General features: G+C 49.7%; 1 protein-coding gene across 1 annotated transcript; it reads right to left on the bottom strand.

Annotated features, from left to right (window-relative positions):
* Positions 1-65621: 65621 nt before the first annotated feature.
* LOC147700476 (NXPE family member 1-like) lies at positions 65622-225966 on the bottom strand. The gene is made up of 5 exons (XM_086929644.1): positions 225865-225966; positions 211968-212761; positions 157047-157108; positions 121115-121333; positions 65622-67054 (listed from the first exon to the last, which is right to left on the bottom strand). Exons 1-5 carry the CDS (start codon positions 225961-225963, stop codon positions 66519-66521), a joined length of 1710 nt encoding a protein of 569 aa, XP_086785770.1. The 5' UTR covers positions 225964-225966; the 3' UTR covers positions 65622-66518.
* Between the last annotated feature and the right edge of the window lie 62392 nt (positions 225967-288358).

The following is a 288358-nucleotide window of genomic DNA, read 5'->3' as shown; positions in this document are numbered from 1 at the left end:
TGCCGAGGCCCTAGTATCCCCAATAATGGATGTTGAGGCCCTAGTATCCCCAGTGAAGGATGCTGAGGCTCTAGTATCCCCAGTGAAAGATGCTGAGGTCCTAGTATCCCCAGTGAAAGATGCCGAGGCCCTAGTATCCCCAATAATGGATGCCGAGGCCCTAGTATCCCCAATGATGGATGCTGGGGCCCGGGTATCCCCAGTGAAGGATGATGCGGCCCCAGTATGCCAAGTGAAGGATGCTTAGGCCCTAGTATCCCCAGTGACAAATCCTTAGGCCCTCGTATCCCCAGTGATGGATGCTGTGGCCCTAGTATCCCCAGTGATGGATACTGAGGCCCATGTATCCCCAGTAAAGGATGCTGGGGCCCATGTTTCCCCAGTAAAGGATGCTGGGGCACCAGTATCCCCAGTGATGGATGCTGCAGCCCTAGTATCTCAAATGAAGTATGCTGGGACCCCAGGATCCAAGTTAGGGATGCTGAGGCCCTTGTGTCCTCCAGTGATGGATGCTGTGGCCCTCGTATCCCCAGTGAAGGATGCTGTGGCCCCAGTATCCCCAGTGAAGGATGCTGTGGCCCCAGTATCCCCAGTGATGGATACTGAGGCCCTAGTATCTCAAATGAAGTATGCTGGGACCCCAGTATCCAAATTAGGGATGCTGAGGCCCTTGTGTCCTCCAGTGATGGATGCTGAGGCTCTAGTATCTCCTGTTAAAAAGATGCAGAGGCCCTAGTATCCCCAGTGATGGATGCTGAGGCCCTAGTCTTCCCAGTGATGGATGCTGAGGCCCTAGTCTCCCCAGTGAAGGATGCTGAGGCCCTAGTCTCCCCAGTGAAGGATGCTGGGGCCCTAGTATCCCCAGTGATGGATGCTGAGGCCCTAGTGTCCTCCAGTGATGGATGCTGAGGCCCTAGTATCACCAGTGATGGATGCTGAGGGCCATGTATCCCCAGTGAAGGATGCTGGGGCCCTAGTATCCCCAGTGATGGATGCTGAGGCCCTAGTCTCCCCAGTGATGGATGCTGGGGCCCTAGTATCCCCAGTGATGGATGCTGAGGCCCTAGTCTCCCCAGTGAAGGATGCTGAGGCCCTAGTCTCCCCAGTGAAGGATGCTGGGGCCCTAGTATCCCCAGTGATGGATGCTGAGGCCCTAGTGTCCTCCAGTGATGGATGCTGAGGCCCTAGTCTCCCCAGTGATGGATGCTGGGGCCCTAGTATCCCCAGTGATGGATGCTGAGGCCCTAGTCTCCCCAGTGAAGGATGCTGAGGCCCTAGTCTCCCCAGTGAAGGATGCTGGGGCCCTAGTATCCCCAGTGATGGATGCTGAGGCCCTAGTCTCCCCAGTGAAGGATGCTGAGGCCCTAGTCTCCCCAGTGATGGATGCTGGGGCCCTAGTATCCCCAGTGATGGATGCTGAGGCTGTAGTTTCCCCAGTGAAGGATGCTGAGGCCCTAGTCTCCCCAGTGAAGGATGCTGGGGCCCTAGTATCCCCAGTGATGGATGCTGAGGCCCTAGTGTCCTCCAGTGATGGATGCTGAGGCCCTAGTATCACCAGTGATGGATGCTGAGGGCCATGTATCCCCAGTGAAGGATGCTGGGGCCCTAGTATCCCCAGTGATGGATGCTGAGGCCCTAGTCTCCCCAGTGATGGATGCTGGGGCCCTAGTATCCCCAGTGATGGATGCTGAGGCCCTAGTCTCCCCAGTGAAGGATGCTGAGGCCCTAGTCTCCCCAGTGAAGGATGCTGGGGCCCTAGTATCCCCAGTGATGGATGCTGAGGCCCTAGTGTCCTCCAGTGAAGGATGCTGAGGCCCTAGTCTCCCCAGTGAAGGATGCTGAGGCCCTAGTATCCCCAGTGATGGATGCTGAGGCCCTAGTGTCCTCCAGTGATGGATGCTGAGGCCCTAGTCTCCCCAGTGATGGATGCTGAGGCCCTAGTATCCCCAGTGATGGATGTTGGGGCCCTAGTATCCCCAGTGATGGATGCTGAGGCCCTAGTGTCCTCCAGTGATGGATGCTGAGGCCCTAGTCTCCCCAGTGATGGATGCTGGGGCCCTAGTATCCCCAGTGATGGATGCTGGGGCCCTAGTATCCCCAGTGATGGATGCTGAGGCCCTAGTCTCCCCAGTGAAGGATGCTGAGGCCCTAGTCTCCCCAGTGATGGATGCTGGGGCCCTAGTATCCCCAGTGATGGATGCTGAGGCCCTAGTCTCCCCAGTAAAGGATGCTGGGGCCCTAGTATCCCCAGTGATGGATGCTGGGGCCCTTGTGTCCTCCAGTGATGGATGCTGAGGCTCTAGTATCTCCTGTGAAGGATGCTGAGGCCCTAGTGTCCTCCAGTGATGTATGCTGAGGCTCTAGTATCTCCTGTGAAGGATGCTGAGGCCCTAGTATCTCAAATGAAGTATGGTGGGACCCCAGTATCCCCAGTGATGGATGCTGAGGCCCTAGTCTCCCCAGTGAAGGATGCTGGGGCCCTAGTATCCCCAGTGATGGATGCTGGGGCCCTAGTATCCCCAGTGATGGATGCTGAGGCCCTTGTGTCCTCCAGTGATGGATGCTGAGGCTCTAGTATCTCCTGTGAAGGATGCTGAGGCCCTAGTGTCCTCCAGTGATGTATGCTGAGGCTCTAGTATCTCCTGTGAAGGATGCTGAGGCCCTAGTATCCCCAACGAAGGATGCTGCAGCCCTAGTATCTCAAATGAAGTATGGTGGGACCCCAGTATCCCCAGTGATGGATACTGAGGCCCTAGTGTCCTCCAGTGATGGATGCTGGGGCCCCAGTATCCCCAGTGAAGGATGCTGAGACTCTAGTATCTCCTCTGAAGGATGTTGAGGCCCTAGTGTCCTCCAGTGATGGATGCTGAGGCCTATTCATGATTTCCCCTATTGCGTTCAGGGCAGGCCTCAGTGTATCTGGCTCTCATTGCTGTAGTTTGGTGGTCTGTGACTTGGGCCCAGAAGGATGATGGCCTGAGCAGAAAACACTCCATAGTTTATGTCCTTTCACTTCGAAGACTGTACTTCATGCAGCATTCCTTGCTCCGGGTCTTTAACACCATCACGCCTCACAACACGTATCTGATGACATCACTCCAAACTCTTGGTCTCTTCTGCCATCATGCCTCAAGCCTCAAGCCAAGTTTCTGACACTTTTAGACCTGTTAACTATGAGGTGGTCTCCTCCCCAAACATTTTGCCTACTTGGCTCCATTTTGGTGCGGAAGTTAGTTTTTGTTCGTCTTAGTACTGTATGTACTTGAACCCGCTAACCAGTACTAAAGGGCTTGTCCCAACTCACCTAGACATGGTTGATTGGCTCACACCTGATTGCCATATTTAATTAACTTGTACGTCCCTTGTAAAGTGGTCGACCACATACCCAAGGCCTCTAAATTATATGTTACTAGTGGGCCTGAAGCATTTATTGTTCTACCCACTTACACGGACGTGGAGAGATTACTTGGGTGGCAGGAAAATGAAAGACAGGTTCAAAATAGGATGACACCGTTGGTAGATGAGGCCTCTACAGGACAGATAACTAGTCCTTTGGAGATTGGAGATGCCTTTTTAAAACACTATGAGAGAATATATTGGATGGATCAACCAATTATGTCTGCATTATAAGTTTTTTGGATAAACTACTGATTCTGTGCATAACTAAAGAGCAAAGAGATATGGTAACGGCTGAGTTTTCTCTTGAAGAAATAGGTTCAGTTGTGAGCTCAATAGCTGATAGTAAGTGGCGGGTGGATGGATACCAGTAGAAAGTATAAGAGGTTCTGCAGAAAAAGATTACTGTAAGGTGCTTTTTTGGAATGTGGCTGGGTTAAAACAAAAGATTACCAATCCAACCTGGGATGAGGCCATTACCGACATGGGAATAGTAGCCCTCCAAGAAACTTGGGCCACTACTCCGATACATCTTAATGGCTATAAAACATACTTTACCCCGGCGGTGGGTGGAATACATGGGAGACCGAAGGGGGGGTTGATTGTATACATATCTAATCTCCTAGTATACGATAAAATTTCTTTCTCCCCTGGATCCAGCTATTATCAAAAAATAGTAATTTACACAAGGAAGGGTCCAAAGATGGTTCTTTTTAATTTTTACAATAATTGTCCAGATAGCATGATTAAGGATGTACTTGACACATTAACTATAGAAATGCAAAACGAACTTGATAAGAGCAAGAGGGCTGAAGTTATGTTATTATGGGGGGGTGATTTTAATTGTACTCTCTGCAAAAAGGGACAAAAGGGTATTTGCGGTTTAATGCTGGAACAAGATGTCAACTTGACGCATTTTGAACATACCCTACTAGGCGACTCACTAAATGAGATGATTTTTAACTTCAATTTTGGGTTTTCAAATGAGTTAGCACACTATACAACGCCATTTGCCCAAACATTTATTGGGCGGGGTGCCTCATCTACCATTGATTTTAATTTATGTACCCTCAGCTCTGCGAGCAGGTTGATCAGAGCAAATATCATGGACTTACCATTGAGTGATCATCTGCCACAGGTATTAATAATGGAGAACCTATTTGCTGTAGCTGATACTAGAGAAGGTCCGGACCAAATGGTCCAGGATGTGAGGTTGGGTGCTCAAAATGGTTACAACCTTAAATGGAGCAGATTGGTCCCGGATGATTTTCTGTATAAAATATTGAGCAAATGCATGAGTAGTTTCTCGATCTGTTTAGATGAATACGCAGAGCATTGTGAAATAATAACCCATTTTAATATCATCTCTAGTACAATTAAGGAAGCTTTGTGGGTTGAAAGGAAAAACTCTTTAAAGTCCAATGGGAAATGGTTCGATAGGAACTGCACTAGAGCCTTAACAAAGCTTAGACATGCAATTCATAAAAGACCACGGGATGTAATCCTAATTAGAATTGCCAGGAAGGACTACAATTTAGCACTGAAGGACAGGAAGGCCTCGATAAAAAGGGAGGCTTGGGACAATCTATGCGCTGCCTCAAAATCAAAGGATCCGGCTGCTTTTTGGAGGGTTATTAATACCCCCCTTTTACATGAACAAAAAGCACGCTTGGAAATTGCTATCTCAGAAGATGAGTGGGTGGCTCATTTTTCCTCCCTTTATAAGGCTGTGGAACTAACCCCTGACACAGGCCAGGATGTGGGGTTGCTAAATTTAGACACTTCCAGAACTTTGATTGTAACCCTTCCGGAAGTTATAGCAAGTTTGAAGGCGACTAAGGGGGGCAAGGCAGCAGGACCAGACGGCATACCAGCTGACCTCTATAAAGCTAATATCGAATTATGGGGGCCACTGTTAGTTCAGCTTTTTAATGCCGCCCTGGTAAATAGCCCAATTCCTACCTGGTTTACATCGGTAATAGTCCCAATCTTCAAGAAAGGGGACAGGCTAAGCTGTACTTGCTATAGGCCAATTTCATTATTGGACTCTTCTATAAAAATTTTGGGGAGAGTGATTTTAGTAAAACTGCAGAGCTGGGCTGAGGATAATGGGGTGTTAAGTGATTTCCAATATGGGTTTCAAAAGGGTTTGGGGACCATAGAGCAAGGTTTGAATCTTTTCACCTTGCAACAGAAATACATAAAGGTTAAAAAACAACGTCTATACCTCACTTTTGTTGATTTAACATCAGCTTTTGACTGTGTGTCACACACTAAATTATGGTCAATTATGGTCGAATTGGGGGTAGACAATGCCATTATATGTTTTCTGAGAGAGCTTTATTCTGGGGCCACTGCTAGTGTCAGATACGGGAATAATGGTGAATGCAGTAGACAATTTGGGATTGGTCGGGGTGTGCGCCAAGGGTGCGTTTTAGCCCCCTTTTTATTTTTGTTATATATAAACGGAATGGAGAAGCACCTCGTGCAGGAGGGCAGAGACATGCCTATGGTGAGAGGTAGGCCTGTCCCTGCACTGATGTACGCTGATGATGCTGTTCTGATGGCACGCACACCAATGGCCTTACAAACTTTGGTTACAGCCTTTAACACTTTTATGCTTGGTTTAGATTTGAAAATCAATTGTTCTAAAACTTTATCTATGTTCTGTGGGCCCAGAACAAGCAAGCATTTGAAACCAATTTTTATAAATACCAATCCCTTAGAAAGGACCCCTACCTTCCCTTACCTGGGGATATTGTTCCATGAAAGTGGCTCATGGACTACAGCAATTCATGCAAGATTTCTGTTATTTTCTAAGACCATTATGGCCCTAAAATGCTTTATGAAAAAATTAGGTAAAAAACCCATAAAGGAGATTTTAACTGTTTATAATGCGACTTGTATATCTGTAGCCACCTATGGTGCTGGTTTATGGGGGTATTCAAATGTTAGTGCGATTCAAATCATGGAAAACAAGTTTTTATGTCACATTCTGTCCGTACCCCAAAGTACTGCAACGATGATATGCCATGCTGAATTGGGAACACCCTATATTACTGATACTATTAAAATTCAGCCAGTCCTTCTTTGGCATAGGGTTTGGACAAATGATGAATGTACTGTCAATCTGGTTATTTTAAAGGACATCATGGCATTGGACAATATCAGTGACTTTAAATGGATAGGCTACGTTAAAAACTTTCTTGGAAAAATAAATTGCCCCCAATACTTTGAGGACCCACAATCCATGGAATATATATCTAGAAGGGATTTGAAAAATCTATGTATGGTGTACCTCAAGGAAAAGAGACATATAGAAGAGGCGAGAAAAAAGACTGTTTCTGCCCACCAGGACATACTATGTGGAGAGAAATTGCAGCCATATCTTTCATTGTATACGTCCAACCATGAACGTTACCTCCTGACCCGTTTTAGACTGAATATTGTTTTTAGGACATTATCGTTCCCCTTGATGAATTGTTGGTCGAAGGATCTATGTCTCTGTCCATGTGATGAAGTATCCCATCAATCTGATATACACATATTATTCTTTTGTAAATTTTATACTCTTCCTCGAAAGAATCTTATCATCCCTATCCTCAAGGATCTAAATGTATATAGATGCCGCCTAGCGTTTATAGAGTGCCAGAAAATGGAAACTGTTTTTATGGTTGCCTCAATTGCAGAATTTTTAAAATTAGTTTTTAAGTGCCGTAAATCAATTCAAACGGACTGATCGCTTTTATTGTATATATGAATTCAATTCTGATGCTTTCTTTTTCTTTCGTGTTTTTAAAATATGCTTACTGTACCTCTTGTAAATTGTATTTGTCATGTTACTTTCATGGTTATCTTGCTTTTTAACCGAATAAAGTATTTTTGAATCTTGAATCTTGAAGAGGTTCTCCCCAATTTTAAATACACAATCGGTAAATCTTGCTAACCACATACTAATGGTGGAGAACCCCCGGCCTCTTGTCACACGGCTGTGGTTGTGGTAGTTAGTATTTGAAAGAAGGATAAACATAGGGAAAGCATCAATTTCCATAGGCCGCGAGGCCTTCTTAATGCTGATTATAACATTTTTACAAAGCTTCTCGCCAATAGGCTCCTTAAGATCGTGGGATCAATAATACACCGGGATCAATGCGGTTTTGTAGCAGGTAGACAGCCCTTCTCGAATATAAAGTGTTTGACAGAAGCTTTGGACTATTTTACCCAGAACAAAATAGAGGTACAGGGGCGGGTTTTAGACACTGAGAAAGCTCTGGATTTGGTGTCTTGGAAGCGCCTTTTTTAATTCGGCTAGATTTGTTTTTTCTGAATAATTTATACGTATAGTGAAATATTTGAACAAGGACTGTACAGCGCAAATAACAATTCATTCTAGAAATGTAGGAAGTTGTAGTATAAGTCGGGCCACACAGCAGGGGTGTCCCGTATCTCCAATTCTCTTCGCCTTATTTATAGAACCCCTGGTAGTAGCCATTAGAGAACAAGCGCTGCAAACCGCACCTTTGCAAGGCGTGTCCAATATACAGCTCCATGCTGATGATATTGTCCTATTTCTTAAACCTGGAGAGAGCATACAAGAGGAAATGTAAATTATTTTTTCAGAATTTAAAGTACTTGTTGGGTATAAAATAATAAAGCTAAGATTAAGAAGTAATTTTACTCTGCAATTGTTTAGGTCACAAACTCTTAGCTATTCTTCAGTTACTATCTAACCAGACGCCCAAGAGGTATATAGGTATATAAGTGACGGAAAATGTGGATGAACTATATGCATTAATTATGTCCCCTAGTGCAAAAAGGGAAGCATTTATTTGCTAAATAGAATCAACTTCAATCTCAATAATAGGACAGGTGGGACTTATACGAAATTGAGAAATACTGCCGAAAGAAGAGTGGACACTCATTGATTATCGATAGATGTATTGCAAGCCTAGGACATTCCCCAAACATAACGGTGAACGAGTCACAAGAGGAAGGTCTATATCTGCTGGCCCTAGTGGCAAGATCACTGATTATCCAGAATTGGGGAAGTGAAAGTATATCCCTACTTTCCATGGCTGGCAGGCGATACTGCATAGAGTTAGGGAGCTGGAGAGACGCTCACGCCAAGGTCGGCGCGTACACAAGGAAAGAGAAACACTGGAAGTCCATGGGAAGCTAGACCGCGATTTAGATCCATTGGGATATTAAAGGGAAAGCGCGTAATATGTGTTTTATGTGCTTCTCTCTTAGTATTAGCTACAATGATATGGGTTATACAATATCTTTGACTGATTGATTACGCAATATGTGGTTTGTCCATGTGCGTCTTTTCGGAATTACCCACAGAGGTATGTTTTTTATGACATGTTTTACTGATTGATAAGGTCTGGATGAAATGTGTCAACCACAACTGAACACTGGATGTACTTTATTTTTGTCTCATGAGCAATAGAGTATTAACTCTCAAGAATAATAATAATAATAATAATAAAAAATAAAAATGAAGAGTCATGAAGGGGGTACATCGCGAGTCAGACAGGGGGCACATCAAGAGCCAGGCAGGGGGTACATCAAGAGTCAGGCAGGGGGTACATCAAGAGTCAGAAAGGGGGTACATCAAGAGTAAGACAGGGGGTACATCAAGAGTCAGACAGGGGGTACATCAAGAGCCAGGCAGGGGGTACATCTAGAGTCAGGCAGGGGGGTACATCGCGAGTCAGGCAGGGGGTACATCAAGAGTCAGGCAGGGGGTACATCAAGAGTCAGGCAGGGGGTACATCAAGAGTCAGACAGGGGATACATCAAGAGTCAGGCAGGGGGTGCATCGCGAGTCAGGCATGGGGTACATCCAGAGCCAAGCAGGGGGTACATCAAGAACCAGGCAGGGGGTACATCAAGAGCCAGGCAGGGGGTACATCAAGAGCCAAGCAGGGGGTACATCGCGAGTCAGACTAGGGGTACATCAAGAGCCAGGCAGGGGGTACATCAAGAGTCAGGCAGGGGGTACATCAAGAGTCAGACTGGGGATACATCAAGAGTCAGACAGGGGGTACATCAAGAGCCAGGCAGGGGGTACATCAAGAGCCAGGCAGGGGGTACATCAAGAGTCAGGCAGGGGGTACAACAAGAGCAAGGAAGGGGGTACATCAAGAGCCAGGCAGGAGGTACATCAAGAGCCAGGCAGGGGGTACATCAAGAGCCAGGCAGGGGGTACATCAAGAGTCAGGCAGGGGGTACAACAAGAGCCAGGAAGGGGGTACATCAAGAGCCAGACAGGGGGTACATCAAGAGTCAGACAGGGGGTACATCAAGAGTCAGACAGGGGGTACATCAAGAGCCAAGCAGGGGGTACATCGCGAATCAGACTAGGGGTACATCAAGAGCCAGGCAGGGGGTACATCAAGAGTCAGGCAGGGGGTACAACAAGAGCCAGGCAGGGGGTACATCCAGAGCCAGGCAGGGGGTACATCCAGAGCCAGGCAGGGGGTACATCAAGAGCCAGGCAGGGGGTACATCAAGAGCCAGGCATGGGGTACATCAAGAGTCAGGCAGGGGGTACAACAAGAGCAAGGAAGGGGGTACAACAAGAGCCAGGAAGGGGGTACATCAAGAGTCAGACAGGGGGTACATCGCGAGTCAGGCAGGGGGGACATCGCGAGTCAGACTAGGGGTACATCAAGAGCCAGGCAGGGGGTACATCAAGAGTCAGGCAGAGGGTACATCAAGAGTCAGACAGGGGATACATCAAGAGTCAGACAGGGGGTACATCAAGAGCCAGGCAGGGGGTACATCAAGAGCCAGGCAGGGGGTACATCAAGAGCCAGGCAGGGGGTACATCAAGAGTCAGGCAGGGGGTACAACAAGAGCCAGGAAGGGGGTACATCAAGAGTCAGGCAGGGGGTACATCGCGAGTCAGGCAGGGGGTACATCGCGAGTCAGGCAAGGGGTACATCCAGAGCCAAGCAGGGGGTACATCAAGAGCCAGGCAGGGGGTACATCAAGAGCCAGGCAGGGGGTACATCAAGAGCCAAGCAGGGGGTACATCGCGAGTCAGACTAGGGGTACATCAAGAGCCAGGCAGGGGGTACATCAAGAGTCAGGCAGGGGGTACAACAAGAGCCAGGCAGGGGGTACATCCAGAGCCAGGCAGGGGGTACATCAGGAGCCAGGCAGGGGGTACATCAAGAGCCAGGCAGGGGGTACATCAAGAGCCAAGCAGGGGGTACATCGCGAGTCAGACTAGGGGTACATCAAGAGCCAGGCAGGGGGTACATCAAGAGTCAGGCAGGGGGTACATCAAGAGTCAGACAGGGGATACATCAAGAGTCAGACAGGGGGTACACCAAGAGCCAGGCAGGGGGTACATCAAGAGCCAGGCAGGGGGTACATCAAGAGTCAGGCAGGGGGTACAACAAGAGCCAGGAAAGGGGTACATCAAGAGCCAGACAGGGGGTACATCAAGAGTCAGGCAGGGGGTACATCAAGAGCCAGGCAGGGGGTACATCAAGAGTCAGGCAGGGGGTACATCAAGAGCCAGGCAGGGGGTACATCAAGAGTCAGGCAGGGGGTACATCAAGAGCCAGGCAGGGGGTACATCAAGAGTCAGGCAGGGGGTACATCAAGAGTCAGACAGGGGGTACATCAAGAGCCAGGCAGGGGGTACATCAAGAGCCAGGCAGGGGGTACATCAAGAGTCAGGCAGGGGGTACAACAAGAGCCAGGAAGGGGGTACATCAAGGGCCAGACAGGGGGTACATCAAGAGTCAGACAGGGGGTACATCAAGAGTCAGACAGGGGGTACATCAAGAGCCAGACAGGGGGTACATCAAGAGCCAGGCAGGGGGTACATCAAGAGCCAGGCAGGGGGTACATCAAGAGTCAGGCAGGGGGTACAACAAGAGCCAGGAAGGGGTTACATCAAGAGCCAGGCAGGGGGTACAACAAGAGCCAGGAAGGGGGCACATCAAGAGCCAGACAGGGGGTACACCAAGAGTCAGACAGGGGGTACATCAAGAGTCAGACAGGGGGTACATCAAGAGCCAGGCAGGGGGTACATCAAGAGCCAGGCAGGGGGTACATCAAGAGTCAGGCAGGGGGTACATCAAGAGCCAGGCAGGGGGTACATCAAGAGCCAGGCAGGGGGTACATCAAGAGCCAGGCAGGGGGTACATCAAGAGCCAGGCAGGGGGTACATCAAGAGTCAGGCAGGGGGTACATCAAGAGTCAGGCAGGAGGTACATCAAGAGTCAGGCAGGTGGTACATCACGAGTCAGGCAGGGGGTACATCACGAGTCAGGCAGGGGGTACATCGCGAGTCAGGCAGGGGGTACATCGCGAGTCAGGCAAGGGGTACATCCAGAGCCAAGCAGGGGGTACATCAAGAGTCAGGCAGGGGGTACATCAAGAGTCAGGCAGGGGGTACATCAAGAGCCAGGCAGGGGGTACATCACGATTTAGACTAGGGGTACATCAAGAGCCAGGCAGGGGGTACATCAAGAGCCAGGCAGGGGGTACATCAAGAGTCAGGCAGGGGGTACATCAAGAGACAGGCAGGGGGTACATCAAGAGCCAGGCAGGGGGTACATCAAGAGCCAGGCAGGGGGTACATCAAGAGCAAGGCAGGGGGTACATCAAGAGTCAGGCAGGGGGTACATCGCGAGTCAGGCAGGGGGTACATCGCGAGTCAGGCAGGGGGTACATCCAGAGCCAAGCAGGGGGTACATCAAGAGCCAGGCAGGGGGTACATCAAGAGCCAGGCAGGGGGTACATCAAGAGTCAGACAGGGGGTACATCAAGAGTCAGACAGGGGGTACATCAAGAGCCAGGCAGGGGGTACATCAAGAGTCAGGCAGGGGGTACATCAAGAGTAAGACAGGGGGTACATCAAGAGTCAGGCAGGGGGTACATCAAGAGTCAGAAAGGGGGTACATCAAGAGCCAGGCAGGGGGTACATCAAGAGTCAGGCAGGGGGTACATCAAGAGCCAGGCAGGGGGTACATCAAGAGTCAGGCAGGGGGTACATCAAGAGCCAGGCAGGGGGTACATCAAGAGCCAGGCAGGGGGTACATCAAGAGTCAGGCAGGGGGTACATCAAGACTCAGGCAGGGGGTACATCGCGAGTCAGGCAGGGGGTACATCAAGAGTCAGACAGGGGGTACATCAAGAGCCAGGCAGGGGGTACATCAAGAGCCAGGCAGGGGGTACATCAAGAGCCAGGAAGGGGGTACATCAAGAGCCAGACAGGGGGTACATCAAGAGTCAGACTAGGGGTACATCAAGAGCCAGGCAGGGGGTACATCAAGAGTCAGGCAGGGGGTACATCAAGAGTCAGACAGGGGGTACATCAAGAGCCAGGCAGGGGGTACATCAAGAGCCAGGCAGGGGGTACATCAAGAGCCAGGCAGGGGGTACATCAAGAGTAAGACAGGGGGTACATCAAGAGCCAGGCAGGGGGTACATCAAGAGCCAGGCAGGGGGTACATCAAGAGCAAGGCAGGGGGTACATCAAGAGTCAGGCAGGGGGTACATCGCGAGTCAGGCAGGGGGTACATCGCGAGTCAGGCAGGGGGTACATCCAGAGCCAAGCAGGGGGTACATCAAGAGCCAGGCAGGGGGTACATCAAGAGCCAGGCAGGGGGTACATCAAGAGTCAGACAGGGGGTACATCAAGAGTCAGACAGGGGGTACATCAAGAGCCAGGCAGGGGGTACATCAAGAGTCAGGCAGGGGGTACATCAAGAGTAAGACAGGGGGTACATCAAGAGTCAGGCAGGGGGTACATCAAGAGTCAGACAGGGGGTACACCAAGAGTAAGGCAGGGGGTACATCAAGAGTCAGGCAGGGGGTACATCAAGAGTCAGGCAGGGGGTACATCAAGAGTCAGAAAGGGGGTACATCAAGAGCCAGGCAGGGGGTACATCAAGAGTCAGGCAGGGGGTACATCAAGAGCCAGGCAGGGGGTACATCAAGAGTCAGGCAGGGGGTACATCAAGAGCCAGGAAGGGGGTACATCAAGAGCCAGACAGGGGGTACATCAAGAGTCAGACTAGGGGTACATCAAGAGCCAGGCAGGGGGTACATCAAGAGTCAGGCAGGGGGTACATCAAGAGTCAGGCAGGGGGTACATCAAGAGTCAGAAAGGGGGTACATCAAGAGCCAGGCAGGGGGTACATCAAGAGTCAGGCAGGGGGTACATCAAGAGCCAGGCAGGGGGTACATCAAGAGTCAGGCAGGGGGTACATCAAGAGCCAGGCAGGGGGTACATCAGGAGCCAGGCAGGGGGTACATCAAGAGTCAGGCAGGGGGTACATCAAGACTCAGGCAGGGGGTACATCGCGAGTCAGGCAGGGGGTACATCAAGAGTCAGACAGGGGGTACATCAAGAGCCAGGCAGGGGGTACATCAAGAGCCAGGCAGGGGGTACATCAAGAGCCAGGAAGGGGGTACATCAAGAGCCAGACAGGGGGTACATCAAGAGTCAGACTAGGGGTACATCAAGAGCCAGGCAGGGGGTACATCAAGAGTCAGGCAGGGGGTACATCAAGAGTCAGACAGGGGGTACATCAAGAGCCAGGCAGGGGGTACATCAAGAGCCAGGCAGGGGGTACATCAAGAGCCAGGCAGGGGGTACATCAAGAGTAAGACAGGGGGTACATCAAGAGTCAGGCAGGGGGTACATCAAGAGTCAGACAGGGGGTACATCAAGAGTCAGACAGGGGGTACATCAAGAGCCAGGCAGGGGGTACATCACGAGTCAGGCAGGGGGTACATCAAGAGTCAGGCAGGGGGTACATCAAGAGCCAGACGGGGGGTACATCAAGATTCAGACAGGGGGTAAATCAGAGTCAGGAAAGGGGCACACCAAGAGCCAGCAGGGGGTGCGTCAAGAGTCAGGCAGGGGGTACATCAAGAGTCAGGCGGGGTACATCAAGAGTCAGGCAGGGGGTACATCAAGAGCCAGGCAGGGGGTACATCAAGAGCCAGGCAGGGGGTACATCAAGAGCCAGGCAGGGGGTACATCAAGAGCCAGGCAAGGGGTACATCAAGAGTCAGGCAGGGGGTACATCAAGAGCCAGGCAGGGGGTACATCAAGAGCCAGGCAGGGGGTACATCAAGAGTAAGACAGGGGGTACATCAAGAGTCAGGCAGGGGGTACATCAAGAGTCAGACAGGGGGTACATCAAGAGTCAGACAGGGGGTACATCAAGAGCCAGGCAGGGGGTACATCAAGAGTCAGGCAGGGGGTACATCAAGAGTCAGGCAGGGGGTACATCAAGAGTCAGGCAGGGGGTACATCAAGAGTCAGACAGGGGGTACATCAAGAGCCAGGCAGGGGGTACATCGCGAGTCAGGCAGGGGGTACATCGCGAGTCAGGCAGGGGGTACATCAAGAGCCAGGCAGGGGGTACATCAAGAGCCAGGCAGGGGGTACATCAAGAGCCAGGCAGGGGGTACATCAAGAGCCAGGCAGGGGGTACATCAAGAGCAAGGCAGGGGGTACATCAAGAGTCAGGCAGGGGGTACATCGAGAGTCAGGCAGGGGGTTCATCAAGAGTCAGGCAGGGGGTACATCGCGAGTCAGGCAGGGGGTACATCCAGAGCCAAGCAGGGGGTACATCAAGAGCCAGGCAGGGGGTACATCAAGAGCCAGGCAGGGGGTACATCAAGAGCCAGGCAGGGGGTACATCAAGAGCCAAGCAGGGGGTACATCGCGAGTCAGACTAGGGGTACATCAAGAGCCAGGCAGGGGGTACATCAAGAGTCAGGCAGGGGGTACATCAAGAGTCAGACAGGGGGTACATCAAGAGCCAGGCAGGGGGTACATCAAGAGCCAGGCAGGGGGTACATCAAGAGTCAGGCAGGGGGTACAACAAGAGCCAGGAAGGGGGTACATCAAGGGCCAGACAGGGGGTACATCAAGAGTCAGACAGGGGGTACATCAAGAGTCAGACAGGGGGTACATCAAGAGCCAGGCAGGGGGTACATCAAGAGCCAGGCAGGGGGTACATCAAGAGTCAGGCAGGGGGTACAACAAGAGCCAGGAAGGGGTTACATCAAGAGCCAGGCAGGGGGTACAACAAGAGCCAGGAAGGGGGTACATCAAGAGCCAGACAGGGGGTACACCAAGAGTCAGACAGGGGGTACATCAAGAGTCAGACAGGGGGTACATCAAGAGCCAGGCAGGGGGTACATCAAGAGCCAGGCAGGGGGTACATCAAGAGTCAGGCAGGGGGTACATCAAGAGCCAGGCAGGGGGTACATCAAGAGCCAGGCAGGGGGTACATCAAGAGCCAGGCAGGGGGTACATCAAGAGCCAGGCAGGGGGTACATCAAGAGCAAGGCAGGGGGTACATCAAGAGTCAGGCAGGGGGTACATCAAGAGTCAGGCAGGAGGTACATCAAGAGTCAGGCAGGTGGTACATCAAGAGTCAGGCAGGGGGTACATCGCGAGTCAGGCAGGGGGTACATCGCGAGTCAGGCAAGGGGTACATCCAGAGCCAAGCAGGGGGTACATCAAGAGTCAGGCAGGGGGTACATCAAGAGTCAGGCAGGGGGTACATCAAGAGCCAGGCAGGGGGTACATCACGATTTAGACTAGGGGTACATCAAGAGCCAGGCAGGGGGTACATCAAGAGCCAGGCAGGGGGTACATCAAGAGTCAGGCAGGGGGTACATCAAGAGACAGGCAGGGGGTACATCAAGAGCCAGGCAGGGGGTACATCAAGAGCCAGGCAGGGGGTACATCAAGAGTCAGGCAGGGGGTATATCGAGAGTCAGGCAGGGGGTTCATCAAGAGTCAGGCAGGGGGTACATCGCGAGTCAGGCAGGGGGTACATCGCGAGTCAGGCAGGGGGTACATCCAGAGCCAAGCAGGGGGTACATCAAGAGCCAGGCAGGGGGTACATCAAGAGCCAGGCAGGGGGTACATCAAGAGCCAAGCAGGGGGTACATCGCGAGTCAGACTAGGGGTACATCAAGAGCCAGGCAGGGGGTACATCAAGAGTCAGGCAGGGGGTACATCAAGAGTCAGACAGGGGATACATCAAGAGTCAGACAGGGGGTACATCAAGAGCCAGGCAGGGGGTACATCAAGAGCCAGGCAGGGGGTACATCAAGAGCCAGGCAGGGGGTACATCAAGAGCCAGGCAGGGGGTACATCAAGAGTCAGGCAGGGGGTACAACAAGAGCCAGGAAGGGGGTACATCAAGAGCCAGGCAGGGGGTACACCAAGAGTCAGGCAGGGGGTAAATCAGAGTCAGGAAAGGGGTACACCAAGAGCCAAGCAGGGGGTACATCAAGAGTCAGACAGGGGGTACATCAAGAGTTAGACAGGGGGTACATCAAGAGTAAGACAGGGGGTACATCAAGAGTCAGGCAGGGGGTACATCAAGAGTCAGACAGGGGATACATCAAGAGTCAGACAGGGGGTACATCAAGAGTAAGACAGGGGGTACATCAAGAGTCAGGCAGGGGGTACATCAAGAGTCAGAAAGGGGGTACATCAAGAGCCAGGCAGGGGGTACATCAAGAGTCAGGCAGGGGGTACATCAAGAGTCAGGCAGGGGGTACATCAAGAGTCAGGCAGGGGGTACATCAAGAGTCAGAAAGGGGGTACATCAAGAGCCAGGCAGGGGGTACATCAAGAGTCAGGCAGGGGGTACATCAAGAGCCAGGCAGGGGGTACATCAAGAGTCAGGCAGGGGGTACATCAAGAGCCAGGAAGGGGGTACATCAAGAGCCAGACAGGGGGTACATCAAGAGTCAGACTAGGGGTACATCAAGAGCCAGGCAGGGGGTACATCAAGAGTCAGGCAGGGGGTACATCAAGAGTCAGGCAGGGGGTACATCAAGAGTCAGAAAGGGGGTACATCAAGAGCCAGGCAGGGGGTACATCAAGAGTCAGGCAGGGGGTACATCAAGAGCCAGGCAGGGGGTACATCAAGAGTCAGGCAGGGGGTACATCAAGAGCCAGGCAGGGGGTACATCAAGAGCCAGGCAGGGGGTACATCAAGAGTCAGGCAGGGGGTACATCAAGACTCAGGCAGGGGGTACATCGCGAGTCAGGCAGGGGGTACATCAAGAGTCAGACAGGGGGTACATCAAGAGCCAGGCAGGGGGTACATCAAGAGCCAGGCAGGGGGTACATCAAGAGCCAGGAAGGGGGTACATCAAGAGCCAGACAGGGGGTACATCAAGAGTCAGACTAGGGGTACATCAAGAGCCAGGCAGGGGGTACATCAAGAGTCAGGCAGGGGGTACATCAAGAGTCAGACAGGGGGTACATCAAGAGCCAGGCAGGGGGTACATCAAGAGCCAGGCAGGGGGTACATCAAGAGCCAGGCAGGGGGTACATCAAGAGTAAGACAGGGGGTACATCAAGAGTCAGGCAGGGGGTACATCAAGAGTCAGACAGGGGGTACATCAAGAGTCAGACAGGGGGTACATCAAGAGCCAGGCAGGGGGTACATCACGAGTCAGGCAGGGGGTACATCAAGAGTCAGGCAGGGGGTACATCAAGAGCCAGACGGGGGGTACATCAAGATTCAGACAGGGGGTAAATCAGAGTCAGGAAAGGGGCACACCAAGAGCCAGCAGGGGGTGCGTCAAGAGTCAGGCAGGGGGTACATCAAGAGTCAGGCGGGGTACATCAAGAGTCAGGCAGGGGGTACATCAAGAGCCAGGCAGGGGGTACATCAAGAGCCAGGCAGGGGGTACATCAAGAGCCAGGCAGGGGGTACATCAAGAGCCAGGCAAGGGGTACATCAAGAGTCAGGCAGGGGGTACATCAAGAGCCAGGCAGGGGGTACATCAAGAGCCAGGCAGGGGGTACATCAAGAGTAAGACAGGGGGTACATCAAGAGTCAGGCAGGGGGTACATCAAGAGTCAGACAGGGGGTACATCAAGAGTCAGACAGGGGGTACATCAAGAGCCAGGCAGGGGGTACATCAAGAGTCAGGCAGGGGGTACATCAAGAGTCAGGCAGGGGGTACAACAAGAGCCAGGAAGGGGGTACATCAAGAGCCAGGCAAGGGGTACATCAAGAGCCAGTCAGGGGGTACATCAAGAGCCAGGCAGTGGGCACATCGCGAGCCAGGCAGGGGGTACATCAAGAGCCAGGCAGGGGGTACATCAAGAGCCAGGCAGGGGGTACATCAAGAGCCAGGCAGGGGGTACATCTCGAGTCAGACTAGGGGTACATCAAGAGCCAGGCAGGGGGTACATCAAGAGTCAGACACGGGGTACATCAAGAGTCAGACAGGGGGTACATCAAAAGCCAGGCAGGGGGTACATCAAGAGTCAGACAGGGGTTATATCAAGAGCCAGCAAGGGGTACATCAAGAACCAGGCAGGGGGTACATCAAAAGCCAGGCAGGGGGTACATCTAGAGTCATACAGGGGGTATATCAAGAGCCAGCAGGGGGTACATCAAGAGTCAGACAGGGGGTTTATCAAGAGCCAGCAGGGGGTACATCAAGAGCCAGGCAGGGGGTACATCGCGAGTCAGACAGGGGGTACATCAAGAGTCAGGCAGGGGGTTCAACAAGAGCCAGGCAGGGGGTACAACAAGAGCCAGGCAGGGGGTACATCAAGAGCCAGGCAGGGGGTACATCGCGAGTCAGACAGGGGATACATCAAGAGTCAGGCAGGGGGTACATCAAGAGTCAGGCAGGGGGTACATCAAGAGTCAGGCAGGGGGTACATCAAGAGTCAGGCAGGGGGTACATCAAGAGCCAGGCAGGGGGTACATCGCGAGTCAGACAGGGGGTACATCAAGAGCCAGGCAGGGGGGCCATCAAGAGCCAGACAGGGGGTACATCAAGAGCCAGACAGGGGGTACATCAAGAGCCAGACAGGGGGTACATCAAGTGTCAGAAAGGGGGTACATAAAGAGCCAGGCAGGGGGTACATCAAGAGTCAGGCAGGGGGTACATCAAGAGGCAGGCAGGGGGTACATCAAGAGCCAGGCAGGGGGTTCATCAAGAGCCAGGCAGGGGGTACATCAAGAGTCAGGCAGGGGGTACATCAAGAGTAAGACAGGGGGTACATCAAGAGCCAGGCAGGGGGTACATCAAGAGTCAGGCAGGGGGTACATCAAGAGCCAGGCAGGGGGTACATCAAGAGCCAGGCAGGGGGTACATCACGAGTCAGACAGGGGGTACATCAAGAGCCAGGAAGGGGGTACATCAAGAGCCAAGCAGGGGGTACATCAAGAGTCAGGCAGGGGGTACATCGCGAGTCAGACAGGGGGTACATCAAGAGTCAGGCAGGGGGTACATCAAGAGTCAGGCAGGGGGTACATAAAGAGCCAGGCAGGGGGTTCATCAAGAGCCAGGCAGGGGGTACATCAAGAGTCAGGCAGGGGGTACATCAAGAGCCAGGCAGGGGGTACATCAAGAGCCAGGCAGGGGGTACATCAAGAGTCAGGCAGGGTGTTCATCAAGAGCCAGGCAGGGGGTACATCAAGAGCCAGGCAGGGGGTACATCAAGAGCCAGGCAGGGGGTACACACGAGTCAGACAGGGGGTACATCAAGAGCCAGGCAGGGGGTACATCAAGAGTCAGGCAGGGGGTAAATCAGAGTCAGGAAAGGGGCACACCAAGAGCCAGCAGGGGGTACATCAAGAGTCAGGCAGGGGTACATCGCGAGTCAGACAGGGGGTACATTAAGAGTCAGGCAGGGGGTACATCAAGAACCAGGCAGGGGGTACATCAAGAGCCAGGCAGGGGGTACATCAAGAGCCAGGCAGGGGGTACATCGCGAGTCAGACAGGGGGTACATCAAGAGTCAGACAGGGGGTACATCAAGAGTCAGGCAGGGGGTACATCAAGAGCCAGGCAGGGGGTACATCAAGAGTCAGACAGGGGGTACATCAAGAGTCAGACAGGCTGTACATCAAGAGCCAGGCAGGGGGTACATCAAGAGTCAGGCAGGGGGTACATCAAGAGCCAGGCAGGGGGTACATCGCGAGTCAGACAGGGGGTACATTAAGAGTCAGGCAGGGGGTACATCAAGAACCAGGCAGGGGGTACATCAAGAGCCAGGCAGGGGGTACATCAAGAGCCAGGCAGGGGGTACATCGTGAGTCAGACAGGGGGTACATCAAGAGTCAGACAGGGGGTACATCAAGAGTCAGGCAGGGGGTATATCAAGAGCCAGGCAGGGGGTACATCAAGAGTCAGACAGGGGGTACATCAAGAGTCAGACAGGCTGTACATCAAGAGCCAGGCAGGGGGTACATCAAGAGTCAGGCAGGGGGTACATCAAGAGCCAGGCAGGGGGTACATCGCGAGTCAGACAGGGGGTACATCAAGAGTCAGACAGGGGGTACATCAAGAGTCAGACAGGGGGTACATCAAGAGCCAGGCAGGGGGTACATCAAGAGCCAGGCAGGGGGTACATCAAGAGCCAGGCAGGGGTCAAGAGCCAGGCAGGGGGTACATCAAGAGCCAGGCAGGGGGTACATCAAGAGCCAGGCAGGGGGTACATCGCGAGTCAGACAGGGGGTACATCAAAAGCCAGGCAGGGGTACATCAAGAGTCAGACAGGGGGTAAATCAGAGTCAGGAAAGGGGCACACCAAGAGCCAGCAGGGGGTACATCAAGAGTCCGGCAGGGGTACATCGCGAGTCAGACAGGGGGTACATCGCGAGTCAGGCAGGGGTACATCAAGAGCCAGGCAAGGGGTACATCAAGAGACAGGTAGGGGGTACATCAAAAGCCATGCAGGGGGTACATCGCGAGTCAGACAGGGGGTCATCAAGAGTCAGGCAGGGGGTACATCAAGAGCCAGGCAGGGGGTACATCAAGAGCCAGGCAGGGGGTACATCGCGAGTCAGACAGGGGGTACATCAAGAGTCAGGCGGGGGTACATCAAGAGCCAGGCAGGGGGTACATCAAGAGCCAGGCAGGGGGTACATCAAGAGCCAGGCAGGGGGTACATCGCGAGTCAGACAGGGGGTACATCAAGAGCCAGGCAGGGGGTACATCAAGAACCAGGCACGGGGTACATCAAGAGCCAGGCAGGGGGTACATCGCGAGTCAGACAGGGGGTACATCAAGAGTCAGGCAGGGGGTACATCAAGAGCCAGGCAGGGTGTACATCAAGAGCCAGGCAGGGGGTACATCAAGAGTCAGGCAGGGGGTACATCAAGAGTCAGGCAGGGGGTACATCAAGAGTCAGGCAGGTGGTACATCAAGAGTAAGACAGGGGGTACATCAAGAGCCAGGCAGGGGGTATATCAAGAGCCAGGCAGGGGGTACATCAAGAGCCAGGCAGGGGGTACATCAAGAGCCAGGCAGGGGGTACATCGCGAGTCAGACTAGGGGTACATCAAGAGCCAGGCAGGGGGTACATCAAGAGTCAGGCAGGGGGTACATCAAGAGTAAGACAGGGGGTACATCAAGAGTCAGGCGGGGGGTACATCAAGAGCCAGGCGGGGGGTACATCAAGAGTCAGAAAGGGGGTACATCAAAAGTCAGGCAGGGGGTACATCAAGAGCCAGGCAGGGGGTACATCAAGAGCCAGGCAGGGGGTACATCAAGAGCCAGGCAGTGGGTACATCAAGAGTCAGGCAGGGGGTACATCAAGAGTCAGGCAGGGGGTACATCAAGAGTCAGACAAGGGGTACATCAAGAGCCAGGCAGGGGGTACATCAAGAGTCAGGCAGGGGGTACATCGCGAGTCAGGCAGGGGGTACATCCAGAGCCAAGCAGGGGGTACATCAAGAGCCAGGCAGGGGGTACATCAAGAGTCAGGCAGGGGGTACATCGCGAGTCAGATTAGGGGTACATCAAGAGCCAGGCAGGGGGTACATCAAGAGTCAGGCAGGGGGTACATCAAGAGTCAGGCAGGGGGTACATCAAGAGTCAGACAGGGGGTACATCAAGAGCCAGGCAGGGGGTACATCAAGAGCCAGGCAGGGAGTACATCAAGAGTCAGGCAGGGAGTACAACAAGAGCCAGTAAGGGGGTACATCAAGAGCCAGGCAGGGGGTACATCAAGAGTCAGGCAGGGGGTAAATCAGAGTCAGGAAAGGGGTACACCAAGAGCCAAGCAGGGGGTACATCAAGAGTCAGACAGGGGGTACATCAAGAGTCAGACAGGGGGTACATCAAGAGTAAGACAGGGGGTACATCAAGAGTCAGGCAGGGGGTACATCAAGAGTCAGACAGGGGGTACATCAAGAGTCAGACAGGGGGTACATCAAGAGTCAGACAGGGGGTACATCAAGAGTAAGACAGGGGGTACATCAAGAGTCAGGCAGGGGGTACATCAAGAGTCAGGCAGGGGGTACATCAAGAGTCAGACAGGGGGTACACCAAGAGTAAGGCAGGGGGTACATCAAGAGTAAGGCAGGGGGTACATCAAGAGTCAGGCAGGGGGTACATCAAGAGTCAGGCAGGGGGTACATCAAGAGTCAGACAGGGGGTACATCAAGAGCCAGGCAGGGGGTACATCAAGAGTCAGGCAGGGGGTACATCAAGAGCCAGGCAGGGGGTACATCAAGAGTCAGGCAGGGGGTACATCAAGAGCCAGGCAGGGGGTACATCAAGAGCCAGGCAGGGGGTACATCAAGAGTCAGGCAGGGGGTACATCAAGAGCCAGGCAGGGGGTACATCAAGAGCCAGGCAGGGGGTACATCAAGATCCAGGCAGGGGGTACATCAAGAGCCAGGCAGGGGGTTCATCAAGAGTCAGGCAGGGGGTACATCAAGAGCCAGGCAGGGGGTACATCAAGAGTCAGGCAGGGGGTACATCAAGAGTCAGACAGGGGGTACATCAAGAGCCAGGCAGGGGGTACATCAAGAGCCAGGCAGGGGGTACATCAAGAGTCAGGCAGGGGGTACATCAAGAGCCAGGCAGGGGGTACATCAAGAGCCAGGCAGGGGGTACATCAAGAGTCAGGCAGGGGGTACATCAAGAGTCAGGCAGGGGGTACATCAAGAGTCAGACAGGGGGTACATCAAGAGTCAGACAGGGGGTACATCAAGAACCAGGCAGGGGGTTCATCAAGAGCCAGGCAGGGGGTACATCAAGAGTCAGGCAGGGTGTACAACAAGAGCCAGGAAGGGGGTACATCAAGAGCCAGGCAGGGGGTACATCAAGAGTCAGGCAGGGGGTAAATCAGAGTCAGGAAAGGGGTACACCGAGAGCCAAGCAGAGGGTACATCAAGAGTCAGACAGGGGGTACATCAAGAGTAAGACAGGGGGTACATCAAGAGTAAGACAGGGGGTACATCAAGAGTCAGGCAGGGGGTACATCAAGAGTCAGACAAGGGGTACATCAAGAGCCAGGCAGGGGGTACATCAAGAGTCAGGCAGGGGGTACATCAAGAGCCAGGCAGGGGGTACATCAAGAGTCAGACAGGGGGTACATCAAGAGTCAGACAGGGGGTACATCAAGAGCCAGGCAGGGGGTACATCAAGAGTCAGGCAGGGGGTACATCAAGAGTCAGACAGGGGGTATATCAAGAGCCAGCAGGGGGTACATGAAGAGTCAGACAGGGGGTACATGAAGAGTCAGAAAGGGGGTACATCAAGAGCCAGGCAGGGGGTACATCAAGAGCCAGCAGGGGGTACATGAAGAGTCAGACAGGGGGTACATGAAGAGTCAGAAAGGGGGTACATCAAGAGCCAGGCAGGGGGTACATCGCGAGTCAGACAGGGGGTATATCAAGAGCCAGCAGGGGGTACATGAAGAGTCCGACAGGGGGTACATGAAGAGTCAGAAAGGGGGTACATCAAGAGCCAGGCAGGGGGTACATCGCGAGTCAGACAGGGGGTATATCAAGAGCCAGCAGGGGGTACATGAAGAGTCAGACAGGGGGTACATAAAGAGTCAGAAAGGGGGTACATCGCGAGTCAGGCAGGGGGTACATCGCAAGTCAGGCAGGGGGTACATCAAGAGCCAGGCAGGGGGTACATCAAGAGTCAGGCAGGGGGTACATCGCGAGTCAGGCAGGGGGTACATCAAGAGTCAGGCAGGGGGTACATCAAGAGTCAGGCAGGGGGTACATCAAGAGTCAGGCAGGGGGCACATCAAGAGCCAGGCAGGGGGTACATCAAGAGCCAGGCAGGGGGTACATCAAGAGCCAGGCAGGGGGTACATCAAGAGCCAGGCAGGGGGTACATCGCGAGTCAGACAGGGGGTACATCAAGAGCCAGGCAGGGGGTACATCAAGAGCCAGGCAGGGGGTACATCAAGAGCAAGGCAGGGGGTACATCAAGAGCCAGGCAGGGGGTACATCAAGAGTCAGGCAGGGGGTACAACAAGAGCCAGGAAGGGGGTACATCAAGAGCCAGGCAGGGGGTACATCAAGAGTCAGGCAGGGGGTACATCAAGAGTCAGGCAGGGGGTACATCAAGAGTCAGGCAGGGGGTACATCAAGAGTCAGACAGGGGGTACATCAAGAGTCAGACAGGGGGTACATCAAGAACCAGGCAGTGGGTACATCAAGAGCTAGGCAGGGGGTACATCAAGAGTCAGGCAGGGTGTACAACAAGAGCCAGGAAGGGGGTACATCAAGAGCCAGGCAGGGGGTACATCAAGAGTCAGGCAGGGGGTAAATCAAGAGTAAGACAGGGGGTACATCAAGAGTAAGACAGGGGGTACATCAAGAGTCAGGCAGGGGGTACATCAAGAGTCAGACAAGGGGTACATCAGGAGCCAGGCAGGGGATACATCAAGAGTCAGGCAGGGGGTACATCAAGAGTCAGGCAGGGGGTACATCAAGAGCCAGGCAGGGGGTACATCAAGAGTCAGACAGGGGGTACATCAAGAGTCAGGCAGGGGGTACATCAAGAGTCAGACAGGGGGTAAATCAAGAGTAAGACAGGGGGTACATCAAGAGTCAGGCAGGGGGTACATCAAGAGTAAGACAGGGGGTACATCAAGAGTAAGACAGGGGGTACATCAAGAGTCAGGCAGGGGGTACATCAAGAGTCAGACAAGGGGTACATCAAGAGCCAGGCAGGGGGTACATCAAGAGTCAGACAGGGGGTACATCAAGAGTAAGACAGGGGGTACATCAAGAGTAAGACAGGGGGTACATCAAGAGTCAGGCAGGGGGTACATCAAGAGTCAGACAAGGGGTACATCAAGAGCCAGGCAGGGGGTACATCAAGAGTCAGGCAGGGGGTACATCAAGAGTCAGACAGGGGGTACATCAAGAGTCAGGCAGGGGGTACATCAAGAGTCAGACAGGGGGTATATCAAGAGCCAGCATGGGGTACATGAAGAGTCAGACAGGGGGTACATGAAGAGTCAGAAAGGGGGTACATCAAGAGCCAGGCAGGGGGTACATCGCGAGTCAGACAGGGGGTACATCAAGAGTCAGGCAGGGGGTACATCAAGAGCCAGCAGGGGGTACATGAAGAGTCAGACAGGGGGTACATGAAGAGTCAGAAAGGGGGAACATCAAGAGCCAGGCAGGGGGTACATCGCGAGTCAGACAGGGGGTATATCAAGAGCCAGCAGGGGGTACATGAAGAGTCAGACAGGGGGTACATGAAGAGTCAGAAAGGGGGTACATCAAGAGCCAGGCAGGGGGTAAATCGTGAGTCAGACAGGGGGTATATCAAGAGCCAGCAGGGGGTACATGAAGAGTCAGACAGGGGGTACATGAAGAGTCAGAAAGGGGGAACATCGCGAGTCAGGCAGGGGGTACATCGCGAGTCAGGCAGGGGGTACATCAAGAGCCAGGCAGGGGGTACATCAAGAGTCAGGCAGGGGGTACATCAAGAGTAAGACAGGGGGTACATCAAGAGTCAGGCGGGGGGTACATCTAGAGCCAGGCGGGGGGTACATCAAGAGTCAGAAAGGGGGTACATCAAAAGTCAGGCAGGGGGTACATCAAGAGCCAGGCAGGGGGTACATCAAGAGCCAGGCAGGGGGTACATCAAGAGCCAGGCAGTGGGTACATCAAGAGTCAGGCAGGGGGTACATCAAGAGTCAGGCAGGGGGTACATCAAGAGTCAGACAAGGGGTACATCAAGAGCCAGGCAGGGGGTACATCAAGAGTCAGGCAGGGGGTACATCGCGAGTCAGGCAGGGGGTACATCCAGAGCCAAGCAGGGGGTACATCAAGAGCCAGGCAGGGGGTACATCAAGAGTCAGGCAGGGGGTACATCGCGAGTCAGATTAGGGGTACATCAAGAGCCAGGCAGGGGGTACATCAAGAGTCAGGCAGGGGGTACATCAAGAGTCAGACAGGGGATACATCAAGAGTCAGACAGGGGGTACATCAAGAGCCAGGCAGGGGGTACATCAAGAGCCAGGCAGGGGGTACATCAAGAGCCAGGCAGGGGGTACATCAAGAGCAAGGCAGGGGGTACATCAAGAGCCAGGCAGGGGGTACATCAAGAGTCAGGCAGGGGGTACAACAAGAGCCAGGAAGGGGGTACATCAAGAGCCAGGCAGGGGGTACATCAAGAGTCAGGCAGGGGGTACATCAAGAGTCAGGCAGGGGGTACATCAAGAGTCAGGCAGGGGGTACATCAAGAGTCAGACAGGGGGTACATCAAGAGTCAGACAGGGGGTACATCAAGAACCAGGCAGTGGGTACATCAAGAGCTAGGCAGGGGGTACATCAAGAGTCAGGCAGGGTGTACAACAAGAGCCAGGAAGGGGGTACATCAAGAGCCAGGCAGGGGGTACATCAAGAGTCAGGCAGGGGGTAAATCAAGAGTAAGACAGGGGGTACATCAAGAGTAAGACAGGGGGTACATCAAGAGTCAGGCAGGGGGTACATCAAGAGTCAGACAAGGGGTACATCAGGAGCCAGGCAGGGGATACATCAAGAGTCAGGCAGGGGGTACATCAAGAGTCAGGCAGGGGGTACATCAAGAGCCAGGCAGGGGGTACATCAAGAGTCAGACAGGGGGTACATCAAGAGTCAGGCAGGGGGTACATCAAGAGTCAGACAGGGGGTAAATCAAGAGTAAGACAGGGGGTACATCAAGAGTCAGGCAGGGGGTACATCAAGAGTAAGACAGGGGGTACATCAAGAGTAAGACAGGGGGTACATCAAGAGTCAGGCAGGGGGTACATCAAGAGTCAGACAAGGGGTACATCAAGAGCCAGGCAGGGGGTACATCAAGAGTCAGACAGGGGGTACATCAAGAGTAAGACAGGGGGTACATCAAGAGTAAGACAGGGGGTACATCAAGAGTCAGGCAGGGGGTACATCAAGAGTCAGACAAGGGGTACATCAAGAGCCAGGCAGGGGGTACATCAAGAGTCAGGCAGGGGGTACATCAAGAGTCAGACAGGGGGTACATCAAGAGTCAGGCAGGGGGTACATCAAGAGTCAGACAGGGGGTATATCAAGAGCCAGCATGGGGTACATGAAGAGTCAGACAGGGGGTACATGAAGAGTCAGAAAGGGGGTACATCAAGAGCCAGGCAGGGGGTACATCGCGAGTCAGACAGGGGGTACATCAAGAGTCAGGCAGGGGGTACATCAAGAGCCAGCAGGGGGTACATGAAGAGTCAGACAGGGGGTACATGAAGAGTCAGAAAGGGGGAACATCAAGAGCCAGGCAGGGGGTACATCGCGAGTCAGACAGGGGGTATATCAAGAGCCAGCAGGGGGTACATGAAGAGTCAGACAGGGGGTACATGAAGAGTCAGAAAGGGGGTACATCAAGAGCCAGGCAGGGGGTACATCGTGAGTCAGACAGGGGGTATATCAAGAGCCAGCAGGGGGTACATGAAGAGTCAGACAGGGGGTACATGAAGAGTCAGAAAGGGGGAACATCGCGAGTCAGGCAGGGGGTACATCGCGAGTCAGGCAGGGGGTACATCAAGAGCCAGGCAGGGGGTACATCAAGAGTCAGGCAGGGGGTACATCAAGAGTAAGACAGGGGGTACATCAAGAGTCAGGCGGGGGGTACATCTAGAGCCAGGCGGGGGGTACATCAAGAGTCAGAAAGGGGGTACATCAAAAGTCAGGCAGGGGGTACATCAAGAGCCAGGCAGGGGGTACATCAAGAGCCAGGCAGGGGGTACATCAAGAGCCAGGCAGTGGGTACATCAAGAGTCAGGCAGGGGGTACATCAAGAGTCAGGCAGGGGGTACATCAAGAGTCAGACAAGGGGTACATCAAGAGCCAGGCAGGGGGTACATCAAGAGTCAGGCAGGGGGTACATCGCGAGTCAGGCAGGGGGTACATCCAGAGCCAAGCAGGGGGTACATCAAGAGCCAGGCAGGGGGTACATCAAGAGTCAGGCAGGGGGTACATCGCGAGTCAGATTAGGGGTACATCAAGAGCCAGGCAGGGGGTACATCAAGAGTCAGGCAGGGGGTACATCAAGAGTCAGACAGGGGATACATCAAGAGTCAGACAGGGGGTACATCAAGAGCCAGGCAGGGGGTACATCAAGAGCCAGGCAGGGGGTACATCAAGAGCCAGGCAGGGGGTACATCAAGAGCCAGGCAGGGGGTACATCAAGAGTCAGGCAGGGAGTACAACAAGAGCCAGTAAGGGGGTACATCAAGAGCCAGGCAGGGGGTACATCAAGAGTCAGGCAGGGGGTAAATCAGAGTCAGGAAAGGGGTACACCAAGAGCCAAGCAGGGGGTACATCAAGAGTCAGACAGGGGGTACATCAAGAGTCAGACAGGGGGTACATCAAGAGTAAGACAGGAGGTACATCAAGAGTAAGACAGGGGGTACATCAAGAGTCAGGCAGGGGGTACATCAAGAGTCAGACAGGGGGTACATCAAGAGTCAGACAGGGGGTACATCAAGAGTAAGACAGGGGGTACATCAAGAGTCAGGCAGGGGGTACATCAAGAGTCAGGCAGGGGGTACATCAAGAGTCAGACAGGGGGTACACCAAGAGTAAGGCAGGGGGTACATCAAGAGTAAGGCAGGGGGTACATCAAGAGTCAGGCAGGGGGTACATCAAGAGTCAGGCAGGGGGTACATCAAGAGTCAGACAGGGGGTACATCAAGAGTCAGACAGGGGGAACATCAAGAGCCAGGCAGGGGGTACATCAAGAGTCAGGCAGGGGGTACATCAAGAGCCAGGCAGGGGGTACATCAAGAGCCAGGCAGGGGGTACATCAAGAGCCAGGCAGGGGGTACATCAAGAGCCAGGCAGGGGGTACATCAAGAGTCAGGCAGGGGGTACATCAAGAGCCAGGCAGGGGGTACATCAAGAGCCAGGCAGGGGGTACATCAAGAGCCAGGCAGGGGGTACATCAAGAGCCAGGCAGGGGGTACATCAAGAGCCAGGCAGGGGGTACATCAAGATCCAGGCAGGGGGTACATCAAGAGCCAGGCAGGGGGTTCATCAAGAGTCAGGCAGGGGGTACATCAAGAGCCAGGCAGGGGGTACATCAAGAGTCAGGCAGGGGGTACATCAAGAGTCAGACAGGGGGTACATCAAGAGCCAGGCAGGGGGTACATCAAGAGCCAGGCAGGGGGTACATCAAGAGCCAGGCAGGGGGTACATCAAGAGTCAGGCAGGGGGTACATCAAGAGCCAGGCAGGGGGTACATCAAGAGCCAGGCAGGGGGTACATCAAGAGTCAGGCAGGGGGTACATCAAGAGTCAGGCAGGGGGTACATCAAGAGTCAGACAGAGGGTACATCAAGAGTCAGACAGGGGGTACATCAAGAACCAGGCAGGGGGTTCATCAAGAGCCAGGCAGGGGGTACATCAAGAGTCAGGCAGGGTGTACAACAAGAGCCAGTAAGGGGGTACATCAAGAGCCAGGCAGGGGGTACATCAAGAGTCAGGCAGGGGGTAAATCAGAGTCAGGAAAGGGGTACACCGAGAGCCAAGCAGAGGGTACATCAAGAGTCAGACAGGGGGTACATCAAGAGTAAGACAGGGGGTACATCAAGAGTAAGACAGGGGGTACATCAAGAGTCAGGCAGGGGGTACATCAAGAGTCAGACAAGGGGTACATCAAGAGCCAGGCAGGGGGTACATCAAGAGTCAGGCAGGGGGTACATCAAGAGCCAGGCAGGGGGTACATCAAGAGTCAGACAGGGGGTACATCAAGAGTCAGACAGGGGGTACATCAAGAGCCAGGCAGGGGGTACATCAAGAGTCAGGCAGGGGGTACATCAAGAGTCAGACAGGGGGTATATCAAGAGCCAGCAGGGGGTACATGAAGAGTCAGACAGGGGGTACATGAAGAGTCAGAAAGGGGGTACATCAAGAGCCAGGCAGGGGGTACATCAAGAGCCAGCAGGGGGTACATGAAGAGTCAGACAGGGGGTACATGAAGAGTCAGAAAGGGGGTACATCAAGAGCCAGGCAGGGGGTACATCGCGAGTCAGACAGGGGGTATATCAAGAGCCAGCAGGGGGTACATGAAGAGTCCGACAGGGGGTACATGAAGAGTCAGAAAGGGGGTACATCAAGAGCCAGGCAGGGGGTACATCGCGAGTCAGACAGGGGGTATATCAAGAGCCAGCAGGGGGTACATGAAGAGTCAGACAGGGGGTACATAAAGAGTCAGAAAGGGGGTACATCGCGAGTCAGGCAGGGGGTACATCGCGAGTCAGGCAGGGGGTACATCAAGAGCCAGGCAGGGGGTACATCAAGAGTCAGGCAGGGGGTACATCGCGAGTCAGGCAGGGGGTACATCAAGAGTCAGGCAGGGGGTACATCAAGAGTCAGGCAGGGGGTACATCAAGAGTCAGGCAGGGGGCACATCAAGAGCCAGGCAGGGGGTACATCAAGAGCCAGGCAGGGGGTACATCAAGAGCCAGGCAGGGGGTACATCAAGAGCCAGGCAGGGGGTACATCGCGAGTCAGACAGGGGGTACATCAAGAGCCAGGCAGGGGGTACATCAAGAGCAAGGCAGGGGGTACATCAAGAGCCAGGCAGGGGGTACATCAAGAGTCAGGCAGGGGGTACAACAAGAGCCAGGAAGGGGGTACATCAAGAGCCAGGCAGGGGGTACATCAAGAGTCAGGCAGGGGGTACATCAAGAGTCAGGCAGGGGGTACATCAAGAGTCAGGCAGGGGGTACATCAAGAGTCAGACAGGGGGTACATCAAGAGTCAGACAGGGGGTACATCAAGAACCAGGCAGTGGGTACATCAAGAGCTAGGCAGGGGGTACATCAAGAGTCAGGCAGGGTGTACAACAAGAGCCAGGAAGGGGGTACATCAAGAGCCAGGCAGGGGGTACATCAAGAGTCAGGCAGGGGGTAAATCAAGAGTAAGACAGGGGGTACATCAAGAGTAAGACAGGGGGTACATCAAGAGTCAGGCAGGGGGTACATCAAGAGTCAGACAAGGGGTACATCAGGAGCCAGGCAGGGGATACATCAAGAGTCAGGCAGGGGGTACATCAAGAGTCAGGCAGGGGGTACATCAAGAGCCAGGCAGGGGGTACATCAAGAGTCAGACAGGGGGTACATCAAGAGTCAGGCAGGGGGTACATCAAGAGTCAGACAGGGGGTAAATCAAGAGTAAGACAGGGGGTACATCAAGAGTCAGGCAGGGGGTACATCAAGAGTAAGACAGGGGGTACATCAAGAGTAAGACAGGGGGTACATCAAGAGTCAGGCAGGGGGTACATCAAGAGTCAGACAAGGGGTACATCAAGAGCCAGGCAGGGGGTACATCAAGAGTCAGACAGGGGGTACATCAAGAGTAAGACAGGGGGTACATCAAGAGTAAGACAGGGGGTACATCAAGAGTCAGGCAGGGGGTACATCAAGAGTCAGACAAGGGGTACATCAAGAGCCAGGCAGGGGGTACATCAAGAGTCAGGCAGGGGGTACATAAAGAGTCAGGCAGGGGGTACATCAAGAGCCAGGCAGGGGGTACATCAAGAGTCAGACAGGGGGTACATCAAGAGTCAGGCAGGGGGTACATCAAGAGTCAGACAGGGGGTATATCAAGAGCCAGCATGGGGTACATGAAGAGTCAGACAGGGGGTACATGAAGAGTCAGAAAGGGGGTACATCAAGAGCCAGGCAGGGGGTACATCGCGAGTCAGACAGGGGGTACATCAAGAGTCAGGCAGGGGGTACATCAAGAGCCAGCAGGGGGTACATGAAGAGTCAGACAGGGGGTACATGAAGAGTCAGAAAGGGGGTACATCAAGAGCCAGGCAGGGGGTACATCGCGAGTCAGACAGGGGGTATATCAAGAGCCAGCAGGGGGTACATGAAGAGTCAGACAGGGGGTACATGAAGAGTCAGAAAGGGGGTACATCAAGAGCCAGGCAGGGGGTACATCGTGAGTCAGACAGGGGGTATATCAAGAGCCAGCAGGGGGTACATGAAGAGTCAGACAGGGGGTACATGAAGAGTCAGAAAGGGGGAACATCGCGAGTCAGGCAGGGGGTACATCGCGAGTCAGGCAGGGGGTACATCAAGAGCCAGGCAGGGGGTACATCAAGAGTCAGGCAGGGGGTACATCAAGAGTCAGGCAGGGGGTACATCAAGAGTCAGGCAGGGGGTACATCAAGAGTCAGGCAGGGGGTACATCAAGAGTCAGGCAGGGGGTACATCAAGAGTCAGGCAGGGGGCACATCAAGAGCCAGGCAGGGGGTACATCAAGAGCCAGGCAGGGGGTACATCAAGAGCCAGGCAGGGGGTACATCAAGAGCCAGGCAGGGGGTACATCGCGAGTCAGACAGGGGGTACATCAAGAGTCAGACAGGGGGTACATCAAGAGCCAGGCAGGGGGTACATCAAGAGCAAGGCAGGGGGTACATCAAGAGCCAGGAAGGGGGTACATCAAGAGCCAGACAGGGGGTATATCAAGAGTCAAGCAGGGGGTACATCAAGAGTCAGGCAGGGGGTACATCAAGAGCCAGGCAGGGGGTACATCAAGAGTCAGGCAGGGGGTACATCAAGAGCCATGCAGGAGGTACATCAAGAGCCAGGCAGGGGGTACATCGCGAGTCAGACAGGGGGTACATCAAGAGTCAGGCAGGGGTACATCGCGAGTCAGACAGGGGGTACATCAAGAGTCAGGCTGGGGGTACATCAAGAGCCAGGCAGGGGGTACATCAAGAGCCAGGCAGGGGGTACATCAAGAGCCAGGCAGGGGGTACATCGCGAGTCAGACAGGGGGTACATCGCGAGTCAGGCAGGGGGTACATCAAGAGCCAGGCAGGGGGTACATCAAGAGTCAGACAGGGGGTACATCAAGAGTCAGACAGGGGGTACATCAAGAGCCAGGCAGGGGGTACATCAAGAGTCAGGCAGGGGGTACATCAAGAGCCAGGCAGGGGGTACATCACGAGTCAGACAGGGGGTACACCAAGAGCCAAGCAGGGGGTACATCAAGAGTCAGGCAGGGTCTTTCCCTGTCTGTATAAACTCATATATTCTGTCGAGACGCTCCTTCATTCCTACATAGCATAGCAAGCTATCAGTGGCAGATCTTAACCGTAGGGATGCCAATATCATTAGATCGTTTCTTCCAGGTACTGGATCATATCTGCAAACTGACATGTTTTCTTTTAATGTGTCAAGACGCGTTAAGTGGGGAGACTGGAAAGGATTCTGCGTGTCCCTTAGATTGAGTCTGTGTGTTAATGGCGGGGTCTGAGGACCCGCAGTCGCACCTCCTGAGGCGGATGCTTGGGCATTATCTCTCCGCGGAGTCTGGATCTGAACTGGAATTTGTCGTTTAGTAGGATCAGGTAGGACTGGTTTCGGTCGGTCAATCTTGAGTGCGGGAAGTGGCGGAGCTGGCGGAACAGGGGAGGTCTGTCGCGGTACCGGCGGAACATGATCTGGGGGCGTAATGCCACCCCCATCCCTGTCAGTAGGCGGGGCACGAACAGGCAGATTGGTGTAAGCTGGTGCTACATCCTCTAAATATGAATTTAGGAATATGTCTTTAGTAGTTTTATGCATTACTTTAGTTGGAACTAATGGTGTCGGTAAGTTTTTCGGTATTTCTGATAGGGCTTCAGATGTGCCATCTGCTGCAAGATACATACCGTTTACAAGGTTGTTTCGGGCACGGTCTATCTGTTCTGTTTTTACTCGGATTCCTTCGATAACTAATTCGTTTTCTTGGGCCTTTTCTGATTCTTTAAGTCTGTCCTCTCTACGGAGTGCTTTCTCAGCACGCTTATGTGATTCCTTACGCCAAAATTCTATGGCGTCTTTCTGAGATTGTCTAGCTTTCTTTTTCCACAATGCTTCTTCTACCTTCATGATGCACTCGGCATCCCATGTTCCGGTAACAGGCCATCTGTGTCTTTCGTCTAGGTGCTTGGTGTAATCGGCCCATAAATCTAGATATAATATGGCATCTATGCCATGCTTGTGGTACATAAAATTACCGGGAGTGTCCCTAGGGGGAATAGGAATTTCTTCCTCTAGTATCCCTTTCCTAGTTCCTATCTGCTTTAACTTGTTGAAAAACGGCATTTTTGCTTACTTATTACTGAATGCTCAATCCTTATTCCTTAATACTCTTGACAGCTAGGTTATACGAGAAACACAATAATACACATTTAAACAGTCACATTCATCCCACAACATTAATCACATAAAAACATTAAAGACATAGATGACTACCCCCCTATACTGGATGTACTGCTCAACAGTACAGATACACTGGTGTAACAGTGCAGAAATTCGGAATACTAGATATACTGCTAAACAGTACAGATACACTGCCTAAAAACAATGCAGACCGGACTTGCGTACCCAAACCCGTCTAGATACGACCCAGCAATGGTACTCACCGGGAAGCACGGAAACAGAAGGCCTCGGAAAACTCGACTGGACTCGACTCGGTACTTCGGAAAACTTCGGAAAACTTCGGAAAACTTCGGAAACCTGGTGGGCCTCTTGACACCTCGGACCTTGCTTCTTTCGGCTAGGCTCTGGTCGGGATCCTCCGCGCTCCTCACCGCCTCGTCTGGGCACTGATCGCAGTCTTCGTCACCTCCTTGAGTCAGAGGGAGATGCAGGAAATCCTGCCAGTACGCGTATGTTCCATCTAACTGATGGCAGGGGACATAGCTTGCAACGCACCAACCGGCGCGTGAGGTGGGGGAGGGGTCCCTATTCGGGCGCCAAAATGACGTAAATAATTAATTTACTCTCTTAATTTCTATGCAGGTAAGTACTTAATCAATAATAACTCAATCGGAATGAAAGAAGACAGAGTCCGTGGTGTTAGAGTTTCTAAGGGTTTTATTCCTCATAAAGGAATGGTCTCGACCAGGATATCATGTTCTGACCACCACAGGGGTGTCAGAAGGGATAGAGCGCTATATTTTATTGACAGTACATAGCTTATATACTTAATTCACATCATAAGGAATAATGCAAGAGGCGTAACAGCTGAGAGAAGACAAGATAACAGTATACACGTGGTACTAATACGTAATCAAGAGGCGTGAACTAGGCGTGAACCAGAGGTGTGTGCTAGAAACGTCACTGATAGGTGACGCAAGTGGGTGGCACCAAGGGGTGGTGCTATCAGAATTGTTGCAATGTCAGCAGAAATCGGAAGCTTGGATGCGCGCGCAGCTGCATGACGTGTGATGAAAGGGGTGCAGGGGACTTGACATTTACACTGACGGAAAGAGACAGAAGTCTGGCATGTCAGATCAACTTGTACTACTATCATATCTGATATCTGGTGTTTAGGAACCATACTATCTGGGCGGAAAGGTCTCTAGGGCAGAAGCTATTCTATGCTAACTGTGGATGCGTGTATAAGCGCAGGGGGTACATCAAGAGCCAGGCAGGGGGTACATCAAGAGCCAGGCAGGGGGTACATCGCGAGTCAGACAGGGAGTACATCAAGAGCCAGGCAGGGGGTACATCAATAGTCAGGCTGGGGTACATCAAGAGTCAGGCAGGAGGTTAATTTTTGAGAGAAACCTAATACTCGTTCAACAGGTATGGTACTATAATAAAACAGAATATTGTCTGATGTAAATATTGTTTCATAAAGACCATTACCCCAAAATATCACTCCATTGGAGGCACTATTGGAAAACCTACATCCAATCGTATAGAAATTATTTAAACTCTATTGGGGGTACATGAAAAGTCAGGCAGGGGTACATCAAGAATTAGGCAGGGGTACATCAATAGTCAGGCAGAGGTTCATCAAGAGTCAGGCAGGGGGTACATCAAGTGCCAGGCAGGGGGTACATCAAGAGCCAGGCAGGGGGTACATCGCGAGTCAGACAGGGGGTACACCAAGAGCCAAGCAGGGGGTACATCAAGAGTCAGGCAGGGGTACATCAAGAGTCAGACAGGGGGTAAATCAGAGTCAGGCAGGGGGTACACCAAGAGCCAGCAGGGGGTACATCAAGAGTCAGGCAGGGGTACATCGTGAGTCAGACAAGGGGTACATCAAGAGTCAGGCAGGGAGTACATCAAGAGCCAGGCAGGGGGTACATCAAGAGCCAGGCAGGGGGTACATCAAGAGCCAGGCAGAGGGTACATCGTGAGTCAGACAGGGGGTACATCAAGAGTCAGGCAGGGGGTACATCAAGAGCCAGGCAGGGGGTACATCAAGAGCCAGGCAGGGGGTACATCGCGAGTCAGACAGGGGGTACATCAAGAGTAAGGCGGGGGTACATCAAGAGCCAGGCAGGGGGTACATCAAGAGCCAGGCAGGGGGTACATCAAGAGCCAGGCAGGGGGTACATCGCGAGTCAGACAGGGGGTACATCAAGAGCCAGGCAGGGGGTACATCAAGAGCCAGGCACAGGGTACATCAAGAGCCAGGCAGGGGGTACATCGCGAGTCAGACAGGGGGTACATCAAGAGTCAGGCAGGGGGTACATCAAGAGCCAGGCAGGGGGTACATAAAGAGCCAGGCGGGGGGTACATCAAGAGCCAGGCAGGGGGTACATCAAGAGCCAGGCAGGGGGTACATCAAGAGCCAGGCAGGGGGTACATCAAGAGCCAGGCAGGGGGTACATCGCGAGTCAGGCTAGGGGTACATCAAGAGCAAGGCAGGGGGTACATCAAGAGTCAGGCAGGGGGTACATCAAGAGTAAGACAGGGGGTACATCAAGAGTCAGGCGGGGGGTACATCAAGAGCCAGGCGAGGGGTACATCAAGAGTCAGACAGGGGGTACATCAAGAGTCAGGCAGGGGGTACATCAAGATCCAGGCAGGGGGTACATCAAGATCCAGGCAGGGGGTACATCAAGAGCCAGGCAGGGGGTACATCAAGAGCAAGGCAGGGGGTACATCAAGAGTCAGGCAGGGGGTACATCAAGAGTCAGGCAGGGGGTACATAAAGAGTCAGGCAGGGGGTACATCAAGAGTCAGGCAGGGGGCACATCAAGAGTCAGGCAGGGGGTACATCGCGAGTCAGGCAGGGGGTACATCAAGAGCCAGGCAGGAGGTACATCAAGAGTCAGGCAGGGGGTACATCAAGAGCCAGGCAGGGGGTACATCAAGAGCCAGGCAGGGGGTACATCGCGAGTCAGACTAGGGGTACATCAAGAGCCAGGCAGGGGGTACATCAAGAGTCAGGCAGGGGGTACATCAAGAGTAAGACAGGGGGTACATCAAGAGTCAGGCGGGGGGTACATCAAGAGCCAGGCGGAGGGTACATCAAGAGTCAGACAGGGGGTACATCAAGAGTCAGGCAGGGGGTACATCAAGAGCCAGGCAGGGGGTACATCAAGAGCCAGGCAGGGGGTACATCAAGAGCCAGGCAGGGGGTACATCAAGAGTCAGGCAGGGGGTACATCAAGAGTCAGGCAGGGGGTACATCAAGAGTCAGACAGGGGGTACATCAAGAGTCAGGCAGGGGGTACATCAAGAGCCAGGCAGGGGGTACATCAAGAGCCAAGCAGGGGGTACATCAAGAGCCAGGCAGGGGGTACATTTCGAGTCAGACTAGGGGTACATCAAGAGCCAGGCAGGGGGTACATCAAGAGTCAGGCAGGGGGTATATCAAGAGTAAGACAGGGGGTACATCAAGAGTCAGGCAGGGGGTGCATCAAGAGCCAGGCGGGGGGTACATCAAGAGTCAGGCAGGGGGTAAATCAGAATCAGGAAAGGGGTACACCAAGAGCCAAGCAGGGGGTACATCAAGAGCCAAGCAGGGGGTACATCAAGAGCCAAGCAGGGGGTACATCAAGAGTCAGGCAGGGGGTACATCGCGAGTCAGACAGGGGATACATCAAGAGTCAGGCAGGGGGTACATCAAGAGCAAGGCAGGGGGTACATCAAGAGCCAGGCAGGGGGTACATCAAGAGCCAGGCAGGGGGTACATCGCGAGTCAGACAGGGGGTACATCGCGAGTCAGACAGGGGGTACATCAAGAGTCAGGCAGGGGGTACATCAAGAGCCAGGAAGGGGGTACATCAAGAGCCAGGCAGGGGGTACATCGCGAGTCAGACAGGGGGTACATCAAGAGTCAGGCAGGGGGTACATCAAGAGCCAGGCAGGGGGTACATCAAGAGCCAGGCAGGGGGTAAATCAAGAGCCAGGCAGGGGGTACATCCCGAGTCAGACAGCGGGTACATCAAGAGCCAGGCAGGGGGTATATCAAGAGCCAGGCAGGGGGTACATCAAGAGCCAGGCAGGGGGTACATCGCGAGTCAGACAGGGGGTACATCGCGAGTCAGACAGGGGGTATATCAAGAGTCAGGTAGGGGGTACATCAAGAGCCAGGAAGGGGGTACATCAAGAGACAGGCAGGGGGTACATCGCGAGTCAGACAGGAGGTACATCAAGAGTCAGGCAGGGGGTACATCAAGAGCCAGGCAGGGGGTACATCAAGAGCCAGGCAGGGGGTACATCGCGAGTCAGACAGAGGGTACATCAAGAGCCAGGCAGAGGGTACATCAAGAGCCAGGCAGGGGGTACATCGCGAGTCAGACAGGGGGTACATCAAGAGCCAGGCAGGGGGTACATCAATAGTCAGGCAGGGGGTACATCAAGAGTCAGGCAGGAGGTTAATTTTTGAGAGAAACCTAATACTCGTTCAACAGGTATGGTACTATAATAAAACAGAATATTGTCTGATGTAAATATTGTTTCATAAAGACCATTACCCCAAAATATCACTCCATTGGAGGCACTATTGGAAAACCTACATCCAATCGTATAGAAATGTTTTAAACTCTATTGGGGGTACATGAAAAGTCAGGCAGGGGTACATCAAGAATTAGGCAGGGGTACATCAATAGTCAGGCAGAGGTTCATCAAGCGTCAGGCAGGGGGTACATCAAGAGCCAGGCAGGGGGTACATCAAGAGCCAGGCAGGGGGTACATCGCGAGTCAGACAGGGGGTACATCAAGAGCCAGGCAGGGGGTACATCAAGAGCCAGGCAGGGGGTACATCGCGAGTCAGACAGGGGGTACATTAAGAGCCAGGCAGGGGGTACATCAAGAGCCAGGCAGGGGGTACATCAAGAGTCAGGCAGGGGGTACATCAAGAGGCAGGCAGGGGGTACATCAAGAGTAAGACAGGGGGTACATCAAGAGCCAGGCAGGGGGTACATCAAGAGCCAGGCAGGGTGTACATCAAGAGCCAGGCAGGGGGTACATCAAGAGCCAGGCAGGGGTCAAGAGCCAGGCAGGGGGTACATCAAGAGCCAGGCAGGGGGTACATCAAAAGCCAGGCAGGGGGTACATCGCGAGTCAGACAGGGGGTACATCAAGAGCCAGGCAGGGGGTACATCAAGAGCCAGGCAGGGGGTACATCAAGAGCCAGGGAGGGGGTACATCAAGAGCCAGGCAGGGGGTACATCAAGAGTCAGGTAGGGGGTAAATCAGAGTCAGGAAAGGGGTACACCAAGAGCCAAGCAGGGGGTACATCAAGAGTCAGGCAGGGGTACATCAAGAGTCAGACAGGGGGTAAATCAGAGTCAGGAAAGGGGCACACCAAGAGCCAGCAGGGTGTACATCAAGAGTCAGGCAGGGGGTACAGCAATAGTCAGGCAGGGGGTTCATCAATAGTCAGGCAGGGGTACATCAAGAGTCAGGCAGGAGGTTAATTTTTTAATTTTTGAGAGAAACCTAATACTCGTTCAACAGGTGTGGTACTATAATAAAACAGAATATTGTCTGATGTAAATATTGTTTCATAAAGACCATTACCCCAAAATATCACTCCATTGGAGGCACTATTGGAAAATCAACATCCAATCGTATAGAAATGTTTTAAACTCTAATGGGGGTACATGAAAAGTCAGGCAGGGGTACATCAAGAATTAGGCAGGGGTACATCAAGAGTCAGGCAGAGGTTCATCAAGAGTCAGGCAGGGGGTACATCAAGAGTCAGGCAGGGATACATCAAGAGTCAGGCGGCGGTACATCAATAGTCAGGCAGAGGTACACGAAGAGTCAGGCAGGGGGTACATCAAGGGTCAGGCAGGGGTACATCAATGGTCAGGCGGGGGTACATCAATAGTCAGACGGGGTACATGAAGAGTCAGGCAGGGGTACATCAAGGGTCAGGCAGGGGTGTATCAAGGGTTAGGCGGGGTACATCAGTAGTCACACCGGGTATATCAAGAGTCAGGCAGGGGGTACATCAGGAGTCACGCAGGGGATACGTCAAGAGTCAGGCAGGGGGTACATCAAGAGTCAGGCAGGGGGTACGTCAAGAGTCAGACAGGGGGTGAATACAAAGTCAGGCAGAGGTTCATCAAGAGTCAGGCAGGAGGTACATGAAGAATAAGGCGGGGATATCTGTAGAGAGAAAATTAGTAAACACCCCTCGATTATGGTACAACAATACCATAGTCAGAATATTGTCTGATGTATATTTTATTTTGTTAATTAATCTGCTAAAAATATCACCACATTGGGGTTAATGTTGGACAATCTGCATTCAATGGCGTAGTTTTTTTGTAAATTATATTCAGGCACCAGGGATCAGACTTACAAGGGGCTTGCATTACCCTTGCATCCAATATAGATCTTTGGCACATTCCGAGGTTTACAAGCTTTATTTAACATGGTTGGCTGTATGGGAACACCCACGCTCCACCCATGGAACACCCATGGAACACCCACGCTCCACCCATGGAACACCCACGGAACACCCATGGAACACCCATAGAATTCCCACGCTCCACCCATGGAACACCCATGCTCCACCCATGGAACACCCATGGAACGCCCATGCTCCACCCATGGAACACCCGTGGAATACACATGGAACACCCATGGAACACCCATGCTGCACCCAAGCTCCACCCATGGAACACCCATGCTCCACCCATGGAACACCCATGGAACGCCCATGCTGCACCCATGGAACACCCATGCTCCACCCATGGAACACCCGTGGAATACACATGGAACACCCATGGAACACCCACAGAATGCCCACACTCCACGCATGGAACACCCGCGCTCCACCAATGGAACACCCATGCTCCACCCATGGAACACCCACGCTCCACCCATGGAACACCCATGCTCCACCCATGGAACACCCACGCTCCACCCATGGAACACCCACGCTCCACCCATGGAACACCCATGGAACACACATGGAGTACACATGGAACACCCATGTAACACCCATAAAATTCCCACGCTCCACCCATGGAACACCCATGTTTCCCCTCATGGAACACCCATTCTCCACCCATGGAACACCCATGCTCCACCCATGGAACACCCATGGAACGCCCATGCTCCACCCACGGAACACCCACGCTCCACCCATGGAACACCCATTCAACACACATGGAACACCCATGGAACATCGATAGAATTCCCACGCTCCTCCCAGGGAACGCCCATGGAACACCCATGCTCCAGCCATGGAACACCCATGGAACACCCATGGAATACAAATAGAATACCCACAGAATGCCCACGCTCCACCCATGGAACACCCACGCTCCACCCAAGGAACACCCACGGAACACCCATGGAATACAAATAGAATACCCACAGAATGCCCACGCTCCACCCATGGAACACTCACGCTCCACCCATGGAACACCCATGCTTCACCCATGGAACTCCCATGCTCTACCCATGGAACACCCACGCTCCACCCATGGAACGCCCGTGCTCCACCCATGGAACACCCATGCTCCACCCATGGAACACCCATGGAACACCCATGGAAAACACATGGAACTCCCATGGAACACCCACAGAATGCCCACGCTCCACCCACGGAACACCCATGCTCCACCCATGGAACACCCACCCTCCACCCATGGAACACCCATGGAACGCCCATGGAACACCCATTCAACACACATGGAACACCCATTCAACACCGATAGATTTCCCACGCTCCACCCAGGGAATGCCCATGGCACACCCATGCTCCAGCCATGGAACACCCGCACTCCACCCATGGAACACCCATGGAACACACATGGAATACACATGGAATACACATGGAACACACATGTAACACCCATAGAATTCCCACGCTCCACCCATGGAACACCCATGCTCCACCCATGGAACACCCACGCTCCACCCATGGAACACCCATGGAACACACATGGAATACACATGGAACACACATGTAACACCCATAGTATTCCCACGCTCCACCCATGGAACACCCATGCTCCACCCATGGAACGCCCATGCTCCACCCATGGAACACTCACGCTCCACCCATGGGACACCCATGGAACACTCACGCTCCACCCATGGGACACCCATGGAACACCCACGCTCCACCCATGGAACATCCATGCTCCACCAATGGAACACCCATGGAACACACATGGAATACATATGGAACACCCATGGAACACCCACAGAATGCCCACGCTCCTCCCATGGAACACCTACCCTCCATCCATGGAACGCCTATGGAAACCCCACGCTCCTCCCTTGGAACAGCCATGATCCTCCCATGGAACACCCATGGAACGCCCATGGAACGCCCATGGAACGCCCATGGAACACCCATGCTCCACCCATGGAACACCCAAGCTCCACCCATGGAACACCCATGGAACGCCCATGGAACGCCCATGCTCCACCCATGGAACGCCCACGCTCCACCCATGGAACGCCCATGAAACGCCCACGCTCCACCCATGGAACACCCATGGAACACACATGGAATACACATGGAACACCCATGCAATGCCCATGCTCCACCCATGGAACACCCACCCTCCACCCATTGAACGCCCACGGAACGCCCATGGAACATCCATTCTCCACCCATGAAATGCCCATGGAACGCCCATGGAACACCCATGCTCCACCCATGGAACGCCCATGGAACGCCCATGCTCCACCCATGAAACACCCATGGAACGCCCATGGAACGCCCATGCTCCACCCATGGAACGCCCATGCTCCACCCATGGAACACCAAGGCTCCACCCATGGAACACCAATAGAACGCCCATGAAACGCCCATGGAACGCCCATGCTCCACCCATGGAACACCCACGCTCCACCCATGGAACGCCCATGGAACGCCCATGCTCCATCCATGGAACACCCAGGCTCCACCCATGGAACACCCATGGAACGCCCATGGAACGCCCACGCTCCACCCATGGAACGCCCATGGAACGCCCATGCTCCACCTATGGAACACCCAGGCTCCACCCATGGAACACCTATGGAACGCCCATGGAACGCCCATGCTCCACCCATGGAACGCCCATGAAACGCCCACACTCCACTCATGGAACACCCATGGAACACACATGGAATACACATGGAACACCCACGCTCCACCCATGCAATGCCCATGCTCCACCCATGGAACTCCCACCCTCCACCCATTGAACGCCCATGGAACGCCCATGGAACATCCATTCTCCACCCATGAAACGCCCATGGAACACCCACGCTCCACCCATGGAACGCCCATGGAACGCCCATGGAACGCCCATGCTCCACCCATGGAACACCCAGGCTCCACTCATGGAACACCCATGGAACGCCCATGAAACGCCCATGGAACGCCCATGCTCCACCCATGGAACACCCACACTCCACTCATGGAACGCCCATGGAACGCCCATGGAACTCCCATGGAACGCCCATGCTCCATCCATGGAACACCCAGGCTCCACCCATGGAACACCCATGGAACGCCCATGGAACACCCACGCTCAACCCATGGAACGCCCATGGAACGCCCATGCTCCACCCATGGAACACCCAGGCTCCACTCATGGAACACCCATGGAACACCCATGGAACGCCCATGCTCCACCCATGGAACGCCCACGCTCCACCCATGGAACGCCCATGAAACGCCCACGCTCCACCCATGGAACACCCATGGAACACACATGGAATACACATGGAACACCCACGCTCCACCCATGCAATGCCCATGCTCCACCCATGGAACACCCACCCTCCACCCATGGAACGCCCATGAAACGCCCATGGAACGCACATGCTCCACCCATGGAACACCCATGCAACACCCATTGAACACCCATGGAACGCCCATGGAACATCTATTCTCCACCCATGAAACGCTCATGGAACGCCTATGCTCCACCCATGGAACGCCCATGGAACGCCCATGGAACGCCCATGGAACGCCCATGCTCCATCCATGGAACACCCATGGAACGCCCATGGAACGCCCACGCTCCACCCATGGAACGCCCATGGAACGCCCATGGAACGCCCATGCTCCACCCATGGAACACCCAGGCTCCACCCATGGAACACCCATGGAACGCCCATGGAACGCCCATGCTCCACCCATGGAACGCCCAAGCACCACCCATGGAACGCCAATGAAACGCCCACGCTCCACCCATGGAACACCCATGGAACACACATGGAATACACATGGAACACCCACGCTCCACCCATGCAATGCCCATGCTCCACCCATGGAACACCCACCCTCCACCCATTGAACGCCCATGGAACGCCCATGGAACATCCATTCTCCACCCATGAAACGCCCATGGAACGCCCATGGAACACCCACGCTCCACCCATGGAACGCCCATGGAACGCCCATGCTCCACCCATGGAACACCCATGGAACGCCCATGGAACGCCCATGGAACGCCCATGCTCCACCCATGGAACGCCCAAGCTCCACCCATGGAACGCCCATGAAACGCCCACGCTCCACCCATGGAACACCCATGGAACACACATGGAATACACATGGAACACCCACGCTCCACCCATGGAACGCCCATGGAACGCCCATGGAACGCCCATGCTCCACCCATGGAACACCCATGGAACGCCCATGGAACGCCCATGCTCCACCCATGGAACACCCAGGCTCCACCCATGGAACACCCATGGAACGCCCATGAAACGCCCATGGAACGCCCATGCTCCACCCATGGAATGCCCATGCTCCACCCATGGAACGCCCATGGAACGCCCATGCTCCACCCATGGAACACCCAGGCTCCACCCATGGAACACCCATGGAACGCCCATGGAACGCCCACGCTCCACCCATGGAACGCCCATGGAACGCCCATGCTCCACCCATGGAACACCCAGGCTCCACCCATGGAACACCCATGGAACGCCCATGGAACGCCCATGCTCCACCCATGGAACACCCATGGAACGCCCATGGAACGCCCATGCTCCACCCATGGAACGCCCACGCTCCACCCATGGAACGCCCATGAAACGCCCACGCTCCACCCATGGAACACCCATGGAACGCCCATGGACTACACATGGAACACCCACGCTCCACCCATGCAATGCCCATGCTCCACCCATGGAACACCCACCCTCCACCCATTGAACGCCCATGGAACGCCCATGGAACATCCATTCTCAACCCATGAAACGCCCATGGAACGCCCATGGAACACCCACGCTCCACCCATGGAACGCCCATGGAACGCCCATGGAACGCCCATGCTCCACCCATGGAACACCCATGGAACGCCCATGGAACGCCCATGCTCCACCCATGGAACACCCAGGCTCCACCCATGGAACACCCATGGAACGCCCATGGAACGCCCATGCTCCACCCATGGAACGCCCATGCTCCACCCATGCTCCACCCACCCTCCACCCATGGAACACCCATGGAACGCCCATGGAACGCCCATGCTCCACCCATGGAACGCCCACGCTCCACCCATGGAACGCCCATGAAACGCCCACGCTCCACCCATGGAACACCCATGGAACGCCCATGGAACATCCATTCTCCACCCATGAAACGCCCATGGAACGCCCATGGAACACCCACGCTCCACCCATGGAACGCCCATGAAACGCTCATGGAACGCCCATGCTCCACCCATGGAACGCCCATGGAACGCCCATGAAACGCCCATGGAACACCTAGGCTCCACCCATGGAACGCCCATGAAACGCCCATGGAACGCCCATGAAACGCCCATGGAACACCAATGTAACACCCATGGAACGCCCATGGAACACCCAGGCTCCACCCATGGAACACCCATGAAACGCCCACGCTCCACCCATGGAACACCCATGCTCCACCCATGGAACTCCCACGCTCCACCCATGGAACACCCATGCTCCACCCATGGAACTCCCATGCTCCACCCATGGAACGCCCATGCTCCACCCACGCTCCACCCATGGAACACCCATGCTCCACCCATGTAACGCCCATGAAATGCCTCTCTAACCTGAATTAAATCACAGTAGCTCCCTGCGCAGCCTTGCTTTACTGTGGGCCTAATTTATGAACAGTAATGCATCGCTGCGTGAAAACAGTGATGCAACACTTTTCACGGCACCCTCCTTGCGACAGCATGGTTGTGCCATATTTACTGTACAGTTCTCCATGTTGCAAAGATTTACAGATACGTCAGTATTTCTGACATATCTGTAGGCGCAGTAATGACGCAATGCTGGAGTGTGTCACAAAAGTGACGCTACTCCCGCAATGGGTCATTACACATGGGCGGATCCCATGTTAAAGATGTCTGTGTCAGTCTTACGCCTGCTGTGAGGCAGGCGTAAGATTTTGATGTAGTGGCCTCCTTGAAGTGGCGCAGTGAAATCTCATAGATTTCACTGTGCAACTTCAACAACCCCTTTATGCAGGGGAACGCGCACCCTTCATACATTATACCTGACGCAGGTATAATGATGTGCAGGGCTTTACAAAGTGACGCATCTGCTTAGATTTATCACTTTGTAAATATGCTGCAACGTAGCACATTTTTTATGCCACCGCAGAGTCACAAAAAGTGGCGTAAAGGGCTCATAGAAAAGCCCATGGGTGTTCACTCAGCCATGCGCAGCCACGCTTGGCTTTATGTGACTTAGTAAATGCCAAAAACTATTTTGCGTTAGGGCGGCGCCATAAAAGTGATTTAACCATGACAAAAAACCTTAGTGAGTGCACCCCTCAATCTTTTGCTACTTGGCAGCAGAGCTTTGATTTTTGGAACAAAGATTGTTATGCACAGAATAATTAATTGCTTCAAGTTTCTAAACCAATGTGGTGAAAGGCGGAGCCCGCACCTGTCTAGAGCTCGCTTGCAGCACCTCACCTCCTGAAGCAGATCACACGGTATTTATTCATGTTACTTGTGTGTGACGTATGAGAGGATGTGCGCCCACAAACCCACACAGCCTCCGAGGGGAGCTTCAAAGCGCTGAGACAGCGCTTCAAAGCTTGATCGAGTCACGAGCCCGAGTGTCACGACAGCCTCTTCCTGCCTGATGGCAGGATTCCCCCTGTCCTGCTCTTGTCTGAGGGTGCAATGCAAGTCTCACCTCCTCCCGGGTGCCCGCGCAGATTCAAGCACAGGCGGGGCGATGACCTGGCATGTGGCGGAGAGTACAGAAGTCTGTCCTCTGCCAAGCATTGTGTTTCTGTAATTGACTTTTTATTTTTTATTCAAAAATGTTTCAGCACAAATATGGGCAACATGCATTGCAGCTATTTTAAACATTGCCTTTTAGCACATAAAGTATATTAGAACATTGGAATGTTGGGAGCTCCATTGAAGACAGTAGGTGCTCCATTATTATTATATTATTATATTTAAGTTTATAGAGCGCACAGCTACCCAGAGGTTTCCCGGCACTAAGGACAGGTTGAGGGCAGAGCACCAGCAAGATTAGACTAGAAAAAGGGAGATCTATTGGTTAAATAACCACGTTTTTGCATCCCTGCGGAACTTGAGGTAGCTAGGTTCAGTACGCAGGGGGAGAGGAAGAGAGTTCCACAGCGATGGAGCTAGATAAGCAGATCTGGCTTTTTTGATCCTGGGGACCTGAAACTTGTGCTGGGTGGATGAGCGGAGGGTGCGGGAAGGGCAATATTGGTGGACTAAAGTTCTGAGATAAGGGGGGGCTCTGCCTGTGTTGATTTTGTGCATAAAGCAGAGGGCCTTGAACTTTTTGCGATTTCAATACGGAGCCAATGAAGGCTTCGTAGAGAGGTGGATGTCGAGGACTTGTTGGGAAGTTTGCAAAGGAGCTGGACAGCCATGTTCTGTACCGTTTGCAGTCTACGAGTCACTTCCTTGCAGGCCCCCAGAAAGAGAACGTTACCGTGGTCCAGTCTGGATGTAATTAAAGCCTGGACTACTGTTTGTTTTGTGTCCTGAGGAAGCATCCAGAAGATCTTTCTGCGCCACTTGAGACTACTGGAAGAGACTCTGACCGCATGTTGCCTCATAGACAACTGGTCATCAAAACTGATGCCAAGGTTGTGAGCAGTTTTGGAGGGGACAGGGGGAGTGCCCATTTGTGGTGTCCAGTGGTGCGAGCCCCATGCTTCTACGGCCAGTACAGGCCCGCAGAGCAACATTCCAATGCCTTACAAAGGCCTCTCGGAGCTCGAGGAGCTTTAAATCCCCTCGAGCTTCAAGATGCCTTTGTTTTATTTGTTAGAACAATCTGCCCTCTAGTGGCAGAATGTTCTAATAGTCTTATAGCCCTTCGTAGCTGGGCTATACTAGTCTTGTTCCCTTGTTAAAGTCCCTCGCCTTCGGCTCGGGTCTTTAATGCAGGAGCGGGCCTTTAATAGCGGGTATAGCCCTCTACGGCGGGCTATAAGGCAATATGGGTTTAGGAATTATTTGTGAACATCTGTAAAGATCTAAATAAAAAAAACTGCAGCACAAAATTAACAAGGCAAGGAAGAGTGTGGCTGTTACTGTTAAAGGCTCAGACCTACATCCACACTATCTGCCCATGTGCTTCGGCTTCTGACTGGCAGCTGTCACTTTGATGACAGAGGTTCAGTTGCTCAGATCTTTAATGGAGATCGCCATTCCTATGGACTGTGCAATGCCTGGCCTCCCACAGAGCGTGCAGCTGATATCCGCCATTACATCTCATTTGGTCAACCTGTGTTTTTCTGATGGTTGTGTCCTCTCTGTGCCCTTCTCTCCGCCCCTCTGTGTTCCTCTCTTTCTACCCCCCTCTCTTCCCCTCTCTCTGCCCCTCTCTGTGTCCCTCTCTTCGCCCCTCTCTCTGCCCCTCTCTGTGCTCTTCTTCGTGCCGCTCTCTTTGTCCCTCTCTCTGTCCCCCTCTCTGATCCTTTCAATGCCCCTCTCTGTGTTCTTCTGTGTCCTCTTTGTCCCTCTCTCTGTCCCTCTCTCTGCCCCGTCTCTTTGCCCCTTTCCGAGCGCCTCTCTGTGCCCTTCTGTGTGTCCCTCTGGGTGCCCTTCTCTCTTTGCCCCTCTCTCTGCCCCTCTCTCTGCCCCTCTCTGTGCCCGTCTGTGTGTCCCTCTGGGTGCCCCTCTCTCTGTCCTCTCTGTGCTCTCCCTCTGACCCTCTCTCTGCTTCTCTTTGTGCCCCTCTCTCTATGCCCCACTCTGAACCCCTCCCTGTGCCCCTCTCTTTGTCCCTCTCTATTCCCCTCTCTCTGTCCCTCTCGTCATCTCGCTTTGTCACTATGTGCCCCTCTCTCTACCTCTCCCTCTATGTTCCCCTCTCAGTGCCCCTCTCTCTACCTCTCCCTCTCTCTTCCCCTCTCTCTGCCCCTCTCTCTGCCCCTCTCTCCGCCCCTCTCTCTCCCCCTCTCTCTTCCCCTCTCTCTGCCCCTCTCTGTGTCCCTCTCTCTTCCCCTCTCTCTGCCCCTCTTGTCATCTCTCTTTGTCCCTCTCTATTCCCCTCTCTCGGTCCCTCTTGTCATCTCTCTATGCCACTATGTGCCCCTCTCTCTACCTCTAGTCTCCCTCTATGTTCCCCTCTCAGTGCCCCTCTCTCTACCTCTCCCTCTAAGTTCCCCTCTCTGTGCCCGTCTGTGTGTCCCTCTGGGTGCCCCTCTCTCTGTCCTCTCTGTGCTCTCCCTCTGACCCTCTCTCTGCTTCTCTTTGTGCCCCTCTCACTCCACCTCTCTCTCCCTCTCTCTTCCCCTCTCTCTGCCCCTCTCTCTGTGCCCCTCTCTCTGTGCCCCTCTCTCTCTGCCCCTCTCTCCGCCCCTCTCTCCCCCCCTCTCTCTTCCCCTTTCTCTGCCCCTCTCTGTGTCCCTCTCTCTTCCCCTCTCTCTGCCCCTCTCTGTGTCCCTCTCTCTGCCCCTCTCTTTGTCCCTCTCTCTGTCCCCCTCTCTCTGCCCCTCTCTGTGCTCTTCTCTGTGCTCTCCCTCTGACCCTCTCTCTGCTTCTCTTTGTGCCCCTCTCTCTATGCCCCACTCTGAACCCTCTCTTTGCCCCTCTCTTTGTCCCTCTCTATTCCCCTCTCTCTGTCCCTCTCGTCATCTCTCTTTGCCACTCTCCTTGCCCCTCTCTCTACCTCTCCCTCTATGTTCCGCTCTCAGTGCCCCTCTCTGCTCCTCTCTCTATGCCCCTCTCTGTCCGCCGGTCGGTGTCCCTCTCTCTGTGTCCCTCTCTCTCTGTGCCCCTCTCTGTGCCCCGCTCAATGCTCCTGTCAGAATTCTCAATAATATTTGCGCAGGAACGCCCTGGACATGAAGAAGGGTCGGCGACCCCCTAAACCACCTATTGCACCCAATAAGGAGTCAAAGTAACATTGGTAACCTGGGGAAGAAGGGAAACAAGAGAGACAGGGGTCCTCGTCAGCCTCAGGCGGCAACAAAACCAGGAGAGACAGGGGTCCTCGTCAGCCTCAGGCTGCAACAAAACCAGGAGAGACAGGGGTCCTCGTCAACCTTAGGCTGCAACAAAACAAGGAGAGACAGGGGTCCTCGTCAGCCTCAGGCTGCAACAAAACAAGGAGAGGCAGGGGTCCTCGTCAGCCTCAGGCGGCAACAAATCCAGGAGAGACAGGGGTCCTCGTCAGCCTCAGGCTGCAACAAAACCAGGAGAGACAGGGGTCCTCGTCAACCTCAGGCTGCAACAAAACAAGGAGAGACAGGGGTCCTCGTCAGCCTCAGGCTGCAACAAAACCAGGAGAGACAGGGGTCCTCGTCAGCCTCAGGCTGCAACAAAACCAGGAGAGACAGGGGTCCTCGTCAACCTTAGGCTGCAACAAAACAAGGAGAGACAGGGGTCCTCGTCAGCCTCAGGCTGCAACAAAACAAGGAGAGGCAGGGGTCCTCGTCAGCCTCAGGCGGCAACAAATCCAGGAGAGACAGGGGTCCTCGTCAGCCTCAGGCTGCAACAAAACCAGGAGAGACAGGGGTCCTCGTCAACCTCAGGCTGCAACAAAACCAGGAGAGACCGGGGTCCTCGTCAGCCTCAGGCTGCAACTAAACAAGGAGAGACAGGGGTCCTCGTCAGCCTCAGGCGGCAACAAAACCAGGAGAGACAGGGGTCCTCGCCAACCTCAGGCTGCAACAAAACCAGGAGAGACAGGGGTCCTCGTCAGCCTCAGGCGGTAACAAAACAAGGAGAGACAGGGGTCCTCGTCAGCCTCAGGCTGCAACAAAACAAGGAGAGACAGGGGTCCTCGTCAACCTCAGGCAACAGCAACAAAACAAGGAGAGACAGGGGTCCTCGTCAGCCTCAGGCGGCAACAAAACAAGGAGAGACAGGGGTCCTCGTCAGCCTCAGGCTGCAACAAAACCAGGAGAGACAGGGGTCCTCGTCAGCCTTAGGCTACAACAAAACCAGGAGAGACAGGGGTCCTCGTCAACCTAAGGCAACAGCAACAAAACAAGGAGAGACAGGGGTCCTCGTCAACCTCAGGCTGCAACAAAACCAGGGGAGACAGGGGTCCTCGTCAGCCTCAGGCTGCAACAAAACCAGGAGAGACAGGGGTCCTCGTCAACCTCAGGCTGCAACAAAACCAGGAGAGACCGGGGTCCTCGTCAGCCTCAGGCTGCAACTAAACAAGGAGAGACAGGGGTCCTCGTCAGCCTCAGGCGGCAACAAAACCAGGAGAGACAGGGGTCCTCGCCAACCTCAGGCTGCAACAAAACCAGGAGAGACAGGGGTCCTCGTCAGCCTCAGGCGGCAACAAAACAAGGAGAGACAGGGGTCCTTGTCAGCCTCAGGCTGCAACAAAACAAGGAGAGACAGGGGTACTCGTCAGCCTTAGGCTGCAACAAAACCAGGAGAGACAGGGGTCCTCGTCAACCTCAGGCAACAGCAACAAAACAAGGAGAGACAGGGGTCCTCGTCAGCCTCAGGCGGCAACAAAACAAGGAGAGACAGGGGTCCTCGTCAGCCTCAGGCTGCAACAAAGCAAGGAGAGACAGGGGTCCTCGTCAGCCTTAGGCTGCAACAAAACCAGGAGAGACAGAGGTCCTCGTCAACCTCAGGCAACAGCAACAAAACAAGGAGAGACAGGGGTCCTCGTCAACCTCAGGCTGCAACAAAACCAGGAGAGACAGGGGTCCTCGTCAGCCTCAGGCGGCAACAAAACCAGGAGAGACAGGGGTCCTCGTCAGCCTCAGGCGGCAACAAAACCAGGAGAGACAGGGGTCCTCGTCAACCCCAGGCTGCAACAAAACCAGGAGAGACAGGGGTCCTCGTCAGCCTCAGGCGGCAACAAAACCAGGAGAGACAGGGGTCCTTGTCAGCCTCAGGCTGCAACAAAACCAGGAGAGACAGGGGTCCTCGTCAACCTCAGGCTGCAACAAAACCAGGAGAGACCGGGGTCCTCGTCAGCCTCAGGCTGCAACTAACCAAGGAGAGACAGGGGTCCTCGTCAGCCTCAGGCGGCAACAAAACCAGGAGAGACAGGGGTCCTCGCCAACCTCAGGCTGCAACAAAACCAGGAGAGACCGGGGTCCTCGTCAGCCTCAGGCTGCAACTAAACAAGGAGAGACAGGGGTCCTCGTCAGCCTTAGGCTGCAACAAAACAAGGAGAGACAGGGGTCCTCGTCAGCCTCAGGCGGCAACAAAACCAGGAGAGACAGGGGTCCTCATCAACCTCAGGCTGCAACAAAACCAGGAGAGACAGGGGTCCTCGTCAGCCTCAGGCAACAGCAACAAAACCAGGAGAGACAGGGGTCCTCGTCAGCCTCAGGCTGCAACAAAACCAAGAGAGACAGGGGTCCTCGTCAACCTCAGGCTGCAACGAAACCAGGAGAGACAGGGGTCCTCGTCAGCCTCAGGCGGCAACAAAACCAGGAGAGACAGGGGTCCTCGTCAGCCTCAGGCTGCAACAAAACCAGGAGAGACAGGGGTCCTCGTCAACCTCAGGCTGCAACAAAACCAGGAGAGACCGGGGTCCTCGTCAGCCTCAGGCTGCAACTAAACAAGGAGAGACAGGGGTCCTCGTCAGCCTCAGGCGGCAACAAAACCAGGAGAGACAGGGGTCCTCGCCAACCTCAGGCTGCAACAAAACCAGGAGAGACCGGGGTCCTCGTCAGCCTCAGGCTGCAACTAAACAAGGAGAGACAGGGGTCCTCGTCAGCCTTAGGCGGCAACAAAACAAGGAGAGACAGGGGTCCTCGTCAGCCTCAGGCGGCAACAAAACCAGGAGAGACAGGGGTCCTCGTCAACCTTAGGCTGCAACAAAACCAGGAGAGACAGGGGTCCTCGTCAGCCTCAGGCAACAGCAACAAAACCAGGAGAGACAGGGGTCCTCGTCAGCCTCAGGCTGCAACAAAACCAGGAGAGACAGGGGTCCTCGTCAACCTCAGGCGGCAACAAAACTAGGAGAGACAGGGGTCCTCGTCAGCCTCAGGCGGCAACAAAACCAGGAGAGACAGGGGTCCTCGTCAACCTCAGGCGGCAACACAACCAGGAGAGACAGGGGTCCTCGTCAGCCTCAGGCGGCAACAAAACCAGGAGAGACAGAGGTCCTCGTCAGCCTCAGGCGGTAACAAAACAAGGAGAGACAGGGGTCCTCGTCAGCCTCAGGCTGCAACAAAACCAGGAGAGACAGGGGTCCTCGTCAGCCTCAGGCTGCAACAAAACCAGGAGAGACAGGGGTCCTCGTCAGCCTCAGGCGGCAACAAAACAAGGAGAGACAGGGGTCCTCGTCAGCCTCAGGTGGCAACAAAACAAGGAGAGACAGGGGTCCTCGTCAGCCTCAGGCTTCAACAAAACAAGGAGAGACAGGGGTCCTCGTCAGCCTCAGGCTGCAACAAAACCAGGAGAGACAGGGGTCCTCGTCAACCTCAGGCTGCAACAAAACAAGGAGAGGCAGGGGTCCTCGTCAACCTCAGGCTGCAACAAAACCAGGAGAGACAGGGGTCCTCGTCAACCTCAGGCTGCAACAAAACCAGGAGAGAAGGGGGTCCTCGTCAGCCTCAGGCGGCAACAAAACAAGGAGAGACAGGGGTCCTCGTCAGCCTCAGGCTGCAACAAAACAAGGAGAGACAAGGGTCCTCGTCAGCCTCAGGCTGCAACAAAACCAGGAGAGACAGGGGTCCTCGTCAGCCTCAGGCTGCAACAAAACAAGGAGAGACAGGGGTCCTCGTCAGCCTTAGGCGGCAACAAAACAAGGAGAGACCGGAGTCCTCGTCAGCCTCAGGCTGCAACAAAACAAGGAGAGACAGGGGTCCTCGTCAGCCTCAGGCTGCAACAAAACCAGGAGAGACAGGGGTCCTCGTCAGCCTCAGGCTTCAACAAAACCAGGAGAGACAGGGGTCCTCGTCAACCTCAGGCTGCAACAAAACAAGGAGAGACAGGGGTCCTCGTCAACCTCAGGCTGCAACAAAACCAGGAGAGACAGGGGTCCTCGTCAGCCTCAGGCTGCAACAAAACCAGGAGAGACAGGGGTCCTCGTCAGCCTCAGGCTGCAACAAAACCAGGAGAGACAGGGGTCCTCGTCAACCTCAGGCTGCAACAAAACCAGGAGAGACACTGGTCCTCGTCAGCCTCAGGCGGCAACAAAACAAGGAGAGACAGGGGTCCTCGTCAGCCTCAGGCTGCAACAAAACAAGGAGAGACAGGGGTCCTCGTCAGCCTCAGGCTGCAACAAAACCAGGAGAGACAGGGGTCTTCGTCAGCCTCAGGCGGCAACAAAACAAGGAGAGACAGGGGTCCTCGTCAGCCTCAGGCGGCTGCAACAAAACAAGGAGAGACAGGGGTCCTCGTCAGTCTCAGGCGGCTGCAACAAAACAAGGAGAGACAGGGGTCCTCGTCAGCCTCAGGATCCAACAAAACCAGGAGAGACAGGGGTCCTCGTCAGCCTCAGGCGGCTGCAACAAAACCAGGAGAGACAGGGGTCCTCGTCAGCCTCAGGCTGCAACAAAACCAGGAGAGACAGGGGTCCTCGTCAGCCTCAGGCTGCAACAAAACAAGGAGAGACAGGGGTCCTCGTCAGCCTCAGGCTGCAACAAAACCAGGAGAGACAGGGGTCGTCGTCAAACTCAGGCTGCAACAAAACCAGGAGAGACAGGGGTCCTCGTCAGCCTCAGGCTGCAACAAAACAAGTAGAGACAGGGGTCCTCGTCAGCCTCAGGCTGCAACAAAACCAGGAGAGACAGGGGTCCTCGTCAAACTCAAGCTGCAACAAAACCAGGAGAGACAGGGGTCCTCGTCAGCCTCAGGCTGCAACAAAACCAGGAGAGACAGGGGTCCTCGTCAGCCTCAGGCTGCAACAAAACAAGGAGAGACAGGGGTCCTCGTCAGCCTCAGGCTGCAACAAAACAAGGAGAGACAGGGGTCCTCGTCAGCCTCAGGCTGCAACAAAACCAGGAGAGACAGGGGTCCTCGTCAGCCTCAGGCTGCAACAAAACAAGGAGAGACAGGGGTCCTCGTCAACCTAAGGCAACAGCAACAAAACCAGGAGAGACAGGGGTCCTCGTCAGCCTCAGGCGGCAACAAAACAAGGAGAGACAGGGGTCCTCGTCAGCCTCAGGCTGCAACAAAACCAGGAGAGACAGGGGTCCTCGTCAGCCTCAGGCAACAGCAACAAAACAAGGAGAGACAGGGGTCCTCGTCAGCCTCAGGCTGCAACAAAACCAGGAGAGACAGGGGTCCTCGTCAAACTCAGGCTGCAACAAAACCAGGAGAGACAGGGGTCCTCGTCAGCCTCAGGCTACAACAAAACAAGGAGAGACAGGGGTCCTCGTCAGCCTCAGGCTGCAACAAAACCAGGAGAGACAGGGGTCCTCGTCAGCCTCAGGCTGCAACAAAACAAGGAGAGACAGGGGTCCTCGTCAGCCTCAGGTTGCAACAAAACCAGGAGAGACAGGGGTCCTCGTCAAACTCAGGCTGCAACAAAACCAGGAGAGACAGGGGTCCTCGTCAACCTCAGGCTACAACAAAACCAGGAGAGACAGGGGTCCTCGTCAACCTCAGGCTGCAACGAAACAAGGAGAGACAGGGGTCCTTGTCAACCTCAGGCTGCAACAAAACCAGGAGAGACAGGGGTCCTCGTCAACCTCAGGCTGCAACGAAACAAGGAGAGACAGTGCGGGGCTGTTTCTGCTGTAGACAGAGAGTTGGTTAGTATGTAGAAATGTGTACTGTAATCCCTAATACTCTAAAAGTGTTATCTCACACCTTAGGCTTCCCTTCTTCTAATTATACAAAAACTGCAATTGACGGGCGTGTGTCTGAGTCTGGAGAAGGAAACAAAGGCTACTCGGTAAAGGGATGGTCAATAAGGCATGAAAAGAAACAGTAAAAAACACTTAAATTAACAAGCCCACCTTGTTACATTATCAGCGTAGTTCATGTGAATCCAAATGAAAGTGTCACTAATAATAGCAAAAAAATAGGTGTGAATAACTATCTTTAGGTGTGAATAACTAATCTTCTCTGTATTTACCTTAATAACAGGCAGCCAGCCTAACAGGAAGAGCGAGAACCGCAGCGCCAGAATCGCTGAGTCAGATAAGTATACTTGGGGTAGTAAGAATGATAAATGTCCTCCGCGCAGGGCACTGCTACCGTCTATGCAGTCATGCAGCTTTCTTGTTTTCTTCCTTTTAAGGTCTCGCCTGCGTGGCGGCTTTTTTTCCTTTACTTTTGTTAAATGTAAAGTGCGGGTGCCGAGATTATATCAAAGGTAAAGAAATAGAAAAAAACATCAATTTCTTTACTTTTGCTATAATCGTGGCACCCTAACTATAACTGCCTACTGGCGACCGCCAGCAGGTAATATATATATATATACATACAATTTATATGCAATTTCAACTGATTCACCCTCCTTAATGGTAACATATGTAAAGCCAATAGCACAATATTGGGTGTATTGACACGTTTATGCTAGTGATGTGCAGCCAGAATATCAGTCTGTAATGATCTGAGTATATCAGTATGTTCCGTAGTTCAATGTGTCTTAGTGTGTTGTGCATAATCAGGAATGTATTTTCTTCCCAAGTTAAAAACACAGACTGTAATGTTTGTTGTGTATTTGGTGGTTGTAGCAGAGCGCACTTCTCAATGAAATGTGGTGCAAGACTTCTTCCTTCATGTGTAAGTTTCTATCCCAAAAATAGGACACTAAGAAAGGCAATATGTCACTTCTCATAATTAAATGTATAGGCATAAGCAGCAAATCCTAGAATAATGAGATCTAGCCTGGCCAAATGTATGTTTAATATAAGTAAAGGGAATGAGGCGCATGTCGCTTCATCCAAACGCACTGCCAAATCTGCCGCGTTGGCAAATTTTGTCGTATAATTAATCCAATTTTAGATGTTTTCATTTTCATGCAGTATCCATAATTTAATCATTTTCTTTCAAGTGTAAGTCCCCATCAGGGAGTGAACGCCAATTTTCAAAATCTTCTATTGTTCAAACTGTGCCGCAATGGCCTCTTGTAGGAACAGGACAAAAACGCAGTTCATCAAAGGCAGTGTTTATTCCAATAAAACCCAATGCATTTCAGGCATCACAGTGCCCTTCGTCAGGGGTAACTCCAAATAATCAAACAAGAGTAGTTTTAAAATTCATACATTGTATATAACCCTTGTTCATAATAATCCAATAATCGATAGTATGCTGACGTACCCTTCATTTACTAACCCTCCGTATTACTATTCTAAGCATTGCCCAGTTAACCAAACAGTTAAAACCCTTATGTTGTCTTAATATAACCCGCTGTGTAATCACTCGTATTTAGGTAGTATTCCGTTCTTCACTTTCATCAAATTCCTCAAATTAAGCTTTATCTGAAGCATTCTAAACTATTCAATCTTTCATTCCGATGCTCCTACCTGCCACAAGTCTTTAGCAACCTCTCCTTCGTCTCAACGTTACAGGAAATCAAAGTACGTTGCACTCTTGTTCGAGCTCTTAAATCTTTCACAGCTGGTTCAATAATTAACCTCGCCCACCCTTACGCGAACTTTCAAATGCTTTACGACAGTGTCAGCGCACTACAATTCACATAATGCTCAGTCTCGGCGGTCAGCGGAAGTGGTATTATTACAAACCCTTAAACGTATAAAAAACATATACAGCAGTATTTCTCAAATGTTGTCTCCTAAAACAAATAAAATAAACACAGACTTTTCAAATGAACATGGATGTTTGTTACAACCTGGTGGGAAAATCGTTATGATCTTCAACAGAGTAAATGCGTGTTTTAAGTGGCTGCTATCCCATGGGCTGGGCAACAGTGAAGTATACGATTTGAAATCGTATGGGATGCACTCGTGAGTGCATCCCATACGATTTCAAATGTATGTTTAAGTCATTATCCGTCAGATAAATATCATCCACAAAGGACAACGCTTCAGGGGCAGGTTTGTGTCGAAGAGGCATAATCCGAGCAGCAAACAGTCCTGAGCTGTTCCGATACCACGTTGGGAGTCAAACAAAACAGCTTTTAAGAACTTGGCGGGGATAATAAGGCCGGACACCTGCTTTCAGGCTCGATATTCTGAGTCCTGAAACTATCCAGTGTCAATTTGTATTTTTTATGGATTATATTACAATTAGTCTCGTGCTATTTGAATTTTATATCATAAAAGTGTGTGCATGACTGTTGACATTTCTATAATATATGACAATATGGTATGCATGATCTGATTTGGATACCAGAAACAATTGGTTATTTATGGGAGAGGCGCAGGGTTGAATTACTCCCCTCTACTTGAGTTGAAAGAGAATTTCCCTCACTGATGTTTTCGCCGCATGCTTGATTGCATATTGAGATTGAGCCTGCGGGGTGGACAGGATGGGTATCACATGAAAAGGAGATCCCGCCTACATGGGGCTGGAGCGAGAGCCCATTCTGTTGCATATGCTTGTTGAACCTCTTAAGGCTCAAGCATATAAAAGATGGCAAAGCTAAGCTCTCCTCCGTGGGCATTTCTATCCAAGCTTGTGGGGCCAATCGATCTCTGCTAGGAGAATGTTATATGATAAAGTTAATTTTCCCCTGCATATCACTCTAATAGTGCACTGTATGTCACCCTCAATTTGCATATTCAAATTATATATAGTCTATCAGGAGGGTTTACGCACTCATCTGGGGTTTCAGCTTTGATTTAGTCCCCAGTTGCTCTCACCTCCAGAAACCTTTGCACATTATTGCAAACTCTGGGGACCTCTGCTGTGCTGCTGAGCAGGGCCTCTGCCCGCTTTTTGTTCAGGAGGACAATTCTCAATCTAAGTGCCAAATTTAGCTTTAATGACCACAATTTGTACGTAATTGGAGACCCCACCACTTTCTCAACTACTCAGCACAGGGGCCTCCTGGCACACTACTGGTTGGGGGATGAAGTCCTCTTTGCTGCTGAGTGTCATTGGGGGCCAAGAACAAGGCCTGGGCGGTAAAGTCCGTTCCGTTTGTGGAATTTGCAGAATGTTGGTAATTTCGCGTTCCACTGAGTATGCTTAATTGCCAAAAATTCTGCGATCTGCGGCTACGCTGACTTTTTTTCTTGTTTGCGCTTTCAAGATGCGTGTTCACGAGATATTTCCCCCCGAGCACGCAAACAGCGTTCGCGAACAGGAAAAAAACAATGCGAACGGGCAGAACAAGCAATTTTGCGTGTTTGCGGAACTCTGTTCACTCGTGTAGATTTTTTACTGTTTTGCAGAGCTTTGAGTAGCTCGACTACGCAAATTCTGCCCCCCCTACCAAGTACCCCCTATTGTTGCTACAAGTAAGTCCCCCCACTGTTGGATTGCTGATACATTGTTGAAGGCCCCGCCCCTGGTTGGGGGATGAAGTCCCCTTTGTTGCTGAGGGTCGTTGGGGTCCAAATTCCCCTATTGTTGCAAAAAGTAAGTCCCTTGCTGAGACGTCGTGGAAGTGTCTGTCGCATTTCTCAATCACTCTGTACAGGGGCCAGCTGGAGCACCTCTGGGTGGGGAATAAAGACCCCTTGGCTGCCGAGGGTAGTTGGGGACCATGAACCCTCTATTGTTGCAACAAGTAAGTCCCCCACAGGCAGATTGCTCAACCACTGCCTCGTCATGCTCTCAGCTCGCTCGAAATGACGAGCTTGCAAAATATTCCACTCTATTGTGGAGTGCAGAGTTTATCGGTAACTTCATGGTCTCTGTAGAGCGCTGAGTTGTCAAATTTGGCAAACTCGGTCATCCGAGCGCAATTTTATTCCCAGACCTAATGAGTACAGGAATGGACTGTATATTGTAAATGTGGCGCATTCTTAATAAATTGCTTGTTGCATCACTCTGCGCCATTTTCTTATATATATGCCCCACAGTGTGTAAAAACTTCTACATAAGGTGAGAATTACATTGTACAACGTTTGCATATCATTTAAATTAACTATAGGTTAAAAGGTGTATAGCCAGCCAACGCCAGCCATGTGGGTTTTTCATTACTGAGCGGCCCCTAGCTTACATTAGCAAAAACGTGTGAAGGGCATCTCAGAACCAATTTTGATGTTCCTTAAATATAGTGGTTGATCTCACTGATGATATGGTCAGTGCGCAGCTAACCTGTCAGCATTAGTGTATGTATGAAAGTCCTGTTTGTTAGCATCAACAGCCTGAAAGTTGACCCATGAATAATAAACTTCAGAGGTATATTCATTGTGTGCGTTAACCACAAAGGTTACATCTCCACACGCCACGCCAAGTCCAGGTACTACTAAAAGTACGTCTGCAACCATCAGGAATATTTACTGAGGTCACAGTGGTAAAATACTAAAATGGGGGATCCTTTTAAAGGTTCAAGCTTGAACAACCATCAGACAACATTAGAAGCGTCCTAAAATGTTGTGGTGTTGCAGAGGATTAATCCCTAACACCATGGACGTCTCTGTTAGAAGTGAATAGCGTACCGAGACCACGCACAAGTACTACTCATGAGACCCGTAACGAAGTACTTGACCTATATAGGTTGAGGGCCCATGTTATATGGATCCTAGTATGAAAAGTGGGACTGTGTATTCAGAAGACAGGATATCTGAATTTAGGGACTGAGCCCATCTACAAAATAAGATCCTGTCTTCCTTTTCATGACTAGCTCTTCAGGAACCTTGTAAATTGGCACTCAGAGTCCCCGGGGAATCATGCAATCAGGTCTAACCCCTTTCGCTGTTTATTTATGAGCCCGGCCAATGACATCTCAAGCGGGGGGAGCATTCCGGACTCCTGGAAGGGGGAAGAGGTAGTACCCATTTACAAGAAAGGGGACAGGTCGAAACCCGCCAACTACCATCCTATTAGCCTGATAGATTGTGCCAATCCCTCACAGAATTCCTGGAAGCAAATAAATTACTGGACTCATCTCAAACTGGGTTCCGCCCCATGCATGGAACAGAAACCGCTTTACTAGCTGTAACAGAAGGAGCAAGAATGATCGTGGATCAGGGCAGCACTGCGGCCATTATCTTTTTGGACCTCAGTGCCGCCTTCGACACTGTGAATCATGACATCTTGCTACACAGAATCGCAGAACTAGGGATAAAATCTACAGTGGCGGCCTGGCTACGATCATTTCTTTCAGAGCTCTCATTCCGAGTCTGCGAAGGCGGTACCACCTCGCCCAGTAAACCACTCAGTTGTGGGGTTCCCCAGGGTTCGTCCCTGAGCCCCACACTGTTTAACATATACATGCACCCCCTCGCAGAAATAATTCGCCCTTTCGGCGTCCAAGTCGTGTCCTACGCGGATGACACGCAACTGGTGGTTACCCTAAATCATCCCTCTTCATGTCCTAATGATCTCAGAGGTTGCATGGAAGCAGTAAGTACCCGGATGAGCCAGTCTTACCTGAAACTAAACGGCGACAAAACAGAGCTAATGGTACTGGGTAACTCCCCTCAAAAATCCATTGAGTCTCTGTGGCCACCAGATCTAGGCCCAGCACCCCCAGCCAGGAACACCATCAAGGGCTTAGAAATATGGCTAGGCAGCACATTATCCTTCGGACACCAGGCAACCAAATTATCTGCCACCTGCATCGGCATTATAAGACTCATCTGAAAAATCCTACCGCTTCTCCCCTACAAGGCCAGACAGATCATGGTCCAGGGCCTAATCCTCTCCCGGCTGGATTTCGGAAACGCCCTTTATCTAGGCGCCCCTAAATTAACCTTGAAAAAACTCCAGATGATTCAAAACTGCGCTGCCCGCACACTTCTGCGCATTCCCCGCCGCCTATCAGTGAAATCTGAACTAAAAGCCCGCCACTAGCTGCTAGTAAAAGACAGGATCAATTTTAAAAGCATGTGAATTGCCCACCGTGCCTACTGGAGGAAAGGCGCAATCCTGAACCACACCTTGATTACCCCCTACCACCCCAACAGACAGCTTAGGTCGACTCATACCTTTCAAGTCTTCAGACCCAGGTTCAAAAGAGAAAGGAGTGGAGGAAGAATGTTCTCAACAAACGCGGCAAGGCTCTGGAACTCCCTCCCAATCTCTATTCGTTCAGAACCCAACCTTCTGCACTTTCAGAAAAAAACTAAAAACCTTTCTCTTCAGCAGACATAATTAACCCTCCCCACACACCTGTATTTGGCTAAGTGCTAGGATGCCTGCGGGTAGCTATCGCGCTATACAAAAACAATATCCAATCCAATCCAATCCAGAAGGTATTCTGCCGCTCACTCCTTGTTAAAATCCAGACCTGGATGGAGGAGAACAACATCCTTTCTTTCCAGGCGGGTTTTCGGCGGAAGACCGGCACGATCGACCAGGCGTTTTCTATAGTCTGGCTGCATTGGAAGGTAGTTGTGTTGGGTAAGGCAGTTTATATCTTGCCTTTATTGACTTGAAAACAGCTTTCGACCTGGTTCCCAGGGACCTGCTTTGGCAGGTCCTTCGGGACATGGGTATCATGCCTCTGGAACCTTTAGAGCCACTCATTAGGTTACACGAGGATAACTTTGCCTGTGTACGTTGGGGAAACCAGGGCCAAAACACTGAGCGATTCTAAATCAGGAGGGGGTGCGCCGAGGGTGCGTCCTGGCCCCCACCCTCTTCTCCCTATATGTAAATCAGGTGGCTGACCTCTTGTGATCTACCTCGACCGATGCCCCATTGCTGGCTAATCATAAAATATCTACTTTGTATTGTTTGCAGACGACACTCTTTTAGTGTCCAAAACCCCCATGGGCTTACAGAAACTTTTAAATTGCTTTAAGAACTTTTGTGACAAGAGGGGTTTGGTCATCAACACAACTTAAACTAAGTTGATGATGCTCAATCCTCACAAATCCTTTAAGGGTAACCTGGTTCTTCAGAATGTTCCGCTCGAACGAGTGAGCTCCTTCGATTATCTGGGAATCAAGTTATCTGAGGGTATGGTATGGAAGAAACATCTAGAGAGGGCATCCCTGAAATTTTCCCAGTTAACTGGGGCCCTGCGATGGGACCATTGTCTCTCGTACACTAGGCCTGTAGCCCCGGCACTGAAGCTGTGTAGCTGTAAGGTAGTAAGCAGTGCACTCTATGGAGCCGAACTGAGGGGCTCTATAAACGTTAAAATCCTCTTCATAATAGAAAATACGTTTCTTAGAAGCCTGTTATCACTCCCACGGAGCACCCCCTCCTCCCCTTGAAGCTCGATATGGGTGAACTGGTGAGCCTACGCCCCTTGCTTTATTGGCACAGATTAGTTACAACTCCAGAACTGATCTCCTAGGCGGCTGCTTTTAATGAAGTATCTGCCCTGGACACAAACATAAAGTTAGGTGGATTAACTACATAAATACCATCCAGGCGGACATAGGTGTGCCCAAGGAGCTAGAAGGTTGCCCTCCCACATACTCTAGGGACACACTAAAACTACAGTTTTGGGCTTGGGTAGAACAGAAGAATTCTATGACTACGCGACATGGCTGTTTAACTGACCTGTTCTTTGATATTAAATCTAGCAGTCAGCTGGAAAGCTTCCTTGACTTAATAAAAGTGCCAGAAAATAGGAAATGATACACTCAATTTAGACTTGGTTGCCTTCCTATCAATGCCTTCACTAATGCCTGGAGGACAAATCCACCCAGTCCAAGGGGTGTCCTTCTTGCCCTTGCCCTAAAGAAACAATAGGCCATGTGTTTTTTGCTTGCCGGGCTTACGCCAGACCCAGAAGGAACTGGCTTATCCCACTATGTAGGCACTTAGGGTCACATAGTCATAAAGAAGCCCTACGTATTCTGAAGTCAGATGCGAGGCCATTTTTTGCTTGCGCAACAGCAAAATTTTGGGGTAAATTTCGGCAATTAGAAGGAGGGCCCTATCGACTTTATCGACTTGAAGGAAGTAAAGGAATTGAAACCCAAATGATCTGAACAGATGGGCGTGTATTTCGCACTCGCACTTTGGATTGTAAATGTCTGGATTGCTTGCTGTTTTAACTTCGATGTCAGGACACATCTTTTAAATATTGTAATATGCTTATATTTGCACTATCTACTAATTGTATCTTTGTGATAAGCGTTTTACCCTAATTCTTATCTTTTTTTAAACTATCAAGAGCCTGTATAGGAAGTATTTTTAATCTATAGTACCTTTTATTCTGATTATTGCCGTGCAAGATCTATGTGCTTGTTTCTTTTATGGGACTGTAAAACGGAAATAAAGACTTTTAATGATGATGATGGTTTACTCATGCATGCCCGTGGAAGCCACAAGAAAGACACAAAGAGAGTTTACAGAACACTTATTGAAAACTATCATCATCTTGCATGAAACATATGTGGTCTGATAATTAGGCAAATGATACAGAATAATATAACCAGCATTGTGAACATAGCAAAAAGAATATATATTTCAAGCATTGTGGAACTATTCCTTTATGTATATCTAACCCTTCTCTGCAAGCATGGTGTCAGTGAGGATGTAATCTCCATGATCCCTGAGAGCATGGCACCTATAGCTCTGTGCTAGAGTCAGTCCATCAGCCTGCTGTAGGTTGGCAATCCCTCTTGGCAAGATGGAGGTCAGCTCGCACAGAGCTGCATGTTTGATTCCATGATTGACCCAGGCTAGTCTCCACCGCCTGAAGGCCCCTCTCTGCCCATCAAGGGCACTGTGCTTGTTTTCTATGGTAAAAACAACAATTTGATAAAATGCAGCCCTGAGATGTTGATGTGTCTGATGTTAGGAGCTTGATGCTGGATGAAGAATGAAAACAGTGCATTCTCATATCGTGTATTCCGTCTAAACGTGTACCAAATGCCCAGACTAAATCCCAAGAAGAGCTACTGAACAAAAAGTAACATGTACCGCATATTCCTAGAATATGGTTGTAAATGCATAATATATAACCTTACGAATCAGAGACAGTCTAATAACGTCTAAAACATGAAACCAAGGGAGAACCAAACTAGGTCCAAAAGGGAAATGGCGATAGAGCTCTGCGGCGGAGTGCTTCGCCGTAGAACAGTGATGTGTTGATACTCGAATGGATCAAAAGTCTTTGCCCAAAAATGTATAATAAATACAAATAATTTTTCCAATGCACCAATGTTTTTGATCTTGTGGTTTCCCTGGTGTGTTGGTCCTTCACCCTTGTGTTCATGTAATTTACAAAGTCGTCTAAGCAGACTGTAAACGTGTAGCTCCCGCTCTCCTGTCTGTGTTTCAGCAGAGGTATGTCAGGAAGAAGTTGATTTCATTCTGGATGACCATTGGTGGCGGATGCATATCATTTATTGCAGCGGCCACGGTCATGTCCCACGCGTCCACGATGCCAATGTCCAGGTCCTGCAGCAGGAGGTTCAAGATCTGGTGCTGGATGTAGCCATTGAAGTCATTCATGGGTTCAAAATATTCTGGTTCATTAGAAGTATTCTCAGTTTTGAGGACAATTTTTGTCTCTGGGCTTCTTCGAAGTAGTCGCTGGATGGTTTTACGGATGCTGATCGCTCGGGCGATGAAGATGTGCAGAGGGAAGGATCTGAAATGTGCACCAAGTGTGAGAGCGAGGACTGTCATTTTATTCCCTCCAATATGATCAACCTGCTCAGGGAGAGTCTTGTCACCCACACATCTATAGAGACTTAGAAATAGGAATGGAAGCCCATGGACTTGGAACTTGATCTGTATGTTTCTGGACGTGTCCACCTTTAGACGTGTCTTATGCCATCCGTCGCCGTAGAGCTCAAGTTCCTTTAGATCTGAAATGTGAAAACAAGGCATAAGTTCAAGTGAAAGCCCAAGGACAGAAACTCCTCATGCATTGAGGACACAAGGTCTTAGACATTTAGAAAGAAAGGTGCCTAAACGAGCAAAGCAAGTTGTAAACAATGAACTATGTGGAACCGAAGGGCCCCTGAAACTAGGAATTCAAGGCCTAATAAATAATAAGTATTAATGGGAATTTTTTGTAGTGATACCTACCATACGTCTGCCTTTTCTAAGCAGTGTCAATAATAGGTGTTTTTTTTTACTTGAAATATGTTTTTTTATTTATTTACCTGCAGAAGGAAGGAATTCAGAGACTGCTTTCCTAGGCTTCTAATTCATGGCATGCTGCATTTTGTCAGCAGCAATTGTTCAGTTTACTAAGCTATACTGTCAGATTGTGACATCATTATTATCTATATTTTGAATTATTATTGGCTTGAAATTAACATCTGTGTGTGATACACAGAGGTTAATGAGCACAATACAGGTCAGAGATTGGGAAGCACAGCCCCCACAGTCCCCTCATAGGTTTCTAAGGATGTGTCTATCTCTAGTCCCCTCATAGACCTGAAGGATGTGTCTATTTCTAGTCCCCCATAGGATTCTAAGGATGTGTCTATCTCTAGTCCCCTCATAGCTCTGAAGGATGTGTCCGTCTCTAGTCCCCTAATAGCCCTGAAGGATGTGTCTATCTCTAGTCCCCTCTTAGGTTTCTAAGGATGTGTCTATCTCCAGTCCCCTCATAGCCCTGAAGGATGTGTCTATCTCTAGTCCCCTCATAGCCCTGAAGGATGTGTCCGTCTCTAGTCCCCTAATAGCCCTGAAGGATGTGTCTATCTCTAGTCCCCTCTTAGGTTTCTAAGGATGTGTCTATCTCCAGTCCCCTCATAGCCCTGAAGGATGTGTCTATCTCTAGTCCCCTCATAGGTTTCTAAGGATGTGTCTATCTCTAGTCCCCTCATAGCCCTGAAGGATGTGTCTGTCTCTAGTCTCCTCATAGCCCTGAAGGATGTGTCTATCTCTAGTCCCCTCATAGCCCCGAAGGATGTGTCTGTCTCTAGTCCCCTCATAGCCCGGAAGGATGTGTCTTTCTCTAATTCCCTCATAGCCCTGAAGGATGTGTCTATCTCTAGTCCCCCCATAGGTTTCTAAGGATGTGTCTATCTCTAGTACCCTCATAGCCCTGAAGGATGTGTCTGTCTCTAGTCTCCTCATAGCCCTGAAGGATGTGTCTATCTCTAGTCCCCTCATAGCCCTGAAGGATGTGTCTATCTCTAGTCCCCTCATAGCCCTGAAGAATGTGTCTATCTCTAGTTCCCTCATAGCCCTGAAGGATGTGTCTATCTCTAGTCGCCCCATAGGTTTCAAAGGATGTGTCTATCTCTAGTTCCCCCATAGGTTTCTAAGGATGTGTCTATCTCTAGTCCTCTCATAGCCCTGAAGGATGTGTCTATCTCTAGTCCCCTCATACCCTGAAGGATGTGTCTATCTCTAGCTCCCTCATAGCCCTGAAGGATGTGTCTATCTCTAGTCCCCTCATAGCCCCGAAGGATGTGTCTATCTCTAGTCCCCCCCATAGGTTTCTAAGGATGTGTCTATCTCTAGTCCCCTCATAGCCCTGAAGGATGTGTCTATCACTAGTCCCCCCATAGCTTTCTAAGGATGTGTCTATCTCTGGTCCCCTCATAGCCCTGAAGGATGTGCCTATCTCTAGTCCCCTCATAGGCCTGAAGGATGTGTCTATCTCTAGTCCCCTGATAGCCCCGACGGATGTGTCTATCTCCAGTTCCCTCATAGCCCTGAAGGATGTGTCTATCTCTAGTCCCCTCATATCCCTGAAGGATGTGTCTATCTCTAGTCCCCCCATAGGTTTCTAAGGATGTGTCTATCTCTAGTCCCCTCATAGCCCTGAAGGATGTGTCTATGACTAGTCCCCCCATAAGTTTCTAAGGATGTGTCTATCTCTGGTCCCCTCATAGCCCTGAAGGATGTGTCTATCTCTAGGCCCCTCATAGCCCTGAAGGATGTGTCTATCTCTAGTCCCCCCATAGGTTTCTAAGGATGTGTCTATCTCTAGTCCCCTCATAGCCCTGAAGGATGTGTCTATCTCTAGTCCCCTCATAGGTTTCTAAGGATGTGTCTATCTCTAGTCCCCTCATAGCCCTGAAGGATGTGTCTATCTCTAGTCACCTCATAGGTTTCTAAGGATGTATCTATCTCTAGTCCCCTCATAGCCCTGAAGGATGTGTCTATCTCTAGTCCCCTCATAGCCCTGAAGGATGTGTCTATCTCTAGTCCCCTCATAGGTTTCTAAGGATGTGTCTGTCTCTAGTCCCCTCATAGCCCTGAAGGATGTGTCTGTCTCTAGTCCCCTCATAGCCCGGAAGGATGTGTCTATCTCTAGTCCCCTCATAGCCCTGAAGGATGTGTCTATCTCTAGTCCCCTCATAGGTTTCTAAGGATGTGTCTATCTCTAGTCCCCTCATAGCCCTGAAGGATTTGTCTGTCTCTAGTCCCCTCATAGCCCTGAAGGATGTGTCTGTCTCTAGTCCCCTAATAGCCCTGAAGGATGTGTCTATCTCTAGTTCCCCCATAGGTTTCTTAGGATGTGTCTATGTCTAGTCCCCTCATAGGTTTCTAAGGATGTGTCTATCTCTAGTCTCCTCATAGCCCTGAAGGATGTGTCTGTCTCTAGTCCCCTCATAGCCCTGAAGGATGTGTCTATCTCTAGTCCCCTCATAGCCCTGAAGGATGTGTCTATCTCTAGTCCCCTCATAGGTTTCTAAGGATGTGTCTATCTCTAGTCCCCTCATAGCCCTGAAGGATTTGTCTGTCTCTAGTCCCCTCATAGCCCTGAAGGATGTGTCTGTCTCTAGTCCCCTAATAGCCCTGAAGGATGTGTCTATCTCTAGTTCCCCCATAGGTTTCTTAGGATGTGTCTATCTCTAGTCCCCTCATAGGTTTCTAAGGATGTGTCTATCTCTAGTCCCCTCATAGCCCTGAAGGATGTGTCTATCTCTAGTCCCCCCATACGTTCCTAAGGATGTGTCTATCTCTAGTCCCCTCATAGGATTCTAAGGATGTGTCTATCTCTAGTCCCCTCATAGGTTTCTAAGAATGTGTCTATCTCTAGTCCCCTCATAGCCCTGAAGGAAGTGTCTACCTCTAGTCCCCTCATAGGTTTCTAAGGATGAGTATATCTCTAGTCCCCTCATAGCCCTGAAGGATGTGTCTATCTCTAGTCCCCTCTTAGCCCTGAAGGAAGTGTCTATCTCTTGTCCCCTCATAGGCTTCTAAGGATGAGTATATCTCTAGTCCCCTCATAGCCCTGAAGGATGTCTCTATCTCTAGTCCCCTCATAGCCCTGCAGGATGTGTCTATCTCTAGTCCCCTCATAGCCCTGAAGGATGTGTCTATTTCTAGTCCCCTCATAGCCATGAAGGATGTGTCTATCTCTAGTCCCCTCATAGCCCTGAGGTATGTGTCTGTCTCTAGTCCCCCCATAGGTTTCTAAGGATGTGTCTATCTCTAGTCCCCTCATAGGTTTCTAAGGATGTGTCTATCTCTAGTCCCCTCATAGCCCTGAAGGATGTGTGTATCTCTAGTCCCCCCCATAGGTCTCTAAGGATGTGTCTATCTCTAGTCCCCTCATAGCCCTGAAGGATGTGTCTATCTCTAGTCCCCTCACAGCCCTGAAGGATGTGTCTATCTCTAGTTCCCTCATTGCCCTGAAGGATCTGTCTATCTCTAGTCCCCCCATAGGTTTCAAAGGATGTGTCTATCTCTAGTTCCCCCATAGGTTTCTAAGGATGTGTCTATCTCTAGTCCCATCATAGCCCTGAAGGATGTGTCTATCTCTAGTCCCCCCATAGGTTTCTATGGATGTGTCTATCTCTAGTCCCCTCATAGCCCCGAAGGATGTGTCTATCTCTAGTTCCCTCATAGCCCTGAAGGATGTGTCTATCTCTAGTCCTCCCATAGGTTTTAAAGGATGTATCTATCTCTAGTCCCCCCATAGGTTTCTAAGGATGTGTCTATCTCTAGTCCCCTCATAGCCCTGAAGGATGTGTCTATCTCTAGTTCCCCCATAGGTTTCTAAGGATGTGTCTATCTCTAGTCCCCTCATAGCTCTGAAGGATTTGTCTGTCTCTAGTCCCCTCATAGCCCCGAAGGATGTGTCTATCTCTAGTCCCCTCATAGGTTTCTAAGGATTTGTCTATCTCTAGTCCCCTCATAGCCCTTAAGGATGTGTCTATCTCTAGTTCCCCCATAGGTTTCTTAGGATGTGTCTATCTCTAGTCCCCTCATAGGTTTCTAAGGATGTGTCTATCTCTAGTCCCCTCATAGCCCTGAAGGATGTGTCTGTCTCTAGTCCCCCCATAACCCTGAAGGATGTGTCTATCTCTAGTTCCCTCATAGCCCAGAAGGATGTGTCTATCTCTAGTCCCCCCATAGGTTTCAAAGGATGTGTCTATCTCTAGTTCCCCCATAGGTTTCTAAGGATGTGTCTATCTCTAGTCCCCTCATAGCCTGAAGGATGTGTGTGTCTCTAGTTCCCCCATAGGTTTCTAAGGATGTGTCTATCTCTAGTCCCCTCATAGCCCTGAAGGATGTGTCTATCTCTAGTCCCCTCATAGCCGTGAAGGATTTGTCTATCTTTAGTCCCCCCATAGGTTTCTAAGGATGTGTCTATCTCTAGTCCCCCCATAGGTTTCTCAGGATGTGTCTATCTCTAGTCCCCCCATAGGTTTCTAAGGATGTGTCTATCTCTAGTCCCCTCATAGCCCTGAAGGATGTGTCTATCTCTAGTCCCCCGATAGGTTTCTAAGGATGTGTCTATCTTTAGTCCCCTCATAGCCCTGAAGAATGTGTCTATCTCTAGTTCGCTCATAGCCCTGAAGGATGTGTCTATCTCTAGTCCCCCCATAGGTTTCAAAGGATGTGTCTATCTCTAGTTCCCCCATAGGTTTCTAAGGATGTGTCTATCTCTAGTCCCCTCATAGCCCTGAAGGATGTGTCTATCTCTAGTCCCCCCATAGGTTTCAAAGGATGTGTCTATCTCTAGTTCCCCCATAGGTTTCTAAGGATGTGTCTATCTCTAGTCCTCTCATAGCCTTGAAGGATGTGTCTATCTCTAGTCCCCCCATAGCCCTGAAGGATGTGTCTATCTCTAGCTCCCTCATAGCCCTGAAGGATGTGTCTATCTCTAGTCCCCTCATAGCCCTGAAGGATGTTGTTGCGTGTTTATCTAGGTTCCTGATCGATACTGTGACCTTATGCCCCTATTCAGCTATAAATCCATTTATTCCCTATATTGGCATAACCGTTCAAGTGCGATATTCAAAAAGTCATCTCTGGCCTCACACGAACAGAGCCACATTCCAGAATAGTTCTCTGCCACTTCCTTTGCAACCAATTAGTGCAATGACAGAGCAGAAGTCACTATCTGATATTCCTAGATTAAAACTCCGAGTTCTTCAACAGGATAAAAACTCAGCAAACTGGGAAATCCCCCTTGCTTTGTTTTGATTAGTAATAGAACTCTAATGAGCAACTGATAGCTATCACTTCCTAGTGACATCTTTAATTGACGTCTTATGTCCAGCAAACTTGCGTCAAACCCGGCACCTGTCAGGTATAAATACTACCAACGTTGCCTTAAGCAATGAGCTGTTGTGCACCCTGTTGTGCATCCCATTGCTGTTGCTGAGCACTGTAGCACTCTGTCGCTGCAGCCTGCTGTCCCTGTGGTGGTGAAGCTACTGATACCATTATCGCCGCTAAAGCGCGAACGATGGTGTGGTATGCTTAGGAGCTGAAACAGCCTTCCCTCTCCGAAGAGCCCAGCAGATTCCAGCTGCCCACGGACGCTGTTGTGAAAGTTGAAGAAATTGATGTACATAGACAGCATTCATTCCCCTTCTTCTCCCACTCCTCTCCCTGTGAGCACCATGAATACCGTAAACTATTGACCGTATCACTCTGCCGGTAAGAGCCCCTACCCCTATGCATATGTACAGCCAGTTTAGGCACCATGGCCTTTTTTCCATTGGAATCCCCGGCTTCCCTCCTGCGCTATCCTAAACCCCCTCTCTTATGCGTAGGCCATGAAACCCTCTCCCCCTGTGCGACCCCGCTGCGAGAGGCGACTCTCCTGCTTGACCCGCACAAAACCCCCCCCCCCCATTCTCTCTTGAAGAAGCATCCTTCGCCTTGGCTGACGTAGCCCTCCCCAGCTGCACCTGACTGCCCCCGCTCTCTCGTGTACTGGTCATCAGATCTCTCTCTCTCTCTCTCTCTGCGTGACTCTGTCCCTGTGTCCACCCTGTCTACCCCTCCCTTCTCCTCACATGGGCAAGTCATAAACCTTCTTCTTCTGCAAGGCCCTGTCCTTGAGAGTCACGGGCGCGCCTGACCAACACCTCCTCCCCTTCCATGAATGCCCCTCTGTTGACAAGCCTTCCCTCCGCGCTCGATTGTCCACGCGGCATGAATACCACTCCTTTGATGACCCCTTCCCCCGAGTCCGGCTGACCACACATGTCCGAGGCCATCGCCTAAGCCAGGAGATACCATTTACTGCCCTTATTGTATGAAGTCACTCCTCCTCAAGAGACCCACTATTGATCCACCCCACCCCCTGGGCTATGATCAGGCGTACACATCCTACGAAACACTCAGCTGCGTGATTGCCCTCCCCTCTTATCAGCAGGTCAAGGGTCCCCATTGTGAACGTATGTGGAGTAGGATCACCACGAGGATTATAGGGATGTCTTTCTTTTGCGTCATACTGTCCTGATTGTGTTATCAAGTGTTCTGTAAGGTATAAAAGCAAGAGTCTCAGCTCACTTGTTAGAGCACCTCCCGAAAGACACTGTGTTTCGTGTCCGAAATGACTGGCTCTCCTCATGAGAATTAAACTCTGTTCTTGATTTCTGCTTCCAGCGCCCGTCTCTTTATTTGGTAATTATTCAACATGGGAACTAAGAGGCGGTTTGTGCCAGCGGCCTGGGCATCGATAGGATTACGGGCTCGTTTTCCACAATTGGCGCCCAACGCGGGGCCCATCAGTGACATAGGGTCCGATAAGAGAGATCCAGACGAATAAGTGAACATCTAAATGATCGGAGTATACCTGCCTTGAGAGGGCCCTCGCCCGGCTGCCGATCGACAGAACTTCACCAATTCTGAACTGACCTCTCTTGAGTGACCTATTGTCCTGACTGGAATCCCACAGGAATGCTACATGGAGTAAGAGAACGATCGGGCGCTGGAGGAGGAAGTCAAAGAACTGTCCGTATGGTCCGGTCCGGGTAAGATTAAGTAGGGCGTTCTTACGCCTGATTGGTAGGGTGGTTCTATCCACCTGATTGATTGATTGATTGTATTGAAAATCGGTATTTGTATACCGAAATTGTTGGTATTGGTTCATTTAGCTTTGAAGGCTACTTGACATATTGGTTCTCTTCTGAGAACGAGACATTCTCTGTTTGCAAACAGCGGCGAATAGGAACGTCGTCCCTCTTTGCAGATAGAGAAGGGTAGGTAATGCAGACTTTTGTCCCCGGTATTAATCCGTCATGCCTACTTTTCTCCCCACTGGATTGTTTGAAGTCGATTAATAATCGATTGTTGTTCTTTGAGATCTTCCCTGTCTACAAACTGAGACGAGTAGAAATATTCTGTCTTCCTTTTTGGATAGCGAAGGGCAGGTAATGCAGACATTTGTCCCCGTTGTAATCCGTCATGCCTGTTTTTCTCCCCACTGATTGGTTGGTTGCCTGGACATTGTTGTTCCAGGAATTGTTTCGTTTGAGGTATTTTCTACTTGCAAACAACGTGGAATAGAAATATTCTATTTAGTCTTTGCAAGTAGTAAAGGGTAGGTTATGCCCCTTTGTGAATTCATCAGTCCTACCCACTCCCCACTGTTTGGGGGGTAGCTCGCATGGTCTGCCCAGGAGACTACCCTTATGGAGGACATATGCTCCCCGCTCATGGGCCATTTAGTGGAAGTAGACCATCTGGTCCGTCCAGGAGGCTACCCTAGTAAATGGAAGTACATCGCTCGGTCTGTCCAGGATGATACCCTAATGAAGGAATATATGTTCCCCTTTTGATCGATAATCTCGTTCCACCCCGGACCATTTATTGGAGGGAACTCGTCTGGTCCGTCCAGAAGTACCCTCTAGTGAAAAGGACACATAAAAATATGAAGTGATCACCGTTCCCTACTAACAGAAAACTTTAGCTCGAAACACGCTAAGGAAGAGAAAGAAAAATAAATAGAAATCAGGCTAAGTCAGTAACCCCCTGATGAGCTTTTGACTTCACTAAAAATACGAAACATTAGAAATAGTTCATAATAAGAAATATAAAATGGCGAAAAGTTTGGCAGCACAAATAGCCACGAGGTAGCTAGGCTTCACTGCCTGTTCCTGCTCCCGACATGCCTGCCTCATTGCCCGCCACGCCTAAATAACGGTCACATGAAATAGAAACAATTCAATAGGTACCTACCCCCATTCCGGAAGCTCCCGAAGTGCAACAGGTCCGCGGTTACGCCCATCCGGAAGGCGAGGCCTCGAGGCACGAGGGGCTCGCCTGACCACGGTCGGGAGGAGATGATGTTGGGCAGGCGGTCCAAAGAATGGCAGAGACCTCTCCTTCTCTCCTCTTCTGCTGCCCTGCAGGCCACGGGGGGGGGGGCTGTCTTGCCTCAGCCACCGACCCCCCCCCCCCCCCCTTCTGTCTCTCGCCTGGTCCGACCCACGAAGAAGGCCGAAGCCAGGGGCGAGAATGGCGGCAAGTCAAGTAGTCCCGCCACATGTCAAATTCCTGGATAGTTACAGGTAGTGCCGCCACATGTCGACGCCTGGACAGTTCCAGGTAGTCCCGCCACATGTCAAGAGAAAAGGGGGGGCTGTCTTGCCTCAGCCGCCGACCACCCCCCCCCATCTTCAATAGCCAGCACGGCCAATATCGAAGCGACGGAGCCGAGGAACGGCGCGGGGTCGCTGGAAGGGGGAGGTGACGCGAACGAGCCTCCCCCACCTCCCTCCAGGTGGAGGCTTCCAGCGACAACCCAATGCTCTTACTTAAAGAGGGTCAACATCATAAAGCGGTCTTCTGCCCAGGACGGGCACACGCTCCATGCCTTCTCCCCTCAACCTTGAAGATTCTATAAGAGCCGGGGGGCACCCCGATCCCTCCGCATGGGTGCCCCTGCCCCCTTCACTGGGAACCACGACACCGGTGCAACTCCTGCCGGCACCAGCCTCGGATGGGAAATGACTAAAATGCAGCCGCGGCACAGACTTGTTCAGTTCCGGAGGAACACCAGGATGACCCGGTAGGAAAATTGTTGCCGCCCTCCCCACTCTTTGACTCATGGTCCATATTTGTTAGACTGTTAACCACATAGCACAAAACTTTTTGAACTGCCAACGGAAAGTTCTGGGCCAACCATGCGAGACTAGAGACACTCTGGAACTTGCCTGACCCCACCCAAAATGGCGCCGCCACAAAATGAAACGTATCTGATTGCGCAGCTTGTTGTCTCGAGATCTATATGCAGTTTTTGGATAATGAAAGGAGATATGAAGGATGTTGAGTATGTGTTTGGATAATGAACTGACTAAGGGTGGGTACTGATTATGATTTGGAAAATGAATTGGTGTAATTTAGATAAAGAATGAGTATCGGATAATGAATTTATGAATTAATTAAAACTGAATTCTTGACATGCATCATACTTGCTCTGTAAGAAAATTTTAATACGATTTTATTGCACTGCTGCACTTTATGCAATGAACTGCCACCAATTTCGTTTATTAAAAGTATTTTGAAGAAGAAAGCATGGTTGTAGCAGTTGCATTAATGAGTTTTGGATGCCTTACTACTGTGAGCAAAGAATAAGTATGATGAAGGATGTAGATCAGAAGGGATCAGATATTTAGCAGCTGCATTATGTGTCACAAGCAGCCGGAAAAGTGTTTCAGACACCCTTAAAATGACACCACAGAAATGCCACCTGACCGTCACCCTTGCACCCGATAAAGAGGGTTACGACCAAGTAGCTCATGTAGATACGCAGATCGACAATGATTATCTATCTGACACCACTGGTCCCTCTGGGCTTAAACGCCGAGATGAAAAGGGAATGCAGTACGAGGAGATAGGGCGAGTATGTGGTAGGTAAAAAACATTTTCGATTACCGCATGACGATGTGCTTTGAATACTGCCCCCCCCCCCACCCCTTCTTTTCCTCCCTTCTGCAGGTCACGTCAGAACGTCGGCTGAAGTATGGAGGAGCGACGGTCGGACCACCGACGAAAAAGGGAAAGAGGGAATATATGTGTAGTCGTTGTAACGATAAGCTTTTAAAAAATAAAAAAAAAAAAAGGACGTAGGCTTAACATGACTGTTCCTCCTTAGGACATAGCGACTGAGAGGATGGACCGACATAGAAACTGGACAGGTACTGAATGTCGATAAATTGACTACAAATGACGTGTTAAATAATGTAACTGGACGTTTTACTAGGTAGGGAAGGGACAAAGAAAATTGTACGGGTAAGGGTTGCCACGGCACCACCCGCCTAGGAAGTTAGAAATGTTGCTGATGTTCAAAATGCACTACCCCCTTTCTCACACCCTTATAGATATAGCCAAGCTGTCCGACTGTTCTCCCGATCAATACTTGCCGTTGTCTCAGCCTGGAGAACTTCCCACCAAAGGAGGGAACAGAAAAAATGGTTTAAGATCCAACCATGGGTAACTAGCGCGACCAGGTTAATTACTGATCGACCAACCGAGGTGTGAGTATTGGTAATTGGGAACGCTCGCAGGCGTGACAAGCGAGGAGGAAAAGGGGGGAAGGGTAGAAAGAGCTAAGCACGTAGATAAATAGGATAGTAAAGATGCGTAGGATATATATATAAAAACAGATCTTGTAGGCTAACAATTGTTTCCTGTCTTGCCGTGAATGTCTTGTATATGTGTCATACATGTGCCGTCTTCCCTGTCTGACTTTGTGTGTGTGTAATGTACGAATTTGTGTCTTCCCTCTGTCTGTATCTGTGTGTTACCTGACCTTTGCTGTTCCGTGTTGTGAGCGCACTAAATGACCTATTTTTGTACGCGTCTCTCTCTCTCTCTCTCTCTCTCTCTCTCTCTCTCTCTCTCTCTCTCTCTCTCTCTCTCTCTCTCTCTCTCTCTCTCTCTCTCTCTCTCTCCCTACATGTCATACGTGTACCGAATGGCTCGTTTAGATTGCGGACGACTCTCACTCTCTATGAGAGTCTCCCTATTTTCTCTCCCTCTTTTTGGTAAAACTGTGCCCCACCGGCACCAGTCTGATTTGATACATATTGAACGCGAAGGTGTTCAGCGAAAATTGACCGAAACTAAAATGATTGTATCTCGCCATATTACTGCCTCTCCTTTCTGCAAAATGAATGAACTTGAATTGGCTGAGAAGGAAAGGACAGGTAAGACGACTAAAGTCCCCCAAATCTGGCCATTTATATGGGAACTGTATATCAATGGCACCTTATGTCTGTTCTTCAGAGACGAACGCCAACGTCTAGATTGAACCCCCAATGCCCAGATTGCCCCACCCCCTTTTGCACCCAAGCGCAAGCGCCCGAAGCATCCCCGCCCCATTTTGATAGAACCCAGTTGCTGTCCCGGATATAAACATGATGACCATGAGTAGCTGTTGACCCTCGAGAAAATCTTGTTTTGCCTGACTGTCGATGATGGCACCCCCGCCCTGCCTGAAAATGTTAGCCGGTCCTGAAGGGAAATGATCCGTAATGTTGAATATGATGTAACGCACAGTTGATGGGAATCTCATTTATCCTCGCTTGAGTTATAAACAGGACAATGAATAAACCTGCCATAAACTCAGTAGGAATGATGACACATGCACTGCTTGGTAATAGGACCTCTGAATGTGACCAATGAGCGTATCTCCCAAATGCGTAGAATTGAGGGAGGAATTCACATGCGTAGATATCTTCTTCTGCCATTTCTCTAAAACCTTGTCTTGTACCTATTCAAAGATTCACGATCACCGAAGGAGATGGGTCAGATGTGACGTACAGCCTGACTGCGGATCTTGGGACTCGTGTGACCTCGACCAAAGGTGGAGCCGCAGAGCAACAGGATACGGGACGAGACCGCAATTTCAACGTGGACAAAGAAAAATGACGGGCCGCCTTGAAGCCCTCCGTCTGCTAACCCACGTGTGCCTGGAGTCTCCGCCCCCCCCCCCTTTTCCTTTGGGCTCGATTGATGGGCCTGCCTGCTTGTTATCGTTTGCTCCCTTGGTCCCTTTTGTGTGTCCCAGGAACTCTGACCCAACTCCCCCCCCTCTCTCCCCTATCGACTATTTGAACCACACTCACCCTCATTCCCACGTGACTTTTTGCCAAAGGAAAGAACCGCATTCCACTGGGAATAGGGTGCTGCCATAGAACTATGGGTGCCGAGCATAAGGCGCCACCAACCGGATTGTTTAGGGAACAGGACTGTGGTCTAACAGCAGAGGACTGACCGCACCCTGCAACGCGTAAGGATAGAACCGAGCTGGACCTATAGCTCCACCGCCGGTGCTCAACAGCGCCAACGAAAGTACTCGGACTAGAGCCTACCAGTGATGGCTCACTGACAAAAAGACACTGTGACGAAGAAATATTGTGTATTGAACTGAATTCCGCTCTCAACTACCTGGTCAAAACTGTTCATTGGTCACATTTTTTAAGTCAGAAAGATTTTTGCTATGTAGTGCGTTTAAATGGTTAGGAACTCAATGAAAAGCAATTTTCTATGTACTGCATTCTGCCCATCACCTTAACTGTCTATGATTGTACGCCAAATGTTAGTATCGACAAAATGCTAATTCATCAATGATGCCTGTCTACCTGTAAACTCGTCAATTGCAAAAATGACTGCTGTCATGTAAAAAGGGGCGACTGTGAAAGTTGAAGAAATTGATGTACATAGACAGCATTCATTCCCCTTCTTCTCCCACTCCTCTCCCTGTGAGCACCATGAATACCGTAAACTATTGACCGTATCACTCTGCCGGTAAGAGCCCCTACCCCTATGCATATGTACAGCCAGTTTAGGCACCATGGCCTTTTTTCCATTGGAATCCCCGGCTTCCCTCCTGCGCTATCCTAAACCCCCTCTCTTATGCGTAGGCCATGAAACCCTCTCCCCCTGTGCGACCCCGCTGCGAGAGGCGACTCTCCTGCTTGACCCGCACAAACCCCCCCCCCCCATTCTCTCTTGAAGAAGCATCCTTCGCCTTGGCTGACGTAGCCCTCCCCAGCTGCACCTGACTGCCCCCGCTCTCTCGTGTACTGGTCATCAGATCTCTCTCTCTCTCTCTCTCTCTGCGTGACTCTGTCCCTGTGTCCACCCTGTCTACCCCTCCCTTCTCCTCACATGGGCAAGTCATAAACCTTCTTCTTCTGCAAGGCCCTGTCCTTGAGAGTCACGGGCGCGCCTGACCAACACCTCCTCCCCTTCCATGAATGCCCCTCTGTTGACAAGCCTTCCCTCCGCGCTCGATTGTCCACGCGGCATGAATACCACTCCTTTGATGACCCCTTCCCCCGAGTCCGGCTGACCACACATGTCCGAGGCCATCGCCTAAGCCAGGAGATACCATTTACTGCCCTTATTGTATGAAGTCACTCCTCCTCAAGAGACCCACTATTGATCCACCCCACCCCCTGGGCTATGATCAGGCGTACACATCCTACGAAACACTCAGCTGCGTGATTGCCCTCCCCTCTTATCAGCAGGTCAAGGGTCCCCATTGTGAACGTATGTGGAGTAGGATCACCACGAGGATTATAGGGATGTCTTTCTTTTGCGTCATACTGTCCTGATTGTGTTATCAAGTGTTCTGTAAGGTATAAAAGCAAGAGTCTCAGCTCACTTGTTAGAGCACCTCCCGAAAGACACTGTGTTTCGTGTCCGAAATGACTGGCTCTCCTCATGAGAATTAAACTCTGTTCTTGATTCCTGCTTCCAGCGCCCGTCTCTTTATTTGGTAATTATTCAACATGGGAACTAAGAGGCGGTTTGTGCCAGCGGCCTGGGCATCGATAGGATTACGGGCTCGTTTTCCACACTGTCCCCCGCCTCCTCCTCTCGACGCGCTGAAGAAGACCCGCTGCCTTTCTCGTGCAGAGAAATCCAGCTCCGGCGTTTCCGGTCTACCCTTGCGGGTGACAGGGATATCGAGCTTCCCCTGAAGGAGATACCAAACCTCCATCATTCTATTCATAGGTATGGTGTTGACTAAACCCTTAATTGAGAATTCTTGAAACAATTCTTGGCAAAACCAACTTAACTTAAAGCTACTTACTCACTCCCCTTCCACGTGTTAGGCTTAGGTCAGGCACACTGGGGTAGACTTAGTTAGAAGCACCAGTTGAGTATGTTAGCCTAATGTATATATGACTGTATATATGTTTTATTACTTTTAAACCATTGTATGGCTAAGAAACCATATCAATGCTTTTACAGTTCTATTTCGCAATACTTATCTTACTGTACGTACTTTTTATCATAACAAGTCTTGCAATTGTGGCAATACATTTCTCTTGTACGAGAAGAAAGACTGTTCAATAAATGTTAACCCTTTATTGACAAACGCCCGTCTCTCTATTCTCTACATATCGTGAAAGTAAACTGCACTAAACTGACTGAGTGAAATACCTGTCTATTGTTTCACACGACCTTAGAGATTGACTCTTGATCTGAGGAGCAAAGTTGTCATGTTGCACGGTTGTTGGAAAACTGAATCCCTTCTTGTCTGTGCCAGGGAAGCTGATCACTTCCCATGCAGAGAAGAAAGTTTCCAGTGACCTCAGAGCTAGTTGGTAACACACCCAATTAAGTTTAGCATAGTCAGTGGAGGCCTGGAATATCCGCAGTTCCACGTCGATACTACTGTTTATGTTATTCCAATGTGCAGGGCCTAGTGGGAAACTAGGAACTACACTACATGGCGCCCAATGTTTGGTAAGGCGATAAACTAACGCAAGACGTTAGAGTAACTCAGTCGTGCATATTTCACACAGACCCCTTTCTCCCGTAAATACTCCAATAGACGTCTGGAGTGGGTGAAAGGTTAAAATCCACCCGACCTTAGTAGGAAGAGATTCCTATGTAAAGCTCTGGTTCATTCAACGTTGAAGGATACAGTGTTCCAAAATATTGTGCACCTAATCTTTGTCTCCTTGGAGACCTACTCTGCAAAGCCTGCATTTTTAAAATGTCAGACAGTGAAGAAGAAAGGGAAGCAGCTAGGCTGGCATCCCTACTAATTGAGGAGGACTCGAGTCTCCTACAGACAGACCCGGATGCAGTAATCATCCCGGTCCACTTAAGAAGATCTATAACTTTAAAACTTATAGAAAACGGACTGACACCTCAAGGTGGTACAGTAATTTTCGTGATAGAAGCTCACGAGTATCGGCAGACAGAGGTATTCTATTCATGGATAAACTTTCCAGCGGTAAACGCTAGAACAAAAGAGTTTCACTATTACAAAATAGAGAAACCTCCGGAAGAGTACGCTCCTTTCGAGGAGATTGAAATTCCACTTAAATTTCAAGAGCACCTGCTCTGGTTTAATGGCGCCCTAAAACACAATGATCACATAACTAGGCTCGGTCCACTAGGTAGACCAGGAGCCACGTGGCCGGTTCTAGCCAGCTAAACACCACATCCTGACATTGTAAAAATGTCTAAGGAAGAGCTGTTAGTACAGCTAAACACATTAATAAAAATACATAGGCAATTAGTCCAATATGTAATGCGGACTGCAACAGTCCAACCAGCTGTTAATGTACCACAGCTGACCCCTCATCAGGGGAACACTAATAAAATTACACCACAGAACATACAGTCATGTCTTGGTAAAACGCCCGTAAAACGGGAACAAATTCCTTTCTGGTTAGCACAGAAAATCACTCAAATAGAGGCAGTATTTCCTGATACTACCCCTATTGAGAAACACAGAATCTTGACCATCTGCCTTCCTATGGGAATCGCACCACACGTGGAGGACTGTGACACTTGGGGTACAGTCTTTGCTTCCATTTACACAAAAAAACACTGTGTTCCGTCTATGGCGGTAATACCAGAAGTGCTAAAACAGATTCAAAATGAATTCGGTCCAGAGCCCGCTTTAAATCTAGGTATGAAATTACTGAAAGATTTCAAGCAGGTCTCGGCTATATTATTAGCCAACATTAAAGGAGAAGCAGCATCTGTGGCGATTCGCCAGAAGTTGAAGGAAACAGATATAAAAGATCCTGTTGAGCTTGCAAAAATCATAGAAAAATGCTATGAAGAATTAGGTAGAGACAGCTTGGGTGGAAAACCAGTTAAGCCCCAACTGCTCGAAAATCCTGAAAAATTATTTATTAAAAAGAATTTTTTTAACACTCCTAAAAAGAGCTGGGATGGAAATAAACAATCCACTCCCAAGGAAAAAGTTTTCCAGTCCAGAGGAAGGTCTCCTCGACGGAGGGAAAGAACTCCGACTCGAGAACGCCAGTCTCCCCAGCGGGAGCCCTCTGAGAAAAGATATAACCTTAGAAATAGGGATAATCTAAAAAAACCTGATAGATATCAAAGTATTGATACACGTCCCTCTCGATCTTTTCCACAGAATTCAGAAAGAAGAGGACGGTCAGACCCAGGAAAGCACACCAAGTCCAAAGACAAGGAACCTGCTCAAAATAAGAAATCTCAATTTCAGAAAAAGAAGGTAGCCAGTATTAGAGTAATCAACCATGCCGAGAATACTGAGGACACAGTTGAAAAACGGGGAGTGGGCATTGACAATGTTGGACAGTGCAGTAGAAATCAGTATAGCGCGCAAGATCTTGATGAGTCATCTGGAGACAGTGGACACGAATGAGTACATTCAGGTCGAAACTGCCGACACCAGACTTAGCGAGCCCCATAAAATATACGAAATTACATTGCGTATAGAGGGTGATAAGACTAGGAAAATTAAGGGTCTATTTTGGGATAAGCTCTCAAAAGGCTATGATATTTTGTTAGCTGAAAAAGATTGGCCCCCAGAGTTTGTCAGGGAGTGCCCTCGTGGCGAAGAAGTGATTATGCCTGCCTTCTCGAATCACATTCCGATTCACAAAAAATATACATATGCAAGGAAATGGGCAGTGGCCCAGGCACCTGCATTATATAAAAATCATGTAGGATGGGATGAGGACTCACCTCCTCACAAAATCCAATTAAAAAGTGAACCAACTGCCCAACGGCAGTATCCCATAAAGCAAGAAGCTAAAAAACAAGTCAGGGAGATTTTAGATCAACTTGAATACCAGGGGGTGATTGAAACATGCACCTCTCAAATGAACAATCCTTTGTTTCCTGTCTCCAAGCCAGACAATTCATATCGTCTAGTTTTGGACTACAGACACCTTAATACATGTTGCAAAACTTTTGCAGTACAAAACTCGCATGGTGCAGCCCTAATGAATAACATAGTTAGGAAAAAATACAAAACGACATTAGACATATCTTTATGGCTTCTTTTGTCAAAACATTGCACCGGAAAGCAGATATTTGACCGCTTTCTCTGCATTTGGGTCGCAGAAAAAATTCTGTTGACTCCCACAGGAGTTCAAGAACAGCCCAGGACTATTCTCAGCTAGGATAACAGAGTTACTACAAATATATGATGATGAGGCATTATCTTACGTAGATGATATCTATCTCACAGACGACGACTTGGATACTCACTTGAAAAGAGTGAACACCATTATACTTGGGTTCGCAGCAGAGGGTTACAAATTCAACTTTAAAAAGTCCCGAATTGCCCATCTGACAGTACTATTTTTAGGGTACAAATTATCAAGTGAAGGGAAAAGCCTAGCGGACAACTTCTTAGAGAAGTGCGCTGCACTCCGAGCTCCAAAAACGCTGAAGAATTTACAATCCATACTAGGTTTTCTGAATTTCGGAAGAACTTACATTCTAAATTACGCAGAGAGAGTTAAACCTCTCTACAAACTAATTAAACCTGATTTCAAACAAATCAATTGGACTCAAAAACACACAGAAATTTTGAGATCACTGCAAACAGACATGTTAGCAAAAACAAAATTAGATACACGTGACAACACGATCGATCTTGTAATCCGAGTCATCCCAGGAAGATGCGGATTCACGTACCTAACCTCTAATGAGGGAGAAAAGGTACCAATTTCAATTAAATCTCACTTGTACACACAAGCAGAAAAAGCATTCAGTCACACAGAAAGAACTGTGAACGCAGTGCAAATCGCATTAGCAAATGAAAGAGAACTAGCACACGGCAAACGGATTAATATCCTTACAGCGGAATCCGCCTTCGAATCGCTATTCAGCCCAGTAAACCTGCCTACAATGTGTCACTGGATCCGAAATGGATACAGTGCATAGATTCTCTAGGAGCGGAAGATGTGAAATACTATTTTGCCCCGCAATTTGAAGAACTGAATGATTTAGAATATGAAGAAGAATATCCTCTGCCAATCGAAATTCTGCCTCTCCCACAATACGCCTGTATAATCTATACAGATAGCTCTGTACAGCATTTCAACGTAGAGAGAAAATCCTACGATGCAGCATGTGCGATTATTAAATGTCGTTGGCTGTGCGGTAAAATTAGACCGAAAGTAACAAAAACTGAATCTGTAAGAAACTGTTCGGTTCAGAGAACTGAAATCAGATGTTTAAAGATGGCGCTCGAAAATGCAGAACGTGAATTCCCGACACTTATAGTGTGCGATTCTCATTTTTGCGTCAACTCTTACAACAATAAACTGCAGAGTTGGATTGAAAACGACTGCAAAGATGACACAGGTGCCACAATAAAGCATAAATTGCTCTGGAACGAGGTAGCTCTTTTAAGTAAAGAACTACAAAAGACTCACGTGATTCACGCACAGAGTCTTCAACGTGATGGCGTTCACGTTGCAGGGAATTCATTGGCTAATAGAGCCACAGCGGAAGCAACTAAACCGGCTTCCGTAGCCACAAAAAAGCGTACAGATAAATACATAGACGGGGAAACCATGCTGGCAGTAAAAACGACCGTAAAAGGCGACTGTGCAGCACTACCCGTAAACTATCCCCTCAATTATGCATACATAATAGATGCAAACTCCGTTCCTTTTGCTCGAATCCCTGGAGTGGGGGACAGAGTAATTCCAAACAGGAGCAGGAGGGGCTTCCTCTTACTGGAAGCACACATGGGGTTGGGTCTGAGACACCAAACAATTAAGGTTTCTCTGAAAGAATTACAATCAGAGTACTGGTGGCCAGGAATGAGCATAGATATTCAATGTTTTGCTCAAAGTTGTGAAAACTGCAACAGAGATCGCAGTAATGAACAGGCCAGTGTAGTTTCAGGATCCCTGCTAGACAGCATAAGGCGGTCTATCTGCGCAATCAAAGAAGAGAAGCGCGTCCCAGTGTACACCATTAAGACGAAAAGCACTTAAATAATGAGGCCTCCAGCGCTCGGCTGACGCTAGAACGGTTATAAAAGATTTGCGAGTCTTTATCGGCACATACGCAATTACCACGTTCCATTCTGACCAGGGTCCTGCTTTTAGCTCTCGAGCTTATAGGGAGGCCATGGCCAGCATGGGAATTGGGTTGCGGTATTCTTGTCCGTCATACCCCGGAAGGGAATAGTGTGGTTGAAAGAAAAAACCGGGACATAAAGCAATCTATAACAGCGAAGGTATTAGGTTCAGGCGCTGGGTGGGTCAAACATTTAATAAGTGTCCAAACTAGTGTTAACAACATGCCAAGAAATTCTCTAAAAGGTTTCAGCCCATACGAACTATTGTTCGGAATTAGAATGCGTATTCAGGACCTCGATAGTCAGATGTCAGTGGTACAAGAAGAAACAACGCACTTTGATGTAAAGGATCGTTTGGCTGTTTTACAGGAACTGAATGAAACAAGAAAATCCTTAAGCAACATAAAGTTAAAGCAACAGCCATCTACCACTGACGAGGCACCACCAGCAACAGCCCCAGCAAGGCCTGTCTGGATTCCAAAGATTGGGGATCTAGTCAGAGAAAAGATCGCGGTTAAGAAGGAATTTGGGCCTTCTTACAGAAAAGCAGTACCTGTCTTAGCAGTCACCGGAACAAGATCAGTTGTACTACCGCCCCTTGCTGGTAAAAAGGAGAACAGAGTCGTGTCTATCGATCTGGTAAAACCACAAGCATGTGGCCTATAATCAACAGTAGGCCCAGTGGACTCCCAAGAAACAACAGAATACCCAAACTTGCAACAATCCAAGAGGTTCAAACTGAAAGACTCATCACATTCGATCAGCCTGCAGTGCACAATGAAGGACTATGCAATAATGCCATGGAACTCGTGCCTCTTGAGACACAGATTGAAACAGTTCGTCAAGAAACAACACCAGTCTACACTAATGTGGCATCAGAAAGTGCTACCGAGAGACAGATTGAAAGAACAATCCCATCAATTGACAGAACTGCCTCTGGTTATTTCATCAACTTCGACAACTTCTCTGAAGATCAAAACGACCCCGAAGTGATGCCAGAAACAAAAAAGACTTTTAAAGAAAAAGCAACAGAGCTCTTTCATCAGCTGAAGGAAATCTACCTTCTTTCCCCTTGGCTAGAGTTCTGGTTCGGTCTAGGTGTATTTTTCCTCCTGCTTTGGCTCATCATGGTACTGTGTTTGGGAAAATTCATTGAAGGAAAATATATTACAATGGACACAGCAAGTCAGAACATCAACCTAGTCCTGAAACCACACAGATCATCCCACGTGAAGAAAAGAGAACTGTCAACAGTAAACGTCACAGCAATTCCAATACCTGGTGGGGTAGTATGGGAGAAACCAGACTATGAGATCTATGGTCCGGTCGAAATCCTGAAGTATCCTCATCAACTAAAGGTTTCCTTAAGTGACTTTGTGACACCAAGTACATTCTCTGATGATTGGGACTTTAACAGTATTAATGACATGATGTCTGATTTAGTAATGTCAGCTAGATTCACAGATCATGATTATTTACAAGGTTCATCTAGTTATGAGCAGTTATTCTGTTACACCCACTATGGGGATCATTACTTGCATAAATCTGCACAGCCTAGAAATGTTTTTATGTATAATCAATGGGAACATTGTGCTACACCACCGAAAAAGCAGTTCTAAAGCATTTTTTGAGAAATTCAAATACTTCTCAGGGTTTAACAACAGTGATGCAGAAACGTTTTATTACAAACTGTTAGATAAAACAGGAATGAAAACAATGCTGACAAATTCTAAATTGATATATTCAGAAGTATTTTATGACAAAATGATGACATTTGGTTTTGATTATTGGAAAAATAATATTGAAACGAAAACGATTTGGGGTACAAAAGATTGGCAGGTACAAGGCATTGAAGCACTATTTAGAACCTGCATGATACCAGAACAAATGTTATTTTTAAATGACACAATACACCAAACATCTTGTCTTGGCCTAGCTAAGATCAAAGATCTTAAAACACCGTCTATACCAAAGCCAATACCTGAAAATACAAAAACAGATATTGAGTTAGGCGTGTCACACATTTTACATTTTAACAGAACACATCCTGATTGGAAAAAGTGGTTAATCTGGCCTACTGACACAAACAGCTGTCAAGATAGATTCCTGAATAAAACACAGGGGTTAAAAATGACCAGATTAGACTCAAGATATTCCCAGAGACAACATCCAGGGATAATAACAACATACAGTGTAGGGAAACTCTGCCTTGAATGGCTAACAACATCCACACTGGCTGAAATTAAGCAACACTTGTCTTTACTAAAAGATGGTGCTGATTTGCGCGATTTCATTCTTGGACCACGCAAACAGCGTCAAAAGCGTTTCATAGCGACCAGTATCTATGCTGCTTACAACGAGGCTTGGAAAGTCAAACAAATTGAAACTTCTGAAAAAATACGAGAAATTGATCGTATTAATTTGGAAAAATCACTTTCTGTAGTAGACAATGGGTTAATGACTCTGTCTTCCAGAATATATTTGTTGGACAATATTGTATCCTCTGCCTTTGATGTGATAGATAGAGACTTGCTAATGTTACAACATGGCCAATCTCAATTACGTTCTATTATAGAATTAGGCTGGACGCTGCAAAATCTTCGTTCAGGCTATGTGCCTTGGCGTTCAATCAACACAACGTCATTATTTTCCAGTTTTAACCTTACTGATAAACAGATCAGTTTGGCACAGAAAGGAGCAGACTATACAATCCTGAGCATCGAAAAACTCGAGAGATTACCATTGACAATGTCAGAGAGTCCTGTCATTAAATGGATAATACACGGAATTATCACAATTCCGATAACAACTTTCCGATTTAAAAAGTGCCTTGAGTACATACCTGCTGGCCAGTATGAACAATTGGGTAAAGGATATGTAAAATCAGAATGGAAATTACCATACACTCATTCTTGCTATAGTGACAGCGACAAAAATGTATTTCTTAGTGGTAACAACTGTAAACATTCACTAAGCGGTATACTTTTGTGTCAGGGTATTAATTTACACGGAGCATGTGATGGAAATTCAAGCAACCTTTCATGCCACCAGCTAGTCACACCTGCAACTCAGATAGAGCCCTTCTTTATGCAACTTTCAAACGGGAGTTACATTCTTAGAACGGATCACAGATGTTGTGGCCTTGTGCCAGGGAAAAGTTATCTAGTGAAAGTAACGTCCATGGTCAAATGCTGTATGCCAGCATTGTTCCCGAGTGGGCCTGCAGACACAGTGACTCCCATCTGGCCTCGTCTGAATCTCTATTCTATATGAATTGATACCTTAAGCAAAATGAAATCTGTACTTTTACAGACAACAGTGCCTATAACGTCATCAAAAGAGACGTATGATCTTCTAGTTGCAAGGACAGCTACTGAAGTTCATGACCTTTTATCAACAAATTGCCCCGTGCATTTCGTACAAATGCTAAGCCAACTCCTTAACATGTCTAGTGCCACAAGCATCCCAGGCATATTCAAGACAGTCTTTACGGGACTGCTAACACCTTTTCAAGCAATTCTGGGAATCGTTCCTAATTTTGTGCACTCTGTTTTTGGCGGCATACCATTATTTTTGGGACTTGTAGCAGGGATTTTATTTTTGACCCTCCTACTTCGTTATGGCAAGCCTCAGCTCAGACATACTCCCATGGGAATGGAAGAGACAATCCTAGCAATGCGCTACCGGGACAGGATAACTAACGTCCTCGGATTGGCCAGGCTGAGAGATCTAAACATGATCTGGTTCCTTTCATTCAGACCTGTATGGCAAAATTGCATTTTACCTGTGCTACGATGTATGCTTTGCGGCGATGAATGCGTGTTGGACATCTGTCTTTCACTTCCATCAGCAGTACCAATGGATGTCGATACTTTGCTCAGTCCAATAACGGCTCACGCATTGTGTTGTCCCCAGCGGCTACCAATCTTGATGACGGCATTCGTGGAGACTCCTGTACTACAGCCAAGTGGTAACAGTGGAGCGAGTGACAAAAGCAACATCATCCAGGTACAACGTTCAGTGAGCATTGCTGATCCTGCCTTCGATGACAGCAATCATTCTCACACCTGCCAAGTTACAGCGCTATCTAATTTGGTTGAACTGTCACCTGAATTTGTAGACCAATTCTTTGAGAGCCTGTCTGATATGATGTTCCCACCCATACAGAAACAATAACTTTGAGAAGCTTTCCGACACACAGCGTTCCCATGAACTCTGAATTTGGCCTTAAGTTTTAATCAACAAAAACTGCTAACAGCGTTGGAACTCTATTTCCCCGTTCAAGCATTAATTCCTTTTAAATTGGATATTTTTCAAAATATTGACCCTTTTTGGCACAAACAATTCTTTGCTTGAGGTAAAATCTATTCTTGAAGAACAGAAGTTCATACTTCTATTTTTTACACACACCTAGAGACATAACAACTTACATTAGCCTCTAGCACACATTTTTGCAATGCATTTATATGTGATGATTTATCTCGCCCTTCTTCTGTCAGAGATACTTCATGTGTAATTCTTATGCATAATCGTTCATTGATTTCATATGCAATAGTTTTTGAATGATTCTATGCTTTAAAAAAAACGTACAGTACCTAAATTTCATGTATTACAAATACGCCTATTTCGAATGCGTTTATGTATTTTGGGGTGGGCAATGTTACACATGCATCTAATTGCTCTAGTTTTAGTAATTTGATGGACATGAATACGTGGAGTGGGTGTTGCGTGTTTATCTAGGTTCCTGATCGATACTGTGACCTTATGCCCCTATTCGGCTATAAATCCATTTATTCCCTATATTGGCATAACCGTTCAAGTGCGATATTCAGAAAGTCATCTCTGACCTCACACGAACAGAGCCACGTTCAAGGATATCTCTCTCTGTCACTTCCTTTGCAACCAATTAGTGCAATGACAGAGCAGAAGTCACTATCTGATATTCCTAGATTAACACTCCGAGATCTTCAACAAGATAAAAACTCAGCAAACTGGGAATTCCCCCTTGCTTTGTTTTGATTAGTAATAGAACTCTAATGAGCAACTGATAGCTATCACTTCCTAGTGACATCTTTAATTGACGTCTTATGTCCAGCAAACTTGCGTCAAACCCAGCACCTGTCAGGTATAAAAACTACCAACGTTGCCTTAAGCAATGAGCTGTCGTGCACCCTGTTGTGCATCCCATTGCTGTTGCTGAGCACTGTAGCACTCTGTCGCTGCAGCCTGCTGTCCCTGTGGTGGTGATGCTACTGATACCATTATCGCCGCTAAAGCGCGAACGATGGTGTGGTATGCTTAGGAGCTGAAACAGCCGTCCCTCTCCGAAGAGCCCAGCAGATTCCAGCTGCCCGCGGACGCTGTCCCCCGCCTCCTCCTCTCGACGCGCTGAAGAAGACCCGCTGCCTTACTCGTGCAGAGAAATCCAGCTCTGGCGTTTCCGGTCTACCCTTGCGGGTGACAGGGATATCGAGCTTCCCCTGAAGGAGATACCAAACCTCCATCATTCTATTCAGAGGTATGGTGTTGACTAAACCCTTAAATGAGAATTCTTGAAACAAACCTTGGCAAAACCAACTTAACTTAAAGCTACTTACTTACTCCCCTTCCACGTGTTAGGCTTAGGTCAGGCACACTGGGGTAGGCTTAGTTAGAAGCACCAGCTGAGTATGTTAGCCTAATGTATATATGACTGTATATATGTTTTATTACTTTTAAACCATTGTATGGCTAAGAAACCATATCAATGCTTTTACAGTTCTATTTCGCAATACTTATCTTACTGTACGTACTTTTTATCATAACAAGTCTTGCAATTGTGGCAATACATTTCTCTTGTACGAGAAGAAAGACTGTTCAATAAATGTTAACCCTTTATTGACAAACGCCCGTCTCTCTATTCTCTACATATCGTGAAAGTAAACTGCACTAATCTGACTGAGTGAAATACCTGTCTATTGTTTCACACGACCCTAGAGATTGACTCTTGATCTGAGGAGCAAAGTTGTCATGTTGCACGGTTGTTGGAAAACTGAATCCCTTCTTGTCTGTGCCAGGGAAGCTGATCACTTCCCATGCAGAGAAGAAAGTTTCCAGTGACCTCTGAGCTAGTTGGTAACACACCCAATTAAGTTTAGCATAGTCAGTGGAGGCCTGGAATATCCGCAGTTCCACGTCGATACTACTGTTTATGTTATTCCAATGCGCAGGGCCTAGTGGGAAACTAGGAACTACACTACAATGTGTCTATCTCTAGTCCCCCCATAGGTTTCTAAGGATGTGTCTATCTCTAGTCCCCTCATAGCCCTGAAGGATGTGTCTATCACTAGTCCCCCCATAGCTTTCTAAGGATGTGTCTATCTCTGGTCCCCTCATAGCCCTGAAGGATGTGTCTATCTCTAGTCCCCTCATAGCCCTGAAGGATGTGTCTATCTCTAGTCCCCTGATAGCCCTGAAGGATGTGTCTATCTCTAGTTCCCTCATAGCCCTGAAGGATGTGTCTATCTCTAGTCCCCTCATAGCCCTGAAGGATGTGTCTATCTCTAGTCCCCCCATAGGTTTCTAAGGATGTGTCTATCTCTAGTCCCCTCATAGCCCTGAAGGATGTGTCTATGACTAGTCCCCCCATAGGTTTCTAAGGATGTGTCTATCTCTGGTCCCCTCATAGCCCTGAAGGACGTGTCTATCTCTAGTCCCCCCATAGGTTTCTAAGGATGTGTCTATCTCTAGTCCCCTCATAGCCCTGAAGGATGTGTCTATCTCTAGTCCCCTCATAGGTTTCTAAGGATGTGTCTATCTCTAGTCCCCTCATAGCCCTGAAGGATGTGTCTATCTCTAGTCCCCTCATAGCCCTGAAGGATGTGTCTATCTCTAGTCCCCCCATAGGTTTCTAAGGATGTGTCTATCTCTAGTCCCCTCATAGGTTTCTAAGGATGTGTCTGTCTCTAGTCCTCTCATAGCCCTGAAGGATGTGTCTATCTCTAGTCCCCTCATAGCCATGAAGGATGTGTCTATCTCTAGTCCCCTCATAGCCCTGAAGGATGTGTCTATCTCTAGTCCTCTCATAGCCCTGAAGGATGTGTCTATCTCTAGTCCCCTCATAGCCATGAAGGATGTGTCTATCTCTAGTCCCCTCATAGCCCTGAAGGATGTGTCTGTCTCTAGTCCTCTCATAGCCCTGAAGGATGTGTCTATCTCTAGTCCCCTCATAGCCCTGAAGGATGTGTCTATCTCTAGTCCCCTCATAGCCCTGAAGGATGTGTCTATCTCTAGTCCTCTCATAGCCCTGAAGGATGTGTCTATCTCTAGTCCCCTCATAGCCCTGAAGGATGTGTCTATCTCTAGTCCCCTCATAGCCCTGAAGGATGTGTCTATCTCTTGTCCCTCATAGGTTTCTTAGGATGTGTCTATCTCTGGTCCTCTCATAGCCCTGAAGGATGTGTCTATCTCTAGTCCCCTCATAGGTTTCTTAGGATGTGTCTATCTCTAGTCCCCTCATAGGTTTCTTAGGATGTGTCTATCTCTAGTCCCCTCATAGGTTTCTTAGGATGTGTCTATCTCTAGTCCCCTCATAGCCCTGAAGGATGTGTCTATCTCTAGTCCCCTCATAGGTTTCTTAGGATGTGTCTATCTCTAGTCCCCTCATAGGTTTCTAAGGATGTGTCTGTCTCTAGTCCCCTCATAGGTTTCTAAGGATGTGTCTATCTCTAGTCCCCTCATAGCCCTGAAGGATGTGTCTATCTCTAGTCCCCTCATAGCCCTGAAGGATGTGTCTATCTCTAGTCCCCTCATAGGTTTCTAAGGATGTGTCTATCTCTAGTTCCCTCATAGCCCTGAAGGATGTGTCTATCTCTAGTCCCCTCATAGCCCTGAAGGATGTGTCTATCTCTAGTCCTCTCATAGCCCTAAAGGATGTGTCTATCTCTAGTCCCCTCATAGCCCTGAAGGATGTGTCTATCTCTAGTCCCCTTATGTCAATGTTAATGTTAGTGAAACTTATAGAGCGTGCGAATAACCTGTGGTGACTTGGCGCTGGACCAGAGTAGTACCTGAAGACAACCGAGACACCTTGCGATTAGTTTGAAAATAGCCAGGTTTTTCATTGTTTTCCAAAGGAGGAGATGGAGTTCAACCCTCTCAGAGATGCAGGGAGAGCATTCCAGAGTTTTGCTATACAATAGGACATGCTCAGGCCTCCCCAGCTAGCAGTACGGATCTTAGGTACCAGCATTAATCTGGCATTTGTTGATCTTAACTGCCTGCCTGGGTGGTACCATTAGAATAGATGTTTCAAAGGTACCGGTCCTGTCCCATTCAATGATTTATGGGCAAGGCAGAATGCCTTAAATTTGGAACGTTGCACCACAGGCAGCCAGTGGAGATTCTGTATCTCTTCTTTAATCGATTGATACTTAGGGATTTTCAGTAGTAGCCTGGCTGCAGCATTCTGTACCATCTGGAGCTTCTTTAGATGTTGTTTCTGTAACCCAAGATATAAACCGTTATAGTAGTCCAGCTTGGGCAACACCAAGGTTGTCACCACTGTTTTCCTAAGATCCTGAGGAATAAATGGTAGGACCTTTTTAAGTTTCTTCAGCAGGTAGAAAGAAGCTGAAACTATGGCATTAATGTGCATATGTGATACCTTTATCTATCAGAACTCCAAGATTTTTAGCCTTCACCACTGGTTCAGGACTGAAACTGTACTGCCGGGGATAAAGTGTTTTTATAAACTGCAACAACGATCTGAGTATCGTCGGCATAAGATGTCAGTTTGAAGCCAAACTGCTGTATTAAAGGTGCAAGTTCAGAGACATAGACGTTGATCAACGTGGGGCTCAACGACGAGCCCTGGGGGACCCCGCAAGAAAGTACATAGGGGGTTGCTTGATAGTGGTCAAGGGAGACTCTCTGCCTTCTATTCTTCAAAAAGGATGATAGTAGTGAGAGGGCAAGGTCCCTGATCCCCAGATGCTCAATGCGTGCAAGTAAGATGGCATGATGCACGGTATCAAAGGCTGCTGATAAATCGAGGAGAATCAGAACAGCGGCACCACCCTTATCCATCACTGCCCTGATCTCCTCAGTGGCCTTGATGAGAGCTGTCGCCGTACTATATCCCGAACAGAAACCGAACTGGGAAGGGTCGAGTAATTCATTCTCCTGGATGAATTGTGTGAGTTGGCTATTTATAATTTTTTCAACCATCTTGGCGGGAAAAGGAAGCCTTGCAATCGGTTGATAATTGCTAGTTGTGGACGGGTCTAAATTAGCTTTTTTTAGAAGAGGAAGAATGATTGCATCCTTCCAGACGGTGGGGAAAATTCCCGATAAAACATATTGTTGAAAATGTTAGTTAAAGTCGGGCTTACCTCCCCTGCAATGCTTTTCAGAGCTGCCGGGGGACATGGATCCAGTGGTGATCCCGAATTGGTATCCTGAATGAGTTTTTCCACTAGCTCATTGGAAACCTGTGTAAAAGTGCTGTGGGACCGTACAGAGGGATGCAGCTCAACTGCCTTATTGGAGATATTAGTGGTTTCTATAACTCACATTGGGATACTTTGTGCAAACAGCAAAAATCGATCCGGAAATCATGAACAACTCGTTAAGTCCCACTCAAATAAGTGGGAGTTCAAAGAGTCTGATCATGCAGCCAACACAGAGTCCTCTCCCACCAATCACACCTTTTTGCCCTCACAGAGCAATGACTTCTCTTCACCATGTGAGAGAAAAGCAGTAACTACTTCAACCCCTTTTCTAAACCATGTGCCTTCACCTGGCCATGCTCATTCATGAGCAGAGGTATGACTAGCTCAGGTCCATTATCCCACAGCACTGTGCACTCATTCACCCACCAAACTGTGATATCTCAGGAACATAAGAGATAAAGCACGTACCCTTTTCATACCCTCCTTTACATCAAGGAACACTGACTGAACTATGTCTTCTCATTACGATGCCACGCAAACCACAATGTGTGGCTTTGAGCGTCCTCGTAAATCATGAGCAGGGCGATGCAGCGCAGATCGCTGGATCGTCTTACTCTGTTGCTAGGAAACATTCCATGTGCATTGCGGTTGGTTTTTCCATGCATCACCCATGGAATTTGACGATGCCGCAGATTTACGAAATCATGTAAACCTGCACACATGCAAAGAGGAAAGCGCCTCTTGGGATTGTTTTTGAGAAGGAAGATGCCCCTTCCTGCACACAAACAATCGTCCCAGCGCAGGGAAAAAGGAGAGGAATGCCCCTTATTGGTTACATTTGGTGCATACCTGCTCTTTCACTTTGGCGTAGCGCAGGGCAGCAAGGTGCCGGGCTGCACTGCCCTTCGCCATAATCCCATGAATACGGATCTCTGGTTGGCAGATGAATGCTGCACCCTGTCCAGGCAGGAACCACAATCTCAGTCAGGGTAAGCCAGGTACACTCTAAATAGGAACCTGTGCCCACCCTCTGGTAACTTGGTGCAGAGCAGTCAGGCTACTGTAAAGAGGCAAGGTGTAAAGTATCAGTGCAAAAAAAATACACAGTAACAATGAAAATGCCACAAAAAAGAATCCACATTAGTTTAGTAAAATAGACTATTTTTTTAAGTAATCAAGAACAGAGCAACTAAAATCCAATAAGTACAAGTCAGGTTATACATTTTTAACGATTAAAAGTTTGGTAGCGCTTAGAAGCAATAAATGCCATTGGGGGTTATCTGATCACTTGAGCCAGGTCAAAGTCAACAGTTCAGGCCAACCACGATGGAGTGCAGGCCGGATACAGGAGCCACACATGCGTGGGAAACAGAGACGTTGATCCTGGACACAACCGCAAGATGCATGGCACAGTCGAACAGCGCCTTGATGTCAATCCCGCAGTGGTGGTGATGTACAAGTTCTGATGATGAAGAACCAAAGTTGAGAGGTGTGATTCTGATGCATTGTGTCGGGTTTTCTCCATGCATTCAAAGGGATGTGTCGATCTCTCCACACTGCAGCGGTGGCGAAACGTGGTTCTGATGCGTTGGGTTGTGGATGCGATGCACTCGTGCCAAGTGTGGTGCGCGGATCCTATTCCCACCACAGGGGAGATGCGCCACTTCTGCTCCAAGAAGACTGGAGATGCGTTCATTTCTCAGGTGCAAGTGTCTGTGTCCACTTCCAGTGAACCAGGCAGAGTCCAAAGAAGCAGGAGGCGAGCCAACAAGCACTTGGAGATCACTTTGGTTGCGAGGAACAGTCCAACTCTCCTTCAGCAGGGTCAGGGAGTAGCAGGCTGCAGGAAAGCAGATATTCCGGAACAGCAGTCCAGCAGGGTGTCAGTCCTTGTAGCAGCACAGTACTCCTTCTGACAAAGGTTCTTTACAGGTCTAGACGTGTCTGATTTGGTGGGGGAGAGACCCAACACATTCCTATTTGTGCCTCGGAAGTGGGGGTATAACTTCAAAGAAAGGTATTTTGAAGTGCACTGTGTAGGAAAGTGCCACTTTTTGACATTTCTTTGATTGCTGGTGCTGATGTTGTGGACTGGAGGTTCACTAGGTCCCTGCTAACCAGGCCCCCTGCCAGTAGTCATTCCCTAAAAATGCACAAATACGTAATTGTAATATGATTTGCAAGGTCTTTAGCACCCTTGTAAGTCTCTTGTAAAAGGTAACCCAGTCCCCAGGGCATGGGTACTAAAGAGGGTCCTCAAGGGCTGCAGCACGTATTAACCCATCTAAATTGACCCACACTTAAATTGCATGCAGGCTGCCAGTGCAGGCTGCGTGAATTGCCTGCACTGGCTGCGTGAATTGGTGTAACTGTGTGCAATGCCCATGTACACTGCATGTACTATATGTAAGTCATCCCTACAGCAAGCCTAAGAGCCCTAAGGCAGGGTATATTATTTGATCGGAAATCCAGCTTAAAGACGTGTACCTAGCACTGGCCATGACGACGAGTTACCCAGCGCCATGATGGCTTCAATGAAACTAATCGTGTTTGGTATAAAACACCTTCTCTAAATAAACCTGTACTGATTCCATTGTTAGATGTATTATGACATGCACCCAGAGGGCACCTTAGATATGCCCCCTGTGGTGTGTTTGCTGACTGGCATCTTCCAGCCTGCCTTCACAGATGAGTCTCTGATCCTCTGCATGCGAGAGCCCAGGCTCTCACAGGGTGGAAACAACGCCTACTCTGGCAAAAGGTGTTCACACCTCCTCCAGGAGGATGAGTAGCACTCTAGCACATCAACACCAGCAGCTTCAAGACCTCTGCCACCTTTGATATACGACTCTGGCTTCCCCCAAACCTGGGGAATGCCACCCCTGCCTTGGTGTCCGTTTAGCACCAGAGCAGGAGGTCAGGAAGTGTCTTCCACTTACAGGCTTGTCATATCTCTAAGGAGGAGTACCCGATTGATAGCCAGAGAAGGATTTCACCAACTTGCTTTTGGTGAAAATAGAGAATTCGGAGTCAAGTTCATGCCTACTCCTCTTTAGAAGTGGTCAATTAGGGATGATACTCACCCCAGGGGTAGATTGCCAATTGGCTACTACCTTGTCCCTGAAATGCCCCTAAATTGAGTATTCAGGGTACCTGCAGACAACAGACCAACAGATTCAACTACCTGGGAACAGAGAAGGACAAAGAAGAGAAGACACCTTGAGAACTATGGAACTGCACCAAACTTGCGCCAAACTCTGCCTTGCTGCTTCTACCTTGACAATCGAAATGGCCTGACTCGTCTTTAAGCTGTGCATCCTCCATTTAGCATCTCCCGTGGGCAGAAGGAGTCATACCCCTGCCTCCGCCAGAACCGACCGCATCTGGTTGGTCCACTGTGTTACTGGCAATCGGACCCACTGTGGGAGCAGCACATCAGGAGGAAGTCTTCCTGGCTCTCAGAGATCATCCCCGTCTCATCCAAGTTTCGAGAAGCTAAACCACCCAGGAGCTCCCCTGCATCAATACCCTGGTTACTTAAGCATTTACACCACCCAAGGCTTGTTTAGTGTCTAGCCCGGACATCACCACCTTGGAAGCCTATCTGCACAACAAGGGACTTCAGGACAGATGAGACCCGCGATGAGAGTGGCCCTGCTGTGTTCAATCAATCAATCAGGAGTTTGTTAAAGCGCGACTACTCACCCGTGAGGGTCTCAAGGCGCTAGGGGTGGGGGGGAGGGGGGGTTCAGGTTCCATTCCATCAAGGAGGGGGTCTGTAGAAGAGCCAGGTTTTGAGGTTTCTTGCAAAGATGGGGAGCGATGTTGTCTGTCTGAGGTGGAGCGGAATGGCGTTCCATGCTTTGGCCGCGAGGAAGGAGAAGGAGCGGCCTCCCGACCTGGTCTTTCTGGTGCAAGGGACCGCGGCATAGGAAAGCTGGGCTGATCGTAGGGTCCTTTGGGGTGCGTGGAATTTGAGTCGGCTGTTCAGGTATGCTGGTCCGGTGCCGTGGAGGGCCTTGTATGCGTGGGTGAGCATCTTAAAGGTGATTCTCGCCTCAACGGGGAGCCAGTGGAGTTTGCGCAGGTGCTGGGAGATGTGGCAGTGTTTTGGCAGGTTGAGGACCAGTCTTGCGGCGGCGTTCTGGATGTTCTGTACCTTGCGGATGAGGTTTTTGTTTATTCCGGCGTAGAGTGCGTTGCCGTAGTCGAGTCTGCAGGTGACCAGGGCGTCAGTGACTGTCTTTCCGTGTTCGAGGAGGATCCATTTGAAGGTCTTACAAAGGAGGCGGAGGGTGTGGAAGCAGGAAGATGAGACAGAGTTGATCTGGCGGTCCATTTTGAGCTCGGAGTCCAGGATGATTCCCAGGTTGCGTGCGTGGTCTGTGGGGGTTGGCGGGTTTCCGAGGGCGGTGGGCCACCAGGTGTCGCTCCAGGCGTCGGGGTTTGGGCCCATGATGAGTACTTCTGTTTTATTGGTGTTTAGTTGTAGGCAGCTGTATTTCATCCATTTGGCGACGGCTTCCATGCCTTTTCAAAAGTTGCTTCTGGCGGTGTTGGGCTCGTTGGATAGGGGGAGGATGAGCTGGGTGTCGTCTGCGTATGACACGATTTTGAGTCCGTAGGTTCTGACGATGGGGGCAAGTGGAGCCATGTAGACGTTGAAGAGCGTCGGGCTGAGGGAGGAGCCCTGGGGGACTCCGCAGGTGGTAGGTGTGGGGTCCGAGAGGAAAGGGGGGAGTCTAACCCGCTGCGTCCTGCCGGAGAGGAAGGAGCAGATCCAGTCGAGGGCCTTGTCCTGGATTCCTGCATCGTAGAGTCTGCGTATTAGGGTGCGGTGTGAGACTGTGTCGAACGCCGCTGATAGGTCGAGGAGGATGAGGGCTACTGTTTCTTCTTTGTCCAGTAAGGTGCGGATGTCGTCTGTTGCGGCAAGGAGGGCAGTTTCTGTACTGTGGTTTTTTTCTGAAGCCGGATTGGGAGGAGTCGAGTATGTTGTGTTCTTCAATGAATGTGGCGAGTTGGCTTTTGATGGCTTTATCGATGACTTTCGCTGGGAACGGGAGCAGGGAGATGGGTCTGTAGTTTTTTGAGGTCGGTGGGGTCCGCTGAGGGTTTCTTCAGGAGGGGCTTGACCTCGGCGTGTTTCCAGTCGTCGGGGAACGAGGCGGTCGCCAGGGAGCGGTTGATGGTGTGGCAGAGCATGGGTGCGATGGTGTTGGCGGCTCTGTTGAAGATGTGGTGGGGGCAGGGGTCCGTGGGGGCCCCTGAGTGGATTGACTTCTTTTTCTTCAGTGTGTCTTCAGTGGTGAGGGCTGTCCAGTCATCAATCGCTGGTTTCCGGGTGTCGGGGGTGGTTGGTGAGGGTTCAGTGTGTTGGTTGTCTTCGTCGAAGTTGTCGTAGATGCTCTTGATTTTGTGGTGGAAAAAGATGCTGAGTTTGTCACAGAGGTCTTGTGAGGGAGGGATGTCGATAGACTCGCTGGTGGGTTGGGCGAACTCCTTGATGATGCTGAAGAGTTCCTTGCTGTTGTGTGCGTGGGTGGAGATTCTGTATTCAATCGCTTTTTTCCTCGTTTCTCTGATGAGTTGATGGTGGGCGTTGGTGGCGGCTCTGAAGTTGTTGTGGGCTTCTGTGGATTTGGTCTTTCTGCAGGTCTTTTCGAGGCGGCGGCATGTGCGCCTGGACTTTCGAAGTTCGGTGGTAAACCATCTGGCTTTCTTGGCACGGGTATTGTTGTTTTTCTTGAGGGGGGCTATGGTGTTGGTGCTGTCCGAGATCCATCTATGCAGGGTTCGGGCTGCGGTGTTGGGGTCGTCGTTTTCCTCGATGGTTGGGGTGGAGTTGTTGAGTGAGGAGGTGAGCTGGTCATCGGTGATTTTGGTCCAGTTTCTTTGTGGAAGCAGGTGCTGGTGTCTGTGGATGGTGGGTGTTCTGAAGGTGAAATGGACGCAACGATGGTCGGTCCATGGGAGTTCGGTGGTGTGGCTGAAGGTGATGAAGTTTCCTGTAGTGAAGAGGGGGTCGAGGGTGTGTCCTGCTGAGTGCGTGGGATCGGTCACGATCTGGCAGAGTCCAATGTTGTGGACGTTGTCCAGGAGGCATGGGGTGTTGGGGTCCAGTTGTTTGTCGAGGTGGAAGTTGAGGTCTCCCAGCAGGGTGTAGTTGGTGGATGCGATGGCCTGCGGGGAGATAATGTCCATGATGGAGTTGGCAAAGGGTCCGCGGGGTCCAGGGGTCGGTAGATGAGGGTTCCTCGGAGGGCGGTGGTGGGGCTGGCCAGTATCTTGAAGTGAAGGTGTTCCATCAGTTTTGTGGACTCGTCACGGAGTGTGCTCAGGCGGAGGCTGGATTTGTGGACGATGGCAATTCCTCCTCCTGGGTGGGTGTGGCGGTCCTTCCTGGAGATCTTGTATCCTTGGAGGATGGCGATGGCGATGTCCGGTCCCGAGGTGGTGTTGGTCCAGGTTTCGGTGAAGAATGCTACATCTGGTGTGGTGCAGTCGAGGAGGTACCAGATTTCGGTGGCGTGTTTGTGGAGGGATCGGACGTTGAGGAGGATGCATTGCAGGGTCTTTGGGTCGGTTGTGTTCTTGTGGACGGGTTGTGCTGGATCCGTGTTCTTGGTGGTGCTGCAGGTGTGCCGGCAGGGGTGACAGCTGAAGGGTCCATGGGTGTCGGCTGGTGATGCTAGCTTGCAGTTGTTGTTGCAGCCTGGGTTGAGTGCGTGGAGTGCTGCTGGGTCGTAGCATTGGCGGGGCGGAGGTCCAGGGTTCCTGGTGCTGTTTGCGGACGGGTCACAGGCGGGCGCAGACGTGCTTGCCTTTGACGCGCCTTCGGTGCACCAACGGCGCGCCCGCAGCCCGCGGCCGCGCAGTGTCCGCGCAGTGGCCGCCATCAAGTAGGGGTCGGGGAGGGCTGGACAGCTGGGAGGTGGGAGCGGGGAAGGGAGCTGGATTGGGCCGGTCGCGCTGGGGGGGTAGGGGCTGCAGCGGCGGGGAAAGGTAAAGGGAGGAAAGAAGGGATAAAGAATAAAGGGAAAATAAGCAGAAATAAGGCACGAAAGAGCAGCGATGCAAAAAAGAGCAGAAAGGTGAAAGATACTTTGCATCTGTGCTCCACAGCCCGGATTCACGACTGCCGGCTGAGTCCCCTCGCTCCAGAGGTCCCCACAACCTGAGACCACCCTCTGGGTTCAGCCAAATTTATCCCCATCCAGGTTGAGAAAGCTGCAATTCGGGTAGAAAATCTCCTCGAGTGGCAACAAAAGAAGCAGCGCCCTTGTGCACTTTGCATGATGCAGTTTGCGTTCATTTTTCAGTGCAGGACAAACACCCGTCACTGAAAATCAACACGAAGGGCATGACCAACCGCACTCTGCCGCTTGTGGAACTCCCCGTAGTGCAGAGGATTTTTTTGGTCCCATTGCAGAGTTCCTCTAACCGGAACTCCATGAACTCGGTGAGAAAGGAGTCATGACATCTCTATACCCCCTCGTGCCTCTGGGAGAAAGTTTGTGACACCTATTTACTCCCTTGGGCTCCTTTTTTTTTGGAGCGAAGTCTTTAAAACTGCAGGGTTTAATCAGTGTTATGCAAAAGCTGTGTGCAGCAGTGGAGGCTTTATGATCTATTCATTTTCAAACTAAGCAGAGCACAGCAGGTTGAACATGTAAGTTTGATTGTCAGCATTCCAACTCAGTCTCTTCGCAAGAAGGTCAGGCACACTATTCTAGGTTGTACCCTTTGCAGTTAGCAGATGCCGGTGATGTAAGCAGGCCCTAGGAGAGATGAAGATGAAGTCCACATATAGCTTCTCTCCCACCACAGTACACTAACAGGGCTCTTAGGAGAGTTGAAGGCGACCTCTTTATATCGCTTGTCGCCCATCATTGTACACTAACCAGGCCTGTGAGAGATGATGGTTGCCTCTTCAGGCCCGATTCACAAAGGTACTCTGAGACAAAATATGAACTTTACGACTTTCGGTATTCACAAAAGGCATTTAGTAGAAGTGAAGTTAGGAATCCTAACTTTAATACTACTAAATGTCTTTTGTGAATACCGAAAGTCGTAAAGTTAGGATTTTGTCTCAGCTTACTTTTGGGAATCGGGCCCTTCCTATCTCTTGGCTCCAGCCACCATACACTAACCAGGCCCTGGCAGAGAGGAAGGTAACCTTGTCAAATCTCTTGGCTCCAGACTATGAGAGATGATGATGATGATGATGACCTGAAGTAAAGTAGTGTGGCTCACTGGTTAGAGGCGGCAGACCCGAGAGCAGAGGACGGCCCGGGACCAGGGTTCGATTCCCGGCGCGGCAGGTTTCTGGACCAGGGTCAGCGGACTCGATAATTCTCACCTCGGTGCCCACTCTGATCAGCGATCACACTCGGCAACTCTGGGCATTAGCTTGCCTCATCTTCACTAACGGCCCCACCAGACCGCCGGGGATGCCTGGTCTCACCCTGGAGATACCCATTAAGGAACCATCTCTCAGGGAAGCCAGGAAGGGTTTCGCAGCGGTCGAAGCGCCTTGGGACCCTCCGGGTAAGTAGTGCGCTATATAAATGCCTATACATTTACATTTACATGACCTCTTCATATCTCTTATCTCCCATCACTCTACACTATCCATGCCCCAGGAGATATGGAATTGGCCTCTTCATATCTTGCCTTCCACCACTGCACATTAGGAGAGAGGAAGGTGACAACTTCATGTCTCTTGTCTTCCTAACCGAACCCTCGGAGAGTTGAAGGTGATCTCTTCAGATTCCTGTCTCCCAGGTGCTAGGTATTTCCATTCCAAATCCTCCCAAGACCGAAGGGTTCATGATTGCCAAAGAAGCCTTTCCCAAGTCACTGTGAACACATCAGGCCAACATCTCAGTATGACCCTGGAAAAAAAAAAGATCGGAAATGAAGACTCAGTTTTCTGAGACTCACAACGGTGAGAAGTTGGCCTGGTATTTGATGTCCACTATTCTAGTGAGCACCTTGCACCAGTCCAAACGACCCCTATGGTGATGGTTGTAAAGTCAACCTTACAGACCAGCTATCCTAGTGGTAGCATGGACCAGCAGTCATAGGCTAAGACTTCAGAGAGCATGTGAAGCCAGCTGTTTTACCAATTATAATCCCTTGAATACCAAATGAAAGGTCACCAGACAAGGAATATACAAAATATATATGTATTTATTACTAACACAACCCCTCTGCACTCTTTATGAGGTCAGAGATCGAGATACAGTACAAGTTACTCAATCAGCATACTTTAAGTTTCACAAATACAATTCTGCCCTAGGGGCCTCACAAACCATATACTAATAAAGTGGTATAAGAACCACTTCAGGAATAGTGAATAGGCCTAGAGCCTTGGGAATCGCTGGGGCTACACCGGACAACCAAGGGATTGGAAGTAGGAGGCCCACGGGAGACGTGTGCAGTGTCTAAACACAGTCGCGAGTTACCATAGTGTTATAATGGGAACGTAAAAGTTACAAAGTGGTTGATTAACGACACTTCCGCATGGACTACGGTAAAACCCTGTTAAACTAGGACACTTCTTGAGTCAACACCACGGGAACACCGGAGTACTCGAGTTACCTCACCAAGGGAAGCCGGGTGCATAGGTGTCTTTTCGTGTCGTCGCTGTTTCCTATGGAGAGCTGCAAAGAAGTGCTACAGGCGACCAGGAGAAAAGTGTCCGGGTGGATCCAAAGGTGGATCGAAGATGTGAAGAACCTGAAAGGAGAGGGGACAGAGTCTGGGTCACTAGCCAGTGATCAGCAAGGAACCAGGAAGGAACCAGGTGATGTCGAGTGTTTCAGGTGAAGAAGGTGAAGCTTGTCTCTGCAGCCTCGAGGATCAGGAGGCGTTGATGACAACCAGGAGCTGGATTGAAGGTGTCCCACAAAGTATCTAGTGGACTGCGGTGTCGGTATCCGGATTGGACCCAACAAGCCTTGGCAAACGCAATCCACTCAGGAAAGGAATATTGGCTTCAGTTCAGACCAGCAAGGTCTGGGGAGCTTCTCCTTCACAGGGATGCTGGAGCAAGCCTGGAGCAACCAGGCAAGCAGTGTAGTTTCAAAACGCAGTCTCCGGAGGGCTAACTAGCCAATGGGCTAGCAACCGGGAAGACATGTCGAGCTGAAATGCAGGTGCAGGCTCTACGCTGCACTCGTGGAGTGTGGAGGGCTGAGCTTCAGTGCAAATGGCACTCGGGTCTGGGGCTTCTCAAACCCTAATGCACAACTTCGAGGATACCTCAGAACCTGCACAGTTTAGCAAAGAGCAGGTAGTCCAGGGTGTCCAGTCCCACGTCTCTCGTGTCCGCCCCGGGTCTCAGCTTTGCTGTGGAGGTGGATCGGAGTCTGAGAAGTCTGGAAGTCCAGTTCCTGAGTCGCTGAGTCTTCGGGTTCCGGCGGGAGTGTCGACAAAGCAAACTGGCAAGTCACTGGTGGTGCCTGTTTGCACAGGGTGGTCACTCCTTGACCACAAGGGAGATGTCTTCAGTCGTCTAGTCAGTATAGAACATCAAAGGTCCAAGAGTTTCGTTTCAGAGTTTCAGTCCAGGATAATCTAAAGTCTCTAGACTCAGCTCCTATCTTTATACTGATTTAAGGGACTGGATTACCTGCTAGGTCCCTCCTATGGGTGGACCTTGAGAAGGGGGTGGTTACACCCCTTACCCTTTGTCCAGTTTCGTGCCAGAGCGGGGCTGGAGTGCCCCAGCAACTGGTTTGAACCGGGCTATTCATGGAGCACCTTGTGTGCCCCAGGCAGTGTCTGGAAAAGCATCTTTCCATTGAACCCACCCTGCCCCAATACACTACAGGCTGTCTGGGGAGGTGCTGGCACCTCCCTCGACAGGAAACCTATTGTCCAGGCCTCCCTTGCTGGAGGTTCGTCCAGCTGCAGGAGGGCAGACTCGTGTCTGTGGCAGCAGCATCCATTTTGTGATGCTGAGGCTCTGTTTAACTTTACCCGGGTAAAGCAGTAACTACATGTATTCTCCCTCTGGAAGGGTGGAATGCTACCCCCGCCGCCAGTACTGGCGGGGGGGGGGAGGCGGGGGTAGCTCTTCCACCTTGCACAAAACATGTTTTGATAAAGCCAAACCAAAGTTAGAATTAACGGTTAGGATTATAATGCACTTAAGAGTATATGGTATGGGTATATCATAGAACAGCTATAAGGACATGGTTCCGAAACCTGCAGAAGGGCTCAGCTCATGCTAGAGCACCCTCTCACATGAAACCAAGCACTCTGCCTTCAGGATTTTCAAGGCCTGCCATATGAGTGACTTATAGGTATATATGTGTCTATATATAAGGGTAGATATTAAGTATGGGCACATTTTGCGGATCCGCGGTCCGCGAATTCGGGCGAAATGCCAAAAAATCTGCGAATTTGCAGATTTTCCCGCAAACTCGCAGATTTTTTTGCCATTTGCATTAATGTGATGTTGTGTACCCTAGTGTGTGTGTGGCGGGGCTAAACGGGCAGGGCTTCCATGCGAGTTCCCATGCCTCTTGTTTATAAAGGGTCAGAGACCGATCAAAGCAGCAGATGAGAAGGAAGCAGCCTCCTGGTCACAGGAAGTACATGGGGATTGCGCTCAAGAAACTCGTGGATGCAAAGACCTCCATCAAGGATTACATCTAATTGTAGGCGGCAGATATGGGGAGGAAGCACACCTGCCTAGTCTCGACCATGCTCACTCGTTGTTTGGGCTGATTATAATGCGTGACTGAATTTGAGCTTCAACTCGGGCACCTGCTTTATGTATATCTGTAAGTACTTCCTGTTGAGGTTTAATTTTTGTGACAGGAGCATCGTGCCAGAATGAGTCCTGCCTGCATATTTATTCACAAAGATGCCACCCTCAATTGGAAAAAAAAAATCTGCAAATCCGCTCGCGGGCGGATTTTTTGCCAATTTCGAGCAAATCACAAAATTGCCGAAAATCTGCAAAATCCACGAGCGGAACGGATTTTGCGCCCATAGTTAGTAGATATAGGTATACTATATCTAAGCAAGGGGTGATTACACCACCTTGCCCAAGCTAAGTGATCAGCCTGTGGTGTCAGTTTGGATGGCCAGCCAGGGGTGGCATAATACATACTGCAGCCCCAGGTAGGCCTTGGATGCACCTATGCCCTGGGTACCTATGGTAAACTATACAGGGGCTCACAAAGGTGACCCAATAAGGTATGTACCTAAAGTACATGGTATCAATTTAGAGAGAGACCAGCTGGGCTGTGGGTCTCATTAGCAGGCCCACAGCCACACTAGAGTCGAAAAACCAAAGTATCACAGCAAAAAGTGGGGGTGACCATAGGAAGCAGACCCTACTCTCCTACACACCCCCCCCAAACGCAGCGACATTAAACTAACCTTGGCCAGTTGAGTCTTCATGTTCTAAGTGGTAATATCTTGAGAGTCCATCTGCATTGCCATGGTCAGTTCCAGGTCTATATTCCACTGTAAAGTCCATCCCCTGTAGGGAAATGGACCACCTGAGCAGTTTGGGACTTTCACCCTTCATCTGATTTAGCCATAAGAGGGGCTTATGGTCTGTCTGAATCTTGAAGTGAGTACCAAACAAGTATGGCCTCATTTTCTTCATTGCCCAAATCGGAGCAAAGGCCTCCCTCTCAATAGCTGACCAACATTTCTCTCTAGGGGTCAGCCTTCTGCTAATCAAAGCTATTGGCTGGTCTTGACCATCTTTATTCAATTGTGAAAGAATAGCTCCCACACCCAACTCAGAAGCATTTGTTTGGACAATTAATTCTTTGGAGTAATTTGGACTTTTCAGAATAGGTGCAGAGCAAATGGCCTGCTTCAGGTCATCAAATGCCGTTTGACAGCTTACTGTCCATGAACTTTCTTTGGCATTTTCTTTGAGGTTAAATCATTAAGTGGTGTCACAATGGACCCATAGTTCTTAACAAACTTCCTTTAGTAACCAGACAGGCCCAAGAAAGCTCTGACCTGTGTTTGGGTGGTTGGAGGAGTCCAGTCTTTTATGGTCTGGATCTTGCTCTCCAGTGATTGAACCTGACCTCCACCTACAAGGTGGCCCAGGTACACAACCTTACTCTGCCCTATCTGCCACTTAGTAGCCTTGATAGTTAGGCCTGCCTTTTGCAGGGCCTCCAAAACATTCTGTATTTGGATCAGGTGATCTTCCCAAGTGGAGCTAAAGACAGCAATATCATCAAGATAAGCTGCACAGTAGTCATCTAGACCGAGAGGACTTGGTTCACCAACCTTTGGAATGTGGCAGGTGCATTCTTCATGCCAAAGGGTATTACCCCAAATGGATAATGTCCTCCTGGGGTTGAAAATTCAGTTTTGGCGTTTGCATCATCAGCTAGTCTGATCTGCCAGTAGCCGGCTGTCAAGTCAAATGTGCTCAGAAGCCAATCTGTCAATGAGCTCATCTGCCCTTGGTATTGGGTGGGCATCTGTCTGTCCTAGTGACAGCATTGAGACCTCTGTAGTCCACACAAAACCTCATCTCTCTCTTACCATCTTGGGTGTGAGGTTTAGGCACTAGGACTACAGGACTGGCCCAAGGGCTCTCTGAGGGCTCAATAACTCCCAACTCCAACATCTTTTGGACATCTGGCCTGATACAGTCCCTGACATGGTCAGGTTGCCTGTAGATTTTACTCTTCACAGGCAGACTGTCACCAGTGTCTACCTCATGGGTGCACCAGTTTGTCTGACTTGGAGTCAGTGAAAACATATGTCTATAGGATTGGAGAACTTGTCTGCAGTCCTGTTGCTGTTGGTCAGTGAGGCTGCCTGCCAAGGCTACACCATCAACTGAACCATCATCAGGGTTCTGAGAGAGAAGGTCGGGGAGAGGGTCACTCTCCTCCTCCTGTCCCTCATCTGTAGCCATGAGCAAGCCCATGTCTGCCCTATCAACATATGGTTTCAGCCGGGGAACATCCTTTACAACGCGGATGTTACCCCGCAGTGCAGTTACGACGCGTCTTTTACAACGCAAGTCGTAACCATGACTTGCGCGGGAGGGCGCTCTAGGCTAAGGAATAGTAGATTTACTATTCCAACACCTTCCTTACTGTACGTAGGCTGGTGTTGGAATAGTAAATTTAACTAATCCTAAGTCCAGCACCCCTACAGCGCAAGTCGTGGTAACGACTTGCGTTGTAAAAGACGCGTTGTAAAGTACCGCGATGTAATACATCGCGTGGTAACAACGTACATCCGTTTCAGCCTGTTGACATGAAGCACCGTGTGGGGGCTCCTGGGAGTTCCAAGGTCAACCAGATAGGTTACCTCTCCCTTCTGTTTAACAACAGTGTAGGGTCCAGACCATTTGTCTTGGAGTGCTGCTGGGGCCACTGTCTCCAACACCCACACTTTCTGTCCTGGCTGGTAAACAGTCAGCACAGCCTTTTGGTCATGCCAGGCTTTTTTGAGTTCCTGGCTAGCCTCAAGGTTTTTAGATGCCTTTTTCATGCACTCAGCCATCCTGGAGCGGAGACCAAGTACATAGTCCATAATGTCTTGTTTAGGCTTTTTTAGAGATAACTTCCATCCTTCCTTCACCAGACAAAGGGGTCCTCTTAAGGATGCCCAAACAGAAGTTCAAAAGGGCTGTAGCCAACCCCCTTCTGTGGTACGTCTCTGTAAGCAAACAAAAGGCAGGGCAGAAGGATGTCCCATCTTCGCCTAAGCTTTTCAGGTAAACCCTTGATCATGCCCTTTAAGGTCTTGTTAAATCTTTCAAGCAGACCATTGCACTGTGGATGGTAGGGTGTGGTGAACTTGTAGTTCCCTCCAGACTCTTTCCACATAGCAGTTAGGTACCCAGACATAAAGTTTGCACCTCTGTCTGAGACACCCTTCTTCGAAAAACCCACTCTTGAGAAAACTCCCAGGAGGGCCCTTGCCACAACAGGGGCTGTTGTGGTCCTTAGGGGAATAGCTTCTGGGTATCTGGTGGCATGATCCACTACCACCAGAATAATCCTGTGCCCAGATGCTGTTTGGGGATCCATTGGTCCAACAATTTCTATCCCAACTCTTTCAAAGGGAACCCCCACCACAGGTAGTGGTATTGGGGGGGCCTTTGTGGTGCCACCTGATTTACCACTGGCTTGACAGGTGACACAGGAGCGACAAAACTTCTTGGTATCTTCTGACATGTGGGGCCAGTGAAAGTGAGGGACAGGCCTGTCCCAAGTCTTGTTCTGGCCAAGATGTCCTGCTAAGGGAATATCAAGGGCTAAGGTAAGAAAGAAGCCTCTGAATGCCAAAAGTATGACCAACCTCCTGGAAGCAACAGGCATGGGGTCTCTAGCCTCTGAATACAGGAGCCCTTCATCCCAATTAGTTATATGGGTATGTGTAGCATTCCCAGCAGCCTCAGCAGCAGCCTGCTGTCTGAGGGGTTCAAGAGAGGGGCAGTCCAGCTGTGCCTGCCTCAGATCTGCCCTTGAAGGTCCCCCTGTCCCAAGAAACTCAACCTGATCAGGCTCAAGCTCTTCTAGGACAGTTCCTTCTTGGGTCTCACAGTCAGCTTCCTGGGAAGACTGATCCTCACCCTGAGGCAAGGGGGAAGGCACTGCCTCAACCCTACTGCTCTTTCTCTTGGTAGGCAACTGGTCCATAGTTTCAGGATCCAAGGCCTGTTCAGTTTGGCACTTTTTGGCCTGTGGCCTGGTCACAGCAAGGACATGTGCTGATATACCTAACATCTCTGCATGAATCCCATACTCCACTTCAGACCAGACTGAAGATTCCAGAACATTGCCCAACAGACATTCTACAGGGAGGTCTGAACTAACAACTCTTTTGAGGCCAGTAACCCCTCCCCAGGAGAAATTAACAATTGCCATACTATGGGTGGTAGTGACATTGCTTGCATTGGTCACAATGGTAATTCTCACCTAGTATAAACTGTCCAGGGTCCACAAAGTTAAGCTTCACCATGGTGACACTGGCACATGTGTCCCTGTAGGCCTGAGCCACTTTATTATTAATCAAAGGAGTCTGTCTGTACTTGCCCAGGTTACTGGGGCTCACAGTAAAGGACATAGACATGTCCACATCACAGACAAGAACAGCTTGAGTTGGTATTTTGCCTGGGCCAGAATCCATCTCAGTTCCCAGGGTTAACCTTACTACACCCTTCTGTTGAGAACCACCACTATTGGCTGTGCTAGGGGGAACAGTTGCCTTAGGGGCAATGGTGGCTGGAGCTACCTCATTCTTGGTGCAATCACTGGTCCAGTGAGTATTACTCTTACAAAAATTACACTAGGGTTTCTTTGGACCTTCTTTCTTTTTGGATTTCTTGGAACCCCCCTCGTTAGAAGCTTTTTGGGGACCTGGCGAAGACTTCTGGGGCCTCATTTATGAGCCCTTGCGTCACTTTTACTTGTGACGCACCAGTGACATAAAAAATGCACCTTGTTGCATCATATTTACAAAGTGACACATCTAGGTAGATTCGTCACTTTGTAAACCCCTGCGCCACATTATACCTGCGCCAGGTATAATATATGCAAGGGGGGCATATTGACGCAAGGAAGAGTCGTAGAAGTGACGCAGTGAAATCTATGAGATTTCACTGCGTCACTTTTAGGACACCGTTGCGTCAAAATTCTGTGCCTGCCTCACAGCAGGCGTAAGACTGACGCAGGCCCTTTCACATGGGGCTTGCCCCATGTGAAAGGACGCATTGCTGGAGTTGCGTCACTTTTGTGACACACTCCAGCAATGCGTCACTTTTGCGCTTACAGATACGTCAGAAATACTGACGTATCTGTAACTCCTTGCGACATGATGCGTCATACATTAAATATGACGCATCAGGAATGTCGCAAGGAGTGCGCACTGAGAAGTGACGCATCGCTGCTTTCACGCAGCAATGCGTAATTTCTCATAAATGAGGCCGCTGGTCTATTGCTTTCTCCCCACCCTTTTGTTCTTCTGATCACCACCTTGGTTCTGTACCTTCTGCTTCACCCTGGTTCTGAGCCATTTGTCTGCCTTCTTTCCCAATTCTTGGGGAGAGGTCAGATCAGAGTTAATCAGGTGTTGATGCAATAACTGGTTCTGACAGTTGTTAAGTATTTGTTCTCTCATGATCAAATTATACAATCCTGTATAGTCATTAATTTTACTGCCCAGTAACCAGCCTTCCAGAGCCTTAGTGGCACAATCAACAAAGTCAGTCCAGTCCTGAGTCTGTGTCTTCTGGGTGTCTCTGAACAGCAACCTATACTGCTCAGTGGTTAAGCCAAACCCATCTTTCAGAGCACTCTTCAGGACTTTGTAGTTATCAGCATCCTTATCAGTAACTGTGAGGAGCTTATCTCTGCCTTTATCTGCAAAGGAGAGTCATAGGATTCTGCCCACTGACTCTGGGGTACCTGCTGTACTTTGCAGTCCCTCTCCAAAGCAGTTATCCACTTGTGGATGTCATCCCCACTCTGGTAGGGAGGGACAATCTTACTTAGGTTTCTATGGTCTTTTGACCTTTCCCTATCTCTAGGGATATTGCTGCCAACAGTGGACTCTAGTCCACACAATTTTCTCTCTCTCTCAAGAGCCAGGGTCTCTTTCTCAAGGGCAATTTCTTGCCTCCTGATTCTAAGCTTGGATTCCTTCATCCTAGCCTTATGTTCCCTTCTCTCAGGGGAAGTCATTCTCCTGAGAGCTGAGGCATCTGATCCTATTGAGTCCTCAGAGTGGTTGGATTCACTGGAAAGTGATCTCCTCCTTCTGTGCTCAGTGTTAAGCCTGCTTGGGGGCCTGGAAGGGACTCTGCCCTCTCCAGCCCCATCTAGGCTTAAGTTGACCTGGTTCAGTTCTCCAACTTGGACCTGATCACCATCCTCTTCATCATCAGCACCCCCTTGATTGTCATCATGGGAATCTTCTGTTGAGGGATGCCCCCCCTTCCACTACCTGTCTGATCTGGGGTTGCTGCCTTCTCAGCATCATACTCCAGTAGAAGATCTATCAGTTGTCTCAGAGTTGGACTCTGTCCTTGTCTCAGTTTCCTGAGTGAACATAAACTTCTTAGTTCATTAAAAGTAAATGTATCATAGGGAGAAGGTGCCTTGGGAAGGTCAACTTCTGCTGGGTGAGACCCATTAGGTTCTCCTCTTAAGGACATTTTCTAGTGAGGTGTGGTGTGTGCACCTACCTACACTAAGTGTTATCTACTAGAACCTCTCTAGGGGTTGTAGTCAGGGTGTGCTAGGTCCTTTGCTCTACAACAACTAAGTTCAGTAGAACTTAAGTATTCTAAGACCTGATTTATATGTACCTCTAGGTACCTTAATGTGATCTTTCAAATGATATCTTAAGATTATATGGGAAAACAACAGCAAGCTCTTATCCCAACCGCTGCACACCAATGTGAGAAGTTAGCCTGGCATATGGTGTCCACTATTCTAGTGGGCACCTTGCACCAGTCTAAACGACCCTTATTGATGGTGGTTGTAAAGTCAGCCTTATAGATCAGCTATCCTAGTGGTAGCATGGACCAGCAGTCTTAGGCTAAAACTTCCGAGGGCATGTGAAGCCAGCTGTTTTACCAATTATAATCCCTTGAATACCAAATGAAAGGACACCACACAAGGTATATATCAAATATATATGCATTTATTACTAACACAACCCTCTGAACTCTTTATGAGGTCAGAGATCGAAATACATTACAAGTTACTCATTAAGCATACTATAAGTTGCACAAATACAGTTCTGGCCTACGGGTCTCACGAACCATTTACTAAGTAAGTGGTATAAGAACCACATCAGGAATAGTAATTAGGCCTAGAGCCTTTCAAAAACCCCCATCGGTCTACAACGCTTGATCTCCAAACTGTCGCAGTACCTCTCGAACGCACAACTGACTATAAATCTAAAAAAAAAAAACATCCTATGCTTCTGCGGCTCTCGAAAGAAAAAATAAAAATTCGTCTGGAAGATACATTCAACCTCACTAACCCAGGTAGACCAATATAAATACCTGGGAATCTTACTGGACTGAGTAGAATAAACAAGATGGAGAGCAAGGGCACTGGGGGTACTTAAGCTACTGAGAACACCCACCAGGCTCCACAGCGCCACTGTATTAGCTCACAGCACAGGCATGGTAGCACCCACAGCATACTGTGCTCTGCCTACTGTCACCTGTTTTCCTTGATAGCAGCAACCACCATGCACGCCATACAACACCTGTTGTAATATAGCGAACGCACGCTTGCAGCAATCCTCTTAACGCACTGGTGTGCATTGTCTGTTCTTCCTTCCCACAGGATTTTTTCGCTTCCCTGAAGGTGCCTGTAACCTACAGGCACGCCTTCCACCGCCTTTTTTCCACACACCTTAGCACGTGTGTTGGAGATTTAAACATGTGGCCTTCCCTTTTGCCACTCACTCACTCTGGTCCTGAAGAAAGTCCCGCCCAGACTCTACAGGGACTGAAACATGTAGACCGTTATTATGCCAATTTAGTAATCATAATTTTTTTACTATTAGTTGCAGCACATAGTTTTTAACTGACACCCTGGGCCGCCACTAATAAATTACCAGGCAAGGATTCCCAGAGGTGTATTTTAACATTCACCTTCATCCACTTCACACTATTGCACGACACCCGCTCCGCTGTAGTCAGGCGTTGAAGCACAACCAGGCGGCACTCGGCTGCCTGGTTGAACCCCGATGATGAAGCATTACACCAACCAGGTTGGTGTGTGAGGGTTTTTTAAACAAAGACTGCTTGTGCCCAGCTGACACAGCTACACTTACAGGTGACATGGAATACTAACAAGATTCCATCACTCTAACACAGTGGGCCAGTCCTCGTTGTTTACTTAATCTTACTGGACTACCAATTAAAGTTCAAACAGCACCTGGAACAGGGGAAATCCAAAGCTAAACAGCTCCAATTTGCTTTTAAAACTGTTCAAAAGCAACTAAGCGGACATTCCACCGGCCACATTCTTAAGATTGCAGCCGCTAAATTTCTGCCATCACTAACTTACGGCTCTGAGTTATTGGCATCCCGGGACTCCGCAGTGCTAAATCTCGCCCAATCCAGGCTGTTCAAAAATCTCTTCTCAATCCCGCGCCATATCTCTCAAGCTCAAATTCGTTTGGAGTTCGGTCTCACTAACCAGCTCCCGGCAAGACAAGGAGCACCCGCCAAATATTATTGGCGTAAGAGGGACGCAACTGATGAATACCTGGCCCATCTTTGATGGTTAGAAGTTGAAAAACAGGTCGGGCTACCAGACTCAACATACAAGACCTTGAGGCAAGCGTTGGAGTCATTAAAACTGGAAGAATCCTGGCTTTTGCCTATGACTTATTCCGCTTTCAAGCTGATAAGCAAGAAAGCAGTCAAACAAGCATCATTACTCATGGACAAAGCAGCAGTGGCTGGCAAAAGCCACGCCTGGATCGTTTTGCCGTCATACACCTATTTAAAACTTCAGGAATATTTGAAAGACGGCTTCAGGGATTACTACAAAAGGAAACTGAGCCTTCTAAGGCTGGGCTGCTTCTCGTCAAAAGATCTCACTCCCAAAGGGCTACGGTTGTGGGCAACTCCCGAATGTCGCCTCTGCGGCAACGGCGCAGAGTCTTTACTGCACCTTATATGCATATGCCCGGCACTTCAGAATCTTAGAAAAACGCTCCTTCTACCACTCCTAAGAGAAGCCCAGGTGAGAACTTGCAGGGCGGCGGTGATAAGATGCCTTAGTGGATCTTGGATAGAACTCTCATGTAAAACCATAACATTTTTTAATCTTGCCGCCATAGAGCTGGAAAAAAGGGCAGCAACCTAAGAGGTCTCTGGACAATAGGCCAGGCTCCGGCCGGCCACGGACTCTTCCTCTCTCCCCCCCTCCTCCCTAAACGGTTGTCTTTTTTGTATCACGAGTTAAAAACAACGTGCACCCTGTTTGAACTTCCATTATTCTCCCATACCTTTTACTTTTCTCCTTCTTATTGTGAGTCAAAAATAACGTGCACCCAGATCGAACTCACACGATTCCTTTTATTCTTTTTCCTTTTAGACCTTTCCCCGCTAATTTTGCCCATTGTACGATATCAGTTTTTAACTTGATTTAAAGTTGATTTTGCGTTGTTATTATGATGTACATGTCGCTTGCATGGTGGTAAGTCCAGCCTTTAATGATTTTTTTTTAAATCAAATAAAGTATATATTTGTTGTGGTTGCCTAGAGCCTAGGGAATCACTGGGGCTACACTGGACGTTCAAGGGATTGGAAGTAGGATGCTCACGGGAGACGCGTGCAGTGTCTAAACACACTCGCGAGTTACCATAGAGTTATAATGGGAATGTAAAAGTTACAAAGTAGTTGATTAAGGACACTTCCGGATGGACTACGGTAAAACCCTGTTAAACTAGGACACTTTGAGAGTCAACACCCATGGGAGCACCGGAGTACTCGTGTTACCTCACCCAGGGAAGCCGGGTGCATAGGTGTCTTTTCGTGTCGGGTTTCGTCGCTGTTTCCTATGGAGAGCTGCAAACAAGTGCTGCAGGCGACCAGAAGAAAAGTGTCTGGGTGGATCTAAGGGTGGATCGAAGATGTGAAAAACCTGAAAGCAGAGGGGACAGAGTCTGGGTCACTAGCCAGTGACCAGGAAGGAACCAGGAAGGAACCAGGAAGGAATCAGGAAGGAACCAGGCGATGTTGAGTGTTTCAGGTGAAGAAGGTGAAGCTTGTCTCTGCAGCCACGAGGACCAGGAGGCGTCAACGACAACCAGGAGCTGGATTTGACCTGTCCCACCAAGGATCTAGTTGACTGCAGTGTTGGTATCCAGATTGGACCCAACAAGCCTTGGCAAACACAATCCACACATGAAGGGAAGATTGGCTTCAGTTCAGACCAGCAAGGTCTAGGGAGCTTCTCCTTCACAGGGAAGCTGGAGCAAGCCTGGAACAACCAGGCAGGTGGTGTAGCTTCAAAAGGAAGTCTTGGGAGGGCTAACTAGCCAACGGGCTAGCAACCCGGAAGATGCGCTGAGCTGAAATGCAGGAGGAGGCCCCACGCGGCACTCGTGGAGTGTGGAGTAAGCATGGGCGAATTTTGCGAATCCGCGATCTGCGAATTTGCGGATTTGCGAATTCGCGATCCGCAAAATTCGCGAATGTTTTTCGCGGGGTTTTTTGCGTGTTTGCGGGTTTTTTACGTGTTCGCGGGGCTTTTTGCATCTTCGCGAGCTGCTTGCATAGCGAAGTTACCCATGCAGTCGTTTATGGGAGAGGGAGAGAGAGATATATAGATAGATAGATAGATAGATAGATAGATAGATAGATAGATAGATAGATAGATAGAGAAAGAGAGGGAAAGAGAGAGGGAGAGAGAGAACGAGAGAAAGAAAGAGAGGCCGGATCTCTGAAGGGCCAGATTCCTGAGTTGCCCCTACAGAACATACAGCTTTTTATTTTTAGCAAAATGCATATGAAAATTGTGCTGTAAAGGTCTCTTTTAGTTTAACCCCTCCTGACAACTCAAAATGGGTGTATTTGCCAGCCTCTCCATTCTTCCTGTTTTTTATATCTGTAAAAGTGCTTCCTGATGAGGTTTAATTTCTTGGACAGGTGCCTCATTGCCTACTTGTGACTATTCTCTGACCCTGCTTCAAGGGTCAGAGCAGGGTCAGAGAATAGTTGCAAGTAGGCAACGAGGCGCCAGGAAGCAATTAGCAGCAGGTGTCCAAGTTGAAGTTAATTTGTTTGTAACCCTTTTGTAAAAGGTTACAAAGAAATTAGGTTCAACTTTTGCACCTGCTGCTGAAACCCTTGCTTGGCTGAAAATTCGTCCCCGCTGATTCGCGGATTTTACCGCGATTTCGCGAGTTTCGCAGATCGCGAAATCGCAGAAAATCCGCAAATTCGCCCGCGAAACGGATTTTACGCCCACCCTTAGTGTGGAGGGCTGAGCTTCGGTGCAAATGGCGCTTAGGTGTGGGGCTTCTCAAACCAGAATGCACAACTTCGAGGATACCTCAGAAGCTGCGTGGTTTAGCAAAGAGCAGTTAGTCCAAGGTGTCCAGTCCCACGTCTCCCGTGTCCGCCATGGGTCTCAGCTTTGCTGTGGAGGTGGATCGGAGTCGGAGAAGTCTGGAAGTCTAGTTCCTGAGTCACTGAGTCTTCGAGTTCCAGCGGGAGCGTCGACAAAGCAAACCGGCGAGTTACTGGTGGTGCCTGTTTGCACAGGGTGGTCACTCCTTGACTACAAGGGAGATGTCGTCAGTCTTCTAGTCGGTATAGAACGTCGAAGGTCCAAGAGTTTTGTTTCAGAGTTTCAGTACAGGATAATCTAAAGTCTCTAGACTCAGCTCCTATCTTTATACCGATTTAAGGGGCTGGATTACCTGCTAGGTCCCTCCTATGGGTGGACCCTGAGAAGGGGGTGGTTACACCCCTTTCCTTTTGTCCAGTTTCACACCAGAGCGGGCTGGAGTGCCCCAGCAACTGGTTTGAACCGGGCTATGCATGGAGCACCTTGTGTGGAAAAGCATCTTTCCATTGAACCCACCCTTCCCCAATGCACTACGGCTGTCTGGGGAGGTGCTGGCACCTCCCTCGACAGGAAACCTATTGTCCAGGCCTCCCGTGCCAGAGTTTTGTCCAGCAGCAGGAGGTCAGACTCGTGTCTGTGGCAGCAGCATCCATTTTGTGATGCTGAGGCTCTGTTTAACTTTAACCGGGTAAAGCAGTGACCACATGTCTTCTCCCTCTAGAAGGGTGGAATGCTACCCCCGCCGCCAGTAACCCCCGCCAGTATTGGCGGGGGGGGGGGGTAGTATTCCAAAGTGTTTGACACATTACACGGCATGTTTTGATAAAGCCAACCCAAAGTTAGCATTAACTGCGAGGATTATAATGCACTTAAGAGTATATAGTATGGCTATAATATTGAACAGCTATAAGGCCATGGTTCTGAAAGCTGCAGAAGGGCTCAGCTCATGCCAGAGCACCATCTCACATAATTCCAAGCACTCTGCCTTCAGGATTGTCAAGGCCTGCCCTAGGAGTGACTTATAGGTATATATGTGTCTATATATAAGGCTAGATATAGGTATACTATATCTGAGCAAGGGTGATTACACCACCTTGCCCCAGCTGAGTGATCAGCCTGTGGTGCCAGTTTGGATGGCCAGCCAGGGGTGGCATAATACATGCTGCAGCCCCTGGAAGGCCTTGGATGCACCTATGCCCTGGATACCTAAGGTACACTATACAAGGGCTCACAAAGGTGACCCAATTCCCAATTAGGTATATACCTAAGGTGCATGGTATCAATTTAGAGAGAGAACAGCTGGGCTCTGGGTCTGATTAGCAGACCCACAGCCACAGTAAAGTCGAACAACCAGAGAATCACAGCAAAAAGTGGGGGTGACCATAGGAAGCAGACCCTACTCTCCAACAACAACTAACTCCAGCACTGCTCCATGGCCTCTGCCTCACTCCAGATTCTTTCTGCAGAAACATCTGAAACCCTCTGTTCCCACATCCTGTCATTTTGGTGTCACTTCATCTTGCATACTCTTCAACTCTTGAAGGTGAGAAATACGGCTGCTGGCAGTGGGTGCAGACTGACATCTGACATGCAGTGGCTGACAGTCCTCCGCGGGTAGACATGAGCACTACAGCTGCTAATAATCTAATACAGCCTCATGTGACACACACCTGCTGATAGTCTAATATTGCAAGATGCATGTGCATGGAGGTGTTGTAATTGGGTGCAGCCTGAGGGAGAGCTGCCGATAGTCTATTTCAGTCTGAAACATGTTGTACATATACCAGTAGCACAGTAAAGGCCAATATGGGGCGCACAGCTCCGGATATTGTGGTACAGGCTGACATAGTACATTAGCTGATGACATTATTGTACATGCTAATGTGGAACATGCTGCTGATGTTGACTTACCTTTAAGAAGGCCAGTGAGGTAAAAGTACCACTGCGCAATAGTGGAGTCTCCAATAAGGTGGAGGTATTTCCCTTTTAGACAGCTGTTGACCTCATCCTGAGTATTGAACCTGGACAGGCTGCAGGCAACAGGGTGCCAGATGTCCTGGTGGAAGTAACCACCGGGCAACTGATGCTTCATGCCTGTCTTGCACTTTGGCTTCACAGGTTCACTCTTATCTGCAAAACAAAATGTTGGGGCTGCATAAATATCGAGACGAGATGAAAAGAGGACAGAGATGGATCTTCAAACACAGAACATGGCTTCAAATTGTACACACAGCATCAGTGGCACAGGTCTGTTCAGTCTACGTATAGATGTAAAACTGTAAAACAAATTAATAATGTCAAGAAACTTTGCAGACATCATTATGATGACATGCCCTCAGTCACATAGAAATGTGAAGACCAGGACCGGGTGGAATTTTAATTCCGCAATCGTAATTCGAGCAATTTAATGACTCCAAGCTACTCTTGTAACGCGGAGTTCCCCCAAATTTCACTAAACACTGCGTAGTGGAATTTTCCATATTTGAAGAGCAAGATGACAACAGGAACAACACAAGGCTTAAGAATAAAAGCTGCAAGCACAGGGAGCGTTGGCATCCCTTATCATTGCTAGGAGGACTTTCTGAGAGATTTATGAAAGTGGGTGGTTGGAGGGCTTCATCCCAAGGGTATTTTCAACTTGAGCGGAAGTAAAGTCAACTCTTACATAACTTTTGGAGTAGGTATTCCACCTGAACAGACAGTCCAGTTTTAGCTCAGAATGCTTCAGAGACTCGAACTTCCTCTTCCTGGGCAGAAGACTCGGCCCACTGGTGGGTCCAGCTGTATTACTGTGCAAGGAGTGGTAAAAGGCTTTTTTCATTTTACAGCTCGGTATGAATAGCACTTTGCTAACCCTATGATTAAAGAGTTTTCTATATAAATGTTGAAAGACTTTGTCTCTTTCTAGCTCTACATGGATAGCACTGTGCTATTCCTATGCTTAAAACTTTGCTGGAAAAACATATATATATATATATATATATATATATATATATATATATATATATATATATATATATATATATATATATATATATATATATATATATATATGTGGTGCTTCGTTTCCCACATGAGGAGCCTGTGAACAAGGGCCAGGAGGCCCGAAATGCGTCAGGCAGAGAAAGTACTGCATGTTAATTGCCAGGTCACGCATTTGTGAATAAATGCATTGGAGGGAGCAAGCTGTCTCCTCGTTTGTTTGGACAATAATTGGGATATATATATATATATATATATATATATATATATATATATATATATCTATACTACTATTATAAAGAGAGAACTTGCACCTTTTGGCAAGGTAAACTCGGGAACCACAGCTCCAATCTGCACACCCGATACATCTATGAAAATGTCAGGGTGTGTAGATGGACATAGGCGACATTAAATTTAAAAAAAAAGTAAATTAAAAAATTAAAAAATTGTAAACAAAGTAGTCCCCTAAAACAAGCGCCGGCCGCGACGTAGCGCTGATCGCGACCTACACGTAATGTAATGACGATATGCGGGGAGGAGCGGTGACTTGCGGCGAGGAGTGGCGGCTCAGGTATGACGATATGCGGGAGGAGCGGTGACTTGCGGCAAGGAGTGGCGGCTAAGGTAAGGAAAAGGCAGGCGAGAGGCAGGAGGCGGGAGGCGAGCGGCGGGAGGCGGGCGGGAGGCGGGCGGGAGGCTCAAGGCGGTAGGCGGGAGGCGGTATGGCCGTATGGCCAATGTCGCCAATGTCGAAGCGGGAGGCGAGAGGGATGCGGTCTGGGCAATGTCGGGGGGGTGCACAGAGGCTAAAAATGCTGCCCCCAGCCCCCTTCTGGGCTGCTAGATTATATATATACATCCGAGAATGCAACAAAGAAGCTGGAAAACAGACTATCGTTTTCACCATCATACTTAAACTCAAGCAACGAGTTGTAGCATAACAATACATCTTGTTATTGCAAACAAAATCACATGAATTTGTAAATGAAAATAAACATTTTTTAAAAACAATTTACATTATGTTAGAAAAATTATAACAGTTGTTACCTAGTTTAGGAATGCAACCATCTACAAATTTGCAGTGCTACTATTTTATGTCGTAGTGCTTGAGAAAGTACAGCCCAGTGGCTTAGCGCATATTGACTCGTGGAACATTCGCCAGCAGAGGACAAACCAGGCCAAGTGGCCGAAGGCATATTTGTATACAGAGGTACAGATAGGAATATTGCAACTATAGATCATGCTATTCTATTCTGGCAGACCAGCGAGTTCATGTGGTATTATCTCGAGCAGTGCAAAATCCTATTGTGACAAATTTACATAAGCTAGTATCAGATAAAATAAATAAAACAAATAAAATAAAAAATAAAAATAGAATTCCTATATGCTTGAGGTCCTCTTGTTTTGCGATGTAGGTCCATGTCCAAATGAGTGTAAAATAGGTGTCCCTAAGGTACAAAGTGGCATTGGAACAACCCATGCTCCTAATGCAGGAATTTGTGCGAAAAGTGACCCTAATTCTAGCTATTTACAACCCTGTAAATGTAAATGTGGTGGTTTAACTAAGTGTAATACAGTGGTGAGCGGTGGTGTGATGTGCAAAAATTAAACATTTAGGTTCGCAGAAAAAAGTAACCAAGGTAAATTCAGGAAAGAGGGGGGGAGCGGGAGGGGGGGGGAAATGAGAGGCCCCTGGGCCGGATTTTGTGATGTTTGGCATGATTATTTGAGAATATGATTTCTCAGTAGAGATATATGCGGAGCTGTGTCCGTGGCCCAGGGATGAAACCATGGAAGGGTAAACTATGCTAACTTGTGAAATTTCAATGTCCTCTCTGTGACATCAGGGCAGAGAGCCCTTCTGAGAAGGTGGCCTGATATGCAGTGCTCACTATTCTAGTGAACACTATGTATCAGCCCAGCAACCCTTATTGATGATTGGTTGTAAGTCAACCTTATAGACCAGCTATCCTAGTAGCGTGGATACGAGCAGTCTAAGGCTAAAGACTCGAGAGGGCGTGTTAAGCCAGCTGTTATACCACACATATACCCCTTGAACACCAAGTGAAAGGACACCACACAAGTGTTATGAAAATAAACAGTGTATTTATTAAGATCACAACAGCCCTGTACTCTTTATGAGGACAGGGTACTAAGCACAAAACAAAACTCTTACGAAAATACTTAAGTTAGCACAGTATATACAAATGCCCGAGGGGCACGGAAAACCATATACTCTGAAAGTGGAATGCGAAATTACTAGCAGGTAAGTACAGTACTAATAGGCTTTGGAATCGCTAGGACTTGACTATAGAATCGTTAGATTACTTCTAGGAGACCCAGGGGACTCGGGTGCAGAGTGTGCACTCTCACGCGTGATGCGGGACAAAGTCTATGGTAGCTAGATTTCACAGAGTTAGTGTTCTCGGGCGAACCCGACCTGGTAGGAGGAAAACGAAAGTGGATTCTGACCCTTGGATAGTGAGGCTATGCTGGGGCACCGAAATGCCGAAGTTACCTAGCCCAGGGGCTGGAGCTGCATAGGTCTCAAAAGACGTGGGGAATCCTCGTAGACGGACCAGGAGCCTGGAAGAAAGATGCTGGCAGGCGACCAGTGAAGAGAGTTCGAAGTGATCCAAGCCTGGATCTTGAAGAGAGATGACACCTGAAAGCAGAGGGGACCAAGTTCGTGACTACTAGCCAGTAGTCAGGTGGCACCAGGAGGGCACCGGATGGTAGTCACCTCAACTAGGTGAGTGGGTGACGCTGTGCTCTGCAGATCTCACGGACCAGGAGGCGTTGTCGGCGACCAGGATGGAGGAGCGAGCTGTCCCACGATGGATGAAGCTGTCGACGTCGCTGGACCCAGGGTTGGGCAACAAAGCCTTGGCAAATTCAAGCCCACGCGGTGGACTCAAAATGGCGTCTGGAGTGGACCAGGAGGGTCCGGGGTGCTCCTCTTTTGGAAGGGAGCAAGGGCCAGTCTGGATCAACCAGACCAGCAGCAGTGATGTCGTCGGGCGTCGTGAAGAAGGCCACAAGCCAGCCGGCTAGTAGCCAAACAACGCGGTGAGCAGCAAAAAACAGAAGGGCCCCACTCAGATCGTGGAGATGCTGGAGGGCTGATCTTCGGTGCTGGAGCTGCTCAGGGTCGGGGCTTCTCAGACCCCAAAGCACTCACCAGTGGAATACTCGGTGGGCTTGTTGCAAAGAAGTCGTGCAGTCTTGGCGATCATCCGTCCCTCGAGGTCTCGCCGCACTCACGGGTCTCAGCTTGGCTGTAGAGGTGAGTAGAGGTCAGAGGTGCCAGGGAAGCCGGGTCTCATCGAGCTGTGTCGTCGGATTCCTGAGGAAGGACTTGCAGCAGACCGCAGTGTTCTTAGGATGGTGCCTGCGGATGCAGGGTGACTACTCCTTAGTCACAAGGGAGAATCTTGAAGAAGAAATCTTGATGTCCTTTCGCAGAAAGTCGTGTCTTGATTCCAAAGATGATCTAATTTGAACAGGGGGCCCGCTCCTATCTTTATACTAAGAAAAGGGGCTGACCCGGTGACTAGGTCCTGCCTATGGGTGGGACTAGGAGGGGGGTGATTACACCCCTCTCCCATGCCGGACTTTCCCCAGGCCAGGGGCTGGTGTGCCCCTGGAACTGGTTCTGACCGGCCTATGCGTAGTGAGCACCGGGGTGCCACTCAGCAGTCACCTTCCTGTAAAGCCCTGCCTACCCAGGATACACAAAACCCTGTCTGGGATGGTGCTAGCACCGCCCCTGACAGGAAACCCTTTGTCCAGGCTCCCCTCGCTGGAAGGACTCCCAGCTGCAGGGCGTCAGACTCGTGTCTGTGGTGGCAGCATCCATTTTGTGGAGCTGAGGCTTCGTTTAACTTTAACCGGGGTTCACAGTTACATACATGTCGTGTCCCTCTAGAAGGGTGGAATGCTAACCCCGTCGCCAGAATTGGTGAGGGGTTAGTTTTCCAATTCGTATGACACCTTACTCGACATGTTTTGATAAAGCAATACCAAAGATAGCATTTAACCGCAAGGATTATAATGCACTTAAGAGTATATGGTATGCGTTATCATGGAACAGCTATTAGGACTTGGTTCCGCAAGCTGCAGACAGGCTCAGCTCATGCCAGAGCACCATCTCACACGATTCCAAGCACTCTGCCTTCAGGATTGTCAAGGCCTGCCATAGGAGTGACTGATAGGAATCTGTGTGTCCATTTTTAGGGTTAGATATAGGTATACTACATCTACAGCAAAGGGTGATTACACGACTTTGCCCCAGCTGTCATGCAGCCAGTTGTGTCAAATTTAGGAGGCCAGCCAGGGGTGGCATAATACATGCTTCAGCCCCTGGCAGCCCTGGGTACACCTATGCCCTGAGTTACAGGGTCTGATAAGGTGGCCCAGTACCAATTGGAAATGTACCTAAGGTACATGGAATCCATTTTACAGAGAGAGCAGTAGGCCTGGGGTCCTGATTGGCAGGGTCCCAGGTCGACTATGTCAAAAACCAGCTAAAAGACAGGGCAAAAAGTTGGGGGCAACCATAGTCAGGAGGTACCTTCCTACAGCCCTCTCCCGTGAGACAGTATGGCCATAGAAATCAGCGATCACAACAGCCGGAAGTCCAGAAACAGAAAGGGAGCTGGAACATAAATGAAGAGGACGCCGAGTACTCATCCAATGTGGACGTATAACTCCTCATCTTCATTCAGACCAAAAGGATTCTTAGAGTCGAGGCGGATGATGTACTGTGATACCAGAATTCGTAGCTGTTTGACTCTATCACCCCCTCTGGGGCTAGCTGGTACTCTGTCAATGCCAAAAAATGAAAAACAGTTAACATCTTTGTTGTGATGACGTAGCCAATGTTGCGCTGTCGCATAGTTTACATCAACATTCTTATCTATATATATATATATATATGAAAAGATATCGCCAGACGCCAACGGCTCCACCATCTCGTTCCTGTCGGTACAAATGACGAAGAGTGGAGACCTAATTCTGGTGCCAAACAAAGGTGCTTTATTAGTGCCTTTCAATGTTCAGCATGCCCGCCATGACGTGTTTCGCCTGTATCCACAGGCTTGATCACATGATGTGTTTGTTTGAACAAGGGGAGGTACTTATAGTTGGCACAAAAGGCGGACTGTTTCTACCACTATTGTCTTTAGTGATGTTTAACATGGAAACTGTAAATAGACTATAGCTAGATGTTAATCGAATCTGCTGTAGTGCAAAATACAATAGATCACATCCAACTTATACACAATTTATATAATATTATAAATATGTGCAAAATATCCAAATGGCAATAAATACATATATACAAAACGTTAAAAAACATATTTATATATTTTTGTCCGCGTCTTTTAGTTTCCAGGTTAAAAAACATGTGCAAAATACATCCCAAGTGGGATAATATAAAGTGTCTGTGAAATGTTGTCACAACATGTAAACCACTTGTACCTCTTCCTACAGTGCAGAACAAATGTGCAAATATAGTGCAAATATAACCATAAAGTGTATAGTGCTAATAGATAAGTTAAAATTCATTGTTGGAAAGGAAGAGCCGCTATGAATGTATTTGTTCCTATTGGTTCTATTATGGGCAGGCTGTTCTATTCTTGTTGACCCCCACTCACGATGTTATTTGGTGGAGTCATCTGGGTAGTACCTTGATAAGACCTGATAGAATTAATTCCGCAAGATGAGACTCCCCGAGGATCTATAAGCATGTATAAAGATCCTCACTTGTGTTGAGGACCCCGGGGTTCTACTGTCAAGATCCAATATATATCTGGTCTCAAGGACCCGTAGTAGCGCATCTCTATTGCCACCCCGTTTCAGTGGCATCACACAATCAATGATATAGTATTGAAGATGCTTTGGGTCACTGTTGTGGGTGCTCTCAAAATGCCGGGCCACCGGATATGTCTGGTCTTTAGTAGTGATGGCCCTTATGTGTTGCAAAATCCGCTTGTAAGCCGGCAGTCGTGTACTCCCGACATACCGTAGCTCACAAGGGCATTGCAACACATATACTGCAAATTCCGTTTTGCAGGTAAGTTGTTTTGTTATCAGTACAGGAGCATCCTTAAAAGGGACCTGGTATTGAGTTTTATTGCAACCATATCTGCACGCTTTGCAGTTAGGGCACTTTTTAAATCCTTTGTTTAGTGCCATCCAAGTTGCCGGAATTGGCTGCTCCAGGTAGTTCTTAACTGATTTATCAGACATGGATGTAGATTTTCTATAGGTCAAATTGGGTTTCTTCCCCACTAATATATATATATATATTTATATTTATATACATATATATATTCACTGAAAAAAACATATTTCTCAGGCCTTATATAGTTAGGAATTAGCATTTAAAAAATCTTGCAAATTCACTGAAAAAACCATAAGTTTCAGGCCTTATATAGTTAGGAATTAGCATTTAAAAAACCTTTGAAATTCACTGAAAAAACCATAGGTTTCAGGCCTTATATAGTTAGGAATTAGCATTTAAAAAACTTTTGAAATTCACTCAAAAAACTATAAGTTTCAGGGGTGTTATAGTTAGCTGGACATTTCACTCATACAATACCATTGAAATTGCTCCTATATAGTTAGTTGTACTAACTATATTTCGACCACCCGCAATCCACTGCTGATGATGTCCCATATTACATCATTCATGTAAATGTACATGTATTTATATAGCGCAAATCACTGATTGAGGTCGGTATCTAAGCGCTTGCTTAGGGAACCCGTCCTAGTATTCCCCTGTGCTATAACCCCGGCAGGGTATCCACAAGGTGAAAGCCAGGCATCCCGCCACGAGGGTCCGTTGTGGAGATTAAGCAAGCTATTGCCCAGAGTCGCAGAGTGTGAACCCGTGAGTCGAGAAGGCACCGGAGCGAGAATTATCGAGTCCGTGGAAATTTTTAGCCCAAGACCCGCCGAGGCGGCGAATTGAACCCTGGTCCAGGGCCGATCTCAGCTTCCGGGTCTGCCGCCTCTAACCCCTGAGCCACACTTCTTCTCATGACATGGTCAGTGACATCACTGATGACATCTCAAATGACATCACTGAATTATTTCCCCAACTTACACTGTGCAAACGCGCCCTGTAGAGTGTTCAAAATTGAGGTATTAAGTTCCTTTGCATACTGGGGGTCCCACTCCCTGGGGGCCAACTAGCCCACCATGAGCCTTCATTATGCGCCAGGGGGCTGCGTTGCTTTTCCCCGGGGGTGGCGGTCCCGGGTCAGTGTAGGGGGGGGATTGGGGCCCCCCCACACTTCTTTATCACTATGCCAGCGTGATTTTGTCCCCCCGGAGGGTAATTAAAAAAAAAACTACTGGAGGGATTTACACCATTTAAGCAAAAGGGTGATCTGCGAATCAGAATCTACCATTTTGCCAAATTTGGTGTAATTCCGTTCAGCGGTTTGTGCTGTAGCCGTGTCTAAACGTCCTATGGAAATTAACATTGGGATAACACGTTTTGGGACCGCCCTTTTTTCTCGGCCCCCGCTTGACGAATCTACCCGAGACTTTCAGGGAAGAAGCGGAGCGGAACGGGCCATCTTCTTTAAGAAATTCGTGAAGATTCAACAACCGGCGCCAAAGTTATTCTCAATAGAATGTTGCGGATTTCCTATGGAAACTAGGTCCTAACTATATATACCTACTGGCGACCGCCAGTAGGTAATATATATATTTATAGTCACTAAAAAAAAAACAAAGGTTACAGGGACGTTATAGTTAGTCTGACATTTCACTCGTACATAACCAGAAAAAATCAGCTGTTGTAGTCAGCTGAGCTAAATATAACTCACGCCCCTGCAATGCACTGCAAATGACCTCATATATTATACCACTAATGACATGGTCAGTGGCATCACTGATGACATCACTGATGACATCACTGATGACCTCTTAAATGACATTTCTGATTACATCATCCACAGAAACTCTGACGCATCCACTCACACCCCATAGAACCTTTCATACACCCACTCGAACTTCCACACTATCATTCTCAAACCCATTCACACACCCATAACAGTAGTTACACAGGTTTTGTACAAGTGAAATGTTAGCCAAACTGTAACATCCCTTTAACCTTTGTTTTTTTCAGTGAATTTATACGCTTTTTTAAATTCCATTTCCTAACTATAACGTCCCTGTAACCTTTGATTCTTTCAGCACATTTCTAAAGTTTTTTTAAATTCTGTTTCATAACCAAAGTTTCTTGTATTTTTTTTCTAAAATTAGATATTGAATATTACATATGCATCACTTATTGTTTTATTTATCATCTATCTAATGCTGCAAGAAAGAGAAATATTACCAGGGGCCTGGGTTTGGCTAATGTGGACATTACTTGGAATGGGCAGAGAGGATTAAAGTTTAATAAGTTGGTCCCTTTGGTTAAAACCATTGTGGATTTACCAGCCCCTGAACTCATGATTGTGAACTGTGGTTGAAATGACCTAGGCACATTAACTGGAGTAGGACTGGAAATCCTAATGAAGGGTTACCTTAGCTGAATTGATTCTGCTTTTCCCTCATATTTTCTTGATGAACTCTAACATATGCCAAAGACAAAAAAGGAAGTGATCTAATCAACTCTGTCCATTGATTGACAAAGCCAGGAAACTTGTCAATAAAACTTGTTGTGCTTTTCTCAGAGAACATAACATGGGCTCATTCTATAACAACAATCTTTGTTTTAACATGCACGGAATTAATAGAAATGATGGAGTTCACTTTACAGATGAAGGGAACCAAGTGTTTCTAAGCAAACTGAAACTCTGCTTACAGTCTTATCTGTAGCTGTCTTATACACACTCCCAACAAAAAGGCACTTGTTAGAGCCACCCAAGAGTTAGATTTTTTTAATTTGCGACAACGTTGTGATGATCGTGATCAAATCACAAAATAAAAGCACATATTTTTAACTTAAAAAATAAATTCTAATTGTTACAATGCAAAGATTACTTACTGCATCACTGCTTAAAAAACGTGTTTGTATACAAATGTTCTTAGTATATTTCTTTTAAAACTGCATTTGAACCCAGGTTTCCTTATTTACGAGAACATTGATAGTCACGAGGACTTCGGTAACCGCAACGATTGCACCTTTTTTTAAGAGACGTAAAACACATATATGCACACATTTGACAATATTTTTGACACTAGGGGTTTATGACTGCAGTGTTTAAAGTCATATTTTTGTAGGGAGATTGTATAAAAACAATCTGATGAAGGGTGATGCCCTGAAACAGGTCCCAGGATGCTTGTTTCCGGTCCAGGGAAGGCATGGCTTGGCAGTGCGGGCTGGACTGTTCCCATGAGGCACAGGGTCAGACTGATTTGCATATGGCTGGGTCCAAACTGGGGTGGTGTGGTGAGCAAAAGAATGATGGATTAAACCCAGATCCTTGTGAAAAGTGGTGAATGTTTGCATTGTCCAGGATTCCGTCCATCAATTGTTTATTTTGCCCCTATTGCCACCACAATGTCATAAAAAGTGAAGTTGTGGTGGTGATAGGGACTGGTACATATGCTTACTGTTATATACTTGTGATTCAATTGCTGTGCACCCAAGCGGGAGAACACACACAAACACCACAACACTCATGTGCATACCTTGCACTGCTGCACAATGAGGGGCAATTATGTGACTGCAGTGCTTCTCAGGATCACATGTGCTATTGAACTGCTGGATGCCCGCTTGCATGTCTGCAATCCAATTGCTGCAGAGAGAGGCTCACAGGCATGATTTCATTGGTGCAGGCTGAAAAGTTCACCATAGAACCATGCAATAAAATTACATTACTGCACGGGGGGTCACAGATGATGCTCATTCACAAATAACCACTGCTTCACACTGAAGAGTACCATGCTATCCTGATGCTGCAAGAAGGCTACGTATGCAGATTTAGAGTGTGCATAGAGATGCTGAAATAACCAGTGCTGTATCTGAATGGTGCGTCAGGCACACGATCACAGTGCTGCAACGTGGGTGAAAAGAGTGGTCACAAGCATCTGTCCATGTAAAGGGTTGACCCTGGCGGGTGAGTTCTCTGAGGGGGTGGCTGATGGTGGCGAAATCCTGGATATACCGTGCACAATAGCTTGCCATTCCGAGAAAGGAACGGAGATCGCTGACGTCTCGTGGTGTTGGTGTGTCTTCAAGGGCAGAGACTTTGTCTGGATCCGGCTTCATGCCATCTTTGGAGAAGATGTGGCCATAGAATTTCAGAGTCGACCTGTGGAATTCACATTTTTCTGCATTCAAGGTTAGGTTCGCATTTAGTAGCGCATGGCACACTCTGTCTAAAGCCGTGTCATGTTCGGTCTGTCTTTTCCGAATACCAACATATCGTCACTGTAATTGAATGCATTGGGGATTCCTTGAATCACACATCTAATAGCCTCTTGAAAAATTTCAGCCGCGGACGAGATGCCAAAGTTTAAAAGCTTGTAACGGAAAAGTCCTTGATGCATTGTAAATGTGGTGATGTAGCGTGATTTGTCATGGAGCTCTAGCTGATGGTACCCCTTGTTGAGGTCAAGTTTCGAGAATACCATGGCTCCGTTGAGGCGAGCGATCATATCGCTAATGTGTGGTCCAGGGTGGCGTTCTCTTTCAATGGCCACGTTGGGTGCACGCATGTCCACACACAGGCGCACTTTGTTGTCCTGTCCCCTTTTCGGTACGACTACTACGGGCGACACCCATGAAGTTGGTCCTGAAGTGCGCTCAATGATGTCAGTCTTTAGCAGGTCTTGGAGTTCATCATCAACAGCCTGCTGTAAATGGAACAGTACTTTCCTATGATGCTGCGCTACTGGAGTCACGCGCTCATCAATATGCAGTTTTACCTTGAATTGGTTTAGCTTCCCTAGCCCCTTGAAAAGATTTGGAAACTTTGCAACAATGTCCGGGGCATCTTCAGTCATATAGAGGAGTTCCACGAGCTTCAATCTTTCAGCTGTCGGCAAGCTGAGCAGACAGTCAGCCACATCTGGGCCTTCGACAATGTGGATATAAACAGGAATTTGTCGGTCTTTGTATGACAAGGTCGTGCTGAAACGGCCTAGGCATGGTAATGGCTTCCTGGACATCCACGTGAATATCCTGATGGCCGCCGGTTCTAGCTTGGGTCGTGGTTTCATGCTCTGGTATTCCAGTGCGCAGATGTAATTTAGGGAGGCTCCCGAGTCTAGAACAAACTTTGCCGGGTGTTCTCCTATCCGGATGTCCAGCTTCGGATATCTTTTTAGTCGGTCCGGGTCTGATACCATACATATGTATTTGTCACTATCTTATGACACAGGCGTGCATGATGACGATTCGCTGGATGTTTACTTTCGTGATCGATATGAGCTCACAGACCGGACACTCGATCGGGAGGAACTAGAGGAGCGTTCCTCTCTTCCTTTCACTGCTCGGGTTCTGGATGATCTTCGCCCTGAGTGTTGAGTCTGACAGACAGTTTCGAAATGGTTTTCCCTGCCACAGCGGTGGCATCTCTGGCCCATAGCTGGGCATTGTCCTGAATGAGGGTAATCCTGGCCGCATCTGTAGCATGCGGGTGCAGGTTTGCTGAACTTGGTGTGTCGCGGTTCATGTCGCGACGACGGCCTCCGAGAAGACGTGAAGTGTGTTGGCTTGCTCGTTTTGTGATGGTCGATTCGGTGTTTCTTTTCCTTGTGCACTTGCATCCTGAATGCTTGCTCTTTTCTGTCAGTTTTATTAGTTTCCATCTTCTTTGCATGGTCTTCCGCCTGGTCATTGATTCGTGTCATTTCTTCAATTTCTTCGAGGTTGTAATGCTTCTTCAGCAGTCGCCGACGTAATGACTCAAAGTGGCAGCCTTCAATTATGCGGAGCCGCAGCGCATCTTCAGTGTTGAAGTTGCCGAAGTCACAATGGCGAGCTAGTCGTCAGATACGCACGATGAAGTCACACATGCGCTCTTCTTCCTCTTGAGTGGCTAAGTTAAAAGTGTAACGTTCATAGTCCAGGTTACGTTTGTGTAGGAATCTTCGGTCAAGGGCTCCTTTGACATCGTCGTATGAGGCGGTGGCCGCAGGATGACACCAGTATGATGTAGTCAATGTAGGTTTATTGTAGTAAAGATAATGCAGGTAAGTAGGTATCCATAAGCTCCATCAAGGTCTTAGATAAGTCCCATTAACAGTCCCACTAGCTGCTCAGCCCCATCCATCCAACTGTCACTCTCTCCCAGTCACTCAAACCTTCCACACATAGCTCACACACTCAACGTTCCATTTAGGACACACACACAGGCTGAGCAGCTGGGGAGAAGAATGACATGAGATATATAGTAAGAGGAGAATACTACATACCTCTTTCCTTATAAAAGAAAGACAGAGCTAAACATCATGAAACTATATGCTAAGGATATAATAGTAAAAATGTCTAAAACTACAAGCATAAGTGTACAAGCTAAATACATAAATTTAACATCTCAAAACTGTAAACAACCAGTATAAGAGAAGTTGATGAATATGTACCAAACATCCTAGAGTTGTAAACACCTCAGCAAAGGATGTTGTTTCGTCAAAAGATAGGCAACATAGTCAATAACCCAGGGATGATATACATAATAACACCACTAGAGGGATAGAAACTACGCAATAAAAAGAGAAGGGATAAAGGTAAAAATATATGAAATACAGAATACCCATCTCCCTTGTTTAATATTGGCAAATAAAATTGAAGAGAAAGTGTAGATAATCCCACGTAGGGAAACTCCTTAAAATATGTGGAAAGAAGGACAGTCTACCCAATTTCCTGCCCCCAGCCTAAACAGGGAACAACCAACATGTGCGTAAAAGTGTGGACAAAAGGGACTATTACCCAAAGTCCTGCCCCCGCCCTTAACAGGGACAACTGAATGTGGTCTCCATGTAGAGACATATGTAGCCTCGATGTAGAGACAATTCACTCAAAAAACTAAGGGACTAAAAACCCAGTGTCGTGTCCCAAACCAAGCTAAGAGACACAAAAGCTAAGTACTGTGTTTTGGACAACAAAAGTGTAAATGTGGACAAGAAGGACTTGTACCAAATGTCCTGCCCCCCGTCAACCAAAAAGGGACAACCTAAAATAAATGTAAAGAAAAATGTAATGAGAGCATAAGGACTTACACCCTATGTCTTGCCTCACCAGGAACAACTTGTGATATCACTCCAAAGCTTTCAAATCGTGCGGCGCAAGGCGTCTTAAGCACGCAGGGTCCCACCCCTGCAACAAGTCAAATAGACCACCCTCACGTAAGGGTAAAAATGTAATTAAGCGTAAAATTTTGCATAAATATCCCTAAAACTTACTCTGATGTAGAGCCAACCCTCTTGTAAGGGAACATTCACCCAGTTTAAGGGTTTACCCCTGTGAAGGGGCCATGAAAATTGCAGTTAAAACTTGTAAGGTAAACAACATATCCCTAACATAAGGAACAAGCATTTGCAATGCAATAGGTCTCGCATTAGGAAAGTTTGAGCTATTGGTGTTGTAAATGACACATTTTTAATTTATGTGTTGGTTTAGAAAATAGCGAAATTAATAGCTTTGTCATTTACAATGCCAATACTTTTAACTTGAGCAAATGTGACACCTATAGCATTTGTAATGCAATATGTGTTGTATTTACGTGACTTAGATGTATTGATATTACAAATAACAATGGTTTAAAATTTTTTAAAATAATTAATACTTAAATAAAAGTTATTGTAAGTTATAATGGCAATAGCTTAAACTTTTGTAAATAACTTTTGTGAAGATAATGTTCAGTGTATTTTATTGTGACGAAAATCCAAGAACAAAAGTGAAATATTAACATCTTTTTGTGACATTTGAGTGGCGTGTAACTATGTGGCACTGAGTGGTATTTGGAGTGTATGTTGCATTGAGTGCAGTGTAATTATGTGGTGTAATTATGTGGTGTGTAATTATGTGGCACTGAGTGGTATTTGGAGTGTATGTTGCATTGAGTGCAGTGTAATTATGTGGTGTGTAATTATGTGGCATTGCGTGATATTTGGAGTGTATGTTGCATTGGGTACAGTGTAATTATGTGGTGTGTAATTATGTGGCACTGAGTGGTCTTTGGAGTGTATGCTGCGTTGAGCGCAGTGTAATTCTGCAGCATATAATTACGTGGCACTGAGTGGTATTGTTTGGAGTGTATGTTGCATTGTAATTATGTAGCATATAAATATGTGGCACTGAGTGGTATTGTGTGGAGTGTGTGTTGCATTCAATAGATTGTAATTATGTGGCACTGAGTGGTATTTGGAGTGTATGTTGCGTTGAGCGCAGTGTAAATATGTAGCATATAATTATGTGGCACTGAGTGGTATTTGGGGTGTATGTTGCATTGAGTGCAGTGTAATTATGTGGTGTGTAATTATGTGGCATTGCGTGATATTTGGAGTGTATGTTGCATTGGGTACAGTGTAATTATGTGGTGTGTAATTATGTGGCACTGAGTGGTCTTTGGAGTGTATGCTGCGTTGAGCGCAGTGTAATTCTGTAGCATATAATTACGTGGCACTGAGTGGTATTGTTTGGAGAGTATGTTGCATTGTAATTATGTAGCATATAAATATGTGGCACAGTGGTATTGTGTAGAGTGTGTGTTGCATTCAATAGATTGTAATTATGTGGCGTGTAATTATGTGGCACTGAGTGGTATTTGGAGTGTATGTTGCGTTGAGCGCAGTGTAAATATGTAGCATATAATTATGTGGCACTGAGTGGTATTTGGGGTGTATGTTGTGTTGAGTGCAGTGTAATTTTGTAGCATATAATTGTGGCGTGGAGTGGTATTGTGTGGAGTGTGTGTTGCATTCAGTAGAGCGTAATTGTGTGGCGTGTAATTATGTGGCACTGAGTAGTATTTGGAGTGTATGTTGCGTTTTGTACAGTGTAATTTTGTAGCATATAATTATGTGGCACCGAGTGGTATTGTGTGGAGTGTGTGTTGCATTCAGTAGTGTAATTGTGTGGCGTGTAATTATGTGGCACTGAGTGGTATTTGGAGTGTATGTATGTCAACATACGGTGATTGTAGGCAAATCACTTAATCTCCCGGTGCCTACCAAACAATAAATGTATCCTTGTGTAACGTAACTAATGCTCGTGTAAAGCGCTCCCAAACTTGGGGTCGAGTTCAATATATATAAAACTGCAACAACAACAAGGACTTTACGTTCAAAGTGCGTGTTTATGCACCGATTGCAGGTTTGAAAAACAAATGAATAGAAGGCACTGTCATTTACAATGCCAATAGCTCAAACTTTAATCATGCGAGACCTATTGCATTGTGGCAATTTGTTTTAGAATTTTTGGCTCAGTGAGTATTCCTTAATGCCCAAAATGGGAAGGGGATGCCTAGACATAGGTGGTAATCTTACTGTACCTAGGAATTCAGGGACTGAGTTATATGTTGACAGAGAGGGAATTACAAACGAACAGCGATGGAGTTCACTGCCCGCCAACATAGTAGTCCGACCACCCAAATTAAATGAAGGCAGACCATAGGTTTGGCTAGGGTGGTGACTACTCCGTAACTGCTCTTGCAACCCTTCTCTAATGGCCTGATGTAGCAAGTGGTGTTGGAGAATAGGATATATGTTCGTCCACACAATTAGGATGAGCAGACATATAGCTGTTTTTTTACTGCCCAGCACCATCAGGCAAACCCTGGTGTTAATGGAAAGTAAAAACCACCAAATGGCAAGAGGAGAGGTATCTTTTTTGTTTTCGAAATGGAAACCCCACTTTGGGATTTTCTTTTTTAAAAGTTTGGGGCAGTGCTCCGTCATGCTGTCATTTCTGGATTTGGCCGGTGGAATCTCCAGCAGGGCGATGGAGTAATTTACTCTGTTGTCCTGGTTGGGAAAAACCTCATTACGCCTAAAACTGATTAGGCGTAATGATGCGGAAATGCTTCTCCGTTTGCTTGTGTTCACATGATGTGGGGAGTCATTTTAGAAATCCAGCCTGCACTCCTTTTACTGGGTGGGTCCAAGACTGATTTGCATATGTTCAGTGCCAGGTATTGATGCTGCACACGGACTCATAAATAGCGAAATCGAAAACTAACTAGAGGAAGTCTGAGTAGCTAAGACGCTTTGACTACAGGATTTCCATCCACTACTTGTTGGTTGCCTCAATATCACACCCTTCCTACTTTTGCACCACGCACACGTTTTTACTTTTGACGCAGTACCATGTACCCTATTTGTATATTAGGGTTAGTAATGTTTATTTGTGTGAAACAACAACACTCCACTTATTGCAGATATGTTATCAACTGCAATCAGCAAGATGCTGCTATAAACTCATGCACACATTGTCACAATGCACAATATCTTGTTGCACAGTTTTGGAACCATAGATAGATTAATTAAATTAATTAACAGAATGTAAAGAGAAGGCAATTGGGCCACTTGTACCTATTATTCTATAAGCTTACACCCCTACACTGTGTGAGCATATGACGAGTAGAATATTAGAACAACTATTAAAAACTGACTGTTCACATGGATCTACCTTTGTAGGATCACAATGTGTCTATATGAGGCCCACACACAGAAATGGCCCTAGTTGAATAGGAAGGTTAGATTTGAGATCACTCTTCAGTCATGTTTCACAACATCAGCTCACTAACTAGGTGACCTCTGAAAAGTGATGGAATATAGAGCAACAGGAAACAGAACAGAAATCTACATCAGCAAGTACAGGTGTGCAGAGTAGTGACTCTGGCTAGTGAGCACATTCCCTCCACGCACCATCTGTGAATGTTTTTGCTGTCCTCTGACACTGCCATTTTGTAAAGAGGATGAGCGCGAACTTAACCTCAATGCTCACAGATAAAAGGCGTCCTGATTGGTTCCACCTTTTCCTGTGTGTCCTTGAGGGCGCACCCACTGGTCATGTGGCCCAGACTGCCCTCTGCCTTTGAAGCGAGAGAGAGAATAAGAGAGAGAGTGAAGAAATGAGAGACAGAATGAGAGAGAGGGTGAAAAAGAGAGAGCGACAAAGGAAGGATATTAGGAGGAAAATGGAAGAAGAGAGCCTGAGAGAAGGGTGAAGGGTGAAAGGGTAGCGAAATCTAGAAGAAGGTGAAAAGGAGAACGAGGGAGACAGAATAGTACGTCATAAAAACTATGTCTACAGGCTAACACATTTTTTCCTCATAAGAAGATGCCACAATTTTCTCATACTAATATTAAATACCTGGAAATGTAGGCAACCATAACCTTGACATCTTTTAGATTATGAGTGCGACATGTACCCCTGCGAACACATCAGTGGTGCCCTTCATGGAATGTTCGCCCCTCCTTTATCTGCGCTGCATCTACTGGCGCGTGCACGTGGCGGCCAAGGGAGTCTCGCGTTCAGCTGCAGGCACATTAAGCACAGCTGTTTTCAGGCACGTGTCGTTCAACCACCCGTGGGGCCCTCTTTACAGTGCCTGGACCAGCGCCTGCCATCGCTGGAGTGACGGATCTCCATCTTACGAGCCCACGGCGCGCCCTGGCACTGGTGGTTATTTGTTACGGCCTATGGCTGCCTGCCACCGCGTCTTTCCGTAGACTGGCGATGCTATCTATAATTCTCTGCGAGCACAAATGGAGCAGTCAGGCTGAGCCGTGATATGCCGCCCGCGTCCTGTTCTGCGAGGTCGTAGATTATCACAACACTCCGCAGCATCTGAGAGGCGGCCCTTGTCTTTAAGATGGACATGCATCAAGGGGCTCGTTCCGGCAGGGTCCACTATTTCTTGCAAGCCTTAGCTGCTTTGGCAAATGCAGTGCTTTTAGCGTTCTTAGCGGCAAGCGTAGATGATGCGAGGCGAGCTGGAGTGAAGAAAGGGAGCGAAACCAGGAAGTCAGGCATCCTTGCCCGTGACATGGGCGGGGCCTGTGACGTGCCGGAAGAGGCTGGTGTTGCTCGTTGCGCCGGAGAAAAGGAGCTCAGCGAGGGGACGGGACAAAAGAGCACGGTGAGTGGAGGGGGGGATTTGTGCGTCTGTGCGCGTGAGCCCCGTGAGTGGTGGGGGAGGGGGGTGCGTGTGTGTGCGCGGGGGGGGCGGGGGGGGGGAGAATGTGTGTGCGCAAGCTGACTTTGCCTGTATGTGTACGCGCGCGATGGCCAGAAGCTGACTTGCGGTGAATGTTGAGAACAGGGGATGTGCACTGCGCCGGCTGGGCGTGCGCGCCCACGAGGTGAAATCGCCGATGGGAAACTCGTGCACATCCCCTGTCTCACATTCATCGGAACACGCCAGCAACAGTTGTCTTCGCAGACAAAGCAGGCTCCGCCTGCTTTTTAGGTCTGCTCGCCCTAAAAACTCAATATGTAAAACTGTAATGATATTTTGACTTAAACGTTGCATACAGATACAAAAATGTGAAAACTAGACACTAGATGACAGCAAAGTATAGCGCAGTGAATACTGAAGACATGGATGAAAACTAGATTTCAATTTAACGATGCAACATTTAACTCGAGAAGAAAAGTACTCCGATGACCTTTCCAACTATGTTTTCACCATTGTGAAGATGAAATTTCTACATGTTACAGATTCTTGAAATCCTGGAGAATAAAATCCCAAAACTGCAGAGCGTCTTAATTCAATTATATTTGTCAAAAGAACTGGCATCAAAATTAGTCTCTATCCACATTGTGAATTACATGTGGAACAATTGATACTTGTTGAAAATGCATCTCAGCCAGACTCAGTCGAGCGTTTTCAAAAATGTCTTCTCTTACCAGGAAATACCACCATTGACAGAAACATGCTGCAGACTAACCGTTAGCTTCCTTTAATGTTCCATGTTGATTGGAAGCAAACGTGGTTGGCAAAATTTGCGGGGTTGGCGAATGGCTATGTGAAGGAAGGCAAAGCTATAACAAAGTTGTCTGCAGCAAAATGGCGGCACGTATTTTTGCGCCGTACCGGATGGCTCCCTGCACGCCTGTGCAGTAACGCGTCCATCAGCAGAGTCGGGGAATAGAAGGAACAAAATAAATGAAGCCACAAAGGATCTGCGAGTCATCAAGATAAAGGTACCTCATGCACTGTAGCTGTAGCGCGAGCGATGACACATTTAAAATATGGCAGTTAAGAACCACCGCATGCCCCAAGTCTCAGCATAGACTTAGAAATAAGGTCAAATGTGTTCTTCCCAAACACCCCTCGCTGTGGCACTGAATGCGAGAGTTCACAATCTGTAGTATAAGGTTATTGTTTGAAATGACGCGCGTGAACGCACGCGCGTCATTCACAAACAATAAGTGTCTTGTAATGGTTTGAATGTGTGTATGTCGCGTGTTGTGTTCGCGTGCAGTGTGTATGTAGATTTGTGCCGCGTGTCAGTATGTTGTTCTTTGAATGTTGCGGTGTGCATGCAGGTTTGTGTCGCGTGTCCGTGTTGTTGCTTGAATGTGAATGCGTTACATAAATAGCATTGCCGTGCGGTTAAACGGCATTCAAATTGTACGCTGCTTCTCTGGCTGGACATTAAAGGATCTGCTTACCAATCTTTACCGGATTCCGTTTCATTACTATCTTGGAGGGTTTCTTTGGCGACGAGGATGGGATACGTTTCCATGCGTGCAACGAGTACATTTTCAGAAGATTTTCAACATTTTCCCATAAATCGTTTTCATTGGCTGTTTCACTCGGGAATTTTTACATTGCCATTTTCTATTGGATGTTTCATAACGTTTCTCATTGGATAATACAAAGAAGGATTTATAAGAGCTTCTTCTACTGGTTGTTATTAGGTATCATCATTTAAAAAAAAATTAAAAAAAGAGGAAACACTTTATTCCTTCATTTGACTTGAGGATTGTGAACAAGTAGAATATATCTGCCTTTGAGGAGTATTTACAAGAAGAAAATAAACAGTAAGTGACATCTGTGATTCGCACACACTGTTGTGAGTCACAAACATTTCAACTGTAAAATATTTATTGATATTTACTGTTTAAATCGCTTATTCGTTAACTATGACAGGGATTCAACCTCCTCCTTCATTTTTAGCCAGTAAGGGTGATCCTCCTATTGAATGGGACATTTGGGAACCTATGTTTTTAGCATATGTTGAAGTCTTAGAGGAAGAATATTGTGGAGCAGAAAGGAAATTAGCTCTATTAAAGCACTGCCTTGGTGGAATAGCACTTAAAGAATTTAAAAGCATACCTCCTTTAAGTGACACTTCTAATTTGGATGTATATCAGATTGCTACTAAGCAATTAGCTATTAGATATGGGAAAAAAATTAATATGGTCATGGAAAGATTTAAATTTTACTCAAGAAAACAACAAACAGATGAGTCCATTGATAACTATGTATCTACATTGAGAGCATTAGCAGTCACATGTGATTTCGAACATAATAATTATGATCAAGTTTTAAGGGATCAAATTCTTATGTGTACTAATAACAAAAAGATACAACAAAGGCTATGGACAACTTCTGATATGACCTTGAATGCTGCAATTGTAATTGCAAAGTCAATAGAACACTCTGAAAAATGTGTAGATGAAATTCGTTCACAGAGCAACAGTAAACCCGATATTCTAATTATAAATAAAGAAAATGAGAAATTTAAAGATTCAGGAAAATATGGGAAAACTGTTAATACAAGGAATGATAACCAGTATAAAAATGAAAACAGAAATAGATGGCAAAAACCTGATCAGAGAACAAATATGTGGCAAAGATCTGATCAAAGGATGAATACGTGGCAAAGAGCAGACTCAAGAACATACAATATGTACTGTTTTAGATGTGGTAGTAGTTACCATCTAGGGAATTCAAAATTATGTCCAGCACTGGACAAAGTATGTTCAAGATGTGAAAAAAACGGGTATTTTTCAAAAGTTTGCAGATCAGCACTAAGGAGAGTCAGTTTAGTTCAAGATCAAGAACATGAAGGTTCAAGTGATTGTGAATTTGATGTGAATACCATAATGTGCATAACTAAGGAACCTAAAGTAAGAAAAATTCCCTCATGTAATATCACTGTTAATGGAGTTTCTACCAAAGTATTTGTTGACTCTTGCTCATGGTACACTATCCTACCTGACACTTGATTTAAGTCTAATTGGCCTGATGTTAATTTGATACAACCAGATATCACACCAAGTGGATATACAGGCCATAGATTGCAACTTATTGGTTACTTCATTGCTGAACTCAAATTTAAAAACCACTCTACACATGGGAAGGTGTATATTACAAAATCTGGTGATTCATTATTAGGTTGGCCACATGCAGAACAATTGGGAATGAAACTTGATCCTAATGCTGATCCTCCTGTTTATTCTATTGACTCTGAACCAAGCAAATCTGTACAAAGTAAAACTGGAGAAGACTTGATTTCCGAAATTAAAGAGAAATTTCCAAAATTATTCTGTGATGTTTTAGGAAAATATAAAGGATTCGAATATCGGATAAAAGTACATGCGAATGCTTTGCCTGTCCGTCATAAAGTAAGGAATGTGCCTCTTTCTTATAGAGAAAAATTAAAAGAAATTCTTAATGACATGTGCCAAAAGAAAATAATAGAACCCATCGAATTATCTCCATGGGTTTCACCCATCGTAATTTCGATCAAATCTGGGGGAGATCTTCGCGTATGCATAGATTTACGCAGTTTGAACAATGCAATTTGTGTGGACTCACATCCTCTACCCAATCTGCATGAAATGGTTTCCACTTTAGATAATGCTAAGATATTCTCTTGTCTAGATCTAGCAAGTGCGTATCATCAAGTGGTCCTACATGAAGATTCAAAAGATTTAACTGCCTTTATTACACCTGAAGGTTTATATAGGTTTTGCAGGATGCCTTTTGGGTTAGCAAGCGCAGCTGCAGTATTTCAAAGGTTGATGAAAGAGACACTAACTGGATTAACTGGGGCAATTGCATTCCAAGATGACATTTTGGTCTTTGGGAAGGATATAATTGAACATGACAAACACTTATTTAAAGTACTGAACGCCTTATCGGAGAAAGTTTTAACTCTGCGTGCATCCAAGTGCAAATTCAGGAAAGAAGAAGTGGAATATCTTGGACATTGTATTAGTGCAAATGGCATTAGACCTAAAACTTCACATTTGGAAAACATTAGCAAAGCTCCTGTTCCTCAGAACAAAGAACAGTTAATTGCCTTTTTAGGTCTTGTGGAATTTTATGCGAAATTTATCCAGAACTATGCAAGTGTGATTGAACCTTTCAGTATGCTCCCGAAGAAGAATGCAAAATTTGAATGGACAGAAACTATGACAGCAACCTTTAACGCTGTAAAGTCAATGATTGTTAAGGCACCTTGTCTCAAACCATTTGTGATTGGGAAGAAGTGTATTGTGACGGTTGATGCAAGTAATTGTGGTTTGGGTGCCGTGCTGATCCAAGAGGAATGGGGTAAAGAATGGATCGTAGCATATGCCTCAAGAACGTTGAGAGAGTCTGAACGTCATTATTCCGTGATTGAAAGAGAACTTTTGGCATGTGTTTGGGGCGCTGAACATTTTCGACCTTTTTTGTGGGGAACGAAATTCACCATTAAAACTGATCACAAGCCTTTGGTACATATATTATCACCAGGTGGAGGACGTGCACTTTCTTCTAGGTTAGCTAGGCTTTCATCTAGGTTACAAAATTTTCAGTATTCTTTAGAATACATTCCTGGGAAATCAAATGTTCATGCTGATTGCATGTCAAGGCTCCCATTGGCATGCAGAGATTCTGATGTGGTTGACAAAGATGAATGTGAGGTGGCACATGTTTATAATGATGTTAATTTAGTGTTTGGAGAAAATTCAATAGTAGAAGAGGAGACATGGAATGAAGAAATGAACAAAGACTTAGAACTCAAAGAAGTTAAGGAATATGTGCTGAAAGGTTGGCCTGAAGGAAGGAACTTTACAGGAGGTTTAATGAGTTATCATAAAATTAAGGATGAACTAGCAATAGAAAATGGGATCCTATTAAGGAATGATACATTTATTCCACCCTTTGGTCTTAGGAAAAGATTTCTGGATTTAGCTCATGTGGGGCATTTTGGAATATCTGTCACTAGAAGACGTTTAAAGAACAATTTCTGGTGGCCGGGTATTGATTATTTTGTTGAGCAACAGGTAAAACTGTGTGAATTGTGTGCTAAAAGTGATAAAACAGCTAAAGCTTTACCCAGTGTACCACGACCTGTTGAATTACCTGCATCACCTTGGAATAAGATTGGTATTGATATTATTGGACCATTTGGTGTTTTGCCACAACAACATTCTTTTGGTATAGTACTTATAGACTATTTTTCAAAATGGCCAGAAATAAAGACGGTCAAGGAAGTTACTAGTGATGTTATCATACAGTTTATGGATGAAGTTTTCTGCAGAGAGGGTATTCCTCAAGAAGTAGTAACGGATAATGGTCCACAGTTTGTCAGTAAGCAAATGGAAAAGTACTTTAATAGATGTGGTATTTATCACAGAAGAATAGCAGTATTCCATCCTGAAGCCAATGGTCAAATAGAGAGATTCAATAGAGTGGTCAAGGAAGCTATTCAATTAGCTGTCAAAGGTAGTTTGTGCTGGAACAAAGCATTACAGTCCATGCTGTTATCATATAGGACTGCACCCAATGCAATTACTTTGTTATCCCCTTTTGAGATGTTGAGAGGGCGTAAACCCAGTACTAATTTGGTTCCTTGGTGGTTAAAGAACAAGAATAGTAGTCGTATTGATTTTGCAGAAGTTGATTTTGGAGAAATTCGCAGGAAAGTTGATGTTTATAAGGAAAAAATGAAGAAGGATCTGTCAAAAGTGGGAACAAGGAGTTGTGTGCCCGTTCGTGTGGGAGATCTTGTGAGATTAAAAAAAGGTAGTTATGTACATAAAGGACTAGCGAAGTGGTCTGATCCTGTTGAGGTTGTTGAAGTATTTAAGAACGCTGTAAGGGTATTCGATGGAAGTGTTTGGCATTTTAGCAGAGTTTCAAAATATAACATCAGCAAAGAATTTTCTGAAGATGATTCATCTAATGTAGTTTCGGATGAGGATGACTCATTTAATGTATTTTTGGATGTTGACGCAAATAATTCAAAGTCATCTGAATCACCTACTGCTTCTACCAATTGTGACTCCAACACGCAAGAGTTACTGAGAAGTTCAAGGTATCGCAGAATTCCATCAAGGTGCAATGACTTTGTCCTTTCTTAAAAAAAAAAGAGGGAGGTGTGTAGTATAAGGTTATTGTTTGAAATGACGCGTGTGAACGCACGCGCGTCATTCACAAACAATAAGTGTCTTGTAATGGTTTGAATGTGTGTATGTCGCGTGTTGTGTTTGCGTGCGGTGTGTATGTATATTTGTGCCGCGTGTCAGTATGTTGTTCTTTGAATGTTGCGGTGTGCATGCAGGTTTGTGTCGCGTGTCCGTGTTGTTGCTTGAATGTGAATGTGTTACTTAAATAGCATTGCCGTGCGGTTAAACGGCATTCAAATTGTACGCTGCTTCTCTGGCTGGACATTAAAGGATCTGCTTACCAATCTGTTAGACGGACCGGGAGGGTCGGCCGAGATTACGGGGAGAGGTCTCCGGGGAGAGCCGTCTCCAACGACTGTACAGACAAGTAACTTCCCCCCCACAGACGGACACCACACAAGATTGAAGGTTAACGAGACTTTATATGCAATTCTTAGGTTACGATGATATGATACAAGGAGGTCTGGACTCAGGGGTCCCCTCGGTTCTAGTCTCTGGCTTAGGAAAGGGGTAGCGGGACAGTCTTTGTTACCAATGAGTGGAAAATAGCTCTCAATCCTCGAGCTCGGCGTTCTAGATGATCGGGCCGCGGCGGAGCCAGGCAGGTCCCGAGATGGACGAAGGAAAGACGACGGTCCGCGGCGGAGCCTGCAGGTCCCGGTGAAGATGACGGTTACAACGGTCCGCGGCCACGCCAGCAGGTCCCGACGACGATGATGGATTTGAAGGTTGCGAAGGCTGTGGCAGCGCCAACAGGCAGGACGATGGTGCACAAGACAGAGCTACGGCAGCGCCAGTAGTCCGTCAAGGATGAGTTCCTCTTTACGTCTCTCGACTCCAAGATACAACTGCCTTCCTGCTCTGGAGCTGCCCCAGTTATAGGGCTGGCGTGCTTTGATGTCCGGACCCTCGCACTTGGAGGTCGGGAGGTCCGGGATGAGGGAGTCCAGACACCCAGCAGGGGGGTGGAGCCAGCGCCCGGGGAGGCGATGGGCGAGCGGCACTTGGCGGGGGAGAGCCATCGGCACCTCTTTCTCCCATTGACTTGCCAAGTAGCCCGCTCACCTCCTGGGTGGAGGGTGGTGCCGGAATGTCTGAGGCCGGGCCAGGCCCAGGGTTGAGGTCGATCGGGGGCCAGGCGGCCTCGTGGTGGAGTGTCCAAGATGGCGCCCCAGGCTGGGCGCGTGGGCCGGCAGTGGATCGGACCCACGAGGTCAACATGCTCGAGGGCAGGGGTCCCTGAGGGGACGGAGGACGTGCAATGGTGGTGTGTGGTACTTGCGTGACTGGACTCAGGCCTGGTTGGGCCGGGGGAGAGCGGCCCTTCATGTGGCCTGTCCAACATGCGTCCCCCCCAGCTGAAGGCGGGGAGAGTTACCCATCCTCTTGGGGACTCTCCTCGTCGAGGCGGAAAAACCGGGACAGGCCATCCGCGTTGGCGTGATCTGGCCCAGGCCGGTGTTCGACTGTGAAGTCCATACCTTGCAAGGAGATGGACCAGCGTAGCAACTTTGGGTTTTCCCCCCGCATATGCATCAGCCACTGCAGGGGTCGGTGGTCGGTCTGCACCCGAAAGTGGGTGTCAAAAAGGTAGGGCCGGAGCTTCTTGAGGGCCCATACCACAGCGAAGGCTTCCCTCTCTATGGTGCTCCAGCGTTGCTCCCGTGGTAGGAGTCTCCGGCTGATGAAGGCCACCGGTTGATCAAGGCCTTCGGTGTTCACTTGAGACAGGACTGCCCCAATGCCCTGGTCGGAGGCGTCCGTCTGGACGACGAACTCCCGGCTGTAGTCGGGGGCCTGGAGCACAGGGGCGGAACACATGGCGGCCTTCAATTGTTCAAATGCAGTTTGACACTCTGGGGTCCAGTTGACTTTCTTGGGCTGATTCTTTGACGTGAGTTCTGTGAGGGGCCCCACTATGGTACCATAGTCTTTCACGAACCTTCGGTAATAGCCCGTGAGGCCCAGGAAGGCTCGTACCTCGGTTTGGGTGATGGGTGGCTGCCAGGCCTGGATGGCGGCGATTTTCAGCTGTAGAGGGGCCACTAGGCCGCTTCCCACCTGGTGTCCGAGGTAGGTTACAGACCCTTGCCCAATTTGACACTTGCTGGCCTTGATCGTGAGGCCAGCTCGCTGAAGGGCTTGCAGCACTGCTCGGAGGTGGTGGAGGTGCTCGGTCCAATGGTGGCTGTATACAGCGATGTCGTCTAGGTAGGCGGCGCTGAATCCTTCGAGCCCCGCCAGGACCTGATTGACGAGCCGTTGGAATGTTGCTGGGGCATTCTTCATGCCGAAGGGCATGACCGTGAAATGGTAATGGCCATCGGGGGTGGAGAAGGCAGAACGTTCTTGCGCTCGGGGTGTGAGGCCGATCTGCCAATAGCCTGCTGTCAGGTCGAAGATGCTGAGGTAGCGGGCAGCTCCCATTCGGTCGACTAGTTCATCTGCCCGGGGGATGGGATGTGCGTCTGTTCTGGTGACCGCATTCAGGCCCCGGTAGTCGACGCAGAACCGGAGTTCTGGTGTGGTGCCGGGGGCAGCTGCTTTGGGGACCAGTACGACAGGGCTGGCCCAAGGACTGTCTGAGGGCTCGATGACCCCGAGCGTGAGCATTTTGGCTACTTCTTCCTGGATGCAGGCCCGTACCCGATCTGGCACGCGGTAGGCCCGGTGGCGGATAGGGGGGCTGTCCCCGGTGTCCACGTCGTGCACACACCAGGAAGTGACACCTGGGGTGAGGGAGAACAGGCTGGCGAACTGTGACAGGAGGGCTTGACACTCTTGGCGTTGTTCTCTGGTGAGGGCCTCCGAGAGCCGGACCCCATCCACGGAGCCGTCTTGCTCCTGAGTCCGTAGGAGGTCAGGGAGAGGCTCGGAGTCTTCCTCAACCCCATTGTCTGTGGCCATCAGGAGGCTGAGCTCTGTTCGTACAAAGTGGGGCTTTAGTCTGTTAGCGTGGAGGACCCGGAGAGGGTTCCGGGAGGATTCCATGTCGATGAGATAGGTGGCAGGACCCTTGCGCTCGATTACTTTGAAGGGCCCCGTCCATTTGTCTTGTAGGGCGCATGGCTCAGTGGGGGACATCACCCATACCTGTTGGCCAGGTTCGAATTCAATGGATGAGGCATTCTGGTCATACCATTTTTTCATGTCCTCTTGACTGGCCTCTAGGTTGGCTTTCGCTAGTTCTCTGAACCGCCGGGTCTGGTTGCGGAGGGTGAGGAGGTACCGGAAGACATCTGGAGGGTTCTTTAACGGAGGCATCTCCCAGCCCTCTTTGACTAGGCTGAGCGGCCCCCGCACTGGGTGTCCATATAGCAGTTCAAATGGGCTGAAGCCTAGGGATTTCTGAGGGACCTCTCGGTAGGCGAAGAGGAGGCACGGCAGCAGCACATCCCACTGGCGACGGAGGGGCTCTTCCAACCCCCCGATCATTCCCTTTAGCGTGCGGTTGAACCGCTCAACAAGTCCGTTCCCTTGGGGGTGATAGGGGGTCGTGAATCGGTAGGTGACCCCGCACTGTTGCCAGAGGGATTTCATGTATTTAGAGATAAAGTTCGTGCCTCTGTCGCTGACGACTTCTCGGGGGAAGCCCACACGGGAGAAGATCCCCATCAGAGCCCGGCCGACTACCGGGGCTGTCACAGTTCGCAAAGGAACAGCCTCAGGGTAGCGGGTGGCGTGGTCCACTAGCACCAAGATGAATCGATGGCCTTGTTTTGTGCGCGGGTCCAGGGGCCCCACAATGTCTATTCCGACCCTCTCAAATGGGGTAGTGACTACAGGGAAAGGTTGCAGGGGGGCCTTTAGTTTGCGGCCGCTCTTTCCACTGGCTTGGCACGTGGGGCAAGATCGGCAATGCTGGTGCACATCGTTCCTCATTTTGGGCCAGAAGAAGTGGGTCACTAGGCGACTGTAGGTTTTATCCTGTCCCAGGTGCCCTGCCAGGGGGACATCGTGGGCCAGGTTTAGCAGAAAGTCTCTAAAACGGAGGGGCACCACTAATACTCTGTTGGCCCCCAGCTCGGCGATTCTTTGCTCGCTGTACAGCAGATCATTGTCCCAGTAGACCCAATGAGTTCCGGAGGTATCCCCTGCGCTTTGGGCGAGCGCTTGCTGGCGGAGTCCCTCGAGGGAGGGACAGGTCTTCTGTTCTTGGCGAAATTGTTCTTGCGTGGGCCCTCCCTCTTGAGGCCACTGGTCGAGGTTAGCGAGGTCGGAGGGTTGAGCTGGTTCGGGGGGGACGTCATGGTCGGTGGTTTCGGCTGGGGCGACCGGAGGCGGTGGCGCCGGCCATTCGGGTTCTTCTGGGTGGTGGTTGGCACGGGCGGCCATGGACCGGGTGGTGACGCACGCCCAGTCTGGGACGCCTAACATCCCCAGGTGTTCTCTTCGCTCCACGGCTGCCCACGGAGAGCTTTCAAGGTCATTTCCAAGGAGGCAGTCTACGGGGGCGTCGTCTCGGACCGTTACTTTCAACATGCCGGAGACCCCTCCCCATTCGAAAGGGACGCAGGCCATCCGACACAAACTTTCCGAGTTATCGGCTGATCGTACAGGGCAGAGAATGTTCGGTAGATACTGTTCTGGGGTCACCAGGTGACAGCGGACGGCTGTTACACTGGCCCCGGTGTCACGAAGGGCTTCGGCCCGGCGTCCATTGATGCTCACCCATTGGCTGTACTTCTGGGTGTTAGCGGGTAGGGGGACCCGCGGGACCATGTCTTTTCCCCCTAAGCATGCTAGAGCCATGGCGGCTGGCTCCCACTCCTGATGCTCCTGTTCGTATTCTTCCTGCTCCTCGGAGATCTGTTCTTCTCCTAGGGCCGCGGCGGCCACTTGGCGGGGTCTTGGGCTCTGGTACTGCGGGCAGTTTGGGTCGTTTGCGTAGTGGCCGACTCGTTGGCATCGGTGACACGTGACATTGGCTCTGTACCCCGGTCGCGCCGGGGTGCTGCCCCGGTTGGCCGGGGGGGTGGTGCTGGTTGCGGGGGCGGTCGGAGCGTTGTCTTTTCCTCGTCCTTGGCTCCCTCCTCCTCCTCTGGGTCGGTGCTGACCATTGTTGTTCCGGTTCTGTTCGTAGAACCCATTCCGGCCTACTCTGGTGATCTCCCACCGGTCAGCTTCTGCTGCGAGCTGCCGGGGATCGGTTAACTTGCTGTCGAGGAGGTGCTGACGGAGTTCAATGAAGCAATTGTTCGACAGATGCTCCCATACCATCAGATTGAACAGTTGTTCGTAGGTCGTGACGTTGCTTCCTCTGATCCAGCCCTCGAAGGCTCGGCTGAAGTAGGTTACATAGTCCACCCAAGTTGTACCCGGGATGCGGGTGCAGTCTCGGAACCTCTGACGGTACATCTCGGGTGTGAGGCCATAGCGGGTGAGGAGTGCCGCTTTCATATGGTCATAGGAGGTCATCTGGTGGTCCGGGAGCTGTAGCAGGGTATCGCGGCCCTCATTGAGGAATCTCCCCCATAGACCGGCTCCCCAATCGCTTCTATCGATCCGGTGTGCAGTCATAGCGATTTCATAGGCCTTAAACCATTGCTGGATGTCGTCCTCTCGGAAATATTCTCGGACAACATCCTTGGGGATGTGTACCTTTTTCTCTGTGGCCCCTGAGGTGTGGGGTCGCTCGGGCACCCCTGCTTCTTTATTCTGCTTGCGCAGGTTGATCTCGGCTAGGTTCCGTTCGTGTTCGTACGCCAGTTTCTTTTCCTCGAGCTCCCTTTGTCTCTGTTTCTCCTCTCTTTCTTCTCGGAGACGCAGGTGCTCTAAGTTGATTTTTTGTTCGGCCAGCTTGAGTTCAATGTCCATCTTGAGTCGGGCCATTTCCAGCTCGTGTAGTCGGGTTCTTTCTCTTTCCTGGATCTCGTCTTGCGAGAGACCCGTTCTTTGCCCTTCAGGGGCCGTGGTGGTTTTTTCTGCGGTGCTTTGATCGGGGGTTCCGGCAGCCCCGGTCTCTGCCCAAGATTCTAGGGCATGCTTGAAATCGTCTTTGGTGCTTAGTCCGGTGGTAGCGATACCCAGTTCGATGCAGAATTGTTTTAGTTCACGATGGCTGTACTCCTCTAGTTTCTCCATTTGGAACTTCTCGGTTGATCCGCTTTCTTTAGTTGTCATTGTGATTTCGTCGTGGGGTGAGCTACTCTCTGTACGTTATGCGGTGATTCGAATCGCGCCGCTGGCCACCAATGTTAGACGGACCGGGAGGGTCGGCCGAGATTACGGGGAGAGGTCTCCGGGGAGAGCCGTCTCCAACGACTGTACAGACAAGTAACTTCCCCCCCACAGACGGACACCACACAAGATTGAAGGTTAACGAGACTTTATATGCAATTCTTAGGTTACGATGATATGATACAAGGAGGTCTGGACTCAGGGGTCCCCTCGGTTCTAGTCTCTGGCTTAGGAAAGGGGTAGCGGGACAGTCTTTGTTACCAATGAGTGGAAAATAGCTCTCAATCCTCGAGCTCGGCGTTCTAGATGATCGGGCCGCGGCGGAGCCAGGCAGGTCCCGAGATGGACGAAGGAAAGACGACGGTCCGCGGCGGAGCCTGCAGGTCCCGGTGAAGATGACGGTTACAACGGTCCGCGGCCACGCCAGCAGGTCCCGACGACGATGATGGATTTGAAGGTTGCGAAGGCTGTGGCAGCGCCAACAGGCAGGACGATGGTGCACAAGACAGAGCTACGGCAGCGCCAGTAGTCCGTCAAGGATGAGTTCCTCTTTACGTCTCTCGACTCCAAGATACAACTGCCTTCCTGCTCTGGAGCTGCCCCAGTTATAGGGCTGGCGTGCTTTGATGTCCGGACCCTCGCACTTGGAGGTCGGGAGGTCCGGGATGAGGGAGTCCAGACACCCAGCAGGGGGGTGGAGCCAGCGCCCGGGGAGGCGATGGGCGAGCGGCACTTGGCGGGGGAGAGCCATCGGCACCTCTTTCTCCCATTGACTTGCCAAGTAGCCCGCTCACCTCCTGGGTGGAGGGTGGTGCCGGAATGTCTGAGGCCGGGCCAGGCCCAGGGTTGAGGTCGATCGGGGGCCAGGCGGCCTCGTGGTGGAGTGTCCAAGATGGCGCCCCAGGCTGGGCGCGTGGGCCGGCAGTGGATCGGACCCACGAGGTCAACATGCTCGAGGGCAGGGGTCCCTGAGGGGACGGAGGACGTGCAATGGTGGTGTGTGGTACTTGCGTGACTGGACTCAGGCCTGGTTGGGCCGGGGGAGAGCGGCCCTTCATGTGGCCTGTCCAACACAATCTTTACCGGATTCCGTTTCATTACTATCTTGGAGGGTTTCTTTGGCTTTCATTACACAATCGTCTGTAGATTGTCAGTGAAGGCAGGCACAAAGCCCCGAGTTCCTCATGGTGTTAAATACAAATGTGGAAAACGTCCACAGCATGTTGTCAAATTCTGTGCAGGACCCATTTCGTAGTTGTGTGCTCCTGAACTAAACACATGTAACACTAGAGATCGCAATAAAGTTAGAAAGAAAAAAAAACATGTCACTCTAAAGGTGAAAGTTTCCCTCGTTGAATATGCTCTCAGGTCAAACAGTCTCAAAATGCAGTAGGCTTTTTTTTAAATATGAACGTTCAGGCTGACCATAGCTGACACCAATTGAGTGTTGAGACACTATGAATATGCCTTGTAGCCATGTAACTTTTGATATAGATTTTGTCTGATGTCCCCACGCTGGAATAATCATGTACACAATCTGCGCAAAATTAATGAAATAAAAGAAAGTCTTACTGTACTTTGAAGATCACTTTGCGCAGCATCATTCTGTGACTTGTAGTAGTAGCTTGTTTAGACGGTGAACAGCACGCTTGTCTGGGGGCTGTCCGATGTGATGGACACCGGTAGGACTGCACAGTGCTCTGTCTTTGTGCTTGTTTCTTATGTTTCATTTGTAGCTTGATGTATTTAAAGAAAGGTACCTGTGAGGCCTTGTGAATGTCTTTCTTGTTGCTTCTTCTTCTTTTTCCTTGGTTTATTCATCCATTGCTTGTAATATCTTTACACCTGCGTTTTGTAGAAGTCATGTAGAGGTTTCTTTAGCCACTTGTACCTTCATTTAAGCGTAGATTCGTCTCCTAGTCGTCGCCAAAAATAATATGTAGTAATCAGGGATGACACCAGTATGATGTAGTCAATGTAGATTTATTGTAGTAAAGATAATGCAGGTAAACAGGTATCCATAAGCTCCATCAAGGTCTTAGATAAGTCCCATTAACAGTCCCACCGGGAGCAGCCTGCTAGCTGCTCAGCCCCATCCATCCAACTGTCACTCTCTCCCAGTCACTCAAACCTTCCACACATAGCTCACACACTCAACGTTCCATTTAGAACACACGCACAGGCTGAGCAGCTAGGGAGGAGAATGACATGAGATATATAGCAAGAGAAGAATACTACAGTTAGGCAGTTCCTTAATGATCTGCGCGATGTCTTTCCCCACCAGGTTCCGCAGGGCTATTAACTTCTGCTTGGGGTCTTGTACTTCAGACCCAGTCATGTAATCTTCGAAGTCCTCTGCCCAGCTCTTCCACTTAGGTCCCATGCTGTTGCCGGACGTTAGTTCCAGAGCGTCCGGGGGTCGCAGATAAGGCACTCCCATGAGTGCTTGAGTAGGTGGTGCTAGCAATGGTGGGTTGCCTGGGGCTGCTGGTGCTCCTCCTGTGGCCCCAGTCGAGCTAGTGACTGACATCTTTACTTGTGGGTTTATTCAGCTGGCTGCTGCTATTTGAGTCAGTAATTTTGGCTTTTCCAGTGTCCACTGGGCAGTTTGTATAAAGTTCGTTTTAGTAACGTCTGACTCCAAAATGGCCGACACCAAAATTCGAATGGGAGTCAATGGGCAGCGCCTGACCTCAAGGTGGCCGCCGCTCGGGACACGTGACCTCATGTAGCTTGCACTTGCAGTCTTAGATGTCTCTCTCTGTTCTCTGTAATCGTCACGCTTGCCTGTCAGGTCCTTAAATTGAATCTGTAGGTCTTTGGGACTCACCCTTGCGCTGCCGATCGCGACAGTCTGTCCCCAGGTGCTTTCAGGCCTCTGTGCTGCTTTTTGCACTGTTTTTCACTTCCGGACGTTTCGTTTTGAGGCAGGAACGCTCCAAGTAGCCCTCCGAATAAACAGGCAGCTTCGCTTCACTCATTTGCCGTGTTGTAAGGCAGCATTCAGGCGCGACGTGTAGCGCTTTTCGTTTTCGCTCTTCCAACGCGCAGCGCCGACACAGGCTGCAGGCTCTCTGGTCTCGGGCCGTTCACAAACGGCAGGGGTTCGGGCAATGTGGGTTTCAGCACCATCCCACCCTCGTCGCCAGTGTCGCGCCCCCCCAATTTACCAGAGGAGCCTGGAGTAGTAGGTGACACGTCTTTATTCTCTCGTGTCCTACTCACAACTAACTTCGCTCTATGACCCACTTCCTCTTCCTCCCCACGCCCCTTCCTCTATTGCCTGTCCTGTCGCAGACAGGGGTCAAGCAATCACGATACTACACCCGTCAAGCAGGTGCTGTGATGATAAAAAAAATGGGACAAGCAGGAGCAATGCTGAAACATAAAGCAATGTGCCTGTATAAAAACCTGAAAGTGGGCACTGTGCTAAAACATAAAGCACAGCGCCCATTTATATAAAAAGTGATGCGCATGGCGGCCCATAAAGCAGGCGCTATAGTGATAAAAAAGAACATGAAAGTGGGTGCCATGCACTATCAGTTGCTGAGCAGATTACAGTTGGTCCAAAACACTGCGGCACGCCTCGACTCAAACGCCCCCCCCCCCCTGAACTACCTCTCTTCCTCTCCTATAACAGCTCCACTGGCTCCCGGGACGCAAACAAATCACATTTAAAATCTGTTATTTTGTGCACAAGGCCTTGAAGGGCAAAGGCCCCGCTACCTTGCAAGGAAATGTAACCACTACATTCCCACTTGGTCACTTCAATCGGGAACTAAATCTCTGCTTCTTGTACCATGGTTCAAAAATCGCGAGCGGGTGGGAAAGCTTTCTTTCATCTAGCCCCTCTCTATTGGAACCAGCTTCCTCTCCATCTGTGGCAATGCCCCGACCACCTTCAGTGCAGAAGGCTCCTCCATGGCCGACGGCAGCACCTCCTTAGCGCAGAGATACGCCTCCGGGGGTGATTCGGCCCTTTATAAATGAAATAAATAAATCGAAGAAGAATAAGTGATGTTGAAGTAATGGGGTACATCCCTGGCCCCCGTGAGCTGTGTGGGTACCGCAGTTCCTTATTAGAGCCTTTGCAGCTGCCTTCTGGTCTCCAGTGTCAGCAGCGCATATTCAGACATGCCACAAACCAGCGTAGAAAATGTAATTCAATTTAAAGCTGAATAAATAACTCATTACATTTACCCAAATGCCCCCAATACAACTACTCAGCCATTTATCTCATTCACATCAGTGCTTTCTCTTTTAGCCTCACATTGCTCCCTCACATCCCTGGTGAGATAAATGTATCAAAAATGTACAGCTACTAAACAAGTTTTTAGAAGGAAGACTCACTTGAACACTTCAGAACATTGAGGTCTTGTAAGCCATGAGGAATCACTGCTCGGATACGAGATCTGGAAAATTAGAAAAAACATTGAATTAACAGAAGCAGGAGTAACATCAAAGCATGGAAGGGATGGCTCAGCGAGCTCTGGGGGGCTCAGCGAGATCTGGGGGGCTCAACGAGGTCTTGGGGGGGCTCAGCGAGGTCTGGGGGGTCTTAGCAATGTCTGGGGGGGCTTGCATGACATCAAAGCATGGAAGGGATGGCTCGGTGAGGTCTGGGGGGGCTCAGCGAGATCTGGGGGGGCTCAGCGAGGTCTGGGGGGGGGCTCAGCGAGGTCTGGGGGGGCTTAGCGAGGTCTGGGGGGCTTGCATGACATCAAAGCATGGAAAGGATGGCTCAGCGAGGTCTGGGGGGGCTCAGAGAGGTCTGGGGGGGCTTGCGTGTCACACCCCAAAGCTAGGAAAGGATGGCTCAGCGAGCTCTGGGGGGCTTGCATGACATCAAAGCATGGAAAGGATGGCTCAGCGAGCTATGTGGGGGTTGCATGACATCAAAGCATAGAAATGATGGCTCAGTGAGGTCTGGGGGGCTTGCATGACATCAAAGCATGGAAAGGATGGCGTAGTGAGGTCGGGGGGGGCTTGCATGACATCAAAGCATGGAAAGGATGGCTCAGTGAGGTCTGGGGGGGGTTGCATGACATCAAAGCATGGAAAGGATGGCTCAGTGAGGTCTGGGGGGGCTCGCATGACATCAAAGCATCGAAAGGATGGCTCAGTGAGGTCTGGGGGGGCTTGCATGACATTAAAGCATGGCAAGGATGTCTCAGTGAGGTCTGGGGGGGCTTGCATGACATCAAAGCATGGAAAGGATGGCTCAGTGAGGTCTGGGGGGGCTTGCATGACATTAAAGCATGGCAAGGATGTCTCAGTGAGGTCTGGGGGGGCTTGCATGACATCAAAGCATGGAAAGGATGGCTCAGTGAGGTCTGGGGGGCTTGCATGACATCAAAGCATGGAAAGGATGGCGCAGTGAGGTCTGGGGGGGGCTTGCATGACATCAAAGCATGGAAAGGATGGCTCAGTGAGGTCTGGGGGGGGGGTTGCATGACATCAAAGCATGGAAAGGATGGCTCAGTGAGGTCTGGGGGGGCTCGCATGACATCAAAGCATGGAAAGGATGGCTCAGTGAGGTCTGGGGGGGCTTGCATGACATTAAAGCATGGCAAGGATGTCTCAGTGAGGTCTGGGGGGGCTTGCATGACATCAAAACATGGAAAGGATGGCTCAGCGATCTCTGGGGGGCTTGCATGACATCAAAGCATGGAAAGGATGGCTTAGTGAGGTCTGGGGGGGGGGTTGCATCACATCAAAGCATGGAAAGGATGGCTCAGTGAGGTCTGGGGGGCTTGCATGACATCAAAGCATGGAAAGGATGGCTCAGTGAGGTCTGGGGGGGCTTGCATGACATCAAAGCATCGAAAGGGTGGCTCAGTGAGGTCTGGGGGAGCTTGCATGACCTCAAAGCATGGAAAGGATGGCTCAGTCAGGTCTGGGGGGGCTTGCATGACCTCAAAGCATGGAAAGGATGGCTCAGTGAGGTCTAGGGGGGGCTTGCATGACATGAAAGCATGGAAAGGATGGCTCAGTGAGGTCTGGGGGGGCTCGCATGACATCAAAGCATGGAAAGGATGGCTCAGTGAGGTCTAGGGAGGGCTTGCATGACATGAAAGCATGGAAAGGATGGCTCAGTGAGGTCTAGGGGGCTCGCATGACATGAAAGCATAGAAAGAATGGCTCAGCGAGGTCTGGGGGGGCTTGCGTGACATCAAAGCATGGAAAGGATGGCTCAGAGAGGTCTGGGGGGCTTGCGTGACATCAAAGCATGGAAAGGATGGCTCAGAGAGGTCTGGGGGGCTCGCATGACATCAAAGCATGGAAAGGATGGCTCAGCGAGGTCTGGGGGGCTTGCATGACATCAAAGCATGAAAAGGATGGCTCAGTGAGGTCTGGGGGGGCTTGCATGACATCAAAGCATGGTAAGGATGGCTCGGTGAGGTCTGGGGGGCTCGCATGACATCAAAGCATGGAAAGGATGGCTCAGTGAGGTCTGGGGGCGGCTTGCATGACATCAAAGCATGGAAAGGATGGCTCAGTGAGGTCTGGGGGCGGTTTGCATGACATCAAAGCATGGAAATGATGGCTCAGCGAGCTCTGGGGGGGCTTGCGTGTCACACCCCAAAGCATGGAAAGGATGGCTCAGTGAGGTCTGGGGGGGGCGCTCGCATGACATCAAACCATGGAAAGGATGGCTCAGCGAGGTCTGGGGGGCTTGCATGACATCAAAGCATGAAAAGGATGGCTCAGTGAGGTCTGGGGGGGCTTGCATGACATCAAAGCATGGAAAGGATGGCTCAGTGAGGTCTGGGGGGCTCGCATGACATCAAAGCATGGAAAGGATGGCTCAGTGAGGTCCGGGGGCGGCTTGCATGACATCAAAGCATGGAAAGGATGGCTCAGCGAGCTCTGGGGGGGCTTGCGTGTCACACCCCAAAGCATGGAAAGGATGGCTAAGTGAGGTCTGGGGGGCTTGCATGACCTCAAAGCATAGAAAGGATGGCTCAGTGTGGTCTGGGGGGGGGGGCTCAGAGAGGTCTGGGGGGACTTGTGTGTCACGCCCCAAAGCTAGGAAAGGATGTCTCAGTGCGGTCTGGGGGCTTGCATGACATCAAAGCATAGAAATGATGGCTCAGTGAGGTCTGGGGGGGCTCACATGACATCAAAGCATGGAAAGGATGGCTCAGCGAACTCTGGGGGGCTTGAATGACATCAAAGCATGGAAAGGATGTCTCAGTGAGGTCTGGGGGCTTGCATGACATCAAAGCATAGAAAGGATGGCTCAGCGAGCTCTGGGGGGGCTCGCATGACATCAAACCATGGAAAGGATGGCTCAGTGAGGTCTGGGGGGCTTGTGTGTCACACCCCAAAGCATGGAAAGGATGGCTCAGCGAGGTCTGGGGGGGGCTCAAAGAGGTCTGGGGGGCTTGCGTGTCACACCCCAAAGCTAGGAAAGGATGGCTTAGCGAGGTCTGGGGGGGCTCAGCGAGGTCTGGGGGGGCTCAGCGAGGTCTGGGGGGGCGTGCGTGTCACACCTTAAAGCATGGAAAGGATGGCTCAGTGAGGTCTGGGGGGCTTGCGTGTCACAAGCTCAAACCATAATAGTAAACTCAGCCTTTAATGCTCCTGACGTCATTGCATTTGTTAACAGTAACACCTGAGGGTGCAGCCCTTAGAAACAGGTGACTCAGTGCAGAGTCATTGTACGCCAAAGGCACAAATGGCAATGGTCCAGGGTCCCACCTCCCTAGAGGCTCCTGTGAAAGTCATCTCTCTCTTTTTCTCCTCTGTGACTCTTAATTTTAGCCTTGCTCAGACTACCACTGCTCCCTATTTTGTCACTCTCTATCCAGCCTAAATCACCCCATTCCACCTTTCTGTCTCTCTTTCTCTACCGCGCCTACTTCCTGTTCTATCATTGCTCCTTTCTTATATGACACCACCCTCACCCCCCACCACCACTCACTCTCCTTCCCTATCTTTCTCTGATTTTTCTCTGTTGCAGCAAGAAGGCTTGTTGGGAGGGTGTGACATGGCTCCACCCAAAATGGCCTCCGTCTGGCAGACTCAGTCACCCTTAATCTAGGCCGGGGTGGAGTTTGCGGAGTTGAGGTATGAAGGAGTCGGTGAAGTCGCAAAAAGACTCAATGCAGAGTTTTGCTTGGGGCGGAGTTTGCCTGCTCACCCATTCGCGCTGCAATGGGAAAGCGGAGTACGTTTCCAAATCACACACGTTCTCATGTGCGTCCTTGCATTCCAAATCACACGCAAATGGCACCATGGGGTCCGCTTGGGTGTGCCCATCTTGTTTTTAAAGTCTCTGTTATGGTACTGGGCCTAAATCTTAATCCTACTGTAATCTCTTTAATCACATGTGTACCCCTCATTTTTATTTTTAATATTAGTGTGTGTCTTTTTCTGTTTGTGTATTATACGTTTATGGGACTTTCTGTATTTTATTATTTCCTCTTACATTCTTATTTGCTTTTCATTTTTTTCTTCTCACCCATCCAGCACCATGGCATAGGGAAGACAGCTACATTGCGGGCAGCGCCTCTGCCCAGGTGTGCAGCTCCAGGAGATCTTTGGTGAGAAGGAGGTGGCAGTACTAGTCTTTTCGTGCAGCGCCACCTCCCTCTTATGCTGTTATCAGGCTTCAGAGCCAACAGCGGATCCCCTCCGGGGGAGCGTTGGCTGCACTGGGGGAGGGTGCGCGGGTGCATGTGGTGCACCAGCCAGGTTTGGCGCACCGCCCAGAAGCTGACGCACCGCTGGCCGGATATCCTGGAATACAAACAGGACCTGCTCAACCTGCTAGGTGACGAGATTCTGGGGCTAGTGGGGATTAATTATTTGTTGTGTTTCTATTCTAAAATCTGTAATTTTTTTCCAAATAGCATGCTGCTCAGACTCAGAGGGAAGTTACATGTAGTTTACATTTGAATATTATTGTGTGATCCAGTGTCTAGTTTTCCTAGACAGGTGCTCAGCGCTTCCTATCCATATTCATCATTGGCGCTCGCTTTGGCTGGATAATTAAGAAGCCATTGCAGACTGTCCTCTTGTCACCATAGTGAAGCAGTGATGACAGTGAGTTAGAGCTCTCTGTGACTTTGTTAATGCGGCTCGTACAGTCCCAAGCTAGCAGTGAGGTGTAGTATGCATCAATGCATTGCAAAAAAGGGAGACTGAGCTGGTCCATCAAGGGGGTTGAACGTGTGATGGAGAAATGAGAATAGAATCAAAGATCATTCACTGGGAGGCATAACTTCCAAATGAAGTTTGGTCAAGGAAATTTAGAATAGGGATTTTAGGATTAGTATGGGCAACTCAACGATAGTCGATAGACTCAAAACTAGTTCTATAGGTGACCTGTTTTAGAAAAGCACAATTACGTGACTGCGCTTAAATGGCATAATATGTTTGTGGGGATTAACTTAATCAGTAATTAAAAAAAAAATCGTATTATTTCTTACATGAGCACCTAGGGGCAAGAAGAGCGATGCTGTTGAGGGTCTGGGAGACGCTGTTTAGGAGTCGCTGACCACCAGCGCCGCTGCTGAGGGCTCTGCTAACCCAACTAAGTCCTATTATTGATTTATTACTTTCCTAATGTTGGGGTTTGTTATGATAGTTGTGGGCTTAGGGTATATTCTTGGGGTATATTGGAATGTTGGTACTAGGTGCCAGGATGAGAGTTTCTGCATGGAGGCTGGTGTTGCTGGTGAAGAATGAAACACCATAGTTACAAGCCCCCATCCCCTCCACATTGTTACTTTGCAGGGCGTTGTGGTGGTGATACAGGCTTCACCTTATTTACAAGGCAGCGTTAGGCATCGCTTAATGCTGCTTAATGCTGCCTTGTAAATAAGGCACCCTTTCACACTATACTTAGTATGAAAGGGGATGGCACTGGCTCTGGGTGTTGCTGTGGGTGTTGCTGTGGGTGTTGCTGTGGGTGTTGCTGTGGGTGTTGCAGTGGGTGTTGCTGCGGGTGTTGCTGTGGGTGTTGCAGTGGGTGTTGCTGTGGGTGTTGCTGTGGGTGTTGCTGTGGGTGTTGCTGTGGGCGTTGCTGTGGGTGTTGCTGTGAGTGTTGCTGTGGGTGTTGCTCTGGGCGTTGCTGTGGGTGTTGCTGTGGGTGTTGCTATGGGTGTTGCTGTGGGTATTGCTGTGGGTGTTGCTATGAGTGTTGCAATGGGTGTTGCTGTGGGCGTTGCTGTGGGTGTTGCTGTGGGTGTTGCTGTGGGTGTTGCTGTGACCGTTCCACTGCAGCACCTATTGATTCTGACGCTGCCCCATATTAACAAGGGTTGCGTGAATATGGGACAGCACCAAAATTAAGACCAGGGAAAACCTGGTCTTACCCTGGTGAAAATGTTTGTTGAAAAGGCTTTCTTTTTCCTGCTCATGTGTAACAGTTGAGTTCACGAGAGAGAGGTCATGGTCTCATGGACCCACCCCCAATGTTGTGTGCTGTCCCATTCATTTTCATTCATACCGTATACCAGCAGTTTTCCATGACAGTGCAGCATGGCTGGAAAAAAGTATGAGGTTCCGCTCCCAGTGCATTTGCCAACCAACAGCACATGTCTTTCATTGAACGCTGTTCTACACATGGCTTGTCCAACATTGTGCGAACCAACCACATGCAAAGAGTAATATTTTTGTTAGAAGACACTGCAGCAGTAACTGAACTGTAGTGATGTATTGCTGTTATAATTAAAGGGTGGCATATATGGCATCTAAAATATTTTATTTTAGCCACACAGACCACCAGTGATGCCGGCTCCAGTGCAGCTGAAGGAGGCGAGTCAGTTGGAGGAGGAGAAGTGATGACAGGATGGGCAATTATACTCACGAGCTACTACCAGGGGGTCATCAACTTGTAACCGTGACTCCCCCTGACCCCCCAGCTTTACCAGCTGCAGAGGTAGTTCAGTTATTATGGCCTCTTCTGTCAGCAACTCACCAAAAGCTCGCATAATGAGCACTTCTCTGGCTCTTCGAGCAGTAGCGGCCCCTCCCCCCAGCGCCTTGAGACCCTTCCGGGTGAGTAGCGCGCTTTACAAATTACCATGATTGATTGATTGATTGATTGATTGATTTATGGCTTGAGGTAAATGTGAAATAATGTAAGGTTAAAAGAAAGGAAAATGGTATATGTGTGAAAGGGGGCAGGATACAAGGGTGTATGGGCAGGTAAAGGGATAGATGGGTGAAAGGATGGCTAGAAGAAAGGGTGGATATTGAATGGATAAAGGATTGGACATTTTGGTGAAAGACTGGATGAGATAAAGTAAAGCTTAATTGTGTTGGCTATGGGTGAATTAGAATGAAAGGATGGATGAATATTTTGATTTTTGTAATGAATAACCAAGGCAGCTCTTCTCATGGTGAGGGGTATAGTGCTCATCTACTTTACTTGTAGGGTTATGAAATGCTATGGTTCAAATTGTGGGGTATTTTTTTATTTGTGTTCTATTTCCTTGACTCACTGTATTTTTTAAGTGAGCCAGAAGTATTCCACTCATGGTGATCTTGTATCCGTCTGGGATGGCGATGGCGATGTCAGGTGCAGAGGAGGCGTTCATCCAGGTTTCAGTGAGGAAGGCGACTGAGGATGTTCCCTGTGCACCTGTTAGTAATTGCTGAAGGGAAGCATGGCATTGCTCCACACCAGAGGATGCAGGGACCTGGATTGAAGGACGGCAGCAATTGATATTGGAAAAAGGACCTACTTGACTGATGGATAACAAACTGTTAAAGTCAGATCAACAAAGGCTTGCACAACTTTGTCCATGGGAAGTGGGGTGGAAATTGGGAATAACTCCATATGAATAGTACATGAAATGAAGTATACTGACAAGATCTGGACATCTCCGTCAATGATTCTGTAGAAAATGTACAGGGTTGACTGAATATATCCAAAGACCATAAGAATAATGCAACCGCAAAGAACAACTGCTTTCCCAATTTATAACATACTAGCCTACCCGTCGCGCGTTGCTGCTCTCTTTGCTCTCCTGTTTCATTCGAGTGGGCTTGAGCAGTGCGTAATTGTTCGGTTTCCAATCTTGATTCTCGTTGCTCTCCTGTTTCATTTGAGCGGCCGTGAGCAGTGCGTAATCTATCTGTTTCCAATCTTGATTCTCGTTGCTCGTTTGTTTGTGAAGAACAGGCTTGAGCAGTGCATACTCGATCGGCTTACAATTTTGATTTTCGTTGCTTGTTCATTTGAGAAGGAGGTGCTTGACTAGTTTGTGTTCGAACAGCTTCTAATCTTGCTTCCCGTTGATCGGTTTCCAATCTTGATTCTCGTTGCTCTCCTGTTTCATTCGAGCGAGCTTGAGCAGTGCGTACTCTATCTGTTTCCAATCTTGATTCTCGTTGTTCGTTTGTTTGTGAAGAACGGGCTTGAGCAGTGCATACTCGATCGGCTTACAATCTTGATTTTCGTTGCTCGTTCCTTTGAGAAGAACGTGCTTAACCAGTTTGTGTTCGAACAGCTTCTAATCTTGCTTACCGTTTCTGAAGCTTGTAATGGCTTTTTTCTTTCGTGCTTTAGATGTAATTCGACAAATTGATTTCCGTTTGGGGGGCATACCTGTTGACGATGCTCGCAAATTCGCTGTCAATTTTAGTATTAGAAAGATTATGAGGGGCCTTCTGGGTCGATTTAAAAAAAAATTGCCAGAAACCTTTGCGGGAGTGTACTCAACAACTTCCCAAAGTTTCATGGCTATCTGATGAATGGTGTAGTAATGCATAAAGTGTTGTTTTAATTCTGCTTATTTATTCGAGTGCTTATGGATACACGGTATTTTTTGTTTTTCCATCTAGTGCGTACACAAATAAATCATAAGGGTTTCCGACGCGTGAGCTGGCCACATACAGTTGTCCATTTGAGAAGCACGATTTCTCCAAATGTAGTCCACACACTTGCAGCGATTGTCCTTGTGCTTTGTTGATGGTCATTGCAAAAGCGATTCGCACCGGAAACTGTAAACGTTCAGTATTGGAAAGATTATGAGGGCCCTGGAGAGCCGGGGGCTGATATTTAACACATTTTTATTTTGCCAGAAACCTTCGCGGGAGTGTACTCAACAACTTCACAGAGTTTCATGCTGATCGGATGAATGGTGTAGTAATGCATAAAGGACAAACGGACATACTTTCGTTTTTATATATATAGATGTTCTGAATAAGGTTGTACTCAAACAGGGGTATGTAAATGAAGGGGGTCAAAGATTGATAAAAATTGAGGGACATACATTATAAGTTGCATCAGCGCACTTCTCACAATACCCCCAAAGACAAGAGATCCATCCCCTAAGCCACACCCATTAGCTGTGTTGAGAAGCAGACCAACACAATGCAAGATCTAATTATTGCCATGATATCAAAGGAGGGGTACAGATGCACCTTGCGTTTGGGGTGCGTAGTTCAAAGTCCACTGCAGGAGAAGGTAGAGAGGCAGGCAGGTTATTAGAGTGGGAAGTTTTTCGTAACCTTTAAATCTGTGAAGCCGACTGAGGAACTGGAAGTTTCAGTAGACTTTTAGGGGCCTAGTCACAAGCTGTATTTTATAGCATGTTCAGTAGTACTTCAATAGTACTACAAAAGTACATGCAAACCTGCAGGTGTAAGTTTCCACCTTCACCTCTCTTACCTTTTCTATGGCGAGCTCCTAACACATGTACATTTACGATTTAATAGTAAATGTGGCTGGGACAAGGGACAGTGGCTGCTAAAAGGTGAATTGTTACTAATAAACTGAAAAGTATGGGGGGTTTAGGGCGGAACATTTACACAATATAGTAAGCACATTGCTATGCACAGACCGCACCTTTAAAGTTACTACTGACAAAAAGGGAGAGTAAACAGCAGCAAATTACTCCATCTCAGAGCTGAAGTGAGATCAGCACCACAATTGGCCGGCCACTGATACTGCAACACCTACAGGAAGCACACCTCATTGGAATCAATTTCTGATTACCGTCTAGAGGTAAATAGGGCCTCATTTATTAGAAATTACGCATCGCTGCGTGAAAGCAGCGATGGGTCACTTCTCAGTGCGCACTCCTTGCGTCATGATTGATGCGTCATATTTATAATATGATGCATCATGGCGCAAGGAGTTACAGATACGTCAGTATTTCTGACGTATCTATAGGCGCAAAAGTGACACATTGCTGGAGTGTGTCATAAAACGGACGCAACTCCAGCAATATGTACTTTCACATGGGCAATGAAGCAGGCGTAAGATTTTGACGCATTAGCGGCCAAGAAATGGCGCCGTGAAATCTTATAGATTTCAATGCGTCACTTCCATGACCCTTTCTTGCGTCAAAACTCCCCCTTGCATACATTATACCTGATGCAGGTACAATGTGGCGCAGGGGTTTACAAAGGGACACATCTACCTAGATCAGGGCTCCTATCCATGAATGCAGAGCCACCATGGCTCCATGAACTCGACTCAGAGCCACCAGGGCTCCATGAACTCAGAGCTACCAGGGCTCCTGTCCAGGAACACAGAGCCAGGACCATGAACACAGAGCCAAGTCCATGAACACAGAGCCAACTCCATGAACACAGAGCCAACTCCATGAACACAGAGCCAAGTCCATGAACACAAAGCCAACTCCATGAACACAGAGCCAACTCCATGAACTCAGAGCCACCAGGGCTCCTATCCATGAATGCAGAGCCACCAGGGCTCCATGAACTCGACTCAGAGCCACCAGGGCTCCATGAACTCAGAGCTACCAGGGCTCCTGTCCAGGAACACAGAGCCAGGTCCATGAACACAGAGCCAACTCCATGAACACAGAGCCACCAGGGCTCCTATCCATGAATGCAAAGCCACCAGGGCTCCTATCAATGAACACAGAGCCACCAGGGCTCCTGTCCATGAACACAGAGCCCCCAGGGCTCCATGAACTCAGAGCTACCAGGGCTCCTGTCCAGGAACACAGAGCCACCAGGGCTCCTTGAACTCTGAGCCACCAGGGATCCTGTCCATGAATGGAGAGCCACCAGGGCTCCATGAACTCAACTCAGAGCCACCAGGGCTCCATGAACTCAGAGCTACCAGGGCTCCATGAACTCAACTCAGAGCCACCAGGGATGCTGTCCAGGAACACAGAGCCAGGTCCATGAACACAGAGCCAAGTCCATGAACACAGAGCCAAGTCCATGAACACAGAGCCAACTCCATGAACACAGAGCCACCAGGGCTCCTATCCATGAACACAGAGCCACGAGGGCTCCTATCCATGAATGCAGAGCCACCAGGGCTCCATGAACTCAGAGCTACCAGGGCTCCTATCTATGAACACAGAGCCACCAGGGCTCCTATCCATGAACACAGAGCCACCAGGGCTCCTATCAATGAACACAGAGCCACCAGGGCTCCTACCCATGAATGCAGAGCCACCAGGGCTCCTATCCATGAACACAGAGCCACCAGGGCTCCTATCCATGAACACAGAGCCACCAGGGCTCCTACCCATGAACACAGAGCCACCAGGGCTCCTACCCATGAACACAGAGCCACGAGGGCTCCTATCCATGATTGCAGAGCCACCAGGGCTCCTACCCATGAACACAGAGCCACCAGGGCTCCTATCCATGAACACAGAGCCACCAGGGCTCCATGAACTCAGAGCTACCAGGGCTCCTATCTATGAACACAGAGCCACCAGGGCTCCTATCCATGAACACAGAGCCACCAGGGCTCCTATCAATGAACACAGAGCCACCAGGGCTCCTACCCATGAACACAGAGCCACCAGGGCTCCTATCTATGAACACAGAGCCACCAGGGCTCCTATCCATGAACGCAGAGCCACCAGGGCTCCTATCCATGAACACAGAGCCACCAGGGCTCCTGTCCATGAACACAGAGCCACCAGGGCTCCTATCAATGAACACAGAGCCACCAGGGCTCCATGAACACAGAGCCACCAGGGCTCCTACCCATGAACGCAGAGCCACCAGGGCTCCTACCCATGAACGCAGAGCCACCAGGGCCCCTATCTATGAACACAGAGCCACCAGGGCTCCTATCCATGAACGCAGAGCCACCAGGGCTCCTATCAATGAACACAGAGCCACCAGGGCTCCTACCCATGAACACAGAGCCACGAGGGCTCCTATCCATGAACACAGAGCCACCAGGGCTCCAACCCATGAACACAGAGCCACCAGGGCTCCTACCCATGAACACAGAGCCACGAGGGCTCCTATCTATGAACACAGAGCCACCAGGGCTCCAATCCATGAACACAGAGCCACCAGGGCTCCTATCCATGAACACAGAGCCACCAGGGCTCCTATCCATGAACACAGAGCCACCAGGGCTCCTACCCATGAACACAGAGCCACCAGGGCTCCTACCCATGAACACAGAGCCACCAGGGCTCCTATCCATGAACACAGAGCCACCAGGGCTCCATGAACACAGAGCCACCAGGGCTCCTATCAATGAACACAGAGCCACGAGGGCTCCTATCCATGAACACAGAGCCACCAGGGCTCCTATCTATGAACGCAGAGCCACCAGGGCTCCTACCCATGAACACAGAGCCACGAGGGCTCCTATCCATGAACCCAGAGCCACCAGGGCTCCTGTCCATGAACACAGAGCCACCAGGGCTCCTATCCATAAACACAGAGCCACCAGGGCTCCTATCCATGAACCCAGAGCCACCAGGGCTCCTGCCCATGAACACAGAGCCACCAGGGCTCCTGCCCATAGATGCAGAGCCACCAGGGCTCCTACCCATGAACACAGAGCCACCAGGGCTCCTGCCCATGAACACAGAGCCACCAGGGCTCCTACCCATGAACACAGAGCCACCAGGGCTCCTATCAATGAACACAGAGCCACCAGGGCTCCTATCAATGAACACAGAGCCACCAGGGCTCCTATCAATGAACACAGATCCACCAGGGCTCCTGCCCATGAACGCAGAGCCACCAGGGCTCCTGTCCATGAACACAGAGCCACCAGGGCTCCTATCCATGAACACAGAGCCACCAGGGCTCCTATCCATGAACACAGAGCCACCAGGGCTCCTGCCCATGAACACAGAGCCACCAGGGCTCCTATCCATGAACACAGAGCCACCAGGGCTCCTATCCATGAACACAGAGTCACCAGGGCTCCTGTCCATGAACACAGAGCCACCAGGGCTCCTATCCATGAACACAGAGCCACCAGGGCTCCTGTCCATGAACACAGAGCCACCAGGGCTCCATGAACACAGAGCCACCAGGGCTCCTATCCATGAACTCAGAGCCACCAGGGCTCCTACCCATGAACACAGAGCCACCAGGGCTCCTATCCATGAACACAGAGCCACGAGGGCTCCTGTCCATGCACACAGAGCCACCAGGGCTCCTATCCATGAACACAGAGCCACGAGGGCTCCTATCCATGAACCCAGAGCCACCAGGGCTCCTGTCCATGAACACAGAGCCACCAGGGCTCCTATCCATAAACACAGAGCCACCAGGGCTCCTATCCATGAACCCAGAGCCACCAGGGCTCCTGCCCAGGAACACAGAGCCACCAGGGCTCCTGCCCATAGATGCAGAGCCACCAGGGCTCCTACCCATGAACACAGAGCCACCAGGGCTCCTGCCCATGAACACAGAGCCACCAGGGCTCCTACCCATGAACACAGAGCCACCAGGGCTCCTATCAATGAACACAGAGCCACCAGGGCTCCTATCAATGAACACAGAGCCACCAGGGCTCCTATCAATGAACACAGAGCCACCAGGGCTCCTGCCCATGAACGCAGAGCCACCAGGGCTCCTGTCCATGAACAGAGAGCCACCAGGGCTCCTATCCATGAACACAGAGCCACCAGGGCTCCTATCCATGAACACAGAGCCACCAGGGCTCCTGCCCATGAACACAGAGCCACCAGGGCTCCTATCCATGAACACAGAGCCACCAGGGCTCCTATCCATGAACACAGAGTCACCAGGGCTCCTGTCCATGAACACAGAGCCACCAGGGCTCCTATCCATGAACACAGAGCCACCAGGGCTCCTGTCCATGAACACAGAGCCACCAGGGCTCCATGAACACAGAGCCACCAGGGCTCCTATCCATGAACTCAGAGCCACCAGGGCTCCTACCCATGAACACAGAGCCACCAGGGCTCCTATCCATGAACACAGAGCCACGAGGGCTCCTGTCCATGCACACAGAGCCACCAGGGCTCCTATCCATGAACACAGAGCCACCAGGGCTCCTGTCCATGAACACATAGCCACCAGGGCTCCTATCCATGAACACAGAGCCACCAGGGCTCCTATCCATGAACACAGAGCCACCAGGGCTCCTGCCCATAGATGCAGAGCCACCAGGGCTCCTATCCATGAACACAGAGCCACCAGGGCTCCTGTCCATGAACACAGAGCCACCAGGGCTCCTATCCATGAACACAGAGCCACCAGGGCTCCTATCCATGAACACAGAGCCACCAGGGCTCCTGCCCATGAACACAGAGCCACCAGGGCTCCTATCCATGAACACAGAGCCACCAGGGCTCCTATCCATGAACTCAGAGCCACCAGGGCTCCTATCCATGAACACAGAGTCACCAGGGCTCCTGTCCATGAACACAGAGCCACCAGGGCTCCTATCCATGAACACAGAGCCACCAGGGCTCCTGTCCATGAACACAGAGCCACCAGGGCTCCATGAACACAGAGCCACCAGGGCTCCTATCCATGAACTCAGAGCCACCAGGGCTCCTACCCATGAACACAGAGCCACCAGGGCTCCTATCCATGAACACAGAGCCACGAGGGCTCCTGTCCATGCACACAGAGCCACCAGGGCTCCTATCCATGAACACAGAGCCACCAGGGCTCCTGTCCATGAACACATAGCCACCAGGGCTCCTATCCATGAACACAGAGCCACCAGGGCTCCTATCCATGAACACAGAGCCACCAGGGCTCCTGCCCATAGATGCAGAGCCACCAGGGCTCCTGTCCATGAACACAGAGCCACCAGGGCTCCTGTCCATGAACACAGAGCCACCAGGGCTCTTGCCCATAGATGCAGAGCCACCAGGGCTCCTGCCCATGAACACAGAGCCACCAGGGCTCCTATCCATGAACACAGAGCCACCAGGGCTCCATGAACTCAGAGCTACCAGGGCTCCTGCCCATGAACACAGAGCCACGAGGGCTCCTACCCATGAACACAGAGCCACGAGGGCTCCTACCCATGAACACAGAGCCACCAGGGCTCCTATCCATGAACACAGAGCCACCAGGGCTCCTGCCCATGAACACAGAGCCACCAGGGCTCCTGCCCATAGATGCAGAGCCACCAGGGCTCCTATCCATGAACACAGAGCCACCAGGGCTCCTACCCATGAACACAGAGCCACCAGGGCTCCTGCCCATAGATGCAGAGCCACCAGGGCTCCTATCTATGAACACAGAGCCACCAGGGCTCCATGAACGCAGAGCCACCAGGGCTCCTATCAATGAACACAGAGCCACCAGGGCTCCATGAACTCAGAGCTACCAGGGCTCCATGAACTCAGAGCCACCAGGGCTCCTACCCATGAAGGCAGAGCCACCAGGGCTCCTACCCATGAACGCAGAGCCACCAGGGCTCCTATCTATGAACACAGAGCCACCAGGGCTCCTATCCATGAACACAGAGCCACCAGGGCTCCTGCCCATGAACACAGAGCCACCAGGGCTCCTGCCCATGAACACAGAGCCACCAGGGCTCCTGCCCATAGATGCAGAGCCACCAGGGCTCCTATCCATGAACACAGAGCCACCAGGGCTCCTGGCCATGAACACAGAGCCACCAGGGCTCCTATCCATGAACACAGAGCCACCAGGGCTCCTGTCCATGAACACAGAGCCACCAGGGCTCCTATCCATGAACACAGAGCCACCAGGGCTCCATGAACACAGAGCCACCAGGGCTCCTATCAATGAACACAGAGCCACGAGGGCTCCTATCAATGAACACAGAGCCACCAGGGCTCCATGAACACAGAGCCACCAGGGCTCCTGTCCATGAACACAGAGCCACCAGGGCTCCATGAACACAGAGCCACCAGGGCTCCTGTCCATGAACACAGAGCCACCAGGGCTCCTACCCATGAACACAGAGCCACCAGGGCTCCTGCCCATGAACACAGAGCCACAAGGGCTCCTACCCATGAACACAGAGCCACGAGGGCTCCTATCAATGAACACAGAGCCACCAGGGCTCCTATCCATGAACACAGAGCCACCAGGGCTCCTACCCATGAACACAGAGCCACCAGGGCTCCTATCCATGAACACAGAGCCACCAGGGCTCCATGAACACAGAGCCACCAGGGCTCCTATCCATGAACACAGAGCCACCAGGGCTCCTGCCCATGAACACAGAGCCACCAGGGCTCCTGCCCATGAACACAGAGCCACCAGGGCTCCTATCCATGAACACAGAGCCACCAGGGCTCCTACCCATGAACACAGAGCCACGAGGGCTCCTATCAATGAACACAGAGCCACCAGGGCTCCTATCAATGAACACAGAGCCACCAGGGCTCCTGCCCATGAACACAGAGCCACCAGGGCTCCTGCCCATGAACACAGAGCCACCAGGGCTCCTGCCCATGAACACAGAGCCACCAGGGCTCCTGCCCATAGATGCAGAGCCACCAGGGCTCCTACCCATGAACACAGAGCCACCAGGGCTCCTATCCATGAACACAGAGCCACCAGGGCTCCTGCCCATAGATGCAGAGCCACCAGGGCTCCTACCCATGAACACAGAGCCACCAGGGCTCCTATCCATGGACACAGAGCCACCAGGGCTCCTATCCATGAACCCAGAGCCACCAGGGCTCCTGTCCATGAACACAGAGCCACCAGGGCTCCTGCCCATGAACACAGAGCCACCAGGGCTCCTGCCCATGAACGCAGAGCCACCAGGGCTCCTGCCCATGAACTCAGAGCCACCAGGGCTCCTACCCATGAACACAGAGCCACCAGGGCTCCTGCCCATGAACACAGAGCCACCAGGGCTCCTACCCATGAACACAGAGCCACCAGGGCTCCTATCCATGAACACAGAGCCACCAGGGCTCCTGCCCATGAACACAGAGCCACCAGGGCTCCTATCCATGAACACAGAGCCACCAGGGCTCCTGTCCATGAACACAGAGCCACCAGGGCTCCTGCCCATAGATGCAGAGCCACCAGGGCTCCTGCCCATGAACACAGAGCCACCAGGGCTCCTATCCATGAACACAGAGCCACCAGGGCTCCTATCAATGAACACAGAGCCACCAGGGCTCCTATCAATGAACACAGAGCCACCAGGGCTCCTGCCCATGAGCACAGAGCCACCAGGGCTCCTGCCCATGAACACAGAGCCACCAGGGCTCCTATCCATGAACACAGAGCCACCAGGGCTCCTGCCCATGAACACAGAGCCACCAGGGCTCCTGCCCATAGATGCAGAGCCACCAGGGCTCCTACCCATGAACACAGAGCCACCAGGGCTCCTATCCATGAACTCAGAGCCACCAGGGCTCCTACCCATGAACACAGAGCCACCAGGGCTCCTATCCATGAACACAGAGCCACCAGGGCTCCTATCCATGAACACAGAGCCACCAGGGCTCCTGCCCATGAACACAGAGCCACCAGGGCTCCTATCCATGAACGCAGAGCCACCAGGGCTCCTATCAATGAACACAGAGCCACCAGGGCTCCATGAACACAGAGCCACCAGGGCTCCTACCCATGAACGCAGAGCCACCAGGGCTCCTACCCATGAACGCAGAGCCACCAGGGCTCCTATCTATGAACACAGAGCCACCAGGGCTCCTATCCATGAACGCAGAGCCACCAGGGCTCCTATCAATGAACACAGAGCCACCAGGGCTCCTGGCCATGAACACAGAGCCACCAGGGCTCCTATCCATGAACACAGAGCCACCAGGGCTCCTATCCATGAACACAGAGCCACCAGGGCTCCTATCCATGAACACAGAGTCACCAGGGCTCCTGTCCATGAACACAGAGCCACCAGGGCTCCTGTCCATGAACACAGAGCCACCAGGGCTCCTGCCCATGAACACAGAGCCACCAGGGCTCCTGTCCACGAACACAGAGCCACCAGGGCTCCTATCCATGAACACAGAGCCACCAGGGCTCCTATCCATGAACACAGAGCCACCAGGGCTCCTGGCCATGAACACAGAGCCACCAGGGCTCCTGTCCATGAACACAGAGCCACCAGGGCTCCTGCCCATGAATGCCGAGCCACCAGGGCTCCTGTCCATGAACACAGAGCCACCAGGGCTCCTGCCCATGAACACAGAGCCACCAGGGCTCCTGCCCATGAACACAGAGCCACCAGGGCTCCTGCCCATAGATGCAGAGCCACCAGGGCTCCTGCCCATGAACACAGAGCCACCAGGGCTCCTGCCCATGAACACAGAGCCACCAGGGCTCCTGCCCATAGATGCAGAGCCACCAGGGCTCCTGCCCATGAACACAGAGCCACCAGGGCTCCTGTCCATGAACACAGAGCCACCAGGGCTCCTATCCATGGCCACAGAGCCACCAGGGCTCCTGCCCATGAACACAGAGCCACCAGGGCTCCTACCCATGAACACAGAGCCACCAGGGCTCCTACCCATGAACACAGAGCCACCAGGGCTCCTATCAATGAACACAGAGCCACCAGGGCTCCTGTCCATGAACACAGAGCCACCAGGGCTCCTATCCATGGCCACAGAGCCACCAGGGCTCCTATCAATGAACACAGAGCCACCAGGGCTCCTGTCCATGAACACAGAGCCACCAGGGCTCCTACCCATGAACACAGAGCCACCAGGGCTCCTATCTATGAACACAGAGCCACCAGGGCTCCTACCCATGAACTCAGAGCCACCAGGGCTCCTGCCCATGAACACAGAGCCACCAGGGCTCCTGCCCATAGATGCAGAGCCACCAGGGCTCCTGCCCATGAACACAGAGCCACCAGGGCTCCTGCCCATAGATGCAGAGCCACCAGGGCTCCTATCCATGAACACAGAGCCACCAGGGCTCCTATCCATGAACACAGAGCCACCGGGGCTCCTATCCATGAACGCAGAGCCACCAGGGCTCCTACCCATGAACACAGAGCCACCAGGGCTCCTATCCATGAACACAGAGCCACCAGGGCTCCTACCCATGGACACAGAGTCACCAGGGCTCCTATCCATGAACCCGGAGCCACCAGGGCTCCTATCCATGAACACAGAGCCACCAGGGCTCCTGCCCATGAACACAGAGCCACCAGGGCTCCTATCCATGAACACAGAGCCACCAGGGCTCCTATCCATGAACACAGAGCCACCAGGGCTCCTACCCATGGACACAGAGTCACCAGGGCTCCTATCCATGAACCCGGAGCCACCAGGGCTCCTGCCCATGAACACAGAGCCACCAGGGCTCCTATCCATGACCACAGGGCCACCAGGGCTCCTGCCCATGAACACAGAGCCACCAGGGCTCCTGCCCATAGATGCAGAGCCACCAGGGCTCCTATCCATGAACACAGAGCCACAAGGGCTCCTATCAATGAACGCAGAGCCACCAGGGCTCCTGTCCATGACCACAGAGCCACCAGGGCTCCTACCCATGAACACAGAGCCACCAGGGCTCCTGCCCATGAACACAGAGCCACCAGGGCTCCTATCCATGAACGCAGAGCCACCAGGGCTCCTATCAATGAACGCAGAGCGACCAGGGCTCCTGCCCATGAACACAGAGCCACCAGGGCTCCTGCCCATGAACACAGAGCCACCAGGGCTCCTATCCATGAACACAGAGCCACCAGGGCTCCTGCCCATGAACACAGAGCCACCAGGGCTCCTGCCCATAGATGCAGAGCCACCAGGGCTCCTACCCATGAACACAGAGCCACCAGGGCTCCTATCCATGAACTCAGAGCCCCCAGGGCTCCTACCCATGAACACAGAGCCACCAGGGCTCCTATCCATGAACACAGAGCCACCAGGGCTCCTGCCCATGAACACAGAGCCACCAGGGCTCCTATCCATGAACGCAGAGCCACCAGGGCTCCTATCAATGAACACAGAGCCACCAGGGCTCCATGAACACAGAGCCACCAGGGCTCCTACCCATGAACGCAGAGCCACCAGGGCTCCTACCCATGAACGCAGAGCCACCAGGGCTCCTATCTATGAACACAGAGCCACCAGGGCTCCTATCCATGAACGCAGAGCCACCAGGGCTCCTATCAATGAACACAGAGCCACCAGGGCTCCTGGCCATGAACACAGAGCCACCAGGGCTCCTATCCATGAACACAGAGCCACCAGGGCTCCTATCCATGAACACAGAGCCACCAGGGCTCCTATCCATGAACACAGAGTCACCAGGGCTCCTGTCCATGAACACAGAGCCACCAGGGCTCCTATCCATGAACACAGAGCCACCAGGGCTCCTGCCCATGAACACAGAGCCACCAGGGCTCCTGTCCATGAACACAGAGCCACCAGGGCTCCTATCCATGAACACAGAGCCACCAGGGCTCCTATCCATGAACACAGAGCCACCAGGGCTCCTGGCCATGAACACAGAGCCACCAGGGCTCCTATCCATGAACACAGAGCCACCAGGGCTCCTATCCATGAACACAGAGCCACCAGGGCTCCTGCCCATGAATGCAGAGCCACCAGGGCTCCTGTCCATGAACACAGAGCCACCAGGGCTCCTGCCCATGAACACAGAGCCACCAGGGCTCCTGCCCATGAACACAGAGCCACCAGGGCTCCTGCCCATAGATGCAGAGCCACCAGGGCTCCTGCCCATGAACACAGAGCCACCAGGGCTCCTGCCCATGAACACAGAGCCACCAGGGCTCCTATCCATGAACGCAGAGCCACCAGGGCTCCTATCAATGAACGCAGAGCCACCAGGGCTCCTACCCATGAACACAGAGCCACGAGGGCTCCTATCAATGAACGCAGAGCCACCAGGGCTCCTGTCCATGACCACAGAGCCACCAGGGCTCCTACCCATGAACACAGAGCCACCAGGGCTCCTGCCCATAGATGCAGAGCCACCAGGGCTCCTATCCATGAACACAGAGCCACCAGGGCTCCTGGCCATGAACACAGAGCCACCAGGGCTCCTATCAATGAACACAGAGCCACCAGGGCTCCTATCAATGAACACAGAGCCACCAGGGCTCCTATCAATGAACACAGAGCCACCAGGGCTCCTACCCATGAACACAGAGCCACGAGGGCTCCTACCCATGAACACAGAGCCACCAGGGCTCCTATCCATGAACACAGAGCCACCAGGGCTCCTGCCCATGAACACAGAGCCACCAGGGCTCCTGCCCATAGATGCAGGGCCACCAGGGCTCCTATCCATGAACACAGAGCCACCAGGGCTCCTACCCATGAACACAGAGCCACCAGGGCTCCTGCCCATAGATGCAGAGCCACCAGGGCTCCTATCTATGAACACAGAGCCACCAGGGCTCCATGAACGCAGAGCCACCAGGGCTCCTATCAATGAACACAGAGCCACCAGGGCTCCATGAACTCAGAGCTACCAGGGCTCCATGAACTCAGAGCCACCAGGGCTCCTACCCATGAACGCAGAGCCACCAGGGCTCCTACCCATGAACGCAGAGCCACCAGGGCTCCTATCTATGAACACAGAGCCACCAGGGCTCCTATCCATGTACACAGAGCCACCAGGGCTCCTGCCCATGAACACAGAGCCACCAGGGCTCCTGCCCATGAACACAGAGCCACCAGGGCTCCTGCCCATAGATGCAGAGCCACCAGGGCTCCTATCCATGAACACAGAGCCACCAGGGCTCCTGGCCATGAACACAGAGCCACCAGGGCTCCTATCCATGAACACAGAGCCACCAGGGCTCCTGTCCATGAACACAGAGCCACCAGGGCTCCTATCCATGAACACAGAGCCACCAGGGCTCCATGAACACAGAGCCACCAGGGCTCCTATCAATGAACACAGAGCCACGAGGGCTCCTATCAATGAACACAGAGCCACCAGGGCTCCATGAACACAGAGCCACCAGGGCTCCTGTCCATGAACACAGAGCCACCAGGGCTCCATGAACACAGAGCCACCAGGGCTCCTGTCCATGAACACAGAGCCACCAGGGCTCCTACCCATGAACACAGAGCCACCAGGGCTCCTGCCCATGAACACAGAGCCACAAGGGCTCCTACCCATGAACACAGAGCCACGAGGGCTCCTATCAATGAACACAGAGCCACCAGGGCTCCTATCCATGAACACAGAGCCACCAGGGCTCCTACCCATGAACACAGAGCCACCAGGGCTCCTATCCATGAACACAGAGCCACCAGGGCTCCATGAACACAGAGCCACCAGGGCTCCTATCCATGAACACAGAGCCACCAGGGCTCCTGCCCATGAACACAGAGCCACCAGGGCTCCTGCCCATGAACACAGAGCCACCAGGGCTCCTATCCATGAACACAGAGCCACCAGGGCTCCTACCCATGAACACAGAGCCACGAGGGCTCCTATCAATGAACACAGAGCCACCAGGGCTCCTATCAATGAACACAGAGCCACCAGGGCTCCTGCCCATGAACACAGAGCCACCAGGGCTCCTGCCCATGAACACAGAGCCACCAGGGCTCCTGCCCATGAACACAGAGCCACCAGGGCTCCTGCCCATAGATGCAGAGCCACCAGGGCTCCTACCCATGAACACAGAGCCACCAGGGCTCCTATCCATGAACACAGAGCCACCAGGGCTCCTGCCCATAGATGCAGAGCCACCAGGGCTCCTACCCATGAACACAGAGCCACCAGGGCTCCTATCCATGAACACAGAGCCACCAGGGCTCCTATCCATGAACACAGAGCCACCAGGGCTCCTGTCCATGAACACAGAGCCACCAGGGCTCCTATCCATGAACACAGAGCCACCAGGGCTCCTATCCATGAACACAGAGCCACCAGGGCTCCTATCCATGAACACAGAGCCACCAGGGCTCCTATCCATGAACACAGAGTCACCAGGGCTCCTGTCCATGAACACAGAGCCACCAGGGCTCCTGTCCATGAACACAGAGCCACCAGGGCTCCTGCCCATGAACACAGAGCCACCAGGGCTCCTGTCCATGAACACAGAGCCACCAGGGCTCCTATCCATGAACACAGAGCCACCAGGGCTCCTATCCATGAACACAGAGCCACCAGGGCTCCTGGCCATGAACACAGAGCCACCAGGGCTCCTGTCCATGAACACAGAGCCACCAGGGCTCCTGCCCATGAATGCCGAGCCACCAGGGCTCCTGTCCATGAACACAGAGCCACCAGGGCTCCTGCCCATGAACACAGAGCCACCAGGGCTCCTGCCCATGAACACAGAGCCACCAGGGCTCCTGCCCATAGATGCAGAGCCACCAGGGCTCCTGCCCATGAACACAGAGCCACCAGGGCTCCTGCCCATGAACACAGAGCCACCAGGGCTCCTGCCCATAGATGCAGAGCCACCAGGGCTCCTGCCCATGAACACAGAGCCACCAGGGCTCCTGTCCATGAACACAGAGCCACCAGGGCTCCTATCCATGGCCACAGTGCCACCAGGGCTCCTGCCCATGAACACAGAGCCACCAGGGCTCCTACCCATGAACACAGAGCCACCAGGGCTCCTACCCATGAACACAGAGCCACCAGGGCTCCTATCAATGAACACAGAGCCACCAGGGCTCCTGTCCATGAACACAGAGCCACCAGGGCTCCTATCCATGGCCACAGAGCCACCAGGGCTCCTATCCATGAACACAGAGCCACCAGGGCTCCTGTCCATGAACACAGAGCCACCAGGGCTCCTACCCATGAACACAGAGCCACCAGGGCTCCTATCTATGAACACAGAGCCACCAGGGCTCCTACCCATGAACTCAGAGCCACCAGGGCTCCTGCCCATGAACACAGAGCCACCAGGGCTCCTGCCCATAGATGCAGAGCCACCAGGGCTCCTGCCCATGAACACAGAGCCACCAGGGCTCCTGCCCATAGATGCAGAGCCACCAGGGCTCCTATCCATGAACACAGAGCCACCAGGGCTCCTATCCATGAACACAGAGCCACCGGGGCTCCTATCCATGAACGCAGAGCCACCAGGGCTCCTACCCATGAACACAGAGCCACCAGGGCTCCTATCCATGAACACAGAGCCACCAGGGCTCCTACCCATGGACACAGAGTCACCAGGGCTCCTATCCATGAACCCGGAGCCACCAGGGCTCCTATCCATGAACACAGAGCCACCAGGGCTCCTGCCCATGAACACAGAGCCACCAGGGCTCCTATCCATGAACACAGAGCCACCAGGGCTCCTATCCATGAACACAGAGCCACCAGGGCTCCTACCCATGGACACAGAGTCACCAGGGCTCCTATCCATGAACCCGGAGCCACCAGGGCTCCTGCCCATGAACACAGAGCCACCAGGGCTCCTATCCATGACCACAGGGCCACCAGGGCTCCTGCCCATGAACACAGAGCCACCAGGGCTCCTGCCCATAGATGCAGAGCCACCAGGGCTCCTATCCATGAACACAGAGCCACAAGGGCTCCTATCAATGAACGCAGAGCCACCAGGGCTCCTGTCCATGACCACAGAGCCACCAGGGCTCCTACCCATGAACACAGAGCCACCAGGGCTCCTGCCCATGAACACAGAGCCACCAGGGCTCCTATCTGTTGGACAGGCCACATGACGGGCCGCTCTCCCCCGGCTCGACCAAGCCCGAGCCAGTCACACAAGCACCACACACCACCATTGCACGTCCTACGTCCCCTCAGGGACACCTGCCCTCGAGCATGATAACCTCGTGGGGCCGATCCACGGCCGACCCATGCGCCCAGCCAGGGCCGCCATCTTGGACACTTCGCCACGAGGCCGCCTGGCCCCCGATCGACCTCAACCCTGGGCCTAGCCCGGCCTCAGACATTCCGGCACCACCCTCCACCCAGGAGGTGAGCGAGCTACTTGGCCAGTCAATGGGAGAAAGAGGTGTCGATGGTTCTCCCCCGGCCAGTGCCGCTCGCCCATCGCCTCCCCGGGCGCTGGCTCCACCCCCCTGCTGGGTGTCTGGACTCCCTCATCCCGGACCTCCCGACCTCCAAGTGCGAGGGTCCGGACATCAAAGCACGCCAGCCCTATAACTGGGGCAGCTCCAGAACAGGAAGGCAGTTGTATCTTGGAGTCGAGAGACGAAAGAAGAACTCATCCTGGACGGACTACTGGCGCTGCCGTAGCTCTGTCCTGTGCACCATCATCCTGCCTGTTGGCGCTGCCACAGCCGTCGTAACCTTCATCCTTCACCGTCGTCCGGATCTGCTGGCGAGGCCGCGGACCGTTGTAACCGTCATCTGCATCGGGACCTGCTTGGCTTCTCCACGGCCCGTCGACCATCCTTCATCCATCTCGGGACCTGCTTGGCTCCTCCACGGCCCGATCAGCAAACACGCCGAGCTCGAGGATTGAGAGCTATTGAACTCATTGGTAACTAAGACTGTCCCGCTACCCTTTTCCTCATCCAGAGATCAGAACCGAGGGGACCCCCTGAGTCCAGACCTCCTTGTAGTATATCAACGTAACCTAAGAATTGCATATAAAGTCTCGTTAACCTTCAATCTTGTGTGGTGTCCGTCTGTGGGGGGGAAGTTACTTATCTGTACAGTCGTTGGAGACGGCTCTCCCTGGAGACCTCTCCCCGTAAACTCGGCCGACCCTCCCGGTCCGTCTAACATTGGTGGCAGCGGCGGGATCCGAATCACCGCATAACGTACAGAGAGTAGCTCACCCCACAACGAACAACAATGTCGACTAAAGAGAGCGGATCAACTGAGAAGTTCCAAATGGAAAAACTAGAGGAATACAGCCATCGTGAACTAAAGCAGTTCTGCATCGAACTAGGTATCGCTACCACCGGACTAAGTACCAAGGACGATTTTAAGCATGCCCTAGAATCTTGGGCAGAGACCGGGGATGTCGAAGCCCCTGAGCAAAGCACCGCGAAAAAGACCAACACGGCCCCTGAAGAGCAAAGAACGGGTCTCTCGCAAGACGAGATCCAAGAAAGAGAAAAAGCCCGACTACACGAACTCGAAATGGCCCGACTCAAGATGGACATAGAACTCAAATTGGCCGAGCAAAAAATAAACTTAGAGCACCTTCGCCTCCGAGAAGAAAGAGAGGAGAAACAGAGGCAAAGGGAGCTCGAGGAAAAAAGACTAACGTACGAGCACGAGCGGAACCTAGCCGAGATCAACCTGCGCAAACAGAATAAAGAGTTAGGGGTGCCCGACAGACCGTCCACCCCAGGGACCACGGACAAAAAAGTGCACATCCCCAAGGATGTGGTCCGAGAATATTTTCGAGAAGACGACATCCAGCAATGGTTTAAGGCGTATGAAATCGCGATGACTGCGCACCGGATCGATAGAGCCGACTGGGGAGCCGGCCTATGGGGCAAATTCCTCAATGAGGGCCGCGATACTCTGTTACAGCTCCCAGACCACCAGATGACCTCCTACGACCATATGAAAGCGGCCCTCCTCACCCGCTATGGCCTCACGCCCGAGATGTACCGTCAGAGGTTCCGAGACTGCACACGCATTCCAGGTACAACTTGGGTGGACTATGTAACGTACTTTAGCCGAGCCTTCGAAGGCTGGATCAGAGGGAACAACGTCACGACCTACGAGCAGTTGTTCAATCTGATGGTATGGGAGCATCTGTCCAACAATTGCTTCATTGAACTACGCCAACACCTCCTCGACAGCAAGTTAACCGACCCCCGGCAGCTCGCAGCTGAAGCTGACCGGTGGGAGATCACCCGAGTGGGCCGGAATGGGTCCTACGAGCAGAACAGGAACAACAATGGTCACCACCGACCCAGAGGAGGAGGAGGGGGCCAAGGACGAGGAAGAGACAACACTCCGGCCGCCCCCACTACCAGCACCACCCCCCCGGCCAACCGGGGCAGCACCCCGGCGCGACCGGGATACAGAGCCAATGTTACATGTCACCGATGCCAACGAGTCGGCCACTATGCGAACGACCCAAGCTGCCCGCAGTATCAGAGTCCAAGACCCCGCCAGGTGGCCGCCGCGGCACTAGGGGAAGAACAGATCTCCGAGGAACAAGAAACAGACGAGCAAGAGTATCAAGAGTGGGAGCCAGCCGCCATGACTCTCGCGTGCTTAGGGGGAAGAGACATGGTCCCGCGGGTCCCCCTACCCGCTAACACCCAGAAGTACAGCCAGTGGGTGAGCATCAATGGACAACGGGCCGAAGCCCTTCGAGACACCGGGGCCAGTGTGACAGCCGTCCGCTGTCATCTGGTGACCCCAGAACAATATCTACCGAACATTCTCTGCCCTGTGCGATCAGCCGACAACTCGGAGAGTCTGTGTCGGATGGCCTGCGTCCCCTTTGAGTGGGGAGGGGTCTCCGGCATGTTGAAAGTAACGGTCCGAGACGACGCCCCCGTGGACTGCCTCCTCGGAAATGACCTGGAAAGCTCCCCGTGGGCAGCCGTGGAGCGAAAAGAACACTTGGGGATGTTGGGCGTCCCAGACTGGGCGTGCGTCACCACCCGGTCCATGGCCGCCCGTGCCAACCATCACCCGGAAGAACCAGAATGGCCGGCGCCTCCGCCTCCGGTCGCCCCCGCCGAGACCCCCGACCAGGGCATCCCCCTCGAACCTGCTCAACCTTCCGACCTTGCTAATCTTGACCAGTGGGCTCAAGAAGGGGGGCCCACACAAGAACAATTTCGTCAGGAGCAGAAGACCTGTCCCTCCCTTGAGGGACTCCGACAACAAGCGCTCGCCCAAAGCGCAGGGGATACCTCCGGAACTCATTGGGTCTACTGGGACAATGACCTATTGTACAGCGAGCAACGAATCGCCGAGCTGGGGGCCAACCGAGTACTAGTGGTGCCACTCCGCTTTAGAGACTTCCTGCTAAATCTGGCCCACGATGTCCCCCTGGCAGGGCACCTGGGACAAGATAAAACCTACAGCCGCCTAGTGACCCACTTCTTCTGGCCAAAAATGAGAAACGATGTGCACCAGCATTGCCGATCTTGCCCCACGTGCCAAGCCAGTGGGAAGAGCGGCCGCAAATTAAAGGCCCCCCTGCAACCCTTTCCCGTAGTCACGACCCCATTTGAGAGGGTCGGAATAGACATTGTGGGACCCCTAGACCCACGTACAAGACAAGGCCATCGCTTCATCCTAGTACTAGTGGACCACGCCACCCGCTACCCTGAGGCTATTCCTCTCCGGACCGTCACAGCCCCAGTGGTCGGCAGGGCCCTGATGGGGATCTTCTCCCGTGTGGGGTTCCCCCGAGAAGTCGTCAGTGACAGAGGCACGAACTTTATTTCCAAATATATGAAGTCCCTCTGGCAACAGTGTGGGGTCACCTACCGCTTCACGACCCCCTATCACCCCCAAGGAAACGGACTTGTTGAGCGGTTCAATCGCACACTAAAAGGGATGATCGGGGGATTGGAAGAACCCCTCCGTCGCCAGTGGGACGTGCTGCTGCCGTGCCTCCTCTTCGCCTACCGGGAGGTCCCACAGAAGTCCCTAGGCTTCAGCCCATTCGAGCTGCTCTATGGGCACCCAGTACGGGGGCCACTCAGCCTGATCAAAGAAGGCTGGGAGTTGCCTCCGGCCAAGAGTCCTCCAGATGTCTTCCGGTACCTCCTCACCCTCCGCAATCAGTCCCAGCGGTTCAGAGACCTAGCGAAAGCCAACCTAGAGGCCAGTCAAGAGGACATGAAGAAATGGTATGACCAGAACGCCTCATCTATTGAATTCGAGCCGGGGCAACAGGTCTGGGTAATGTCCCCCACAGAACCGTGCGCTCTCCAAGACAAATGGACGGGACCCTTCAAGGTAATCGAGCGCAAGGGACCTGCCACCTATCTGATCGATATGGAGTCCGCCCGGAATCCGCTCCGAGTCCTCCACACCAACAGACTGAAACCCCACTTTGCACGAACAGAACTCAGCCTCTTGATGGCCACAGACAACGGGGTTGAAGACGACTCCGAGCCTCTCCCTGACCTCTTGCGGACCCAGGAGCAAGACGGCTCCGTGGATGGGGTCCGACTCTCGGAGACCCTCACCCAGGAACAACGCCAAGAGTGCCAAGCCCTCCTATCACGATTTGCCAGCCTGTTCTCCCTCACCCCAGGTGTCACTTCCTGGTGTGTGCACGATGTGGACACCGGAGACAGCCCTCCTATCCGCCACCGGGCCTACCGCGTACCTGATCGGGTACGGGCCTGCATCCAGGCGGAAGTAACTAAGATGCTCACGCTCGGGGTCATCGAGCCCTCCGACAGTCCATGGGCCAGCCCGGTCGTACTGGTCCCCAAAGCAGCCGCCCCCGGAACCACACCCGAACTCCGGTTCTGTGTCGACTACCGGGGCCTGAATGAAGTCACCAGAACGGACGCACACCCCATCCCCCGGGCAGATGAACTGGTCGACCGAATGGGCGCTGCCCGCTACCTCAGCATCTTCGATCTAACGGCAGGCTATTGGCAGATCGGCCTCACACCCCGAGCACAAGAACGTTCTGCCTTCTCCACCCCCGATGGCCACTATCATTTCACGGTCATGCCCTTCGGCATGAAAAATGCCCCAGCGACTTTCCAACGGCTCGTCAATCAGGTCCTGGCGGGGCTCGAAGAGTTCGGCGCCGCCTACCTGGACGACATCGCTGTGTACAGCCACCACTGGACCGAGCACCTCCACCACCTCCAAGCAGTGTTGCAAGCCCTTCAGCGAGCTGGCCTCACGATCAAGGCCAGCAAATGTCAAATTGGACAAGGGTCAGTGACCTACCTCGGACACCAGGTGGGAAGCGGTCTAGTGGCCCCTCTACAACTGAAAATTGCCGCCATCCAGAACTGGCAACCCCCTATCACTCAAACTGAGGTGCGAGCCTTCCTGGGCCTCACGGGCTACTACCGAAGGTTCGTGAAAGACTATGGTACCATCGTGGGGCCTCTCACCGAACTCACGTCGAAAAATCAACCCAAGAAGGTGAACTGGACCCCAGAGTGTCAAGCGGCCTTCGAACAGCTAAAGGCCGCCATGTGTTCCGCTCCTGTGCTCCAGGCCCCAGACTACAGCCGGGAGTTCGTCGTCCAGACGGACGCCTCCGACCAGGGCATTGGGGCGGTCCTGTCCCAGGTGAACACCGAAGGCCTTGATCAACCGGTGGCCTTCATCAGCCGGAGACTCCTACCACGGGAACAACGCTGGAGCACCATAGAGAGGGAAGCCTTCGCTGTGGTATGGGCCCTCAAGAAGCTCCGACCCTACCTTTTTGGCACCCACTTTCGGGTGCAGACTGACCACCGACCCCTGCAGTGGTTGATGCATATGCGGGGGGAAAACCCAAAACTGCTACGCTGGTCCATCTCCTTGCAAGGTATGGACTTTACCGTTGAACACCGGCCTGGGTCTGACCACGCCAACGCGGATGGCCTGTCCCGGTTTTTCCGCCTCGACGAAGAGAGTCCCCAAGAGGATGGGTAACTCTCCCCGCCTTCAGCTGGGGGGGACGCATGTTGGACAGGCCACATGACGGGCCGCTCTCCCCCGGCTCGACCAAGCCCGAGCCAGTCACACAAGCACCACACACCACCATTGCACGTCCTACGTCCCCTCAGGGACACCTGCCCTCGAGCATGATAACCTCGTGGGGCCGATCCACGGCCGACCCATGCGCCCAGCCAGGGCCGCCATCTTGGACACTTCGCCACGAGGCCGCCTGGCCCCCGATCGACCTCAACCCTGGGCCTAGCCCGGCCTCAGACATTCCGGCACCACCCTCCACCCAGGAGGTGAGCGAGCTACTTGGCCAGTCAATGGGAGAAAGAGGTGTCGATGGTTCTCCCCCGGCCAGTGCCGCTCGCCCATCGCCTCCCCGGGCGCTGGCTCCACCCCCCTGCTGGGTGTCTGGACTCCCTCATCCCGGACCTCCCGACCTCCAAGTGCGAGGGTCCGGACATCAAAGCACGCCAGCCCTATAACTGGGGCAGCTCCAGAACAGGAAGGCAGTTGTATCTTGGAGTCGAGAGACGAAAGAAGAACTCATCCTGGACGGACTACTGGCGCTGCCGTAGCTCTGTCCTGTGCACCATCATCCTGCCTGTTGGCGCTGCCACAGCCGTCGTAACCTTCATCCTTCACCGTCGTCCGGATCTGCTGGCGAGGCCGCGGACCGTTGTAACCGTCATCTGCATCGGGACCTGCTTGGCTTCTCCACGGCCCGTCGACCATCCTTCATCCATCTCGGGACCTGCTTGGCTCCTCCACGGCCCGATCAGCAAACACGCCGAGCTCGAGGATTGAGAGCTATTGAACTCATTGGTAACTAAGACTGTCCCGCTACCCTTTTCCTCATCCAGAGATCAGAACCGAGGGGACCCCCTGAGTCCAGACCTCCTTGTAGTATATCAACGTAACCTAAGAATTGCATATAAAGTCTCGTTAACCTTCAATCTTGTGTGGTGTCCGTCTGTGGGGGGGAAGTTACTTATCTGTACAGTCGTTGGAGACGGCTCTCCCTGGAGACCTCTCCCCGTAAACTCGGCCGACCCTCCCGGTCCGTCTAACACTATCCATGAACGCAGAGCCACCAGGGCTCCTATCAATGAACGCAGAGCGACCAGGGCTCCTGCCCATGAACACAGAGCCACCAGGGCTCCTGCCCATGAACACAGAGCCACCAGGGCTCCTATCCATGAACACAGAGCCACCAGGGCTCCTGCCCATGAACACAGAGCCACCAGGGCTCCTGCCCATAGATGCAGAGCCACCAGGGCTCCTACCCATGAACACAGAGCCACCAGGGCTCCTATCCATGAACTCAGAGCCCCCAGGGCTCCTACCCATGAACACAGAGCCACCAGGGCTCCTATCCATGAACACAGAGCCACCAGGGCTCCTGCCCATGAACACAGAGCCACCAGGGCTCCTATCCATGAACGCAGAGCCACCAGGGCTCCTATCAATGAACACAGAGCCACCAGGGCTCCATGAACACAGAGCCACCAGGGCTCCTACCCATGAACGCAGAGCCACCAGGGCTCCTACCCATGAACGCAGAGCCACCAGGGCTCCTATCTATGAACACAGAGCCACCAGGGCTCCTATCCATGAACGCAGAGCCACCAGGGCTCCTATCAATGAACACAGAGCCACCAGGGCTCCTGGCCATGAACACAGAGCCACCAGGGCTCCTATCCATGGCCACAGAGCCACCAGGGCTCCTATCAATGAACACAGAGCCACCAGGGCTCCTGTCCATGAACACAGAGCCACCAGGGCTCCTACCCATGAACACAGAGCCACCAGGGCTCCTATCTATGAACACAGAGCCACCAGGGCTCCTACCCATGAACTCAGAGCCACCAGGGCTCCTGCTCATGAACACAGAGCCACCAGGGCTCCTGCCCATAGATGCAGAGCCACCAGGGCTCCTGCCCATGAACACAGAGCCACCAGGGCTCCTGCCCATAGATGCAGAGCCACCAGGGCTCCTATCCATGAACACAGAGCCACCAGGGCTCCTATCCATGAACACAGAGCCACCGGGGCTCCTATCCATGAACGCAGAGCCACCAGGGCTCCTACCCATGAACACAGAGCCACCAGGGCTCCTATCCATGAACACAGAGCCACCAGGGCTCCTACCCATGGACACAGAGTCACCAGGGCTCCTATCCATGAACCCGGAGCCACCAGGGCTCCTATCCATGAACACAGAGCCACCAGGGCTCCTGCCCATGAACACAGAGCCACCAGGGCTCCTATCCATGAACACAGAGCCACCAGGGCTCCTATCCATGAACACAGAGCCACCAGGGCTCCTACCCATGGACACAGAGTCACCAGGGCTCCTATCCATGAACCCGGAGCCACCAGGGCTCCTGCCCATGAACACAGAGCCACCAGGGCTCCTATCCATGACCACAGGGCCACCAGGGCTCCTGCCCATGAACACAGAGCCACCAGGGCTCCTGCCCATAGATGCAGAGCCACCAGGGCTCCTATCCATGAACACAGAGCCACAAGGGCTCCTATCAATGAACGCAGAGCCACCAGGGCTCCTGTCCATGACCACAGAGCCACCAGGGCTCCTACCCATGAACACAGAGCCACCAGGGCTCCTGCCCATGAACACAGAGCCACCAGGGCTCCTATCCATGAACGCAGAGCCACCAGGGCTCCTATCAATGAACGCAGAGCGACCAGGGCTCCTACCCATGAACACAGAGCCACCAGGGCTCCTGCCCATGAACACAGAGCCACCAGGGCTCCTATCCATGAACACAGAGCCACCAGGGCTCCTGCCCATGAACACAGAGCCACCAGGGCTCCTGCCCATAGATGCAGAGCCACCAGGGCTCCTACCCATGAACACAGAGCCACCAGGGCTCCTATCCATGAACTCAGAGCCCCCAGGGCTCCTACCCATGAACACAGAGCCACCAGGGCTCCTATCCATGAACACAGAGCCACCAGGGCTCCTGCCCATGAACACAGAGCCACCAGGGCTCCTATCCATGAACGCAGAGCCACCAGGGCTCCTATCAATGAACACAGAGCCACCAGGGCTCCATGAACACAGAGCCACCAGGGCTCCTACCCATGAACGCAGAGCCACCAGGGCTCCTACCCATGAACGCAGAGCCACCAGGGCTCCTATCTATGAACACAGAGCCACCAGGGCTCCTATCCATGAACGCAGAGCCACCAGGGCTCCTATCAATGAACACAGAGCCACCAGGGCTCCTGGCCATGAACACAGAGCCACCAGGGCTCCTATCCATGAACACAGAGCCACCAGGGCTCCTATCCATGAACACAGAGCCACCAGGGCTCCTATCCATGAACACAGAGTCACCAGGGCTCCTGTCCATGAACACAGAGCCACCAGGGCTCCTATCCATGAACACAGAGCCACCAGGGCTCCTGCCCATGAACACAGAGCCACCAGGGCTCCTGTCCATGAACACAGAGCCACCAGGGCTCCTATCCATGAACACAGAGCCACCAGGGCTCCTATCCATGAACACAGAGCCACCAGGGCTCCTGGCCATGAACACAGAGCCACCAGGGCTCCTATCCATGAACACAGAGCCACCAGGGCTCCTATCCATGAACACAGAGCCACCAGGGCTCCTGCCCATGAATGCAGAGCCACCAGGGCTCCTGTCCATGAACACAGAGCCACCAGGGCTCCTGCCCATGAACACAGAGCCACCAGGGCTCCTGCCCATGAACACAGAGCCACCAGGGCTCCTGCCCATAGATGCAGAGCCACCAGGGCTCCTGCCCATGAACACAGAGCCACCAGGGCTCCTGCCCATGAACACAGAGCCACCAGGGCTCCTATCCATGAACGCAGAGCCACCAGGGCTCCTATCAATGAACGCAGAGCCACCAGGGCTCCTACCCATGAACACAGAGCCACGAGGGCTCCTATCAATGAACGCAGAGCCACCAGGGCTCCTGTCCATGACCACAGAGCCACCAGGGCTCCTACCCATGAACACAGAGCCACCAGGGCTCCTGCCCATAGATGCAGAGCCACCAGGGCTCCTATCCATGAACACAGAGCCACCAGGGCTCCTGGCCATGAACACAGAGCCACCAGGGCTCCTATCAATGAACACAGAGCCACCAGGGCTCCTATCAATGAACACAGAGCCACCAGGGCTCCTATCAATGAACACAGAGCCACCAGGGCTCCTACCCATGAACACAGAGCCACGAGGGCTCCTACCCATGAACACAGAGCCACCAGGGCTCCTATCCATGAACACAGAGCCACCAGGGCTCCTGCCCATGAACACAGAGCCACCAGGGCTCCTGCCCATAGATGCAGGGCCACCAGGGCTCCTATCCATGAACACAGAGCCACCAGGGCTCCTACCCATGAACACAGAGCCACCAGGGCTCCTGCCCATAGATGCAGAGCCACCAGGGCTCCTATCTATGAACACAGAGCCACCAGGGCTCCATGAACGCAGAGCCACCAGGGCTCCTATCAATGAACACAGAGCCACCAGGGCTCCATGAACTCAGAGCTACCAGGGCTCCATGAACTCAGAGCCACCAGGGCTCCTACCCATGAACGCAGAGCCACCAGGGCTCCTACCCATGAACGCAGAGCCACCAGGGCTCCTATCTATGAACACAGAGCCACCAGGGCTCCTATCCATGTACACAGAGCCACCAGGGCTCCTGCCCATGAACACAGAGCCACCAGGGCTCCTGCCCATGAACACAGAGCCACCAGGGCTCCTGCCCATAGATGCAGAGCCACCAGGGCTCCTATCCATGAACACAGAGCCACCAGGGCTCCTGGCCATGAACACAGAGCCACCAGGGCTCCTATCCATGAACACAGAGCCACCAGGGCTCCTGTCCATGAACACAGAGCCACCAGGGCTCCTATCCATGAACACAGAGCCACCAGGGCTCCATGAACACAGAGCCACCAGGGCTCCTATCAATGAACACAGAGCCACGAGGGCTCCTATCAATGAACACAGAGCCACCAGGGCTCCATGAACACAGAGCCACCAGGGCTCCTGTCCATGAACACAGAGCCACCAGGGCTCCATGAACACAGAGCCACCAGGGCTCCTGTCCATGAACACAGAGCCACCAGGGCTCCTACCCATGAACACAGAGCCACCAGGGCTCCTGCCCATGAACACAGAGCCACAAGGGCTCCTACCCATGAACACAGAGCCACGAGGGCTCCTATCAATGAACACAGAGCCACCAGGGCTCCTATCCATGAACACAGAGCCACCAGGGCTCCTACCCATGAACACAGAGCCACCAGGGCTCCTATCCATGAACACAGAGCCACCAGGGCTCCATGAACACAGAGCCACCAGGGCTCCTATCCATGAACACAGAGCCACCAGGGCTCCTGCCCATGAACACAGAGCCACCAGGGCTCCTGCCCATGAACACAGAGCCACCAGGGCTCCTATCCATGAACACAGAGCCACCAGGGCTCCTACCCATGAACACAGAGCCACGAGGGCTCCTATCAATGAACACAGAGCCACCAGGGCTCCTATCAATGAACACAGAGCCACCAGGGCTCCTGCCCATGAACACAGAGCCACCAGGGCTCCTGCCCATGAACACAGAGCCACCAGGGCTCCTGCCCATGAACACAGAGCCACCAGGGCTCCTGCCCATAGATGCAGAGCCACCAGGGCTCCTACCCATGAACACAGAGCCACCAGGGCTCCTATCCATGAACACAGAGCCACCAGGGCTCCTGCCCATAGATGCAGAGCCACCAGGGCTCCTACCCATGAACACAGAGCCACCAGGGCTCCTATCCATGAACACAGAGCCACCAGGGCTCCTATCCATGAACACAGAGCCACCAGGGCTCCTGTCCATGAACACAGAGCCACCAGGGCTCCTATCCATGAACACAGAGCCACCAGGGCTCCTATCCATGAACACAGAGCCACCAGGGCTCCTGCCCATAGATGCAGAGCCACCAGGGCTCCTACCCATGAACACAGAGCCACCAGGGCTCCTATCCATGAACACAGAGCCACCAGGGCTCCTATCCATGAACCCAGAGCCACCAGGGCTCCTGTCCATGAACACAGAGCCACCAGGGCTCCTGCCCATGAACACAGAGCCACCAGGGCTCCTATCCATGAACACAGAGCCACCAGGGCTCCTATCCATGAACACAGAGCCACCAGGGCTCCTATCAATGAACACAGAGCCACCAGGGCTCCTATCAATGAACACAGAGCCACCAGGGCTCCTGCCCATGAGCACAGAGCCACCAGGGCTCCTGCCCATGAACACAGAGCCACCAGGGCTCCTATCCATGAACACAGAGCCACCAGGGCTCCTGCCCATGAACACAGAGCCACCAGGGCTCCTGCCCATAGATGCAGAGCCACCAGGGCTCCTACCCATGAACACAGAGCCACCAGGGCTCCTATCCATGAACTCAGAGCCACCAGGGCTCCTACCCATGAACACAGAGCCACCAGGGCTCCTATCCATGAACACAGAGCCACCAGGGCTCCTATCCATGAACACAGAGCCACCAGGGCTCCTGCCCATGAACACAGAGCCACCAGGGCTCCTATCCATGAACGCAGAGCCACCAGGGCTCCTATCCATGAACACAGAGTCACCAGGGCTCCTGTCCATGAACACAGAGCCACCAGGGCTCCTGTCCATGAACACAGAGCCACCAGGGCTCCTGCCCATGAACACAGAGCCACCAGGGCTCCTGTCCATGAACACAGAGCCACCAGGGCTCCTATCCATGAACACAGAGCCACCAGGGCTCCTATCCATGAACCCAGAGCCACCAGGGCTCCTGTCCATGAACACAGAGCCACCAGGGCTCCTGCCCATGAACACAGAGCCACCAGGGCTCCTATCCATGAACACAGAGCCACCAGGGCTCCTATCCATGAACACAGAGCCACCAGGGCTCCTATCAATGAACACAGAGCCACCAGGGCTCCTATCAATGAACACAGAGCCACCAGGGCTCCTGCCCATGAGCACAGAGCCACCAGGGCTCCTGCCCATGAACACAGAGCCACCAGGGCTCCTATCCATGAACACAGAGCCACCAGGGCTCCTGCCCATGAACACAGAGCCACCAGGGCTCCTGCCCATAGATGCAGAGCCACCAGGGCTCCTACCCATGAACACAGAGCCACCAGGGCTCCTATCCATGAACTCAGAGCCACCAGGGCTCCTACCCATGAACACAGAGCCACCAGGGCTCCTATCCATGAACACAGAGCCACCAGGGCTCCTATCCATGAACACAGAGCCACCAGGGCTCCTGCCCATGAACACAGAGCCACCAGGGCTCCTATCCATGAACGCAGAGCCACCAGGGCTCCTATCAATGAACACAGAGCCACCAGGGCTCCATGAACACAGAGCCACCAGGGCTCCTACCCATGAACGCAGAGCCACCAGGGCTCCTACCCATGAACGCAGAGCCACCAGGGCTCCTATCTATGAACACAGAGCCACCAGGGCTCCTATCCATGAACGCAGAGCCACCAGGGCTCCTATCAATGAACACAGAGCCACCAGGGCTCCTGGCCATGAACACAGAGCCACCAGGGCTCCTATCCATGAACACAGAGCCACCAGGGCTCCTATCCATGAACACAGAGTCACCAGGGCTCCTGTCCATGAACACAGAGCCACCAGGGCTCCTGTCCATGAACACAGAGCCACAAGGGCTCCTGCCCATGAACACAGAGCCACCAGGGCTCCTGTCCATGAACACAGAGCCACCAGGGCTCCTATCCATGAACACAGAGCCACCAGGGCTCCTATCCATGAACACAGAGCCACCAGGGCTCCTGGCCATGAACACAGAGCCACCAGGGCTCCTATCCATGAACACAGAGCCACCAGGGCTCCTGCCCATAGATGCAGAGCCACCAGGGCTCCTACCCATGAACACAGAGCCACCAGGGCTCCTATCCATGAACACAGAGCCACCAGGGCTCCTACCCATGAACACAGAGCCACCAGGGCTCCTATCCATGAACTCAGAGCCACCAGGGCTCCTACCCATGAACACAGAGCCACCAGGGCTCCTATCCATGAACACAGAGCCACCAGGGCTCCTGCCCATGAACACAGAGCCACCAGGGCTCCTATCCATGAATGCAGAGCCACCAGGGCTCCTATCAATGAACACAGAGCCACCAGGGCTCCTACCCATGAACACAGAGCCACCAGGGCTCCTATCCATGAACACAGAGCCACCAGGGCTCCTGCCCATAGATGCAGAGCCACCAGGGCTCCTACCCATGAACACAGAGCCACCAGGGCTCCTACCCATGAACACAGAGCCACCAGGGCTCCTATCCATGAACACAGAGCCACCAGGGCTCCTGCCCATGAACACAGAGCCACCAGGGCTCCTATCCATGAACGCAGAGCCACCAGGGCTCCTATCAATGAACACAGAGCCACCAGGGCTCCTACCCATGAACACAGAGCCACCAGGGCTCCTATCCATGAACACAGAGCCACCAGGGCTCCTGCCCATAGATGCAGAGCCACCAGGGCTCCTACCCATGAACACAGAGCCACCAGGGCTCCTATCCATGAACACAGAGCCACCAGGGCTCCTGCACATGAACACAGAGCCACCAGGGCTCCTATCCATGAACACAGAGCCACCAGGGCTCCTGCCCATAGATGCAGAGCCACCAGGGCTCCTACCCATGAACACAGAGCCACCAGGGCTCCTGTCCATGAACACAGAGCCACCAGGGCTCCTGCCCATGAACACAGAGCCACCAGGGCTCCTGCCCATGAACGCAGAGCCACCAGGGCTCCTGCCCATGAACTCAGAGCCACCAGGGCTCCTACCCATGAACACAGAGCCACCAGGGCTCCTGCCCATGAACACAGAGCCACCAGGGCTCCTACCCATGAACACAGAGCCACCAGGGCTCCTATCCATGAACACAGAGCCACCAGGGCTCCTGCCCATGAACACAGAGCCACCAGGGCTCCTATCCATGAACACAGAGCCACCAGGGCTCCTATCCATGAACACAGAGCCACCAGGGCTCCTATCAATGAACACAGAGCCACCAGGGCTCCTATCAATGAACACAGAGCCACCAGGGCTCCTGCCCATGAGCACAGAGCCACCAGGGCTCCTGCCCATGAACTCAGAGCCACCAGGGCTCCTATCCATGAACACAGAGCCACCAGGGCTCCTGCCCATGAACACAGAGCCACCAGGGCTCCTGCCCATAGATGCAGAGCCACCAGGGCTCCTACCCATGAACACAGAGCCACCAGGGCTCCTATCCATGAACTCAGAGCCACCAGGGCTCCTACCCATGAACACAGAGCCACCAGGGCTCCTATCCATGAACACAGAGCCACCAGGGCTCCTATCCATGAACACAGAGCCACCAGGGCTCCTGCCCATGAACACAGAGCCACCAGGGCTCCTATCCATGAACGCAGAGCCACCAGGGCTCCTATCAATGAACACAGAGCCACCAGGGCTCCATGAACACAGAGCCACCAGGGCTCCTACCCATGAACGCAGAGCCACCAGGGCTCCTACCCATGAACGCAGAGCCACCAGGGCTCCTATCTATGAACACAGAGCCACCAGGGCTCCTATCCATGAACGCAGAGCCACCAGGGCTCCTATCAATGAACACAGAGCCACCAGGGCTCCTGGCCATGAACACAGAGCCACTAGGGCTCCTATCCATGAACACAGAGCCACCAGGGCTCCTATCCATGAACACAGAGCCACCAGGGCTCCTATCCATGAACACAGAGTCACCAGGGCTCCTGTCCATGAACACAGAGCCACCAGGGCTCCTGTCCATGAACACAGAGCCACCAGGGCTCCTGCCCATGACCACAGAGCCACCAGGGCTCCTGTCCATGAACACAGAGCCACCAGGGCTCCTATCCATGAACACAGAGCCACCAGGGCTCCTATCCATGAACACAGAGCCACCAGGGCTCCTGCCCATAGATGCAGAGCCACCAGGGCTCCTACCCATGAACACAGAGCCACCAGGGCTCCTATCCATGAAGACAGAGCCACCAGGGCTCCTACCCATGAACACAGAGCCACCAGGGCTCCTATCCATGAACACAGAGCCACCAGGGCTCCTGCCCATGAACACAGAGCCACCAGGGCTCCTATCCATGAACTCAGAGCCACCAGGGCTCCTACCCATGAACACAGAGCCACCAGGGCTCCTATCAATGAACACAGAGCCACCAGGGCTCCATGAACACAGAGCCACCAGGGCTCCTACCCATGAACGCAGAGCCACCAGGGCTCCTACCCATGAACGCAGAGCCACCAGGGCTCCTATCTATGAACACAGAGCCACCAGGGCTCCTATCCATGAACGCAGAGCCACCAGGGCTCCTATCAATGAACACAGAGCCACCAGGGCTCCTACCCATGAACACAGAGCCACGAGGGCTCCTATCCATGAACACAGAGCCACCAGGGCTCCAACCCATGAACACAGAGCCACCAGGGCTCCTACCCATGAACACAGAGCCACGAGGGCTCCTATCTATAAACACAGAGCCACCAGGGCTCCAATCCATGAACACAGAGCCACCAGGGCTCCTATCCATGAACACAGAGCCACCAGGGCTCCTATCCATGAACACAGAGCCACCAGGGCTCCTACCCATGAACACAGAGCCACCAGGGCTCCTACCCATGAACACAGAGCCACCAGGGCTCCTATCCATGAACACAGAGCCACCAGGGCTCCATGAACACAGAGCCACCAGGGCTCCTATCAATGAACACAGAGCCACGAGGGCTCCTATCCATGAACACAGAGCCACCAGGGCTCCTATCTATGAACGCAGAGCCACCAGGGCTCCTACCCATGAACACAGAGCCACGAGGGCTCCTATCCATGAACCCAGAGCCACCAGGGCTCCTGTCCATGAACACAGAGCCACCAGGGCTCCTATCCATAAACACAGAGCCACCAGGGCTCCTATCCATGAACCCAGAGCCACCAGGGCTCCTGCCCATGAACACAGAGCCACCAGGGCTCCTGCCCATAGATGCAGAGCCACCAGGGCTCCTACCCATGAACACAGAGCCACCAGGGCTCCTGCCCATGAACACAGAGCCACCAGGGCTCCTACCCATGAACACAGAGCCACCAGGGCTCCTATCAATGAACACAGAGCCACCAGGGCTCCTATCAATGAACACAGAGCCACCAGGGCTCCTATCAATGAACACAGAGCCACCAGGGCTCCTGCCCATGAACGCAGAGCCACCAGGGCTCCTGTCCATGAACACAGAGCCACCAGGGCTCCTATCCATGAACACAGAGCCACCAGGGCTCCTATCCATGAACACAGAGCCACCAGGGCTCCTGCCCATGAACACAGAGCCACCAGGGCTCCTATCCATGAACACAGAGCCACCAGGGCTCCTATCCATGAACACAGAGTCACCAGGGCTCCTGTCCATGAACACAGAGCCACCAGGGCTCCTATCCATGAACACAGAGCCACCAGGGCTCCTGTCCATGAACACAGAGCCACCAGGGCTCCATGAACACAGAGCCACCAGGGCTCCTATCCATGAACTCAGAGCCACCAGGGCTCCTACCCATGAACACAGAGCCACCAGGGCTCCTATCCATGAACACAGAGCCACGAGGGCTCCTGTCCATGCACACAGAGCCACCAGGGCTCCTATCCATGAACACAGAGCCACGAGGGCTCCTATCCATGAACCCAGAGCCACCAGGGCTCCTGTCCATGAACACAGAGCCACCAGGGCTCCTATCCATAAACACAGAGCCACCAGGGCTCCTATCCATGAACCCAGAGCCACCAGGGCTCCTGCCCATGAACACAGAGCCACCAGGGCTCCTGCCCATAGATGCAGAGCCACCAGGGCTCCTACCCATGAACACAGAGCCACCAGGGCTCCTGCCCATGAACACAGAGCCACCAGGGCTCCTACCCATGAACACAGAGCCACCAGGGCTCCTATCAATGAACACAGAGCCACCAGGGCTCCTATCAATGAACACAGAGCCACCAGGGCTCCTATCAATGAACACAGAGCCACCAGGGCTCCTGCCCATGAACGCAGAGCCACCAGGGCTCCTGTCCATGAACAGAGAGCCACCAGGGCTCCTATCCATGAACACAGAGCCACCAGGGCTCCTATCCATGAACACAGAGCCACCAGGGCTCCTGCCCATGAACACAGAGCCACCAGGGCTCCTATCCATGAACACAGAGCCACCAGGGCTCCTATCCATGAACACAGAGTCACCAGGGCTCCTGTCCATGAACACAGAGCCACCAGGGCTCCTATCCATGAACACAGAGCCACCAGGGCTCCTGTCCATGAACACAGAGCCACCAGGGCTCCATGAACACAGAGCCACCAGGGCTCCTATCCATGAACTCAGAGCCACCAGGGCTCCTACCCATGAACACAGAGCCACCAGGGCTCCTATCCATGAACACAGAGCCACGAGGGCTCCTGTCCATGCACACAGAGCCACCAGGGCTCCTATCCATGAACACAGAGCCACCAGGGCTCCTGTCCATGAACACATAGCCACCAGGGCTCCTATCCATGAACACAGAGCCACCAGGGCTCCTATCCATGAACACAGAGCCACCAGGGCTCCTGCCCATAGATGCAGAGCCACCAGGGCTCCTATCCATGAACACAGAGCCACCAGGGCTCCTGTCCATGAACACAGAGCCACCAGGGCTCCTATCCATGAACACAGAGCCACCAGGGCTCCTATCCATGAACACAGAGCCACCAGGGCTCCTGCCCATGAACACAGAGCCACCAGGGCTCCTATCCATGAACACAGAGCCACCAGGGCTCCTATCCATGAACTCAGAGCCACCAGGGCTCCTATCCATGAACACAGAGTCACCAGGGCTCCTGTCCATGACCACAGAGCCACCAGGGCTCCTATCCATGAACACAGAGCCACCAGGGCTCCTGTCCATGAACACAGAGCCACCAGGGCTCCATGAACACAGAGCCACCAGGGCTCCTATCCATGAACTCAGAGCCACCAGGGCTCCTACCCATGAACACAGAGCCACCAGGGCTCCTGTCCATGAACACAGAGCCACGAGGGCTCCTGTCCATGCACACAGAGCCACCAGGGCTCCTATCCATGAACACAGAGCCACCAGGGCTCCTGTCCATGAACACATAGCCACCAGGGCTCCTATCCATGAACACAGAGCCACCAGGGCTCCTATCCATGAACACAGAGCCACCAGGGCTCCTGCCCATAGATGCAGAGCCACCAGGGCTCCTGTCCATGAACACAGAGCCACCAGGGCTCCTGTCCATGAACACAGAGCCACCAGGGCTCTTGCCCATAGATGCAGAGCCACCAGGGCTCCTGCCCATGAACACAGAGCCACCAGGGCTCCTATCCATGAACACAGAGCCACCAGGGCTCCATGAACTCAGAGCTACCAGGGCTCCTGCCCATGAACACAGAGCCACGAGGGCTCCTACCCATGAACACAGAGCCACGAGGGCTCCTACCCATGAACTCAGAGCCACCAGGGCTCCTGCCCATAGATGCAGAGCCACCAGGGCTCCTACCCATGAACACAGAGCCACCAGGGCTCCTATCCATGAACACAGAGCCACCAGGGCTCCTGCCCATGAACACAGAGCCACCAGGGCTCCTATCCATGAACTCAGAGCCACCAGGGCTCCTACCCATGAACACAGAGCCACCAGGGCTCCTATCCATGAACACAGAGCCACCAGGGCTCCTATCCATGAACACAGAGCCACCAGGGCTCCTGCCCATGAACACAGAGCCACCAGGGCTCCTATCCATGAACGCAGAGCCACCAGGGCTCCTATCAATGAACACAGAGCCACCAGGGCTCCATGAACACAGAGCCACCAGGGCTCCTACCCATGAACGCAGAGCCACCAGGGCTCCTACCCATGAACGCAGAGCCACCAGGGCTCCTATCTATGAACACAGAGCCACCAGGGCTCCTATCCATGAACGCAGAGCCACCAGGGCTCCTATCAATGAACACAGAGCCACCAGGGCTCCTGGCCATGAACACAGAGCCACCAGGGCTCCTATCCATGAACACAGAGCCACCAGGGCTCCTATCCATGAACACAGAGCCACCAGGGCTCCTATCCATGAACACAGAGTCACCAGGGCTCCTGTCCATCAACACAGAGCCACCAGGGCTCCTGTCCATGAACACAGAGCCACCAGGGCTCCTGCCCATGAACACAGAGCCACCAGGGCTCCTGTCCATGAACACAGAGCCACCAGGGCTCCTATCCATGAACACAGAGCCACCAGGGCTCCTATCCATGAACACAGAGCCACCAGGGCTCCTGGCCATGAACACAGAGCCACCAGGGCTCCTATCCATGAACACAGAGCCACCAGGGCTCCTGCCCATAGATGCAGAGCCACCAGGGCTCCTACCCATGAACACAGAGCCACCAGGGCTCCTATCCATGAACACAGAGCCACCAGGGCTCCTACCCATGAACACAGAGCCACCAGGGCTCCTATCCATGAACTCAGAGCCACCAGGGCTCCTACCCATGAACACAGAGCCACCAGGGCTCCTATCCATGAACACAGAGCCACCAGGGCTCCTGCCCATGAACACAGAGCCACCAGGGCTCCTATCCATGAACGCAGAGCCACCAGGGCTCCTATCAATGAACACAGAGCCACCAGGGCTCCTACCCATGAACACAGAGCCACCAGGGCTCCTATCCATGAACACAGAGCCACCAGGGCTCCTGCCCATAGATGCAGAGCCACCAGGGCTCCTACCCATGAACACAGAGCCACCAGGGCTCCTACCCATGAACACAGAGCCACCAGGGCTCCTATCCATGAACACAGAGCCACCAGGGCTCCTGCCCATGAACACAGAGCCACCAGGGCTCCTATCCATGAACGCAGAGCCACCAGGGCTCCTATCAATGAACACAGAGCCACCAGGGCTCCTACCCATGAACACAGAGCCACCAGGGCTCCTATCCATGAATACAGAGCCACCAGGGCTCCTGCCCATAGATGCAGAGCCACCAGGGCTCCTACCCATGAACACAGAGCCACCAGGGCTCCTGTCCATGAACACAGAGCCTCCAGGGCTCCTGCCCATGAACACAGAGCCACCAGGGCTCCTGCCCATGAACGCAGAGCCACCAGGGCTCCTGCCCATGAACTCAGAGCCACCAGGGCTCCTACCCATGAACACAGAGCCACCAGGGCTCCTGCCCATGAACACAGAGCCACCAGGGCTCCTACCCATGAACACAGAGCCACCAGGGCTCCTATCCATGAACACAGAGCCACCAGGGCTCCTGCCCATGAACACAGAGCCACCAGGGCTCCTATCCATGAACACAGAGCCACCAGGGCTCCTGTCCATGAACACAGAGCCACCAGGGCTCCTGCCCATAGATGCAGAGCCACCAGGGCTCCTGCCCATGAACACAGAGCCACCAGGGCTCCTATCCATGAACACAGAGCCACCAGGGCTCCTATCCATGAACACAGAGCCACCAGGGCTCCTATCAATGAACACAGAGCCACCAGGGCTCCTATCAATGAACACAGAGCCACCAGGGCTCCTGCCCATGAGCACAGAGCCACCAGGGCTCCTGCCCATGAACACAGAGCCACCAGGGCTCCTATCCATGAACACAGAGCCACCAGGGCTCCTGCCCATGAACACAGAGCCACCAGGGCTCCTGCCCATAGATGCAGAGCCACCAGGGCTCCTACCCATGAACACAGAGCCACCAGGGCTCCTATCCATGAACTCAGAGCCACCAGGGCTCCTACCCATGAACACAGAGCCACCAGGGCTCCTATCCATGAACACAGAGCCACCAGGGCTCCTATCCATGAACACAGAGCCACCAGGGCTCCTGCCCATGAACACAGAGCCACCAGGGCTCCTATCCATGAACGCAGAGCCACCAGGGCTCCTATCAATGAACACAGAGCCACCAGGGCTCCATGAACACAGAGCCACCAGGGCTCCTACCCATGAACGCAGAGCCACCAGGGCTCCTACCCATGAACGCAGAGCCACCAGGGCTCCTATCTATGAACACAGAGCCACCAGGGCTCCTATCCATGAACGCAGAGCCACCAGGGCTCCTATCAATGAACACAGAGCCACCAGGGCTCCTGGCCATGAACACAGAGCCACCAGGGCTCCTATCCATGAACACAGAGCCACCAGGGCTCCTATCCATGAACACAGAGCCACCAGGGCTCCTATCCATGAACACAGAGTCACCAGGGCTCCTGTCCATGAACACAGAGCCACCAGGGCTCCTGTCCATGAACACAGAGCCACCAGGGCTCCTGCCCATGAACACAGAGCCACCAGGGCTCCTGTCCATGAACACAGAGCCACCAGGGCTCCTATCCATGAACACAGAGCCACCAGGGCTCCTATCCATGAACACAGAGCCACCAGGGCTCCTGGCCATGAACACAGAGCCACCAGGGCTCCTATCCATGAACACAGAGCCACCAGGGCTCCTATCCATGAACACAGAGCCACCAGGGCTCCTGCCCATGAATGCCGAGCCACCAGGGCTCCTGTCCATGAACACAGAGCCACCAGGGCTCCTGCCCATGAACACAGAGCCACCAGGGCTCCTGCCCATGAACACAGAGCCACCAGGGCTCCTGCCCATAGATGCAGAGCCACCAGGGCTCCTGCCCATGAACACAGAGCCACCAGGGCTCCTGCCCATGAACACAGAGCCACCAGGGCTCCTGCCCATAGATGCAGAGCCACCAGGGCTCCTGCCCATGAACACAGAGCCACCAGGGCTCCTGTCCATGAACACAGAGCCACCAGGGCTCCTATCCATGGCCACAGAGCCACCAGGGCTCCTGCCCATGAACACAGAGCCACCAGGGCTCCTACCCATGAACACAGAGCCACCAGGGCTCCTACCCATGAACACAGAGCCACCAGGGCTCCTAGCAATGAACACAGAGCCACCAGGGCTCCTGTCCATGAACACAGAGCCACCAGGGCTCCTATCCATGGCCACAGAGCCACCAGGGCTCCTGCCCATGAACACAGAGCCACCAGGGCTCCTACCCATGAACACAGAGCCACCAGGGCTCCTACCCATGAACACAGAGCCACCAGGGCTCCTATCTATGAACACAGAGCCACCAGGGCTCCTACCCATGAACTCAGAGCCACCAGGGCTCCTGCCCATGAACACAGAGCCACCAGGGCTCCTGCCCATAGATGCAGAGCCACCAGGGCTCCTGCCCATGAACACAGAGCCACCAGGGCTCCTGCCCATAGATGCAGAGCCACCAGGGCTCCTATCCATGAACACAGAGCCACCAGGGCTCCTATCCATGAACACAGAGCCACCGGGGCTCCTATCCATGAACGCAGAGCCACCAGGGCTCCTACCCATGAACACAGAGCCACCAGGGCTCCTATCCATGAACACAGAGCCACCAGGGCTCCTACCCATGGACACAGAGTCACCAGGGCTCCTATCCATGAACCCGGAGCCACCAGGGCTCCTATCCATGAACACAGAGCCACCAGGGCTCCTGCCCATGAACACAGAGCCACCAGGGCTCCTATCCATGAACACAGAGCCACCAGGGCTCCTGCCCATAGATGCAGAGCCACCAGGGCTCCTATCCATGAACACAGAGCCACCAGGGCTCCTATCCATGAACACAGAGCCACCGGGGCTCCTATCCATGAACGCAGAGCCACCAGGGCTCCTACCCATGAACACAGAGCCACCAGGGCTCCTACCCATGGACACAGAGTCACCAGGGCTCCTATCCATGAACCCGGAGCCACCAGGGCTCCTGCCCATGAACACAGAGCCACCAGGGCTCCTATCCATGACCACAGAGCCACCAGGGCTCCTGCCCATGAACACAGAGCCACCAGGGCTCCTGCCCATAGATGCAGAGCCACCAGGGCTCCTATCCATGAACACAGAGCCACGAGGGCTCCTATCAATGAACGCAGAGCCACCAGGGCTCCTGTCCATGACCACAGAGCCACCAGGGCTCCTACCCATGAACACAGAGCCACCAGGGCTCCTGCCCATGAACACAGAGCCACCAGGACTCCTATCCATGAACGCAGAGCCACCAGGGCTCCTATCAATGAACGCAGAGCGACCAGGGCTCCTGCCCATGAACACAGAGCCACCAGGGCTCCTGCCCATGAACACAGAGCCACCAGGGCTCCTATCCATGAACACAGAGCCACCAGGGCTCCTGCCCATGAACACAGAGCCACCAGGGCTCCTGCCCATAGATGCAGAGCCACCAGGGCTCCTACCCATGAACACAGAGCCACCAGGGCTCCTATCCATGAACTCAGAGCCACCAGGGCTCCTACCCATGAACACAGAGCCACCAGGGCTCCTATCCATGAACACAGAGCCACCAGGGCTCCTGCCCATGAACACAGAGCCACCAGGGCTCCTATCCATGAACGCAGAGCCACCAGGGCTCCTATCAATGAACACAGAGCCACCAGGGCTCCATGAACACAGAGCCACCAGGGCTCCTACCCATGAACGCAGAGCCACCAGGGCTCCTACCCATGAATGCAGAGCCACCAGGGCTCCTATCTATGAACACAGAGCCACCAGGGCTCCTATCCATGAACGCAGAGCCACCAGGGCTCCTATCAATGAACACAGAGCCACCAGGGCTCCTGGCCATGAACACAGAGCCACCAGGGCTCCTATCCATGAACACAGAGCCACCAGGGCTCCTATCCATGAACACAGAGCCACCAGGGCTCCTATCCATGAACACAGAGTCACCAGGGCTCCTGTCCATGAACACAGAGCCACCAGGGCTCCTATCCATGAACACAGAGCCACCAGGGCTCCTGCCCATGAACACAGAGCCACCAGGGCTCCTGTCCATGAACACAGAGCCACCAGGGCTCCTATCCATGAACACAGAGCCACCAGGGCTCCTATCCATGAACACAGAGCCACCAGGGCTCCTGGCCATGAACACAGAGCCACCAGGGCTCCTATCCATGAACACAGAGCCACCAGGGCTCCTATCCATGAACACAGAGCCACCAGGGCTCCTGCCCATGAATGCAGAGCCACCAGGGCTCCTGTCCATGAACACAGAGCCACCAGGGCTCCTGCCCATGAACACAGAGCCACCAGGGCTCCTGCCCATGAACACAGAGCCACCAGGGCTCCTGCCCATAGATGCAGAGCCACCAGGGCTCCTGCCCATGAACACAGAGCCACCAGGGCTCCTGCCCATGAACACAGAGCCACCAGGGCTCCTATCCATGAACGCAGAGCCACCAGGGCTCCTATCAATGAACGCAGAGCCACCAGGGCTCCTATCCATGAACACAGAGCCACGAGGGCTCCTATCAATGAACGCAGAGCCACCAGGGCTCCTGTCCATGACCACAGAGCCACCAGGGCTCCTACCCATGAACACAGAGCCACCAGGGCTCCTGCCCATAGATGCAGAGCCACCAGGGCTCCTATCCATGAACACAGAGCCACCAGGGCTCCTGGCCATGAACACAGAGCCACCAGGGCTCCTATCAATGAACACAGAGCCACCAGGGCTCCTATCAATGAACACAGAGCCACCAGGGCTCCTATCAATGAACACAGAGCCACCAGGGCTCCTATCAATGAACACAGAGACACCAGGGCTCCTATCAATGAACACAGAGCCACCAGGGCTCCTGTCCATGAACACAGAGCCACCAGGGCTCCTGCCCATGAACACAGAGCCACCAGGGCTCCTATCAATGAACACAGAGCCACCAGGGCTCCTATCCATGGACACAGAGCCACCAGGGCTCCTATCAATGAACACAGAGCCACCAGGGCTCCTGCCCATGAACACAGAGCCACCAGGGCTCCTATCCATGAACACAGAGCCACCAGGGCTCCTATCCATGAACACAGAGCCACCAGGGCTCCTGCCCATGAACACAGAGCCACCAGGGCTCCTATCAATGAACACAGAGCCACCAGGGCTCCTATCCATGAACACAGAGCCACCAGGGCTCCTATCTATGAACACAGAGCCACCAGGGCTCCTACCCATGAACTCAGAGCCACCAGGGCTCCTGCCCATGAACACAGAGCCACCAGGGCTCCTGCCCATAGATGCAGAGCCACCAGGGCTCCTGCCCATGAACACAGAGCCACCAGGGCTCCTATCAATGAACACAGAGCCACCAGGGCTCCTATCCATGAACACAGAGCCACCAGGGCTCCTATCTATGAACACAGAGCCACCAGGGCTCCTACCCATGAACTCAGAGCCACCAGGGCTCCTGCCCATGAACACAGAGCCACCAGGGCTCCTGCCCATAGATGCAGAGCCACCAGGGCTCCTGCCCATGAACACAGAGCCACCAGGGCTCCTGCCCATAGATGCAGAGCCACCAGGGCTCCTATCCATGAACACAGAGCCACCAGGGCTCCTATCCATGAACACAGAGCCACCGGGGCTCCTATCCATGAACGCAGAGCCACCAGGGCTCCTACCCATGAACACAGAGCCACCAGGGCTCCTATCCATGAACACAGAGCCACCAGGGCTCCTACCCATGGACACAGAGTCACCAGGGCTCCTATCCATGAACCCGGAGCCACCAGGGCTCCTATCCATGAACACAGAGCCACCAGGGCTCCTGCCCATGAACACAGAGCCACCAGGGCTCCTATCCATGAACACAGAGCCACCAGGGCTCCTGCCCATAGATGCAGAGCCACCAGGGCTCCTATCCATGAACACAGAGCCACCAGGGCTCCTATCCATGAACACAGAGCCACCGGGGCTCCTATCCATGAACGCAGAGCCACCAGGGCTCCTACCCATGAACACAGAGCCACCAGGGCTCCTACCCATGGACACAGAGTCACCAGGGCTCCTATCCATGAACCCGGAGCCACCAGGGCTCCTGCCCATGAACACAGAGCCACCAGGGCTCCTATCCATGACCACAGAGCCACCAGGGCTCCTGCCCATGAACACAGAGCCACCAGGGCTCCTGCCCATAGATGCAGAGCCACCAGGGCTCCTATCCATGAACACAGAGCCACGAGGGCTCCTATCAATGAACGCAGAGCCACCAGGGCTCCTGTCCATGACCACAGAGCCACCAGGGCTCCTACCCATGAACACAGAGCCACCAGGGCTCCTGCCCATGAACACAGAGCCACCAGGACTCCTATCCATGAACGCAGAGCCACCAGGGCTCCTATCAATGAACGCAGAGCGACCAGGGCTCCTGCCCATGAACACAGAGCCACCAGGGCTCCTGCCCATGAACACAGAGCCACCAGGGCTCCTATCCATGAACACAGAGCCACCAGGGCTCCTGCCCATGAACACAGAGCCACCAGGGCTCCTGCCCATAGATGCAGAGCCACCAGGGCTCCTACCCATGAACACAGAGCCACCAGGGCTCCTATCCATGAACTCAGAGCCACCAGGGCTCCTACCCATGAACACAGAGCCACCAGGGCTCCTATCCATGAACACAGAGCCACCAGGGCTCCTGCCCATGAACACAGAGCCACCAGGGCTCCTATCCATGAACGCAGAGCCACCAGGGCTCCTATCAATGAACACAGAGCCACCAGGGCTCCATGAACACAGAGCCACCAGGGCTCCTACCCATGAACGCAGAGCCACCAGGGCTCCTACCCATGAATGCAGAGCCACCAGGGCTCCTATCTATGAACACAGAGCCACCAGGGCTCCTATCCATGAACGCAGAGCCACCAGGGCTCCTATCAATGAACACAGAGCCACCAGGGCTCCTGGCCATGAACACAGAGCCACCAGGGCTCCTATCCATGAACACAGAGCCACCAGGGCTCCTATCCATGAACACAGAGCCACCAGGGCTCCTATCCATGAACACAGAGTCACCAGGGCTCCTGTCCATGAACACAGAGCCACCAGGGCTCCTATCCATGAACACAGAGCCACCAGGGCTCCTGCCCATGAACACAGAGCCACCAGGGCTCCTGTCCATGAACACAGAGCCACCAGGGCTCCTATCCATGAACACAGAGCCACCAGGGCTCCTATCCATGAACACAGAGCCACCAGGGCTCCTGGCCATGAACACAGAGCCACCAGGGCTCCTATCCATGAACACAGAGCCACCAGGGCTCCTATCCATGAACACAGAGCCACCAGGGCTCCTGCCCATGAATGCAGAGCCACCAGGGCTCCTGTCCATGAACACAGAGCCACCAGGGCTCCTGCCCATGAACACAGAGCCACCAGGGCTCCTGCCCATGAACACAGAGCCACCAGGGCTCCTGCCCATAGATGCAGAGCCACCAGGGCTCCTGCCCATGAACACAGAGCCACCAGGGCTCCTGCCCATGAACACAGAGCCACCAGGGCTCCTATCCATGAACGCAGAGCCACCAGGGCTCCTATCAATGAACGCAGAGCCACCAGGGCTCCTATCCATGAACACAGAGCCACGAGGGCTCCTATCAATGAACGCAGAGCCACCAGGGCTCCTGTCCATGACCACAGAGCCACCAGGGCTCCTACCCATGAACACAGAGCCACCAGGGCTCCTGCCCATAGATGCAGAGCCACCAGGGCTCCTATCCATGAACACAGAGCCACCAGGGCTCCTGGCCATGAACACAGAGCCACCAGGGCTCCTATCAATGAACACAGAGCCACCAGGGCTCCTATCAATGAACACAGAGCCACCAGGGCTCCTATCAATGAACACAGAGCCACCAGGGCTCCTATCAATGAACACAGAGACACCAGGGCTCCTATCAATGAACACAGAGCCACCAGGGCTCCTGTCCATGAACACAGAGCCACCAGGGCTCCTGCCCATGAACACAGAGCCACCAGGGCTCCTATCAATGAACACAGAGCCACCAGGGCTCCTATCCATGGACACAGAGCCACCAGGGCTCCTATCAATGAACACAGAGCCACCAGGGCTCCTGCCCATGAACACAGAGCCACCAGGGCTCCTATCCATGAACACAGAGCCACCAGGGCTCCTATCCATGAACACAGAGCCACCAGGGCTCCTGCCCATGAACACAGAGCCACCAGGGCTCCTATCAATGAACACAGAGCCACCAGGGCTCCTATCCATGGACACAGAGCCACCAGGGCTCCTGGCCATGAACACAGAGCCACCAGGGCTCCTATCCATGAACACAGAGTCACCAGGGCTCCTATCCATGAACACAGAGCCACCAGGGCTCCTGCCCATGAACACAGAGCCACCAGGGCTCCTACCCATGAACACAGAGCCACGAGGGCTCCTATCCATGAACGCAGAGCCACCAGGGCTCCTATCCATGAACACAGAGCCACCAGGGCTCCTATCAATGAACACAGAGCCACCAGGGCTCCTGCCCATGAACACAGAGCCACCAGGGCTCCTATCAATGAACACAGAGCCACCAGGGCTCCTATCCATGAACACAGAGCCACCAGGGCTCCTGGCCATGAACACAGAGCCACCAGGGCTCCTATCAATGAACACAGAGCCACCAGGGCTCCTGCCCATGAACACAGAGCCACCAGGGCTCCTATCAATGAACACAGAGCCACCAGGGCTCCTATCCATGAACGCAGAGCCACCAGGGCTCCTATCAATGAACGCAGAGCCACCAGGGCTCCTACCCATGAACACAGAGCCACGAGGGCTCCTATCAATGAACGCAGAGCCACCAGGGCTCCTGTCCATGACCACAGAGCCACCAGGGCTCCTACCCATGAACACAGAGCCACCAGGGCTCCTGCCCATAGATGCAGAGCCACCAGGGCTCCTATCCATGAACACAGAGCCACCAGGGCTCCTGGCCATGAACACAGAGCCACCAGGGCTCCTATCAATGAACACAGAGCCACCAGGGCTCCTGCCCATGAACACAGAGCCACCAGGGCTCCTATCAATGAACGCAGAGCCACCAGGGCTCCTATCCATGAATGCAGAGCCGCCAGGGCTCCTGTCCATGAACACAGAGCCACGAGGGCTCCTACCCATGAACACAGAGCCACGAGGGCTCCTATCTATGAACACAGAGGAAGCTTTTCACTCAACAGAGTTGAGGTCTATGTTTTCACTCCTCTGATATCTGGGCCTGGGACCCAACGTCTTGTGTTGGCTTCATCGCCTATATGTACATTCAGTAATTCAAGTCAGGATCAGCCTGAGATCTGAGTAGATTCTGAAGGACACAGATGGAATTCATGTCTACTCAGCTTTCTGTCCCTTTTAGAGTAATTGTCGGGCACAAATACGTGATCTACGTGTAATGATGGGCAACAGTGTCTGCCATGCTGATAGGCTAAGACCTTAACCCCCCTCTTTTCATTACCCATCTGGCCAGAGCAGCAGCTTCTTAGGTGGCACCCATCTTTCTTTCATTGCTAGCGCCCCCAGAGTCATAAACTTGGAAACAAGGCGCACAGATACACAGAAGCTGCTGCCGACAGAGCTAGAAAATGGACACAGTGAACAACTTACTTGTCAAAGAGTGGCCGCTCCAGCTCGGTGAAGTATGAGCGCCTGGTGAAATAGCTGGTCATTTTAGTTATCGAGCTGCAGAACATGTGCGCGGGTCTGATGCAGTAGAACGGATACTCATCCAACTTCTCCATCAAGTTGCAGACTTCCTGTTCAGGGTCCAGGTCATAGGAGCAGATGGCTTCAACCTCATGCGTTGCATTGGTATATCTCACCTTATGACCTACGTAGTTATAACCAGTATTGCGTCCCCTCCATAGAGCTGCCACCGCTTCACTGGAGTGGATCAGAAACAGGGACACTTTCACTTTTCCTTCCCAGAATAAGATAAAGTGCACTTGATATGATCCATTGTGGAAGTCCACAATCTTCCCAGAAGCTCCTGCCCCGAGATCTGGCGAGTAGATCCTCGCTCGTAGGAAGTCGCCTCCATATTTCTTCTTCTTGCCCAAGTAATCGAACACGTCGATCTGAACGGTCACATTGTCCCCAATGCAGTATCTGTCTCTGGGGTTTATGATGGACACCTTGCTCTTTGCCGCACACGTTGTGTTATCCAGGTGGGTGAAGCTTACTTTGGGTATCCGTTGATCTATTTTTCTCATGATAGTTTTTACTTGTAGGTCAACGTCTTTCGATGGAGTCCTCCTCTCCGACTCATTTACAGCCCTCATGGGAACCTTCAGAAAGTTTATCAACGTGAACTTTGATTTGTCTTCCAGGTTGTCTTTCATCTTCTCCAAAGGGGGTTCTGAGACAGACGTCCTTTGACAAAAATGGCTTAAAGTAGGAAACTGGAAACAACAAGAAAAATCATCACATGATTATACCGCATTATACACAGAAGTCTCACAAATTGACATAATGTATAGCCTTTTTTTAATGTAGCAATGACGTTAGAGGAAAAGGTAACAGTATCAACATACACAACAAACCACCCCTTTGAACAAAACATTACAACACCGAGACAGACGTGCCACAGGACTTCAGTTGTAGTAGCAAGAGTCAGCATGTCACAGGGAACGTTGGAGTGGGAGAAGCTCAGAACAGGAAGCTGAAAACTCCACAGGATGGAGCACAGAGTGATGGAGAAGTTTGCAACTACGAAGTGAACCTCAAGCCTCCAGCATTGATTGGGGTTTCAGGGGAGAAAGCAGAATATTCCTGAATATGTCTAAAATGAGATGCCACTTTGCATTTAGTGCTCAAGAGAGGTTGAAACTTGACCATATTTTTTTACTTTGACCCGGTCTTGCATGATTAGATATCCGCGTTTGGTGCTTTGATCTTTTAGGGTCTACTTTTTACAAAAAGCTTTAAAAATTCCTAACTCTGGGGCATGGCCGAGCGGTGAAACAAGATGGCCGCAGCCTAATAACGCTCGGCTAAACCCTTCCCTTCCTCATCTATCCGTCCTAAGAATCCATGACCTAAGGCGAGAACCAGCTGGCGGATGCTCAGCCGATCAGAACGAGCCGAGCTGAAAATTGAGCCTCTAGACAAAATCATAATTTAGGACAAAATCCTAACTTTAGACAAAATCATAATTTAGGACAAAATCCAAACTTAAGAGAAACTCCTAACTAAGACAAAATCCAAATTTAAGACTACTAAATGCCTTCTGTGAATACCAGAAGTAGTACATTTAGGATTTTGTCGTAAATTAGTTCTGTAAATCGGGCCCAGTGTTTCTAAATTTTATAAATGTTGTGCTGTCACTTTATTCCCGTTTGTGTGCTACATAAATACTTAACACATTGCCGCTAAGTTAACTTTGGCTACTTTTTGTGCCAAGCTACCCAGAAATAAGCACTCGGTAATTTAGCAACTGTTTGTGGTACACCCTGCAACAGATCGTGCCTGTTGGTTACTACGAGGAGGGTCTCTTTGTGATTGGTCAGAGCCTAAGACCACCAAGGCTGGTGTAAGAATTAGAGCTTTACCAGTAATTTGAACAAGAAATCGCTCCATATCTTCTATATACTTAACTAGCTCGGGACAGGAAAAAAAAACATATGTACGGTGTCCACAGCCCAAGTCCCACGCCTGCTACATGAGTTCCCTCAGTGGTATGACAACTTTAGATGGAGTATGGTACAAATCAAAAGCGGACACATAAAATTGGGACCGCAGACTGCCATTGATTAACATCTGATCGGCCAACTCCAAGGAAACACCCAGGTCAGTCCCTCCACGATCGAGTATTCTGTCCCATTTATCATTCTGAACAGTTAAATCATCGGGCAACTCAGGGATAAGAGTTTGATATAGAGCCCCGATCCCAGGTCTCCTCTCTATGAGCCCCACTCATGGGATACTTTCAAACATGTCTGCTTTGGTTGTCACGTGCTGTAACAGATAGCTCCTGAGTTGTAAGAATTTAAAAAAATGACTTGTGGGAAGACCAAACTTGGTTTGAAGGTCGGAGAAAGAAACAAGTTGACCCCCCACAAAGAGGTCCCCCAAAACCTTAATCCCCGAAATGCCCCAAGCATAAGTGATTGAGTCCTGAAAAATCATGGGCAAAGGCCACTTGAAACAATAGGAGTGTATGCGTTGATATGTGGGATACCAAATCGTCACAAGGAGTTACAGATACGTCAGTATTTCTGACGTATCTGTATGGCGCGAAAGTGACGCATTGCTGTAGTGTGTCACAAAAGTGACGCAACTCCAGCAGTGTGTCCTTTCACATGGGGCTTGCGTCAGTCTTACGCCTGCTGTGTGGCAGGCATAAGATATTGACGCATTTGTGTCCTAGAAGTGGTGCAGTGAAATCTTATAGATTTCACTGCGTCACTTCTACGACCCTTTCTTGCGTCAAAACGCCCCCTTGCATACATTATACCTGGCTCAGGTATAATGTGGCACAGGGGTTTACAAAGTGACGCATCTACCTAGATGCGTCACTATGTAAATATGGCGCAACAAGGCGCATTTTTTACGCCACTGGTGCATCACAAAAAGTGACGCACGGCGGCGTAAAAGTGACGCACAGCCTCATAAATGAGGCCCAGAGTGTATTATGTGTGTTTTATCAACGTTAATTCGATAACCAGAGACCACTCCGAATCGTTTGGCTAGATCGTAAACTGCCGGGAGAGCCGGGCATACTTCTGTCATAAAAATGGCAACGTCATCGGCATACGCCAGTATTTTATGGGTTACACCGTTGATCGAAACTGCCTTACTCCTTAAACTTTTGTCTAATTTGCTCAGGAAGGGATCAATATAGATTGAGAATAAAAGCGGAGAGCAGGGGCAGCCCTTGCGAGTGCTCCTGCTAACGGATAGAAGACCTGAATCTTGAAATACGGACTGAGGCTACTGGAGAAGCATATAAAGCTTGTATGGACCGGATGAAATCTTGTAGGAATCCTTTAGATTTAAGTAATTGCCATAAAAAACCCTTAGCGCGAGCTTGTCAATAGGGCGATGAAATTATCGCCGCTTTAGCGGCAAAAATTGCCGCTAATTCTGCGATAATGCCCTTGATAATATGCCCCTTCATTAATCAATCAATCAATCAATGACACTTATAGAGCGCGCTACATACCCGTAGGGTCTCAAGGCGCTGGGGGAGGGGGGGTGCCGCTACTGCTCGAACAGCCAGGTCTTCAGCTTCTTCCTGAAGGAGAGGTGGTCCTGGGTCAGGCGCAGGTCGGTCGGGAGGGAGTTCCAGGTCTTGGCGGCCAGGTAGGAGAAGGACCTTCCTCCTGTAGTCGCTCTTCGGATGCGGGGGACGGCGGCGAGGGCGTGGTTGGCTGATCGGAGGTGGCGTTTGGGAGCGTAGAAGTTGATCCGGCTGTTGAGGTAGTCCATTCCCAATACATTCAAAGATGAGATTGGGGTATGTAATTAGGTTTCCGAACAATATTTAATATGGCTGTCCAAGTCCTGGTTATTTCTACATGAGCTGTCACCAAGGAATACGGTTCATGCTTGCAAAGAAAAAAAAAGATTTAGATCAGGATTCATCACGATGCTTTTTGGGTCTGGACTCAGACCACCATGGTGGTCTGCCAGAGTGGTAGTCATCTAAACAAATAAATCTTTCTTTCTTTCTGCTGCAGTCTAGACCTTTGCCATCATGGTTGGGAAGTCCAAGGTGTCTGTTCACCTCCCAAAGAAGCTCCTGCCACTCTCTGAGTTCTTATGTGTTAGTCATTGGCATCTACTTTAAACATGAACAGAAAACGCTTCTCGAAGAATAAGAAACCTCTAAATGAATAAAGAACATAGGGGCATATTAGCAAGGGCAATAACGCCGCTTTAGCGGGACTCTTTCCAGCTAAAGCGGCAATATGTGTATCCCCAGCAGTTAGCGACAGCTTTCAGGCGATGGCGACCGGGCCTGCTTTGCATGTCAGCGATATTTATCGCTAATGACGTACAAAGTGGGCGTACCCAACCTGTTAGCGACTGAAAGCAGTCGCTAACACAGCTATCTCCATTGGCGTTAATGCGTGAATATTGCTGGATTTCCAGCGATATTCACGCATTGTGCCGCTATCGCTGGATATTATAGCACAATGGAGAAAAACGTTGCTAATAGCATGTTTTCTCCGCTAACATATCCAGCGATAGGCAGCGATAAAAAAAAAACATGCTAAGCACGTTTTGCGATAAATATTGCAATTCTTTGCTAATACGCCCCGTAGTTCTCAATGCACGGAGTAAAGGCCAGTTCTGTGTACCATTGAGGACACTCATCATTTGCGTCAACTATCCGGGTGTCTTCCACAGCTTCTTTTAGAACATGCAATTGTTGCACTCAGAGACCCAATGACAACTATCATAACCCAGCATTTGCATATTTAGGAAGCCCATGGAAATGAAGCAAAACTCCCTAGACTGAATGATTAAAGTGAATATTCAACTGTGAAAAGTGAATAATAAATGTACCTTTTGAAGTTGCGCCCAGACCACGATCTGCTCAAAGCAAAGGGTGAACTTTTGTTACTTATGTTATTTTTTAAACAAAAGAGAAAGATCAAACAGGGCCCCTGAGTTCATCCTCTTTGGTTTTATGAGGTGGATGGAGCAGTGATGTTGGTTTTCACTGGGGATGCCCCTTGGGCTTCTAGTAGCCATCGGACTCAAGGCAGCTCGGCTCAGTAAGCGCCTAACTCTGTCTCAGGAGGGGCATCTAATAACAACTTATGGCGCTTCACCTTAGTGGAAGAATCTTCTTGAATTGTGACTGACTCAACAGGGACATCTAGTGAGGATTTTTGATACTGCACCTTAATCAATGAATCTTCCAGGGTTTCTGCCTGACTCAAGAGGGACATCTAGTAACGACTAATGGTACTGCACCTTAATCAATGAATCTTCCAGGATTTGTGCCATATGTAAATTGGGACATGTAATAATTGCTGGTGGCACTGCACCTTTGTGACTTAGTCTTTAACTTATTTAACAGATGGGTTGTGTGGCCAGCATTGTGTCTTAAATTTAAAGCATTGATTTTCACGATAACACAATGCAATCAGGAAATTATTCTTCAAATATATTCTTTGCAGGCTCCATTACTTTCCCAGTAAAGGGGGAGCAGGAGCACACGCCTCACATCCCAGGGCCAGTACCCCTTTGCATCCATCCTAGCTAGCGTAGCACATGATTCCACATTGTCTTTAAGTTCATCATATTTTTTTACTAAAGCTGGTGCAGCCAATGCCATATCTCTAGACACGTGTGTTTCTGGATTATTCCGTCATCAGTAGAGAATTATTCTGGGGGACCTCGCTCCACTGAAGAAACCCCCAGGCAAGACTAGCAACAGAAAAACCTCATTGTTCACAGACGCACTCAAACTCGCAAAGAAATCATGCCAAACCCTCAAAAAAGCTTGGCGCCACAAACGGACATCAGAAAACATGACAGCCCTCAAGAGCGCCACCCGTGAATACCACCAGATGATCTGCACTACCAAAAGGACATCGTTCAAAGAGCGGCTGGACAACAACACCCACAACAGCAAGGAACTCTTCAGCATCGTCAAAGAGCTCTCCAACCCCAGCTCCAGCAACAACAACATCACATCTCGCAAGACCTCTGCAACTCCCTCGCCACATTCTTCCATCGCAAGATCGCAGATATACATGACAGCTTCAGACCCCAGACTACACCTCCAGCCACCAAACCAACGACCCCACCACCAGCCTCAGCGCATGGACCCCCATCAGCACTGAAGACACAACCCACGTCATGAACACCATCCACTCTGGCTCCTCCTCCGACCCATGCCCTCATCATATCTTCAACAAAGCCGACACCATCTTCGCACCCCACCCCGGAACGTCAACAACAGCTCCTTCACGTCAGCCACCTTCCCTGAAAGCTGGAAACACCCAGAAATCAACGCCCTTCTGAAGAAACCAACAGCGGACCCTAAAGACCTCAAGAACTTCCGTCCCGTCTCTCTTCTCCCCTTCCCGGTTAAAGTCATAGAGAAGACCGTCAATAAACAGCTGACTGCATTCCTCGAAGCAAACAACTCGCTCGACCCATCCCAGTCCGGATTTCGAGACAACCACAGCACCGAGACCACCCTCATCGCAGCCACCGATGACATCAGGACCCTGATGGACAAAGGAGAGACAGCTGCTCTCATCGTCCTGGACCTCTCTGCAGTCTTTGATATCATCTGCCACCGCACCCTGATAACCCACCTTTACAACACTGGGATCCAAGGAAAGGCCCTGGACTGGATCACATCGTTCCTCTCCTACAGAGCCCAGAGAGTCTGCCTCCCTCCCTTACGCTCCGAGGCCACCAAGATCATCTGCGGCGTACCCCAAGACTCCTCACTCAGCCCAACCCTCTTCAATATCTACATGAGCTCCCTCGCCACCATCGCACGCAAACACAACATCAACATCATCTCCTACGCCGACGACACCCAACTGATACTCTCCCTCACCAAAGACCCATTCACCGCCAAAACCAACTTCCAGGACGGAATGAAAGATGTCGCAGAATGGATGAAGTACAGCCGTTTGAAGCTCAACTCAGACAAGACAGAGGTCCTCATCCTCGGACAATCACCATCCGCCTGGGACGACTCCTGGTGGCCCACGACGCTGGGCACCACACCGACACCCACGGACTACGCACACAACCTGGGATTCATCCTGGACTCCTCCCTCACGATGACCAAGCAAGTCAACGCTGTCTTGTCCTCATGTTTCAACACCCTGGCATTGCTCCGAAAAATCTTCCGGTGGATCCCCACCGAAACCAGAAAGACGGTCACCCAGGCCCTTGTCACTAGCCAACTGGACTACGGGAATGCCCCAAACTTCAGAAACGCCTTTAGCACATACAGAACGCCTCCGCACAACTCATCCTCGACATCCCTCGCCACAGCCACATATCCGCCCACCTGAGAAACCTGCACTGGCTCCCCGTCAGCAAGAGGATCACGTTCAGGCTGCTCACCCACGCACATAAAGCACTCCACGACATGGGCCCGAATACCTCAACAACCGCCTCTCGTTCTACACCCCCACCCGCCAGCTCTGCTCCACCAGCCTTGCCCTCGCCACCGTCCCATGGATTCACAGAACCATCACCGGAGGAAGATCGTTCTCCTACCTGGCAGCCAAGACATGGAACTCCCTCCCCGCACACCTACGACTGACCCAAGACCATCTCACCTTCAGGAAACACCTCACGACCTGGTTATTCGAGCAATAGCGCCCCCCCCCCCCCCCCCCTACAGCACCTTGAGACCCTCACGGGTGAGTAGCGCGCTCTACAAATGTATTGATTGATTGATTGATTGGGGTTGCTGGACATACTGCCACCAATTTCCTCAAGTCAGTAGCATTGCTTTCTCTGTGAGGAGGTACTTGTGTGGGCTACCTGTGGATGTGAATTACTTCCTATTTCAACAACTCCCTTATATGGAGGAGCTCAAACATTGCATGTAGCATCAGTTGTATATACCATATAGGCTGTCCTCAAGGCAGCAAAATGAAAACATATGACACTACACCGGTGAACCTTACAGTAGAAACCGACAGACCACATTTGAAGCTGCTGCAATCAGTCCCAGTGCACCATTCAGCATCAGGAACTTGTCAGGGTGTTATAAAGATATTAGTACTTATTATGTGTGTCTGTGCTTTCTGCTTTGTGTGTGTGTGTGTGTGTGTGTGTGTGTGTGTGTGTGTGTGCATCCATGCAAAAATATCTGTGTGTTTTTATGTGTATATTTACCTGTGTGTGCATTTGAGCTGGGCGTGAATCATATAATTCAGTGTAGCATAGTCACGCAGAAGTACAGAACATTTCGCGAGACTCTGCATATTTACACAAGAAGAGTCCTTTTCCATTTAGCACTAATAAATGCACAATGCCCCTTGACATTCAAAATGGGCGTGAAAATGCGTTTTGCACTAAGAACAAGTGTTAAGTGCAACAGAACACAAATAGGGAGGGTGATCAGCCGCTTGGGTTCGCTAAATGTGCTCTTGGGTAACGGGTTACATTTAAAAAAAAAGCTGCTTTATCAAAACGCTGTCCCAGACATGGTGGTCTGCTGAACCCAGCAGGCCACCATCCCTGGGAGGGCTAGCATTCACAATGGGCTCACAAATTGCAAGAGGCTCATTAATATTAATGAGCTACGCAATTTGCGACCCCATTGGAATCACAAAACAGTGTAAGCACACTGTTGTACATTTCATTTAGCGCCTCGCAATTTGCAACGCGCAATGTGTCGCAATTTGCGAGGCACTAAATGGAAAGACCGTAGATCTGGCCCGCTGAATGAGCCCTTAGGGTGGGATTTTCATACTAATTAGTCCTGACTTTTAGCGCTACTTCTTAGCACACAATGCTCCTTCGCTTCCAAAATGGACACACAAATGCATTTTGCACAAGGACATAGCGCTAAATGCAGCAGAACACGAATAGTGAGCATGTAGGATTGTTTCCCCACAAAATACTCTTAATTACACGAGCAGACACAATCACGTAATTATCAGATCAGACCGGATAAGTCTTTATTTCGACATCATGTCATAAAAGACAAACATATTATTAAAAGTAGAGAAAAAAACCAACAAAAAAAACCACATCATCAATACTTTAACCCCTTCGCTGCGGCGGCAATTCTGCCGCAGAAATAGGGGGGGGGGCCGAGCGGCGCTCGCATGCTCGTGACGGAGCCGCTCCGTCATGAGACGCGGTTGCGCTGTGCTCATGACGGAGCGGTTCCGTCATGGCCCCACCCGCTCAATAGAACGCTCCGCGCAGGCGCGAAATCAGCGCCGCGCAGGCGCGGCTGCAGGGCCATGACGGAACCGCTCCGTCATGAGCACCGCGCAACCGCGGCTCATGACGGAGCGGCTCAGTCATGAGCAATCAAGGGGTTAAAAATAGAATATACACAACTAGTTCATTGACAATTATACATGGAAAAAGGGGCTTTTCATAAAACCTACTGAATAAATCTGTCCTCTGGTTATCTCTTTTCATTAATTAAAAAAAATAGAATTCGATTAAAAGTGATAAATATGACAAATTTTATCTAAAAGCCTTAAAAAAAAACAGTTCGTTTTTCATAATAAAAAAGGAGACATTTAAACATTTGGGGCAACTTCTGATTTTAGTTTGGTCCTTCGAATTGCCCACATCCAGTTAAGAAATTTAGACACAGCTATAATTAAACTTTCCAACAGTCCGTTTTAAGAATCCGTAGGCCCTCTGATCCTTTTTTAATGCCTTTTTGCAGACATACTGGCCTAAGCCATCCATGTCGTGGCAGTTTACACACAGGGCATTTAAAAAGGATATGAGCTAAACTTCCCGGTTGTGTAATGCAAAAAGGACACGTAACACCCCTACCAATAGTCCATTTACTTGTAAAAGTATTAATTGGCAGGGTACCCACCCTATACTGGTGGAACCGTTTCCGGTCCTCAGGGATTGCAATAAAGTCCCAGTATGGTTCATAAGCTGGTACGTGTTTGAGCTCAAGAAACTCCTTTTGTAATGAAGGAGCAGTACATCTTTGGAAATTTTGTGTTGTGACCATCGACCAGAATAGTTCCTTAAGAATCTTGCGTGAGGGAAAATTGTTCTGTGCTGGGTTATCCCATAACTCAGCCAAGCCCATAGCTTTATAAATTGCCTTGGATTCACTGAACCATTTTATTCTATTAGCTGTGTCCATGTTCCTGACTTCAAGGAGTGCCTGAGCATAGTGGGAGAGTTCTGGGGTGACCCAGATCCTCCGCCAGTATGCTATGGGTCTAAAACGCGCTAGGGAGCCTTGCTATTCCTCTTACAAACTTATTTTGAGGGTTTGCCAGATCAGAGATGTTACATGACCCCCATAGTTCAGCGCCATACAGTATGGATACTCGTATTTTTGTGTCATAAATTTTTAGTGCCGGAGCTATGGGTTGGGTGGCCAAAGAGCGCAGTTCTCTTAGAAGTACTCCCGCCAGCTGGGCATTTCTGGTAACTAGTTGGTTTACGTGGGGTTTCCATTCGAGCCTTTAACCCAGTGTGATACCCAGGTATGTGAACGATTGGGTTTGCTCTAGCAACTCCCCATTCATTATTGCTCTTCCTTTCACATGCTTGTGCCTATGCATTACCATAAATTTGGTTTTAGACACATTAATGGTAAGGCCATAATCGCTGCAGAAGGTCTCGAAACGCCCAATTGCTCTCTGAAGCCCTTGTAGGGTCTTAGATATTAAAAGGGTGTCATCTGCAAACATCAACAGGGGTATCGATACACCACAGAGCTTTGGAGCATCCGTTGGAAAATCCTTGAAGTAGTCGATAACCCTGTTGATGTACAGAGAAAACAATGTTGGGGCCAAGACACATCCTTGTCTTACACCTTTCAGGATTGGAAACCTTTCTGTTACCTGGCCTTATAGATCCCATCGGAGCTGGGCAAAGTTATTTTCATGAAGCTTGATTCAAAACACAAGCAATTCAGGTGGCATACGTTGATCCTGGTAGACTCGCCGCATCTTCATTCGTGGGACCAGGCCGAAGGCAGATTTTAAATCGACGAATGCAGCATGTATTGTGCCACCTCCAAGGACCACCCACCTCCAATAAATAGAGACAAATCTAAAAACCTGGTCCACCGTACTCGTATGTGAACGAAACCCGGCTTGTAGGGATGATAAGACATCAGCATCGTCTTTCCAGTTCTGAATCCTGGACAAGACTAGTCTGGCAACCACCTTCTGAATACAATCTATTAGGCTGATGGGCCTATAGTTAGCGGTATCCGATCGGTCACCTTTCTTAAAAATAGGAATTATTATACGGATAGCCGCTATGCTTTTGGAGTGGCTCATGATTTTGGCCTACTCTGGAAGGAAAGAGGCTTTCTTACATCTCACCGGATGCAGATAATGCATGGAGAATTAGTGCATAATCTTTTAACTGCACTGACATATCCAAAGAAAATAGCTATTGTTTAGTGAAGCACGCACAAGAAAATCATTGATAAGATAGGACAAGGCAACGCTTTTGCAGATTGCGTAGCTCGTGAGACTGCGATGCAACAAAGCGCTACATCCATGTACTTAGTGAAATCACAAGCTGAGCGTTGGCATGATGCTAGAGAGAAAGTATTAGATATACAGAGATCTGCCTCTGTGGAAGAACTTGAGAAATGGTCTAAAGAAGGAATGTTAGACGATGAGGGTTGTTGGCGCAACAAAGAAATGAATAAGTGGAAATTGCCTGCAGCCTATTTACAACCTATGGTTCAAATGGCACATGGACCGGCACATGTTGGAGCTCTAGCAATAACGAAAATGCTTACGCAAGTCTGGGAGCATCCTGATATCGCTGGTACTGCAAAAAAATTAGTACAATCTTCTTTGATCTGTTGGCAGTATAATCCTGGAAAAGGGTCACGTACTCCTACAGGAGGGTTTGCTACACCAACTGCCCCTTCTGAAGTTTTGCAAATGGATTACATCCAATTTGAACGCTGAAACAACTTAAAGTAGGTTCTAGTGGTGGTAATTGCCTTCAGTAAATGGATAGAGGCGTACCCTACAAAGGACAATACCGCTCTCACCACAGCAAAGGTGCTTTTAAAGGAGTTTTTCCCTAGATGTGGTGTTTGCAAACTTTTGTGGAGTGACAACAGACCTCATTTTATTGGGCAAGTTGTTGAGCATGTCTTGAAAGGATTAGGAATCAAACAGAAATTCATTGCAGTTTTCCACCCACAATCAGCAGGATTAGTGGAGAGGTATAACGCTACTTTGAAATGGAAACTAGCGAAAGTACTGGCTTACAAGTCTTTGAAATGGCCTTATGCACTACCCTTGGCATTGTTGTCCATAAGATCGGTGCCACATTCACGATCTGGGCTTACTCCATATGAAGTGGTATTTGGTAGAGCAATGAACATTTGGGGAGTTCCTAAACCACGCCCCGTACATGATGTACCTTGTGTTCTGATGAATGATTATTTGGCACCGTTAACCAGCAGTTTGTTCTCTATTCATCAACAGGTTTGAGAAGCTCTTCCAGCCAGATCTGCAGGTGAGGCCCACGAACTCTGTCCTGGCGACCACGTGATGGCCAAGGTCTTTGAGAGGTCGAACAGTCTGGAGCCGGGGTGGCGAGGACCGAAGCAGGTGCTCCTAGCAACGAGGACAGCAGTTCGAGTGATGAACAGAAAGAATTGGGCCCATATCACTCACTGTAAGCATGTGTCACCTGCCTTGGTGGAACCTACTGTACTGATCGATCATCGAGAGATCTTGGAAACGGAGAAGGGCCATGCTATCTCACCTGACGAATCTGAGGGAGTCTTCCCGGACCACACGATTCCTGGAGTATCGCGATACCAACTGAGGCCGAGGAAAGAATCTGCAGTGCTGAAAAAGATTGGTTGAGCAACCGCCCTGGGTTGGTGAAACAGAATGCCGAATGTATGCCATGTGCAACCTCATGCTCACCATGTGCTCTGTCCTACCTTTCTGTCGTGTACTCTTGTATTCTGCCTAGTGACAAGATATATTTAGCCTCCTCTACTTTGCACATGTTCAGTTGAGCTTGCAGCTGTTTTTACAGCTGTTATAGTCTGTAACTGTCAGGATTTGTTTACTAGAATTAGCAACTGTTAGTTCCTCCCACTTGTTGATTATGCATTTTCTGTATGACGTTATATGTACCTAAAACCTTCTTTTGAGCCCCTGTGAGGGTACAAAAGGACCCAGCTCCTTCAGTTCAGTGTGCTACTTCATACACTACCGAAGAGTGTTGTGTGGATGTAGTTCCACCTCATGAGGTTAATAAAGTACTCTGTTTTATATTCCAGTTTCCATGCCAACCTCTTCCTATTGGTCTAAGGACTTTGTGCAGAGAATGGCGAATCCATAGCACTGGTAGGCCTTGCTGAGGCTCACCACCACAAATGGGTCTGGCAACAGAACCTCATTTTAGAAGCATGGGTGGGAATTGTGTCTGAAACCATCACCTCACCTCAGAAGTCTACCACTAGAGAATCATCGCAGTATATGGATCTGACATCAGCACCTCTCAGGAGAAGTGGCCACCAGAGAAGCATGACCAGGTGATGGCTCACACCGGCAACCCCGACTCTTGAGTCACCCGTCCCAGCCAAACAGTAACATACACAGACCGACTCTGGATGCATCCTTGTGCAGTGATGTTGATGCACATCTGATCCTTCCCTCATAATCACCTCTTTACATTTACTAGAAGCTATCACTTCCAGGAGCAAAAGTTCCTCCCAGCCTTCCCTTCATGTATGTAGTCAAACTCCCTCATTCTGCACGTGGCTCATCCACAAGCCATGCTGAGCCCTCATTACGTCAAAAGCAAACTTCTCAGTCTGGAATCGCTCCTATGACCATGTGTGTCTTACCTGTAGCAGTCTACGATGACTGGAAAAAGAGAGAATTAATACTGCAGAAACGGCCAAGAACACGCCCCTTTTTAAGTTCCCTGTCATTGGTGTGAACATCTTGGTGCCTCTGTGGAGGAAAACAAAGAACAACAAAGTATTACATAAAATGGATTCAGATCTCTTCTGATCTTTCATCATCAAGCCCGAAACAATGCCAGTGACAACTAACAAGGGAAGCCAGGAGTCGCCTCATGGGTAAGTTTGGGTAAGTTTATACATAGAAATACTGGTATCACGGACAATAATATCCATATCAATTCAAATGTACCAAATGGTTACTCTAATCAGTTTATGTTAGACCTGACAGTCTTAAGGTGGTCTTCCCTAAACACTTTGCCTGCTTACCTCCTCTTTTTGCTGCATTCTTTTTGTTGGGCTTAGGACTGCTGACCAGTGCTAAAGTACATGTGCTCGCCCCCAAACCTAGCTTCATTGACTTATCCACAATTGGTATATTTAATGTATCTGTAGGTCCCTAATAGTGTGCACTTCCAGTGCCCAACGCCTGGTAATTAAATGGTACTAGGGGGCCTGCAGCATTGATTTTGCCACCCAGACAAGTAGCCCTTTAAAATGTCTTAGGTCTGCCACTATAGAGCCTGTGTGTGCAGTTTACACTGCTGTGTCAACTTGGCATTTAATACCCCTTGCCAAGCGTTAAACTCCCCTTTTATTGAATATAACTCAGTCTTCAGTTGGGCCCTAGATAGCCCATAGGGCACGGTGCTGTGTAAGCAAAAGGTAGGGCATGCACTTTTAAGTTTTCCATGCCCTGGTAGTGAAAAACATCTAAATTCATTGTTCACTACTGTGAGGCCTACCCGCTTATAGGTTAACATTGGGAATTCCTCTTCACACTTTTAAGCAGTAATTTCTGATTGAGAAGGAGATGTTCTACCATGTTTTATGTCATTGGAATGGTAATGATAAATCCTGTTTGTTAGCAAAGTTAGATTTAAAATTACTATTTTCAAAATGCCACTTTAAAAAGATTGCATTTCTCTGCACGTAAAGCAATGTGAGCCTTCAGCCTGTCTCCAATTCACGTCTGGGGAGGGTGACAGCTGGCCTTTGTGCATTCCCTCTAGACACCTACACACAAAGGAAGTTGTGACTGGGGTGCCCATCAGCATCCTAGTGGTTCATGGTGGCAGAATGGGAGGAAGGAGTCAACACTTACACCTGAATGGGCAGTGTCCTGTCCCTGAGTTTTATAAAGTGCATGTGTGTAGTGTATCTGAGACTGGTAAGTGACAGCACCCAGCTAAATCGGTGCTCACCTTACATTTATCTCATACCTATTATGTAACCTATCTGGTTTTATATATAGAAAGGAGTTTTTATGACTACATATACATATACATATATATAAATACGAACCCCGACTCACCTATGGGGGGCGTTTACTCAGCGCCAATCTTTTTGTGGATATATATATATATATATATATATATATATATATATATATGTACATATATATAAAAGATATTAAAGATGCATCTGTAACCAGCTCGACTTGATTGAAACGCAAAGATGGCTTTATAAAATGTACAAAATGTAACGCATGCACTCATGGGAAGAATATGACGACCTATAAACCAGGATTAGCGAAAAGAGTCAAAAAGATCAAAGGGCTGTATGATTGTAAAACATAATATGCTGTGTATGTTTTAAGAAGTGCATGCAATTTACAATATGTTGGGAGCACGATTCTACCAGTGCATAAGCGTATTTTACAGCATCTGAGAGCGATCAAAAATGGTGATAGATCGTACCCAGAGGACGCCACTTTGAACGATTGCCAAACAAAGATGTTCAAAGTTTAGTTTATTTTGCCATTGATGCAATTCCACCATGTAGCAGGGGGGGTGATAGAGAAAAGAAATTGTGGAGATTAGAATCCTGCTACATAGTTGAGCTAGATACAAGGAGCCCTGCTGGTGTCAATATGGAGGAAGATGTATATACTCACTTAAGAGTTTGAAGTGTACTGCGTAAAAGTGTCATCATCAAATATGTCTTGAAATTATAAATATATTCCCTTTCCTAAATTCCAATTTTTTAGAGCACTGTTTATGAGCACTTTTTAGGTTATATACTGCACTGTGTATGAGCTGGATTGGTATTGCCCACTAGGGCTAAATATCTGTTATGGCAATGTGGTATAAAATGAAGTGGTTTAAAATGTAAGCCCACTTGGGCATGATTGAATATCAATTACAGTGTTCAGTAGTTGGGCGTCTCCATATAAAAGAAGCGATTATGCTTTGATTTGTGACAGAGACATAATACACAAGGAAATTAATAGCTTCTGACTGGTAGAAAAGGACAAAGTCTTTTGCCATATTTACAGCAAAGTCTTTAAGCATAGGACTAGCACAGTGCTGTCCTTGCCGAGCTGTAAAATGACAAGAGCCATTTATCACTCCAGGCACAGTATTACAGCTTTGAATTGGTAAAATACCAACTCAAGTCAACCTGAAATGAGTAAAAGCAACCCCTGACACCGTGCTTCGCTCTAGTTAGAGCTGTAGAAATGGCAAAAGACTTTGGGGCAGATTTACAAGCCCTTGCGCCTCATTTACGCCACCGTTGCATCACTTTTGTGACGCAGCGGCGGTGCAAATCCTGCTCCATGGTGCGGGGGTACTTACAACGTGACGCATCTGGGAGATGTGTCACGTTGTAATGCCCTGCGCCACATGTAGGCGTTCCTGTGCAGGGTGAGGCGTTCCGGCGCAGGAACGCCTCCTAAAAGTGGCTGAGTAAAATCTACAAGACTTCACTCAGTCACTTTTAGGCACATGCTGTGTCAAAACCCTGCGCCTGCTTGAAGCAGGCGTAAGGATTGACGCAGCATTAACTAGAATGGGCCCCCAGAGCATTGCTGGAGCTGCGTCGCACTTGCGCGCAACACCAGCAATGCGTCACCTTTACGGCACAGATGCGTCACGCATCTGTGCCGCTTTTGCACCATGGTGCGCCGCATTGTAAATGCGGCGCATCCATGATGGCGGACAATAACTGGCGCATCCCTGCTGATTTGCAGGGATGCGCCAGTTATTGTAAATATGCCCCAGTGTTCTTTTCTATCTGGGCGTGGATGGCACTGTGCTAATCCTATGATTAAAGACTTTGATAGAAAAACAGACATTTGAGGTGAGCAAATTCAGAGGGTCGCTGGTGTTGAGAGCGCTCTAACAGGAGCTGCTTTCCACCTAAATGTGAGAACTACCCAGAGTTCTCTCCTTCTTTTTTGCATAATATATGCGTCACTCTATGGCTGAAAGGGTTTTAGTTTTAACTTATGCTGGGTGCTCCCTTGTGTCTGGGCAAAGCTATACCTCCCTGAAGAGCTCTAACTAGAGCGAAACACGGTGTCAGGGGTTGCTTTTACTCATTTCAGGTAGGACTTGTTTTTGTGCTGTGACAGAAAGTGACTTAGTGTACACTAACACTCCGTATATAGACCAATTCAAGCCGATTCTCCCTAATTAACAACTTTGATTTTTCTAAATTTCTTCTTGCCCAATCCCAATTTTTTTCTGAAACATTAGTAGCCTTACCTGGCAAGATGGAATTCGAGCCGGCCAACTTGGGGCATATTATCAAGACGAATACCGCCGCTTTAGCGGCCCTTTTCGGCCAAAAAGCTGCGATTTTTTTAACGCTCAATCATCTAGGGCATTCTAATATGTGTTTCCTTTAGTAAGCAGCCCTTTCAACTCCACTTTGCATGTCAGCGATTAATATCGCTAATGACATGGAAAGTAGGCGTTCCCTTACATTTTTCCGTGAAAATCCGTGTTGACACAGCAGCGCAATATAATCAAGCCTTGAGCAAACCGGCGATGCAATAAAATAAACCGCTCTAATAGTGGTTATTGCGGGTTTGTAAACGTGTTACTGTCATACATGCAATGCATTTGAGGAACACCGTATGTGACCAAACATGTGATGCTCATTTGGGACCTCGGCTGCATCTACACATCTACGTTAGACCTTCTATAAATTTCCCGTCATCAGTTCCACACAGAGTACAACCTAACCCGGAAATAATACAATAATTCCTTTGTCACATTTCAAAGCTACTAATTGTATATATTGAATGTACTGTGGTACTGTCTTCCATGCAATGCATTATGGGTAGGGACCTCTAGGCACAGCTTGAGGTACTACACCTACACAATTATGATTGATCTTCTATAAATGTTCCTTCATCAGCTCCAACCATACAGTACAACTTGCAGTTCTGCATCTACAACAATCAAAATTAGATTAAACCTAAAAAGAATAATACATTTCAGCGGTATGGTCTTGGATGAAATTCATTTGGGAAGATTCTTCTGTGACCTAAAGTAAAGATAGCTTTATAAAATGTACGAAATGTAACGCATGCACTCATGGGAAGAATATGACGACCTATAAACCAGGATCAGCGAAAAGAGTAAAAAAGATCAAAGGGCAGTATGATTCTAAAACAGAATATGCTGTGTATGTTTTAAGATGTGCATGCAATTTACAATATGTTGGGAACACGATTCTACCAGTGCATAAGCGTATTTTGCAGCATCTGATGCCCTTGATTGCCCGGGGGACTGCTACCCGCCCAGGGACGGCTGCTGCAGTGTCCCAGGATGTCTAACCTTGCCCAAGCTTGCGGTACTGCACCTATACATCTATGGTCGACCTTCTATACATTTTCCTTCATCGGCTCCAACCATACAGTACAGCTTGAAGTTCTACATCTACAAAAATCACATTTAGATTGAACCTAAATAAAATAATTGTTTTGTCACATTCCAGCTGTACTGTCTTGGATGCAATTCATTTGGGAAGATTCTTCAGTGACCTCATGTTTGACGTCACTAGGGATCTCTACTGCGTTTACACATCTACGTTAGACCTTCTATACATTTCCCTTCATCAGCTCCACACGGAGTACAACTTAATCCAGAATTAATACAATCATTATTTGTCACATTTCAAAGCTACTAATTGTATATATTGAATGTACTGTGGTACTGTCTTCCATGCAATGCATTATGGGTAGGGAGGATTTACCATATCTTCATAGCTTATGATGCTCACTAGGGACATCTATGAGCTGCTTGCGGTACTGCGCCTCCACATCCCATATTTATATCTGACCTTCTATACATTTACCTTCATCCACTCCACATGGAGCACAACTTAATCAGAATGTATATACCATCTGTTGTGTCCCATTTCATAGCTATTATTGCTTATATGGACATAGCTATCTGAATGTACTTGCAATACTATCAGCCATACATTACATTTGGGGAGTACCATATGTGACCAAGGGCTATATGCTCACTAGGGACCACTACTGCACCTACACATCTACGTTGACCCTTCCATACATTTACCTTCATCAGCTCCACATAGATTACAACCTGATCAGGAATTATTATAACAATTGTTTGTCACATTTCAAAGCTATTAACTGTATATATGGACAGAGCTATTTGAATGTACTCGTACTACTGTCTTGCCTGCAATGCATTATGGGAGTACCATATGTGACCAAAACATTGTGTGATGCTCACTAGGGACCTCTAGGAGCAGCTTGCGGTACTGCACCTACCACATCTCACATTTATCTTAGACCTTCTATACATTTTCCTTCATCTGCTCCACAGAGTGCAACCTTTCCTAATTCAGAATTCATATAAATATTTGGTCACATTTCAAAGCTACTAATGGTATATATGGACATAGCTATTTGAATGTACTTGTGACACTGTATTGCATGCAATGCATTATGGGTCAGGTGGATTTACCATATCCTCAAAGTGTATGATTCTCACTAGGGAGCTCTAGGCGCAGCTTGTGGTGCTGCATCTAGGCAAGAACTGCTGGTGACCCGTGCACTAGGGAGCCCTGGGCGCAGCTTACGGTACTGCACTGAGACATACAATGCTGCTTCCTGGCACATTATGCAATCATTTGCAATGCACTAGGTCTCGCATCACTGAAAGTAGGAGCTATTGGCATTGCATTATAATTTGTGTCACTAATACCTCAAACTATCACTAATGCAAGACCTATTGCATTGCAAATGCTTTTATTGTATTTAGTCAGACCAACACTTTTTCAGCTGTGACAAGATTGAAAAGTTCCCAAGTAGGAGATTGAGAGTTCATCTTGACTTTCAGAAATTCTAGAGTTATTTTTGAGAGAGTTGTAGATGTTGTTAATTCTTTGTTCAAAGTGCACAGCAGGATTATCACAGAGGGACTGAGATATAGGTATTCCAATATTGCAGATGCTTGGGTCGTGAGTTCATTTAGAACTTTAAAAAGCTCTTTTGAGTAATTTTTAGCGGAGTTAATTCTCTTCGATGTGAGTCCTTCTAGCAATGCTACAATATTTTAGGTATTTCCTTAAGGCTGTTTTGTAAGCAAGTTCTTCCTCTTAAGATTTGGATTTTCTCCATTTGCGTTCCAGTTTCCTACATGCAGATTTCTCATATTTTAGGGAATCAGTAGAGCAGGGAGCAGGAGGGTTTTTCTGTTTCATTGTACATGCTTTCAGCGGAGCAATGGTATCTAAGGCCTGTATAAATGATTCTTCAAAGGTTTTTAGTGCAAGATCATTTTTTCATAATCGATACAACAGGAGGAGTAAAGGCAGGGAGAAGGGTGGAAGGAGCCACTTATCTCCCGGGCCTCGCGAGTTTCATGGCATCGTGAGGGGCACCAATAGGTTTCTGAACACCTAGGAGGGACTGTAAAGAGAAGTGATCAGTCCAAACCTGGGCAACTGGTGGAGCCACCTCTAAATTTGCGACATCTGTGAATACTAAATCAAGAGTGTGCCCAGCTATATGGGTGGGACCTAATACCATTTGGTGGAGCCCAAGGGATTCCATATCTGCCAGGAGATGACTGGAATCAGGGTCAGAAGGGTTGTCTATATGGTGATTGAAGTCCCTCTAGAGCAGAAAAAAATCCGCTGCTAAAACATGAAGCGCCGGCCATTCCACGAGTTCAAACGAAAATCTTTTTTTTCGCCGGTTGGGCGATAGAACAGCGCCTCCTTCCAGGTTAGATTAGTAGAAGTTTCTAATTGGAATATTATAATTTCCAACCCAGGGGCAGAGCAGGAGACTAGAATATTAACCCTTAGCTAATCCCCAATATTTCTTTAACTATCGCACCTGGTTACCCTATAGCCTTCAGGTAACGCTATAACTATGGATGCAGAAGACGGATGTAGCCAGCTTTCAGTAATGAAATATATATATCTGGCTTCATTGTATCTAAGAGGTCCCAGAGCTCCAAAGCGTGCTTTGGGAAGGGACGTGCGTTTAAATAGATGCACCGTATTGGAGGGGAGATATGTTTGGCGTTATCCAAAAGGATGTTGTTACTGCTGGCTAGAGGTTTGCTGGCTAAGGGATTGTGTATGGACGGCCCAAGAGCCTTATAATTGGGAGAAGGAATAGGCACAGGAGAACTTACATATATTGCATTGCCAATGATCTTCTTTATCGTAAATAGGCCGGTTCTCTCTACGAGAGGTGCTGGAGGTGTGCTTTCCTATCTCTAAGAGCTCCAGGCTCGAATATGACATAAGGCACATGATTGACCCAAAAAGATGCAGCTTTCCTGGCGGCGGTGGGGATCCAGGCACGGACGGACGCAGACGGGTTTGCCTTTGACGCACCAGCGGCGCACCCACTGTGTGCACCTGCTGCACGTATGCAAAAAGACTAGAGAGTCAGCTGGCCAAGATGGCATCAGCCGAAGTCCCAGAAGTCCCCTTTCCAAGGTTTGCTCCCTCCGCTCAAACGGCACACAAACAAGACGTGGCGGACCGGAGAGCAGCTATAAACCTGTTAACATTATTAGGGATTAGGGATCGCCAATGGTCATGATCATTCCTGTGTGAGTGAGATTGTCATTTCTTTGTACCGCTTTCTTGTAAATATGTTGTGTTTTTATACGTTGATGAGTTTTCAAAATCATATAGTCATCTGCTGACTTTATACTTTTCTTCATTACAACTTTGTACTGAGACCTATTTATCATGGACTACACAAGCAAAGAGGGGTAATGTGTGTTCTTTTGACTGTAGAAAGTTAGTCAACAATTGGGGTATCACGGTTATGGACTTCTTGATTAAGTTATTTTGTGTTTCTCCATTGGAATAAAGGCTGTCACATAACTGGTTGGTAAAATTAATATTATTAAGAACAGAGAATAAGATTAATCCCAGTTTTCATCCACGTCAACAGTGGGCGGTTGATGTTCTCAAATGAAATATACTGTTGATAGTTCTAATGAGTACAGCATTGAGTTTACATATAATTTGCTACTTAAAAGCCATAGCCCCATATAGAATCATCAGAGTTAACTTGTTAATGGTCAGGGTAATTGTTGCACCTAGAGTGCCCCCTTCAACTTTCCTGGAGCAGCTTTTAATTGTCCCACTAACAACGTTGCTCTTGTTAGTCACACCAGTAATCTGTGCCTTCCAATGAAGTTTCTCATCTATGATGACTGTAAGATATTTGTAATGTGACCTCGTCAATTCTTTTGGCATCAAAGGAGGAGCTCAAATGTAGTTATTTATATGCAAAACACTTCATTTCTGTTTTGCTGTATTTAATCATTAAATTGTTGAAGTTCTTTTTGTAGAGTTGAATTTCAATCTCATGACAGACCCATAAGAGAAGCGTAACAGTTCATCAGCATCAGCACCTTTGTTTGGAGTGTGTCCTATCAGCACCTATCATACAAATTCAAGCACCGCTGCTTAGCGGGTCCGGGCTCCTGGGTTCCCGCATCACGTGGTCTCTGACGTGGCGCCGCCGCCATCTTGGGAAGGCTGGTTCCTTCACATCGGGGGTTAGCGCGCTAGCGCTTGTTACCGCCAGTCGCCTACATAAGGTGAGTTTGGACACGGGGTCTGCCTGGAGAAGGTGACCACCGCGTTATTGAAGCGCTGAGCGTTACTTAGACTTGCGCTGTGGTGCGAATCGCGCTGCTCTTTTTAAAACCTGTTTGCCTTTTATTTTTCCTTAATTGCATTTTGCCTTTTAACTTGCTATCGCCGCTACCCCCCCTGGCCCCTCACCGCATATAATTACAAATTCAAGCACCGCTGCTTAGCGGGTCCGGGCTCCTGGGTTCCCGCATCACGTGGTCTCTGACGTGGCGCCGCCGCCATCTTGGGAAGGCTGGTTCCTTCACATCGGGGGTTAGCGCGCTAGCGCTTGTTACCGCCAGTCGCCTACATAATGCTCGCCCGTAGCGTAGCGGTCTAGCGTAGCGGTCACGCCTTCGCTACGCCTGAGTCTCGCCAGAGTCCTGCCCGTCTGCGCCCGTCTGCGCCCGTCAGCGCTAAGGCAGGGCTAGGGCAGGGGACTCTGGCCCGCTCACGATGATGTCTGCTGAGAATATCCACCTACTGCGGAGTCAGGTACTACCCTGCCGTCATGGCACACTGGATCCTCTTAGTGGGCCTTATCAGTGCCCCTCTTGCTTCTTTAAACTACCTCTACCGTTGCCCATTAAGAGTTTGCAAGCTAGGCCTGTAGCGGTCTGTAAACTGGATACGGCTGTCTCAAAATTTTTCATTTAAACGTCAGATCATTATCTTGCCACGCCCTTGAAGTTTTTACCTTGATAACGGATGAGGCTCCGGACATCTTTTTCTTTACGGAAACTTGGCTGCATGACCAGTCTATGGCGGTCATAAAAATAGCCTTGCCTGTGGGATATACTATGCACTCCCTTCCCCGTAACGCCAGAGGTGGAGGTATAGCAGTTGCGGTGAAATCATGCTACCCCTGCATTTGGAAACCCATCTCATTGCCAGGATGTGAGAGTGCCCTTTGTAACATCTCAGTTAATCCCCATTTTACGTTTACGGGACTTCTGATATACAGGCCCCCTGGTCCCGATGGTGCCTTTCGCCAAAGCCTCCCGGAGGTGATCTCCTCCCTAGCTCTAAAAACGGCGAATTTTACAATCTTAGGTGACCTCAACCTCCATATGGACGTCCCACTCTCCAACTCGGTACATACCCTATTGGAGGATCTGGAAGCGCTCCAAATGATTCAACTGGTTCAACTACCGACCCATACGGGTGGCCACATATTAGATCCCGTTATAACGAACCTGGCAACCAATATTTCAGTGCAGCCTCCTAGACCAATGGCATGGACTGATCACCATTTGATTGAGATCCGTATCGCCACTACTTTTACTTTCCCGGAAAAGAATATTCCAGCCAGTTTCAGACGTCCCTGGAGAAATTTGAATCTAGAGCATTTCCATCAGCTACTGATGAAATACCATCTTTCACCTCCTACTGAAGTCTCCCGGGGCTATGATACTTTCTGTGAATGGCTCAATCAATCTTTAGATAAACTCATTCCGGCCAAGTGGAGTAAGACCAGATCGAGTCCTTCAAGCCCTTGGTACGATGAATCTTTGAAAGCTCTTAAAGTCTCCTGCAAAAAAGCAGAACGCGCTTGGCGTAAAGCGTATGATACTGACCTCAAGGCGGCCTATAGGGCTTGCACTAGAGTGTATCATCGGGCCATTTGCACTGCTAGGGCTGCTTTTTACGCTCAGGAGATAAAAAATAGTACAAACCCCTCTAAGGTCATCTTCAGGATATGTAAGGACCTTACCAGTAAGAGGACGGACACTGTTACTATTGAGCCCTCCTTGGCACATTGCGAGGATTTAGCCTCGTTTTTTGTTGAAAAGGTGGAGGCCATCTACAGGTCATTTTCTCAGCTTTCCATCAGGGAGGAAATGCCTACATCTATGGCCCCAAAATCATTGCTAACCATCCCTAGTCCGACCTGGGATGAGTTTTTAGCTCTGACAACAAAAGTCAAATCCGGCTCTCCGGATGATCCTTTGCGACCCGCTCAATTCCGGGAACTTGCTGAATGTTGTTATCCTGCCCTTCATGATCTTATCAACATATCTTTCAGCTCCGGCAGTGTTCCCAAGGCCTGGAAACAGGCTATGGTCATTCCGATCCTTAAGAAACCTACCCTCGATCCGACCAAACCAGAACACTACCGGCCCATTTCCCTTCTTCCTTGGCCAGCCAAGCTAGCGGAAGCTCATGCTAACCGCATTCTATCTGCTTACCTGCAAGAAACGAATCTACTGGATATTTCCCAGAATGGATTCCGTGCAGGTCATAGCACCGAAACAGCTCTCTTGGCTGTGGTGGAACACATAAGGAAGATGTTGGATCAGGGTCAGACGGCGGCACTGATCCTTTTAGATCTCAGTGCCGCTTTCGACACGGTGTCCCATCAGATTTTATTACATCGTCTGATGGAGGCTGGAGTCGGAGAGACGGCACTCGAGTGGTTCCGCTCTTTTCTTAAGGATCGAGGTTTTAAAGTGTCCACCCCCCCTTTTGTTTCTGCGTCACGTCCTATTCTTCAGGGTGTTCCCCAAGGTTCGGCTCTTAGCCCCACTTTATTTAATTTGTATGTTCAGCCTTTGGCGGAGGTAGCCCACAGTTTTGGTCTTTCCTTAGTGTCATACGCCGATGACACGCAGCTGGCGGTGGCACTAAATGGAGACTCCAACATGGACGCCTCCACCTTCCAGTCAGCGTTAAAAGCTGTTTCTGGCTGGATGGCGGACAACCGATTACAACTAAATGCCTCTAAGACCGAGGTCATTATTTTCGGTAAGGAAAGTGGTCTATGGGGAGATCAATGGTGGCCTACTGATCTTGGCCCTGTGCCTACCCCTGTGAGTGAAGTCAGAAACCTTGGGGTGTGGTTCGATGACAAGCTTTCATTTATTTCCCATACCAAACGCGTGGCTGGCGTATGTTTTGGTACTTTGCATGGTCTGAGACCCATTTTTAAATTTTTCGATGCTGAGACAAGACAGATTATGGTCCAGGCTCTGGTTCTTACCAGACTGGACTATGCCAACTCTCTGTTTTTGGGCTTAAATCAGGCCGAACTGTCCCGTCTTCAGAGGGTTCAGAACGCGGCGGCTAGGATGCTTGTCGGCCTCCCGAAATTTGTCTCAGCTCGCCAAACCATTCGCAATCTTCATTGGCTTCCGATTGAGCAAAGAGTTAAGTTTAAAGCCCTCTGCTTAACTTTTAAAATCCTCAACCTAGCCTCTCCCCTGATCCTTGCACAGACTATTCTGCACTATGCTCCTGCTAGAGCTCTTCGCTCTGCCGGACTAAACCTCGCCATAGTGCCTTGCTTTAAAAGGGCTAGAGTGGGTGGTCGCTCATTTTCAGTGCTGGCGGCTGCTCTTTGGAATTCTCTTCCAGCTCCACTCCGCTCAATTTCAGATCTGCTTCTTTTTAGGAAGACCTTGAAGACCTTTCTCTTCTCCACAGTTTAGTCTGTCTCTTGTCTAGCCTTCTTAATCGTGTTGTGTTATTCAGATCTCCAAGCGCCGGGACGCCTCTTAGCTGCGGCATCCGTGCGCTATATAAAAAATAGTTAACATAACATAACATAACATAACATTCTGGGAGCTACACTATGTTTTTCCGTTAGTTTATCTCAACCCCATGTTTCTATATGAAGTTCCACTAGTAAGGGAAGTAGTGTTTGGTCACTGCTCCATGACAGTAGTTTTGCCTAAAGCCTGGTCCTGGTGACTCTATCGAAAGCTGTTGAATACTCAATCTAGCAAACAAACAGTCTCTTGTCTTGTCTTTTTGAGTTCAGAATATAGTTTATTAACAGTCATATAAATCACTTATACAAATTAAAAACAACAATGTAAAGATAAAGTATACAATAAAATAAAGAAAGAAATATTCCAAAAGAAAGAAATCATATAAATAACCAGCTATAATGAAATATGCAACAAATACTGATGTATTGATCTACTAAAGAATGGTGGAATATTTGATAACATAAAGTAGATAAAACAATGAAGGGAACTCAAGGAGGTTTCGCAACTTCCTGTTGAAAGGGGGATTGATTTACAAAAGGGGGTGGTGATGAACAGAGTGTCTGAATTGAGCAGACCACTCTTACCCAGTCCAAAGATCAGGGCTTGATCCATCACCGTTATTTATCTCACTGCCCCATCCCAGCTCAGAACCTGGCTATATGCAAATCAGTCTGTCCCTGGCCCAGTGCATCATGGGAACAGGGCAGACTAAACTACCAAGCCAATTCTTCACCAGAAAGGAGACAAGCTACCGGGGACCGGTTTCTGGCATTTCAGCCTCTTCGGCCCGGCTTGCTTGAATCCTGATGGAGCAGTGAGAAAGGGACTCATGTCTGAGTATACCCTGCCACACCTATAGTGGCCAAAATCGATTTACAAAAGGGGGTGGTGATGAACAGAGTGTCTGAATTGAGCAGACCACTCTTACCCAGTCCAAAGATCAGGGCTTGATCCATCACCGTTATTTATCTCACTGCCCCATCCCAGCTCAGAACCTGGCTATATGCAAATCAGTCTGTCCCTGGCCCAGTGCATCATGGGAACAGGGCAGACTAAACTACCAAGCCAATTCTTTACCAGAAAGGAGACAAGCTACCGGGGACCGGTTTCTGGCATTTCAGCCTCTTCGGCCCGGCTTGCTTGAATCCTGATGGAGCAGTGAGAAAGGGACTCATGTCTGAGTATACCCTGCCACACCTATAGTGGCCAAAATCGGTTTACAAAAGGGGGTGGTGATGAACAGAGTGTCTGAATTGAGCAGACCACTCTTACCCAGTCCAAAGATCAGGGCTTGATCCATCACCGTTATTTATCTCACTGCCCCATCCCAGCTCAGAACCTGGCTATATGCAAATCAGTCTGTCCCTGGCCCAGTGCATCATGGGAACAGGGCAGACTAAACTACCAAGCCAATTCTTTACCAGAAAGGAGACAAGCTACCGGGGACCGGTTTCTGGCATTTCAGCCTCTTCGGCCCGGCTTGCTTGAATCCTGATGGAGCAGTGAGAAAGGGACTCATGTCTGAGTATACCCTGCCACACCTATAGTGGCCAAAATCGATTTACAAAAGGGGGTGGTGATGAACAGAGTGTCTGAATTGAGCAGACCACTCTTACCCAGTCCAAAGATCAGGGCTTGATCCATCACCGTTATTTATCTCACTGCCCCATCCCAGCTCAGAACCTGGCTATATGCAAATCAGTCTGTCCCTGGCCCAGTGCATCATGGGAACAGGGCAGACTAAACTACCAAGCCAATTCTTTACCAGAAAGGAGACAAGCTACCGGGGACCGGTTTCTGGCATTTCAGCCTCTTCGGCCCGGCTTGCTTGAATCCTGATGGAGCAGTGAGAAAGGGACTCATGTCTGAGTATACCCTGCCACACCTATAGTGGCCAAAATCGGTTTACAAAAGGGGGTGCTGATGAACAGAGTGTCTGAATTGAGCAGACCACTCTTACCCAGTCCAAAGATCAGGGCTTGATCCATCACCGTTATTTATCTCACTGCCCCATCCCAGCTCAGAACCTGGCTATATGCAAATCAGTCTGTCCCTGGCCCAGTGCATCATGGGAACAGGGCAGACTAAACTACCAAGCCAATTCTTTACCAGAAAGGAGACAAGCTACCGGGGACCGGTTTCTGGCATTTCAGCCTCTTCGGCCCGGCTTGCTTGAATCCTGATGGAGCAGTGAGAAAGGGACTCATGTCTGAGTATACCCTGCCACACCTATAGTGGCCAAAATCGATTTACAAAAGGGGGTGGTGATGAGCAGAGTGTCTGAATTGAGCAGACCACTCTTACCCAGTCCAAAGATCAGGGCTTGATCCATCACCGTTATTTATCTCACTACCCCATCCCAGCTCAGAACCTGGCTATATGCAAATCAGTCTGTCCCTGGCCCAGTGCATCATGGGAACAGGGCAGACTAAACTACCAAGCCAATTCTTTACCAGAAAGGAGACAAGCTACCGGGGACCGGTTTCTGGCATTTCAGCCTCTTCGGCCCGGCTTGCTTGAATCCTGATGGAGCAGTGAGAAAGGGACTCATGTCTGAGTATACCCTGCCACACCTATAGTGGCCAAAATCGGTTTACAAAAGGGGGTGGTGATGAACAGAGTGTCTGAATTGAGCAGACCACTCTTACCCAGTCCAAAGATCAGGGCTTGATCCATCACCGTTATTTATCTCACTGCCCCATCCCAGCTCAGAACCTGGCTATATGCAAATCAGTCTGTCCCTGGCCCAGTGCATCATGGGAACAGGGCAGACTAAACTACCAAGCCAATTCTTTACCAGAAAGGAGACAAGCTACCGGGGACCGGTTTCTGGCATTTCAGCCTCTTCGGCCCGGCTTGCTTGAATCCTGATGGAGCAGTGAGAAAGGGACTCATGTCTGAGTATACCCTGCCACACCTATAGTGGCCAAAATCGATTTACAAAAGGGGGTGGTGATGAACAGAGTGTCTGAATTGAGCAGACCACTCTTACCCAGTCCAAAGATCAGGGCTTGATCCATCACCGTTATTTATCTCACTGCCCCATCCCAGCTCAGAACCTGGCTATATGCAAATCAGTCTGTCCCTGGCCCAGTGCATCATGGGAACAGGGCAGACTAAACTACCAAGCCAATTCTTTACCAGAAAGGAGACAAGCTACCGGGGACCTGTTTCTGGCATTTCAGCCTCTTCGGCCCGGCTTGCTTGAATCCTGATGGAGCAGTGAGAAAGGGACTCATGTCTGAGTATACCCTGCCACACCTATAGTGGCCAAAATCGGTTTACAAAAGGGGGTGGTGATGAACAGAGTGTCTGAATTGAGCAGACCACTCTTACCCAGTCCAAAGATCAGGGCTTGATCCATCACCGTTATTTATCTCACTGCCCCATCCCAGCTCAGAACCTGGCTATATGCAAATCAGTCTGTCCCTGGCCCAGTGCATCATGGGAACAGGGCAGACTAAACTACCAAGCCAATTCTTTACCAGAAAGGAGACAAGCTACCGGGGACCGGTTTCTGGCATTTCAGCCTCTTCGGCCCGGCTTGCTTGAATCCTGATGGAGCAGTGAGAAAGGGACTCATGTCTGAGTATACCCTGCCACACCTATAGTGGCCAAAATCGATTTACAAAAGGGGGTGGTGATGAGCAGAGTGTCTGAATTGAGCAGACCACTCTTACCCAGTCCAAAGATCAGGGCTTGATCCATCACCGTTATTTATCTCACTGCCCCATCCCAGCTCAGAACCTGGCTATATGCAAATCAGTCTGTCCCTGGCCCAGTGCATCATGGGAACAGGGCAGACTAAACTACCAAGCCAATTCTTTACCAGAAAGGAGACAAGCTACCGGGGACCGGTTTCTGGCATTTCAGCCTCTTCGGCCCGGCTTGCTTGAATCCTGATGGAGCAGTGAGAAAGGGACTCATGTCTGAGTATACCCTGCCACACCTATAGTGGCCAAAATCGATTTACAAAAGGGGGTGGTGATGAACAGAGTGTCTGAATTGAGCAGACCACTCTTACCCAGTCCAAAGATCAGGGCTTGATCCATCACCGTTATTTATCTCACTGCCCCATCCCAGCTCAGAACCTGGCTATATGCAAATCAGTCTGTCCCTGGCCCAGTGCATCATGGGAACAGGGCAGACTAAACTACCAAGCCAATTCTTTACCAGAAAGGAGACAAGCTACCGGGGACCGGTTTCTGGCATTTCAGCCTCTTCGGCCCGGCTTGCTTGAATCCTGATGGAGCAGTGAGAAAGGGACTCATGTCTGAGTATACCCTGCCACACCTATAGTGGCCAAAATCGATTTACAAAAGGGGGTGGTGATGAACAGAGTGTCTGAATTGAGCAGACCACTCTTACCCAGTCCAAAGATCAGGGCTTGATCCATCACCGTTATTTATCTCACTGCCCCATCCCAGCTCAGAACCTGGCTATATGCAAATCAGTCTGTCCCTGGCCCAGTGCATCATGGGAACAGGGCAGACTAAACTACCAAGCCAATTCTTTACCAGAAAGGAGACAAGCTACCGGGGACCGGTTTCTGGCATTTCAGCCTCTTCGGCCCGGCTTGCTTGAATCCTGATGGAGCAGTGAGAAAGGGACTCATGTCTGAGTATACCCTGCCACACCTATAGTGGCCAAAATCGATTTACAAAAGGGGGTGGTGATGAACAGAGTGTCTGAATTGAGCAGACCACTCTTACCCAGTCCAAAGATCAGGGCTTGATCCATCACCGTTATTTATCTCACTGCCCCATCCCAGCTCAGAACCTGGCTATATGCAAATCAGTCTGTCCCTGGCCCAGTGCATCATGGGAACAGGGCAGACTAAACTACCAAGCCAATTCTTTACCAGAAAGGAGACAAGCTACCGGGGACCGGTTTCTGGCATTTCAGCCTCTTCGGCCCGGCTTGCTTGAATCCTGATGGAGCAGTGAGAAAGGGACTCATGTCTGAGTATACCCTGCCACACCTATAGTGGCCAAAATCGATTTACAAAAGGGGGTGGTGATGAACAGAGTGTCTGAATTGAGCAGACCACTCTTACCCAGTCCAAAGATCAGGGCTTGATCCATCACCGTTATTTATCTCACTGCCCCATCTCAGCTCAGAACCTGGCTATATGCAAATCAGTCTGTCCCTGGCCCAGTGCATCATGGGAACAGGGCAGACTAAACTACCAAGCCAATTCTTTACCAGAAAGGAGACAAGCTACCGGGGACCGGTTTCTGGCATTTCAGCCTCTTCGGCCCGGCTTGCTTGAATCCTGATGGAGCAGTGAGAAAGGGACTCATGTCTGAGTATACCCTGCCACACCTATAGTGGCCAAAATCGATTTACAAAAGGGGGTGGTGATGAACAGAGTGTCTGAATTGAGCAGACCACTCTTACCCAGTCCAAAGATCAGGGCTTGATCCATCACCGTTATTTATCTCACTGCCCCATCCCAGCTCAGAACCTGGCTATATGCAAATCAGTCTGTCCCTGGCCCAGTGCATCATGGGAACAGGGCAGACTAAACTACCAAGCCAATTCTTTACCAGAAAGGAGACAAGCTACCGGGGACCGGTTTCTGGCATTTCAGCCTCTTCGGCCCGGCTTGCTTGAATCCTGATGGAGCAGTGAGAAAGGGACTCATGTCTGAGTATACCCTGCCACACCTATAGTGGCCAAAATCGATTTACAAAAGGGGGTGGTGATGAACAGAGTGTCTGAATTGAGCAGACCACTCTTACCCAGTCCAAAGATCAGGGCTTGATCCATCACCGTTATTTATCTCACTGCCCCATCCCAGCTCAGAACCTGGCTATATGCAAATCAGTCTGTCCCTGGCCCAGTGCATCATGGGAACAGGGCAGACTAAACTACCAAGCCAATTCTTTACCAGAAAGGAGACAAGCTACCGGGGACCGGTTTCTGGCATTTCAGCCTCTTCGGCCCGGCTTGCTTGAATCCTGATGGAGCAGTGAGAAAGGGACTCATGTCTGAGTATACCCTGCCACACCTATAGTGGCCAAAATCGATTTACAAAAGGGGGTGGTGATGAACAGAGTGTCTGAATTGAGCAGACCACTCTTACCCAGTCCAAAGATCAGGGCTTGATCCATCACCGTTATTTATCTCACTGCCCCATCCCAGCTCAGAACCTGGCTATATGCAAATCAGTCTGTCCCTGGCCCAGTGCATCATGGGAACAGGGCAGACTAAACTACCAAGCCAATTCTTTACCAGAAAGGAGACAAGCTACCGGGGACCGGTTTCTGGCATTTCAGCCTCTTCGGCCCGGCTTGCTTGAATCCTGATGGAGCAGTGAGAAAGGGACTCATGTCTGAGTATACCCTGCCACACCTATAGTGGCCAAAATCGATTTACAAAAGGGGGTGGTGATGAACAGAGTGTCTGAATTGAGCAGACCACTCTTACCCAGTCCAAAGATCAGGGCTTGATCCATCACCGTTATTTATCTCACTGCCCCATCCCAGCTCAGAACCTGGCTATATGCAAATCAGTCTGTCCCTGGCCCAGTGCATCATGGGAACAGGGCAGACTAAACTACCAAGCCAATTCTTTACCAGAAAGGAGACAAGCTACTGGGGACCGGTTTCTGGCATTTCAGCCTCTTCGGCCCGGCTTGCTTGAATCCTGATGGAGCAGTGAGAAAGGGACTCATGTCTGAGTATACCCTGCCACACCTATAGTGGCCAAAATCGATTTACAAAAGGGGGTGGTGATGAACAGAGTGTCTGAATTGAGCAGACCACTCTTACCCAGTCCAAAGATCAGGGCTTGATCCATCACCGTTATTTATCTCACTGCCCCATCCCAGCTCAGAACCTGGCTATATGCAAATCAGTCTGTCCCTGGCCCAGTGCATCATGGGAACAGGGCAGACTAAACTACCAAGCCAATTCTTTACCAGAAAGGAGACAAGCTACCGGGGACCGGTTTCTGGCATTTCAGCCTCTTCGGCCCGGCTTGCTTGAATCCTGATGGAGCAGTGAGAAAGGGACTCATGTCTGAGTATACCCTGCCACACCTATAGTGGCCAAAATCGATTTACAAAAGGGGGTGGTGATGAACAGAGTGTCTGAATTGAGCAGACCACTCTTACCCAGTCCAAAGATCAGGGCTTGATCCATCACCATTATTTATCTCACTGCCCCATCCCAGCTCAGAACCTGGCTATATGCAAATCAGTCTGTCCCTGGCCCAGTGCATCATGGGAACAGGGCAGACTAATCTACCAAGCCAATTCTTTACCAGAAAGGAGACAAGCTACCGGGGACCGGTTTCTGGCATTTCAGCCTCTTCGGCCCGGCTTGCTTGAATCCTGATGGAGCAGTGAGAAAGGGACTCATGTCTGAGTATACCCTGCCACACCTATAGTGGCCAAAATCGATTTACAAAAGGGGGTGGTGATGAACAGAGTGTCTGAATTGAGCAGACCACTCTTACCCAGTCCAAAGATCAGGGCTTGATCCATCACCGTTATTTATCTCACTGCCCCATCCCAGCTCAGAACCTGGCTATATGCAAATCAGTCTGTCCCTGGCCCAGTGCATCATGGGAACAGGGCAGACTAAACTACCAAGCCAATTCTTTACCAGAAAGGAGACAAGCTACCGGGGACCGGTTTCTGGCATTTCAGCCTCTTCGGCCCGGCTTGCTTGAATCCTGATGGAGCAGTGAGAAAGGGACTCATGTCTGAGTATACCCTGCCACACCTATAGTGGCCAAAAACGAGTTAGAAAAGGGGGTGGTGATGAACAGAGTGTCTGAATTGAGCAGACCACTCTTACCCAGTCCAAAGATCAGGGCTTGATCCATCACCGTTATTTATCTCACTGCCCCATCCCAGCTCAGAACCTGGCTATATGCAAATCAGTCTGTCCCTGGCCCAGTGCATCATGGGAACAGGGCAGACTAAACTACCAAGCCAATTCTTTACCAGAAAGGAGACAAGCTACCGGGGACCGGTTTCTGGCATTTCAGCCTCTTCGGCCCGGCTTGCTTGAATCCTGATGGAGCAGTGAGAAAGGGACTCATGTCTGAGTATACCCTGCCACACCTATAGTGATTGAGGCAGAGAGCGGAGAGCACAAGTATCAAAAATGGAGGTGGTTGGGTCCCACAACTGTTTTCGTTTTGGAGCCAAAGCGAGTGGATAAACAAACGTTGTGTCCAGCCTATGATTATAACATACAGCGTACCACCAAGCCTGATACGAGAGTGTAGTGAGATCCTTCCAAGCCTTGGTAATCTGCTGAAAAGCGACTGCAATGAGCAAGTCAATTATTTTTATGCTGAAAGTGCAGTGATCCCAAATGGGGGAGATACTACCTAACAAAATATGAGATTTGTCTAGTCTTTTAATGTTGATGTTTTTTCCAGAATATTAATTGCTAATATATAGTAGAAAGTTGAGCTCCAGGAGATGAATCTAGTTTGGTGAAACCTAATGATGGTGTTTTCCAAAACCCATTGAGACATTTCTGATAAAAGATACTTAGTAAGTAGTTTCCCTTCTGAGTTAAGTGATGCTATTAGGTTCGAATCTGGGCCCTTTTTTAAAAAATTGTCCTAAGGATTGATTCTTTCCACAAAGGCAGGTTTTGGCCACTACTGAGGTATTTATTAAACAGATTGGTAAATAGTATACTCTATTTTTCAGGGTTTTGTTTTATTGCCGCCATAGGACCCAGGAATCCTGACAATTTGTATTCTTGTATTAGCTTGGTAGTAGTTGCCTAAGTTATTATGTACATATTAAGATTCCATTTGTATTCCATTAGTTTAAAACTTAGATTTCCAGTGCCATAAAAGTTGGTAGTAAAAATTTCTATTGGCAATAAGAATTTTTATATTCACTTCTTATTTATACCTTTACATTCCCTGGTCAATAATTTGCCAGAATTTGCAAGCATCTTTTAGTTTGATAGGTCTCTGAAGTTTGATCCCGGCTTCTTTTTGCGCTTTGTTTGAACATGTAGATTTTATGTGAAACTGAGTAAAGAAATCTGATCTCCATATCCGTCGGGTCTGATGTTGAATCTGCCTTAATTCTGTTTAGATTTTTCTTTTTTCCAGAAGTATTTCTTTTCCAGATGTGTTGAGTGAGGTCACTGTCTGTCCTTTTAGTTTCCTTATTGTGCATTGTAAGGCATCTGTTTTGGAGTAAGATCTCCCATTTGAATGCTCACAGATTGGTTGTACAGTCTGGGGGGCTGTTTATGGGGATTTGTCCCAGGGCAGTGCAGCAGGTCAACTTTCTGCGATGAACTGCACCAAAGTGAAAGGGCAGGCATGCTCCGTATCTATGGCACACGCGCATTCCTGTCCTTCCCGCCTGCGCTGGCTCCATTTCGGCAACCTAGCGCCAATGCGGTCACCTTTGCAGGAAGGATTGTTTTTGTGCACAAAGGCACAACTTCCTGCACAAAAACAATCCTGGAAGGCTTTTTCCTCTTTCTATGTGTGTTGCAGAATTCAGCACACTGAAAGAGGAAACAAACGAGGAGAAATAAAGATAATATTCCCCTTTGCCCCTCCCCGGGGAAGGCAAAAGGTTCTGGCACAACCCCAGGTTTACATCGTTCTGCAAGTCAAGTCAAAAACACTTTCTTCGGCAGCCAAGAGCCATAAAAGCGGAACAGTTTTAATAAAAATAGACATTTAATCATAATACATTATATGTTAGAAAGCATCCAGCGTTACTATTACAAAGGCTGCGTTTAAAAACCCACAAAAAGGTAAATCATATAAAGTGCAACAGTGCTGACGCGGTATGCCAAGATCATTATCTTATTAAAATTGCATTGTGCAGCTCAGGAGAATATAGTTACACTGACTCAGGGCCCAGAATCGCTACTGCAACGGCAACTTGGATCTGCGTTTAATGGCCCCAGTTAAAAACTTGCCGCCCGAAGCAAACTCTAGGTGAGGCTAGCATTTGGAGATAGAGCCAGGCCGGCCTCACTTGAACAAATGGACAATCTCTGAGTAGAGGGAGAATGTACTTTCTGCGCAGAGGATCGTAATAGGCGCAGAAGAACATTATACGGAGAGTGTCCTGCTCCGAGAAATTGTCACAAGGGCGGGGTTTTAATAAATCAGGTTTCGAATAACCTTTGGGGAATGTTAGTAACCAGGGAACCATAGTCAATCGAAATGTTGTCATAACAAAGCTATAGTATGGTTTCTTACATAAGATGAGTACGGTCGCATCTGGGGACCCGAGCGCAGTGAAACGAGCCGTCTCACGGAGGGTTTGGTTAATCGTTCTGTAAATCTGGGAATGTGTCAAAGTCCATGGGTGTTGCATGGGAACACCCGCCACAATGCCGACGGAACGCCGTTGGAACACCCACCACACCGCCCATGGAACACCCGCCACAATGCCGACGGAACGCCCATGGAACACCCACCACACCGCCCATGAAACACCCGCCACAATGCCAACGGAACGCCCATGGAACACCCACCACACCGCCCATGGAACACCCGCCACAATGCCGACGGAACGCCCATGGAACACCCACCACAATGCTGACGGAACGCCGTTGGAACACCCACCACACCGCCCATGGAACACCCGCCACAATGCCGACGGAACGCCCATGGAACACCCACCACACCGCCCATGAAACACCCACCACAATGCCAACGGAACGCCCATGGAACACCCACCACACCGCCCATGGAACACCCGCCACAATGCCGACGGAACGCCCATGGAACACCCACCACAATGCCGACGGAACGCCCATGGAACACCCACCACACCGCCCATGGAACACCCGCCACAATGCCGACGGAATGCCTCCCGAGCGCAGATTAAGGCAACAGAGTGATTTGCGCTACCTTGCCCTACTCCAAAAGGCCTCATAAATATCATTTGGTAGTTTGAGCAGCCGTTGCGTCGCAAAAAGTGATGCAACTGTGGTGCAAGTATCTCATAAATGTACCCCTGGGTTTATTGTTCTGTTGCCAGAGAAGTAATCTTTGTCATTTAAAGTATATTTTGTGACAGGGTACGTTACCAGGAAGAGAAGCTCCACGGCAATGTGGTCCTGCATGTAGACCTGAAAATAAAAGAAGGACAACCGCGTGAGAATTGCACAGATAAAAAAGAAAGACAAAGAGAAAGGGCGGAGGGATACAGAAAAGGAGAGAAGAGGCTGAAATACGGCTGCCCGAGGCCACCAACGGTGGCCGCTCAAGAGGGCGGCCCTCTAATAACAGAGGGCTACCCCTGCCCCCCTTTCCTCTACCCCTCTTACTCCCCAGGGGGGGGGGGCGGAGACCGGAGGGGTCGTGGGGCACGATGTCACGTCCGGTGCACCAGGCAGGGCGAGAGGTACTTAAGTCCCCATCGCCATCTTTCCTGCCTCTTTGATGCACCGCACGTGCCGTGGTTGCCTCACAGGGGACAAACAATCTCCCACTCTACCACTCACCCTGGGTGTCGGCATGGGGGATATGGCAAGAACGTTTTAATGTTTGTAATTTTTCGTTGGAGGCGGAGTTACAGGGTGATCTGGAAGCAGATAGGTGCAGAGAGTGTACCCTAGTGCGGCACATAGGGGTGCCAGAGCCTAACACCAGGGGCCTCATGGCGATTTCCTGGAACTTGTTTCGGCGCCCCAGTAGTCCTTCGGGCGGTTGTGGGCCTGTGCAACCGGGGGCTTGCCCAGCAACGCTCCACCCCGAAAGGGGCGTGAGTACAAAGGACCAATGGTCAGGTGATCCAGGAGGGTTACCAGAAGGGGCAGCACATAGGTGGTTCACCACAGTGCTGCCTGGCTCATCAGGCTGGCAGGTGGCGAGAATGCGGCCTGGCCTTGGATTGCCCGTAAACTAACCCACAATGATTACATAACGTTGTATGTAATAAACCTGCAGCAGCTTTTCCCAAGTTAACACTGGTGTATATTGTGTTATTTGCAAGATGCATGACATGAGGGGGGGGGGGTCCGGTTGCCATCATGTTACTAAGGACAGTGTCAATGAGCAGATTGGAAAACGCTGAGGATGGGGAGAAGGTGGCAGCAAAAAGGAGAAATAGAAGAAGGACGCCCGAAGACCCCGCAGGACTGGTACAGACCAGCGGGACCAGACAAGGGCAGCTGGATAGAGGGGATGATTGAGGCTGGGGTAGGAGGAGGTGGTGGCTACCACTTAGAGATCTTGGAACCTACAGTTCTGACGCGGTCTCAGAGCGCTGTCGCTAAGCGAAGTCGCTAAGCGATGTGGGCGACCGGTGGGACAGGAGGACAGATTTTGTTTTGAAGATTGAATTCTATTTCTATGACACTCGACAACTGTGAACATTTACTTCAGGTGGGAGAAGATAAATAGAAAGCAAGTAGACAACAGGAATTTATAGGGAGGTAACTAATTAATGGAAATTCCTATTCAATTGGCATTGTATTTTTCTCTACTGATTTAATTGGTGTATGAAGTCTTGGGAGCAAACAAGGACACCTTGCAGAGAAGAAAAGTTATGACTAAGGAGACAGGAGGGTTATTGATGCAGTAATTGTTGATTGACACCTCTATCCTACAGTTCTTTTTATTACTCGTAGTGAAAGGATGAGAAAGGAAAGTAAATGAAATCGACGAAACTCAAAAAAAGGAAGATAATCTGCTGATGTATATTGAGTTATTTCATTGTACTCACCTGGTGTGAGTGTTTATTTTAAAAAACACACCCGGAGAGGAGGGCGCCTTCCTATTTACCTGCAAGAAAAGAAACCCGAAACAATTAGGAGAAAGATGAATTTGATTGTGAAAGAACAAGCATAAAGAATTTACAAATCTGGTAATAAATGAATAATTAGACTATCTTACGTATTTCTAGTAGTTACTAACCCACCTTCCGCACAATTACACATTAATTTCTTTAATGTTGTTACACCGCGCTTTATTTATGAGGCCTCTTGCACCATCGGAATGTCACTTTTCGTGACATTCCGTGGCGTAGAAGCCCGCGTGATATTTATCAGGCAGCAGTAAGCCTCTTTTTTTGACTCAATGCTGCCTGATAAATATCAGTCCCTTTAACGCAGTGTTCTGCCTTAAAGGGGCGTGCATTGAGTGTTGCTGGGGGAGATCCCAGCATCATCCATGGCCTTTTGACACTGCCCCAGAGTTATGAGAAATCGTAAATCTGAGACAGTGCCAACAGCTTGCGCCTTCCCGGGGGAGGCGTAAGGAAGGCGCAACTGGAAGAAATATCTTTATTTCTCCTTGTTTTTCCTTTTTCTATGTGCGCTGCATTCTGCGGCCCATGTAGAAAGAGGAAAAGCCTCTTGTGATTATTTTTGTATAGAGAGGTTTTCCTTTCTGTACAAAAATATTTATCCCCACAAGCCCGGCATCCTTGCACCATGGAGCAAACGTGCCTGGGTTGGCGCAGGCAGCCCATTGTGCGCCGTTGCAGGGAAAAGGACAGGAATGCGCTGTATCTTATAGATACGTTGCATTCCTGCCCTTTTCTTTTGCCACAGGGCAGCGCGGTAGGAAGGCCTCCTGCGCTGCTCTGTGGCAAAACCTCATAAATGAGGCCCATAATTTCTTCTGTGCAGAATGCAATTGATGAGTCGAACTAGTTTAATCTCCATTCTAAACTGATCTGATGGAGGTGATGGTCATTCCTGTGTTTCCTTATGATTTTAAAATCCACACATTTGCTGAATTCTGTGGCATAAATTAAAGTATAATTGATTATTGTATTGGACCCGGTTGCTTTAAAAAGTATTATGGGAAGGGCAATCTTTTTATGTTCGGAGGCCAAAGGCCGAGGCTATATAGAAGGGGTTTATAATCCTCCCAGCAGCTTCATTCCCGAAGTTGTGAATAATGGTAGTGGAAAGGAGTAGATTCATACTTGAGAATCTACTAGTTTCGGACTTTTACAGTCAGTAACAAGTTTGCGTTGAATCTCTGGGGCATATTCTCAAGGAGCTATCACCGAGTTAACAGCACTTTATCGCAGCCATGGCACCAGTTTACCCACGATAGCATCCTCAAAAAACATTGCCACAGATGACCCCGGCAACTATCGCTAATGAGATGCAGAGTAGTCATTCCCGTGCCAAAAGGCATGACAACACCACTCTGCAACATTCTCAACAACCAGCCGGATCGTCGAAAAGACCACGAAACATGAGATAAGGCGCATTAGCTGCAGGTAAGTAACACCTGCCCTGAGCTGGTGTAAAGTCGGATGGCAGCCTGCACCACAAAAGGGAGCCCAGGCCGGAGCCACACCTGAAGAGCAACAGATTACATAGAGCCACTGAACATGCTGGCCGGACACCCAAGAGGGCCACAACACCCAACACCAACAACCCCCTCCAAACTAACATTGAGGCAGCGCAGACAAAGACAGGGGCATATTATCAAGCACAGCGTTAATATTATCACTGCTTTAGCGTAAAAAAACTGATGCTAAAGCTGCGATAATGGGCTTGATAATAGGCCGTAGAGAATTCCCATAGAAGCCCATGTTAACACCAGAACATGGGTTTCTATGGGAATTCACAAGGGCGTATTATCAAGCCCATTATCGCCGCTTTAGCTGCAGTTTTCTGCTGCTAAAGCAGCGATAAAGTTAACGCTGCTTCTTGATAATATGCCCCACAGCGACCCCAGAAAATGCACCAACCTCATAGACCCAACACCAGAGAATGGCATTGCTCATTACAGGCTCAAACGGAAAACCCATCTCCACATCCTGACCACCAATGGCCACCGGCTGACGGCACCAACACAGCAGACAACCAATATCCCACCTCAAACAAAGCTGCTGGCCGTGATGTACCTGTTGGCCTCTGGTACCCTCCAACCAACAACCGCTCGAGTCGGCGTAGTCACACCGCCAGGCCAATCTAAGTCCCTCACAAAGGTCATGAATGACACCATCAGCTTGGTACCCCACTATCTATACTTCACACACACTGCGCAGAAACAGCCGGAGACCAAGCAGGGCATCTATGCCACAGCTGGCTTCCCGCATGTGAGGTAATAGAAATTTTCAGGTAGCTAATGTGTCCCCCAATCGCACCCTATCCATGCACCCATGTTCCTTGTATGTTGTGTAACTTCTGTTCCGTACATGCTAGAAAGACGCATATGCATTTGCGTCCATCCTTAACATGTCAGCTATCCAGTCCTGCAAGAAAGTCCCGTGAATTAGGCTTCTAGGCCTATGGAGCCAACGTCTTTACATGGTAAACTTTTGAATCTCGCACACGTTTCCTCCATGTTTCCTGACCCAGTCGAGCTAGGCCCTTAAACGAGGCCCCGAGTCTCATCTCTCCTGTCTCCGAAAACTGTATGCATCCCTGACTCCTGCCTTACTTCCTGCCAGCGAAGCGGTGCCCGGCTCGGCCTGGACTGCCTGCCAAAATCGAATTTTGCCTACAGTTATCTGCTTAGCCTCCTCGAAAACACATTCCAGTCTAGTGAAATAGGTAAACATATTCCCGGCTGCAGAGCAAAGGGCCCGGCCTTCCTGTCCTCCTTGCAAGTGATTTACTGAACCCGTTACCATGGTAGGCCCATGGCCCCGCACATTGCACCAAGACACGTATGCACACACTAGCATTCAGTATTGAACGGCCTCTGCCCGAGAGACCTTTTACTTCAGACACTACATCCCCCAAACATGAGATACCAGATATGTTATAGGTACAGGTTGCCCTGACATTCCAGACACCAGTCTCCTCCACTAGTGCTAAAGTCAAAGCCCCCAGTTCTCTCCAGTTCCACGTCATGCTCGGTTGCGCGCGCATTCAGGTCATAGGTTTCTGCTGATCCTGCAACTTTCTCTATGCATCCACCCACATGTGACGTTTCTTATGACGTTTCTCCGACATGTCCAGTGCACGTCCATGAGTACGCCTTTTTACACGCCTCCTGTTACGCACATGTGTTCTTATCTCTTTTTTTTTTTCACCTGTTACGCCTACTGTATTGGTTTCAATCGTACTGTTTTACTATATATAATGTGTAATGCTAATAAAACGTTGAATGTCCCTTCCTGAACCTTAGTGGTGATGGAACATGATATCCGATCCTCGAGAATCCTTCATTAAAGCCCGTATGACTCAGATCCCACGGACTCTGCCTCTCATTTGAATGAGCTGTCTTTTATAATTAATTATATGGAAAAATGATACGGTAAAATTAATTTACCACATAATTTGGCGCCCGAACAGGGACCCCCCTTCCCCACTCGCCGGCGATGTTACGCAGGCTTTGACCCCTTCTACAGCCGCGACGGAACCGTGCACGCCTGCGGGTTTTCCTGCTATCTCCCTCGGGCCCACGGAGGAGACGGAGACTGCGGTCCGGCATCCAGACGAGGCGGTGAGGAATGCGGAGGATCCCGACCAGAGCCCTAGTCGAGAGAGCAAGGTCCGAGGTATCCGGAGGCCCACCTGTTCCGAGGCGCATGCGCGGTAGCGTGATGCGTAGCAGCCAGATGTCGTAGCAGTCCAATCCAGTCCAGTCCAGTTTCCGAGGCCTTCAGTTTCTTGCTTCCCGGTGAGTACCGTTGTTGGGAACGCATCTAGACGGGTTCATTAATTTGTGCCCGGTCAAGACAGGTCTGGGTACACAGACCTGGTCCAGACGTGTTCACTTAGGTGGATACGGTCCGACGTGTCTCTTTATGGGACCGGTATTGTCTGTACTGTTTTAGCAGTGCATCTAGTAATCCAGTATTCTAGTATTGTATCTCGAGATCTTCAGAATTTGTGTTTTCTATGTACCAGGTAATTTCAGTCCGAAATGTTTCAATGTGTTTTAATGTCGTGGTGTGAATGATTGTTTGCTATTCATTACTGTGTTTACTGTGCTCACATTTAAATCAGCTCGAAAATGCCACTGTTCTCGAAATTACGTCAGATAGGAACTAGGGAAGGGATACTCGAAGAAGCAGTTCCCGTCCCGCCTAGGGACACTCCAGGGTATTTTATGTACCATAAGCATGGCTTAGATGCCGTGCTGTATCTAGATTTATGGGTGGACTACACCAAAGACCTGGAAGAAGAGTATAGATGGCCTGTCTCAGGGGCATGGGATGCTGATTGCATCATGAGAGTAGAAGAAGTATTGTGGAAAAAGAAAGCCAGACAATCCCAGAAAGATGCCATAGAATTGTGGCGTAAAGAATCGCATAGAAGAATAGAGAAAGAAATCAGGAAAGCAGAGAGAAGTAGAGAAGAATCTGAAAAAGCCAGAGAAAAAGAGTTACTAGAAGAAGGAGAACAAGTCAGATTAGAACAATTAGACTGTCAAAGAAACACACTCATTACAGGCATGTATCCTGTTCTTGCCGAGGGCCAGCCCAAGGCGACCCCGGAAGTACCCCGTAACTTGCCACCACCATTGGTACCGACTAAACTTCGTCACAAACAGACCGCAGCAGACATTTTCCTTTCTTCCTATTTAGATGACGTAGCTCCAGCATATACCAATGTACCCGTACCACCTGTCAATAATGTACAGCAGCCTACGCAGCCCGTTCAGTCTGTTCAAAACGCGTTACCCCCACCCGCTCAAGACTCGACTTCTCCATCCGTTGCCACTTCCTATCCTGTCACCACTGTCCCTGTCACAACTATTCCCGTCACTACTACTACTACTGCTGTCCTTCCTACTACCAGTCCTTACAACCCTTTCGCTGTACCGACAACCCAGGGTCCGCTTACATTACTTGCACCTGTTTTTCAAATTATGACACCAGCAGTTTCAACTCAGCTAGTTGATAGTTACGCTTCCGCTTCAGGAGGCGCCGTAGGAGGTCAGCCTATCACCCCGCCTCAAGTGAAACGAATGACAATCAGAGAATTAGCATTGCAACGTACGCTGAAAGCGGCTACATACGAAAACCTTAAACGGTACATTACAGATTGTAGATATGACCCGGTACCGGGTGTAGGAGACATGATGTTATTTTCATTACGTCTACGACGTGTTACAGATTATTTGATTCTACTATCAGAAATGACTAACCATCTAGACAATATATATCATTTTATTAGAACAGGGGAGAGACCAGAATGTATTCGCGAGGCCATGGCATATCAGAAGGTTGAGACACAAAGTATGATCTTACGATTTTTGATTAATTGTTTGATAAGGGAACTAGATCGGCCAGGTGCTAGTAAACAAGAGATGGATGTACTGATGAAATGGAGTAATAGTATAGCCGATGCTAAACATGATAAACAAAATTGCATAGATGCCATGTACAGAAAGATCCGTAAAGAAATCGTAAAAATGCATGACAGAAAGAAGGCTGAAAGGGAAGCCGAGTCCGACAAGAATGAATCCTCAGAGGAGGAGAATTTAGATGATACAGTAGAAAATCAAGGCACAATAGCGTACGTAGGTAGAGTGAAGCTTCCTAAACAGTATTCTTTTGACAGACCTTTTGACAGACCCATTCGTCTAGAAAACAAGAAACATTTCCTTTCTCTCATACCTGAACAATGTTCTCTTGAACATGTATTTCAAGACACTGATAAAATACTGAAAGAAAGAATAGGTTACCATGAACTTAGTTTGATGCGTGATCAGGAACTAGCACGGTCAGCAGTCCAATGGGCTGGGAATGAAAGTATATATAAAGATGATTCCGTAGCACAAACGTTTTTGAGTCTTACCCCAGACGAACAGCGACTAGCTGGTATGTACATGATCCAACATCTCATTACACTATATGAAAGCCAGCATTCTGATCCAGGGCCACTATATAATATATTGGAAGAATTACTCCTAAAAAGATGGAGAGGCCTAGGTACCGATTTAATTAATACCATTCTAGAACAACGTCACAAATACAGAACTTTCTTGACTCCACATTTTGTTCCTGCTCCACCCCCAGTAAGACAACCATGTCACCTAGACAGACAGAATCCCTTACGAGAAGTTCATCCCGTCCAGATTCCAGGGGGTACGCTTCAACGCGTATTCGTATACACTCCTTTGACCAAAATGGAATTATTGGAAATGAAGAAAATAGTGCCAAGTAATGATAAAGATCCTGCAGGATTCCACCGTGAATTAAAAGACATGTTACTCATGGGAGACTATACATATCCCGATATCCTTAAAATGTTAAAAGTATTGTTGCCAGCAGGTATTTACGAAAAACTGAAAGAGAAAGAATGGGAGGTGGGAGATAAAAAGATCATCTGGACTGAATTAGAAGACGAAGAACATACACGTATTCCAGGTACAGGTCTCAGGACCAAAACTAAAGCATTACCAGGAATATTAGTTCAAGTGTTGCCTAGATTATTGACAGTTAAAAAGGAAGACTGGGATGCAATCTCAGCCTGCAAACAGAAACAAGACGAAGACACTAGTGATTTTTATTCCAGATTTGAGAAATGTTTCATTATTAATAGTGGCCTGAAAACAAGTAGCGAGTCATATCCACATCTTTTTGTGACCAAATTAGTCGAGAATTCCTTACCACAGGTTAAAAACCGAGTATTGAAAGTCGAAAGCACATGGCAAGCAAATACGCCTTCCCAAATGTTACAAATGTTACAGTACCACCAGAACAGAATTAGAGAGGAACACGATCATGAACAGAGACGTATGAAAGACACGAAAATGAAAGTACTAGTTGCCCAGTCCGTTCCAGCAGGTGGTCAGAAGAGGGGTAACACACAGACTAATCATTCTGCAGCTCCTGTTAAAGGGAATTGCAATTATTGTAAACAGCCAGGTCACTTCATAAATGAATGTGCCGTTTTAAGACACAATATTGCTACAGGCAAAACAAAAGAAAGACCGCGTCCACCTAGACCAGAACACGGTCCACAGAATATTTCACAGAATACGCAACATCCACAGAATACATAACAACAGACAGTAGCTGTACCACAACCCCAACCCCAACCTATTGCCGCAACGCAACATGTCACACAGCAAATGTACCAGTATGCACAGCCCGATTACCCCGATTATCAGCAGTATACATGAAACAGCCTAGAGAGGGAGGTTGGCTTGCCCCTTATCGAGGTTCCTGTAGATCAAGAGGGTCCCTATGTACATAGTCAGGTATTAGGGAAAGACAGAAAATTTTTGATTGACACAGGGGCGAGCAGAACTACCATTAGTCATGACGAGGTTCCAGGGGCACCCCTCTCAGGCTCACAGAATGTTTCCCTTGGATTTTCAGGAAAACCTATTGTTAACGAAGTATCGAAGCCAGTTCCCCTTGCAGTTGGTCCATTGTCCCGAACTACAGATCTGTTACTTACGAAATCATGTCCAGAAAACTTGCTTGGTATTAAAACGTTAAAAGCTCTAGGAGCAGTAATATGTTGTTCTCCAGAGGGAGTGAGATTATTTTTACGTCACTTTAAGGGTCATTATGTGTTGAGAGATTTTGATCCAAGATTGAAAAATGTTCCACAGCATTTATGGGCGCAAGGTCCAACTGATGTAGGTTGTATGCATATTACTCCCTATCGTGTCACACTCAAGCAAGGTGTTGTACTGCCCCGAATCCGACAATACAAATTACCCCCCGAGGCTGTAGCAGCCTTACTGAAAATTATTGACGAACTCATTGCCCAAGGAGTAGTCGTAGAAACCAACTCCAATGTATGTAATTCTCCAATCATTCCGATTCTTAAACGAACTGACCCAAATGCACCTCCAGTCTACAGATTGGTGATTGATCTTCGAGAACTCAATAAATGTATTATACCACAGTACCCAGTAGTCCCAGATATTTCGTCACTATTGACTGCCATAGATTCCGAAGCTGCGTTCTTTACTGTAATCGATCTCAAGAACGCCTTCTTTAGTGTCCCCATTCACCCCGAAAGCCAATACCTTTTCGGGTTCTGTTTAAATGGCCGAAGCTTCAAATTTGCACGTGCACCTCAAGGGTTCACAGAGAGTCCTAGCATTTACAGCCAAGCACTAAAACGACAACTAGACAGTATTCACATGCCTACTGACACTGCTCTACTGCAATATGTTGATGATCTGTTAATCACCGCACGGACCGAACGTGATTGCGAGCGCGCGTCACTGACAGTCCTGTATTTTCTGGCCGAAAAGGGGCATAAAGTGTCCCCTTCGAAGCTACAATTCTGTGCCCAGCAAGTGGTATACCTTGGACACTTGCTGTCCAAGAGGGGTAGACAGTTGACACCAGATCGTATCCAGTTAATTGCACATCTGCCACAGCCCAAGACACAAAAGGAAGTACGGGCCTTCATTGGCCTCACTTCTTACTGCAGACAATGGATTCCCCAGTATGCATTTCTAGCCAAGCCACTCATACAGTTGACAACACAGGAGGCAGCGACTTCGACTGTCCTCCCTTGGACTCAGGAACATACACAAGCTTTTAATGACTTGAAGAAAGCTTTATGTCAAGCACCAGTTTTAGCGACACCATGTTACAGCAAACCTTTTACGCTTTTTGTCACAGAACGCGATGGCACAGCATTATCTGTTCTCACACAAGATCAAGCAGGACACCACAAGCCTTGTGCTTATTTTTCTAGTACATTAGATCCAGTAGCCCAGGCTCTGCCTGCGTGCCTAAAATCAGTTGCAGCTCTAGCTATCAGACAAAGCGATTCCATAGTGTTAGGACATCCCTTGACAGTACAGGTTCCACACTCCGTGGAAGTTCTTCTGAACCGAACCCAGACTCAACACTTGACCATAGCACGACTGACAGGTTATGAACTGACACTGTTCCAGCCACACATAGAAATCAGACGCTGCAACATACTTAACCCTGCCACATTGTTACCCTCGAGTACAATTGATCCAGCACCACATGACTGTGTAGAAGTCATTAATACAGTGACAAAGCCCCGACAAGACTTGACAGACATTGCATTGCCCGACCCAGACCTGACACTTTACGTGGATGGTTCATGTATGAGAACAAGCACAGGAGAGTTAGTGGCCGCATACGCAGTGACCACTGAAACTGAAGTAATAGAAACACATCGTATTGACACACTATCTGCTCAAGCTGCAGAGCTCATTGCTCTGACTCAAGCCTGTATACTAGCCAAGAACAAGAAAGTAAACATATACACAGATTCACAGTACGCATTCGGAGTCGTTCACGACTTCGATGTTGTTTGGGAAGAGAGAGGTTTTTTAACTTCTCACGGTACCAAGATCCAGCACGGTCCCCTCATTCAAGCCCTGTTAGAAGCAATACACTTGCCTACAGCCATAGCCATTATGAAGTGCAAAGCACATACCAAAGTAACCGACACTATTTCCCAGGGTAACGACCTGGCAGACCGAACAGCCAAACTCACAGCTCAGACAGACATACCGACTGACATGACAAAGACTGAAGTACCTTCACTGACACATTGCCTGACAGTTAAGGATCCCACTCTAGATGTACTCGACATACAGACACATGCAACCCCAGATGAAATCAAGAATTGGACTGAACAAGGAGGGATCCAGACAGATCAGGGATGGATGACGAAGGGAAGAGCCACATGGTTCCTCCCCGACTCTATGGTTCAAATCATCATTAACACAGCACATAGTCCAGCACACTTAGGAGAGAAAGCCATGTTAGACAGTTTACAGAATCTTTGGTTCAACAAACATTTACGAGCAGCAGCGAAACAGAGTGCGTACTTGCATGATCTGTTGTCAGTTCAAATCAGGCAAAGGTATTCCCGTGGAACAAGGTGGATTTCATCCTCCTGACCATCCTTTTGAAGTCCTCCAGATGGATTATATCCAGATGGACAGATGCCGAGGATTCAAGTATGTCCTCGTAGTCGTATGTGCTCTTTCCCGATGGACAGAAGCATATCCAGTCCCCGATTACACTGCTGTAACCACTGCCAAACAGCTGGTCTGTGAGTTTTTCCCACGATATGGTTTGCCCCGTGTTGTGTACTCTGATAATGGACAGCCATTCTCGTCCGAGCTTATGAAACAGGTATCACTCCTGTTAGGTTACCAGTGGAAGTTCCACTGCGTCCGACATCCTGAAGTTGCAGGTCTCGTCAAGAGACATAATCAAAGCCTGAAAACACGCCTAGCAAAAGTCTGTGCAGAAAAAGGTGTAGATTGGATAGTAGCCCTGCCAGTTGCACTCTTTTACATGCGAATGGTAGCCCATTCTAGAACAGGATTGTCCCCGTATGAGATTGTTTTTGGTCGTCCCCCGAATATGTGGGGTACGCCTATGCCCAGACGAATTACAGATGTTGAAAGTACTATGCTGACAGATTACTTGGCCTCCTTGATGTCTGCACTACAATCTTGTCGTTCACAGGTCGCGGCTGCCTTCCCAGACAACACCCAAGTAAAACCGCATGAAGTCGTCCCCGGCGAGTTTGTTTATGTGAGAAATTTTGACAGTAAAAGTCCGCTGGAACCCAGATGGAAGCAGCCAAAGTTGGTGTTGATGTCAACGAGGACCGCCGTCAAGCTGGAAGGTCGCAAGGGATGGCTGCACTCCAGCCACATTAAGAAATTTCACGGACTGTGTCCAGAGATTCCGATTAAGGACTGCCCACTTTTTGATACTGACTCTAAACTCCCCCTGCTAGAGAAAACTCCCCAACAGGAGTATCGTTCCAAGTTGAGGTCTAGTAAGTCAGACAGCGTTTAATTGTTTAAGTCCCCCTTGGGTGAAGCGGTTAGACAGGTTTCTGACATGTATAGGATAGACCCAAGTAGTCAGAGAGATAGGCGTAGCCAAAAGAGAAAACAGTACTGTAAAGTTTTGCACAGCAGATGCATTATCGCATTAATTTCTATGTTTCTTCTGAGTCTTAGGATCATATGCATAAGTTTAATGCTACATGTTTTCTTTCCCCTTGATTCTCATGTACATGCTTCCTCTAATGACACTGTAGAGCACACTTTTAGTGACCTGCCTCCCCACGAATTATCTTATCGTTTAGCAATGCGCAACAATACATTCATCCGTATGTTACATCATTCTCACCAGACCAGCAATGCCACCAATTGCTGGGTATGTGGCCGACTCCCTCCCTATCAGAAGTACAAGGCAGCTCTGCCCCTCTTTCCTTATCCTTTCACACATAATGGTTCGTGTGGTGAATGGTTTACTTTAATGTCTTCCCTAGATAGTAATTCCAAGGTTTCCCAAGGCAATTGGATTTGGGGAAACCTGAATACAGTTATGAACAAAATATGTTTCCCAGACCAAGAAGGTCTTCCCCAAAGGACAGGGACCGATCTAGAAAACGAAGTGTATGGATTAGGTAATTTTACACTTAACTTCATGATCCTGAATGTGCAGTCTGAGACTAATTCGGACTTGCCGTTTATTACAGTTTTGCCAGTAAAAGGTGAATTATGCGTCAGAAAGAATGGTTCAGTACATCTAGGACACAGTGATTGGAATACTGTGGTCGAATTCAGTGATAAAGGAAAGTCTACTTTCAAAGCTTCCTGCCATTCTTATTTTATATGTGGTCAGACAGCTTATGTACGTCTGCCATTAGATTGGGATGGGACGTGTTATATTGCATTCCTATTGCCACCTGTTTTCCTAGCCCCGCCTGATTATCATCGAAATCCACATCTTGTACATATAAGACATAGAAGGGAGATCAAGACCCCGATTGTTGACCAGACTGAAACAACATTGGAGCAATATACTGATTTCAACAAAGGATTCTTTTTCTTTATAGGACCTGTCCAGAACAGTAAATTGATACGTAGATTAACACGAACTTTGGAAGCAGTAGTGAATGAGACTACTTCTGCTTTAGGTAACCTGACCGAGGAGCAGTCTGCTATAAGACTTGTTGTTCTTCAAAATCGTCTTGTCCTTGACGTCATCCTGGCAGATAGGGGCGGGGCTTGTAGAGTCATCGGATCCAGTTGTTGTGTGTTTATTCCTAATAACGCGCCATCCGTGTATAAGGCCATGACTCGGCTTCATGAAATTGCTCACCTGATACACCAGAATCCAGGCTCCTGGACTTGGTCCGGTTGGCTCTGGAGTGTGCTATCCGCTTGGGGATGGAAATTGTTATCATTCCTAGGAATAATATTGGTCATAGTATTCAGTTGTTGTCTCTGTCTGCAATGTAGGCCAGCAATTTGCGGCTTGTGCGCCACAGCTTGTATTCCCCATCCAAGTACACGTTCCCGTTCCCGAATGAAGAAAGAAGAACAAATGATGCTTTACGAACAGATAGATGGTCTCATGAATATAGATATATCCTAAAGGGTGTAGTAGGGTCCAAGGAGGGAATGAGGTAATAGAAATTTTCAGGTAGCTAATGTGTCCCCCACTCGCACCCTATCCATGCACCCATGTTCCTTGTATGTTGTGTAACTTCTGTTCCGTACATGCTAGAAAGACGCATATGCATTTGCATCCATCCTTAACATGTCAGCTATCCAGTCCTGCAAGAAAGTCCCGTGAATTAGGCTTCTAGGCCTATGGTGCCAACGTCTTTACATGGTAAACTTTTGAATCTCGCACACGTTTCCTCCATGTTTCCTGACCCAGTCGAGCTAGTCCTTAAACGAGGCCCCGAGTCTCATCTCTCCTGTCTCCGAAAACTGTATGCATCCCTGACTCCTGCCTTACTTCCTGCCAGCGAAGCGGTGCCCGGCTCGGCCTGGACTGCCTGCCAAAATCGTATTTTGCCTACAGTTATCTGCTTAGCCTCCTCGAAAACACATTCCAGTCTAGTGAAATAGGTAAACATATTCCCGGCTGCAGAGCAAAGGGCCCGGCCTTCCTGTCCTCCTTGCAAGTGATTTACTGAACCCGTTACCATGGTAGGCCCATGGCCCCGCACATTGCACCAAGACACGTATGCACACACTAGCATTCAGTATTGAACGGCCTCTGCCCGAGAGACCTTTTACTTCAGACACTACATCCCCCAAACATGAGATACCAGATATGTTATAGGTACAGGTTGCCCTGACATTCCAGACACCAGTCTCCTCCACTAGTGCTAAAGTCAAAGCCCCCAGTTCTCTCCAGTTCCACGTCATGCTCGGTTGCGCGCGCATTCAGGTCATAGGTTTCTGCTGATCCTGCAACTTTCTCTATGCATCCACCCACATGTGACGTTTCTTATGACGTTTCTCTGACATGTCCAGTGCACGTCCATGAGTACGCCTTTTTACACGCCTCCTGTTACGCACATGTGTTCTTATCTCTTTTTTTTTTCACCTGTTACGCCTACTGTATTGGTTTCAATCGTACTGTCTTACTATATATAATGTCCATTCCTGAGCCTTAGTGGTGATGGAACATGATATCCGATCCTCGAGGATCCTTCATTAAAGCCCGTATGACTCAGATCCCACGGACTCTGCCTCTCATTTGAATGAGCTGTCTTTTATAATTAATTATATGGAAAAATGATACGGTAAAATTAATTTACCACACATGTGTCAGGGGGAAATTGACTGCACACATGTCCCACTTGTGCCCCCTGGCAACACTGCACACAACAATAAGAACTACAGAAAGCACACGTATCCCACCAATGTCCAGGCAAAATTGGACTACCGGGGAATCTCTACCAACGCCGCCGTCAACAACCCAGGCAGAGTGCATGTTTCATACACCCCGACAGTCCATCATCAACCAGTGCTACAAGGATGGCACCCACGGAAATGCACTGCTCGTTGGCCAAAACTAAATACACACACCACACAACTCAACTCCACAATTATGCAACTTACAACACAGGAAATGCGCACATTACAAGATCACATACAACATGCACACCCACCAGACACAACAGCACAACTCACTCTGGGAACGTGGCCCAGCCATGTACATTAGCCATCAATGGCATGGCACCCCGGCCACACTATAGTAGAATGTCAGAAGAGGTGGGGACCAGGCTTGAGCAAAGGAGGCAAGTGAGCGATGAATGAGAATGTACACAATGCCAACTGTGACGTGGATGTGATGGCCAGACTGCGGTATGCAGACCACACACATATCCAAGTCAACACACACCGCTGGTGTTTGGAGTGTAGTGGACAGTGGACGCAATCATTTAGCCTCAGCCAGTCGAGAAGATTGCGGGAATGTAGCTTGTTACATTCCTCCCTGTAAGCGCAAGTGGAGTGGGCTGGCCCGGCATACGCCAGGCCAGCGTAGGGGTGTGATAAAAGGCAAGTAACCCTGGGCGTGGTCCTCTTCCCGAATGCCCAAAGTCTCTGCCAGGGCGGTGCTTCTCACCCCTCCACGAGGCTGGTGCAGTGAGCGGTGTTGCCTGTGATCCTGTGCGCCTGATGCACCCTGGGACGCTAGTCCCCGAACCTTTCTTACCCGACTCTGCGAACTCAGGCCTCAATGCGAACCTGTCGACACCAACGTGTGTCGAAGAGGTCCCACAACGTACCAGTGCGCACTCCAAGCCTGATGCCCGCAACACTGGCATCCTGCTACGACTGTCACGGCCTCCGTGAGCAAGGCACGCGGTACTCCTTTCTTGTTTACGTACTCTATCGGCTGACACAGTGGACAAGTAGGTCACGCATTAGGAACTGAGTCTTGATTACACTATGGCAGTGGATGATATTCATGGCTGATTTGAAATAACTATAGTCCTTTCGATGTGGTGCCACCAAGTCTGTGCTTAGCATCACAACTAGATGTGCATGTCGGCCCACGGGGTACTACTGCCCGCAGCCTACGCTGCGCTCGAGTAGGTCACACATTTGAAACTGAGTCTTGATTACACCATTGCAGAGCACATTAGTGCCGGGACACTCTTGCTTGAGTAGCTGAGCGCACAATCAAACTCCCGATAACATAACATAACATTAATTATGGCTGCGTGTATGTCACTCTACACCCTTCGACGTGGTGCCACCAGGTCTTAGTCGCATATCACAACCGCAAGATTCTTTCGGCCCGCGCAGACTACTGCTCTCAGCCTACGCTGCGCTCGAGTAGGTCACAGAATTGGAACTGGACATCAATTATTCAAAGGCAGAGTACATATCATTGCACGAAAGGAGAGGCGTCAGAGGATGATGCGTTGAATTTGGGAGGAAAAAAGAATCATCGTAACGGAGGTGATCTAACACTACTGACAACTGCCCTGGTGTCGCGAGCCTATGACGTTAATTTCTACGCGGACATTGGATGCAATATCTGGAGACTATCGCATGGTACCGCCGTGTTGAGAATGGTTCGTTAACACAGTGTAATTTCCACGCGATAGACTGCGATGTTGGAAGTTGTAAAAAGTTACTTTTGTGATGGTTAACTCACGTTCTTGAGAATATGCCCCTCTGGTTCTTCTCACAGAGGAGCCTGCAGCAGATTCAACTGGACATTCACGTGTCCAAACACGGGTAAGCACTTTTTCATTTTGTGTAGTCTAAGTAGGTAAATGAATATAAATTATAAAAGTTTGATTATTTTTATGATCTAGCTATATTACTAGGAAGAAAATTGATTTTCATGATAGTTTGGATGCAGCTGGGTCAGGTTAGTTCATCAGCAGCGCTGTTAACACTTCACATGCCCCATGCAGCTTTCTGCTTCTTCCACCCACTCAAATCAAGCAACACCTTCTCATTCTAATGAGAACAAGGCCGGCCTGAGATTTTGGTTGGTCTCAGATTAATATAACTCATGGGCTGTCTTTTTCCAGTTCCATCTCCGGACTACATGGTATAGAAACGTTTTTTGGGGAGTTCGCTTACATCATAATAATGATGTGGTCAGATATAGTATTTTATTTTAAATTCAACAAGAAATGCTCAAAGAAACACAATGTTGACTTTATTTAAAAACAGGTTATGCAAAGTAATTTTCTTTAAAACAAATGTAGGCAAAACTGTTTATTTTGTATGAGGGGACTGACTGGCATCACACGGGGAGAAAAAAGGTGTGTAGAGATGTAGAAAATGAAGCAGAATCTCCAAAGATGTGCATACTTACACTAGGGCTTGAGAGGGGGTTTTCCTTGGCAGATGAGTAGCCAGTTGCAAATTCTTCGGAGCATGCGGACAGTGTGGAGGCAGGTGGAGGACACTGTGTTGATATGTTCCTTCATAGTGAGCTTGCTGTCCAGAATGATGCCACGGTTGTGGGCGTGGCCTGTTGATGTGGGAGCGGGTCCGAGTTCAATGGGCCAGCAGGTATCGTTACAAGGAGAGGTGTTGTTGCCAAAGATTAGCAGTTCGGTCTTGTCAGTGTTGACATTCAGACAGTTGGTCTTTATCCAGTCGGCGGCGTTCTTCATGAACTTGTGGAAATTGGGCTTGATGGTGGTGGGGTCTGTTGAGAGGGAGAGGATGAGCTGGGTGCCGTTGGAGTAGGACATGATTTTGAGGCCATGGGTTCTCTGAGTATGTCAGCTAGAGGTGTCATGTACATGTTGAAGAGAGTGGTGCTAAGGGATGAACCTTGAGGGACAGCGTAGATGGTGCTCTTGGGTTCTGAGGCATCTGGAAGTGGTGGAGTCTCTTGATGAGTGTGTGGTGAGATACGGTATCTAAACTGCAGAGATGTTGATGAGGATGAGAGCCGGAGATTCTCCGCTCTCGAAGAGGGTGCAGATGTCAGTTGCGGCGATCAGGGCAGTCTCAGTGCTGTGATTTGCACAAGAACTCGATTGGGAGGGGTTGAGCAGGTTGTTTCTCTCCAGATGTTGGGTGAGCTTTCGGTTGATGGCCTTCTTAAGGACTTTGGGGGAGAAAGGGAGCAGCAAGATGGGGTGGCAGTTTTGGAGTTCGCTGGGGTCGGCGGAGGGTTTCTTGACGAGAGGTCTGGCTTTTGTGTGTTTCCATGTGTTTGGAAAAGTGGCTGTGGCTATGGATGAGTTGGGGATGATGGTGAGTTGACAGCTGATGTCCTTGCCTCCGAGGTTGAGGGGCGGGGGTCCATGGGCACTCCAGAGTGGATGGAGTTCTTAATGGCTGTGGTGTTCTGTGAGGTGAGCTGTTCCCTTGTGGTGAGTAGCTGATCAAGGGAGGCTTCCGTTGGAGTGAGGAGGAGTGAGGCCCTAAAAGTACCGTACCATTTGTATCTTTTTAATATGTTATGTATTGTGGAAAACAAAGCGTACTCTATAATCCAAACGGCATCCAGTCTGCCTTTCACATCCTGCCTATCTCAATGCTGATTGAGGTGATGCATATCTGTTCGCTTTTTGCTAGGTAACCACTAACAGGGAAAATTAGAATGGTAGGAGGTAAACAGAAGGGCTAAAATTCTATATCTAAAGTCTGTTGTGTTTATTTTCATATTAGTTCCCATTGGGGCTCGTGCAGCTTAGTTCAAAAATGGCTGTTTAAGCGAGACTCCGGGAAAAATGGCCTCTACGCATGTAAAATGTTATCGATGAGTGAATGACCTGGGCTCAGAGTGAAAGATGTCAAGGTCAGCTTGGCCTAGGACACAGGAGACGTGCCAAAAGGATGCTTGAATTTAAAAGCCTGGGTAACAAGCGTGCTGTAACTTCATGATGTACAAAAGATACAAGGATGGAATGACAAATTGCAAAGTGGACAATTTTGGCTGTGAGAGAGTATGTGAGGATGAGATAGCAAAACTAGAAACTGGTTTTGACAAGGAGGACCCCTCTAAAGGACCAATGAGAAATGAGTGTGGACCCTAAAAGTTTCAATTTTGGTTTAGATAGTTAGGGAAAAAGGGTATAAAAGAGCTTGTGTGAAAAGGAGAAAAAGTGGGTTCCGTGGATTTTATTTCGCACCACGACATGCTGTCAGTTAGAACAATTTTTATGGTGCAAAGACTTTGAAATATTTTGGACTTTAACTTTTGATGGGGTGAAGAAATTGATTGTGGAGATTCTATGTCGGGAGGGTGACATCGAGGAGGCTAGAAAGACTGTCAGCTTGGGAACCTGTTTGCTATAGTTCTATCCTCGCCTACGGCAGACTGGTAATATGTTTTCTAATTTTTCAATTTCTTAAATGTATTAATAAATTCTAAATTGAGCTTGAAATGCTATTTTCTTTACTTTTTGAATTTAGATAAAAGTTTCTATGAAATATAAACTTGAGATTGTTATTATTTAGAATAAAAGTCATGACAAACTAAAACTTTTGACATTATGGGAATATTGTGAATGAGCTGGCCTTAGTCGCCATCAACTAACTGCTACTAGCTGGTCCATTGACCAAATAGCAGAGTACCTTGATGTTTATTTCCTTATGCTTGAAGGTAAAAAAAAGAAAAATTGAAATGTACATAAATGTATATAATGCATACATTTTAGAATTAGGTTAATGAGGTACCCTACTATCCAGCAAGCTCGCCTTATTTTCCACTGATTCAGGAGCAGTGTCAATGTGTGGATGTGTGACTAGCGGTGTTATGGACCCCACCGATGAGTAGAAGAATTAGCTCCTAGGATAAGTGGGTTGAGAGTTGAGGGCTGTTTGGGAGCCGCGCTGGATCAATAGCCACTATTTTAATGCAAGGTCCATTTCAAAACACTTCATAGAAATATGATGCTTGATTACACATCAGTCACCAGACTTTTGTTTCATTACTGAGACCCGGCTCAACTCGCAAGCGCTCCCCTGCATTCCCATAGCACTTCATGACAGCTATAAACTAGTTAAGTTGGACAGAGAAGTAAGGTCAGGTGGGGGATTAGCCATCACTTTCCGGGACTCACTTAAAGTACTACTACTCAACTCAGTGCTCACCGACTGGGCAGAGACAGCAAGATTTAAAATCGAACTCCCCGATGGACATATATGGAAAGGAGCTAAAGTCCGTCGCCACCGCTATTCTTTAGACAGGCTTTAGTTTCAAATTATTAGAACTAATAGCTCCTGATGTGCTATCCAATCAAGATTTTCCCTTATTGGAGATTTTAATTATCATGCTGAGGTAGCATCTGATCCTGACGTCTCCAACTTACTATCAAATCTTAAATGCTAGATCTCCACCTGATTGAGACAGGTCCTACTCATCCAGTAGGTCACCCTCTGGACCTTCTATTCTCTAACTCCCAGGTGGTGCGCATGGATGTGCCTGAACCTCTCACTTGCACAGATCATTTCCTACTTAAATTTAAAGTCCCTGTGGACTCCAACTCTGCCAGAGCTACCACGGTGAAATGTGCTTGAGACTCCTTAGCACACGTTTAGTATACCATGTTACAAATATATACATGTGTTTCCACCATACAGTTCGCACACAAATTAAATTCTCATTCCTTTTATTCAGGGTTGGTTGTTGTTTATTTCAGGAGACGTCACAGCCGACAAGTGTTTCGTCGTTTTGGGGAATGTAACCCCCGACTTTTTCAAGGCTGTTAGAAAAAAGGGTAATGTTGTTGTAATACATTACTTCTGATCTTAACATTTTTTCTCGTCTTTTGTTATCATCATTTTGTGACTTATACAGATTTACTGGTGGTGTGATAATCAAGTTACAACCATTAGTGCATATTTGTTTTGATAAAGCACAGAGTACTTACAATCTGTGGGAATTATTATTTCATTAACATTTTAAGGAGTATGAGCCCATTAAGTGATATGGAGAGACCGGTGAAAGTATAATTAGCGTTATTTTCGGGATGGCATGCAAGTTCTTTTCAAGAACAATTGTGAATAATATCTGTGTTTTTTTAAACAAATTATATTATATTAGTGAGTTCATGCATATTTAAGAACCATGCGCTTGGTACCTATTCTCCGCTGTTTCTTTAATTCTGTATAGAAGAATACAGGGGCGAATTGTCAGTTCTATATTGCTCCAGTTGGTGCTATATTTGCATGATTTACTCAGTCCATATTGTATGTATAAACATTACTTACATTTTTTGAGGTGATAATTCCAACCCTCAAAGGGGTTCTTGTGGGGATGATGTAGGTATAACGGAATCTTCTTCCATGTATTGACCAGAATATTGGTTCAATATTAGTAATCTGTAAATAATGTGTCAGACTTAGTGTAGGCTGTACAGTGACACACGCAGTTTTTTGACTCTTCTCTGACTAATTTGGAAAAGCCACATACATTTTTAAAAATAATTTATACTTGAGGGTATTCATATTGAATAGTTAAGGAAGGAAGGAGTATTCTGGCATTTGGTAGTGCTCCCCTTATTTTGCCCTCGTGTATATATTTAATTTAAGTTGTGGTTAGGTTTGATTTTAATATTAGGCAGCGCCGTATTGTTTTTCTTCGTGGTGCTCCACACGTTAAGTTACCCAGTGTTTATCCCCGTTATCGATTCCGTTTTTAGTTCCGGTCTTATTACTGACATAGTTAAAATACAGCCATTAGTGATCGTTCGTGTTGAGTCCCACATAATTACGTGCGGACTGCGTCTAAACAGCAGCTCTCTAGATCTAATCGTAATATACGATCCCTGAGGCTGTTATTGTTCCTTACCTTATCGTGGTGTTCTTCTCGGGAGGTTGTACGTCCCTACTGCTACATCTATGTTGCAGTGTTTGTCCGGTCGATTTGGCGCCATATATTTAAATCGGAAATAATACCCGTTTGTCGTCACGTTTCGCTTCCGGTTCGTGTCTATCACAAAGAAGTCCCATCCCATGACTTTCTTGTTGCTACTATGGCGGCCATATTGGACTACCCACAAAGTGTAGTGAGAATGGCCCTTTTAGCGGTATCTTAAGTTAGCGATATCCTTGGGATATGTCTCGATATCTATTCAACTTATATTCATTAAAGAATAACGTATTCGTATATTAATTTCTTTGTTTCGTGGTTAATATGTATTTTCCGATTATATAAATTGTTTAAATTAATTTAATAAAATAATATTATTGGATGATTTGTGGGTTGGGGATTTGTTAAGTCCGAAGTATAATTGCGGTGGTAGTCAATTTTTAACTGTCATTCTGCCGGTGCTTCACACTTTCATAGTTCATCACGGTATTGGTAAAATCCCTGTTTTCAAATGTGAGGGTTTCTAATTAGTAGCAGTACAAACTTTCCATTTGGTGCTCCCCATTGTGTATGTGTTTTATACGGTTCACAGTGTTCACTATAAAATTTGTTTTGGGCCAGTCTCTATTCTATCGAATTTCTCCATCCAAAATGGGCTCAGAACAGTGTTTTTTGCCATTAAGTGGCCCACATCAAAGCTCAATATACAGGCATACCATACAGTTAATTAATGATCATATATAGTACTGATTATCATTACTTGCATGTACAAAATTACTCATTAATCACAGTACATCCTAATTAGGTTCTAAAGATGTATGATCCTGTTGTGCTCATGTGCCTATAAAATAATGTAGCTCCTGATCAATGTTGAGGCCCAGTTCTACACTTTGAAGTGTCATTATCCAGATGGCCTCCATCCTTCGTAGAGCTAGTTCTCTATTTCCCCCTCTGGGGTGGATAGGTACATGTTCAATTCCAAAGTACTGGAATGAGTGACTTTGTGTTTGTGCAGGACAGATGGACATGTGTGCTGCCACTGGGTAGCGCATGTCACCTTGTTTTACCGCCCTGATACGTTCATTTATTCTGTCTCTTAGCGGTCTCTTGGTACTTCCTATGTATCGTTTGCCGCATTTGCAGTCTAGAGCCTATACCACATATTTACTACAACAATTAATTGTGGTGTAAATTCGATATTCTTTGTTGTGTGGCCCTTTGAATCCCTTCATCTTTTTGTAAGCCCATTTACAAGCCACGCACATTCCACAGCTGAAAAACCTGGGTCTGTCAGCCAGTTACTCTTTGTCGTTCTTTGAGGGTAGCTCGGGCTCAATATATTTCTCAGTGTTGTCCCTTTCCTGTATGTAAGTGTTGGTCTTTCTGTTATGTGTTTATTCAGTGTGTTGTCTTTACTAAGTAGATGCCAGTGTTTATTTAGACTCTTTCGTAGGACTGTGGCCCAGTTATTGTAACCTGTCACTAGTCTGATCTTTTCTTGTTTGTTTATTTGTTTGGGCTTCTCTTTTAGGGTGTCTATTCTGGCTAGTTTATTTATTCTACATTCTGCTTTCTGCAGTTCCTTCTGTTTGTATCCTCTATTTGTGAATCTTTTAATCACTCCCTGTTTTTGTGTTTCAAATTCTGCATCTATGCTGCAATTGCGGCGTGTTCTGACTAGTTCTCCATAAGGGATCGCCTTCTTCTGATGTTCAGGGTGGGCACTAGTCGCGTGTAGTAAGGAGTTACAAGCTGTACTTTTCCGATATAGTCTGCTTTGGATTGTCTTATTCTCAATAAAGAATTCAACATCCAAGAATGGAAGTTTGACGTTACTGTATTCCATAGTGAATCTAATGTTATGATCATTGTCACATAATTACGTGCGGACTGCGTCTAAACAGCAGCTCTCTAGATCTAATCGTAATATACGATCCCGGAAGCTGTTATTGTTCCTTACCTTATCGTGGTGTTCTTCTCGGGTATATATTTAATTTAAGTTGTGGTTAGGTTTGATTTTAATATTAAGCAGCGCCGTATTGTTTTTCTTCGTGGTGCTCCACACGTTAAGTTACCCAGTGTTTATCCCCGTTATCGATTCCGTTTTTAGTTCCGGTCTTATTACTGACATAGTTAAAATACAGCCATTAGTGATCGTTCGTGTTGAGTCCCACATAATTACGTGCGGACTGCGTCTAAACAGCAGCTCTCTAGATCTAATCGTAATATACGATCCCTGAGGCTGTTATTGTTCCTTACCTTATCGTGGTGTTCTTCTCGGGAGGTTGTACGTCCCTACTGCTACATCTATGTTGCAGTGTTTGTCCGGTCGATTTAGCGCCATATATTTAAATCGGAAATAATACCCGTTTGTCGTCACGTTTCACTTCCGGTTTGTGTCTATCACAAAGAAGTCCCATCCCATGACTTTCTTGTTGCTACTATGGCGGCCATATTGGACTACCCACAAAGTGTAGTGAGAATGGCCCTTTTAGCGGTATCTTAAGTTAGTGATATCCTTGGGATATGTCTCGATATCTATTCAACTTATATTCATTAAAGAATAACGTATTCGTATATTAATTTCTTTGTTTCGTGGTTAATATGTATTTTCCGATTATATAAATTGTTTAAATTAATTTAATAAAATAATATTATCGGATGATTTGTGGGTTGGGGATTTGTTAAGTCCGAAGTATAATTGCGGTGGTAGTCAATTTTTAACTGTCATTCTGCCGGTGCTTCACACTTTCATAGTTCATCACGGTATTGGTAAAATCCCTGAATTCCACAGATATCTTAATGACAATGATCATAACATTAGATTCACTATGGAATACAGTAACGTCAAACTTCCATTCTTGGATGTTGAATTCTTTATTGAGAATAAGACAATCCAAAGCAGACTATATCGGAAAAGTACAGCTTGTAACTCCTTACTACACGCGACTAGTGCCCACCCTGAACATCAGAAGAAGGCGATCCCTTATGGAGAACTAGTCAGAACACGCCGCAATTGCAGCATAGATGCAGAATTTGAAACACAAAAACAGGGAGTGATTAAAAGATTCACAAATAGAGGATACAAACAGAAGGAACTGCAGAAAGCAGAATGTAGAATAAATAAACTAGCCAGAATAGACACCCTAAAAGAGAAGCCCAAACAAATAAACAAACAAGAAAAGATCAGACTAGTGACAGGTTACAATAACTGGGCCACAGTCCTACGAAAGAGTCTAATTAAACACTGGCATCTACTTAGTAAAGACAACACACTGAATAAACACATAACAGAAAGACCAACACTTACATACAGGAAAGGGACAACACTGAGAAATATATTGAGCCCGAGCTACCCTCTGTGGTATACGCTCTAGACTGCAAATGTGGCAAACGATACATAGGAAGTACCAAGAGACCGCTAAGAGACAGAATAAATGAACGTATCAGGGCGGTAAAACAAGGTGATATGCGCTACCCAGTGGCAGCACACATGCCCATCTGTCCTGCACAAACACAAAGTCACTCATTCCAGTACTTTGGAATTGAACATGTACCTATCCACCCGAGAGGGGGAAATAGAGAACTAGCTCTACGAAGGATGGAGGCCATCTGGATAATGACACTTCAAAGTGTAGAACTGGGCCTCAACATTGATCAGTAGCTACATTATTTTTTAGGCACATGAGCACAACAGGATCATACATCTTTAGAACCTAATTAGGATGTACTGTGATTAATGAGTAATTTTGTACATGCAAGTAATGATAATCAGTACTATATATGATTATTAATTAACTGTATGGTATGCCTGTATATTGAGCTTTGATGTGGGCCACTTAATGGCAAAAAACACTGTTCTGAGCCCATTTTGGATGGAGAAATTCGATAGAATAGAGACTGGCCCAAAACAAATTTTATAGTGAACACTGTGAACCGTATAAAACACATACACAATGGGGAGCACCAAATGGTAAGTTTGTACTACTACTAATTAGAAACCCTCACATTTGAAAACAGGGATTTTACCAATACCGTGATGAACTATGAAAGTGTGAAGCACCGGCAGAATGACAGTTAAAAATTGACTACCACCGCAATTATACTTCGGACTTAACAAATCCCCAACCCACAAATCATCCGATAATATTATTTTATTAAATTAATTTAAACAATTTATATAATCGGAAAATACATATTAACCACGAAACAAAGAAATTAATATACGAATACGTTATTCTTTAATGAATATAAGTTGAATAGATATCGAGACATATCCCAAGGATATCGCTAACTTAAGATACCGCTAAAAGGGCCATTCTCACTACACTTTGTGGGTAGTCCAATATGGCCGCCATAGTAGCAACAAGAAAGTCTTGGGATGGGACTTCTTTGTGATAGACACGAACCGGAAGTGAAACGTGATGACAAACGGGTATTATTTCCGATTTAAATATATGGCGCCAAATCGACCGGACAAACACTTCAACATAGATGTAGCAGTAGGGACGTATAACCTCCAGAGAAGAACACCACAATAAGGTAAGGAACAATAACAGCTTCAGGGATCGTATATTACGATTAGATCTAGAGAGCTGCTGTTTAGACGCAGTCCGCACGTAATTATGTGGGACTCAACACGAACGATCACTAATGGCTGTATTTTAACTATGTCAGTAATAAGACCGGAACTAAAAACAGAATCGATAACGGGGATAAACACTGGGTAACTTAACGTGTGGAGCACCACGAAGAAAAACAATACGGCGCTGCCTAATATTAAAATCAAACCTAACCACAACTTAAATTAAATATATACAAGAGGGCAAAATAAGGGGAGCACTACCAAATACCAGAATACTCCTTCCTTCCTTAACTATTCAATATGAATACCCTCAAGTATAAAAAGTTTTAAAAAATGTATGTGGCTTTTCCAAATTAGTCAGAGAAGAGTCAGAAAACTGCGTGTGTCACTGTACAGCCTACACTAAGTCTGACACATTATTTACAGATTACTAATATTGAACCAATATTCTTGTCAATACATGGAAGAAGATTCCGTTATACCTACATCATCCTCACAAGAACCCCTTTGAGGGTTGGAATTATCACCTCAAAAAATGTAAGTAATGTTTATACATACAATATTGACTGAGTAAATCATGCAAATATAGCACCAACTGGAGCAATATAGAACTGACAATTCGCCCCTGTATTCTTCTATACAGAATTAAAGAAACAGCGGAGAATAGGTACCAAGCGCATGGTTCTTAAATATGCATGAACTCACTAATATAATATAATTTGTTTAAAAAAACACAGATATTATTCACAATTGTTCTTGAAAAGAACTTGCATGCCATCCCGAAAATAACGCTAATTATACTTTCACCGGTCTCTCCATATCACTTAATGGGCTCATACTCCTTAAAATGTTAATGAAATAATAATTCCCACAGATTGTAAGTACTCTGTGCTTTATCAAAACAAATATGCACTAATGGTTGTAACTTGATTATCACACCACCAGTAAATCTGTATAAGTCACAAAATGATGATAACAAAAGACGAGAAAAAATGTTAAGATCAGAAGTAATGTATTACAACAACATTACCCTTTTTTCTAACAGCCTTGAAAAAGTCCGGGGTTACATTCCCCAAAACGACGAAACACGTGTCGGCTGTGACGTCTCCTGAAATAAACAACAACCAACCCTGAATAAAAGGAATGTGAATTTATTTTGTGTGCGAACTGTATGGTGGAAACACATGTATATATTTGTAACATGGTATACTAAACGTGTGCTAAGGAGTCTCAAGCATCTTATGGCATCTGCCTAACTAGAAGAGAGAAAGTGGTTCTCTTCTCCTTGTAGCACCGTTGAAACATTATAATTGATTACCTGTAATCAGGACAAGTGTACATCCCTCTGTGGCGCCAACACCTAGTAAAATTACCACTACTCTAGTAGCCAAACACGGTGAAATGTGGGAAAGCAAGACGATGGAAGCAGGTGACCGCAGAACACTTTCAATCTTCTGTCAGGGCCCCTGAACTGGATAACACAACAGACATCAATTCAGCCCGGGACGTGTTTTAGAATCCCTCTCTGTAGCACTTGATACAGTTGCGCCCTATAGATTATATACCAGTGAACCAACTCGAACTAATGCCCCTTGGCAATCGGCAGGGGAAACAGCATTTACAACGCTGTTTCCACAACACATGCCATTACAATGCAGTTGTTACAACAACCACATTGTTAGTACGCATACCAATATATCGCAAGTCATTACAACAACTTGCTGTAGGGGGCACACTGGTATTGGATTTCAAACCCAACACCTTCCCTGCTGTTGTGCAAACTGGAGTAGGAATAGAAAATAATACTATTCCTGAGTCCAGCGCGCCCCCTACAGCATGTCGTTGTAATGACTTTTGATGAAATGGTATGTGTACTAACAACGTTGTCCTTGTAACGACTGCGTTGTAATGGCATGAGTTCTAATCGCATGTGTTGTAAACAGCCAAATAATTCAGCAGATCTGAAAACCGATAAAAGCAACTATAAAAGATTGGAACATATATGGAGGTCCTTGACAAACACCACCACAATTTAATGTTAGATGCCTACCATGCTAAGATTAAAATGGCACGAACATCATAAACCATTAAAAGAAATAAACAAATTCTGTTAAAGAACTATTTAAGGTTGTAAAGGAGCGTCTAAACCTCGCGCTTGCACTTTAGCCACAGCGGCCTCCCAGACTCTCTGCGATACTTTAGTCTATCACTTTGAAAACAAAATAGACAATATTCACTGCAACTTTCACAACAACATCGTCTATTTGTCCGGATAACTCTCTGTGCAGAAACACTCAGCCACTGTTAGAAATGGGATCCCTGGCTGGCCAGGGCTTGCGCCAAAGTCAGTCAGAGACCACCACTCCTAAGTCAGGGCAAGGGAGTTACACGCCAAGAAACCCCTGCTCACCCTCTAGGTAACGTGGCGCGAGCAGCAAGGCTAAACTTGGAGGCGATGTGAGTTAAGTATTTGCGCACGCACCCCAGCAACAATACCCAAGGCCCACCACAAAGGAAACTCCACACAAGGTTATATATAAAAATAGCCTTTGTATTACACCAAAACACATTAGATAAAACACACACTTTACAATGTGCCAACAGGCACGGGCAGAATATACAAGGGATATGTACAAGACAGGGCCACCTGGGCCACTGTCAGGAATCAGCACTTTTAGAACTTAGAATACAATACTTGAAGGCCTAGAACTTAGAACATAGAGCCTAACGGACAGTACCTTCCGTCCTGGTTGCGCGGGATAATGCAAGTGACCTCCTTAGTAAACTTGAGCGGGCGGCCGGCTAGCTACAAGCATTTCTCTGGGGCGACCAATGTGTGCGGCTCAGAAGAGGAGGGGAAGACAGGATGCGGGCGACCCAGCGAAGCGGCGCAGCTCAGGGTAGAGCGGCGCTGCTCGAGGCTTGGACGGGCTGCCGTGCACGAGCTGCCGTGGGGAATGAGCGAGGCAGATTTCAGCGAGGCCCCAGGAGCCCAAGAGAGATCAGACAAGTCCCAGCAACTTGTCAGGGAAGGCACAATTAGAGTCCACTGGTCCTGGGACTCTGGTCAGGGGGCGAGCTCAGTATCAAGCCCTTGGAATATCACTTAGAACATAACAGAAAATCACTGTAGCACATAATAGCACACAATCAGTAACTACTGGTAATCAGGTAAGTACCACCTACGCAATCCTAACCACCTTAGGAACAGGTCACGCAGGGAACCAGGACCTCACTAGCACCACCTGTACTAGCAAGAACAACCACCTAAGTATCACCATACAAGTAGGGGAATAGGCACATTACACATGATGCATCATTATACATTCAGCGGTGTAGGGGAGGAAAACACATGATGCAGAACATACATTCAGTGGTGTATGGACAAGGCACATGATGCATAAAAACACATTCAGAGGTGCAGCACAAGAGAACACATGATGCCTAAAAACATTCAGAGGTGTACAAGAGAATACTTCGCATAAATCACATTAGCACAGAACTTCCATCAAAAGTCCAGGGTCCAGGTTGCGCCACTGCGCCAAGACCTAAACGTGGAAGCTGCCCACAAAGTGCTGGGCAGCTGTAGATGCTGGGGGGGGGGGGGCAACTTGGGAGCCTCGCAGGCTCTGAACATATATTTGTCCCCTTTTTGGAGCCTCGCTGGGCTCTGAGTAAAGTAATGGCCCCACGAGCCTCTCTGGGCTCTTTAAACCAAATGTGGCGCTTCTGAGCCTCTCAGGGCTCTAAATACAAGGTGGGCCCTGGAGCCTCGGGGCTCCTAATTAACAAATGCCCCCAGAGCCTTCGCGGCTCTAACAAAACAACTGGGCCATGTTGGAGCCTTCTCGGGCTCATGAATAACGGGGGGTGGTGGAATCCCTCTCAGGGGACCCTCGATTAATAACTGCCCCCCTGAGCATTTCGGGCTCGGTTTCACATAGGCAGAGTCCCTCTCGGGGGACTCGGTCATCAGGGGAGGCCCCACGGGCCTCTGAGCACCCAGGCGCTTGCTCTGGAGGGGAGGGGCGGGCACCGGCAATGTGCCCCGCCGCCCCTCCTCTCCTGCCATTTACTCACCTGATCTGGGGACGCGCCGGTCTCCTCTCACTCTACGGGGCTCTCCCTCACTCTACGAAGCCCCGGGGGGGGGGGGGAAACGGCGACGGTCATCTGTCGCACCACAGGGTGCGGAGCCAGCATTGTGTGGGGAAAACCCAGCTTCATTCAGGACACAGGTGCAGCCCCTCCCTCACATCAGCATGCTAATCTCTCCATTCACCACCGGGGCAGACCCACACAGACTCCTGGAGCCTGGCATCCCAGCCAGCTCCAGCCAATCACACGCCAGGCCTATTTTACACTAATATCCCAACTCCTAGAAGTGGCACTTCCACACAAGATACAATCATGCCACATACATAGTTGCAAAGCATTCAATCACATGAGTTCGCACATACCAAACTCGACCATGCACACCTCACGCATCAGGAACTACCAGGGACACAGACATTCCCCATGCATTCCTATGGGAGGGCAGGCTAATCTCACACACGCACTCCGGGAGCGCACGCACTTTACACTGCGCCACAGTGTCAAAGTGCGCAAGGACCAGAATTCACTATAATTATTTATTAACACTAGGCAAAAAGTACAGGGGTGACCCTGCCAGAAGGGTCAAGTCCAACACAACCCCCTTCCTGCCAAAACGCTGGGGAGACTAATCACCACCGTGATGGACTTCCCTGCTTGGAGCGATAGAACACGGACGCGGGCCCGCACTGCAGGAACACCCTCCGGTTGTACACCACGTTGATCCATAAAACAAGCACATACTAAAAAAAAAAACAGGCTCAACTAGGCTACCCCACTGGTACTCCTTAGTTGTCCATGGCTAGGACCAGGCCCTAGGCCACCTAGATACCACTGGTCCCTGCCAATCCACAGAGTGGGAGGTAGTAACCCCTGGCCTACAATAGCCATTCTCCACTCCCTTTCTCAGTGTAGTTCCAAACTACCACTGATCCTTCAACCTAGGGTCCGCACCCTCAGGCTGACCAGAGGTCATGGGCACGATTGCCCCACCCTACCTCTACTTCTGAAGCACCCTCCAGAACAAAACTCTCCCACCAGTTCAGGACCTTTACTCCCTCAGCAGCAGTGACCACGGTCAGACCAGCACAAGAACGGTGTAGTGAGGCGTTGCACTTTGCGGGTTGCCAGATGAGGCGCAGGCGGCGGCTTGCGGACCGCGTCGAGACGGGGACGGCGAGCGGCATAGGCTGCGCGGACGAAGGCAGACACGGCTCAGTGAGGTGCCTACAGCCCACCAGGCTGGTCATGACGGAGTCACAGCTCTCTTGACTGGTTTACCACCTGGGATTCAAATTCTCTCCTCCTTCAGCAGCAAGGCAACCACTGCAGGTCAATCCCCCATACAGCTTACCCGGTTCCTTCACTTCAGGTAGGAGTTCCTTCTTGTAACTCCAGGACACTACATACAGTTGCCCTTACGTCCAGATCCGGACACACCGGCTACTGGCTCCCCAACGGAGGGACGTACCCCTTTGGTCAGATGCCTGGCGCACCAGGACTTCCTTGAGGGTGACACAACTAATGTGTCGTGTACAAGCCTGCCTGACACTCAGGAAAGAAGTGGCATTACCATGGTCACTCCCTGGCGACACAACCCTTCTGGCTGGCCCCTGACCCACTGGCTCTTCCACTGGGAAACCTATCCCCCTCGCACCCCTCCATCTGGACTTATGCACCCTACCAACTGGAGCGGTACTGCCAGACACCAGAACTACTGGAACCCTGGTTACAGAGGTTCCACGTTCTCCAGACACTCTGGAAGATCCTCCTCAAATGACCTATTGGTACAGCCTAGGGCCCCCACCTGACATTCCCTTCAGAAACATTCCAGGCCCTGACACTGGGTTTCGGGCACCTGGAGACGTGCGGTCCAACCCACTCCTTCTCCTCTTGAGACAGGACGTGAGCCCATACACCGAGACCTAGCTGGGCTACACAACCTCTTCCACCACACTGGGCTGGAAGACACCTCAGCCACTCCTTTTTGAATCACTCCATCCCCTATGCCTCTCTCCTCCCAGAACATTACCAACTCCAAACATCTGTCTCTAAGCAGACCACAGAAATCAAAATCAGGCTCCACTGTCTGCAGACATTCTTGGGAAAGGTTTAACACACGGAACTTTAGGTATCTGAGCAAAACAAGAGATTACAAGTATTCAGCAAGCTCCCCATCCAGAGAACTTCACACCACTTGTCCAGTGCAACACACGATTCATCCACAAACACCCCTCCCCAGACTGGTAAGACAGTTTCTACCGCCCCTGATTTCTCAACCTGACCACCACATGACACAGGTACCATTACTCCAGGACAGGGACGGGGGACACATGCACTGGACACACTTATGCTGCCACCACTGGATCCCACCCTTCTGGTGAATCCAGAAAACACACTGCACTTAGAGGGATGATCTACCCTCCCGAGCTAGGGACACCTAACTCACAGTGCACAAGAGACACATTTCCACAGAAATGTCATTTTTAGCAAAAGCACCATACAATAATCCCCACAATGTGATTTATCTAAAATGCAGAGTTTTGTAGTGCGGCCAGTTGCCACTGTGGTACAACACAAACACTAATCTGTATCCTCACCGCTGCGTCCAATGTTTGAAATGGGATCCCTGCCTGGCCAGGGCTTGCTCCAAAGTCAGTCAGAGACCACCACTCCTAAGTCAGGGCAATGGAGTTACACGCCAAGATAACCCCTGCTCACCCTCTAGGTAACGTGGCGCGAGCAGCAAGGCTAAACTTGGAGGTGATGTGAGTTAAGTATTTGCGCACGCACCCCAGCAACAACACCCAAGGCCCACCACAAAGAAAACTCCACACAAGGTTATATATAAAAATAGCCTTTGTATTACACCAAAACACATTAGATAAAACACAAACTTTACAATGTGCCAACAGGCACGGGCAGAATTTACAAGGGATATGTACAAGACAGGGCCACCTGGACCACTGTCATGAATCAGCACTTTTAGAACTTAGAATACAATACTTGTAGGCCTAGAAATTAGAACATAGAGCCTAACGGACAGTACCTTCCGTCCTGGTTGCGTGGGATAATGCGAGTTTCCTCCTTAGTAAACTTGAGCGAGCGGCCGGCTAGCTACAAGCATTTCTCTGGGGCGACCAATGTGTGCGGCTCAGAAGAGAAGGCGAAGACAGGATGCGGGCGACCCAGCGAAGCGGCGCGGCTCAGGGTAGAGCGGCGCTGCTCAAGGCTTGGACGGGCTGCCGTGCACGAGCTGCCGACGGGAATGAGCGAGGCACATTTCAGCGAGGCCCCAGGGGCCCAAGAGAGATCAGACAAGTCCCAGCAACTTGTCAGGGAAGGCACAATAGAGTCCACTGGTCCTGGGACTCTGGTCAGGGGCGAGCTCAGTATCAAGCCCTTGGAATATCACTTAGAACATAACAGAGAATCACTGTAGCACAAAATAGCACACAACCAGTAACAACTGGTAATCAGGTAAGTACCACCTACGCAATCCTAACCACCTTAGGAACAGGTCACGCAGGGAACCAGGACCTCACTAGCACCACCTGCACTAGCAAGAACAACCACTTAAGTATCACCATACAAGTAGGGGCATAGGCACATTACACATGATGCATCATTATACATTCAGCGGTGTAGGGGAGGAAAACACATGATGCAGAACCTACATTCAGCGGTGTAAGGACAAGGCACATGATGCATAAAAACACATTCAGAGGTGCAGCACAGGAGACACATGATGCCTAAAAACATTCAGAGGTGTAAGAGAGAACACTTCGCATAAATCACATTAGCACAGAACTTCCATCAAAAGTCCAGGGTCCAGGTTGCGCCACTGCGCCAAGACCTAAACGTGGCAGCTGCCCACAAAGTGCTGGGCAGCTGTAGATGCTGGGGGGGGCAATTTGGGAGCCTCGCAGGCTCTGAACATATATTTGTCCCCTTTTTGGAGCCTCACTGGGCTTCGAGTAAAGTAATGGCCCCACGAGCCTCTCTGGGCTCTTTAAACCAAATGCGGCGCTTCTGAGCCTCTCGGCGCTCTAAATACAAGGTGGGCCCTGGAGCCTCTGGGCTCCTAATTAACAAATGCCCCCAGAGTCTTCGCGGCTCTAACAAAACAACTGGGCCACGTTGGAGCCTTCTCGGGCTCATGAATAACGGGGAGTGGTGGAATCCCTCTCGGGGGACTCTCGATTAAGAACTGCCCACTGAGCCTCTCGGGCTCGGTTTCACATAGACGGAGTCCAACAGCCACCCCTGAAGAAGTGCGAACCTATCACACACACTGAACTGTCAGACCTGTTAGCTAAAACCAAATCTGGCTCCCCGGCTGACTTTTGCCCCCCTCACATTACAGCCATGTTAGCCACCTTACTCGCACCATCATTTGCATCCTTTTGCAATTTATCTCTGTCTTCATTCACTTTTCCTCTGTATTGGAAATGCTGCCTATGTGACACCCATTCTAAAAAAAATGCACTCATATCCTACTGGCCCCATAAACCACTGTCCCATCTCTGTCCTTCCTTTGATAGGCAAAATGCTTGAATCATACATAAATAAACAGCTGTCATCTTACCTGGAGACTTATTCCCTGTTGGGGGCCTCTCAGTCAGGCTTTCCTCCTTTGCGCAGTACAGAACCCACCCTTGTAGCGGGAACAGACTCCCTCAGTCTTCACTTGGATGCAGGCGAGCCAGCCATGCTGGTTCTTCCCGATCTGTCGCTGGCATTTAATACTATTGATGTGATGTGATGTGAAAGGCATTTGTAAAGCGCAACATACACTATACAGTTTCTTGGCACTATTTCACATCCTATTCTGATTCAACGTCTCAAGGAGATAGGAATAAACAGCACCACTTTTCATTGGTTTACTGACTTTATGAAGGGCAGACATAAACCTATTACTCTCGGTCCTTTTCAGTCTAAGACTTTGTCCCTGAGCAAGGGAGTTCCTCATGGCTCTGCCTTAAGTGTGACTCTTCTCAAACTCTATGTTGCTCCCCGTGCTCGGCTTGTCAAGTCCTGTGGCTTCAAATGCTTTCGTATGCAGATGGTACTCAGCCGCTCACCTCTTTTGGGCAAGATACAGTGGATGTTGAACAGCGTTCTCCTCCTGCGTGAGAAAATTGCCTCTAAACTGTCTTCAATTGAATGGGGACAAGACTGATATACTACGGTTTGGCAAAGCACATCTCCACTGGACTGAGGACTGGTGGCCAGCAGAGCTTGGCTCTGCCCTCTCTCCCAGAAGCACAGTGAGTTACTTGGGCATCCTATGTTGATCTTGACCTGATATTATTCACTCCACATGCAGGTAGATGGCGCTTTAACAATCCCAGACTCTTGGATCCTAAATTCTCCGGCCAATTCAATTCCTTCGCTTCTGAATTCTTTGCCATTAATTCAACACCAGACTCCTCTCCTGTAATGATTTGGGAATCTTTTAAAGCAGCTGCTAGAGGATTTATAATAAACGTTGTTTCACAAAAGAAAAAATCTTTTTATATTCAAACTTCCCAATTACTTAATAAAATTCAATATCTAGACTATATGTATTATCACTCCAACAATGAATCTTCCTTGAAAAACCTTATTGATGCTCAACTCAGTTTTAACAGATTATCTACAGAAGCAGCTCCTTCCTATTTATTGAAAAGCAGCACTCGCTACTATGGAGGTCAGAATAAAATGGGGACATTATTGGATAATTACTTAAAAATAAGGAGAGAAAGAACTAAAATAGAATCTCTACAGAATAATTCTGGAATTCCTCTTTTTGAAGACAATGATATTTTAAATGAATTTGTTTTCTTTTATTAAAATCTATATACTCCGGAATCACAGCCAATCCCATCATGTTGATTTTGAATATTTGGGAACCGATATTTCCGTAGTGGAAATTACTCATGCACTCGCAGTGCTACGGCGAGGGAAGTCTTTGGGCCTGATTGGTTTACGGTTGAGTCTATGATCATTTTGCTAATCTCCTCCTTCCCAATCGGTTACTTTTATTCAATTCTTTTATTAACAACGGTGCATCTCAAGGTACTTTCCAAGAAGCCATGATATGTTTAATTCCAAAAGATAATAAAGACCTTTCCCTTTGTAAAATGTATTGCCCCATCTCCTTAACACCTTGCGCGCTAGCGGTTTTCCCGCTGTGCGCTGGGTTTTTGAAAAACCCGCGTTACATGACGAGCTCAGCTCGTCATGAGTGTACGAGAGGCGTAACTCATGGCGAGCTGAGCTCGTCATGAGCGAGCATAGAAGGGGTTAATCAATACTGACTACAAGATCTTTGCCAAAGTCTTGGCATTAGGCATCGACCCTGTTCTGCCTGATTTTATAGGTCCTGAGCAATCCGACGTTGTCAAAGGCTGGCTTACTTCTGATAACTCTCGAGCCTTTTTTAATATCCCTGGCAAGGCTTCTTCTTGAAATAATCTTATCGCTGCTGCCATCACTTTGGATGCAGAAAAAGCTTTTGATAGGATTGGGTGGGATTATATGTTTCATGCGTTAAAGTGGCCAGGTGTCTTCCTAAACGGATCGCTCTAATCTCCTTATTATACTCAGACCCCAGGGCTTCAATTTGTGCTAATGGTAAAGTTTCTGATTACTTTTTTCTTTTTAGAGGGGTACGACAATGGTTAGCTTTATCACCTTTATTGTTTGTCATAGCTTTGGAATCCTTCCTAACGAAAATCAGACATGATATTTGTATTTCCGATTTCCAATATAGCCCCCATCAAGTTAAAATGTCTGTATACGCTGACAATATCCTTTTATATTGTTCTAATCAGGCAGCCTCTCTCCCTCCTTTTCTGCAACAAGTTGATACATTTTCTCAGTCATCAGATTATCGGCTTAATACTGATAAGTGTGAAGTCTTGCCTCTAAATGTTTTACGTCACAAACAATATTTTATTCACACTAGTTTTTGCTGGCAATCCTCAAAAATTGAATATTTGAGCTTGTGGTTCTCTCCGAATATCCCTGGGACGTTAAAACTAAACTTTGACCACATTAGCAAAATACATTACCATCTTCAAATCCTACTGTTATTTCTCTTCATCACCAATCCATTTTGCAAAATAAAGAATATGACTCATTTCTACATGAGTCATTACACCGAGGGCAATCACAACGCGATCATTACAACGACCGTGTTGTTTCCACGCAATGCAATTGCTCCGCAAGTCATTACATCGACTTGCAGTAGAAGGTGCGCTGACTTTAGAAATGTATAATTTTCTTTTCCACCTCCAGCCTACGTAACAGTAGGGAAGGTGTTGGAATAGTAAACGATACTATTCCTAATGTTAGCGTGTCATCTACTGCAAGTCGATGTAATGACTTGCGTAGGAATGGCTTTGCATGGTACCCAAGCGGTCGTTGTAATGACCACGTTGTAATGGCATCGCGGAGTAATGACCGCCATGTAAAGGTCGTCTCCCCACAGTAAAGCATTATGAATCAAGAATCGTACCATATATTGGAGATCTTGGAGATCGAAGGGATTACTTTGGATATCTCAGCTCTTAACTACTCCCCATCCCTTATCATTTACTGATCTCCAAACAAAATGTCCATTGCCTGCTCCCTTTAATTCACAATAGGATCGTCTAATTCCATCCCTTAATCAATATCTTCTCATGCTACCAGCTACCAGACACTTCCAATCCTCCTACAGCATGCACTACACTTTTTCCTATCTTAGATACTTCCCCCTCCAAATCTACCATATATAAGTCCTTCCTACTACCCTCAGATAGACTCAAGTCGAGGACGGAATTGGCCTGGGAAAAGATTTAACACAGTGCTGGCCGGCTGCTGCCTGGGATAGTCTATGGCTTAAACTACATAGGACTCCACGAGCTGCAA

This window comes from Lissotriton vulgaris, chromosome 7 (assembly GCF_964263255.1).
Source record: "Lissotriton vulgaris chromosome 7, aLisVul1.2, whole genome shotgun sequence".
NCBI lineage: Eukaryota > Metazoa > Chordata > Amphibia > Caudata > Salamandridae > Lissotriton > Lissotriton vulgaris.
The sequence above is the reverse complement of the archived record's forward strand: the minus strand, read 5'-3'. Positions and strand labels throughout refer to the sequence as shown.

What these genes read in the sequence shown, in the direction of transcription:
- LOC147700476 (XM_086929644.1), bottom strand. Translation starts at nt 225,963, where the DNA reads ATGTTCACACCAATGACAGGGAACTTAAAAAGGGGCGTGTTCTTGGCC. An exon ending in GTCATCGTAGACTGCTACAG is followed by an intron (nt 212,762 to 225,864) that starts GTAAGACACACA and finishes TGTTGTTTCCAG; the next exon opens with TTTCCTACTTTAAGCCATTT. An exon ending in GAGCGGCCACTCTTTGACAA is followed by an intron (nt 157,109 to 211,967) that starts GTAAGTTGTTCA and finishes CTAATTTTCCAG; the next exon opens with ATCTCGTATCCGAGCAGTGA.